The sequence below is a fragment of the Papilio machaon genome, chromosome 16 (genome assembly GCF_912999745.1).
Source record: "Papilio machaon chromosome 16, ilPapMach1.1, whole genome shotgun sequence".
NCBI lineage: Eukaryota > Metazoa > Arthropoda > Insecta > Lepidoptera > Papilionidae > Papilio > Papilio machaon.
In genome coordinates, this window is record NC_060001.1 from 7,216,159 (window position 1) to 7,496,633 (window position 280,475).

The window sequence follows — 280,475 nt, forward strand, 5'->3', positions numbered from 1 at the left end:
ATATACGACCCTAAACCAACTTCTTCAAAACTCCTGCGTACTGTACGCTCACTTACTCGTACTCCTCGAACGTCTTCCAGTTCATTTCGAGCTTGTACAGCCGTTAATCGCGTATTCCTACGAACTCCAAGTTGTAAAAAACTGTCATCTCGCCTCGATGTACATCTTTTTCTACCTTGACCCCTCCTCCTCACAAGAGAATTAGACGATCTGCATCGCTGGATGCTGCGATGAATCGTTGATACTGGTCGACGAAGCTTTGAGGCAATCGATCTGTAGGTATGGCCATTTCTTCTCATTTCATCAGCCCTAATGATTTCCAGTGATGTTAAGTCAGGCATAATAAAGAGCTTTTAATAAACAAAATTGCCTATAGAATAACAAATTTATAAAAAACCATTAAGTGCAATTTTTCAAAAAAATTACAATTACGTAGTTATTACTCGAACAAGTTGACAAAACGTATTGTTCGGGAAAATAAAAAAATTAATGAAAAAAATGTATGTCATCTAATTTTCTATTATCAAATTTGACAATAAATTAAAAAAAAATCATAACTGGCCAGTTCCTCAAGTAAAAGATTTTAAAATCCTGCTTTTTTTTGTGTTCCGCTAATTGTGCCGGTGTGTATATTTTATGTTAGATAAATTACTTGTAAGTAATATTATTATATATTATTTTATTAAATAGAAATATGCACGAAAAGCTTGAAAATAATTACATAGACCTTAGGTACCACTAAGATATAGACATGACATGACAGACTCAAAATTAAATGGTGTTGGATTTCATGCTTTTTTTTCTTCATACTATTGAGCAATTTTCTTTTAAGCTTATGCTTATTACCATTATTGATGTGATAAATGATGTCCTAAAACTCTTCCCTTACCCGGCCTTTCCTATTAGAAATTACCCACCGGTACATACATACGAGTACATGAGACAAAACGCAAGAATCATTTCTTCCACGTAATGCCTGTCTACTGTGTGGTTATGGTATTGCACCTATTGAGCGGGTCATTTGTATAGAATAGCTAATGATGCTGCAAACTTTTCCATTATTACAGTATTATGTTGTAATTTATATAATAATTACACCAGTATTTCCCACTTCGGGTCTGGCTACCTCATAGTTTGCATAAAAAAGTAGTTTAATTATTTTTTTAATATGCTATCATTTAATAGCAGATAGTTATAGGTATACCTATAATATAAAACCACAAATAAAAGCACTGATTCCATAAAAATAATCTACTTTTATTACTTTCGTATATTAAGTTTGCATAAGTGCAATCCAAAACCATATTTTTTAATTAAACAATACAAAAGAACATAAGTTATAAATAATGTTCTTGCATTCAGATACATATTTAACTTGTGAAGAAAATCAATCTTTCATCAAATATGTCTCACATGTGTTTGTCTTATTGAATTCATTCAACAGTTTTGCTTCGAGCGAGTCATTTATAATTGTCGATACTCTGATATCGTACGGGACCGAGGCGTGGTCCCCATCAATGTCATAAACTTTGACTGGACTCTCTGAGTACTTTCCCAAATTATAATCGTCAGGTAGATTTACGAATTCGGCAGAAGTAGTTGACTTAATAAGAACCAATTCTGATTTTAATTTAAGGTTCGGTTGATATTCCCTCGCCGAAATAACTCTATTATATGTAATTTCCAACAAAGATCTCATATATTCATGTGAATAGGGAACTAGTCCTTTAACACGTCGGATGAAGGCGTCAATCTTCTTGTCCCAGCTCTCAATAGTCTCCAATTCCTTCAAAAACTCTTCACTATTTAATCCAGTCGTCAGATGAAACATACGAGCTGCGATTACATTTTGCAGATTGGTATTCGATAAATCACCGGCGTAAGTCTTCATCAGATGCTTTAAGGCATCGGGGCTGCTGTCCAAGCAGAAGACGATACCGCGCTCACCTGCACGATTAAATACATTGAATTTAATGAAAAAAAATCATAAATTTTATCACGAAATATAAATGTAACACCAATACCTTGCTTCTCTATTAAAGCTGCTAATTCCAGAGCCACATTCACTCCAAAAGAATATCCCAACAAGTAAAATGTCTTCTTAAAGTTAAGATTTCTTGAAAGTGTCTGAAAGATACATATTTCTTATATTATTTTAAAAAAGTTATACAGCATGAAAAAAGTGGTCATAAAAATATAAATGTTGAAATTGATAATATTCCTTTGTTTATTTTAAAGCTAAGATTACCTTATATATATTTAATGCCATATTTTGAATACTGGAACTGTTTAAATCCGTGTCCAATTTCATAGCGACGGCTCTTAATTTCAACGGCTCGCAGAGATCCTTGAATATTTTGTGATGACCTTCGAAGCCAGGGATAAGTATCAGATGCGTCACACTTGGATCTATTTCAAACTTGTTCTGTTATAAAAAAACAGCAATATTAATATCACTTACTAATTTGACTTCTTCAAATTAAATATCGCATCTTAAAATATGCGCTAAGAAATTTTTTCTTTCAATTTCTGGCAAAGGGTTTATTTCGTTTCATTAGAAAAGCATTTTATTTCAACACATTGCCTTTTTAGACCAGGATCGATAATTTTTAAAACCAAAAAAAAAATAATAGTAGGATGAAACCCACTAGAAATGGAGCGGAATATTCTAAAAATGAAAGGAAAAATAACTTAGTTTTTAAGGGTAAAAAACGGTTTATCTCGATTTCCGGCAAACCTAAAAGTCCTATGGAAAGAAGTTAAATGGCAAAGTTGTTGGTAATAAAAAGATCTAAAACTTTTGTATTTACACTTTTACTTACTTTAAAAAATAATAATCTCCTTAATTTTGCACAAACAAATTTAGTTACTCCCATAAAAAAAATATTTCAAAATACATTAAAAATATATTAAAAATCTATATAAATATGTAAAAAATATATATAGTAAATTTATTTTTAAAACTATTTTTGTCCGATTTTCATATATATTTCAAATATATTTGTTTGTTAATTATATAGTAGTATATTTTGATTTGCAATTTTTTTATCAATGTAATATGTAATCTTACGTTTTTCGAGTAATTAAAGTGTAAATTTGAATAAATAGCTCGAAATTGTGTGTAATAATAAAAAAAAAATTCTAATTCGAGTTTTTTCGATTTTTTGCATTTTCTGAGAAGATTTACTATGGTACAATATTTTTTTTTCACCATCGAAAAGTAGAGATTTCAACTAACAGAAAGCATATCAACTTTTTGAAAAAAGCTGATATTTTGATGGGTGAATTTTCGATTGAAAATTGGGGTGCTTTTTCGATATAAATTCAAAATAAGGTGAACAAATAAATATTTCTAATCATATAAATTATAGCATTAAAAAGGTAAGTTTTCACCAAATTTCCACCAAAAACACAAAATTTTTGTAAAAGACAAAAATAAAACACTAAAAACTTGGTTTTTTGAATTTTTCACATACATTTTGAGGTTATGTGAAAAAAGTGTAAAACAAAAGTTGTAGATCTTTTTATTACCTACAACTTTGCCATTTGACTTCTTTACATAGGACTTTCAGTTTTGTCGTAATTCGAGATAAACCATTTTCTACCCTTAAACCCCAACCCCGTAATTTATTTTTCCTTTCATTTTTATAATATTCCCCTCCTTTTCTAATGGGTTTCATCCTACTATTATTTTTTACACTTTTTATTATTTTTAATAGCTTCTACCCTGGTCTATTTTCATCTAAGTTGACAATGACTTATTTAAAAAGCATACCTCAAAATATTCATAGGCTTTGGTTGACATTCGAACTAGAGCATGGGCCGTAATTTCATTTACGTCAGACTCAATATAAGAGTAAAATACTCCAAAGCCATTGTTTTTCTCTGCCATAGAATCTCCATTGCCGTTAGTGAAACTAAAATATAAAGTGGCATTGTTAATTTTAATTCAGACGAATTATTACAAATAAAAAAAAATTATGTTCGTTTTTTGAATATGAACTTAATTATTCTCAGTTCCAGCGTAAAGTGAAAATCTATCAAGCTCTCAAGGAATTTTTATCGTAAGGAGTAACTTTATATTTTACAGTTACCAAAATCAACTTTGTCGCCCAACATTTGGGATTTTGAAAAAAACATATTTTTTTATATATTTTAAAACTTAATTATTAATTTTATTGATACGTGACGTGAAAAACGTTTTTTTTTTTCAATTAATTATAAGCGATTAAAAATTAATAAAACTTAAAGAAACATCATGTGACTGTGAACGCACCACGATTGGCCACCAAACTTGTGACGTCATAATGTTATAGCAATTTCATAACAGTGCAGCGTTTATAGCTATTATACGTAACTTGACAAAAACATTGTAAATTTACTATTAAAAACGATTTGTTAAATTTGATTTCGTGCAGCTATGTATGATACAGGATTTATAAGTTAGTTGTAGGGGCTCAGTTTTCCACAACTCCACGACAAGCGCGTATTTTGCGTGAAGACAGGATTTATAAAAGCTAATCACCAATATTTAAATGTTTTTATAATAAGGAAATAAAACTCTAAAATTTACTTTACAAATATTAATATAGTTCAATGCGTAACCTAAAACGTTACGAAATTATAAAAATATAGAACTGAATTCTAGTTATTAGATAACGATTTATGAATTTATTATTTAAGCAGTTTAGATAATCGGTAGATTTTTCTAAAGCTGTGATTTTAAAGGTTATGATTTGAAGCCCAGTCAAAAAACTTAATTGACCGAACTTTAATTATTTACTTTAAACATTTACATAAAAAATAACAAATAAAATATGATTAAATACTTATATCAAGGTGATCTTCACAACAAAAAAGTTCGATTTTGTTTAAGGATTATCTCGTAGCACTGCTTGAAACCATTTTTTTCGAAGTTTCTCGTCTTGAGGAACATTTAAAAACATTTTTTTCAGGAGTTGTCTTTGTAGTATTTGTACATAATGGTACAAAACAAAAGCGGTAACTTTTGAGATTTGACATTTTTTATATATTTTTGAGTATTTAACAATGACAGAATGAAATAAATCAAAGCTGTACTTATTATCTCTGTATACTACTATGAGTAAAAAATAACATTATGACGTCACACGCGCTCGGATTTTTTCGAGAGTTGTCGGCGCTTCTTCGGTACTGGATTCAAAAAATTAATTTTTATTTTGATGTAACTTTTTAATTATTGTGAAAAAAAAAAAAAAATTGTTTTGGTATAAAACTTATATATGATCTTTCCATTTTTCAAAGAAAAAAAAATTTCAAAAACTCAATTGTAAGGCGATATTAACAAACGCCACATGCCTTAGTTTCCGTATCATACCTGAACTCAGAAAGATCCTTTCCTTTTACTCTTCTTTCACTTCCGTCAACTATTTTTGGATCAACGGTTGTAGTTTTGGGATCTGTGGAAGGCATTAAAAATTCATTAAAACTGATATTATTACAAATTCTTACATGATGAATATGATATGGTACATTTGATCAAAGTAAAAACGTTAGAGTATACACTTGAGTTATTACTCTAATAGTAACAGAGTAATTAAATTAAATTAAACAATAAACTTTTACGAAAATTGGAAGTGGAAATATGTGGAACTGTCTGTCTTTAGGCTTTCACGATGAAGATTATCAAATTGGTTTTACCAAATTCCTTTCGTTCAGTTTCCAGGGAACCTGTTTCGTTACAAGGTCCTATAACAGCTTTAATGTAATGGTAATTAAGATTCAAACTTCTTTCCAATGCACTGAGCACCTCGGGTATTATTTCAGCCACTATATTGTCCTTCGAGTTGAAGTATTTAGACAACTATAAATGAAGAGATAACTTGTATATAAATAAGATTCATTGAACATATCATGAATTGGTAAAACGATTTACCTCATTTGAAATTTCAGCTTCAAAAGCCAATCCCGGAAGACCAATAGTTTGACGCTCTTTACATATATTTTCAGCTTTTAAATAAATTTCTTTATCATAAATATTTCGGGACGATTCACTGACTATAACAAAGTATCTAAAACAATAAAAAATCATATACTAACTAATTTATTTTAATCAATCAAATAGTGTTATGGCATACTTACCTTAAATTCTGGCTAAGAGATCTTGTAGCGAAGTCTAAGCTAGAAATCATTGACATGAGAGTTTTGTTTCTTGTCAAAAGTATTTGTTCTTCTGATACATCATCACATTGCTTTACATCTTTGCCAACTATTAAGAAGACGCCTTCGAGTGAACCGACCTTTTCTGCTTCCTTTATTGCATTAGTACATTCCTTATCATTTATTACATTTTTAATAACTATATTTACTGATGAATATGATTTCTCAAAATATCTGTAAGGAATTTATATATTTACTATCTGTTTGCCGCGACTTCGTCCGCATAAAGTTCGAAACAAATTTTCATCCCCCTTTTTATACCTTTACTAGACATATTTGAAAAAAGCATGATACACGTAATTGCTTATTTTTAATGAAAAGTGTTTGTCAATTTTCAGATTATTCTATTGAATAAATAACATTGCTACATACAAACTTTTAACCTCCATTTTAGACCTTTAGGAGATGAATTTATAGTGCTCACGCTTTGAAAAAAAATTCTAATACCATCTTTAGCCCCCCTTTTTAGACCTTACAGGACAAATTTGAAGAAATAACGTTGCTGCATACAAACTTTGTATCTGCACTTAAGGCTTTTCGTAAAATTGAATAAAATTTCGTAAAACCCTTTTGTTATTTATAGTGCTCTTTGCAAAATTTCAAGTCTCCAGGCATAGTAGATTTGGCTGTGCCTTGATAGTCGAGATAGTAAGCTTACTCTTTAGTTCTTTATAGTTTAGTTTTTGTTCCATCAAAGATTTTTCTATACGTAGTATATGATTAAGCTCACCTTATTTTGTACAGAAAGTAAGCTTTTGCAGATCCATCCCATAGAACTATAATATTTCTGGCACCGCGAGAAATTAAGAGTTCTATCAATTCTAAACTTAGCACAACTTCTGTGCAAACAACTAAATATGTTGCTGTCGAAGAACAAGTGATTCTGAAATACGGAAAGTTATATCTAATTAACTACAATCGTTCTTTTTTCATAAAATATGAATTAATGTAAAATAATAATTATTTGAATTAATATATTAATTTTCCTTTACTGTTTACTTACCGGGGAACTAAATTTTTTTTAGGTGGCAAGTCCATTTTTATTAAAACTCTTCCTATGTTATTCCTCGATGAGAGCAACTTAAGCGCCCTTGGCACTTCTTCAATGTCATATGTTATTGAAGGTAACGGCTTCACGACTCCGTTCGCAATTCCTTCAGCAACTATGAATTGAAGCGCCTGCAATAAAATAGAATTAAAAACACTAAGTAAGTCCATTGCTATTTATTAAAACAAGGAGGGTTTTAAACGTGAATTTGGAATAAAACTGAAATCGAAAAAAGGAATAAAGTACGGTTCAGATATGAATGGTAACTAATTAGGGAAACAGATTATTATAGATTGAAAACATTATGATATGTAAAATTGGTAGTAAAAAATGATCTATAAATGAAGACAGATATAGAAGGTGTCATCGATTCCGTAAAAGTTTCAAGTAAAATGAAGAAGATAAATTATAAAGGCATAGTTTCATTAGTCGGCATGCCTAATGCGAAAGATTTCCTGTTCACGCATGTGAGAACCGTTTTTTATATTAGTAACTAATACAATTGCGCCCTTATGTCATAACGACATACATAGATGACGACGTTTTTTTCCTATCATTTAAATCCAATATGTTAATGTCGCATACCTGTTTCTCCATATTATTATTTCTCTCAAATAGACTGAATAAATCGACAATTTTATAAGTCCTGCATTGCCACATGAAGCTCATCCCGAAGGACTTATTCGATTCCATGTCTTTCTGATTGACGTCCAAGAACGTTCCCGTAAAACCAACGCATTTCATTGCTACCTGCATTTAAATTTATATAATTTACCAAAGTTGAGATTATAGTGAGTTATTTATTGCAATAAGCTATTGTTTCCTTCGCCTTTTATTGTCCTTAAAAAATCCACGCTTTACTTTTTTCACATACATTTTTCATCTATATTATCAACAGCCACAGGCTCTAAAGCTTAACTACGAGATGACTAAGAACAAGAACTTGCCTCGCGCAACCTGCCCGATGCGCAGCTAACAACTACTTTGCAAAGCTGATTGTCAGTTTGTGTCACTATATGATCATATAGAACTTCATCATTCAGCTCACATATTACATTGTTTTCTGAAAATATATAATATTAAACTATTATGTTAAAATAAATGTGTTATTGTTGAAATTAATAAATAAGGCAGCTGATTAGAGACAGTTTTGTAAATTTAAGGCAGTCACTAACATCTTCGGTACTAGATTTTTCATTCCAATGATGTTGGCGAGGTTTAGATAATTGATGAAAACAAGAAAGATTTCTTCTGAGAATTAGAGCGGCAAAGAGAAGAGAGAATAAATCTACAAATTTTTACTGCGAACATAGATAATTGCACAACTCAGCTTCTATCGTAATCTTTTATAACATAGTTCAACTTTCATTAGATTTTTAGTAAATTTTTCATGAATTTCTCCTTACCTTTAAGATTTGAGAATAGCTTGAGTAAGGCTTCTTTCTTACGCAAAGTGCTAACAGTTGTATAGACGATGCAGCCGAGCGACAGGCAAACAGAGATAAGCGCTTGGCCCAACGCCCCCGCCCCGCCGATGATCAACACTCGATCTCCATTTATCAAATTTGCTTTACTGAGCTGAAAAAATAGCAAACTTAATATGAATGAGTTCTTCACTATAGTTAAACTCGCAGGAGTAGTCCCATGAAAAGTATTCTTAAAAACCGCGCATAAGGAACAAAATGACGAATGAATACTGACTACATAGTATGCATGCACATAGGGCAGGGGCACGGTGGCAGCCTCCTGCAGGGTCCAGTGGCGTGGCACCGGCCACACTAGTTCTGGGTCTGGAGCCACGCTACTCGACAGCGACCCCTGCGCCAACAGGCCCATCACCTGCTCGCCGCTGACAAACAGAAAATATACAAATATTTAGATAAAACAAGAACTTACCAAACCAAACGAAAAAAGAAGTATTTTTTTATTTTGCATTCCGACATTTATCTTAGTACATATTACATATTTATTCATATCATTTCAAAGATATAAGACGACTTACTTGAAATCTTTCCCGCTAAAGTCCATACCCAAATCCAATTTTGTCCCAAACATAGATTGTTGGTAATCTCTTTGTGATACTCCAGCGTAACAGACCTAGACAAAAAAATGTATTAACTAAGTTTCGTAAGTATTCGCTATTTTTAAATTCTATTATCAGCTTCTTCTTCCAGATAGCTTTTCAATCTTGTAACATAAGTTAGATCAACTTCCGGTAAATGTATTTTTTTTATGTGGCAACCTTTAGTTATTTTTAAAAAACAATTCTTGAATTCAATGTCATTGTAAATCTAAAATGGCTGCCCCTCATTGATTTACCACAATCAATGCTGCCCCTATAAAATGGTGGACTACATATTTTTGCACAAACCCTTCCCCCCAACATTTAGGTATGAAATGAAACGACTTGAGATAGCTAGCACCATAAATAAAATCGCGGATGATATATGTTTGTATAACCACCCCATCATGGGTATCAAATTAATTAGCACAACTAGTTAAGTACAGTACAAACAACTCAGAGGGGTAGGCAGAGACCACGGACTTCCATTTGACGCAGAACTAACACACCTCACTCGCTTCTTCTACATTCATTCATACATACTTACAAGACAGCTTCGGATGCTCTTAGTACCGTAGGGAATTATGTTAATACTTAATTATACTTATTGGGTTATATCACACTATGAATAAATCCAAGAGTCCACAAAAGATAGATGTCACATTTCTAGCATTAAACTATAGGATTAGTATCAAATGAAAGAATTTGACTAGTTTTATAACAAAAAACATGAAATAAACAGTCTAAAAATATCTCTTAATAATACTTATTTTAATTCCGCTACTAGACCCATAAACGTACCTTTATAATTTTATTGGTTAGGGATTTCGGAGTAGCAATTTCCTCAAAACTAACACTTTCTAAATCTTTTGGATTCTTCAAAGTTACTTTAAATTCTTCAACTTCGTCGTGTGAGGAAACAGGCGTGTAGTAATGACTGCCCCATTGACCCTGATCAAACGAACCTTTATTTAGTATTAAAATCCAAAGAAGTAGATAGGAAATGGACACACCGTTGCATCGTCTGATATCGCTTAATAATCCTTTGTTACATGATTTTAAAGCGTATCAATCATTTTTACTTTTCACTTTAAGAGCGTCGGTGGCTCAGGGGTTAAGCACTTGACTTGCAATCTGCAGGTCTTGGGTTCGAATCCCGCCATGTACCAATGTGTTTTTCGATTTTCGATTTACATATGTACATTTATCCGACGTTCTTACGGTGAAGGAAAACATCGTGATGCAACCTGCACATATCTGAGAAGAAATTCAATGATATGTGTGAAGTCAACTAACTTGAACTTAAGTCACCCCTAAATTGGGGTAGGCTCCGAGCCCCTCGGTGGGGACGTATAGTGAGCTGATGATGATGATGATGAATCAATTTTACTATGCTACACTTCTAATAATCACTTATTCGTTTAACAAGTTATCAACATATTTTTAATTTTATCTGATTATTACTATTTCTTTTAACTAACCGATATAATGTCATCTCCTGAAAACTCCTCCAAAACCTGGGGCGAATTTTTTCTAACTAACAAAACACTAGGTACTTGTGTGTGAACTACAGCTCTGTCAGAAAATACCATGTCTTTAATAGTCACACCACCGCACCTGAAAATTAAATGTTACTAATATTATAAATGCGAATTTTTAGATGGATGGATGGATGCATGGATGTTTGTACAATCTGCAGAACGGCTGTAAAATTTGGTATAGTTGTAGAACACAGTCTGGAAGAACACATAGGCTACTCTAATCACTACACACACGACGTTTCTTCAGAATAACATGGTTATTGTGAGACATCCATAGACGATGGATATATGCCACGTTGATGTATTTATTATATGTAGGCTGTATCTCAAGTGACGGATCAAAATTTTTGTGGGGGTTGAGAACCTTAATATGTATAGTTAAAGACCAATTCATATTCAGCTATAATAGTTCTAAGATTATTTTAAGTATTGGTAAAAAATGTTTTGTTGTATAAAATAAAATAAAGTCGAATTGATAACCTCCTTCTTTTTGAAGTCAGCTAAAAAGGTTATGGGAATTTTGGAAATTTTTATGGAAATTTCTATGGGAATTTTGTTGGAAGATACTTTGTATAATATGCGGGAGTAACTTCAGCTGGTTTTTTTAATTCCACGCTGACGAAATTAACTTGAAATTGCTAACAGTACTTAATAAATCTTATATAATTAACTATACTAACCTTACTGTATTATAGAGGTCAAAAATTCTAGCCTCGTATTCGATTTTTTTGCTTTGGTCATTGGCAGAAACGTGTTCATTGACATCGATGATTAACTCTCGAATTAATTTAGGTGTAGATATTCCATTGTGGTTTCGTTTTATAATGTTCAGTTGAATGAGTGCATCGATGTATGAAATCCAGTCACCAGTCCATTCGACTGTGGCTTTGTTAATAGACATATCTGCAGAACGGATCGTTTGGAATTCCTTACTGAAATGCAAACAAATATTTAGACTATCTTTTTTGCTGTTATGTTATTGTCTTTCTTATATTATAAACTAGCTTTTACGCGCGACTCCGTCCGCGGAATAAAAAAAATGCAGACAAGATAAAAAGGTTCCTATGTCCGTCTCCTAGTTCTAAGCTACCTCCCCATCAATTTTCAGCTAAATCAGTTCGACTGATCTTGAGTTATAAATAGTGTAATTAGTTTTTTTTTCTAATCATGGTATAACATGACAAACGAGCGAGGAGCCACCTTAAATCGCTAAAATAGCAAGATTACTGTTGCCATTGACATCGGCGATAAGTTCGAAGTATGCAGATGCGTTGCCTTACTACCAGAGGAGAGGATTCACAAAAAAAGGATATTTTCTTTTCCTATACAGACCCTCTCCCGCTAAATCTACTACTACTTAGCTCTCCTTAGTTCAAAAGTGTGTGGAATAATGGAATTAGACTAGCTCCCGGAATACAAACAAGCTTATCGAACTAAACGCAATATTACTTCCACTTGACGCCTGTTTTCTGTGCGGTCGTGGTATTGCACCAGGCGAGCCGACACATTCGTGCAGCAGCCAATGATTTATCTAATATTCGATTTTAAAACCTTTTTGATTTAAATGTAAGTTACCTATGGATTACTATAGCAACTAAAACTTATTATTTTGATATGTTGACATACATAGATGTGAATTTTTGCAAATCGCGTTGATCGAAGCATTTTTTGTACTCCTTTCATAAAAAACAATTAACTAAAACGTAAAGTTTTGTAGTAAACTTACTTAAAGGAATATCCTCTAAAACCCAACAGCCGGTATATTTCATCAGAGGTTAAAAAAATATCATCTTCAGAGTTTTCGTTATTTGGTTCAAAGTTGCATTTATTAGTTGGAGACTCATCCGTTATGTGTCCAGTTACAACAACTGTGTCATAGTTTGTTACCTAAATATTGAAATAATAGGCTTTAATTACTTTTTCATTATTTTGATTTTTTGGCTAAGGAGGCTGTTGATAAGAAATGGATAAAAAGTACGTACGAAATAATTGCAATTCTCAACCACCAGAATTCACAGAGATAGCGAAGCAACCGCTGCTCATAGACACCGAAATTACAAGTGCTTTGTCTACCTTTAATTGAGGGAGGAGGGGACGCATAGAAAGAAAATATTTATGCTTCCTATGCGTTCCCTCCTCCGTCAAATCCACTTCCCCTTCCCATACTTCCCTTATAATAATAGGGTGGGAAGGGAATATATTAAACCTCCGGCACGCACACTCATCAGACGAAACGCAGAATTGCATCTACTTTAGCCTTTCCATTTCTAAGCCAGCCAATTCGTACAACAGATGTTGTTCTACTTTAATGTTCTTGTGGCGTCTACCACTGTAAAAATTCTTAAATGATTATGTTTTTAAGCTAGAGATCGAAGGTAGATTATAAATATATCCTGCAAATTATTTTACATCTTTTCTCTTATATCAAAAAGTCTGTGACACTGTCAGCCACTAATTACTTACTTCAAATTTATAATCGCCTTTGTTAATAGAAACTGTTATCTTAGCCAATTTGTTTTCTTCGAATGATACTTCGTGGTTAAAGTATACATTATTGAACTTAACGGACATTTGGTTATGATCAACATTTCTTGCCATAGCTAATGTTTTCCAAGTGAGAACTAAGAGTAGAGCTTCCGGGATTACATTCACACCTAGAATAAAAACAATGTGTCAGTTTTGAAAGAAAATCCATCCAAAATATTAAATTGAGTAAATTGAATTACCATTTCTAGTGTATCCATTTATAAACTTGTTTTCGTCACCATAAAGCGTTATAAAATAGTTACAAATTTGACCTTGTTTTCGAATCTTCTTTGCTTCAATAAAAATTGGCCTAAAATAAGATAATGCACGTTTAAAGTAATTCAATGGAAACATGTTTTAGGTATAAATAAGCACCATGGCTTTTGATGGATTGTTAAGATTGAGAATTAATTGGATCCAGCCATCAATCTATTTGAGTAGTTTATTTATGTCGTATAAGAGAAAGAAATACTTGGACTCTTCTTGTAGTACAAGAGAAAATGTGATAGGTAGGTAGGATAGATAGGTACGCTGGCTAACACATAAAAACAAGGCACTTATTAAGTTTGTACCAATTTTCGCTGTGCTCCCAGCCCACAAGATTTGAGAGCAGCGGAGTATCGGTGGCGACTGGATACTCTATTTTAGGATACAACTCGTGTATTTGCGGGTTCAGACCACTTTGATATAATCTGGAATTTAAAAAAAAAACATTTTATTTTTACCTAAAGTAAATATATAACAACTTTTTAACCGATTTAAAAAAAAGCCGACTTCATAAAAAAACAATCTCAAACAAAATGCACTAAAAAGTAACAAAATAATGTCGTGAAAACCCTCTAAACTCTACAGAAAGTTAGCACATTTAAAGAGTTGCAATTCGTTGATACATTTTTATGTAGGTCCTATAGTTTAGCGTAAGTAAGCGATGAAAGCAAAAAAGTCCTTAATTTTGGCAACGCCATTTGCAGTTAAACTCAAAATCTACTAATCTTCTAGTTATTTTAATTCTTTTTCTTGTAAGGTAGTGCGTGTCATGTGGTTTCTTTGAAGAGGTCAGAATGATAAGTAACAAGTGGGGTTTTTATATGGGATAGAATAAAAACAAGATTGCTTGAGGGCTGGTTTCGTTAAAATAAATCATACCGTCCAATGGCGTCAAGTAGAAAATTAGTGGGGTTCTCATGTCCACGCCTCGCCAAAGGAACGTGTTCACACGATTTATGAGATCGTTTCACTATCGCCTGCAGTAGCCCGTGGGGGGCTATTTCAATCACCACTGCGTTGTTCGGTATTAATTTGCTTGTTTCTTCAAAGTATACTGGACTCTGTAAAACGTAAATAGGGTTAATTTCTTGCTACTTATCATTTCCGCAATAGAATACTTACCTAGTTTTAGAATTAAGCTTTAGAATAAAGCTAAAATGTAATTTTGGGCAAAAACTAGTAGTAAATCATAACAAACCATCAGATTATTGGTGAAGTATTCCGCTGATGAGAATTTAGCTATATCTTCATCCCATCTGGTTTTCAAAAACGAGGTAGATAACCATTTAGAGGTTCTTTTCTTCGGATTCTTTAAAACCTCTTTTAAAGCTTCGAATAAGGGTGGCCCTGGTATGTGTGAAAGGTAACATGATTAAAAGGTAGCGACAAACAAAACGACGAATAGATTTGGGAGACGAAATGGAGGGCAATAGCTAACTGTGATAAATATAATTTTGAATAATTACCAACAGCAGCCACATATTTAGAGTGATAAGCAATATTGCCACAAGGAACTTCTTTTGCAAAGATGCCGCGACTTGTCAACAAAGCAACGAAATCTTTCAGTATATCAACAGGTCCCGATATAGTGGAGGATCCGGCGCTGTTGTGACACGCTATCTCTATGTCGGCAGGACAAATCCTTTTTAACTGAAAGTGAATAAATTATCTCAAACAATATTCAAAATTGTTTATAACGCACGTAAACATATCAAAAAGAGGTGTATATGAGATACTACACACGAAACAGGTACAATTCATCATTATGTTCTTAAAAGTACCGAAGAATAGGATAGATATAGAAGTGGATTTAATTGCGAATGAAAGGAGAAATATCCATGTTTTGGTTCGTTCTCGCCTCTCTCCATCAAAGGTATGCAACGCATTTGTCACCAAATACTAATTGCAGACACTGATTTATTACTTGGATATCGGAATCATCAAATGAATCGCTTGCTCGTTTAGCATAGTCTTAAATAAAAAGAGATTGAATTACGTCATCGTATCCCATGCCCACGGCTGCCATTGCTCCGCGTATAACTTCAGTTTGCTTCGAGGCTAAGCCGCGACAGTATGCCGACAGGATCGTCTCTTCCAGCGTCAGGCAACCGTCGGCGTATGCGCAGCCTACCTCGCCAGTGCTATGCCCTAAAAGAATAAAGAGGAAACACCAAAAACTTTATTAAAACATTTTTAAGGACTCGCTGAATATATTAATAATTATACATCAAACTTAATTAGTGAAAAATAAAAGGTTCTAATTAAAGGTTAATAAGGACAAATCCATATTGGCAAGTACACCTTATCATCATATACTCGTATATAAATAAAATTCGTGTCACGATGTATGTTCGCGATAAACTTCGAAACTACTGAACCAATTCTTATGGTGTTGGCGAACCTGAGCCACCCCCTTTTGCCATCACTGTATATTGTAAAACATTGTGTTTTAAAAGTTTGTAAATTTCAATGGCAATAAAAGTTTATTATTATTATTATTATTATTATTCTTATTCATTTATTATCTTATTATTTATATAATACATTTTATAATAAAAAAAAAATTAACAAAATATATTATATAAAAAATAGTATACCACCGGCTGCGGAATCCCATTACTCAAACAACCAGTGGTGAGGGCTACAGAGACAGGAACCTCCTAACTATGCGCGCGGTTTCTAAAATAACTGCCTTTTGTATCAGGCCCTTAATCCAACTGTTTAGCGAGAGCTTCTTAAGATGTTGGTCGAAGCTCTTCGCTATCAGTCCATTCACCGATACGACTATCGGAATAATGGTAGTCGATTTCATACGCCACATGGCGGTAATCTCGTGAGCCAAGTCTATGTATTTTATTATTATTATTATTATCATATTTTGTAAGCATCTATAATTTGGTCTAAATTGGGTAATAGGGTAGTTTGTATATCAATTATTGATTTCAGTATTTGTTATTTTTATTTCAAAAGTATCATTTTTGACAATTTTATGTCAAATAAAAGCAAAATTCTGAAATCTTTAATAATTTCATAAGTTTTAAAATATATTTTAACGTATAAATTATTGGAAACAGGTCCAACTAATGGGTTAACATTTCTTGCTTTTCAGTGCTACAAATGCTACAGCCTTCCGCAATCCAGCTAACGATTGGCCATTTAGCATTGAAGAGTTTTCGGCGGACAACAGGATAAGTGTGAAAAATAGATTTGTTATTGTGACACGGAAAATATTTACATTATGGACGGATTTCTCTTTTGTTCGTGGTACCTACTCCTTACACCATACTTCTCGAATCATCGGAATACTCAATATCGAACAATGATCTAACACTTGATAATGTAAATATACCGCCACTTCCAATGTCCAGATTTACCTCATCTATTGAAGTGAAGTGAGTCAAGAATATGGAGGTGGTCATAGAGAAAATTCTATTTAATTTAAAGATATTCCCAAGTAGGGTTGGCGACAGGCAGGTGGCATAAGCGGGATACGTATAAGTATATAGATGCGTTATGTAACAACCTAATCGTAATAAGTCATATTTAGAACATTCTTAAAAAACATCATAGCCTCTCACAACTCAATATGAGTTGATCAACCTTTTTGATTTTTTATTTTTCTGGGCCCTTGATAAATGTAAAGGTGCGTGTGTCCCAATGTATAAATGTATAGACCATTTCAGAATTGTCCATTCTGTCCGCACCAATTCGCCGTTGTGCTATGCGCCTACCACTTTATGAAGAGCAACGGCTTAACTTTGAGATTACCGTCATCGGATTAAGATTTTGTTATCGAAATTTATAAAATCAAATCGAATATTATTGTTATCCAAATTCAATTTCACTGTGCATTATGTTCTCTGTAATCGACCAACTCGCATTATACGTCTCTTCCCTCTTTGGCAAAAATTTGTTTTATTCCATAGTTACAACCAACTTTTACAAATTCATTACGGGACATCCTGCAACTGCAATATCATCTGACAATGAAGACATCGTCTTTTATTTCAATCTAATTTTGATTTCCCCGTCAGTATTCAAAAAAAGTATATCAAATATTTTATTAAGAGTCTATTAGATTTCTGGCCATTAGTGGGGCCATTGACGGTGGCCTAAAAATGATCTCCGTAACGATTATAAGGTTATTTGTCGTAAAGTAACCATAATTACCAATAATGTAATCTGGAACAATTTCTAACGCTCGCAGAATGTCAGTCAGACCAATTTGTACCGCCGTGATCCCAACAAAACAATTCATTATATCGTCGTATATGGTTTGATCCTTCAATGTCAAAATATCAATTATATTCACTCCTTTCGGTTCAAGTACTTTATGACATCTAAAATTTTTTGAAATAGTTTAAAATCATAATCAAATCAGTCATAATTGCAATTTTTATAAAAAGGGAACTACAAACTTTTTTATAGCTGCAGAAAAAATTGGTATATTCATGAGATCAGCTCCCATTTCACACCATTGTGACCCCATCCCGCTGTACATAAAGCAAACTGGAGGCTTGATTCCTGTATAGAGTTGAACGCTTTTACTTAAGACGCAAGTTTTCTCTTCAAGATTAGACCCTGTAACAAGAATTAAATTAAAAGGCAATTATTTTATCCTTAGTTGCCCTTCTATATAATGTTTCATTGTAAAACATACTCAGAATAATATAGCCTCGGCCGTTATGTCCCGGTGTTTCTATTTTATGGATATTATGCAAAAGACCAATGTATTCGGCATCGATTGGCGTCGCCGCCAAAATATCCAGCATCCTACCAACGCCAGCCTCATTTCTACTCGATACATTCACCAAGTATGGTATATTTGATATATATTTCTTGTGATTCTGAAAATCAATGGAAGTTATTTATTAAACAATACTACGCGTAAGAAAATCAGAGGCTTTTAATTACACATATATCTTGATCAATTTAGATCCAATTGACTTTGTTGTTAATAGTTTGCCAAAAACAGTTTTGGTCTACCGTATTTTTAGAAAAAAATCTTCTAAATCTGTTAAATGCATTCAATAGTCAACTTAAACATTAACCATTCCCAATCCCAGAACTCGAATTACACACAATTGTACATATTCATATCCTTATAAGCGAATAATTTTCTCTTTTAAGAAACCAAATGTTTACCTTTTCTTTGTAATACCCTTTTAAAAGTACATGTGCCATCAGGCCAGTATATGAAAAACTATTCAAAGCTGCAAATCCCCTTTTAAAAGGTGTATTTTCGTGTACGACTTCGATTCTTCTGTCCCGGACAGCGTCTACGTCATCGCGTGGGTTTTCGTAATGTAAGTTACCGGAAATTTCCCCTTTTCTGTATGCTAGACAAACCTACAAAAACACATCATTTTATATGTATATATGCGTAACAGTAACAGCCGAACGTAATATTTAGAAAATTAGATGAATTTTTAAGAAGTTAAAAAGTAGACAATTAATCATCAATATCTTTCTGTTGTTATTAGATCGTCTTTTTTGGTTGGAATAACTGCCTGACTAAGAAATGTCATCAATAAAAGTAAAAGAAAAATTAAACTTGAGAGAATAAATAAGAACAGTATATGGGGTAATTGTGATATGGTGTGATACGTTCGATAATTTCGAAAAAAAAAGTCAATTTAAAGTAATAGTCTTTTCAAACATCTTGGCGGTCCAAGATCATCAACACGCTGCGCAGAGTGCACTTCCAATGCATCTACACCTATAATTGTGTTCTGCACAGCGACTTAAGCGACGAAGTTAATAGCCGTCAAGATATTTGAAAAGACTTATTCTTCTTCTTCTTCGTCGCTGCAGGTTTTTCGTGTAGTGACCCGCTTCACGAGGCCCACCTAGTCTGCGCCTTTATTGTACATTCATGTAGAGGAACAGTTAAAGCCGTTCTAATCTGGTCGGTCCATCTCATGGGCGATCTTTTCCGTGATCTGGTGCCGTCCACTTTCCCCTGCACCACCAAGCGCTAGATAGACTCGTCATACCGTCTTCAGACTTATAGTATAAGTTTATAAGCACGTGTGTAAATAATATTTATAATCGCATATCTATCATTCATCACCAAGGAATGCTTTGGCAAAGTTTTATGGAGCTTAGTAAATTTTTCTTGTTTTGCAACTTTTAAAAGATGTTACAATTCACATCGATATTTAGCGGTAACGTTAATTTCCCGTTTGAAAATGAGACTTCTCTGCGTAGATAGATCAATTTTCATAACGATATCACATAGTTCATTTGTTCATTCATACGTTTACCGTAACTTATAACGAATGACAAATTAAAATAATATTAAGCCATTAACAAACCAAAAGGCGGCTTTTATGAAAGGTCACTTGCTCATTTTGGTACTTTTATTACTTCGATTAAATGTGTTATACAGCTAATATGTATTATACATGTACGTTAATAGGCTACTTATTAAGATTTTTTAAATTCCGCGCGGATGTAATTGCGGGTGACATATTGATAATGATTGAGTGACAATATTTCTATGAAATGTACATACCTTCGTAAGAGCACACAATCCTGAAGCAGATTCACTATTACCCATGTTAGATTTGACGCAACCTATTTTAACTGGCCTCTCTTTGTTGCCGAACATCTCACCAACAGCTTCTAGTTCATTCTTATCGTCTTCCGCATTAGCTAATACATAAAGAAATGTATAAATTGTCAACCATTGGCGTGTCTTTTCTATTATTTGTAAAAATAATAACTTACCGATTCCGTTTGCTTCCACATACTCTATTTCTTGTGGAGACACATCAATTTCGGAATAAAATTTCTTTAAGAATTCTGTAATGTCCTTTGAATTAGCGTGACGCACTATTTTCCAGTCACTTAACGGAGAACTACAGTATCCTAATTTTGTGTGACATATTTCTGCGTATATTCTGTAAATATTCAGTTATTTTAGTTCTTGCGACTTTACCAAAAATATTTTAGGCAACTAACTAGAGTAGATCAGACAGATTCCGCCCACGGTATAGCTATGGACCACTTAAGACAAAAACACATTTATTGTAGCTTTTATAGAAATTAATTGAAAGTAAACTACTGAAACATATGCTACAATTAATGTGCTAACATTTCACATCTAAATTACTAACAGTAAATATTAATTTTAAGAGCTGATCTTAAAGTAACAGGCACGGAGCTCGTTAAAATCGTTAGTTACTTATAAGTTTTGTGAAGGACAGCCTTTTTTAATTATTGATATTAGGTTACTTATTCAAATTTTAACTTTGCTCTGTTATCAATATATCTGATAGAACAGATGTCCTAGTATTAGATTATATTCATGTTTTAGCTAAAATATATTTTATTTTATGATTTTTCGAAATAAAAAATCTCAATTAACCTTCCATCTTTTTATTAAGTAAAAATAGTTAAAAATGTCAGATACGTTACATTTTTATGGTTTCCGCTAATATTCAACTAAAGGAACAAAATTATAAATTTTTAAATTTAACAAAAACAATGTTTTGATCCGAAATTAGTTTCTCCTATATAAGTTTATAAGAAAAGGGAATCATAAATGTTTTCCCAGCCTTCTTTTCAAAGACTGTTTCGAAATGATATACAAAGAAATAATCAATGTATCCGATTTTATATTCAAATTCTTACCTCTTTGCGTCCTTAGCTTTCTGCAAGAACAGGAAACCGATGGATTCGGACCTGACGTATCCATCAGCTTGTTTATCAAAACATTTTGTTTTACCATCGTTGCATAGTAAGCCAGCACTAAAAAGAAACATCAACACCTTTAATATTAGAGATTAATATTAACATGTATTACAGGACTCGCAGCGAAATTCTACTGATAGTAGCCGAAACGTGGATTTTTTAATTTACTCCAGCATGGCAATTAAACATAAGGGAGGAACCTTGCACCCAATTGAGTACTCCTCCCATAAATTAAATACTCCATATAGAGCCGAGCTTTTAGGGTAGCCGGTCATAATACTAAGTACAAGAAAACGGTTGTTATAAATACTGTGGCGCGACAGAATGAGAGGTAAGGCCACATTTAGTAATTCAGTAAAGATTGCATTTAAATTTTTAGCCCGCTCGACAATGTCGAGGTGGCGTTTTTTCCGCTTGCAATTAACTTATTCTGTTACAAACTGACGCGTTTGGTCATTTTAACAATTTTTTTTTTACATAGCATCGTTATCGGCTGCCCTAAAAGCGCAACCATATATGGAGCGTTTCATTTGTGATAAGTGTACTTGGCTAGGTGCAAGGTTCCTCACTTATGTTTGACTGCTACGCTCGAGTAAATACAATATTTCCTTCGGCTCCCATACTATGATGACAGGTTTTTTAGCCAAAGCGCTGTGTTAAAAAAAAAACAGAAAATTAATGTGTTAAATAAAAATGTTTACGACAGTGAAACTCCACGGTTTAATAGTAACTTACTTATTCAAGTTAATAGTAACAGTGGAACTGAAACAGATGCTGCATCCCCCAACCAGCGCCGCTTCGCAGTCTCCGCTGAGGATACTTTGACAGGCGAGGTCGACTACCGCCAAGGATCCGACGCATCCGCAGTCGATGTAGTAAGAAGGTCCCTTGCTATTGAACCAATATGATATCCTGTTCGAGTACATCGCTTTACTGCACCTGGTAAAAATATTAAAACAATGACAAAATATATTAATTTGAAAATACGTGTCACAGAGCACATACAACAGCGACATCTTCGTAGTGATTGTTGGAACCTCAATTCGATTTGTCTACCCTAAGGTTCGGCTTCGAGCCTACCCTAAGGTCATAGTCAACCACGCTGACACAGTGCGGATTGGTTGATTTCACACATATCTTTGAATGTCTTTAACTGTATTTGTTATATTACTACTGTGCTTATTTTGAATATAATACACTCTTCTTTATAACGTTAATAAACATTCCAAAATAAAACAATATGTCAAGCTTACCCACTAATGAAGAAATTATTAGTTGACTTAAAACCGGTATAGTCATCTGACAGCAAATGTTTGTCACCAACGGTAGACGATGCAATAAATACGCCCAACTTGTTGTCCTTCATTTGTAAAGGATTTACACCTAAAAATACATAAACAATAATTATTTATACTAATCTTTTTTATACAACGTGTCCCAAAATTCAACGATAAGCCGATACCGGTCCATGGCCACGTCGATAACTAACTACATGGGGAAAAATCCTAAAGAATTCAACTTCTGTTTCAAAGTTACATTAACTTTTCATTTCATCCCTTTTTTCGCGTTAAAAAGTGGCTCTAGACTATGTGTGACAAATTTTATTTCTATCTAAGTAGTTTTGGCGTGAAAGCAAGACAGATAGACAAATTTACTTTCGCATATATAATATTAGTAAGGATTATGTTATTCATATAGGCCTTCAGACATGAGCAAAGCGATGGAGATGATGAGCTAATAGAATGAATTAAAAATTACTTTATAGTTAGACAAGTTACCTGAATCGTAAACAGCGGTGTATGCATAGCTCATCAGTTGTCTGCACTTATTATCCAGACTTAACACTTGTTTATACGTTACTTTAAAAAATGTTGCGTCGAATTTCTCCATATCGTCAACCTTCCCCCGATGCTTCGGATACTCAGGATGGTGTATTTCCGGCTCTATGTTTATCACCATATCTATCTAAAATTGATCATATTTTGATAAATGTGTTAATAAATATATAATGTAAAATCTCACTGTTGATTTTGACTGCATTCACGCTTGTATACATAGATATTGTAAACTTTGTTTTGCTGAAGATAATGTAAGGGATGAAAAAATTATTAATAAAAGTGTCACTGCAATCGTGTTTAGTGTCACCAATCAATCGGCGACTAGTAGAACTAGTACATACTATCTATATTTCGATCACATCACAAATTATCGTCATGTGATGTGAGGACGTCGTCATCGTTGTTTAATAATCAAAATACCATTTATGAAGAATAACTTAAAAACCTGGTCAAATCAAATTTATGTAAGGGTACATGAAAAGCATTAACTTTCGAATATAAAAAAAAAACATCGAAATCGGTTCACTTGGGCAGGAGATCGGAGGCTCCACTATCAAAATTCTCGTACTAGTATTTTGCAGTCGTGTCAAATTCAACATCATATTTTTTACCTTATTATACAAATTCTCCATGAACTCCGTAACATTTTGGGACATGGGAAACTTTCCTGATATTCCACTGATAACAATTTCATCCCCAGTCGGCATCCCGCTCCCTTCACCAGTTGGTAAACTACGCCCATCACCAGTTCTATCACCTTCGATATGCATTGTAGATAAAGTAACCGGTACAAATAAAGTAATAGTAACTAATACGCATCGGTTATACTCTTCGGTGTGCTTTTATACATTTTTGGCATTTCAGTTAGGTATTTATTACATTTAGATTAGAATTTACATTTAGGGTTATTCTGCAAACCCATTCCAATTATTTTTAACAGCTGGCGCTGACGGGCAGCTAATTTAATATAAACCGTATAAAGAAAAATCGTTGTATCGTGTTCTATGTATGGCGGCTATATTAAGTAGCTTAGGGGTTAAGCACTTGACTTGTAATCTGCTGGTCCTGGATTCGTCCCACCATGTACCAATGTATTTTACATACGTACATCTATAAGACGTTCTTACGGTGAAGAAAAACGTCATGATGCAACCTGCATATATCTGAGAAGAAATTCAACCACTGGATCGATATTGGGACTTTTAATGGAAGGTAGCTGATGTTAGCGAGAGTAACATATTATCTTTTTCCAATTCCATGCTGACACATAGTAATCTAGTACAAAATAAGTTTAAAATATTACAAGGTTAAAAACTACAAAAAATCAACTCAAATATCCCGTAATTAATATTTAATAACTTGTATTGAGAGAGCCAATTAGTAAATTTTATCGCAGAAGGAATAACAATTTTCTGCACTTACTACTTAGACTTTGGTCCGATAGCAGACGAAGTTAAAAAATGTTAATGTTGCTTGCGTATATATTAATCAGAAATCAATGCAATAATTCAATTCTCTAGTCCCTTCGACTATTTTTAGTGCTCTACACACGCACGTTCTGTATTGACACTTTTAACTGAACAGTCAAATTCGACTTTAGTTCTTATCAGCAACAGCGACAACAACAACATAACTACCGACCGTAACCCAGAAGGGTAGACAGAAATCACGGATTTCCATTCTTTTCAGTACTTCGAATAAAATCGCAGAATTATGTCCAATATTGCAATAACAAAATAAATATATATTTTTCGACACCTGTAACCTGAATTTTGCAAACAATTGTGAATATTTAAATATGTATAAATAATATACATTTATATAAAATAGTAGGGCATAAAATCTATATAAACTAGGTATTGAATAACAAAATAACGAATAAATTAACAACCAAATATTTATAACTTCCTTGTCAAATAATGCATATTATGTACATATTAAACAAATGTCTCTCTCACCTTTACGTTTAAGGGCCTTATCATACTAGCGGTTTGCGAACGGCTTCGGGCGGAGCGGCCGCGCAGCGAATACGTCGCGGACGCGCAACGTTTTCGTCGCGTGTTCGCAGCGGGTATACGACGTATAGTACACTCGGTAACAAAATGGATTCCAACGAGGAAACACTACTGTCGGTTATGTTACTTCGAAGACGCAGGAGACGCAAACGAAAGCATGGACGATTTTGGGAGGATCCATTATCAATTAATCAACTGGATGAGAGCGACTACTTTGTGTTGTTTTGCAAACAAAACAAAAAATAATCCGAAAAAATTTCGTTCCTACCTGCGAATGTCAAGACCTACATTTTATGAGTTGTTGCATCTGATACAAAATGATTTAAGACGTGAAGAAACATGAAGACACACATTTAAGATTATCAGTATCACCTGAAGAAAAAAAGAAAAACGGACGGGCTGGCGTTTGTGCGAGAGTGTACAAAATAGCGTCCACGCTGCTATTCGCGATCTCGTTGCGCGTCCGCGACGTATTCGCTGCGCATGCGCGGCGGATTCGTTGCGCAGCCGCTCCGCCCCGAAGCCGTTCGCAAACCGCTAGTATGATAAGGCCCTTAGTGTTAATTTTATCCTTGTCTAATCTAATATATAAAATTTCCATGTCACAATGTTAGTTACCGTACGCCTGCGAAACGGCGATACCGATTTTTACCAAATTTTATATATGCGTATTCAGTAGGTCTGAGAATCGGCTACTATCTATTTTTCATCCCCTATTAAGTTTTTTTAACTACGCGCAGACGGAGTCGCGGGCGACAGCTAATAATATTATATTAATATTATGGTCCATAATTTAGACAAGTTACAGTAGAATCATTTCTAACGTATGTTGTCGTAATTTTTTCACCTATATTTTTTTTTTAATTAATTATATGATAGATAGACAAATTAATTCAATTTTATGTTTTTTTTTTATTAATTTGGTTTTGTAGGAGATACAGGTATTCTACGTCAGGATTTTATTTATCATTTTTGAGATCTATTGTTAATATTTTTCCTCATTCGCACAGGCGGTTTTTTATAGCGGCGTCCGATTAAAAAGTGTTTCAAGTGTTTCAAAAAAATTTCAAAGTATTCGTTCCTATGGCAGCGCTTTTAAAATGAGACGCTTTACTATCGCGTAGTGTAGCGTTTTGACCGCTGCAATGGGCGTTGGGATTTAAAGGAATCGTACTAATCATACTTCTTATTAAAATTATAAAAGCGAAAGTTTATATGGATGGATTTTTGAAGGTATCTCCGGTACGACTTCTCGAATCTTGATGAAATTTGGCACGAATGTAGAACATAGTCTGGAAGAACGTATAGTCTGTTTATTAAGTTTTTTTTTTAATTTCCGCGTGAACAGAGTCGCGAGCGACAGCTAGTAGCAGGTCATAATTTGACATAATTTTTAGCCGACTTCAAAAGGACGGAGGTTATCAATTCGACTGTATTTTTTTTTTTAGCGGCGACAGGCAGGAGGCCGGCCGTAAAAACTTTAGCCAAAACTTTAAGGTTTATAAAACCTTGTGTGCCGACCCCACGTGAGTAGGGAAGATGATGATGATGTGGCTTGTATATGTATGATACAAATAATGTGAATCTCATTATTATTATTTTATTTTATAAAACTGCTAACTGTTGCCCGCAACTTCGTCAGATCACTCAAAAAATACAGCTACTAGCTATGCGTATGAGGCCTTACGATTAAACCTACGTGAGCAAAAAAAATAAACAAATTTGAATTGTTTCAGGAATGTGCTGTTTATTCATGTATCACAAACTTTAGTTATAATGGAAAAGCTATAAAAATCATACGGATTAAATTATCTTTAAAACGATTAAAATAATCTTTTATCCGTTTCATGACTTAGCATAGATAGCAGCCTAACAGAAGGTCATAATTTGACAAACGTTTGGTTGGTTGAAATGAGCCTCATGCTCAATGCATGTATACTTGACTTGACGTTATAATGCTTTGTAATTTGCAATTACTATTTTTCTTTTGGTTGCGACATTGATAACCTTTTAACCTTACTTAAATTAAATCACCAATAAACTTGGTCAATGTTAAATGAGTTTTATGCAATGAGGAAATGTATTGTTCTAAGGAATTAATTTCTTGTAACTATTAAGCACAGTTTTCATTATACCAATCCAGCGATCGTCCGGTGACGACACCATTAAATAATTTATTATTATGTCTCACGAAAGTTTACAATATAAAGTTAAAGCTATTTAGAAATGAGTCTCTTAACTAGGTACCGAAGTCAAGTCGATGGGTGATGTGAGGTATTAGGGAAGGCAGGTACATTTCTTCTGACGGCACGTAATTAGAAAGCTAACTGCGCGACGGAGGCATAATTATAGTCATCCTTCCTTATAAGAAAAGGGTGGGAAGGAGAAATAGATTTCACGATTTAAGGTAGGTGAATTCTGTCGATTAAAGGTGGGCAACGCAGATGCGTTTGGGCAGATGCGCAACATACTAGGCTTACGACAAACTTCTAATTCAACCTAATCCCTACTTTAATATTTAAACTTTAATCTATATCAAATGTTTGTAATTTAAGTTTGTTAGCCGACTTCAAAAAGAAGGAGGTTATCAATTCGACTGTATTTTTTTTTTTTTTTATGTGTGTTACCGCGATACTCCGCCCCTGGTGGTCCGATTTTGATGAAAAATATTTTAATCGAAAGGAAGTGCTTGCAGGTGGGTCCCATTTTTTTGTTTTTTTTTTAAATAACTAGAAGACTAGTAGATTTTGAATATAGCTTCAAAATTTGTTGCGAAAGTTAGGGACATTTTTGCTTTCAGCGCTTACGTAGGCTAAACTATAGGACCTACATAAAAATGATGTATGGCAAATTGTAGCTGTTTAAATGTGCTAATTAAAAGTCCGCGATAGCATATATCTATATTTTATAGTTTTCTCACAATAACCATTTTTTTCTTCAGAAACATCAATTAAATTCATGCCCTATTTCCGACGCTATTATTCGAGTTCAGTGTTAACCCTTATGTAAATAAACATGTTCATTATCAAGAGAATTTAATGTAGATTATATTTGCAATTGAAACTATATCATTCTGTCTAATAGTTTAGGAGATATCGTAAGAATAAAATTACGCGGAAACGAAAAATGCTACATGAAAAGCACAATTTTGCTTTCTGGGCTTACGTAGGTCAAACTATATGACTTACATAAAAATAAGTATGGAGTAATTATAGATCCTTAAATTTGCTAAATAAAAGTCTTCGGTGGCATATATCTATCATCTATGGATGTCTCACAAAAACCATGTTATTGTGAACAAACTTCGATTAAAATGCACACGAAAAACAGCGTCGTAAGCTTACGGCGCTATTATATTATATTCGATATGAATCCTTATCCAAATAAATATGTTTGATGGCTAGAGTATTAAATGCAGATTACATTAGCCTTTAAACTATGTAATTCTGATCAATAGTTTGGGAGATATTAAATAATTAAAAACTACGCGCATTCGAAAAATGCTACTGCGGCGCGCGGCTGGACAAAATTATAGGCACGCTACGATGTATTAGTTCGTTAATTTTCAATTTGTATACCGATTTTGATAATTATTTCATTGTTTAAAGGATAAGTGGTTATCTGCTGCATTCTAAATTAGTTTTTGAATTGAATTACACACATATCAAATAGGAAAGTCCTTTTCTTTATTTGTCTTATTTATGTCTTTATACGTATTAACGAAATTTGTAATTGAACTTCAAATTCACTAAAAATTGTGAAATAAAACAAAAATTTTAAGAAAAAAAAATAGCCGACTTCAAAAAAAAAAACAATCTCAAACAAAATGCACTCAAAAGTAACCTAAAAAACAATTTTAAACAAAATGCATTCAAAAGTACCATAAAAAACAATCTTAAACAAAATGCACTAAAAAGAAACAAAATAATGACATGAAAACTTCTTTCTTTCTTTCTTCTCTCTTTCAAAAACCCTCTAAACTCTAAAGAAAGTTCTCTTCTTTCTTGTAACATGTCTATATTGTATAATTATTGTTATTTTGGAGTCGGTTTCGGCCTAAGTAGGGACATAAACGTAAGTATGTCTAATACATATCAAATATAAAATTTCATCTATTTACTTCGGCCGACACCGACTGCGAAATAACAATAATTATACAATATAGACATGTTACAAGAAAGAAGAGAACTTTCTTTAGAGTTTAGAGGGTTTTTGAAAGAGAGAAGAAAGAAAGAAAGAAGTTTTCATGTCATTATTTTGTTTCTTTTTAGTGCATTTTGTTTAAGATTGTTTTTTATGGTACTTTTGAATGCATTTTGTTTAAAATTGTTTTTTAGGTTACTTTTGAGTGCATTTTGTTTGAGATTGTTTTTTTTAAAGTTTATAAATCAAGTTAAGTTTATATGACAATTTATCCCACATTTAACTCTAGAAAACATTAAAAACCTATTTAATTTTTTACTAGCTCCTATTTAGTATTTCACCTATCCCGTTGTCCGGATCAAATTTATGAAATTAAATTTAACCCACTTTTCGGTTACCGATAAAACTGTAATTTATACACATATACATGTGTAAATCGCGGTGCAATGATGACTTGGTGTTTTTTTTTATATTACAAGGTGGCAAACGAGCAAGCGGCCACATGAATTCGCCGAAATGGCGAGGCGACCGCTGTCCATAGACATTCGCAATTGCAGATGCATTGCCTACTTTTATTCAGGGGAGGATTTCTGACTTGTAACGCAGTGAAAGCAGACACTTTCAAGCATTCACCTCGTCAATTTATAAAGATAAGTGCGATTAAATATAAGCAGGCGAGAAATGCGCAAAGCCGAATCCGCGCGGGGTCCCGTGCGATTACTTTATGTCTCACCTCCTTGATCCTACTTAAAAACACGAAAGTTCAAGATAGGAGCGCCTTAACGTTGGATATGAAATAAAATCACCTTTTATTATAAATAATATATTATATATTTACACGATATTTACTTTACATTGTAAACCTAATAAACAGTGTCTAGGTTACCTACTTAGAAATATGTTATTGTTTTCTTACATTTCATTTTTGATATACCTACATTGTCGAAAGTCATGACTGTTATATCATAGCTGATCTTCTTCCCATTAATAAATAACAGTTAAAATTAAACAACACTGCGTCGTATATGGGCTACTAAGTCGAACTTGTGTGAGTTGGGGCTGGGCGCGCGGGGGGTGTGCGCGGGGGGCGCGGCGGGCGGGCGCTCTCTGCCCCCCGCGCCCCCCGCACCCTCCGCGCCCGTCGCCGCCTTCCACAGTTGTATGGCGGGCAGCTCCACCAGCAGGCAGAGGGGCACCGATACTATGTACGTTAGAACTGACGCCGTTATCAACAATGATATCTGCAATATAAAAGATACTAATATGTATTTTTATAAATAAAGGTCAAGGTTTCTTACAAGGCCGTTTGCACAACTTAGTATCCTATTTAGACCTTTCTTCCTAAACAACCGGCGTGGAAATAGGAAAAGGAACTCTCATGCAAATGGCGGTCTCTTTTATTCTTACTGCCACACTCACAGACCTTAAGTCTCTTTTAGTGACCAATTATCGACTGAATGTAGCAATTAACGTGAAAGCCTCCACGCTTTTAAAACCATACTAACTGAAAAGGCTGAATAATGTAGAAAAGTGAAAGAGCATAACAGTTAGTATCGCTTACCATAGAGAGCAGAGAGGCGTGGCCGAGCTGCGTGTTGCCGGCGAGCGTGAGGCGCAGCACGATGAAGTGCACGAGGTACGCGCAGTACGACAGCCGGCCCAGCGCGTGGAAGCCGCGCCACTCCAACGCACTCCGGACTACGGCTGAAAACATGTATATACTTGATGATGATGCCTTTCAAGACGTGTCCGAGAACAGCGAATCTTGCTTCAACCTGGAGAGTGATTGGAGATAGCTGGAAAATCCAAACTTACTTATAAAAGAACACAAAGGTTTAAATTTTTATCGTGTCACAAATTACATCTCAAATGGTAACTTTTGTAAAGCTTCTCCTTTTGCCATACTTACATTTGCACCGTGTGAAGCAGCCTAACATGAATATATTGAAGAATATAGCGACGAGTGTCCTGTCGAGCGCGGCGTAGAGCGCGGTCACCCACTGAGGTGGGGGCGTGTCCGACAGGAACACCACACCTCCTATCACCACAGCCCCGCCCAGTGATAATGATGCGTGGAACAACAGATTGAAGAGCTGGAGACAAAGTTCATGAATATGCTTAGTAGAAATTTCTCCAGACGGAATAGTCCAGGGCAAGCGAAGTACTACTATGTGTATAAAGAATGATGATAACCTTATGTTCAGCTAAGTTAACAGCGTTGGTCTGCGTGTAGTGCAGCAGGAAGGCGGTCGCCACGCCACCCAAGTAGCCCGCGAGGTTCATCCAGCTGGGCAAGTACAGCAGCGGCAGGATCTGTGATCCACCGAACAGATTGCGAAGTAGCCTGAACACGTTCAAAGGTACAATTGTTAAACTAAATTATTACGCGAAATTCAATTTCAAAGACCAAATTAAATTTTTGAGGATCATAAACATATTGACTATAGCAAAGTTACGTTAGAGATGAAGGTTGATATGTTTCCAGTGCCTGTAAGTGTTTGTAAGTGTTTGTAATATTTGTGGTAAAAATAAAAGCATAAGTAAATGCATATTTTTGTTTTAGTCAATTGATATAAATGGCAGAATAATAATAAACTAACGAATGTATAAATTGAGAAACGATAAAAAAGTAGCAGAAAAACTAACAGATCCCTTAATTTTAGTTTATAGTTTTAACTAGTTAAAAGCATTAGCGGTTTATACTCAGGCGGTTGTGCAGTGATGATGGGCGTGAGGTTGTAGAAGTATGCGACTAGGCCGGCGGCGAGCGCGGCAGCCAACACAGGCCCGGCCAGCAGCGGCGCCGCCAGCCGCCGCCAGCGCACCAGCAGCAGCAGCAGCAGCACGCCCGCCACGTGTAGCTGCATGTCTGCTGCCAAGTACCTGACCCAGAACATGCCAACAAGGTAGTGGTCACTACTATTTTAAGTCTGAGGGCCGCTTGATCGTTTGCCATACTTGTCTTCTACCATACCAAAAACCGTTTAGCTATGTAGTTCTTACGTTGGGTTGTATCCTAATTTCATGTACCATATGAATTACAACGTTTGTTTCAAAGACGTAGTACATAAGTAGACTCACCAAGTATGTCCCATGCACATCTTGCCGAGCGGTATGTGGTTGTGGACGTATAGCAAGTGGTACCACCAGCGCTGAGCGCAATCGGCCGCCTCGCGCCGCACCAGCAGCCCCCACTGCGGCCCCGACCCCAGCAGCGGGAACCACGATATCGTAAACCATAACGCGAACCCCGCCACCGGCGTCAACCTTAGTTAAAGGATTAAAGATATTTGAGTTACATATTTATAGTGTCGCTGTTTCAAATTTCTTATGTAAATATCACAAAGGAAATCTTGAAAAAATTATTAAAATTATTAGCCTAAAGACCTATCGGCTTGTGTCCACGACCAAGATCTACTTAGGGTCGCTGCACTAGCGGAGTAATTAGGCAAGTAAATTTTATATTCTATTTATTTATAAAACTAGAGATACAAGAACGATTACTTAACAATAAAGCACTAAAACTCTAGATACGAAGAACACATGATGTGAATTTACCTGATCCACCTATTTATAACGGAGAGTACACACTTTCCGAAGGTAATGGGGTTAGTGTCCTTTGTAATAAGGACGGAGTACGCTGTCAGGAATCCGGACAGTGAAAAGAAAACTTGCAGCCAGAGAGGTGAATTTAACACCATCTTCCACGCAAAGTGATCGTACATCTGCGAAATAATTGAGAAACTTTATTAAAAACATATATTTTAAATATTGTAGAAGACAGGAAAATATAGTGCGCCGGCTCTAACGATTGGGAAAGAGATGATGATTATTGTAAAAGACAGTTGCTTGTTTAGGGAAATAATTTGGGCCCAACTCGAATTACAGGAATCTAAATGTATAATATGATAAAGTATGAAAAATTACTTACGTTTTCAACATACTGAGGATTATCAATATAGGAGTACACATAAATCCACAAGACGTGGGAGAAAATAACACATTGTATTCCTATGAATCTGAAAAATTAAAAAGTAGGTAATGTCAAAGACAAAACTATAAGCAGCAACTATTAGCATGCATTGACAAAATTCATCTTCACTCTACACAAGAAATAAACGATAATGTTTAGGCTTTCTATTAGTTTACCTGATGCCCTCCATAGCCGTCAAATTCTTCATACGATCATCACTTCGGGGTTTTGTTCTGTCATAACTCAGTATAGACCAGTTTCGCTTTAAAGAAAAAGCTAATAAATATTTGTTGCCTGAAAATAAAATGATGTAAAGATAAGTGTTGTTATTTTAGGAATCTACAAAACCTTAAAACTTTGACGAGTGCCTTTTTCCTATCCTTAGTCCTATCTATCCATATAATTACCTTCGACAGTACTGCAACAGTCTCCCAAGATATGTAGGCCAGTAGCTAACACAGCTAGCACCAGTAGAGCAATGCAGAGCACAGCGAGGAACCGCGCTGAACTCGATGGACGATCTGGCTTCGGCGTAGTACACCATTGTGCTGATATCACTTCCGCCTACAGTAAAAAATTACATGCTGTGATACTGAGAAAATAGTTAAGTAAATGAAAAATTTTGCATTGTAATTTTCATAATGCTTTTCAGTTAGTGAGTTTTCTGACTTACCGCAGTTAAGTACTCTGGGATCTTCACTTCAGACTTAATACGCTTAGTGTATGTAGACTATGAGAAGTTCTTTATTAAACACTAAAGGGCTTCATTAGATTCCATTAAACAAATTGAGTGCAGCAGTTAATTTCTTCTTGATTTTTTATCGGAGTTTTTGCACATGCAACTAGCATGCTTTTTGCATGCTAGTTGTTTATCTATACTATTTTTATTAGTTTGACAATTTCCATCTATAATGACTGTGTTGTTACCTCAAGTCCGTACTGCAAAACGCTCTGGTTGACGCATTGCTGTGCGGCCTCCGTCCAACCGCCGTCGTCCCCCACCTGCCCGCACCGAGACACACATACCCCGCGGTGCACCACCGTCCTATTGTAGTGCTTTAGGGTTTGTGCTGAGTACTCCTATAAACATTATTATATTACAATTAGGTAGATAACATTTTGCTATTTTTTATTCTACGGTATAATACTAAGACGTTTATTCGTTGTGAATACCACCAACATCGGACTTAAAAACATTGCCAGGCTGAGAATTATCGATTGCTTTCCATCGCTAATGCATTCTTTTATTAAGTTCAATGATAACAGTTTTCTCTGGAATAAAGAATCGATCCTTAACATTGGTGGCTTGGATTCTAGCAAACTGTTAAGTTGTTAATTTTAGAGAAACATAAAACAAAATTATGTTATTTTAATTATATTTATTTTAATTAATTTTAATAAGGGTTTCATTACACTGCAGTGTATTTATTTGCTTCCGTATATTTTTTTAGACTTATAACATATAAGTTCCTGTATCAGAGGATAATGACCTTTGAAAATAAAGACTTGAGGAAATAGTGAAGGTTTTTTCATCGAAAAGTTTTCTGAGAAGGCGTCCAAAGTTATTGACTCGTTAAGTGACCTTTTCATTTAAACTTGTCAATGTAGTCCAGAACTGGGCAAATAATTATTAAAACGGAAATAAGATACGCTTACTCTCAAATTATTTTCAATTTCAGTAACGTCGTGACGTGAACGTGACGTGTATCAAACCCAAGACTGAACACAACAGCTGTAAACTTTAATTTTCCAAAACATTGGTATCTTACTTCTATTCTATCTTACTATTTCTATCTTACTTCTTATTAATAATTATAAAAGATCAGATAAATGAATGGATGGACATTTGTTAGGAGGTATCTCCGGAACGGCTAAACGGATCTCGATGAAATTTGGCACATATGTAGAATATAGCCTGGAAGAACACTAAGGCCAATAACTTTTTTTTTAAATACACGCGTGCGGAGTCGCGGCCTACAGGTAGTCTTTAAACAAATCATCTCCCTGGCCTTTTCCTACTCACGTGGGGTCGGCACGCAAGTTTTTAGAAACCTTAAAGTTTTGGCTTAAGATTTTAATTCCGACCTTCGTGGGACATAACCGTGACTACGCCGAAACACCTTAACAAACATATAGTTATCTCAGTTTTTTTAGAAAACGAAAGGGATGACCACATGTTTTTGTATATGTGTTTTGGCGATCGAAACGCACGGTAACCGGTTTTACGTTCACTAAACAGCTGCGAGCTTTAGCGACCTTACCCCACTCTGATAGTTCAAGCACCTTACTATTACACCACTATGCCGTTGTATTTGAACTTATTATCATATTAAAATGTTATTTGTAGTAACATTTTTTTATAGTACAAGGTGACAAACGAACTAGCGAATGATAAATTAGTTATTATTTTTGTGAAAATCGCTTCGTATTCTACGTCCATGTGTAAAATCTCTAAAATATTTTGCCTACATTGGAATTGTACTACTCCTGAATAGAAGCGGAAGGTAACGATTAGACTTTTTAGAGCATAACTTTGCGGACTTTCTAAGGATAGTGTAATGTGTCGTATCGACTTGAAGATGGAACAATTAAAAGGTATCCGATACTGTGTATTAATTAACTATCTATTCGTATACGATATCGTTAATTTACTACGGCCTCATTTGTGAACATGTCGACGTAATACACTTAAATCTGCAACCGCGTTTGACAAAGTTATGGCGCCATATCAAGTTTTATTGGTAAATAATAAACTCATAATTGATCGTAATCAACAATTCTCCAATATTGTAATGATTGAGAAAATATATCTAGTTAGATTATAAACTGACAATGTTCACAAAGTCCCGGTGATATATAAACACAGGTGGGCACAGTTAATCGAAAAGTTAACTTCGTTAATCGTTAATTCGTTAATTAAAAAATTAACTTCGTTAATCGTTAAAGCGTTAAATTCTCGAATATTTAACGCAAGTTAAAGTTAATCGTTAACAGTTAACCATACTAAAATTTTACATAGTAATTTCACACTTTTGTGGCGACACTTGTTTAAAATAGTAATTTGACTATATATTCTATAACACATTAGTATTAGAGACAAGAGACATAGTATTAGAGCATTATAGTATATTTCATTACGAGTGCGGAAAGCCTGTCATTGCAAAGAGTTCCGACAAATGTCTACCCAAGCCGAGGCGCAGCCGAAGGTGAGGGTTGACAGTTGGAACAAGTTCTAATGACAGTTCCGCACGTTCACTGAACAACTATTTTTAATACAGTTGCGAAAAAATGAACCAATTTAATAGAATAATAAAAACACAATAAACTCAACTAACTAAAATGTTTGAAAAATGGCGCCAACCGTAAAAGAATACAAACAGATTTTTTTTGTTTTATTCACCCATTCTGGGTAGGCAAAGGGAACTATGCCCAAACGGCCAAGTTTTCAGTAGATTATTTTTATTGATATGAAATGAAAATGAAATTAAATGAGATCAAATAAAATGAAACCTAACCTAATTCATTGAATAAAATCATTAAATCTGACATTGTAACAAATAAGGAGCTTCTTTTTAGCAATATTTACATGAATCATAAAAACTTCAATGATTTATTTTTGTAAAAACTTCGTGGTTGGTTTTTTCTTTTTAATGGACATTATTTTGACAGTTGGGAAAGAGACCGCACGAGTTTGGAAAAGCTAAAGAAAAAGCACGAGTAAAAAAATGTTTTAATACAGTTGCTCAAAAAGGGATTGGAGGGTATTGTAGGGACGAAGAGCGTTCGGAATGTGGGCTATTACATACTCTTGCTTTTATATACTCGTAATGAAATATTTATTAAATAGTATTTCGAACCTTCTTTTGATTTTGTCCTGTTGGTCACGTCTTTCCCGGACGCTCTGATGCATCACAGTTGCACGCGAATTTCACATATATCAATTATCAACTCGTTCGTTCACCATTCGAGTCGCCGACAGTCGCCCAACAAAGTTGAACTTACGAGCGTGGCGTGGCGCGTAATTTAAACAAAATGACAGCACGTCTCCAAGTTTCTAATTTAACGATTAACGGACTTTTATTAACGGAAGTTGAGTTTAACGGAAGTTAACAAAGCGTTAACACTTTTTGAAGTTAACTTAAAAGTTAATCCGTTAAGCAAAATGTTAACTTCGTTAATTAACGATTAACGGATTAACGAGTTAATGCCCAGCTCTGTATATAAATTATAAATGCACTTGACGACCGCTTACCTCGACAGTCTTCAACACCGGTCGACTTCGAAGCGGAACGCATTGAGTTCACCTATCTATACTTTTTAACCTAACTGTAATTTAACTATCTATACTTATAAAGATTTAAATAAATGTAATAAGATATTTAGTTAAACAAATAAACGTTGCGATGATCTCAAGCGGTTGCGTTCGCGTTGATTTTAAGTCAAGGCCGCTGGGGGTGACATAACGTGTTGCAAAGGCAAGTTGCGCGACCTCCGACTATTTCTTAGCCGGTATTGCACTAGCGTGGGACAGAGTAGACATGCCTCGCTGATGCTGTCTTTTCTTGTAAACATTAAACATGGGCTTAATTTCCATATAGGAGTACTATCAACGAAAATCAAATAACTACAAGACGCTATCTAGAAATCAGCTTTAACGATTAGTATGACATTTTGTTTTCACGTACACAATTTTTGGAACGAAGTTCCTTATCGCGCGTTGTGAAAGGGGGCTAGACGGAAAAAATTCTTACGAAAAGTTGGCACGACACTTTTTGCTATAGTAAGTACCTATGTTAACGACGAATGAGCGCTACTTCACCATGGCAACGACGTGACAATATATAACGAAAATTCATAGAAATAAAATGTACTTCTTGTGAAGACTTAAGTTTTTTATTCATAGAATAAACATTGGTTCCTTCACTAATTAATTGAAAGGAACTTCGTTCCATCCGGGTGTCCCTTGACACCTCTCAAGTTTTTTTTATTTTTAAATTTGTCTAAATAAATATCTTGAGTTAAACTCCTCCGACGGAATGTTCTTTACAGTGGTTGCGGTGGCGGTCTTGTAATTACCTGCAGGAGGTGCAACAGCGGCGAGTGCGTGCGAGCGACGAGCGCAGCGTCCACCATGCAGTATACGTCCTCAGCTCCCTGGCACCGCGTCCACTCCTCTAGTGCGTACAGCGGCGGGAACGTAGCAAACGATGTCTCTAATATTTGACATCACACTATTTTATTTATCAAGTTGGACTCGAAACTCTATGAATTTCTTGGGTTGGTATATAGAGTGGGAGATCAGAAATAGATTAATAAATCAAATTTAATAATAGTCAATATTAACAATTATCTTGCAGGTCGCTCAGAAGGGGTGGGAAAAGATTGAACTGACGCGAAGAAAATTGGGCCATTATTGTATGCTATCATCTATGACACAAAATGTCAAAGGTAGAATGTAGTGAGCTATTAATTTAACTGTAATTTTACCATTCAGGGTGATAATGCTTCCACTTATGTTAGGACATAAATTCAGCACCAAGAGCAAAAACACTTTCATGCTCCACTTCATGATTTTAATGTAAATATATACACTTTGTTTTAAATACTGGCACTCATTGATATTCTACAACATAATTTAATTTAACTAAATATATATATAAAATCCCAAAAATTTTATGAGGTAATCGATCATTTTCATGTAATCAAAATTTTGAAATAAGTTAAAATATCTTCCTTTTAATTAACTTCACAGTTATAATATATTCAATATTATAATGAATAATTAAAACAATGGTAATAATTTCTTTACTATGAAACAGTTTCTGAACGCAATAATAGAAAATACTATGCGCCAAACCGATTAAAATTGGCGCGCTTTTTGACAATTAATGGCACACAGTGGCGCGCGCGGGAGACGACTGGCCGTCGCGGGCGCACGTGTGCTGGAATTTAAAAACAATTGCGAAAGGTATTTGTGCAACGTCGCCTCGGGGAGGTCTGCAGCCCTTCTCTCGGCCCGCGCTTGCGACATACGTTTCGTTAGACCCCTTGTATCTATCAGCAATCGGTCAAGTTTGTCGTCTTACCGAATTTTGTAAATCCATTTTTTTTATTTCGGAATCTTCCATCGGAAAAAAACATATAGCAATACGTGTTACTTGCGTAAAAGATGTCGCACTGAACGCGTTAGACTGTGTAATTTCGTCTGTATAAATGTAATTCAAGTATTTTATGTCGTGGTGTATCCGCATTTCACTGCTCTTAAAGTTCACTCTAATAGTGAGTTTTTCTGTTCATCTTGATTTGTATTTCCACTGCCGATGGAGAAAACCATATTTTCAATTCTCAATGGAAAAACTGGCTAAAGGGACTAACTTGCGGTATAAAATAGTAATTAAAGGACTAGTTCTCGTTATATAAATATTCCAACCGTGACCTGTAAAACGAGGTATAAATGAAACTATAAACAAATAAAATTATAACTTTATATTTGCCTTAACTTTTCAATTTCACTTAAATTATTTACAAAGGATATAATCATAATATAATTGTCGTCGGTCGACTTTTAACTTGATTGTTCAATGTTTAATACAAATCAATAATGCAACGGTTAATTTGCGAGGTGACGGAAAAATAACTATAAATACAAAAACAGAACTTTAAAATAATATACAGAGAATAAAATTTATAGTTAATACCGAAGTTTAATTGCTACGAGTGCTTGATATTTAAAACGAACTCAAGGGCAGACTGAAATCAATATTACAATCCAGTTCAACTTATAAAGACAAGCCTTTATAATTTGTGGAATATAAATTGGGTGTAAGTATAAAGTTAAGGAATTTATTTGAAAATAATACTTATCAACTATTTATTAAACTTTCTAATTTGTAATTTTTAGAGTTACATTAATATTGCTATTTTTCCGTCACATTACAATATAACTTTCCCAAACCATATAATATCGGAGTGCTCTTTATATATTTTTGTATCTGGACGGTATTCATAGCGCCTTATGGTTTTTATATAGTTTATATATATATATATATATATATATATATATATATATATATATATATATATATATATATATATATATATATATATACAAAAGATACATACAGTAAAATGTAAGCTTTAATTTTGGTACAAGACCAAGAAATATAAAACCAAGTAAGGGACAAAAATTCATAGACACCAATACACGAATTTACTTTATTTACTAATTTATATATAACTAGCTGTCGCCCGCGACTCCGTCCGCGCGCAGTTAAAAAAAACTAAATGGGGGGGTGGGGGGGGGGGGGTTATGAAAAATAGATGTTGGCCGATTCTCAGACCTACTAAATATGCTCACAAAATTTCATGAGAATCGGTCAAGCCGTTTCGGAGGAGTACGGGAACGAAAACTGTGACACGAGAATTTTATATATTAGATTAGTAAATAAAAATATACAATATTAAGGCGTATTAAAATAAATATTTATGACATATAATTTTATATATAAAGGCAACCTGTAGTAATGTCACACAGCCCGATTGTGATCTGACAGTTCATGTCATTATTGCTTACGTCGTCACACGTCAGGCTGACATACAAAGAGCACTCCTGTCAGAATTAAAAACAAACCTTTATCCATGTGAAGATATTAAGTATTTGATTTAATAAACGCATTATTATTATTATTAATGACTTTAAAATTAATTAAAACTAAATAAATACAGGGTGTAAACAATTGCTTGATACAGCTATAATATATATATATATATTTTTTTTATACTGATTGAATTTCACTCCATTTCATGGACAAACAATCTTAATTTTAGACAGTCTGTGGCAATTTTTTACACCTTATACAAAACTATATACAGTGATGTTAAATACAAGACACGAACTTTTACCTGTCTGAAGTTAGCTCCGGAATAGTACGCATTTCAAGAACTGAGCGAGATGGATGCATACACGAATACCAAAGACGGAAGAAGACAAAACATGTCTCGACAACACAAAGATTCGTGACTTGTACTATACTAATATGAAAATATCTTTTCTTTATAACCTCTAAAGCGAAAGCTTTTTTTTTTATATTATTTTTAAGCGAAATCTGAAAATAATACAAATTGGACGCGTCAATACAAGTTGAGGAATAAATATCACTATCATATCGCCAACTAGCACTTACATAAATGCATATTAACTTAAAATATAATATTTTGCACCTTACACGACATATATATTGAAATACTAAACACCTGAATAACCTTAACATAGATAAAATATATTAAAAAAAATATATTTTGACAGCTGTCAAATGTATAATACAGATAAAAAATGATAGCGGAAGTTTTTATTATCAAATCTCTAATGTAATGTCAAAATATATTTATACGCATAAATACATTTGAAAGCCTTAAATAAAATAGTAAAAACATTAATGAGCTATTTAAAAGATTTTTTTTCTTTCTAACAAGTTCGTTAGTGTGCGTTTCCACTGCCGATATACGAAGATAAAAACATATCTCAGTTTTATTCCAAAATACGAATATTTCAACAGTGAAAAAGCACAAAGATGTGTCAAAATTCAATTAAAAATTGAAAATAAACAAGATGGCACACTAAAATAGTTCCCCTTAACTTGTATAGACGTCAAATATAGTTAAAATAAAATTTCTATAACCGCATCGTAAAATTTATTCGAGATGTGGCTACAGAAATTTAATATTACATGAAATAAAGAGAACATTACCAAATAAAGAACTATGTAGTACATATTTAATATAATTTAATATATACCACATTGGACGCAAAAAAAAAAAAAAAAAAAAACATTAAATTTTATTTTTAAAAAGATATGCACACTATACTTGTAATTGTGGTTTGTAATTTCAAAATTATTAGTTAAAGATATAAATGTAAAAAAAAAATACATTTCAATTATGTATTTTTTTTTTAATTAACCGGAATAATGTAAATTAGGATAGACGCAAATAAAAATAATAGTTTTATTCCCAAAGCGACAAGCGACCGCTGTGATTGGCTGACGTGTTTAAGGGCGTTTCCTATTTAAGCCACACCCACAATTATAGAATGCACGCCTTCCAAAGTTAAAAATAACTGTACATTTTGTTCATTACCATTGAAAAAATATTTAATTAATCTTTATCTATTTTTAAGCTTTTTTTTTTTAATAATCTATTATTTAATTAAAAGATTTTGCAAATGCAATTAATATTGAAATTTGTTCTTTTATAATCTATACAATTTAAAAAGGCATGCTTTATATAAATTGACAATTAGCAATTACAGTTAGTTTTAAATTCGTTGTCTTATTCCTTCTGAAACTATGACATGAAATGACATAGTAAAATCAAAGATTTGAGATTTGTAGGTAATTGTAACACATTTTTTTTATATTACAAAGTGGCAAACGAGCAAGCGGCCACATGAATTCGCCGAAATGGCGAAGCGACCGATGTCCATTGACATTCGCAATTACAGATGCGTTGCCTAACCCCAATCGAAGGAGGAGACGCACAAAAAGAGAATATTTAACCTTCCTATGCACCTTCTCCATCAAATCCACCTCCCCTTCCCATCCTTTCCTTATAAGAAAAGGGTGGGAAGAGAAAGAGGACTAAGATTAGGTCCTCGTATTTATAATTTCGCCTAGAATCTTAGTAATAAAGCTGTCTTTATTTATTGTAGCACGCGATTACTGAATACTAAGGAACATATTGCTTCTGGTGAATACTTTTTGTGTAATAACATAATATATATTGACTATAAACCGTTACTTTACGAGTTTTTCGTAACATAGTATTATGTATATTTATATTTTATGTATTACATTATGTAATGTTTATGTAACTGTCTTTATTTTGTTCTGGTTAGTATGATAGATAGTAAAGATGTAGAAAATTTTCGACTAGACAATAAACAACGGAGAATTAATAAATGTTTTGGTTTTAAAATGTTTACAAGCATTAAAATAGTAATTGTATGAATGTATATCAAGACAAGTTGTAGTGTGACGTCATTGAAAACGAAATGTTTGAAGAAAGACCTTGTATGTGTGTGTCGGGGGCATGTTCAGGGGCGTGGTCGGGGGCGTGTTCAAGGGCGTGTTCAGGAGCGTGTTCGGGGGCGGGGTCGGGGGCGTGTTCAGGGGCGTGGTCGGGGGCGTGTTCAGGGACGTGGTCGGGGGCGTGTTCAAGGGCGTGTTCAAGGGCGTGTTCAGGGGCGTGTTCGGGGGCGGGGCAGCAGCAGACGACGCGCCAGCGAGCGCAGCGCATGCGCCGGCCCTCAGTCGACGCCGGCGAAGCCCTGCGAGCCCTCGATGGCCTTTATCAGCTTCTCCCGCAGCTGCTGGTAGCTCTCGTACGGCGGCAGGTCGATGCGGTTGAAACTGACAACAAAGTGGCCATATTTAAACAAAACATTTACGCTTTTCAGACATTTCTATCTTAACTTTTATAAGTCATCGGCTTCTTATAAGGAATGGGAAGGGATATTGAATAAGATAGAGGATGGGGATGTATAGGAAGGGGAAATTTTGCATTTGCAATAGTCTCTATGAAAATCTCTATGGACAGTGGTCGCTTCGCTATTTCGGCGAATTTAGTTTGTCACATTATTGTATAAAAAAGCAAATAGTTGGGAATTTTGATTTTAATTTTACCATGTGTGCGCTCTGGGGTAGTTGTCGGGGGTGCCCCACTTCTCGATGGTGAAGAGTTGAGGTCCGTTGGAGCCGTACAACTCCTTGAAGCCGTTCATGGGAACTCGCGACGTCCCCGTCACAAACTGCAGCAGCCGGGAACGCATCTCGTTGGAAAACGATAGCACCACCTGAAGCACACAAAACTATATACACATACTAGCTTTTGCTCGAGACTTTGTCCGCTCGAAGTTTTTAAAACAGAACAACGGTATTATGTGTTATTTGTGGCTATAATTTATATCTATGCCAAAATTCAATAGGAACCGTTTCTCCGTTTTGGAGATATCTAGTAACTAAGTAAGATAAGTAAGATTGTAACGTTCAGTAATCACTGACCCTCCAGAACCACTGCACGACGAGATGGTTGGCGTGATAGTCCCCCTTGTACAGCGTGTTGGCGCGCCAGTCGCGCACGTCGATGTGCTGAATGCCGCACACCAGCAGCTCCAGCTCGTTCTCGTCGAAGATCTTCAGCAGCGGCAGCGGCACCAGACCATCGAAACCCTCCAGGAATGCGCACATCTGCTCCTGCACTCGGCTCACGAACCGCCACTGGATCACCAGTCTGACAAATGGAACGGATCAGAGAGGCAGCGGATATTCATTAAGATAAAAATAATTAAATTCAATCTAGACAAAATAATTACCATTTCAAAATTATCTAAACATTTTTAGAATTGTCTGGATACAAAATATATTATATAAGTAATTTGATCTAAATCTTTAAATGATGTTTCATGAATTGATTAACAATGATAGACCTCAGCAACAACAACATCAGTTGTAGGAATTGTCCTCGCTCAGTGAAATACCACGACCTCACAGAAGACAGACCTCAAGTGGAAGTAATTCCAACTACAGTCTGATGAGTGTGGTGTTGGAGGTCTAATTTTAGTCCTCTTTCCCTTTCCACCCCTTTTCTTATAAGGAAAAGATGAGAAGGGGAGGTGGATTTGATGGAGGAGATGCATAGGAAGGTTAAACATTCTCTTTTTGTGCGATTCCTTCATCGATTGGGGGTAGATAACGCATCTACAATTGCGAATGTATATGAGCAGCGGCCGCTTCGCCATTTCGGCGAACTCATGTGGCCACTTACTCGTTTACCACCTTGTAATATAAAAAAATTCCTAACGTGTTAAAGAATTAATCTACATTAAATGGGCGTGGAAAAAAAAAGCACCTACTTGATGTATTCAAATTTGTTATCATTATCAACAGGTATGTTGGCACCGCCGGGCTTCAGCTCGCGCTGCACCGTCTTCCCCAACTGCTCCTCATCCACGGAGAACGTCAGGTACAACTCTGATGGATCATTTTCCTGACAACAACATATATGGCACTCGTCAGAACTTAGAAATGTTAACATTATAAATGCGAAAGTTTAGATGGATGGACGGATGTTTGTAACTTGGTTTCTCCAAAACGGCTGAATAGATCTCGATGAAATTTGACATAGATGTAGAACATAGTCTAATCTACATAACTAATTACGTTTTTTTTATACCCCGCAGACGAAGTCACGGGCGACAACTAGTTTTGGAATATTTCTTTCAACAATTAATAAAATAATGAACAAGATACAGTCAATGGCTTTTAATAACTACCCACCTATTTTAGAGAAATGACATTTGACTATATAGCGATTCCGTCCGCGCGGAATTAAAAAAAAACTTAATAAGTAACCTATGTGTTCTTCCAGACTATGTTCTACATCTGTGACAAATTACAACAAGATCCATTGAGCCGTTCTGCAGATACCTTCAAACAAATGTCCATCCATCCATCCATCCATCTATACATTTGCATTTATAATATTAGTAATATATATCTAAACAGTTTTTTCTTTATAAAGCTGTAGGCCATAGACTTATTAAAAAACAGACATGTTTGTATCATAAATTTAAACACATAAACGTACAAAAATAAATCCATAGACTATAAATGCTAAGCTAATGAAACGTATAAAAAAAACAATTTCTTATTTAAATTAAATTCGACTACAACAATAGGGAAGCATATTTAATACCTTGATCCACATGAGAGAGTTGTAGTACTCGAGGTCTACTGACTCCATGTCCTGTAGCGCTATAGACTTGCCCAACATCATCTTGTAGAACGGACGGATGAAGAAAGCTGACAAAATACAACAATTTATTATTATTATATCACAGCATAAAGCGACGAGATGTTTAACACTTCAACTAAATTAATTTCCGAAATTTTTGTAATAAAAAAGCGGACAATTAAATTCGCCAAAATAGCGAAGTAATATTTGTCCATAAACATCCTTATTAACTTGTATTGTCGACATTTAATCGACAGAGAAATAGACTTAAAGAGAATATTTCCCTTTTGTATCCATCCCCTCCTCAACCTAATTCATGACCCCCTCCATCCATTCCTTACAAGATAATCGTGTACCAGATGTTGCTGGCGTCTATCACTTTTATCTTACTTTATGGTATAAACATGTTACGATGAAAGGATGATGATATTTGTGTCAAAAATGATGATTAAGATAAAGATGATGACAATAGTGATGAGTTTAAGTTATCAGTTCTAACCATCGAGCAGTTTCCCGTGGTAGACCGCCATGCCGGCGACTCTGCCGATGAACTTGAAGTAGTTGAGATGCTCCTCATTGCAGACTCCACTGTTGGGGTTGATCTGCAGCGTGTAGTTGTCCATTGCGGAGTACTCGAACAGACCGTAGTACGGATTGAACATCTCCTTTGATAATAAGAAGAACCACTCCCGAGCTAAGCCGCCGTAATCTATTAAAAAAAAAGGTTTTTTCAAACTTCAATATAATCAATTTCGTCGCTCCGCCACTGACCCGAATATTTTTTTTTTTTTTACTGAAATAAATGATTGTTACATAAACATCAAAAATAAAACAATTATAAGTATATAAGAATATTTTCAGCTTCCAGTTTCTTTGTCAGGTTGTTAGATTCCTCCACACTTCACTGTCCCATCTCTTTATTTGACATCCTCTTTGTCTTTTTCCATTTCTGGGATACCATTCCATAACTTCTATGGTTCATTTATCTTTATTTGTCCTCATTATATGTCTGTCTGTCCAATTCCATTTCAGTTTTTTGATTTTTTTAGAGACATCGCTTACTTTTTTTTAGGGGATTATGTAGTAAGTAAACTACATAATCCCTACTAATTAAAAGAAAAACTGAAAGCTTTAAGTAGATGGCGCAGTCAAAAGTGAGCTGTCATTTGTCATCTGTCAAATCTTAACGTCATTCTAGTGATTTTAAAAAAGTGTACTTATGAACTTAAAAAAAACTTGACTTATTTAAAAAAATGTGTGAAATTTGACGAAAATCGTTGCTATGACTACAGTCCATAGTCATTTGTACTTTTTATACAAAATAAAGTGTTTTTTTGTTTTTAAGTGTTTATCTATGGTATAACTTAGTGATGTCCAATGTATAATGTTGTCATGTAGTGATGTACTCACCGAGACCGACTTCTGACTCGAACTCGACCCAGAGCTTGGTCTTGAGCAGGTCGAGGCGGCTGACGGAGCTGATGATGCGGTACGAGTCCTCCAGGATGTAGTTACGTCTTACCTTGATCTCGAACTTGTTCGGCACGTTGCTCTACAAGTACACAACTTTGCATTTATACTAAAGTTATACAAAAAAAAATTAACCATGTCTTTTAATTTTTTATTTTAATGGACAAACAGAAACATCTGGAAAAATATTTCAATATACATATGATAAAAAATCCATGAAATATTGGAATAATTAAGGACATTTCGTAAGCATAGAGATGCGGAAACAGTAAGTGATACACAATTAACCGTCGATTTCTTAGACAAAAATCTCCATTTAAAACATATTATCATCTCAGTTTTGTCAAAGATAATGACAGGTATGACGACTCAGAATTATTATGCCAAATTATATTAATTATAATATATATTAATTAAAAAAAAAATCGTTATTTTGTATGAATTAGTGAAGTTTTTCTGTAAGTGTACCAGAGCGAATTGCCCTGACTGTACATACCGCTTTACGTAGCTGACTCTTGAGGTATTCGTACTTGCGTTTGTAGTCGCGTGAGTACGGCACAGCGGGACCCGCGATCTGAGGATTGGACAGCCGCGGGTCCTCCCACTGGGTCGTGCGAGTGTCTGCAACACAATGTTATACATGTATACAAACTATACTTTGTATAATAAATATGGTATACAAGCGAGATGTATAGCTGAAATTGTCAATTTAACAAAGTTATAACTCATTGATATCTGCAAGATATAATGCAAAAAATAATTGGTAACCTATCTGTTCTTCCAGATTATGTTCTACATTTGTACTAAATTTCATCAAGACCCGCTAAACTGTTTAGGAAATATATAGTAATAATGGATGTTTATCCATTCATTTTTTCTGTGACTAAGTAGTCGCTGTTTGCCTTAAAGAGGCATTTAGTTTCACTGGGCTTGAGGTGACCGGGCGCAGATGGCCCTTAGCCTAAACCTCGTTTAAGAGTAACTAGACTCGAGGACTCAATCAGTAGCCTCGGCTTAGGCTGTTATTTCGTTATTATTACCGGATTGGGAGGTCACCGAGCTCTTAGGTCGCTTCGGTGGACGCTCCATAGAGTAACTGGGCGCAAGGGCCCCCGAGAGGGGACCTCGGCTTGGGCTGTCACTCATTACGCGTTTAGCATTCCGATTCAAGGGTGCCCGAGAGAGCCGAACCTCGGCTACCATCCATCCATATAAACTTTTGCACTTATATTAGTAAGGTAATATATATTTCCCCTTCCTACACATTTTCTCTTCCACCAAACAATCCCTTTCCCATCTTTCCCTGTGTGCGAAGAAAAAAAAACTAGATTAGGACTTCAGCACGCAGATTGTACGCAGAATGACTTCCACTTGAGGCTTATCTTCTATGTATCACTGTTAATTAGTTAAAAAGACAGTTGTGTGAATGTGTATGCACTGACTATGATCAATGAAGAATATCCTTCCGTCTGTGTGCACGCGCTCCTCCCAGCCCTCGGGCAGCGCGCCCAGCTCGTCCGCCTCAGCCGCGCTGCTGCTGCCCGCCGCTGTTGGCAAGCTGGATGCGCAACCTGCACAACAATATACCCTAAAGTTGCTGCAGAAACATCTAGCAAACATTGTTCAATACAGTTTTAGAGCTAAACACTGTCTTTAAATATTTTTACCAACATAATGTAAAGAGTAAAAATATAATCACCTTTTTTAGCCGACTTCAAAAAGAAGGTATCAATTCGACTGTATTTTTTTATATTATAAGGTTACAACCTTTTTTAAACAAACAGCCAATTGAATTAGCCGAAGTTGTGAAGCGACCATTGTCCATAGACATCCGTAATTGTAAATACGTTGTCTAACTTTAATCGAAGAAAGAGTTTACGCGCATAAACATTTCACATTCCTATGCATCCTCCATTAAATAAACTTTCCCTTTCCATCCTTTCCTTATAATAAAAGGGTGGGAAGGGAAAAGAGAACTAAAAGATCTCTTACACACATACTCATCAGACTGTACTTGGAATTGCTTTCATTTGAGCTTGTCTTCTGTGTGGTTGTGGTACTTCACCAGACGAGACACATTCGTGCAACAGATGTTGCTGTCGTTACCCAAATTTACCTGTTCTAGGATCTATCCATGTTGTTGTTTTCTGATTGTGATCAATGAAAAATATCCTCCCGTTTGGTGCTCTCTGCATGCTCCAGCCGGGCGGCAAACCTACAAACAATTCCTAACTTAACACTAACAAAATAACCAAAAATATTAAAATCTACTAAATAAAAAAATAGTTCTATTTCTCAATCGAATTGAAATTTTTAATCTTTCAAAATTAAATATAACTATAATCAAAAGCTACATACGGATTATGCAACTTGATCAAACTAAGTTAACAAGTTTGGTAACAGTTAGTAATCGTTACTAACAGTTACTAAACATGTATTTTGTATACAAAAACCAACAAACCATCACTATTCGGCAGATTCTGACTCTGAGAGCTGGTACTACTGCTTCTCGTACTTTCCGTGGACGCGTCTGTTTCGTCCTAAAACATATCGCACGTTGCAATCTCGACTTTAAATCATATAACATAAGGTATAAATTGTATCGGACGTTAATAACTAATACATTTTTATTAACTACTCATAAATTCTAAAGTTAACATAGAAAATGTCTATGAGATTTAATGTTCCATGAAAATTACAAATTATAATCGAGATTTAGAACATTAATGTAAAATATTTCTACATTTCAATAGAAACCCTACATTATTTAAATTCTCTAATAATAATAAACTAAATGAAACAAACTAAAAATGTACTAAATTGATTACAATAATACATATTTACTTTTAAACATGCAGATTATAAATATACGTGCAAATAATTTGTAAGAAAGCACAAATAAAGCAATACAGCACAAGCTTCGATGTTCATTTATTAAAAAAAAATAATAATATATAAAACCTTTTTTTACAGAAGTAGCTACGTCATAGTAAACCATAAAGTACGCTGAAGATGTTTTAGGCGAAATTTGATTCTATTTCTAAAAGAATTTAATTTAGTGTCCCTGGAGTTAGATAAATATGACTCACTTTTTAAATCCCTTAAATTGCTAACTTCAGAGACATAAAAATGGCGTATTGGTACATAATACATACATGTTTTTATCGTCCATACTTATAATTTGATAATTAATAGACGAAGTAGATTAATTCTATATTTGGTTAAATACGAAGAAGAAACTATGTAATTTTTTTTTATTAGTAAAAAGCATGTAGCATGTTAAATTCATATTGTCCTTAAAAACGTTGTCATAGACAATTGTGCAAAGCGTCCAATTTTCATTCAGCCAGTATTTTATAATAAACAAACATTCTGACAGAATGAATTAACAAAATGGCGTGTTTCAAAGCGTATCTGTGTTCAGCCAAATACGAATATATCGCCTTAATAAATAGATGGTTATGTTTAATATTTTTCTATTATAAATTTCTCTTTCAAACAAAACCGTATGCTTGTATTTTTAATCGCAAACTGCGTGAAATTATCTGATTTGAATAGTAAATAAAAAAAAAATTAAACCGCAAACGGTAAAATAAAGGTTAAATGTAATTTCACTTTTGTCTAGATTATTAAGAGAAAAATGTGACTTAAATGATTTAATTACGACTAAAATTTGCAAACTATCAAAGTAATGTGAATTCAATGTTTAATTTCAAGCATACTCAATCGATATCGTCTGTGTGACATGAATTACTGCAATATACATTTTGTACACAATACAACACGTCACTCCCCAAAACGTTGTCTTACCTCCGAGTCATCCATAGAGCTGGCCGTGGTCCTCCGGCGGCGGGAGATCGGCGTCCGGCTCTCCGGACTGCCTGCCGTCGGAGTACTAAAGTGATTCTCATCAAACGTCAACGACTCCGCTACTATTTCTATCAATTCCACTTCCTCATCATCATCATCGCCAGTTGGCCTCACTTCATCACCGTTAACTCTCACTTCTTCAACATTGTCATTAGCTTCCTCGCTTGCATTAGTCTCCGCAGTACTCTGAGACTGAGCATCATCGTTACTTTGTTGTCTAACAAGTTCGTCAGTTTCGTTGTTACTTGTTGATTCAGTGTTATTGTCAGCGGCGACGTTTTCTACTGTATTAATTTGACTAGTACTAGCTATTTCATTGCCGCTTGTATCTTGAGTATCTTCCGTAGTATTTACATTCGTTGCTACAGTTTCTGGAGTTTCTTCAGTTGTTAGATTATCTACATCTGCGTTTGCGCTCGTCGGAGCATCAATGACGTCATTGTCATTATCTTCTCTTACATTAGTATCACAGTCGTTGCTTAAATTAGATGTTTCTGTAGGAACATTATCAGGCGCGGTTGCGGACGCGTTCGCTGTTTGAGGCGACCGCACCGGAGTAGAGAACGGTGTCACTTCAGTCGATGTACTGTCCGCTCTTCTATCTCTCATATCATCCTGTCAGGACATTTCAATTTGATACCAACTTGAACAAGCGACCGACAAACCATTCTTAATTATCAAAACCCCATATCAAATGAAAGAATTCTAATTTCAACTAAGAAATTATAAATGAGTAAATAAATAGGTGAATTGAGAGACAAATTCTTGTAAAACTATAAGAATTCAATTGTCGTAAATTATTTTTGACAATTACATACTGTTCAATAATTATGCCGAGAAGATTTATTCGCATATATAAAAGAAAGTTACCTGAAAAAAATTATGATAGACAAGAAATTCTTATATTTTGATACAACTTTTTTGGGCCGCAAAATTGTCTATGGTAAGGACAACACAATGACACACCGGTGTATTGAAAAGCCATAGACAGAAATATAAATAAAAATGTATGAAAGTCGATAACGATGTAAAAGTTGTTGTGGATAAAGTTAGTGCAAACGACGCCTTTAATGTATAAGTTATTGCAGTTCTCCTTGTGAATAAAAAAAAAATGGTGTATTGAATTAGTTAGTTCTCCCTCAAACTGCGGAAGCCCATGCTGCGAGGAAAACCAATGAAAATATAAATAATGCAAACTTAAAATATATAGTCGTAAATAATACTGAAAACATTTTATATTTGTATACATGCAAAATAACCAATTTATTATCTTAATATGCTCAAGAAACATAGACAACAAATAAAAGGTGGTGATTTGACAACATAGATTTCGTAGAAAAGGATCGCGTATTTTAATACTATATTTAAATTTACTTCAGACCAGTACCTAGACCAAATTGAAACCGTAAGTGACAGGTGACAAGTACACAGTGACAAGAAGTCAGTGGTAATTGTCACTTATCGGTGACAAAGACAACTAAATAATGCTCTCCCTTATCTAGAATTCGAAGTCTATATAACATGCGTTTATATCAAACTACACATGCATTCCGACCATAGAGAATAAAATAAAATTTAACAAACGAGAAATAATAAATTTTGTCTAATTTGTATAATTAAAAGCAAAATAATTATAAGTATGTATCGACAAAATTTTCCTTAAGCAATTCAAAGTTAAGTAAAATAGACTTAAAGCGATCGAGGTAAGGTATAATTTGTAATACCTGATGGTTGCCAGTCTGTGGACTGTTAGTATGTTCGTCATCTGCTGAGATGTGGAACCGCCTCTGGAACTCCGTGGCCGCGGTCTCCATGCGCTCCGCTTGAGTTTCCGTACTTATATTGCGACTGCGCAACGATAAACAAACATCATCATCATCACCAACATAAACATCGTTGTGATCATCTTCCACAGTATAAATAACTAATTTGAAAGTAAACTGTTGACGCCGTCCGGTGTCGGCACCGACCAAGTTCGGACCATTTCTCGAAACTAGTCGGTGCCGATAAATGGGATTCGTGAAAAATTAAAAACATCTAAGAAATGACTGATGGAATCTTAGCTTACGTGAATGTGGGCCGTTCCCATTGCGTTGATCTAGCTATATGGTTGACATAGTAGGTGCGTCCGTTTGCGTCTTGTCTCTCCTCCCAGCCCGGCGGCAGCGGGTCTCCGCCAATAGTCTGCAACAACGGATACCAACATTCACATATTCCATGTCACTAACATTTTCTCGCGATTCTCTCTCTCTCTTTTTCCGTGTCACTAAGCGTGTTGGTAGCACTGAATCTGTTATTGTTGATGTTTGCTTACGTTAGACTAATGATGGTTAGGCAACATTGTAGTATTAAGAACATTAACCCAGCCACCTAGATGTGAGTATAGATTATAGGTGATAAAGCAAGATGCCGTACATAACACTCTCTTGACCTAAATTATTAAAAGAAATAAGTTAAGCAGGAGTAAAAGGCATGACATATATTATTATTTAACCAATCGAAAAAAAAAGAAGGAAAAAGATTAAAGTAGCCATGTCTGATTTCCGCCTACATCTCTATTCACCTCTCAGTATCAATATTTATTGATGATAATTCCATCACGTCGTAAAGAAAACTCATAAAAATATACATATATAAATAAAATAATACGTTGACCAAAATGTGCGTAACTTTTTCGTAATACATATATGTATTTAAGGTCTAATACATATTATTAAAAATTTTCATGCGAAAATTAAGCCGTTTAAAAATTGCAAAATTAAAAAAAAACACCTACTAAATGGTTCAAGTAAGCCGTCTCCACCAACTCCCATTCATCGTCACCAGTAAACGAGGGTACCGTCTGAATGATCGTGCCAACCTAACAGTGCAAAAATCAGCTTTACCACTGATCTAATAAATATACTTTTCTAAATGACAAACAAAAATGACCAAACTGACTAATTCAGAAGTCTTGTTTCAATTTAATTAACAAATATAAGTCCAAATCCACCAACAAAACCTGTGAGATTCCACTTTAATGACATGACTTTACGTTTCCAACAGTATAGACCCACAATAATATTGTATCACTCACCGGTTGCACAGTGCCAGTCTGCGCTTCAGGTTCGACCATCTCCCAACCGTCGGCGGCGGGCGCGGGGCTCGCCTCGCTCTCGTCCTCCGCCTCGCCCACGCGGCCCACCAGCGCCGCGTACACCTCGATGTGGCCCCGCACCCGCGATCTGGCACTACGGACACAGAGGAAAAACTATAACAAACTAAAAACTACAAAATAATCAACAATCAACTTTTTCTCTCATTAAAATAATTTTAGACTTTAACAGAGCGTTTGATACTGTAAAGCACGTATTATTTGATCGAATCTCGCATTAAAAAATGTAATCCGGCAGAGGATCGAAACACGCTAGTATTTATGAGAATTGTTTTATAAAAATATATATATAACTAAAATATATTAGAAACCTTTTAACAACTAAAAAGGTTCTGGTGTACCTCAAGGAGCATTTCCATGCCCAATACTGTACACATGATTCAAAAACATTTTGAAATTTAAATGGATTCAATCATACATCATTAAATCTGACTTATATACATATTAATATTCAATCTAAACACATATTCTACAAGTGCATACAGATCTCACGAAGCAAACTTAAAAGTGATGGAAAGAAAGCGTCACACGCAATCGACCGTAAAAGTACAAGCACACATACATCACGATAAATATATTGACACATCTATATCTCCAATTTAAATTAAAACATCGAAAAGAGTGAAGAATTTCAAGAAAATGCTTTAATGCGACGTCTATTTCCATACACGTGCACACAGACACACAAACTGCGAACATATGCTACTGGTTTGTTACTTACGGATTGCCTCGACTTCAAATTGCAATGGAGTAAAGTCAACATCTATATCAGTCACGCAATGATTTCTATCCATACGCTATGTCCTTTTGACAGAGTTATGTATTATTGATAAGTGAAGAATGTTATTTTATTAAATTATTAAACTTATCTAAACTTTAGACACATGATTTGGCACAATCCTGATACCTGGACACCCTCCAATCAGGAATAACAAGTCTAGCTTCTTATCCCCAAGTAAGGCATAAACTATATTGCAAAATACAGTAAAAGCGCATCGGACGCTTTCATTATATCAGTGACCAGTTAAATGACAATCCGAATTCGGATTAACACCAGATAAAAACTTACCCACTTTCAAATACACATTACAAGTCTTCAGTGAATCTGTTTTCCACTAGGCTAGAAGCTATGTCTAATAAGAGCAGTAAATAAAAGAAAAACAAAGGCACTGCATGCTGGAGGCGCTACTTACACAGACCTGCGCGGACGGAGGGGGTACTTAGCGGGTGGGGGGCGCGGCGCGGCGGCGGACTCGGTGGGCGCGCCCGCCAGCGGGATCTCCACCATGCCCAGGAAGTCATCCCTCGTTAGCCGGTTCTCATCGAACACCTGGATTAGTAACTTCTGCTCCTGTGGTTTCACCTGGAATTCATTGTGACTCAGATAAATTACAGTTACCGTGATGTCTTCTAAAGACAAACATAAGTATACTGAGATCGATTCCTGGTACTAGTTAGTGATGCAACGGACCTCTGTTTCCGTTTCCGCAAGTGCGGAAGTTCCGCACGCTTTTCAACATCCGTTTCTGTTTCTGTTTCCGCAACTTTTAAAACGGAAATACAAACGGAACTTTCGACGGCTGAGAGTTGAAAATGCGTGGCGCGAGACGCGCAGTCCGCGCGCGGCCTTTCGGCACTTGTCGCATTTGTTTACGTACTTTTTCGTGAATTTAAGCGCGTAATATCTTGCTGGAGTAAACTGTCAAGTTGTTGCCCATATAAAATTTGTCAACTGGCAAAATGTGACTATTTCATACTTACGAGTTATTAAATGTACTTTTGAATAACTGATAACCATGTAATATATCATCATCATTATTATCATCAGCTCCCTACTGAGGTGCTCGGAGCCTACCCCAAGCTAGGCACACCTAACTTGGGATAGGCTCCGAGCACCTCAGTAGTCACAACTAGGCCATAGTCAACCACACAGGCCCAGAACGGGTTGACTTCACACATATCATTGAATTTCTTCTCAGATATGTGCAGGCAGCATCACGATGTTTTCCTTCAGCGTAAGAATGTCAGATAAATGTACATATGTAAATCAAAAATCGAAAAACACATTGGTACATGGCGGAATTCGGACCCAGGACCTGCAGATTGCAAGTCAAGTGCCACGAGCCACCGACGCCTAATAATTAAATATATTTCTAATCTAGATTTGGTGTATTTGATACTTAATAAAAATATACACAGTCAGGTCATAAGTATTGTCACACAGTAAAAACTTTTCTTTTAGAATGCTGGTCACGAAAAAGTTTATTGAATTCGAATTTCGAATTGTTCATGAAAATAAAACTGTATACCTTTTAGGATTTTACTCATTTTTTAATATGGAGTGGACGCTTAAAGAAGACTATTTTGCAGTTATTGCGTTGCATCGTTGCGGTTACGCACCAATTCAAATTTTTGACATACTGAAAAATTTGAAATTAACCAAAAGATTCGTTTATCGTACCATCAAACGATACAATGAAGACTCTAGTGTAGATGACAGGTCAAGAAGTGGTCGCCCTCGGTCTGTTAGGACTCCAGCAGTGATAAAAGCTATGAGGGCGCGAATTCAAAGAAATCCCAAACGTAAGCAGAAACTGTTGGCCCTTCAGATGGGGTTAAGCAGAACCACGGTGAAAAGGGTGTTAAATGAAGACTTCGTGCATATCGAAGAAAAACAGGACATCGTTTGAATGCTCATCTAATTGACCTGAGACTGAACAGATGCCGCGCTTTGTTGAAGCGGTACGCGGGATAAAAATATCGGGAAATTCTTTTTTCGGATGAAAAAATTTTTACCGTAGAAGAGAGCTACAACAAACAAAATTATAAGGTGTCCGCACATAGTAGTGAAGAAGCGAGCAACCGTATTCCGCGTGTCCAACGAGGTCATTTTCCATCCTCGCTCATGGTATGGTTGGGAGTTTCTTATTGGGGCTTAACAGAGGTACATTTTTGTGAGAAAGGTGTAAAAACTAATGCAGTTATGTATCAAAATACAGTCCTGACGAACCTTGTGGAACCTGTTTCTCATACCATGTTCAATAACAGGCACTGGGTGTTCCAACAAGATTCGGAGCCAGCTCATAGAGCGAAAAGCACACAAGACTGGCTGGCGGTGCGTGAAATCGACTTCATCCGGCACTAAGACTGGTCCTCCTCCAGTCCAGATTTGAATCCGTTAGATTACAAGATATGGCAACACTTGGAGGAAAAGGCGTGCTCAAAGCCTCATCCCAATTTGGAGTCACTCAAGACATCCTTGATTAAGGCAGCCGCCGATATTGACATGGACCTCGTTCGCGCTGCGATAGACGACTGGCCGCGCAGATTGAAGGCCTGTATTCAAAATCGCGGAGGTTTTGAATTAACTTTAGTGTCATAAGAATCTATGTTTTGTTAAGTTCATTTTGGTATATAAATGGTCACATAATGAATAAACTTGTTTCAATTATTTTATATTAAGCATGTGACAGAATTTATGACCTGACTAGGTAAATTTGTAAATATGTTTATTTTTCATATTATTTACACTTCTGTTTCCGCATCCGTTTCCGTTTCCGTTTCCGCTAAAATTTATTTTTAACATCTGTTTCCGTTTCTGGTTCCGCTAAGACACTTCCGTTGCATCACTAGTACTAGTCACCGCCGTTTTCAATCTTCTGAGGAGATATCAAAAAAAATCCTCTAGTCATTAATAAACATAATTAAGTGATTAGTCAATGTTAGTTTGGGTACTTAGTTGTATTTTCAAAATTATTATTCCCAGTGTTCCGCACTTTTAAAGAAAACTAAGACAAATAAAGATTAATCCAAATAACCAAAACTAACCAACTTATATTGAGTATATTTAAATATAAAAAGGCATTGTCAACGCACATAAATATCATCCTAATTACCTTTGTATTCAAGCGCGTTTATTATACTATATGGAAGCCCTAACAGTGTCTCCAAGGAGACTGCGAACTGGCGTTTTCTATTATAGATGAGAATAATTATTAAGCCGTTGTTAAATCATCACCATGAAAAGTGTAAGTGATTGATTTGAAGAAAACAATATTGATACTATGATAAAAAGGTATAACGTAGTTCTTTTCGGTGAATTGTCAAAAAAAGAGGTGCAAAATAGACGAAAATTGATCGCGTATTTTACAAAAATCCTAAGATATAACGAAGTCTTTATACACATTGATTATTAACTTTAATCGGAACATGATTATTATAGCAATAAAAAACTTAAACTCCTTGCAAAATGAATACGGACTTGAACAATAAAAAAATTAAAACCATCAATTTACTTTTACAAAGAAATTATTTTGGATCGATGCCTAAAATTAATCAAGCACGATCCTAAAACTCAAGTTGTAAAAGTGAAACACTAGAAAATGAATCAACTCATAATAATAAATATCGTTGATAACAACAATAAATACTCAAACAAATCTCTAAAGTGTCGCGAGTGGTGTAGATAAAAATTATCTTAAACTAAGTCAAATACACAAAGAAACTAACAAAATATCAACACCAATGGGTACACCTTGGGACGTTATTATTATCATCAGCTCACTATAAGTCCCCGGCGAGGGGCTCGGAGCCTACCCTAAGTTAGGGGTGACTAGGCCATAGTCAACCATGCTGGCCCAGTGCGGGTTGACTTCACACATATAATTGAATTTCTTCTCAGATATGTGCAGCATCACGATGTTTTCCTTCATCGTAAGAACGTCCGATAAATGTACATATGTATGTAAATCGAAAATCGAAAAGCACATTGGTACATAGCGGAATTCGAACCTAGGACCTGCAGATTGCAAGTCAAGTGCTTAACACCTGAGCCACCGACGCTCTTACAATATACAGTGTGACGTTAATATAGCAACACCTTAATGTAACAAAAAAAACATTCTTTTACTTTTTTAATTTATGATTTAACTGTTTTATTTTTTTTTCTTTTACTGAACTCTTTCGTTACTTTAGTGGCAGCTGGTGATGAGGTAATTTGAGAACGCGCGTGCATTCGCTTTATATTACATAGTACGCGAACAACCTGTCATCTGCAGCCACCCTTAAGATAAAAATTAATATCCATACATAATTTGCATAGAACTAAGATTCACTTTGATATAAAATTAAAATATCGTAGTTATTATCTTACTAATATTATAAATACGAAAGTTTAGATGGATGTTTGTTTGAAGGTATCTCCGGAACGGTTGAATGGAGTTTGATAAAATTTGGCAAAGACGTAGTAATTAGTCTGAAAGAACACATTGGCTACTTATTACGCTTTTTTTTAATACCGCGCGGACGTAGTCGCGAACGACAGCTAGTTAGCAATAAAAATTCCCACTCACCCTGAATATGAACTCTTGATTCCATACCGGGTTCAAGGTCTGAAAAAAATATTACAACTTTGTTAGAGCGGTAAATAAATTATGAGACAAATTACATTGACATTCCATTATCAAAGTCCTTGAATACATATTGACTATGAACAGGTAACTGTTACAATATATTTCATGAAAAAATACATACGATTAAAAACCTTGGAAAGCTGAAGTTCTAACTAACGCAAATATATTTTTGTTACTTTGCAATTGCAATTGTAATCATGGAATTCCACAGCTGAAATATTCAAACCGTAAACCAACAATTTCTCTCAAAAGATTTTTTTTTTGACATGACAATGTTATATTTATTATACAATCGTGTTGTAATTGTCAGCGCTATTGGACATCTTACTAATATTATAAATGCGAATGTTTGGATGGATGGATGTTTGTTTGAAGGTACTTTTAAAACGTCTGCATAGATTTCAATGAAATTTGGCATAGAGGTAGAGCATAGTCTGGAAAAACACAATGGCTACTTATTACGTTTTTTTTAATTCCGCGGACAACAGCTAGTAATACATAATTTAAGTCTGTGTATGCGTCACCTTTTTCTTGGTCTTGGTGAGGAAGGTCTCTACAGTGACGTCACCGTCTATCTTCTGCAGCTCCACGCGGACGTACGGGTCACTGTAAACAGATATTTTATATTCACATACTAATATTATAAATGCGAATGTTTGGATGGATGGATGGATGGATTTCTTAGAAAGTATCTCCAGGACGGCCGCATAGATCTAGTTGAAATTTGGCATAGATGTAGAACATAGCTTAGACTTACACATAGGGTACTCATTAAGTTTTTTTTTATGCGCGCGGACGAAGTCGTGGGCTACCGCTAGTATATAATTGGTTGGGAATTAATAAAACAATAAACCTGACTGTATGGAGACTCTATGACACTTCGAGAAAAAATACGAAAGGACACACTCATCAAAAGTTCAGCCGTTTGGGATATAGAAAATCACACTAGAACTTATAGATACGCGCAAAAAACATTATCTCTCTGTACAGTCGGGTAATTAAAACATATACTCGTCTATCTTTTTAATACTAGCGGCCTGCGTCAGCTTCACACTGGTGGATTTTTTTTAAACATGTTATTACAAAACAAAAAAAACTATCTCAAACAAAATACGCTCAAAAGTAACTTAAAAAAAACAATTTCAAACAAAATGCACTCAAAAGTAACGTAAAAAAACAATTTCAAACAAAATGCACTCAAAAGTAACGTAAAAAAACAATTTCAAACAAAATTCACTCAAAAGTAACATAAAAAAACAATTTCAAACAAAATGCATTCAAAAGTACCATAAAAAACAATCTCAAACAAAATGCACTAAAAAGAAACAAAATAATGACATGAAAACTTCTTTCTTTCTTTCTTCTCTCTTTCAAAAACCCTCTAAACTCTAAAGAAAGTTCTCTTCTTTCTTGTAACATGTCTATATTGTATAATTATTGTTATTTCGCGGTCGGTGTCGGCCGAAGTAAATAGATGAAATTTTATATTTGAGATGTATTAGACATACTTACGTTTGTGTCCCTACTTAGGCCGAAACCGACTCCAAAATAACAATAATTATACAATATAGACATGTTACAAGAAAGAAGAGAACTTTCTTTAGAGTTTAGAGGGTTTTTGAAAGAGAGAAGAAAGAAAGAAAGAAGTTTTCATGTCATTATTTTGTTTCTTTTTAGTGCATTTTGTTTGAGATTGTTTTTTATGGTACTTTTGAATGCATTTTGTTTGAAATTGTTTTTTTATGTTACTTTTGAGTGAATTTTGTTTGAAATTGTTTTTTTACGTTACTTTTGAGTGCATTTTGTTTGAAATTGTTTTTTTACGTTACTTTTGAGTGCATTTTGTTTGAAATTGTTTTTTTTAAGTTACTTTTGAGCGTATTTTGTTTGAGATAGTTTTTTTTGTTTTGAAGTCGGCTATTTTTTTTTCTTAAAATGTTTGTTTTATTTCTCAATTTTTAGTGAATTTGAAGTTTAATTACAAATTTCCTTAATACGTATAAAGACATAAATAAGACAAATAAAAAAAAGGACTTTCCTATTTAATATGTGTGTACTTCAATTCAAAAACTAATTTAGAATACACCAGATAACCACTTATCCTTTAAACAATGAAATAATTATCAAAATCGGTATACAAATTGAAAATTAACGAACTAATACATCGTAGCGTGCCTTTAATTTTGTCCAGCCGCGCGCCGCAGTAGCATTTTTCGAATGCGCGTAGTTTTTAATAATTTAATATCTTCCAAACTATTGATCAGAATTACATAGTTTAAAGGCTAATGTAATCTGCATTTAATACTCTAGCCATCAAACATATTTATTTGGATAAGGATTCATATCGAATATAATATAATAGCGCCGTAAGCTTACGACGCTGTTTTTCGTGTGCAATTTAATCGAAGTTTGTTCATAATAACATGGTTTTTGTGAGACATCCATAGATGATAGATATATGCCACCTGAGACTTTTATTTAGCAAATTTAAGGATCTATAATTACTCGATACATCATTTTAATGTAGGTCATATAGTTTGACCTACGTAAGCCCAGAAAGCAAATTTGTGCTATTCATTGTAACGCGATGTAGCATTTTTCGTTTCCGCGTAATTTTATTCTTACGATATCTCCTAAACTATTAGACAGAATGATATAGTTTCAATTGCAAATATAATCTACATTAAATTCTCTTGATAATGAACATATTTATTTACATAAGGGTTAATACTGAACTTGAATAATAGCGTCGGAAATAGGGCATGAATTTAATTAATGTTTCGTAAAGAAAAAAATGGTTACTGTGAGAAAACTATAAAAGATAGATATATGCTATCGCGGACTTTTATTTAGCACATTTAAAGAGCTACAATTCGCCATACATCATTTTTATGTAGGTCCTATAGTTTAGCCTACGTAAGCGCTGAAAGCAAAAATGTCCCTAATTTCCGCAACAAATTTTGAAGCTATATTCAAAATCTACTAGTCTTCTAGTTATTTAAAAAAAAAAACAAAAAAATGGGACCCACCTGCAAGTACTTCCTTTCGATTAAAATAATTTTTATCAAAATCGGACCACCAGGGGCCGAGTTTCGCGGTAACACACATAAAAAAAAAAAAAAATACAGTCGAATTGATAACCTCCTTCTTTTTGAAGTCGGCTAAAAAGTAAACACTGCCTACGTCAGAAATATAGAGTCTGGTGGAGAAAGAATTTCGGAAATCGGTCCATTAATTTTTTAATCTATCGTCCAAAAACACTAATCTTTCATCTATCCCCTAAAATAATACATGCATAAAAATTAGTTTTATTTATGTATAAAAATCATTAACGTATTGTAAATTACCAGCAACAGGTTCAGCGCTCTCATTATTTTAAGTTAATAACCGATTATTATCGTCGACGTTTTGATAAGAAATATTCCATACAAATTTACCTTCGAAATCATACATTCGTTGTGAAGGTACAATTATACTAAAAATTATTATTTAACTACACTGAAATTGAGTTCGATTAATTAATCACCTTTTGTTTTAAGTTTTTTTTTTACCTACATCAATGACACCTTGTCAATACACAATGGACATTTGGAATTTCTTTGAATGTCAAATGAGTAAAGGACATAGTTTTAAATGCTGAGAATAGCGTGGCCATATTTTCTGATTATTTATATACTGCATATTATTCTATACTAATATTATAACAGAAAAAAATAGGCCAAAAGTACTGAACCGATTTTCGATCCAGCGCCCTGGGCATTCACACAACCGCGTTCTACCCTAACGATAGTACTGCCCTTGGGGTCTCTTAGAACCAACTGAATAATACCATAGAAGAAAATAATTGAGTCTTAACAAGTTAAAGAAGAAATGTACAGCGAAACTAAAATTATGAAAGTGGTCTGTAACAAAAAGTTTTGGAATCTCTGTTAGATTCCAGTATTAACCAACTTTTGGGCACTGCTTGTTCTTCATTACTAATGACCCACATCTAAGTGTTGATAATAGATTTATTGATAGGTACGATCTTTATATAATAAATCGCACGAGTCATCGAAATAAACCGAGCATGTAAGTTGACGGATTAAGATGGATTTATTTGCACGCAAGTATTTATATGTACTCTAAAATAAACATTTATATCTTCAACACGATTATGTTTTTAATTTCTCTATGTTAGACTTGGGACCGTACTTGCATAGTAAAAAGAAATGGATGGATATAAGACCTCCAATACAGAAATATAGATTAGATGTTGCAAAAGAAAGTCTCATGACATAATGCTAATGCTAAACCTAGGACAGGTTTTAAAATACGTAGGTATTGTTACTTCTGCAGGGGATGTCCCACAATTCCATATATCTTTAACTCTATCACTACTCGTATATGTGTCATAGACTTAAGATCCTTTAATCATTGTTTTTAGACAAGTTAACGTACATGTTTTTTCTATAAATATGATATCTGATAATAGTTAATGAATTAAAATAATGCTACTTACGTAGATTATCGATTTAGAAATATACAAAGATGCTTTCTAGAGCGCGCGGCAAGTTCAACTTGGCTTTGACGAGGACTGGTGATTCTGTACACTTAATCATGAAAAGATCGCAGATATTTTTTAACACAGATTCCTCATAATATATCTACACTTAGTAACTGTGTGTGACATATCGTTAAGACATTAATTTAACCACAAATAATAATACAAATGACGTAATTAAAGTTCACAGATGTCGCAGTATAGAAACAGGTAACTGCTACCGACTGATGATCTCACTCCTCTTATCGATTTCATTTAATCAGTCAATAACGTTCCATTTTGAAATTACCAATAATATGCTAGCTAACTTCTTGTACATTTACAAAAACAACATAACTTTATATACTTTTCAGAATTCATACAGTGAAAGTCGGTTACAACAAAATGGAAGGAATCGGCAATATTAAGCATCGGTAACTCAACTAAAATCGATGACCTACAGATCAGCTCACAGTTTGCATGTGTGAATCAGATCAGTGATCAGGCTCGCAGATCAATTCAGTTTATACGTCAAGTTATGAATGGCTGACTCGTGGCTTGTCGGCTCGTATAGTAAAACGCGTTGAGCTGTGAGCGGCCATTATAGATGTTGAGCCACAACTCAACGGTTCCTATGTGAGCTGAACATTTGAACTGGTTCCGACGTGACCTACACAAGTCTAAGCAATACTCGCAATTAACGATATATTAAATAGTACGCTGTATATTTCAAATTGAATAGAAAAATGAGCTCAAAAGATCAGCTTGTGGATAAATTAAATGTATAACTTTGTACAAAACATGTGTTTTTGTTTTATAAGACTGAATCTACGGGCGGTATCAAAATGTTTATTCAAGTCTGGGTATTTCATGAATTATACAGCTGAAGTTATTAACACTTTTAATTTATTTACACACAAAATTATTTACCATGTGTAAAGTAATTTATTTTTCGCATTAATTGATTTAAATAGTCTTCATATTGACAAAGCTTTGAAAGGAAAAATGAATCATCAATAGCATTGGTTTAATCTTATAAAATATCTTTACCATGATTATCATTTATTGAATGATAAAACATTTTATAAAACAAAGCCAAGTCATAAACTAGTGATAACATTAGAGTGGGCAGGGCAGTTGACATTGTGATTTATTTTAAAAAGGATAAGTTAAACAAAGGTTTGTAGTAAACAAACTTCTTCTGATATAATAACAAACTATTAAAATAATAGAGTTTCGTAAATCAGAAATACAAGGCTTAAGTGGTAGCTAATAGTTAAAGTGCATCCATTATGATAGAGCCAATAGACTATAACTTGATCAACATTGTACGACATAGAATAATTTTTATACTAGCTATACATTAAGAAGTATTCCTTGACAAAAATGGGTTATGAAAAACTAATCTTCATCATCATCTTCCTGGCCTTATCCCACTTACGTAGGGTCGGCACACAATTTTGTCTTTGTTTGTTTTGGTTTTATGAACCTTAAAGTTTTGGCTTAAGTTTTTACGGCCGGCCGCCTGCCTGTCGTCAACCCTACTTGGGAGGCGACAGGCAACAATGAAATTAAAAACTAATCTTCCAGTCAGAAATCATATATAGTTAAATCTGTATAAGAGAGGGTTATTGTTCCATCCCAACAGACAACCTCACTCAGAAACTAAGGTTATAGAGAAACCTCTATAAGAGAAAAATATCGCGGACACTAACTCTTGCTTATCCAGAATCAACTGTACTAGCACAAGTTTATTTGTAATGGAAACATTAGCAAATAATTTTCAATATACTGTTTATATTATCCGTTGTTCTTACGGTGAAGGAAAACATCGTGCAACATGTACATATCTGTGAAGAAATACAATAATATGTGTGAAGACAACCAACCCGCACTGGTCCAACGTGGTTGACTATAGCTTAGTCACCTCTAACTTAGGGTAGGCTCCAAGCCCCTTGATGCGGACGTATAGTGAGCTGATGATAATAATGATGATGTTTATACAATTTAATAACGAAGCTAGTCTGTCTTATATATTTAAATATCTTACCTTGCACCAAAGATGTCCTTCTTGGCCAATGAGAAAGCCCCTATTATCTTCAGACGAAGAAGAAAACTGTTCTCGTCCGTCTGTAAAGAAACCTTAAGTTGTATATTTTGCTTTAAATTTGATATTAATTAATAGGTGATTCGGAAAGTCATTTCGTTTTTTCTCCACTTAGGATTCGTGTATATTCGACGAAGATTCACCACATCTTGGAAAGTCGGTTGGAGCTAATAAAGGCATTATTAAACAAAAAAAATAGAAACAAACATAGAAATAAACATAAAAAAATAGATATAAAAACGAAATGACTTTCCGAAAAATCCAATAGCTTTCAACACTACTAGTCAACGCATAACTATGTTCAAAGCATGTTTCAAAATTAATTCATATTTTAAGAGACAAAATTCAGATATGTCAACTACTAATTTAAATATTATAATAAATAGTGTTACATGGAAGATATTCCAAGCATAGCATTTATTTATTTCTAAACTAGGCGGTAGTTTGCAAGTTCATCAGGACAACATAATAAAAGTAGCCTATGTCCATGTTCACGGCAGCGGTCCCTTTGCTATTTGGCAAATTCAGGTGGCAATTTGCTCACCTTATTAAAACAAGGTGAGATATGAGATATATAGTTCAAGTTCTCATTTAAATAATATTAGTCAACCATAGGAAATTGTATGTAATGTCACTAATACATGTTTCCAAAAATATTAAGTATTAACTGTCGCCCGTGACAACATCCGCGCGAAATTAAAACTTAATAAGCCTATGTGTTCTTCCAGACTATTTTCTACATCTGTGCCAAATTTCATTAAAATTCGTTGAACCATTTTGAAGATACTTTCAAACAAACATCCATCCATCCATCCAAATATTCACATTTATAATTTTAATAAGATTGTAATTATAAATTAAAATAAAAAGGTTATGTATGACTATGATATCTTCATATTTAACAGACAAAAACCAAATAATAAGTTTATATTCTATGTTACTGTATACTATGTTAATGTTATTTGCACAGAGATCAAAATACAATAATATTTGTAGAGTATATGAAGCAGAAGTTAAGAACACTTTCCATAAAACATTTTAAGCATAATTGCAAATCATTGAGAATCCCTACTCTCTATTACATGTGTTTATCTAGACCGAAACTATACCAGTAGTAGAAATTTTTCAGCATACATTTTACTTTGTTATATCCCACACATTGCAAACACTCATAGATATAAATTTCCAAGTCATTAGTCTAAATTTTAAGATAATACTTTTATGTTATCCTATAACCAACAATTTATTACTGCTGAACAACTCATTAATGCATCAATTAACATGGATTTGTGTCAAAGTGAAAAAATTACCAATTAAGTATATATGTACATTAAATGTAAAAGCCAAATATTTATTTATATCTCATTACATTAAGTGGAGACAGTTAATTCTAATAAGGACTGACTTAAGCCTGTATTGCAATGTTTATGGATAATAATATATGTAAAAACTTAATATTGACCAAAAGTAAACAAAGTTAAACACATACCTTTATACAAAATTTACAACAGATACTAATGTTTTTTTTTTTTTTTTTTTTTTTTTTTTTTTTTTTTTTTTTTTTTTTTTTTTTTTTTTTTTTTTTTATATATTAGACGGTGACAGGCGTCACATCGCGCTGCGCCCAATTATTATTATAAAATAGTTACTCAAGTCCAACTTCCGAATTAAGTATACAGTGAGAATTAAAATGTGTAGTGTCACCTGTGTTGTTGTGGAGGGCGCTGAAAACATCAAGATAATAAGTTAATTACGATTTAGAGCGCGAGACTTGAGTGCGGCAGGTTCTGTCTTCTAGGACAATCAACAAATCAAGAAAACTCAATTTAACTTTGAATACGTTATTCTGTCGAAACTGTCGCTCACGAATGCGGCTACAACTTATAAGTGCTGTGCGTATTTTGTGACAAATACCGGTGTTCGAAAGTGAATTGGCCATAAGTAATCAGTGATGAACATTTTTATTTTGCTACTTACCCGCGTCAATTTGCAAATTGGAAGAAGTCTTATTATTGGATTTCATATTTCAACACCTTATTAAAACTAATCGTGGCGCAGCGGCTCCACTACTTGCGGAGTCCAACCATAATAGAGAGAATTCAGCGAGTCCACTGGTTCGTGCCCGGGGAAGCAGTTTTGAACTTTTATAAATTTTTTTTTTTTGTTTTTTTTAATATGTCCTGTATGTTGATGTATTTAAATGCCGTTTCTTTTTTTTTTTGTTTTTTTACACATTTTGGTCATTATATAAATATAGTTTGAAGTTTTCATAAATTATACGAAAATTTTTGTTTTGTCAATTTTATTTACACTTTTACAAAAATTACTTTTCTTTTTTTTTTGTTTGTAAAATTAACTTATATGATAGAATAGTATTTTTTTTTGCCAGTCCAACTAAAATTCTCTCTATTTTTAAATTACTTAAACGGATTATTTTTTTTATTTTTTTTTGTGGTCTAAAAATAAGTCTACGTTAGATTAAATTTTAATTCCTAATTGTAATTTTTAAAGCTTATGTATGTCCTTTTACTATAGAACCTTGTACACTTTAAGTTAAGGAAAAAATTCCCTTTATTTACCACCAACAATAATTAATCGTTTGTAACGTCATAATGGCCTCTCCGACTATATGTAGTGGTTGTAAATTAACATTACCAGCGAAAGAGTTCATGGTCTGCTGTAAATGTAAATTCAAATATGATCTTATGTGCGCTAATGTAACACTAAAACGTTTCACTTCAATGGAATCGCGATTAAAATTGTCGTGGAAGTGTCCTGAATGCTGCGGTCATGTTCCGAAGTCCGGCAACACAAACACCTCTTCGCGGTCCCACTCTGAAGACATTACAACTGAACACTCAAATAAAACTTTACGCAATAAGCCAATCAGAGAGTTACCTACAGCACATGAGGAAAGTAATTATGTTACGGAAGACAAACTTCGAACAATAATGCAACAGGAGCTGTCCAATATATTTAATAATAAAATAAAAGACTTAATACGCGCAGAATTAAAAATAATAAATGATAAAATAGATAGTTTTCAGGAGGCAATAGATTTCATTAATGTACAATACGAAGAGATTAAAAACATTCTTCAAGAAAAATCGACAATTATATCAACTCTTAGATCGGAGAACGATAAATTAAAAAAAGATGTTAAAGACCTTGGTAACCGTCTCAATATAATGGAATTGCACATGAGAGACAGCAATATTGAGATTAATGGTATACCGGAAAACAGAGCAGAGAACCTAGTAAATACACTGAACCAACTGGCAAAGATTGTAAATTACCCGTTAGTCACCGAAGATATTCAACACATTACTAGGGTTGCTAAAATCTCTCGGGATAACAACAGACCTCGAGCAGTGATAGCCAAATTACGAAGTCCCCGACAGCGAGATGCCTTCTTAACCGCTGTAATGAAATATAATAAAGCCAATACGGATAAAAAATTAGGAACTCAACATTTAGGAATAGGTGGCGCTCATTCTCCTGTCTTTGTTACCGAACATCTCACTCCTGAAAATAAATCTCTACACGCAGCTACTAGAAAAAAAGCAAAGGAACTATCTTACAAATTTGTATGGATTAGAAATGGACGCATCTATGTTCGCAAAGATGAAAACTGCCAACAGCTACTTATAAAAAGTATTGATAGCCTAAGCCTCCTAAATTAAAATTAAATACTATCGAATGTTGTGGCACCTTTGAATATTCAATGTTAGAAATATACTACCAGAACGTACAAGGCTTAAGAACTAAAACTAACGATATATCAAAAAATGTCCATACATCTAATTACAATGTGATCGCACTTACAGAGACATGGTTAAACCAAAATATCGCCGACAAGGAAGTAATGGATGATAGATACGTGGTTTACCGGAGGGACAGAGTGTGTGGGGGATCGGATAAGCAGGATGGTGGAGGGGTATTATTGGCGGTCGCACGTGACATACCATCTGTACGAGTTGAAAGTTGGGAGATCGATGTTGAAAATATTTGGGTCGTAATACATACTAAAAAAAACGGAAGATTACACAAAATAGCAATCTGCGTGGTTTACTTGCCACCACCAATAAAATGTGATATACTTACTAAATTCTTGGATAGTATTGATATAGTGATTAGTCAAGCCGATGATGTAATAATACTAGGAGATTTCAATGTAAATTTCATAAACTGGAGCACAGTCGAAGGTTGCACTTACATGAAAGCATCGAATCATAATTCATCTCTTGGTCTTGCTCTTACCGACTTTTTAGCTATAAATAACATGTATCAGCATAACTGCATTCCCAACGCTGATAATAGATATCTCGATCTTATCTTGAGCAATATTCCAAAGGCATATGTTTCTAAACCTCTACAGCCTTTATCTAAGTGCTACCGATACCATCCCAGTCTCTTACTTACCATCCCAGATGCAGATACTAGATTATTACGCGAAAAACCCCGTACGAAATATAACTATTATAAAGCCGATTACGTTTCCTTAAACAGCGAATTAAAAGAAATTGACTGGGATTACAAGTTCTCCTGTTGTTCTAATGTTGATGACATGGTGGCTGTTTTCTATGATATACTTCAGACTTCTATCGACAAATATGTTCCTAAACGAAGCATTACTAAATCTAAATATCCTTCTTGGTTTAATAGTTCTTTAATTAATTGTTTAAAAGAAAAGGAAAAAATACGCAAACGATTTAAAAGATTTAATAATCCGCGTGATGAATTTGAGTACCATATCCTCAGAAAACGTGCGCATAAACTCTATGACAATTGCAATAAATACTATAAGCAAATAATGGAAAAGAACATCTCTAGAAACCCAAAACTACTATGGGGATACATTAAGAACAAACAAAGCAGATGTTCCCACATGCCAGAGAGAATGTACAAAGACAATCTCTCTGCGCAAAGTGGTAAAGACATCGTCAATTTATTTGCGACACATTTTTCATCAGTGTATTCGAAAAAGTGCGTTGATTCTCAGAGTGATCTTAGTACGAATATTTCTATGTCAAATCAATTTGTCTCAAATGTCAAAATCAGTGAATTTGAAATCTTAAGAAAAATCAGAGGACTTGATATTTCTAAAGGTGCAGGTCCCGACACGATTCCTCCTTTATTTGTCAAAAGATGTGGTCGAATACTGGCTTTTCCTCTTAAACTTATATATAACCGATCAATTCAAGAAGGAAGATTTCCAGTAATATGGAAGAAGGCCTGTATAATACCCGTGTTCAAAAAAGGTGATGATGCAAATGTTACGAATTACCGACCCATTTCTATACTGTCAACGTTTTCAAAATTATTTGAATCACTGGTATACCCAATACTGTGTAGATTAATTGACATGAATCTTTCCATTGACCAACATGGTTTCAGATTAGGTCGCTCCACTCACACAAATCTTGTTCACTTCATATCCGATATATCACAAGATGTTGATAAGGGCATGCAAATCGATGCAATTTACACAGACTTCAGCAGTGCTTTTGACAAAGTTAACCATTCCCTGCTGGTTAACAAGCTTGAAGCATTTGGTTTGGGCGGGACCTTACTAGATTGGATAAAGTCATATCTAAACAATAGACAACAATATGTATATGTGAATGGATATGAATCAGACGTGTTTTATGCTGACAGCGGCGTTCCTCAGGGTTCTCACCTTGGTCCCCTGCTATTCTTGGTTTTTATCAATGATATAACCTACTGCATTAAAAACTGTAAGAAATCTATGTTCGCAGATGATTTAAAGTTATATAAGGTTGTCAAATCCTCTGAGGACTCCCATCTTATACAAGAAGACTTAAACGCGATAGAAAAATGGTGTTGTAAAAATTCTATGACTCTCAACGTAAAAAAATGTTACCATATTAAATTCACCAGGAAGAAAAAACCACTTGCCACAAGGTATGAGTTAGGCGGCGCAGCTATATCTGAGCTCGATGAAGTACAAGACCTTGGTGTGACAATAGACTCTAAATTAAAATTTACAACTCACATCAATAACATAGTGGCCAAGGCTGCTAAGTCTTTAGGCTTTCTCAGACGGAACACCCAGGACTTCAAACTTTTACACACTAAACAGATGTTATACAATGCTTTTGTGCGTAGCCAACTCGAATATGCGAGTGTTGCTTGGAATCCTTTGTATGCGGTGCAGTCGCAACGAGTTGAGAGTATACAACGAAGCTACACACGCCATTTAGCATTTCATGCGAGGGGATTTTCACATCGGAGTCCATACATTCAAAGGTTAAAACACTTTAATATGATATCATTGAAATCAAGAAGACAAGTATTAGATACATGCTTTCTGTACAAGCTTCTAAATGGTTCACTTCACTGTCAACAGCTGCTTGAGAATGTGTTCTTTTTGGTACCGAGATCGAACACACGCGGTGCCAAAAAGCTTTTTCACGTCCCTCGGTGTAGGACAAACCTCGGCCAACATTCACCTCTGAACAGGATTTGCTCTGGATTTAACAGACTAGTTGAACAGAATACTAAAAATAATATAGATCTTTTTGGCATGAACTTTAACTCTTTCAAAAAAATTATTACAACTAATTACTGTTTGCTTAATCAATAGAATAATTACATAGATATAAAATAGTGCTATTTTATAATAATTTCCAAAAAGTTAAACTACTACTTGAACAAATACTATCGTAAACGTTATGTACACCAATATTTGCATATGTATAAGGTCTATTACTGTTTAATTGATAAGTTGTAAGTGTGTTATATATATGTTGTGGTTGTACTTGAATAAATAAATAAATAAATAAATAAATGATAATTAAAAAAGAAGATAACAACAATGAAACTAAGCCAACTAATGACATCAACAATTCAACAGTCACAAATAAATAAAACGTCTTTTCAACTTATTTGCAACTTAACAAACAACACACGAGCGCCTACAAGAACCTCAGCCTCAAAAATATTCGTTTAAATATCAAATCAATTACAAGGACATATTTGCATAGCAATGAATTATAATAAGTTATGTTTTCCGTTTTGTTCAAACTGTATTATTTAACACTTACACGTGTATCCGACTGCCAAGCCATCACCCATGTGAAAATAAACTAATTTATAAACAGAATTGTAAACAAGTTAAACACTTTTTAGTGTTACATCGGTTGGAATAACTTAAATGTTATGACACGTTAGCTATCCAATACTCTTCTGCAACACCATTAAACTTGTTCTGCACTTTAATAACATCAGAAATTCACACCTATAATAGGCTTTAACGGAAAGCCTAAATACGAGAATCATACGAAATTTTATAATCACATATACACATAAATAAAAAAATAAAATATTGCTAAAACTATCCACTGCGCTGCGCCTTGAATGACAAATCAAGTGACAGCTTGACAGCCTTTGTCAATTTTTACGCATTGCATTCCTTTCTACGTAAGTTTTTGTAGTGGACGTTGAAAAGAAAATCAATTATTTTAACTTTCAATAAGAAACGAAATCCTTTTTTATACATAATCAATCATCATCTGATAAAAATGTCATAAAATTTCTTCTGGTCCTGACTTGCTGACATAAAACCAAAAATTTTTATTACCCGACAGACCAGGGGGTTTTTCGCGCCTATGAAATTTTGTTTTATATATGTGCGTTTGTTTGTTTGTAAATTCCTTGGTTACCGTCACCTTAAAGCCTAAACGGTTGAAACCATTTTGACGAGTGAAGAGCCATTCGATTTCTTCTAATCCAGCTTCCCAGGAGTATCATAGGATGTATTTATTACATCAGCACTGATCAGCACAAAATACATGCAGCGGACATAAGAAATAATATTCTAAATAAGTGAAAACGAGTTCGACTCGCAATTTTTTTTTTCGTTGCTAAATCATTATATTCTAAAATAACGTTACAGTTTATTTAGTTTCAATCATAAAATTTAAATCCTTCTTTTGAAATGCAGCCAATAGATAGCGCTATTTCATCCTTTAACAAATAAAGCCTCAGTCAATAGGCTTTTTGGTTTTAAGGTTGGATTATTTTATGTTACAAAGATCTTGTTGCTGTTATGTTTAAGTGTTTTGTGTGTTGATCATATCAAGGATAAAACATCCTAATTCAATAAAGTTACCCGGGGCCTAGCACGAATATTTGTGACAACCGGCTATCGTCATCGGCAAAATCTATAATTTATAAACACTAAAATTTGTTCAGCGCCCCTATCGGGCATAAAGTACACCAAAAATCTTATACTTATTTTGACATAATTTCATTGACGTGACCTATGAAGGCGATTGTCACAAACAAGTCTATGACACGGTAATAATAATACCGTGAGTGAGAGAGATACAGTTATACCCAATTCCTGTGACGTGACAAAGACAGGGATAACTATCTTCTGTCCCTTTCTGCGTACCAGGCTTTGGGGTTTGTTTGGAACAAAGGTTGTCCCCTACAAACAACCTAGGTTGTCCCTAACAAAGTTTGACATTCGTGCTATTTTTCGAAAATTGTGAGTACTTAGTGGCTGTAATTGTGCAAAAATATTTTGATATTACAGTTTTAGTGAGATCAAGTGTATAAAACATGGTATACTGCTGTATTGTTGGTTGTAAAAGCCGTAGTCAGCGAAAAGAGAAAAACATAACCTTTCAATCGTAAGTACTGAAACTACGCACTTATTCACATGTATTCATACAAAATAAGGAAGAAAATACAAACTAGTTGCTCTTTACAGTCTTTGTAATAACTAATATGTTAAAATACGGGTAAAATCAGCTAAAATAAAATAGTATTTTTCGAACATTATGCGCCCAAACGCAGATGTCATTTGTGTCAAATAATATACTGTAGATCTGGGAAACAAGCGGCCATATTAAACTTCTTTTCAAATTGGTTGGTTATTACCCGTAAAAATAATACCACCATCTTGTTTTAAAAATTACCCTGAATTTAGGGGAAATAAATTATAGTATGTATAATGTATATAAATGAAACAATTCACATTTTTTATAATATTTTCAACAGATTTCAAAAGGAGTTTTTAATTCTGGTATATGCTGTGTTTTTAAATATTTGATACTTTCTTATCCCGTTGATTTTAAAGAGTATGCTTTTTAATTTGTCCCATGTAAATTTTGTTTCTTAGAAATTACAATCAAAATAGTTTAATATTAAGTAGTTTTACATGTAGTGTTCACTGTAATGATATACAGAGTAATTTAAAATTATATGACTATAATATTGGTATGTTTTTTGTAGCTTTTTATGAAGACTTAGGGCTTCGTGCATATCGAAGAAAAATAGGACATCGTTTGAATGCTCGTCTAATGGACCTAAGACTGAAGAGATGCCGCGCTTTGTTGAAGCGGTACGCGGGAAAAAATATCGGGAAATTCTTTTTTTGGAGTCACTCAAGACATCCTTGATTAAGGCAGCCGCCGATATTGACATGGACCTCGTTCGTGCTGTGATAGACGACTGGCCGAGCAGATTGAAGGCCTGTATTCAAAATCACGGATGTCATTTTGAATAAACTTTAGTGTCATAAGAATCTATGTTTTGTTAAGTTCAATTTGGTATATAAATGGTCACATAATGAATAAACTTGTTTCAATTATTTTATATTAAACATGTGACAGAATTTATGACCTGACTAAGTATTACTAAAAAAATCTGTTTACGTAATCTTAGTCACATAAACAAAAATTACGCATTGTTTTTTATATTTATTACGTTTATTAATTACAATTTAATTGGGAATATATAAATTGGTCTATATTAAATTATATCGTAATTATTCATTTTCGGGACAAAACAGACAACTGGTAACCCCAATCCTTTTACATATATATAGGTATAGTCTATAGTACTCTCTATCTGTCCCTTACGGGTGAACGCGCATGCCATATCTATATAATTCTTCATCTGAGGTCACAAATATTTCGTACTAGGCCCACTGCTCGTATCAGCATACACATCAAAAACATTGTTATTCTAAAGACTACCAAAATTGCTTAATACTGATTGACGTACAAGAAAAAACTTACGCCTTCTTGTGTTTATACATTAATCTTCTACCTTAAATACAATAATCAGCCACGACAATTACTGGGTCTTAAAGAATGTGACATTTTTTTAGTTTTAAACTGATAAGTAAGACAAGAATATCTAAGAATTTTTATTGTTTCAAAACCTAAAAAATGTGAGCAAATAATTAAGTAAGTACCTGATATTGCAAAGAGAACCTAGGTTCTGATCTCTGTATATCATTGTTTCGTCTCCATGATGACCAAGAAGACGACCGACTTCGATGCGGCTCACTAATCCTTGAAATGAATTCCAATGGTCTAACGTTATGCATGACTGTGACTGAACGATAGTCTCTCATATCGAAACACTATAGCACTTATTTTCAACATCACTTTCCTTCTTTTCCGCATGAAATAATGTTTACTTTGTTATTCAATTAACAAGCAAAAATATAAAGAATGATTTTCGTAACAAAAGTGGCGCTGCAGTGCGACATATGACTACTCTAATCTTATCGCCGCGAGAAATGAGCACGATAAAAAGAGCGAACGGTAATAATTAACGCTAAGATGATAACTGGGTACGGCTATGACCTAGTCGAGCAGTTTTTTCGCTTTGTATTTTTTTATCTAAATTTTTGTGATAACGGCATCAGTTAATCAATATTGTCATGATATACTTTTTCTGGATTGTATTCCAAAGCTTAGAAATTTTTACATAGCCTTTATTAAAACATTTACTTTAAGCAATTACAATTCTCTTTCTTAAACAACAATAACGTGACAGAATTATCAAAATTGTAAAATAAATATATTAGTAGAAAACTAGCTATTGCCCACGACTTCGTCAACATGGAACAATATTAACTAAATGATTAATAAATATTTTATATCTTTTACATCACAGCCTAATATGACGTTTCACTAGTCTACTACTATCGTGAATGAAGAGTTAATAAGTTTACGAGTACACATTGATCATCCTTATAGAACTATCAACGTTACATCGTTATTGTTATTTTTTAAGTTTCCAAAATCAAGCTTTTGCCACTCCTACCGAAGATAAACTTTACAACGTATCAGTGAAAGTACATATCTTCTTCATCTTACAGCCTAACTTAGAGTCGATAAGAGGTTTTCCTTATTGTAGTATGGAAAGGTAACGCTAAGAGTCATCCTTAAAATTAACGACTCTTGAGTGCGGCAGTTAACGTCCTAGTTCCTGTAATGGAACAGAGAGCGGTGACAGTGCGATCTCAGCCCCTTCTACCATGGCACCTATAAATAATGCTTAGTGTTTGAAGCGTGTAACGTGCCTATGGTACTTGTGTTATCCAGTGTTAGTTTGTCACCACAATCGAGGTGAAGAAAATTCTACAAGAACTGCAACGCCAAGACACTGAAATGATAATGCGGGACTGAGGATAGTGGAAACTTTTACTGTCGTGGGCCAAGGTCTACTTTAGGTCGCTGCAGTTGCCAAAATTCTATATAATAAAAATGCGAAGATAAACTATTATATAAATGGAAGCTCTGGGAAATCTTGCCTTTTAGTTTTTCTTTTTAATACAAAACTCAAAAATTTCATTGTTAAGAAAACGGAATTGTTATTGAAAATAATAATTAAATGTTCAATACAGAAAAATTATTCAATGTAATGTAAAGTTTTTACTGTAAATCCATACTGGTACGGTAACCGATATTTGTAACTATACTTATGTTTTATCTGCCATTTCTATAATCTTTGGTTTTGACATTGACTTTGACGATATTTGACATACCAGATTGACAAATGAAATCTCAGCTGGAGATGTAACCAAATGCAACCTATAAAAGTTTATTCATAATTCAAAACAAAATATAATTTAAAATATTTTTGTTTGATGCTTTTCAAAATGTCGCAACAGTTGATAAACGAACAGAGCAAATATATTTTAGAGTATGTTGTTTGTTAATTTTAGAAACTTTTTGAAGATCTACAAGGAAGAGTTCGTATTAAACAAAGTATTTTTATTTACAGCTTATTTTCTGAACAGACGATTGATTCGCAAGCTTTAGACATCCTCTCCACGCAAGTCCAGAAAAGGTTTCCTAAAACAGAACATTTCAACTGTCAGTAATTGTGCTTGGTTTGGTTAAAGCATAAGTTTATTAACTGTTTGTGTTTAAACAAAGCAAAATAGCTCTTAAATAATGTGCACCCATAAAAGCATTTTTATTACAATTATTACTATTACTAAGGTTTAATCTAGTTTGTTTAAAAGACTGATATAAATAGCTAGATTAGTATTATAATTTTTGAAATACATTTTCTCTGTATCCGACTGCCCTGGACAACACTTGTCTGATTTTAACCAGTAATTGGTTCAAGACGTACAATAAAACATTGTTTTAATATATCTTAGAGACTTCATTTATTTATAATAAAAGGTTCAAAATGTTTTTTTCTCTATGTCTAATCTTTATCTCTAATTCTCTTATATCTCCACAGTATGTCTTCTTCTATCATCACTGATCACAGGAGGAGACTTATCCCTCCCTGGCCAGCGAGTGGTAGCTCTGGCCATCATCTTTGACACATACAAGCAAGAGAACCCATTCAGTTCCTTATTCCTGCACCTTTTAGAAGGCAAACCAGGTTTACTGCCGTTAGCACCTCAGGAAAGGCTGTTTATTGGACAGCTCTTTGGATTCCTGCCTGTAAACATAAAAGATGTAAGTAAACAATGTCAAGTTTAACACATGTATTGGCAGTAAACCCACCTATAACTCTTTAGCTAGGTTTATTTGTTCTTAGACAGCTGTTGCTTGACTATTTTAGATATCAAGTGATCAGTAGCACATATGCCATCTAGTATTAAAAAATTGACAGAATAACCTTATAAAGATTTGTCAGACATAACATAGTCATTGTTTATGTTTTAGAGGCTGTTAACATTTTAATTCATGTCCTTTTTCATTTTGAACCAGATATTAAAGAAAACAGCAAAGCAAGTAATGTTAACGGAAGTGGTATCAAAAGATTTAGATTTTGACTATTCATCACTGCAATCAGTATTAGCTGAGAGAGCGACGGAGACCAGCTCAGTGGCCAAGGCGACTGTGTCAGCACTTATACCACTTGGTGATGGGTTTGTACTCATAATGCATTATTAGTTAAACCAGATTCTACAGTTAATTATAATGGTCTAATCATGGGTTCTAGTAGTTTTTGCATTTATGACATTCAAAGAAGCAAACTATACTATATTATAATAATTTGAGTTAAAATAGTTTACAAATCTGATATAATTGCAGGAGTCCGCCTAACCGAATAGCAATGAAGGAGTTACTAGAGGCGCTGATGGGGAATGACTACCTGCCGCTGCACCGTACTCTGCGCGCTGCCGGACCCATCCCGCCTCCCACTTTCCTGCTCGACCCCACTGAGATATCTTTTGCTGATGAGGTAAGTGGCACAGTAATGGACACCTAAAGTTGCCATACTCATATTTAGAGGTTGTAAATGTGTGAGAATAGTAAAAGATAAATCCTTAGGCAAAAAAAAACTCCAATTTAAAACTACAATATATATCAGGAATAAGGAAACAGGAGGTGCCATTGCATTATTTTATGATGTTGAAATAACTTTGTTTACAGGGTGTTTGGAAAAACCTGGTTAATCATGGCGCGTACCTACCGCTATACGACACTGACTACGAAGGATTGCTTGGTTTAAAACCTCCAGAGAAAGTTCCAGAAAGAAGAGTCCTACAACAGCACAAATCAAAGGTATGGATAAAAATAGATAATAGTCTTTTTAGATAGATTTCGGTGTAAAAATATTAAATTCAACCAATTACCAAGGTTTTTGTGTCACTTATCTTTGTCACATAGGAGGAGAAGAAAGAGAGGAAAGAAGAGCGTGAGGAGAAGAAGCCAGAGGAGAAGGACACTGTGGGCGCGGTGTCGGAGGCGCGCGAGCTGACGCAGCTGGCGCTGAAGGGTGCGCTCAGTGTGCCACACCAGCAGCGCCTGCTGGCACTACTCGACCAGGAACCCAACATCGTATATGAGATTGGCGTCACGCCCTACCAAGTACTGTTGTGTTTACCCTAATTAGTCACAAATTACTGAGTAATGTCATGTTTGCCCTACTACCTTACCTAGAATATTTTTTCATAATTTTTTAATCTTTATTTTGTTTCTGTCTGTGTCAGAAGTAGATCCTTAAATAGAGGCTTATAAAAAAAACTATTATTCAATGTTTTATATTTATTTTACTCTTCAGCTACCGGAGCTGGTGGAGAACAACCCGATGGTAGCGATCTCGGTGCTGCTGAAGTTGATCCACTCGCAGCACATCACCGAGTACTTCAGTGTGCTCGTCAACATGGAGATGTCGCTGCACTCGATGGAGGTGGTCAACAGGTAACATACCTTCACTGAAGGTTACAGTCACCAGAACTTAACCATGGTCAATTGTTTGGTTATAACCACTTATAAGACATTTAAGCACCGTTGGTAAAGAAAGGAAACCATCTCGTGAAGATAGAATTTTAAGTGATAATTCAACTTAAACTAGCTGTCGCCTGTGATTCCATCCGCGCAGATTGTAAAAAAAAATTGAAGAAAATTAGCAACCTATCTATCCTGGTTTTGTTCTACATCTATGCCAAATTTCACCGAGATCCATGCAGCTGTTCTGGAGATACATAGTAACAAACATCCATCCAAATGTTCGCATTTATCTTACTAATATTATAAATGCGAATGTTTGGATGGATGGATGGATGTTTGTTGGTAGGTATGTCCAGAACGGCTCAACGGATCACGAGGAAATTTGGCATAGATGTGGATCATAGTGTGGAAGAACACATAGGCTAGTTCTGATGGTTTTTTTTTAATTCCGCGCGGACGATAGCTAGTAGTGTAATAAAGATGAATTGTGCAGGCTAACCACATCAGTGGACCTGCCGGTGGAGTTCGTGCACCTGTACATCAGCAACTGCATCTCAACATGTGAGACCATCCGGGACCGCTACATGCAGAACAGGCTCGTCAGGCTCGTCTGCGTCTTCCTGCAATCACTCATCAGGAACAAGATCATCAATGTTAAGGTGATTAACACATTTAGGCCGTTGTCAGAAAAACTGAATAGACCCAGTTTCCGCAGTAGATTTATCAGACACCTTAATATCCAATAATATATTTGAAGTAAATTACTTTGTTGTTGATAACGTCGGTGGCTCAGGTGTTAAGCACTTGACTTGCAATCTGCAGGTCCTGGGTTCGAATCCCGACTTGTAACAATGTGTTTTTCGATTGTCATACGTACATTTATCCAACGTTCTTACGTTGAAGGAAAACATTGTGATGAAAGCTGCACATATCTGAGAAGAAATTCAATGATATGTGTGAAGTCATCCCGCACTTGGCCAGCGTGGTTAACTATGGCCTAGCCACTAGGGGTGGCTAAGCCATAGTTAACTTAGTACCCTAAGCTCCAAGCCCCTCGGTGGAGACATATAGTGAGCTGATGATGATGATGATGAAATTACCTTGTATTTCTATTGTAGGAACTGTTTATAGAAGTGGAGGCGTTTTGCGTAGAATTCAGTAGGATCAGAGAAGCGGCCGCACTCTTCAGGTTGCTCAAGCAATTGGACTCGGGAGAGGGACATAAGGATACAAAGGACAACTAGCCAATGTTTTTGACTCAATCCCACGCCCACTGGTGGGCTAAACACGAAGCCCACGACCACTCAACTATAGGGCTAGTCCCACCAGTGAGCTAAAAACTAAGCCCACAACTTAGTTGTTGGGCTAGTGCCACAAATGGGCTTTTGTTTGCCTAATGGCTTAAGTCCACATGTCCAACATTGGGCGATGACTTGTTGCCCACAACTTTGACCGTGTTACTAACGAAGCAATTCTTACAGACTGTATAGCTTAATGATATTTAAGACTAATAACTTAATATTAAGTTAGAACTAAGTGTGCAAGATTATTTTCTTAAGATTTGCGATATGGAGTGATTTTTTAATGTAATTTATTTAGGTGTTAGGCAAAACCTGTCCTATTATGTCTTAACTCTAACCTACAAAATTTATAAAATGTCAACATTCAATGAAAATAATTTTTAAGTAGTATAATAAATGAATTGCGTTTTCGAATTAATTAAAATCAACCCTAAATCATGAAAAAAAAATAACAATTAAAAATATTATTTAAAAAAAATTAATAAACTTTTTCATTATTTTACAGTATGAAGAAATATTTATTTAAAAAAAATATATTAATGGTAATTTTTATTAAGAAACAAATCAAATAAACATCTAGTTAAAGAACACAAGACATTTCAACAAAAAGATAGTACAGGAGAGTTGATATTTTTCACACTTAGAGGTTTCTTCCTAACCCAAGGGTCTTACTTACGAAGGTCGTCCGTCAGGACCGGACAATGATCCTCACTTATCCAGGTTCAACTATAATTTTGTTCCAAATTTATACCTACATTTTTTAAATAGTACTGTTTTATTGTTTATAATATTTAGCCTTTGATTTAAAACTAGATATATTTGTCTCTTATGAGAAACCTTGTGGTTAAAAGTATAGAATCTTTATATGTAAAAACATGAGATGTTACTTTTTGTCATAATCCTGTAATTTTATTTAGCTACTAGCTTTTACCCGCGACTCCGTCCGCGCGGAATAAAAAATAGAAAATGGGGTAAAAATTATCCTATGTCCGTTTCCTGGTTCTAAGCTGCCTGCTCGAATTGTCAGTCAAATCGATTCAGCCATTCTTGAGTTATAAATAGTGTAACTAACACAACTTTCTTTTATATATATAGATTGATGCAATCAAAAATATGTAAATATGGCAAATTTATAAATTATGAAATATACTTGAAACTGTGTAAAAAGGACTGAATATCAACAGACAAAAAATCGTATTGATAAAAGTTGCCATTGTGGTTTCAAACAATAATGTTACTATATTCAAATAAGTTTGATATTTTATTAGTAAAATAAATCATATGATTGCAGGGTGGATTATTACTTAATCTGTTGTTTTATTTTTCAGTAATTTTCATGGGATTGAGACATAATTTTATTTTAGGGTTAAGTTTTTTAGTAGTGTAAGTTGTTGAAGACTTATCTAACCTTCCTACTTCCGTTCAATTGCAATGAGGCTGAGATATCTATTTTCTTATAATATGGTAACTCTGAAATATTTCTCTTAATTCTGAGTATATTTCATTCCTCATCTAGTTCTAATACATCAATAATAATAAGAAAAGAAAAGTTTAGCGAAGAGCTTCGACCAACATCTTAAGAAGCTCTCGCTAAACAGTTGGATTAAGGGCCTGATACAAAAGGCAGTTATTTTAGAAACCGCACGCATAGTTAGGAGGTTCCTGTCTCTGTAGCCCTCACCACTGGTTGTTTGAGTAATGGGATTCCGCAGCCGGTGGTATACTATTTTTTATATAATATATTTTGTTAATTTGTTTTATAAAATGTATTATATAAATAATAAGTTAATAAATGAATAGTGAAAAATAAGAAATATTTTTATAGTTTAATTTTATTTTATGTATTACAATATGTAAATTAAATATACAATTCTAATTGAGTTAAATGCTCACATAACTAAACTACTGTGCAGCTTCCAGAATGTTCCTTATCTCATCATCAGCAGCCAAATCTAGCGGTGTATTGCCTTCTTCATCTTTGAGCATAGCAGCTCCGTACTTTATTAGCAGTTTTGTTGAACTAATGTGACCACAAGAAGCAGCGTAATGCAAGGCTGTCTGGCCGCTGTCATCCATGTCATTAATATCACAACCACCTTCAATAGCAGCAGTCAGAGCGGAAACTGCATCTCTGTCTGCCGCCCAGTGCAATGCTGATAAACCATCTTCATCTTTTTCAGTTTTAAGCTCCGGATATTTAGTTAAGAGTTCTTGAACTCTATCTCCTAAATCTTCTCTAGCAGCCTCCAAGATGGATAGTTCATTGTGCACCAGCTCTGGTTCTGGACTGTAACGGAGTGATGAAACTGCCACCCATGCTTCTTTATCACCTTTCTTGTCAACATTTCCATCACCCCATTCGGGGTCATATTTCTCAACTAAAGCAACATATTTCTCTTTTGCCTCTTCACTTGGCATATCTTGTAAAGCTTTCCAAGCCTCCCACTTCTTACGTCCCCTCCCATCTAACCAGCCTGGCTTTGGAGTGTTACAGTTGCCTTCAGTACTTTGCTTAAATAAACCATACAACTCTAAGAGCTGTCCATTGTTTAGCTTTGAGGTTATCTTTCTGACATGGTCTGTAGCTTTGTTAAAAGATATATCAAGTGGTGATAAATCTTCATCGGAGAAATCAGAGTCAGGATATTCTGGTAGTGCCTCCGCCATGACTTTCAAATTAACTGTTTTGAGCTTGAACTGTTAAATTATAGCCTTCTATAATGTGAAGTTGCTTATTGGTTGCATTGGCAACAGCTGATGTATTAGAAAACTCTATAAAACCATAACCTTTGCTTATTCCAGTAGATCTATCAAACACTACTCTAGCACTTTGCACTGGACCAAACTGAGCGAAGTATTCTCTTAGTTGACGATGACTAACTGTCCAGGGAAGATTGCCTACGTACAGGCGAGCTGCTCTTGCGGTACTGGCCATGCCCTAAACAGAAATTATTTCAAGTAAATGCAAGGACCTGTCGCCTATCAAGGCTCTGTAGTCTACCCCTGAGCTTTCACTCAATGAATCCAAATCCAATAGTGAACCTTTCAATCCCCACTTCTTTAGCAGAGCTTCTATGGACCAATCGGCGCTCCGTTCCTGGTAAGCACACAAAAATCGTCCGTCAGTTCCGTCTAGTAGATAAGCAACAGTAGAAAGAACTTCCTCGAACTGTGATGGCTCGTAAAAACAATCTGAAGCTAAAAGCAAGTCAACAGGTCGCAAAGTATGGACTTCTGCAAGAAATAGTCCCCAAGCGAGACCTAGTAAATGAACGTCGCGGCCCGGTACCAGTCCGTTAGCTTCACAACAATCTGATAGGTGTAGCAGTGATCGGGGAAGAGCAACACTATCGGTCAAGGTAACATGGGCGCCACACTTAGCCGCCAATATACCTGGTAATCCTGTGCCGCAACCAAGTTCTAAGACTCTTAAGCCCCGTAAATGTCGACGCTGCGTCCACAAATACCAAGCTAAAAGCGGTGCTGATGGCCACGTGTAAAACGAGTAGCCTGCCGACAACAACTCCGGAATTACAATTTCTAAATATTCACCTCGTGTATCACCGTTACTTGCGGATTTCCCACGAAATACAAATTTCTTCAGTTGACCACCTACAGGGCGACCATCGCTCATTGCATAAGCATATTTTACAGAAGTAATTTGTAGAAAATAGATAAGACAACAGTCACGTTCGTTTTGACAGTTCGAGCTCAGATTCCACAGAATAAAAGAATAAAAACGTTTTTAAAACAATAGGTTTCCTAGCGTTAAAATGCTTTTAGTATTTGATTATAAACATTTGTTGCACTAAATGTTACTTTTCACAACTTTATATATAATACCACATCATTTTTTTTGTTAAATACTAAAATCATATTTCGTTGATAAAGTAGTAAACACGCCTTTATTTAAAGTTTTATACGATGTTTATTAAGGTTCACTTTTGTTTCCTTAAATTTTTTATCAATAGGTTAGCAGCGAGCGATAGGAGCAGCGATTAATGTTTTAGTTACTTCACGCCACACCACACATCATATATTACGTATTGTGAAATTTTGAAATTCAGTTTTAGTTTTGTGTCACTTTATAATCTATGTGCACGTAGTTAATGTTGCTTTGGCTCAGCAACGTTTTAAAGTGTTTTGATAATTTATAAAGTTTTTTAATTGTGAATTTTATTAAAAACACAATGTCTGTAGCTGTTAAAGGTTTGATTTTTTTTGTTTGAATGATATCTTTTCATAATACTTGATAAAATTTCTCCTTCGACCTTATCACTTGGGGTCAAACTCCAGTTTTAGTAAAGCATTCCTATTTTTGTTTTTGTTAATTTTTCAATTTTGTTATTAATTAAGAATTTAGGTGTTTCATGAGCATTATTTCGTAACATGTAAAATATTTTAATGTTATTATTATAAAATCAACTTACATTTACCTACTATAATACTAAGTTATAATTTTGTTTGCTTAATTTTAAGTACATGCATTTTGAATGAAGAGTTAGATAGGATAGGAATACGCAAAATAATTAATTTAGGCTAAATAATGCTCTTCATCTTGTTCGTCAAGTTGCCTTTTTGTAAATTAGTACCTACGAAAAATAGGTATTGTCTCCCAAATTTAATTTCACTATAGTAAAAACTTACAGTATGTTCAAAAACCGAATCGCGGTACGGTTGCTTATTCGTACAGTAATTCGTAGAAAATTAAGGTTAAGCGTAATAAGTTTGTTAATTTTATTTCTTACTACATTGGAAACAGGTAATTGTTTAAGCAACAAGGAAATTCTTGTTTACGCATTTTATTTTCTTACCTGAAATTTGCCAATTGGACTTTGAGTCTTATTGCAGACTCTGCACCATAACTATTTTTGTTTTATCTTTGGACCAATATACTGAGTGTCAAAAATTAAAGAACAATTTTATAATCCTACCAGCTGTCGTTCGCGACTCCGTCCGCGCGGAATTAAAATAACCATAATAAGTAGCCTATGTGTTTTTCCGGACTAGGTTCTAAATCTATACCAAATTCCATCAAGATCAAGTGATACCTTGAAACAAATATCCATCCATCCATCCATCCATCTAAATCAGGGATCCCCAAACTGTTTTGGACAAGTGACCCCCTTTTCCAAAATGAACCGTTACCACAGACCCCCTTGGCCAAATTACCTACTTTTAAGGTCAATTATTATTATTCATTCTGACTTAGGTCAATAGAAGAAGACAGAGTGAGAATTAGCAATGCTTTAATTTATTTATATTAAATGTCGATATCGACCCCAAGTGGTCTAGTCTAACATCCCTAACTTTAACTTCATGAATAAGAAATATAGGTACACTAAGCGACTGTTTAAATAAATATAATATGACTGAATGTGGCAGTTAGATGAGACTTACTTTTATTCTTTGACTCCTGTACCATCGTAACGTGATATTCCGTAAACCAACATGCGGGGGTACAGTCTGCAGCAGCATTAGCTGCTGCACAAACGGCCCGATTAACCAGTCCATTACTACGACCACAGAACAGGCGTGAAGTGGAAGTAATTCCGTATTTACCTATAGTCAGACGTGTACAGTTGTGTATCAGTTTTTTAGAAAGAAAGGGAAAGAATTCTTCTTTGATTTCACGGTTTTTTTTTGTCATTAGGTATATTTATCGTGGGTGCCAAGCGCACTGCGTTCGGCACATTCGGTGGCGTGTTCCGCAACACCTCTGCCACGGAGCTGCAGACGGCGGCCACCACGGCGGTGCTTCGTGAGGCCGGCGTTGCCCCCGACCAGGTCGACACTGTTGTCATCGGACAGGTTATGTCGGTAAGTCACATGAGGTCGTCGGCACTTCTTACATGGAACCACGAAAAATGGATTCACGAAAAATGCTTCATTTGTTATGGGATCGTTTAACAGATATAACCCTTTGTTGTAACTCTTATCCTATGTTAGTTTAGGTCTTCTTAAACATAACAACAATAACCCAATGGTTGACGTCACAGATATCTTTTATTTCGCAGTAGTATATTCTTAGTCATCCTTGCTTGCACATATTAACGCGTCGCGGTCCGCGGTGTTTATCATTTTATAAAATAAACTAGCTATCGCTCATGACTCTGTTTGCGCGGAATTAAAAAAAACTTAATTACTAGCCTATGCGTTCTTCCAGATTTTATTCTATATCCATGTCAAATTTCATTCAGATCCGTTGAGCCGTTCTGGTGATACCTTCAAATTAACATCCATCCATCCAAACATTAACATTTGAGCACGCCGTAAAACATAGAAAATGGATAGATAGAATAAAGTTATAACTATTGTATTCAAACAAAATTATTACATCATTGAAAGTTATATAATTGCATGAGTTAAATATTGTTTGTTAAAATAAACGAAGCATTGAATAAAACATAAACATACACTTTATGGCATAAAAAAAAACATTTGTAGTTAAAATTAAAATCAAGAGAATATTTTCGCGATGTCATCTTTTTCTATTGTATTTTAAATCATTAACATAAAATTTATCTTCACCTTACCATTTAACTATCAGACTAACTACTACTAAGAGAATAAAAAAATACTTCCCGTCTTACCACTACAGCGATTGTGACGAAACTTAGCATTTAGCTGCATTAGCAAAACAATTACAAATGGGTATCCTACGTTTTTATTCGGTTGTTTCGAATGGAAATTCTTTTAATAAAATATAACTTATCTTGACAGCTTTTAACTTCGCACTTATCGTTGTGCAGAACACAATTTAATGTGTAGCGGGATGCGCGTGTCACTGATACCTTAGGCTGCCAAGATATTTGAAAATATTTATGTCACCCATGTCGTTGTCGGTAGGCGTCGCAAGTGGACGGTATCTTCACGCCGCGTCACTCCTCGCTGAAGGCGGGCATCCCACAGGAACGGCCAGTGCTCGGCATAAACAGACTCTGCGGCTCCGGCTTCCAGTCTATTGTTAACAGCGCACAGGTTTGTTTATAACAGGAGCGATGTTGAAGTCATAATCCCATGATATTTAACGTTTGGTCTTCCATTGATTTCGACTTTCGAGAAGTCACTGGATATTTCAACTCATTCGACATCTGTTACTTGAGAGATGTAAGTCTTCGTTGGATGGGTCGATTTACTCATTGAAATGTGACACAAAACACTTTTACTATTGAATTTTCTTCTGACAGTTGAGTTAGTCATAAACAGAAGAAAAAGACTGATACCAGAAGGCCGTAATAATCTTTGATTTGACGTCCTTTTTCCATCATTAAGAAAAATGATTGAACTTAGAGGATCTTAAACATCGTAGTTATTCTGTTCACTATCAAGTACTATTCCACAGGATATTCTGACTGGTTCAGCTAACATATCGTTAGCTGGTGGTGTAGAAAACATGTCGCAAGCTCCGTTCGCGGTGCGAGGTGTTAGATTTGGTACAGCATTGGGCACATCTTACGCATTCGAGGACACGCTATGGGCGGGTCTGACAGACAGCTACTGCGGTCTCCCAATGGGCATGACTGCTGAGAAGCTCGGCGCACAGTTCGGAATCACCAGGGCTGAGGTAGATGAGTTCGCGTTACGTTCTCAACAACGGTGGAAGACTGGTAAGACTCTCTTTAAAAGCTTTTTTCTGCTCTATTCATGAGAGTACCCGTGACCCAAACCTTCCATCACACAGTCTTATGTATTTCTTATCCTTCTGAACCAAAATTGTCACCTCTCATTTGATATTTCCATAGGATCGTTATAAGGATATCTTAGCATTAAAATGAAAAGGAAACATGCCATTTATTTAAAAAAACTTGGTTCTTTTGATGTATATGAGACAGGACAACATACATTCCCTTCCAGCGAACGACGCAGGCGTGTTCAAGGCGGAGATCGAGCCTCTGACTCTGACGGTGAAGAGGAAGGAGGTGCGCGTGGAAGTGGACGAGCACCCTCGGCCGCAGACCACGCTCGAAGGCCTCAATAAGTTACCACCCGTCTTCAAGAAAGAAGGTCTAGTCACTGCTGGAACTGCTTCGGTAAATTTTATGACGTTTACTTTGATTATTTGAATAAAATTGAAATAGCTTCTTGTTCAAAAACAAAATTTCTTTGCGATATAGCTGAAAAATCACGAAAATATTTTTATCAACTCTTAAGACTTGTTCAATTGAAGATTGAAGAACTTAACAACATATTTTGTTAAAAATATGTATATTACGAAAATCTAATAAAATTTATTTACACACTTACAATTCCTGATGACTTCAGAAACAACATCCTTTTAAACAGCATCTGTTTCATTAAAAAAATGAATGGGATCTCAAAAAAATGATGACATCTCCATGTTCCACTTAGGGTATAAGTGATGGTGCTGGAGCCCTAGTGCTGGCGAGTGAGGCAGCCGCCAAGAACCTGAAGCCACTCGCTCGTCTGGTGGGCTGGTCCTACGTGGGAGTAGACCCCAGCATCATGGGCATCGGGCCCGTGCCAGCCATACAGAACCTGCTTAAGGTCACCAACATGACCCTCAATGATATCGACCTGGTTGAGGTAAGTACGCTATAGTTGGCACGCCTGGCAAACGAGCACTCTTATTACTGACGTGCCAAACTATTGGATTTAACATCGATCTTATGGACTTTTTCCAAAAAAAAAAAAAGAAACCATTAAGAAGTTGATGTAACAAAGACATTTCTTATGTACAAAACATTTGCCGTTTACATATTTATTTTATTTAAAAAAAAATCATTTATTATCAACAGACAGATAATATGAACCAAACTGTAATCCAGGACATGCTAGCATTAAGTAACAAGTCTAGTTAGACCAAGTTTAATACGACTTTTGAAAAGTTTACACATTGTATTTTGAGATTGAGTGGGATATTTCTATATATCATAAGTTAGCAAACAAGCGAACGGCCACCTGAATTCGCCGAAATAGCGAAGCAACCCATAGACTTGCCTACCTTTAATCAACGGAAGAAGGGACGCACAAAATGAGAATTTCTCATCTCTATGCATCACCTACTCCGATAAATCCACTTCCCCTTCCCCTTTCTTATATGGAAGTTTATCTTAGTGGAAAGAGAACTAAGATTAGACCTCCGGCACCACAATCATCAGACTGTATGTGGAATTTCTTCCACTTGACGCTTGTCTTCTGTGTGGTCGTGGTATTTCACAGGGCGAGTCTGCCAATTTGTTGATGGCGTCTACCACTGTTATACATTCACTTCAGCTAATCTAGTTCACCGAAGAACCTCCCCAAGAACAACAGCCTCCATACATTACGAGTACCTCGCCATATCTTCCGCTGTATATCTAATATATAAAATTCTCGTGTCAGTTTTCGTTCCCGTACTCCTCCGAAACGGCTAGACCGATTCTCATGAAATTTTGTGAGCATATTCAGTAGGTTATTTTCCGAGTCTATTTTTCATAACCCCCCCCCCCCATTTAGTTTTTTTAACTGCGCGCGGACGGAGTCGCGGGCGACAGCTAGTTTATCTATACAATAAATTTAACCAGATCAACGAGGCATTCGTAGCACAGACGCTATCGTGTGCTAAAGCCCTGAAGCTGGACCTGGAGAAGCTGAACGTGAACGGCGGTGCGACTGCGCTCGGACACCCCCTGGGCGCATCAGGCTCCCGCATCACCGCACATCTCGTGCACGAGCTCAGGTTAATATACTAAATTTATTGCTTTTGGGGGTTCCAGATCTACTTTGGGGGTCCAAGTTTGTTTAATATCAGATTAACTTGCTTTTGGGCGCTAATTCTTCTGTCATAAATTTCAGATGATCTTATTATAATGGCTTATTTGGGATTATGTGTAATTAATATTGTATTTTGGGTAACGACCCCTCAAAAAATTATATTGATTTTATTTAGGTTTAAACCCCCATAAATGAACTAAATTTTAAAAATAGAAATTTGCAATTACTGTTTTTAATTCCGCGCGTACAAAGTCGCGGGCTACAGCTAGTAAATAAATCTAATCTATTAAATTATAATTTCTAGAATTGAGATATATTATTATGAACATATTTAAGAAGATATGAAATGTTTTTTTTTATTGTATGCAGACGACGTGGTCTAAAGCGAGGTATTGGGTCCGCGTGCATCGGAGGTGGTCAGGGCATCGCGCTCATGATTGAAACTGTTTGATTTAGTATAAATTATAAATTTATAATTCAATACAAATATATGTAAATTCCTTAAACATTTCTATAAATTAAATGCTGATGGTTTGATTTTTATAAAAAAAAATTACAATAGTTTTTATAAAAATATATAAATGTTTTTTTTATTAATGTTTTGTGTTGGTTATGTATGTAATTTTTATCACTAGATTTTTATATAAAATGTATTTTTCCAAAATTTTGATAGATTAACATTTTTGTATATAATATGTTAAGCTAAATATATTATATATAAAGAGTATAAATAATGTATATAAAATTTATATTGTAAAGTTTTATAAAAAATATTTAATGTATAAAAATTGGTGCATTTATTGCACATTAAATTTTTTGAGGATGTATTTTTTATCAATTGTTACAATATTATAAATGAAAATATATTAATATACATTATTTAAATTGTCTTTTATTTCAAAGTGTTATGAGTTACTAATATCCTCTTACATACATACATACATCTTTATATATATAAAAGAAAGTCGTGTTAGTTACACTATTTATAACTCAAGATCGGTCGAACTGATTTAGCTGAAAATTGATGGGGAGGTAGCTTAGAACTTTGTGTCGGACATAGGAACTTCTTTATCTTGTATGTATTTTTTTTATTCCGCGCGGACGTAGTCGCGGGTAAAAGCTAGTACATATACAAAGATTTTAAGATGAATTATAACGAATTGAAGGGTTGATGTTGAAACATGGAACACAATAGTCATTCAACTTTGAAACAAATACATAAAATAATCTTACTAATATTATAAATGCGAATGTTTGGATGGATGGATGTTTGTTTGAAGGTATCTCCTGAACTGCTCAACGGATCTTGATGAAATTTGTCACAGATATAGAACATAGTCGGGAAGAACACATAGGCTACTTATTAATTTTTTTTTTAATTCCGCACGGACGGAGTCGCGGGCGACAGATATTATATAATATACAAACATATTCATTCCTATCCATAAATACACGTAATACCAAACTTGATAAGTAAAAATATTTGCTGATAAATAGATTACAAGCTTATCGATTATCAATTTTTCAATGTATAATATAGTTTTTACACAAATTTTAGGCATGTTTATAAATTAAAGAAATTACATCGATTGAACTAACAACGTATTAAAGTAGAGTTAACAGCTATTTAAAAAAATAGTTTTTTACTTTATAAGGTGGCAAACGACATACCATTGACATCTGCAATTGCAGCCTACCTTTAAACAATAGAGAAAGGGACGCACAGAAAGAGGACATATCCGCTTCCTATGCGTCCGCTCCAGCGCCAAACATACTCCCCTTCCCTTCATTTCTATTTTTACCAAAAAACAAAAAATCTTAATTTAACATGTATAAAAACTCAAGCGTTAAATAGTCTTTGTTTAATATATTACTTTTATATGATAATTTGACTTTACAAAACAACAGTATTGCAAAAATAAGTCCACTCGAGTAAATACAGATAACAAAATATCCAATAAATTATCATTCCGTGTTAACACTAACGTCTCACCTGACGTGTGTTAACTTTTATTAATTTGTTTGTATTTTATCTATAAAGTAATGGCTGTGGCTATTAATAAAGGTATGTGCACAGGTGGGCACAGTTAATCGAAAAGTTAACTTCGTTAATCGTTAATTCGTTAATTAAAAATTTAACTTCGTTAATCGTTAAAGCGTTAAATTCTCGCAAATTTAACGCAAGTTAAAGTTAATCGTTAACAGTTAACCATACCAAAATTATACATACTACTTTCACACTTATGGTGGCGACACTTATTTATAATATTTATTTGATTATTTTAATTATTAAAATTAATTTTTATTAATATAAAAATTAATCTTAATTCTATAAAACATTAGTATAAGAGACAAGTATGAATGCAATGCAATGCAAGTAGTATATTTCATTACGAGTGCGGAAAGCCTGTCATTGCAAAGAATTCCGACAAATGTCTACCCACTCGATTCGCAGCCGAAGGTGAGGGTTGACAGTAGGCACAAGTTGTAATGACAGTTCCGCCTAAGTACTAAACAACTATTTTTAATACAGTTCCGAAAAAATGAAGCAATTTAATATAATAATAAAAACACAAAAAACTTGCGAGGTGTCAAGGGACACCCTGATGGACCGAAGTTTCTTTCGATTAATTAGTGAAGGAACCAATGTTTATTCTATGAGTAAAATACTTAAGTCTTCACAAGAAGTTCATTTTATTTCTACGAATTTTTGTTATATATTGTCACGTCGTTGCCATGGTTACTATAGCAAAAAGTGTCGTGACAACTTTTCGTAAGATTTTTTTCCGTCTAGCCCCCCTTTCACAACGCGCGATAAGGAATTTCGTTCCAATAAACTCAACTAATTAAAATGTTTGGAAAATGGCGCCAACCGTTAAAGAATACAAACTGAGATTTTTTTTGTTTTCTTCACCAAAGGTAGGTAGGCAAAGGGAACTATGCCCAAACAGCGAAGTCTTCGGTAGATTTTTTTTATTGGTATGAAATGAAAATGAAATTTAATGAGATGAAATAAATTGAAACTAACCTAATTCATCACGAGTAAAAAAGTGTTTTTAATACAGTTGCTCTAAAAGTGGCGTATTGCAGGGACGAAGAGCGTTCGGAATGTGGGCTATTACATACTCGTGCTTTTATAGACTCGTTATGAAATATACTATTTCGAACCTTCTTTTGATTTTGTCCTGTTGGTCACGTTTTTCCCGGACGCTCTGATGCATCATAGTTGCACGCGAACTTCACATATATCAATTATCAACTCGTTCGTTCACCATTCGGGTCGCGGACAGTCGCCCAACATAGCTGAACTTGCGAGCGTGGCGTGGCGCGTAATTTAAACAAAATGACAGCACGTCTCCAAGTTTCTAATTTAACGATTAACGGACTTTTATTAACGGAAGTTGAGTTTAACGGAAGTTAACAAAAGCGTTAACACTTTTTGAAGTTAACTTAAAAGTTAATCCGTTAAGCAAAATGTTAACTTCGTTAATTAACGATTAACGGATTAACGAGTTAATGCCCAGCTATGGGTATGTGAAATTAGTAAATTAAATATATTTTACAATATTTATAACATACTATCTTTTACCCGCGACTCCGTCCGCGCGGAATAAAAAAAATGCACACAAGATAAAAAAGTTCCTATGTCCGTCTTCTAGTTCTAAGCTACCTCCCCATCAATTTTCAGCTAAATCAGTTCGACCGATCTTGAGTTATAAATAGTGTAACTAACACGACTTTCTTTTATAGATCTAGACTTTTACCCGTGACTCCGTCCGCGCGGAATAAAAAATAGAAAACGAGGTAAAAATTATCCTATGTCCGTTTCCTGGTTCTAAGCTACTTGCCCACCAATTTTCAGTCAAATCGATTCAGCCGTTCTTGAGTTATAAATAGTGTAACTAACATGACTTTCTTTTATATATATAGATTTTAAGTCTTGAATAAAATCGGATTAAGTAAAACAAGTTTTGTGACTATTCACTATGACTAAGCTTAATAAATATCAACTATATATTTGGAAGAAAAAGCTTTATATTTTGATCATTAGTGTTTCACTTAATTTGTTAATTTTTTCAAGAATACAAAAAAAGTTTCACATAAGTGAGTTCACTGACCAGTGACGTCACGCAGTCATGACCGCTAATAAATTCTGTATTTTATGCATTTGCGTGCGATAATTACTACTGCTACTGCATGTACTAAGTTTAGATTTCAAGATAGAATTGATTATATTCATTTCAGCGTTGTAGGTAAATAATATTCGTTGTTTTTATACATCTTACTTATATAATATTATAAATTCAAATGTTTGGATGGAAATGTAAAAACAAAAGAAAATTAAAATTTTATGTCAGACAGAATTAGTTACCGCTGTGACTCGGTGGCTCCCCCTATCTTAAAGCTGGCGATGTTCGACTAACTTTATCAAGAACTTAAAAGCATCTTAGAATACAGACTATCTTAATTTACAGTTCAAGATAACTTTCGAAGATCGATGGAGTACTTTTACATGATTATTTAATAAATTAACTGACATTAACCATTACTCAGGCATATTCATAGTCGCGGCGAAGCGAACTCCCTTCGGAAAGTTCGGGGGTGCGCTGAAAGACGTCCATCAAGCCGACCTCCTCGCTGCAGCAGCGCAGGATGTGTTCAAAGCAAGTGGCATCTCGCCAGCTTTGGTCGACACTGTTAATGTAGGACAGGTGTACGGGGTAAAGTATGACGTCGCTTATTTTTTTTTTAATATTTTTAAACGAGCATCTGGTTTTCTAATATTAAATGATTTACATCACAGTAACCGCAGATGCGTGGTTGGCCTTTAAGGATGGAGTACGTAGGTGTATTTTAGACAGTGCTTCTAGAAGCAAGCGTATCATCATCTCAAAGGTCGGCAACGCATCTGCGATTCCTCAGGTATTGCAGATTTCCATAGGCTTCGATGAACACCTTGGTGTTCCCGCTGCTCGTTTGCCACCTTCTCTTATAAAAAAATTAGATGGAACTATTAATTTCTGTGTGAATGTAATTGGGCAGATAAGCGGTTCAGCGGACGGTGGGTTGACAGCGCGCCACGCTGCCTTGAAGTCAGGGGTGCCGGAGACGCGACCGGCGCTGGCCGTTAACAGACTGTGCGGATCGGGTTTCCAGGCCGTCATCAACAGTGCGCAGGTATTTAGTTAAAAAAATGCCATATTTGCAAATCGAAACTTAGACACTAGACTAAATTAAAAAATGCTTAATTTTTAAACGTTTTTCAGGACATTCTTACAGGGGCAGCCCAAGTCTCCCTCGCCGGTGGAACCGAGAGCATGTCGCTGGTTCCCTACGTAGTGAGGAACACTCGTTTCGGAGTGCCACTTGGTTCCTCCATAGAGTTTGAGGACGTGCTTGGCAAGGGTTCTGTAGATACTTACTGCAACTTCAACATGGCGGAAACAGCAGAGAACTTAGCGGAGAAGTTCAAGTTGAAAAGAGAAGAAGTTGATGAATTTGCTTTGCTTTCACAGCAAAGGTGGAAGAAAGGTCAGTTTTTTTCTCTTCGATACCTATATCGTTAGACGTTTTCCTTATTTTTAATTTTCCTCCATTATTGTCTAGTTTGTCTATTCACATGGGAATTATCTAGTTATTTTTACTATGATTACATTATCAGCACACGACAGTGGCGTGTTTAAGGCGGAGTTAACACCGGTGACCGTGAGGGTTAAGAGACAGGAGGTGGTGGTGGATAGAGACGAGCACCCTCGCCCGGAGACTACGGCGGAAGGCCTTGCCAAGCTGCCAGTGCTGTTCAGGAAAGGTGGCGTGCTAACTGCTAGCAATTCATCGGTAACTAGCAGTTCTATGTGGAGCTAAATATATCGTCTTTTACTCGCCTGTACATATTAACCACTTCATTGCCCAAAATTAACTTCTTCCTAATTACTCTCTGCATTATTCTTCGTCATCATATTACGATGACTGTCAAAGATATACCTAATTTAATAACAAAAACATTTTGTTGTGTTCTTCAAAATTTGGGCTTAGGTTCAGAAAACCACGTGTGTGGGGTTCGACCCCAAGTGAATAGGATAGGTCAGGGAGATGATAATACACTGTTTTTATCTTGCATAATATTATGTTAGGGTGTCAACGACGGCGCTGGTGCGTTGCTGCTGGCAAGTGAAGCAGCAGTGAGCAAGCACCAGCTGTCGCCCATTGCACGGCTCGCGGCTTGGTCCTACGTGGGAGTAGACCCCAGCATCATGGGTATCGGGCCCGTGCCCGCCATACAGAACCTGCTCAAAGTTACCGACATGAAACTTGACAATATTGATCTTATAGAGGTAAGGTTGTTAAGATAGTAATCAGGTTGATGACTTTTACACTTGTTGCAAAAACATAATTGTGTACCTTTCTCAATAAAATATCGATTATTAGTTTTACAAATAGTCATTTTACAATAATTTCTAGATAAACGAAGCGTTCTCGCCTCAGACACTAGCGTGTGCGAGGAGTTTGGGGCTCGATCCGAGTCGTCTGAACGTGAACGGTGGTGCCATCGCCCTGGGACATCCCGTGGGGGCTTCGGGTGCCAGAATTACCGCGCATCTGACGCATGAACTCAGGTTAATATTATCACTTTTAAAACATATATATCCATCCATTCAGCCTCGTTACGCCCACTGCTGGGCATAGGCAAACATATATATATATATATATATATATATATATATATTGTATTAAATCATATTGCCCCTTTCTTTATGTTTTAAAAATAGAAACAACAATATGGTGTCAATTTCACGGTTGTTCTAAAAAGTTGCAATCTCTTTTATTTCCAGACGCCGAGGTCTAAAAACGGCAATAGGTTCAGCGTGCATTGGAGGTGGTCAAGGCATCGCACTTCTTCTGGAGACTGTTTAAATAAAATTTACAGTTTAATTAATAAATGTTTTAAAGTTTAGTTTACTTTTGTAAACTTTTTATTCAATGTAAATTATTTTTGATGGCTTTTAATAAAATTATTTTCTATGATTTTATTTTTTGATTAGAGTCGAAGTCAGGATTCAGCGACGATTTAGCGACTTGAAATATGAAGGTAGGTACTATAACAGCAAGTCTATCTTACTAATATTATAAATCCGAAAGTTTAGATGGATGGATGAATGTTTTTTTGAAGGTATCTCCGGAACGGCTGAAAGGATCTTGATAAAAATTGGCACAAATGTAGAACATAGTCTGGAAGAACACATAGGCTACTTAGAATTTTTCCCCGCGCGGACGGAGTCGCGGGAAACAGCTTTTTTATTTAAGTTAACAACGATTTATAATTAAGTGCTATCAAAATTTGAAAATAAAATCCAAATTCGTTTATTTTTCACTTTGTGTGTCAGTTTATGTTCCCAAAAAAGATGTCAGATTCCATTTTTAAAATATCAAGGTAAAGTATCTTAAGATTGTCACTAAAATAAATATAAAATTTACATAAAAATAACGTTTTATCAAAACGTAGTTGTGATAAGTTATCACTATCTGTTTAGTTGACAACATAAAACAAATAAGCATTCTGCTCCGTGGACGGGTTTTGATTGCAATCAAGGTCTGATGGCGTTAAGCTGCAGAGGTAAGAGACAATTAAAAATATTTGTAAATTAAAATAACCTAACACGTTTGGTTCCATTTATTTAACATTATTTCTAATTACTATTTTAATATGTATTTTAATATTCCATCCTTGAATCACATTCGGTTAACGGTTAAGAGAAATGTGAGTTAAATTTAGTTCAAAGAAAACTTTTTAACCTTTTCATCTTCTCATCGATTGTTTATTTTAAATGTTTTTTTTTTAATTTATTAAGGCATTGGATAAAGGTGTTCTTTTGCCTGTCTTTAAATTACAAATGTGAACATCGAAATATTTATTTTAAATGAAAACATCAGTGTTGCCATGGTTATAATTTTCACATTGTATTGTTTTTTTAACTATAAGATGAAAACATCAAGATAAATTTTTAGAAGAGTTATAATTTTAAATTCCAGGTGTATTTATTGTTGGAGCAAAGAGAACGCCTTTTTGTAGTTATGGAGGACCTTACAGAGATTTACCAGCCTCACATATTTTCGCTGAAGCGGCAAAAGATGCAATACATTCTGCCAATTTAAAAGCGGAGACAATTGATAATACAGTAGTCGGGAATGTTAACTTTGTAAGTTTTTGTTAAATTTAATATTACTGCTAAGACTCCTTGTTTCTATTATAAGTGTTTAAAATTATTTTGGTCATAGCTTAGTCAATGCGATGGCGGAAAGACTCCCAGGTACTGTGGAACTTATTCGGGAGTTTCATTAGACAGACCAGCGTTAGGAGTCAGCAAGGCTTGTGGTTCGGGATTACAGTCAATTATCACTGGTAGTATAGTAAGTTGATACTCTTGTATTTCACTTCATTATTACGATCCACCGACGAAAACATCTCATAAGAAACGTGACTCTTTTCGAAGTTTAGGCAGATTGTAGACAAATATTTAAATAAAGTTCCATGTCTTTCAGGATATTTTAACAGGTTCATCCAAGATAAGTTTGGTGGGTGGCACTGAACTTATGTCATCTCTGCCAATGTTGGTCCGCAATGTAAGGTTTGGGACCACGCTCGGCGTCAAATATCAAATGGAAGATCATATTAAGAAACAAATAATCGACAGCTACTGTGGTCTAAGTATGGAGCACATAGCTGAGGTAGTAACAAAGAAATATAAATTATCAAGAGACGAAGTGGATCAGTACGCATTGCAGAGCCATTTAAAGTGGAAATTTGGTTAGTATGCATATACAATAAAACAGATGTAAGATTTATTTGACTTTGTTAACTATTACAGCAATTATTACTTTATTCCGTAAGTTGATAACTTTATCCGAAACTTTTTTTTATTTCAGCTCATGAATCAAAAGGGTTTAAAGATGAAATCACACCGATAAATGTAAAGACGAAAAAAGAAATCGTAATAAACACGGATCAAATACCTCGAATTGAGTTAACCGCGCAAGACTTGTTAGTTCTGCCGCCAATTGTAGACGACGGATTTATAGTTACAACTGGCAACTCTGCGGTAGGTTTGCTACTTGCAGTAATTTCAAGACAGGCTACAGGACATCGATATCCAATGCCTTTAAAATTAAAAAAAAATATGCTACTTGCAAAATACAAAAAATAGTGTATTTTTATGCTTGCAGTAAACATATTACTCTATCTATTAGTCCCTCGAATCTGTATAAATGAATATCGGCAATTTGCGCTATATTTTTGACCAAATAATTAAGCTACCAAAACCTACTAACTTCGAAAAACAGAATGAGACAGACAGATTTTTTTTTAATTTTAACAGAAAATTGTTTAAGGTACCTGCTGATGGTGCTGCAGCATTGGTATTATCCGATCAAGAATCCGTAAGCCATCATCAACTGACACCATTAGCGAGGATAACAGGTTGGGCGTGCGTTGGCGTGGATCCTGCTCAAGCATGTTTAGGCGCCATTCCTGCCATTCAGAAGTTACTTGCCGTCACAAATAAGAAGATACACGAAGTTGAAATATTTGAGGTACCTAAGTGTTACGTTTATATATAACAACCTTTGTATTTCCCGCGCTTAGAACAGATAATACAAAAATTTTCACAGACTATAAAATTACCATACCATTAAAAATGCGTTATCTTTTCGTTATATCTTACCAGATAAATGAGACCACAGCGATACACGCATTAGCTACAATCAAAGAATTGAAAATAGACCCGAGTAGGGTCAATGTGAGCGGCGGGGCTTTGGCGCTGGGACATCCTGTTGCTGCTACCGGCGCCAGGATGGCCACACACTTGGTGCACCAGATACGGTAAATGCGTATGAGTCTAATTGTTTTTTTAATTAATGAAAATTGGTAGTATGGTAAAAATAACCGGACATTTTGAATATGGAAAATGGAGCCCGGTATTAATATCTATGTGTCTAATATATACTATATAATATGGCATATCGGATTAATTCATCCTATAAGGTATAAAGTTCAAAGGAGATTTCGGCCTTTCCCTTTCGAAACACACATTTTGTTTTTTTGCCAGTACCAAAACGGTAAGGGTTTGTTTGTCGTATTAAAAATATTAAATAATTTCAGGAAAGGGAATTGTAAGACAGCAGTGGCTGCCTCCAGCTGCGGTGGTGGACAAGGAATTGCTCTTATGTTGGAAGCAGTTTAATCTATTTTATTAATTTGAAAATTAATTTTGTTAATTTGCTTGGAAATTAAGTTTAAACAAAAGTATATTTTCAGTAAATTACTGTCTTTATTTATAATTAATAACTTAACAAGTTAAATTACATTTTAATAATATTAATAATTGTTGGTTTCGACGATGTCTTCTTTAGAAACGAATAAATTATTAGTTTTTCATTATTTTTTATTAACCCAAAATTTTTATGAAATGCAATGTTCATCTTAAACATTTAAAATTTAACACACTAACTTTTAAATAAAGATACAAGTTCTGACAATTTTGTTTAGGTCAATAATTCTCAACTCAAAATTTTCATATCTAAGCCATGTCAAACTCTGGTCACTAACCATCAGCACTAATAGCCAATTTGTATCAACTTCTTAGAAGCATCCATGCTTTTAGCTATGTATATTTTGGCTGTCATCTCTAACAGTCACCTTGTCTCTTAAACCAGCCATAGTCAGTTCATAAGCTAAATGGATAACATAACAGTGAGCGACGGGCCGCATCCGCGAAATAATACCAGTCCCACTCACCCTGATGAAGAGCTTTCAATAGGATCGAAACTAGTCAGTATGGATACCAGACAAATGTATGTGAGGGTTTTAGCTGTTTTCTATATTAGTTAAGGATAACATAAAGGTATCAATTACTTTTCATTGAAATTTATTGAAACATTTAAATTCTAAAATATTACTATTGGAATAAAGTAAATATTTACAAATTATTATTAAATTAACAGTATATCAAGAAATGAATACAATCAGATAATTAACACATTCAGTGCCAGTAATTCAACTTAATCAAGTTAACATTTAAATTGCTGTAGCATTGATTGTGATTGTTTAAACCTTGGATCCCCAAACTATTTTGGATGAGTGACCCCTTTTCGAAAATGAACTGTTACCTCAGACCTCCAAGGCCAAATTACCTACTTTTAAGATCAACCCTCTTATTCATAATGGTCCGCTAACTTAAAACAGCTGCTACAGTGTTATTTAACATTCTGACTTAAGTGAATAGAAGAAGACAGAGCGAGAATTAGCAATGCTTTAAGTTAGCAGACTGTTATTAATATGGGTCAATTTTTAGACCTTGTCAACCCCCAAAATCAGTTTTCGTTTATTTCAACCCCTAGAAAATCAATATCGACCCCTTGGGGTTGACATCAGCCACTAGGGGAATCCCTGGTTTAAACAAACTATATCATAATTAACCCTTTTAAAATTCTAAACATTATTGGAAATATTGGCATAAATGTTAATTAAAAAATCAATTTATGACATTTAGTTATAAGTAATATATCTTATTGTAATCATTCAGTACTTATATGTTAAACAATAATTAAATGCTAATTTCCATTTTTGATATAACTCATTTAAGTTAAAGTTTCTCCTTTAGTTACCTGAAAATTAGAACATTTCATAAAAAATCTATCTTTTTTAACATGTTAACTGAAAACTTATTGAATGTAACGGAATAATTTTCTGTCTTATATATGGTGGAAGGATTATTTGTTAAACGATACTTACACAAGCTTCCAAGTAGTCTATTTTTCTTTCTAGTGAAGTCAATTTTTCATTTAACGTCGCAAGCCGTGACCGACAAGACATGTCTGCAATGAGGAATTTCATAAATTAGAGATAATAATAGTTTGCATTAGTTGATAGGTTTGAATAACGAAAAACAGACAATATAAAAATAATACGTTTACTTACCGAAGGAATTAAGGAAATCTGTAATCTTTTTAATACTTCCTGTGATAACTTCGATATATTCCCTGTTCGCCCAGTCTTGCTGAATTTGTTTTTGTATGGTCTCTCGAGGTGGGGTGGACATTGTATCGGTTGTATCCTAACTGTGATATTAATAAGGTATTTATATAGCCTCACAATAATTGATAGCATATACAGTTTTAAATCAATAAAATAGTGATTTTTTATCACACAATAAAAATGTTGATGTTAGATGTCAATGTCATTAATGAATTCATGTATCATGCATGCAACCAAAGAATATAGTAAGTAAACTCTGAAAAACGTTGCATTTTCATGGGTCTAGAAATTTTTAATGAAACCTTTGCGTTTTTTCCTAATTTTTCATATATGAACACATAGGAAATTTTTTTAAGGTTGAAATTTTGTAAAAATTGCTTGTCTCAGAAATGTTTTTATTTAGATATTATGATGCATTAAACCGAACGTCAATTGACAGAAATCAGCTGTACATTGTTGAGTCAAATTTGCCGAAGTCAATCAAATTAGGTTACGTGTCAAAAAAACATCTGTTTTTAATTTTTTAACAATATAAACGATTGAATATGGATGAAATTGAATATAAACTAAAAACCAACAATAGTGTTTTAATCGTTAATGCCATAGACAAATTAATTTACACGATCAAATCCAAATATCAGCCGGCTGAAAGACAAAAGTTTGTGTTAGAGAACGAAGAACTTAAATTTCTCAGAGAAAAATGTTCTTCGGAGAATACTCTTGTCAGTCTTACTGCATACCAGGGTCTACTAGCTCTGGTGGAGTTTGGAGTGTTAGAAATTGGGCATACTATGTCTACTGTTATAACCTTACTTTCAACTGCACAGTAAGTTGTACATAATTAGGTTTTTAATTAAATTAGTTAGCTTCACACTTAACTTTGAATTTCTTCACAAATATTTCCAGGTTGCATCACGATGTTATCCTTCACCATAAGAGTTAACTGGACTCAAATATCAATCATGCACTTATCTTTAGTTAAACTAAGTTTTAATTACTTTTTATTTTCTATTTAAAGCAACTACTCTGCAACAATATCAACAATGGCTGGTCTGTTAATTCTCGACTTACGATCGCGTCTTATCCCTGGTCAACCATACAAATGTCAGTTCTCTCTTAAGTCTCCGCAGCATCCTCTTATATCTGTGCTGGAGAAAAATAAAGAGGCTGAAGATGATGTTCTTGCGCAAATGCATGCATTGTGCACACACCCTGAGTACAAGTAAGTCTCATCAAGATTTGTAAGTGCAACTCTAATAGTCCTGGTCACATATGGGTATAATAAGCAGCTTTCTAGACTGCTAATGCTTGCTAATCTTAGTAAAAAGTATAGAGAATCTTAAACACATTTATGAGTGGCAATAAGTGCCATTTATTATATAATTGAATAATGGAAGTTCCAACTAACTTGTACTTCAGAAGAAACTTATGCTTTGTAGTAAAATTTTATAAGAATAAAATAACAATAGTTTTTTTTTCTCTTAATAAGTAATTCTGTTTTTATGAAAAAAAATTCTATATGTTATTTTATAAGAGAGTATATTAACTATATTGTTTTCTATATTTTTTGTAGGATATCATCGAATAGCTTAGAACTTCTCCGTTCCGTGTTCTTCTGGCTGTTGTGCAATCCTCAGCGGCAGAGTGCAAGTATCAGGCCGTGGCAAATGTTGCTAAGCTTGCAACAGACAACTGCGCAGTCAGCACTTCTACTTCACTGTGTCTCCTGTCAACAGGTTACTGGTTTTAATAATATAAAGAGTGAAGGGGTTTTTTAGATAAAAAAAAATCATCTCCCTGGCCTTTTCCCACTGACATAGGGTTGACACAGAAGGTTTTATAAACCTTACAGTTTTGGCTTAAGTTTTTAAGGCCGGCTGCCTGTCGCCAACCCTACTTGGGAGGAATTTCTTAAAATTAAATATAATATAAATTAAATAATTCAAAATTACAAAGATCAAAAAAAATATAGAAGTAAAAAACATAAATGAAAACAAATGAAAGTGGATTTGGCGGAAGAGAGGACACATAGGAAGGGGCATCTGAATTTGCAGATGTCTATGAGCAACGATTGCCTCATTATTTAGGCGAATTCAGGTTGTTATTTGCTTGTTTGCCACCTTTTGATATTAAAAAAAAAGATTTTTTATCTATATTGTTATTTATATAATTAGAATTTAATTTATATTTGTACATAGATGTGCAATCCAGCGATGTTGGAGCGGGCATTCGCAGCGTATAGTGCGGTAACAGACACATTCATATACCAGCAGAGGCGTGATTACGTGATGGCACTGCTGCCACTGCTTGCCAGGATATCCAATGAAATGCTGAAACATGGGTCAGTTGTGCTACTAACACTAAGTGAATGCTAATTGAATGCAAACGAGAAATTAATGTTTAATTGTATCTGTTGTCAAAGAGGAAAAGCGATTTTTTTTTTTCAATTATATAGTACACAGTAGTTTAAAACACTGTTATAAGGTTTTATGATCGATCTATCATCAAGTTTAGATTAATTAATTTTTTATGTGAATTAATAAACAGTTGACTAACCGTGGGTTTCTGAGACCCATATATCCGTTTAAAGAATATTGTTAAGTCTGTTCCGTCAGAGATGACAGGGATGATGATATATTTTATAAAGCGACTAGCTGTCGCCCGCGACTCCGTCCGCGCGCAGTTAAAAACTAAATGGGGGGGGGGGTATGAAAAATAGATGTTGTCCGATTCTCAGACCTACTGAATATGCTCACAAAATTTCATGAGAATCGGTTAAGCCGTTTCGGAGGAGTTTAACCATAAACACCGCGACACGAGAAGTTTATATATTAGATTTTGGTCTGAGAAACCAACAGTAAGTTAGTTAAAAATACTTTATGATAATGTATCGAGATTGATTTTGTTCAGTTTTAGGTCAGTTATCAAAATGTTTCTTGCCTTTTAGCATATAAAAATAAAATGTTCCCCTTTTAGGCGTGACCCTCGTGCGTGTTATAGTCTGATAGAGAGGTGCTTCGCCCTCGAGGCGCCTGAGCTGCGGACAGTCGCGGGTTTCACTGTTCTACTTTTGGCTGACAACCTCACACAGAGCTCTGCACTGTACTTACATGAATTGTTTAACTTGTGTGAGTGTGTTTAATTGAAGGTTGTTAACATACATATTACTATCTCTTTTATTCCCTTAGATAGAGTCGAGATAATGGTATATATATAATTTTTTATAATATATTAGCGGTGGAATTTCACTGATATAAAAACATATCAAACTAAACCTTACTAATCTCCTTGACCTTGTCCCACTTACGTAGGGTCGGTACACCAAGTTTTCGTCCTCCAAACCAATCTGTCTGCCGACATCTCCATTGTCACCCCCTTCTTGATCATGTCACCTTTCATGAAAACCATCCATCTCTTTCTAGGCCTACCTCTACCGTTGTACCTCCACACTCATACTTAACGTTCTCTTTGCCACATGCGATTCTTCCCTCCTCATAACATGTCCATACCACGCTAACCTTTTACTTCTCAATTTTTCCACTACCGGTGCTACTTTCAGACTTCCTCTAATATACTCATTTCGTATCCTATCCACTCTGGTTACACCATACATCCACATGTACTCTCTTTAAACTAAACCTTACTCAGATAACTTAAAGTTGTTTTTAAATTAAAGTTATTTCCTTCCAGGTCTAAATATAATAAGTAAATATGAATACTCAGCGTTAAGTTTGAATGCATTTGCTGCGTTATCTCTACAATGGCTCCATCTGCCTTCGTATTTAACAACAAATGCTTTAAAAGTTGCTTCAAGTATACTTGATATCTATCAAAGTGGGAACAAAGAAGACAGTGGTTTATATATGCCTAATTTAAAAGCAAATAAAATATTTCAAACTTTATTATACACAGACGGACATCTTTACAAAATGTTTAAAGTTATTGAAACATGGGAAAGAGTTAGAGATGACCCTAAAAAATTGATACAATGGTTTGAATTATTAATTAAATCAAATAATAATTTAAAAATAGATATTTTACCTTTCTTTGTTGGTTTAATATTTGAAAAGAGGAAAGAAGAATTTGACGACGTTATGTTGAAGGCAATAAGGGTCATAATTGAACTTGTTGATGTGAAAAAAGATTTGTCAGTGGCAGTACTGCCTATTTTAATGTACGTGATAGCGAACGACCCACGGCCTCATGTTAAACTGGAATGCTTGAGGGGTCTACCTTTAATGGCTAAGACAAAGGTTAGTATAACACGACCACAATAATATGACACTTGAATTATAAAAATACTAGCTTGTCGCCCGCGACTTTGTCCGCGCGACATTAGAAAACAACTTAATAAGTAGCATATGTGTTCTTCCAGACTATGTTATACATCTTTGCCATATTTCATAAAGAATTGTTGAGCTGTTCCGGAGATACATTCCAACATCCATCCATCCATCTTAATATTTATAATATTAGTAAGATACATTGCTTTGTTTAGATATTTGCGGCTTTAAATAATATTTGTCATTTATTTTTCCTTGTTTTCGACATTTTCAGGAAAATGTGCCAACAATAGTTAATATTTTAAATAAATTGAAAACAAACAAAGGTGTGCCAACTTCTGTTCTAATAATGTTGTATACAAGTCTAGCTGAAACACAGGTAAATATTTTAATATTTGACACAATGACTCACACGTAAATAATCGAATAACAAAACTTTTCAGTTTCGACAATTCTTAAGTTAGACACATATTTCTTTGTTATTTTATTATCTATATATATAAAAGAAAGTCGTGTTAGTTACACTATTTATAACTCAAGAACGGCTGAATCGATTTGACTGAAAATTGGTGGGCAGGTAGCTTAGAACCAGGAAACGGACATAGGATAATTTTTACCCCGTTTTCTATTTTTTATTCCGCGCGGACGGAGTCGCGGGTAAAAGCTAGTATTAAATAAAAATTTAAAAATAATAAAACTTGAGTTACATACAGAAGTGAAGTGGACGTAATTTAGCGTTCTTTTACCCCTAATTTCAGTTCTTTTTCCCTTCAAAACTTGTACGTATAAGGGATGGATGGGAATGGGAAGTGGATTTGATGGAATGAGGATGCATAAAATGAAGAAGATCTTTTTGTGCATTTCCTCTTTCGTCGAATAAAGGTAGGCAACGCATTTACAAATGTCTATGGGCAGTGATCGTTTCGCCATTTTGGCGAATTCAGGTGACCGCTTGATCGTTTGCCATGATAAGATATAGAAAATAACTATTTATATATTTTTTAATATTAATTATGCCGCGATTTATCATGTCGCTTTATTTCTCTTACTGTCTCACCTTTTTCTCTTTGTATGTCTCTTTCTGTGATGGTGTTATGTGTAGGTGCGTTGTTTCCCGTATCTACAAGAGTTGTTGTTGGAGCAGCGCTCAGGCCGACCTGATGACCTCAAGTGGGAGATCGACGTCGCAAAAGCTCTCGCCGTAAAACGCATCTGTGAATTGAGGTTAGTAGAAAAGAAAATTGTTGTTAAAATGTCGTTACGAATGTTATTTATCTTTTAAAATTATAACTTTAGTAATAAAAAAAAAAATGTGAGCCGTCATGGGACGCCTGGCAGATGTGAAACATCGTGTGTGTACAAGTAATATGCATAAAATATTATATATTTAATATTATAAGAAATAATATTAAATATTATTAAAATAAAAAATATATATATATACCCATATATATATATATATATATATATATATATATATATATATGTATACCTTAGTATTGCGTGGCGACCCGTCGCCACGGCAAGCGTCGCCACGCCAACAATTCGGTTTACAAGTGATCCTATAGATGTTTCACATCAAAAATAATTACATTTCTAGAAACTGAAGATTGTTTGCTATATATTATGTGAATTTTCTGTTTTACAGAGCATCAAGTCACGGTCTAGAACTGGTGTCGGTGATTTCGTCAATTCTGAACAAGTGTACAGATCGTGGCGGTGCTGCGGCCACTTCGCTGTCGCTGAGCGCGCTGGCGGCGCTGTGGCGCGGCGCCGCGCTGGCTCCGCCCGGCACCTGGCGGGCCCTCGAGCCCCGCCTCGCCAGGGACTCCCGCACACAGGTGCAGATCAGGTAATATGTGCATTGCAACATATATATTAAGTCATTCTTTGTATCGTTAAACAAAGATGTTTGAATATGTGAGAGGCGCTACTGTCGCAGTTGTGTCTGTCAGAATATATACAAAACGTATTCAGACATAGATTTTGTGACATTTGTTGATATTGACAGGAGGGCGCTAGTGATTTGTCACAATTTAGTTTGACTTATGTCCACCGATTTAGATAGCCTTGTATACTATAGGATAATATACTAATACTATTTTAAAGAAAATGACGAAAGACGCGGCACCTGATATCAGTTTTATACACAGAATGTACACAAAAGTGACAGGAAAGACATAATGTGTCGCCCTTTATGACAGCAAACGAACGATTTTTAATAAATATCTTGTTTAATTATCGGAAACTATTAAGAATTATAATAAGTAATAACGAAGCCACCATTTTTAACTTTAACATATGGAACCTGAGTATTTATTTTAAGAGTTACTCTTTCCAGTTTATGTAAGCTGCTGGGGGAGATCCCCGCGCTGCGTGTGTCAAGTCCGGAGTACGACCGGCTGGTGAGTGAGGCGGCGCGGTGGTTGTGGCGACACTTGGCGGAGGCGCAGCACCCCGCGCTGGCGGAGGCGGCCGGCGACGCCCTCGCCACCTTCAAACTGGAAGACTTCAAGCTCGCTGACGTACCAGAGGTAAGCTGATGTCGGTAAAACAGTACTACTGCCAACATAATAATATCAAGTGTTTATAAAACAGTTTGACACGTTAATACTTTCTTTTTATATAGTTTACTAGCTTTTACCCGCGACTCCGTCCGCGCGGAATAAAAAAAAATGCACACAAGATAAAAAAGTTCCTATGTCCGTCTCCTAGTTCTAAGCTACCTCCACATCAATTTTCAGCTAAATCAGTTCGACCTATCTTGAGTTATAAATAGTGTAACTAACACGAATTTCTTTTATATATATATATATATATAGATTTGGTGATTTGTTTGTATTTATATGTGTAGATATATAGAAGCACGGTGCGGCTGCCGGCGTCGTATTGCAAAACCCCAGCTGATGCTGCGAGGAAACCGGAGGAGGTTCTTGATTATATACCATGTAAGTAAGACTCCTGCTCCGGCCGTTGTAGTCCACCAGATTGAAATTTATCTTTGTTCTAAAATAAAAGATATGGTTAAGGTAAAAAGGTAGCCTATGTTATTTAGGTGTAATGTAGCAGTGTAAGGAAGGAAGAAATTTTAAATCGGCCTATTAATTTTTAAGTTTATTCAATACAAACCTACAAATCTTTTCTCGTCGTGTGTAGATCAGCAGTGACCCGGTTCAAACGTTTAGCTCACAGCTCACTTGAACAGTTGAGTTGCGGCTTAATACCTAAATTTGCAGCTCACCGCTCAACTTACGAGTCGCTTTAGTTTGCGAGTCACAGAGAGAACGATCATAACTCAATGCATGTACAAATTGACGTGATCTGCGAGCCGGTTCAATGATCTCTCACACATTCGGAATGTGAGCTGATCTGCAGTTCATCAGTAAGATGAAACTTTAGTTAAATGCGTGTTGTGTAGGCGAGGTGTGGGGCGAGGTGTTCAGATGCAGCAGCGTGGGCGCGCTGGCGGGCGTGCGGCGGCTGGCGAGGGCGCTGGTGGGGGCGGAGGTGCGCGCCTACCGCGGCGGGCTGTACAACACGGAGGGCCGCGGGGAGCCGCACTCCTACACTCACCTGGTGCCCGGCAGCGTGCTCAGAGGTCTCATGGACTGCTTCAGGAAACAGGTAGTTCGACACAGTTCCTTTCTCATCAAATTTACTTTTAAACTCCTTCCATCATCTTCTCACATATTATTTTCAAAAAATAGGTCACATCACCCTCGTTCGAGTACTCGGACACGGTACTCCTGGCCATCCTGGAGACTCTGACCCTGGAGTACCCGAAGCCCCTGCCCCCCATAGACCTGTGCTTCGTGCACGAGGCGCTGCACCGCGGCCCCGCCTGGCGCGCGCTCTGCCTCAAGCTGGCCGCGAGACAGGCGCCCGTCTCGCCCTCAGCACGACGACTGTTGGACAACTTTCTGCTCGCCGTGCAGCCGGGGAAATGTCATGTTAGTAACAAATTGAACTCTATGACACTCAGGAGAAGAATGATAATCGAATGACACCTCACTTGTTCAAATCGATTCAGCCGTTCAGGCTACAGGGGATCACAAACAATATAGTTTTTTTGTTTGTAACAGGAAGCCGATATAATGTTAGTTTTTGAGAACTTGCACATCTTATGTCGCGGCATGCCGCCAAATGCGCTGCGCGGGCCAATAGAGCGTTGTCTTGGTGACTCATTCTCCTCTCTGCCGAAGACGGTAAGAGAGGGAGAGGAGCCCCTCTTCATCCAGCAGCTGCGGTACATGCGGGAGGCCCTGGCGTGTGACAGGATACACGACGCCAACAGGACTTTACTCTCGCAGATCATAGAGACCTACTTTAATGTTATACCTGAGGATAGTGTGGTGAGTTATAGTCTTATTTGTGTGATGTAAGGTTCTTTTTATTAGTATTTTCAATTAAAAAAAAACTAAGAATATAAAGTTATAATCTTTAACTTAGAGATTTGGTCCTTCGAGTCGGAATAATTAAGACTCTTGATTAAGTTTAACTGTATTATAATATAGTTGAATTTTGAATGTACATGTAGTCGTGGGATGCGTACTTGGAGTGCTGCGGGTTGTTGTCCAGCAAGTACTTGGAGCGCATGACGTCACCGAGCGGGTGGTGGGAGGTGAGTGCGGGTGCGCTGGTGCGCGCGTGTCGCGTGCGCGCCGCACTGGCAGCAGCCGCAGACTGCCGGGCGCCATTGCTCTGGCTCAACGAGATCATCGACGCCTGCGCACAACTCATCTCGTCAGTACCTCCTTTGATATGTCTGTCGAATATTACATCTCGCAGAACTCTAAATGAATGACATGTGACTACAGTGTACAGGAGTACTCTCTTCAGTGCATGTTGCCCGCGCTGCAGGCGGCGCCGCCCGACGCAGAAACCACTAAAGACTGGTTGCTGCAGCTGATGGCGCGCACGCAGGTCGCCTTCAAAGAGTGAGCCATTGACAAATTATCTTACTTATAAATGCGAATATTTAGATGAATGGGTCTAGAATAACACATAGGGTACTTATTAAGTTTTTTCTTTAATTCCGCGCGGACAGAGTCGCGGGCAACAGCTAGTATTGAAATACATAGAAATCTTTCTCTGCAATCTATAATATTGGTTCGTTAAACTCTGTGAGTCAGGACCGAGGATGAATCAGCAAAGCTGTACCTGTGTGACGTGTTCATGCTGAGCGTGATAGTGTTGAGCGGCGCCTGGTCCCTCGAGCCGGACGCGAGCCGGGTGTCCGGCAGCCGAGCCGCACGCCGCGCTCTAATGCCCGCCGCGCTCGCCGCACTACTCACTAGAGAGCAATGGACGAGCTGCACTCTGCAGGTACGTTGTTGGTCCCTCGAGCCGGACGCGAGCCGGGTGTCCGGCAGCCGAGCCGCACGCCGCGCTCTAATGCCCGCCGCGCTCGCCGCACTACTCACTAGAGAGCAATGGACGAGCTGCACTCTGCAGGTACGTTGTTGGTCCCTCGAGCCGGACGCGAGCCGGGTGTCCGGCAGCCGAGCCGCACGCCGCGCTCTAATGCCCGCCGCGCTCGCCGCACTACTCACTAGAGAGCAATGGACGAGCTGCACTCTGCAGGTACGTTGTTGGTCCCTCGAGCCGGACGCGAGCCGGGTGTCCGGCAGCCGAGCCGCACGCCGCGCTCTAATGCCCGCCGCGCTCGCCGCACTACTCACTAGAGAGCAATGGACGAGCTGCACTCTGCAGGTACGTTGTTGGTCCCTCGAGCCGGACGCGAGCCGGGTGTCCGGCAGCCGAGCCGCACGCCGCGCTCTAATGCCCGCCGCGCTCGCCGCACTACTCACTAGAGAGCAATGGACGAGCTGCACTCTGCAGGTACGTTGTTGGTCCCTCGAGCCGGACGCGAGCCGGGTGTCCGGCAGCCGAGCCGCACGCCGCGCTCTCTTGCCCGCCGCGCTCGCCGCACTACTCACTAGAGAGCAATGGACGAGCTGCACTCTGCAGGTACGTTGTTGGTCCCTCGAGCCGGACGCGAGCCGGGTGTCCGGCAGCCGAGCCGCACGCCGCGCTCTAATGCCCGCCGCGCTCGCCGCACTACTCACTAGAGAGCAATGGACGAGCTGCACGCTGCAGGTACGTTGTTGGTCCCTCGAGCCGGACGCGAGCCGGGTGTCCGGCAGCCGAGCCGCACGCCGCGCTCTAATGCCCGCCGCGCTCGCCGCACTACTCACTAGAGAGCAATGGACGAGCTGCACTCTGCAGGTACGTTGTTGGTCCCTCGAGCCGGACGCGAGCCGGGTGTCCGGCAGCCGAGCCGCACGCCGCGCTCTAATGCCCGCCGCGCTCGCCGCACTACTCACTAGAGAGCAATGGACGAGCTGCACTCTGCAGGTACGTTGTTGGTCCCTCGAGCCGGACGCGAGCCGGGTGTCCGGCAGCCGAGCCGCACGCCGCGCTCTAATGCCCGCCGCGCTCGCCGCACTACTCACTAGAGAGCAATGGACGAGCTGCACTCTGCAGGTACGTTGTTGGTCCCTCGAGCCGGACGCGAGCCGGGTGTCCGGCAGCCGAGCCGCACGCCGCGCTCTAATGCCCGCCGCGCTCGCCGCACTACTCACTAGAGAGCAATGGACGAGCTGTTCGTTGCAGGTACTTTCTAAGTCCCTCGAGCCGGACACGGATCGGCTCATATCTCTACTACCTCAAGCCGGACAAGTTTATATTTATAGTTTGTATATGATTAGATGTTGGAGTGGATGTCTCACACGAGGACGGCCACCAGTGATGTGGCGATGGCGCAGTGTTGCCAGCGCGCGCTGCTCGCTCTCAGGCACACAGAGCACTTCACCACACACAAGATATGGATGAGATTGTGAGTTCTCATGTTTATTGCAACTATATTCAAGTGTATATATTTATAAATTGTGATGTCTCTTGTGACGAGTTCTTTCATATCAAATAATTGATAAGTGACATAGTGTGTTACACTAACTATAATTTCTATGGTTTTGTGATAGAAGAGCGAGCCATAGACAAAGTGTGGAGATAAAAAGTAGAAAAGAGTGATATGAACATTTCTAAACAGTGATAATTGTTTCAGAGAGAGCCATTTTGTGGACACGGAGGCTGCTAGTGCGGATGACTGAATACTATTGTGAAAAATACCAATATTTGCTTTGTGCCTGTAATTCTAGTCCATATAAAATATAACCTAACTACTATTGTTATATATTCATATAATATTTGAATGTATACTATGAAATATATGTATATTTTATTGTTCTGGTGACAACTGATTGTATTGCTGTGAAGATCTGATGTGTTTCATATTAAAAGTACATTTATATATATTTATAACTTATATTTATATGATAGTTTCTATTGCTTAAGAAAAAAAATGTTAACAATTTTTTTTGCCTTTTTTTTAATATTTGAAATTAATTTTTACCAAGTTATGACATTTATCTACATTACACATAATATATTAGACAATTCAAATATAGTATATCCTAAATCTAACAAATATATAAATAATTTATCACTATCAATTGTCATTTTACATTCCTTGCACTTTATAACCGTTGAATCCTACTAAATAAATACCCACACAAACAAATGTCTCTCTCATTATCACTGAAAAAGCTGAGATAATATTTTAAAGCACATTTTTAACAACAAACCCATTGGAAGTCAATACAGTCCTTCTTTTTTTTTCTTTCACTTCTCACAACAGTTAACTTTATAAACCTCACTATATCACTCTGTTTCTTTCTTTGAGATCTCTTTTACTTCTATTCTGTATGTGCCGCACCACGTCAAAGAGTCTTGGCATCGTGGCGGGCGCGCCTGGCTCACACGGCAGTCTCGTCAGCAGGCGCTTTCACCGCGGGCTCTGTGGGGCTCCGAACTGGCACTCTAATTATTTCATCTTCCATCTTTGACTCCACCGGCATGTTCTGGATAAATATTACAATCTATAGTAATCTACATACTCAGGTTAAAATTGGCACTTATACTTCAATGAGAGTGACAATAAGTCACAATTTAAATTAAAAAATCAAGTAACTTAATTTTAAAGAACATGTTTAATTCTCTCTTTAAACTACCCTCAAACAAAGGATTTAAACCAAATTTCATTTCAAATAATTCTAGAAATGAATAAGAGATATACAGAGTGTGTGTATGTTTGGGTACCTCTAGAGCGGTGTATTGGTTGTGCAGCACGGCAGGCAGCTTGTTGGCTCCAGGGAGCGCAGAGAGCGCAGCAGGTCGCAGCAGCCGCGCCGGTCTACGTTGCGGGCTGTCGCGCGGCGATCCGCCCCGGCACGCGCCCACACTCTTCAGCAAACGGGCACTGAACAAACAACACTAGTGTTAATACTCCCAAAACTTATACCACTCCCACACTCTACAAACTGTAACACACGAAGTGCCACCAACTTCGCTTGCTATATCACCTAGGCCTAAAGAACCTTAAGCAAAATGATTGTAAAGTTTACTAAGTGATTTGCCTTCATTTTTTCATATCAAATTCATTTTAAATGACTTAAACAAGTGTCCAACATACGCGTCCAACAATTTCAACAGCAGTCTTGAATACGCTCTGTACTCATCATCTCCAAACTCTGCGGGATGGTGTCTTGCACACTCATATGTGTCACAGAATTGGTGCACAAGCTTCTGGCCGCGACCGTCAAGTGGAGCTGCCAGTGATGACAGCAGGAATGAGCGTAGAGACTCGCGCGGACGACGACGCAGACCCGGGTCTTGACGGGCTATCTCTTCTTCTGGAATGACAAAAAATTATTAATGCTAGCTTACCCAACAGTTATCAAGTTAAGTTTATGAAATATAAATGTGTAAGATACCTAAGGTCTTAACATCATCGACAGCTCGGAATCTGTAGTGGTATGGCTGCTGGGGCTCTAGGATGTAATGTGAGGGCTCAGCGCTCAGGAGACGAGGCTCTGTCACTATGCGAGGCACTGCTTCTATGCGTCTCTCTATCTCCTTCTTCAAACTCTGACAGAAACAGCCGTTAAAAATATAGAAAAAAATATAGTTTACAAACATTTCACACATTCATGCCCTTGTTTAGTATTATTTCCGTTGAAGCAATCATTTTTCTATGATGGGGAAGGAATGTGTGGTTACTCTTGTCTTAATATCAGTGGTATCTGGTATGAAATAACTCACCTTTTTCGCATCCGCACCAATTGGTATATGAGGCCCCCTACGTGATCTTAAGGCAAATCTAGTAATTTGTCTTTTTGCAAAAATAAATAATATCACAAACGTTAAAACACCGCCACTTATTATAAATATAATATTCCTTATACTTGTAAAGGCCTGCATATTTTTTATTTATATAAACTATTAAAAAAAACTATATTTTTAATGAATAGAATTAAATTGAAAAATTTGTTTTCCAGTTCCAGCTGTCAACTGTCAATGTCATTGTATTATCGATTCGATTGCTTTTGTTTGTTTTTCGGTTTTTTGTCACTGGTTTAGCCTATATTCTGCCACGACCGGTTTTTTTTTTTTTCATCTTAACGTTGATCCGCTTGGCTGAATAATCTAAGTTTCTGTTTCTTTGTCTTTTACTTTTATCGATTTTGATTTAATAAAAAAAGGATTTTGTTTGCGGGGATCAGCTAAGATGTTTTCTCTCCATGAACTTCTTTCCACCTTTACTATAATTAAACGAGAGTACTATGATGTTACTCATCACGTTTTACGCGAAATATTTGAAGGGTCTGGCTAACATGTCCAAATCAAGCTAACAAGCACACCTAACAGGTCCAGTTCTGTGTTACCGACATGCCGTCGAAGATCACTTTGCAAAGATCTTAGAAGTACATAGGACCTGACAACGTCTTGAGTTTGTTTGTGACATTCAAATATAAATGGGAGTGTTAACTTCCTAAAAAAATTAATAAAAACGACTTCAAAGCACAGATAGTGGTGAAACAGTTAATTTCCTGAACTTAAACTTGATTTGTAGACGTGGTACACATTATGTGTTGTTATAAATACATTGTCATGAAATTTAAATTAATTACTTTAATTTTTAGGCGGCCGCCCGTAAAAAAGTAAGCCAAGGTTAAGGTTTACAAAACCTTTTGCGCTAACCCTACGTGAGTGGGATAAGTCCAGGAAGATGATGATGAATTTACTTCTATTTTCAAAAAATCTTTGTTGTATTTGGACATTCTTCATTATGTTAAAGCATTAAAAACTTTTATGAAATCCAAGCGGCACAATGGTTCAGTCAATATGCATAAAACCACAGGTGGGCACAGTTAATCGAAAAGTTAACTTCGTTAATCGTTAATTCGTTAATAAAAAAATTAACTTCGTTAATCGTTAAAGCGTTAAATTCTCGAAAATTTAACGCAAGTTAAAGTTAATCGTTAACAGTTAACCATACCAAAATTTTACATACTAATTTCAAACTTTTGTGGCGACACTTGTTTAAAATAGTAACTTGATTATATATTCTATAACACATTAGTATTAGAGACAAGAGACAGACAAGAGACATAGTATTAGAGCATTATAGTATATTTCATTACGAGTGCGGAAAGCCTGTCATTGCAAAGAGTTCCGACAAATGTCTACCCAAGCCGAGGCGCAGCCGAAGGTGAGGGTTGATAGTTGGAACAAGTTCTAATGACAGTTCCGCACGTTCACTGAACAACTATTTTTAATACAGTTGCGAAAAAATGAAGCAATTTAATAGGATAATAAAAACACAATAAACTCAACTAACTAAAATGTTTGAAAAATGGCGCCAACCGTAAAAGAATACAAACAGAGATTTTTTTTGTTTTATTCACCCATTCTGGGTAGGCAAAGGGAACTATGCCCAAATGGCCAAGTTTTCAGTAGATTATTTTATTGATATGAAATGAAAATGAAATTTAATGAGATCAAATAAAATGAAACCTAACCTAATTCATTGAATAAAATCATAAAATCTGACAATGTAACAAATTAGGAGCTTCTTTTTAGCAATATTTGCATGAATCATAAAAACTTCAATGATTTATTTTTGTAAAAACTTCGTGGTTGGTTTTTTCTTTTTAATGGTATAATAATAATTTTGATTATTTTGACAGTTGGGAAAGAGAACGCACGAGTTTGGAAAATTTTTGGAGGATTGGAGGGTATTGTAGGGACGAAGAGCGTTCGGAATGTGGGCTATTACATACTCTTGCTTTTATATACTCGTAATGAAATATACTATTTCGAACCTTCTTTTGATTTTGTCCTGTTGGTCACGTCTTTCCCGGACGCTCTGAAGCATCACAGTTGCACGCGAACTTCACATATATCAATTATCAACTCGTTCGTTCACCATTCGAGTCACCGACAGTCGCTCAACATAGTTGAACTTACGAGCGTGGCGTGGCACGTATTTTAAACAAAATAACAGCACGTCTCCAAGTTTCTAATTTAACGATTAACGGACTTTTATTAACGGAAGTTGAGTTTAACGGAAGTTAACAAAGCGTTAACACTTTTTGAAGTTAACTTAAAAGTTAATCCGTTAAGCAAAATGTTAACTTCGTTAATTAACGATTAACGGATTAACGAGTTAATGCCCAGCTCTGCATAAAACTATGCACGCATTTTAAAATATTATCGTTCCTAGAAACGCCTTATTATTAATTCATCGTATATCATACACGGCACATACAAGTCGTACACAAATTCCTTCGTCATGATTCTTTCTATTGAGCGTTGGGCGAGCCACGAACGAACGTCTTTGGCGGGAAACGCGAGACGCATACTGATATCCAATATGGCGGCGACGTGCGGTGACAAATCGTTCCAATACGGACTGTCGATTGTTCAACTAACAACAAATGGTTTCGTCGACGAATAAGGACAACTATATTTCCATTATAAAGTTGCTTCGAACATTAAAGCGTAAATTGACGTGTTTACTTTGCTATATGAGACCTCCGATGAGTATTGCTTATGATCATGACCACGATGTGCTTCAACATAGTAATTGCAACATTACAAAACATTACGTAGATCTGGTTTAAGAATATTAAATGTAATCTAGCTTTAGACATTGCAGTACAATGAGCGCAAAATATCAAATATCATTAGACCCATAACGATGTCCTAGATCCTAGTATACTTGTATTACGGGCAAGAATATACCAGAAAAGATTATAAACATTCTTTGATGAATTTAACATTTTTTTTTCGTCCAGTGACGGATTCGAATTCGGATCTCGACGCAAGAAGTAGATGGACTTCATTTAAAAAAAATTACCTTACATATATTTAAGAAAAGGTAAAAAGACAAGGTCCTGGTCCTCTGAGTTAGTGACGTTGTGATGCGGGGAGAACTTTGAGGGGTTTTACTTGGTAGTAGAAGTCATGTATCCGCCCAAGGGATCTAACTATAGGGATAATTCTACCACGCTTCGGTCCTTTCAACGGTCATGTGCTAATGTTTCTAGACGTTAAAGTTGTAAAATCAAACATACTGCAAATACAAAAGTCCGTTTACAAATGAGTTACATCTTTGTCAACGTAATTTATCAATATTACGGTGTACTCGTGAACTTGTGTTTAACGACGGGGGCGTAGGGCGGCGGGGGGCGGTCGACCATCTTGTGACTTAGCGGCGCTCCATTTTGACATGTTCCCGCTAAAACCAACGGCCTTGAGTGTTACAAGTACACGCTTGTTATGTAACACAATACTCCGCTTTTATATATGGTATTTTCTTATTCGATATTTTATATAATATTTGTTTGAAAGTAATCAGTGACTGCTTTAGCTTTGCTAGGTACTGAGGTCTATTAATTTGTATGAAGTATAAATGTAATCTCTAATAAAATTAAATCTCATATAAAATTTACATAAAGGCACTCCTTCAGTGCACATTTCAACACCACGGTTGCGGCAGATAGGTGCCAATTAAAAAGATTTCTATTGTTATTTGTAAGCCCAACTCTAGTCCTCTTCCCCATAAAACGGTCTTCCAATAAGGAGAGTATTGATAGGATTTTTTTTAATTAGGGAAAGATTATAAATGACACGTATGCCATATTCTAGTATAAAAATAATGTAACCGGTATCTATGCCACGAAATTTATTCATAGTTGATCTAACGCTTAAATTTTGAAGGTTAAAGCAAATAATTAGAAGTCGTGTACATTTGTATTCATATAGAAACGAATGGTTAACGTTTAAAGTTATACTTTTTGTTGCCATGCTATAATAAAATTGTAAAAAATTACGCATATTATTTTTTTTCTGTAAAAATTATATCTTTATTTAAAATTAATATCTTTTGCAATTGATAACATTTAATATGCAAAAGTGTCGTAATTCGTAATAAAATGTTTCATGAATATCCACTATACTTCTAAGCTAACTTTCAAAGTTTCCCTTTTGTTTCTTGTGTCATTATTATATTGTTTGACAAGTGAAACTTGCAGAACATACGGAACGATATCACCTCGCCGATTACCACTAGTTTAGTGGACTAGTAGTAAGTAGTACTCTTACTAAATTGTATATGAAAGTCGAACGTTTAAGGAGGAAATAAAATTAATTGCAAAAGCAGAAAAAAACATTCTCCCAAATTTGTGACACGGAACCGGCTTATTTAAAGTACAATTTTATGAAATTGTTTTTTTAATTCTCCGATTTTTTTCCTTTCTATTGTTTTATTATTATTAATCCTAACGGTACCAATTACAATATATACCTAGATTAATTCATTTGTAGCGATATCTATATCTACATATATAAAAGAAAGTCGTGTTAGTTACACTATTTATAACTCAAGAACGGCTGAATCAATTTGACTGAAAATTGGTGGGCAGGTAGCTTAGAACCAGGAAACGGACATAGGATAATTTTTACCCCGTTTTCTATTATTTATTCCGCGCGGACGGAGCCGCGGGTAAAAGCTAGTAAGAATTAAATTAAAGTGCGAAATTGGCTTGGAGCAAAAAGATTTTTTGAAAGTTAAAAAATGTGAAAGATACTCAATTACTTATAAAAATAACTTAAATTTGTAATTAATACCTATTTGTCTAATTTATTTTTAATATTCTGACAATATTGGATCGTATGTTCTTTGAATCGGTCAAATCGGGTGCGTACGGGCATGCGTATGCGCAGCGCGTACGGATACTTGTACAATGGCGTCGGTACGCGTAAGTATGCGCTAAGCCCCGTACCCCGCAACCTCTTTTTTCCCCCTATACTGTCAGCGCTGCTAATGCACAGCCACCTTAATATTTAATTACCAATTATCACACAAGCAACAACCGCGGAGCCACCCTTATAAAATACGAAATGCCTTAGTAGACCGCCTTGATCAAGAAATAATTGTCACACACGTCCCTACACTATGTAAGGGACGATTAATCCTCAATCTTCATCTTTGGTTTTCTTCACAGATTATGTGCAACTTGCATTACGATGTCTTCATTCGCCGTATGACCATTGGATAATATGAAAGTCGCAAAATGGGAAACATGGCGAAATCGAATTCAAAATTACTTCAGGAAATTTCAGCATTTGCGTCAAACCTCCTTTTACTGTAAATGACACCTCACTCGATAGAGAGGTGTGGAAGAAACTAGGGGAGGCCTATGTCTAAGGACATCCTGAAATGCAACTGGATGCGGAATACTAAAACTGTCCAAATATTGTTATACACATTTTATGTGTAAAGTATTCTTAGAAAATAAGTTGTAAATATTGTAAAGAGAAGGCTTTATCTATCTATCTATCTATCCTTTTACTGTATCCTACATACTACTTTTGAAATTAATATTTTCATAATAAGTAAGCACTAAAGCAGTATTTAATAATAAATTGTTTATGACATTAAATGTGGGCGAAAGTTGTTTCGAAGGCCACGCCCACAGGCACGAGAACCTAAGCCTTAGCTCTGCCTACTCCACTGATGGTGTTAACCTTTCTCACTAACATCCGAAATCAATGTACGATATCAAAACCACTTTTGCTAACATATCAAAAATATTAAAACACATTCTTGTTATAAATTAAATCGATCTTAAAACTTATAAGGTGGCAAACGAGCAAACGGCCACCTGGATTCGCCGCAATAGCGAGGCGACCGTTGCCTACCGTACCTTTAATCAACGGAGAAGGGGACGCACAGGAAGAGGATATTTCCCCTTCCCATCCTTTCCTAATAAGAAAAGGGTGTGAAGGGAAAGAGGACTAAAATTAGGCCTCCGGTACCACACTCATCAGACGAAACGCGGAATTGCTTCCACTTCACGGTTGTCTTCTGTGTGGTATTGCACCGGTCGACCCGGCCAATTCGAGCACCCAACAAATATTGTTGTTGCGGGATCTACCACTGTGAAACATAAATAACAGAACCACTTTCGACTTTATCTACGCTACGTAAAAAGAGACGAAATGGTTTAACTTACTAATAAATTGTGGGTTACGAGGGTGGAGTAAAATCGCAGGTCTACTCAGTTGATACGATTTAAATGTAGAAACTTGAAACTTAAAGTCAGAACTCAATATGATAAATGTTATGAAAGCTAAAAAAAACGAAATAGATATGTAAAGATGTACTATGTTACTCGTAGCCGGCTCAATGAGGGCGTAATTGCGTGATTAACTAAATGAGTCATTCATTACATCATGAATCCATTCATCTGTGATCCGCGGTCCCAGAGCCACGCCAACGCAAGATCTAATCAAAACCCAATAACTTGTACTTACTCTTACATTTAAAAAATCTAGTTAGATCCCTTTAATCATTCCAAATTAACAATAGTTTTAGCAGATGCTAGAAGTCTCACGACCTCATGTTTCGCTATTCGTAATTCGTAATCTAAGCTGTCGGTGTCAATATTGAATCATTGTCAACTGACAAAAAAAAACTATCTCAAACAAAATGCGCTCAAAAGTAACTTAAAAAAAACAATTTCAAACAAAATGCACTCAAAAGTAACGTAAAAAAACAATTTCAAACAAAATGCACTCAAAAGTAACGTAAAAAAACAATTTCAAACAAAATTCACTCAAAAGTAACATAAAAAAACAATTTCAAACAAAATGCATTCAAAAGTACCATAAAAAACAATCTCAAACAAAATACACTAAAAAGAAACAAAATAATGTCATGAAAACTTCTTTCTTTCTTTCTTCTCTCTTTCAAAAACCCTCTAAACTCTAAAGAAAGTTCTCTTCTTTCTTGTAACATGTCTATATTGTATAATTATTGTTATTTCGCAGTCGGTGTCGGCCGAAGTAAATAGATGAAATTTTATATTTGAGATGTATTAGACATACTTACGTTTATGTCCCTACTTAGGCCGAAACCGACTCCAAAATAACAATAATTATACAATATAGACATGTTACAAGAAAGAAGAGAACTTTCTTTAGAGTTTAGAGGGTTTTTGAAAGAGAGAAGAAAGAAAGAAAGAAGTTTTCATGACATTATTTTGTTTCTTTTTAGTGTATTTTGTTTGAGATTGTTTTTTATGGTACTTTTGAATGCATTTTGTTTGAAATTGTTTTTTTATGTTACTTTTGAGTGAATTTTGTTTGAAATTGTTTTTTTACGTTACTTTTGAGTGCATTTTGTTTGAAATTGTTTTTTTACGTTACTTTTGAGTGCATTTTGTTTGAAATTGTTTTTTTTAAGTTACTTTTGAGCGCATTTTGTTTGAGATAGTTTTTTTTGTTTTGAAGTCGGCTATTTTTTTTTCTTAAAATGTTTGTTTTATTTCTCAATTTTTAGTGAATTTGAAGTTTAATTACAAATTTCCTTAATACGTATAAGGACATAAATAAGACAAATAAAGAAAAGGACTTTCCTATTTAATATGTGTGTACTTCAATTCAAAAACTAATTTAGAATACACCAGATAACCACTTATCCTTTAAACAATGAAATAATTATCAAAATCGGTATACAAATTGAAAATTAACGAACTAATACATCGTAGCGTGCCTTTAATTTTGTCCAGCCGCGCGCCGCAGTAGCATTTTTCGAATGCGCGTAGTTTTTAATAATTTAATATCTTCCAAACTATTGATCAGAATTACATAGTTTAAAGGCTAATGTAATCTGCATTTAATACTCTAGCCATCAAACATATTTATTTGGATAAGGATTCATATCGAATATAATATAATAGCGTCGTAAGCTTACGACGCTGTTTTTCGTGTGCAATTTAATCGAAGTTTGTTCATAATAACATGGTTTTTGTGAGACATCCATAGATGATAGATATATGCCACCTGAGACTTTTATTTAGCAAATTTAAGGATCTATAATTACTCGATACATCATTTTAATGTAGGTCATATAGTTTGACCTACGTAAGCCCAGAAAGCAAATTTGTGCTATTCATTGTAACGCGATGTAGCATTTTTCGTTTCCGCGTAATTTTATTCTTACGATTTCTCCTAAACTATTAGACAGAATGATATAGTTTCAATTGCAAATATAATCTACATTAAATTCTCTTGATAATGAACATATTTATTTACATAAGGGTTAATACTGAACTTGAATAATAGCGTCGGAAATAGGGCATGAATTTAATTAATGTTTCTAAAGAAAAAAATGGTTATTGTGAGAAAACTATAAAAGATAGATATATGCTATCGCGGACTTTTATTTAGCACATTTAAAGAGCTACAATTCGCCATACATCATTTTTATGTAGGTCCTATAGTTTAGCCTACGTAAGCGCTGAAAGCAAAAATGTCCCTAATTTCCGCAACAAATTTTGAAGCTATATTCAAAATCTACTAGTCTTCTAGTTATTTAAAAAAAAAAACAAAAAAATGGGACCCACCTGCAAGCACTTCCTTTCGATTAAAATAATTTTTATCAAAATCGGACCACCAGGGGCCGAGTTTCGCGGTAACACACATAAAAAAAAAAAAAAAAAAAAAAAATACAGTCGAATTGATAACCTCCTTCTTTTTGAAGTCGGCTAAAAAGAGAAAGCGTGTTTGTGTCAATCTTAGGTTTAAATAGTACGTTTATTAGAAAATATACACTACTTACTTCGATAAAACTTAACATTATGTTTTATAGAAGACTTCTTAGTGGTAATTCTTATTTGATACATCTTACTAATATTATAAATGCCAATGTTTATATGGATGGATGGATAAATGGATGTTTGTTTGAAGGTATCTCCGGAACAGCTCAACAGATCTCGATGAAATTTGGCATAGATGTAGAACATAGTCTGGAAGAACACATAGGCTTCTTCGGACGGAGTCGCAGGCGACAGTTTCAGTATAAACCTGCAAGAGTTTTAAAACTAATTGTTTACTAATTTAAAAAAATATTAGACTAGGTTATTCCCCAGTCTAGTTCCAAAATCTGGCGTACTAAGATCATTAAGACACCTACTATTTTCCGTCGGGTAAACGCATTACTTGTCTTATAAACTAGCATCAATACTAAATTGGAAGAAAATTTTCCAGTGCATGTTAAATATATTTTTCATTTAGGAAGTTTATGAGTAAGCTTTTACCGAATAATGGTTTGACACTTCACCGTCACACGGAAGCTCTTGCGCCAACACATGAATTCAAATGAGACATTTCCTCGTAACCCTAAAGCCAAAACTGTCCAACGGAAACCGACCAGGATGTCCTCTCCCCTTATGGCGGACTGTCTCCTTCGCATCCAGACAGACTTATAACCGCCTCAACGCTTTAATATATGGCGGTATCGGCCATTTTGTAACACTTGCGCGTGCGTCGCTTCCTGCGACCGAAGGAGCGCTACCTACCCATTGTTTCGTAGGAGGGGATCTATGTGACCCGAATAATGATAACCTGTCCACTTTAAGTGTCGAAATGAAAAAAAAAACCTATAGGCTCCAAGGATTTTTTTTAACTTTAATTTATTCCTTTGACGACAAGCAGATTCTTTGGGCGTTCCAAAACAATAGCTGGCAGGTAAACTCTGGAACGTGTTAATGGAAAAAACTAACGTAATTTGAGGTGTAAAATACTGTAGCTAAAGATCTACGTTGTACGAAAATGAAATTCTAATGAATGCTAAAGTTTTGTGTGTTTTGTCGGAGAAATATGGGCTTTACAAATTTAACAATTACAAACGGGAATAACAAATGTTTTAGTACCTATAATAGCGTAAACGGCATAACGGTTACGTAATATTTATCAAAAGCGAAAAAGAAAGACATTAAATCTCATGTTTTGTTTGATGATGTCTGCAAATCTGAACCTATCGGATGTATTTTTCCGAGGTAGACTAAAGCTTTTATTTAAATTTATCATTATGGATGATTGTATAGGGTTACCACAATCAGGAAAATTCCAAAAAAAGGGAAAATTTAAATAATGGTATACATAGTTGAGCAACAAAAGTTAGCCCTGAGGCCGGGAAATACGGTCAGTTGAAGAGGTAACGGAGTTCTTACTCTGAAAACTTGGTCACAGCTTCATTAAGACGAATGAAGAAGACGCACGTGACGTAATGGAATGTTCTTTAACAAATTGTAGTTACCAACTTTGGTGGGCAACCGGCACCTATGATAATAAAACATTCGATGGAAAGATACCTACGTCAAGTTTAGGGAGTTTTTATTCTTGTGCCTTATGCTAGTTTAATGACATGTACCTACATTGAGTGTCTAATTGGTATTCATCTGAGCGCGTGTAGACCACGCCGCGGTGGGGAAGGGTTATTAGCCGGCGCCGCCTCCGCGCCCAGGCATACTGTACCGAGGCCTGCTCGCGAGCGCCGCACGCTTGCTCACCAAACGCTAATTTACTTCGTCAATATTTCAAGTACGGTGATTGAAAATGCAAACGGTAGCCGGGCCGGTGGCTGGGAAGGCAAGATGTCGGCATAGCTGATTGACGTTGATATACGGCTGTGTCACATCGAGCCAGCTCAATCCACCGGCGTTCAACGAGAGAAGACCTAAAGGCGGATGCTCCCGTAAAGAAATTGCGATCGCTCCCGTAGCGCGCGACGGGGCGAGTCTGACAGCTGTCATTGCGCGCCCTCGCCGGATTCGCTGCGGCTGCACCGTGGATGATATTTATTTTTAATCATACACGACGATGTTCCCGTAGAGTGCGACCGGCTCTGTGCGCGCGTGACGAACCGATACGAAAAACACGAGAGAATGGCGAACGACGAAGTGTTGGGGCCGCGTAAGACAATGTTCGTTCTAGTGATTGTTGTGGGGTGTTTCGCTGTCTTATGGCCTAGGATACTGTCCCCGCTGATCCTGGGGCACACCCAGGAGCAGCTGAAGCCCAACCAGTTCGACCGGGAGGCAGGTAACGTCGGTATTTATAACTTTAGCTCAATGTCAATAGCAGCACATTACGCGACGTTTTCATCGCGCTCTAAATCTAATTAGGTCGATGATTAATTAATGGAAAAAATACAAATAATATAACAAAAGTATTAAAATCCATTTAGTCCGCTAGTAGAATTCAATTTACGACAAACCATTAGTAAAATTAACATTATCTCTTGAAGCAACTGATTGTTCCTAATTAATAAAATATGAAAGAAAAATAGAATAAGATTTTCAATTTATTTATGTATTATAAAGCTGATCTTAAAATATGTATTTCTAGCTTAATCATGAGGCAAAAATTTATTTGCATTTAGCAATATTTTCTTTTGTCTAGTTAAATATTCTTCAGTCCAATTGTTGACACTAAGTATTTGTGTTTACAATAGTTCTGATTGGAATGTGGTAGGTGGGTACTTGTTTAATTAACGGAAAATATGTACATATATTATTTGTTTGGATATGCAATACTATCTTTGGATATTCAAGTCTTGTTTAATTTAATTGTCTTGTCTAAATCTAACGGCAGTTTTATAAAAATAATAAAAATATAACATCTAAATTGAAAAACATATCCCTGGCCTTATCCAACTCCCGTTGGAAGCACAAGACCGGCGGCCAGCCTTTCTCCAACCCTACTTGGGAGGAAGATATTAAAATTAAATATAATAAAAACTAAATAATGAATCACTAAATTTGAAATAATAAAAAAAATTACCTTACTTGGTGCAGTACTATACCAATCCTTGAAATGGTTGTATTAACAACAGAAATTATATTGGGATTGGCCGTTATTAAATAAACTATCAAATAAAAACATACATAAAAATCATGGTCACTTTAAAGATAACTTTAGTTATTTAATTCTGTATTCAATATATCCTTTAATCTGGTTCAAAAGCTTCATTAAAAATATATAAACAAAATAGGCTTTTAATTGATAAAAATAAAGTTAATGAGACTATCTTAATCAAAGTTCTACCAGTTGTTTAAACACAAGTAAATAAAATTATTAATTAAAGTATTAAACAGTTGCAATCATACTTATTATTTAAGTTACAGTTTTTTGAAACCATTTTAGTTGACCATATTATTTCATATAGTGTTGATAATATAGGGAAACACAATAGTTAAATGATAAACCATACATTCCGGAACATATCGGTCTTATTGTGCTGTAGGTAGTTTTAATTTTTAATATTTTGCCTGTGACATTACTCCTTTAATTAAAATTATTCTCAATGTATTGTGAAACTATTTAGGATGCTGTGAGGTTATGTTCGAGACGGAAGTGGCAGTGTTGGAGCTTGTCAACGAAGTTTGCAGTTCAGCTATTGGGGTTGGTGGAAAATTATCCACGTATGCTGCGGCTGAGTGCCGGAAAGCAGTCAATGAGACATGTGGTCTCGATATAGCTGCTTTTCTCAAACGAAGTGACAATGTGGGCAAGACAACAAAGATGCTTCTAGAAACTATGAAGAGTAGTAACAGTTCGTGCTTGAAGGAACATTTTGGTGTTCATTTGTATCTGAACACACATACAGCATTGAACTCTTGGACCCAACAGGACAGTTAGTGGATTTTATTAGTGTGGAACGCATTTTATACTAATCTTAACAGTTGTGGAGTTTTATAGTTGAGCCACTAACTTTTTGCCAGTAATTTTATAGAAAAAAAACTAACACAATTTGCACATTGTCAACAAACATTTTGTTCACATCTTTTATAAAATTTGATCTTGTACTAACTGGCAGTTACTAATATTATAAATGCGAATGTTTAGATGGATGGATGGATGGATGTTTGAAGGTATCTCTATAACAGCACAATGGATCTTGATGAAATTTGGCACATACGTAGAACATAGTTTGGAAGAACACAAAAGCCACTTATTAAATTTTTATTAATTCCGCGCGGACGAAGTCGCGGCGCGACAGCTAGTATGTAAGATTTGAATTATATGTTCAAATTTATCCATTACTTTGTAGCAATAGTTGAACTATTTTGTATTAAATATACTTAAGAAATTTGATATGAAAATATTTCTGTCTTCAATTCGCCTTATAATTGAGTATCAATCAATCATAATGCGCTTTTTGTTATACTAAGTTTCACAAACAAGATCGAAGTGGGTGAACGATTTCAGCGGCCGTGGTTTGTTGGGCCGGCGCCAATCTTCTCAAAGACCAATGTCAGCTGCTGACCAAGAGATTATATACTTTGATGTCAGCATATTTCGCGAATGTTTGCAATAATTAATGTTTGAATTTGGTTTCGAAACGGATTTACGTTCGTATGTGAGTCTTGTGTGTAATTCATGAACCTAACTTCTTTTGAATATCTGCCTACTACCACTACTACCACTATTGGTTGTTGGTTACATAATGAAAATAATTTGGTATTTTTTTATAAACTTAAAATTTTATGTAATCATAAGGCCTCTGACTTGGTAGGCTTAAGTTCCTTATTGGGAATCTTTATTAAGCAGAAATTGTAAAGTACGTATATTGCCAAATTCTGTAAGAACGCTATACAGTTATTAATAAATAAAAATTACACACATTTTTATCTCTCACGTTTACGAAAACTTAATTGTTAAACAAATAAATTCCTATAACTATAAATTTCTATTTGGCTGATTTCCCATAATGTCTAAAAACAAAGTTGATTTTTTTGCAACAGAATCCTAGAAGTACTTTGAAATAAAACAGATGTTCATTACAATATTCCTAAACACAAATTCCTGGTAAAAAACCCTTCTAAGAACTTTTGGGCGTTACTTATCTTAATATTTATAACTAAAATTCTGAGGAATATGAACGATGAAAAATAATAAAGCTATGTTTACACCTCTATTCTAGGTTCCTATTTTAGCTGTTTAGGTTTAGGCCGCTTGATTGTATTATTAAACAAATCCTAGATACTTGTAGATGAATTGAAATAGCCGTATATTGTTATCGTGACGAATTCCTAGTCAAATGTGGTTTAAAGTATACCGTGAGGTACGCTGCGCCTGCGCATGGTGTCGACTACTAATTACCTATCGGTGTTCTACAACATTCTTTGCGTAAGGGCAACCGTTTGCTAGGTCTGATCATTGGTACCATGACATGGTTTTGTCACTTGAATAGATTAGATATTGTAATTAAAGTTTAAAGTTTTACTGACAGACGTTCAATGATTACTTAATCAGATCTTTGCAATATATTCTTCATACAAAATCCACCTTCTGTCTGCATAAATATTTAACTGATGCTTGTCTTTAATAAACGAAGGATTTTTGTAAGGAATACTCAAGGGTTCGTTTAAGAACTTATTTAGAAATCTTTGGTGTAAAATACAATGGTTTGTTATATCTGACCGGAGAGAAGTCGGACGATAAATATTCCGTTGTATATCTTCCGGTTCATGTGCAAATGTAAACAGTGTACCGTCGCTTTCGCGTCTCGGTTTGTGGCGCTACTCAAGACTCGTTTTCTCGTTTGTTAAGAACAAAAGTATTTGAGACGACATTGTTGTCTGATGGCCATGTGAGGTCGCGGCGGGGCGCGGCCATCACGCGGTTACCTTTGGACTTACAAACGCACTACGGACATTTCTTTACCATCTTTATGCAAATGTAATATTACTTTCTAATAGTAAAACTAAGCTATGGGTAAAACTGATGAGTAAATGAGATTTAAGAAGAGTAACGTTAGTATTCGTAGGTTCCGAATTAGATTATGTACTGTTCAAAAAGTTTAGTTTTGGCTGTTAACACACTGAAAGTACAGTAAATTTTGATGTAAACTTTTTGTGTGGGGAGTTTTGTGCGTTCATTATCGGTGAAAGTAACTTTAAAGTTTCCTAAATTATATACAAATCTTTATATAGGTTTAATTTGATATTTGGTCATAGTTTTCGACCTTACAAGTTTTATTCGAAATTGGTTTTCTTTAAAAAATAAATCACAAATTGAATATTATACAATTTACTGATCGGTAGGTACAAACGTATGCTCTTAACACGTCTTTGTTAGATAAATATATTAGTTAACAGGGTCAAATTATTATGTCAAATATCCTTGTGTAATATATCGAATAGGCCTTGTTGCTAAACGACATACAAATATAACAGTAGACCTTTGATTAGACCTAAGTTTTTTCTATAATGTTTCTTATAGGCTTTCTCATAGGCAGAGTAAAACTCGAAGGACTCTTTGAACTTTCTCCACTGTTAGCTATACTCGTCTTCAGTTTCAAATATTTCACAAAACCGATCGTGTGCTAATGATGTCTAAATGGCTGTAAGTGTGGTACGGCACTTAGCGTCGCACCTCTTGTGTCGCAACTGCGCATGCGCATCTAACGTATTTGCTCAGCGACATCGTTCCAAGACAGCTTTGCATAAGTCAACCTCAACAGTTCTACAAACCTACAATTCAGTAAAGGTGTTAACTTGCTATGTAGCACAGATAAATGATGGGAGTGGTGAACTGATATACCAATCCTTATGTTTGAACTACCGATTTTCTGGTCAAGGTTGTGATCTTTTGAGAACATCTGTTTCTAATGAAAATTTGGCATAAGTCTTATTCCTATAAAAATTACATATTCTCAAAGCGATATAATATTTGGATATGTTCATTGTTGGCATCCGTTTTGTTACCACGAGATAAATGACGTATCGTGGAAACGATTTGAGCATCTGCTACATAATATAAACAATTTGTCCACACAATTTGCGTAGCCGTTGGCCTATAGTGGTTGATGTCTATGGAGCTGCGGGCCTTGATCCCATATGGTTTATACACAAATTAGGTAATACGACAATTGACAAACTAGGTCGAATTGTACAGCCAACGATGGTCTGAGCGATAAGCGATAGCGGTATTTGAATTTAGTTTGAATTAACTGCTTAGTTATGCTATCATTCACTGACTTTCTAAGCGGTCTTAGCTGCCGCTAGCCAATCAGATATTTAGATCCGTTTAAAGAATTCAATTATAACTTTAAGTCGGTAAGTTCATTTTTATCCCGCCATTGAATTGTAACTTGTGGCCAGTGTCATGAATTTTATCCGCGCCAGTTTGGTCGCTGCGTCTTTTCGGGTCACATATTTCCCGCTAGAGCCGAGGGTCGATTGCGCCTGGCTGTTAATCACATGTTGGCAACTTGACGCCAATGAGTCAACAGTATCTATGACTGATGCTTCTATATTTGGATTATTTTAAACACTCCGTCGCGATAAGGATTTCTGTAATAAGTTTATATTTAATTTTTTTGGATTAGGTTTACCGCAAATGGCGTAAACAATGAAAGACCAGTTTCTTACCCCAAAAGTATGATTAAATCAATTTTCTTACAAAGTTGCCTTGTTTGTGCTCTTATGTTATATTTTATTTTAACAATTATGAAAATTAACGTTTTTTTTAATTGGTAGATATCATATTAAAAAATTAATTGATAATAATAACAAAGTTGGTGGTCTGCTCACTATTATTTGTTCACAATAATATAGTTTTTACTAAGAGCATGTTTTAACATTGCATTTTTTTTCTTGATCAACATTAGGTTTGGTGACCAGAAGTCAATGAAGACTAAGTCTTGCAAATGTTCCTGTTCGACCTATGAAGATCCCCCTTCCCAATTCACAATGTTAATCTCCTTTTGCATTCAACAGCTTTAAAACAAGAGCGGTCACCGATTCGAGGGATGGGCCCTCATCCCGCGCTGCGAGAAAGAGGGCGAGCGATTCCCCCAGGAGTGCCGCCCGTCCAGCCAAGACCGCCGACGCCTCTACCACCGCACGTCAGGGTACGAACTTCCCCACTCTCTGTGTACTACGATGTTGAGATTAAGGTCAGTCGACGGTGTGACAGTGTGCCGGCTTCTGCAGGTAGGACTGGAAGTCATCTTCGATGGTTAAGTAGTGATATTACTTGAAATAAATGGTCTTTGATAAAGAATGAACTGGGAATCAGATAACAAAGCCAAAATATGTTGCTTAGTAGAGGAAGCTCATATGATTGCCCAAAATCCTTAACCACCCTCAACCTCAATGGTTTTGGCATTTTGCACGTACAGATGAAAGTGGCGGTTTCTTATCCGAGTTACTTTTAGTTTTTAATTAAATTCAAGTCATTACAATATATGGTTGCTTTTACCTTAGACGGTGACTTCCGAAATAACTTAACTGTTAGCGCTAAGCATCGGCTGACTCACAATTAACTTGTAAGTATGTATGTGTATGTAGTTTAGTGTGTGAAGTAGATGTAATAAATTTATTTAGTAATTTAACTTGTTTGTTTTAATAATTCTATTAGACTAGATTCCCATATAAGGTAAGTTAATACTCTTCATTAAATGAATTTTAAAATTTTCAGCATATTTTATATACGTGATTTCATATCATAAAGAAATGCTATAATTAAATGTACCTACCCTTAATTTATTAGTAGTCCTACTTTGATTTGTAGATGTAGGAAAGGATAATAAACATCTGCCTATAATGCTATATGGAAATTCAAGAGTTCTGTCTACACTTCTATTTTGCGAGCATTAGTTAATATATTATCCATAGTCACGGTGTAAAGGATCTTGGTTTAATACTCTAGTCTATGTTTTCAATATTAATTTTGGAGTAGTACTTTATAAGGACCATAGACTAAATAAAGAGAAGACATGGAGGGTATTTCTATATATTGCATTCAGAGTCTTATTGCGATGTTATGTAAGCTGACAGTAACAAGGGCGCGCATTGCTCCAAAAATAATGTCTATGACATCATGCGTGTTGCTGTTGATTCTTTTTATGAAATGTTGGGGTGTGGTACAAGTTATAAGCGACTGGTATCGATGATATTCCGAAATTTATATTTTTTACACTTAAAGATTTACTTTATATGGATGTGAGAGGATATCTTAAATACATTTTTATAGATTTTATATACAAAAATAAAACTATATCTATTGAAAATTAATAGTACATAAATTACGTAAATTAATTAATATAGCTGTCACAAGTTTTGTTACGAGTCTCTCAGTTCAACCAGTTAAGATCACAATATTACAAAATATGAGCATGTTAAAATGCATTTTATTGAAATTTTCCATTAAATCGTATGAATTTTATATCCGATCCAAATAAAGACTCAGAAACGCAGCGAAGATAACAGAATATTAGCTAAGCTTTATCCCAATTTTCCTTTTAAAAGCAAAGTAAATAAAATAGAATGTCTATGATAGCTGCTCACCTTTTGCAGCAGCTGTTTAAACTTCCTCGAATAGCATTTGGCTCATTGTCAAGTTGCGGCCTATCTGTTAGTGTCATTCGGACGACGTCCCGCCTAACGACATTGTCTTGTGACGTCACAGTTACGTCACTACGTACAATCAGCGACAAAAGCTATTTTATTTAGACGCATTCATTGGTTGACATGTACACATAGAAGAAATTAAATAAGTAGCATTATTTGCTAACACTAAGGTAGGATAACACTAATCAGTACCGACATTAGGTTAGGGCGCGGTTAGGCGACCGCCCAGGGCGCCGGACAGATCTATGAATTAGACAGTTTCATATAACCGTGTTATACCCTCCAAAGATAGATTAAAAAAGGTGGCGTCGTAGAAATTTCGCCTAGGTCTCTGGTAGCTCTAAATCCAGCAATGACTAACTACTAATAGAACTTTAATTTGTCTCATTCTCTTAAGGTCTGATCTGCAAATACATAACAACATTCTACTAGGACCCAATAGTTAAGGTTTTAGGAATGAATGTAAATACCTACAAAGATCATACAATGTACTGAATATCACAAAATCAATTACCGTAAGCATAATTTACAAGTTATTTAGAACAGTTACAAATTAACGTTATTAAACGTATACTGAGCAGGACTGTACCAACATTTGTTTGTCAAATATTTAAGACGAAATTTTGAGTAACCTCTATGGTGCAATGTACCAAAATATTTTACATGATAATGTAAAGATAGACAAGTTAAACGTTTCGGTCATTTGCTTGAGTGGCAGCGGCACGTTATATTGACAATGAATGGCGTCGAAGTCAATAAAATGAAAAGAGCTAATAAACAAAGTGATAAGACTTACTATTGTCGTCATGTCATACACGTCACTACCGAGAGGCCCAAGCTTTTTTTTTTTTTTTTTTTTTTTTTTTTTTTTTTATAGTGGGGAAATGCGTTACGCATACCACCGCGCCCTAGAGGGGAAAGGCGCGGTGGTTATGTCGGACTCCCTCCTACAGAAGACTACCGACTAAAACCCCACTGTTTCCCTCAGCTCACCGAGCACCAGGGTGTGGGCACGCTAAAGCATTCATCACACTCCCCGGTGGTGATTGGCTGACGCCTCCGCTGCAATCATCGTGCCTCGTGCTCGCGCGGGAAACCAGCGCTTCCTCATCAACTCAGAGTGACGAGCTTCCCCCTAACTCGCCACTCGAGTGCTGTCAGGGTGGCAGGGTTCGAGCGAACGCTCTCCTCCTCCCCCCTCTGCGGCGGCTCCGGTTGGGGTCCTGACTGGACGCCTCCCTGGCTCGTTCCGCGTCCTCTTTTAGGCGTATGACCTCCTCGCAATATCCCTGCACGGCATGCCATGCGTCGTGGGATCCCACCATGACTTTTACTATGGCCGGCAGGGAGAGGTCCTCCCCAACTACGGCCATGAGGTCCTGCCTTTGTGCCGACCAAGCCTGGCACTCCGCCAGCGTGTGTTGTGCCGTGTCGTCAAGGCAACCGAAACAGTGGTGACACACTGCGGACGGCTCCCTCCCAATCCGACACAGATAACTGCCGAAACATCCATGCCCCGACAGCACCTGCGCCAGACGGAAGGTCACCATCCCGTGCGCCCTCCTCACCCACGACGTCAGGACTGGGCCGATTGCCTCGATCGTCCTGGATCCATACTGCGACTGGCGGAGGCGGCATTGCCATCTGGCCATTGCTTCCTCTTGCCGTTCGTCGCGATATCTTTCGACTTCTACCCTTGATGGCGGAGCACCGTCAACAAGGGTTTTACGCTCGCGCCACGAGTGGACTGCCGCGAGCACTTCCGCCTGCAGTACCCATGGCGGAGAACCTGCCAGGGCGCAAGCCGCCTCAAAAGAGATGGTGCGGTATCCTCTTATAATTCTGATAGCCAAGGATCTCTGAGGCCTATGCAGAATGTCTACCGTACGCTTGCTCAAGGCGCCGCTCCATACTGGAGCGCCGTAGAGCGCCATCGAGCTTACCACTCCGAGAAAAAGGCGCCGGCAAGCCGCCTTCGGGCCACCGATGTTCGGCAGCAGACTGCTGAGCGCACCGGCTGTGCGTAAAAGTTTGGGACCCAATGTCCGGAAGTGGCCCTCAAAGGACCACCGTCCGTCCAGCATGAGACCCAGGTATTTCATGTGGGGCTCCACTTTAATATTTACTCCACCGACTGTTATATGGGATCCTGGAGGGGGTTTCCTCCGAGGGCCATGAAAATATAAGGCCTCCGATTTGTGAAGAGCCACCTCCAGGCCCAGGGCCCGAATTCGGCTGACAACTTGGGCCACTCCTGCCGTGCCGATCCTCGCACTCTCCCAGTGTGTGGGCGCTCGTGCCGTCACCAACGTGTCATCTGCGTAACAGGTTACCTCTACCCCTCGGATTAAGGAGCCCCGCAGGACCCAGTCGTATCCCACGTTCCACAATAGGGGGCCGAGGACCGAGCCCTGCGGAACCCCACAGGTGACCGTGTGAGAACGCCACCCGTTCCGGCTCTGGTATGAGATCGACCTGTCTGACAGATAGTCCCTCAATATCCGGTAAAGGTACTGGGGTACCTGGTGATAACGGAGTGCCTCCATGATAACGCTCCAGGGCAAGGTGTTAAACGCATTCGCGATGTCCAAGGACACCGCGAGAACAACCTCACCCCGAGCTACGGCCTCCTCCGCTATCCTTTTGACCCTCAATATTGCATTGATGGTGGATCGGCCGCTCCTGAAGCCAAACTGATTGGCATTTAGGTCTGGGCCGACCGTCACCAAATGCTTCTGCAGACGATTCGCGATGATTCTTTCGAATATTTTCGCCACTTCGTCGAGAAGAATAATCGGGCGGTACCCTGCTGGGGAGTCAGGCGATCGGCCCTCCTTTTTCAGCAGGACCAAGATGCCATTCTTCCACAGCAGGGGAAAACGACCACTAGCGAGGCACTCGTTCATGAGCGCGACCACTGTCTCCTCATACGCGTCCGCGGCCAACGCCCAGGCGCGGCCCGGTATGCCGTCTGGGCCCGGGGCCGTCCTTTTGGCACGTAGCCGGCGGATCGCAGCCCCGAATTCACCAGAGGTAATGGGTGGGACATCTTCTACGGTGTCAGGATTTTCACTTCTCGGTACCCTGAACGGTGGCGTATGCGCCTCTCTGCACGGAAATAGTGTCGTCACTACTTCCTGCACCAGACGGGGCTGAAGGCTCTGCGTCAGAGGCGGTGTCCTTTGCCTTAATTTCCCTCGCACCAAAAGATAGGGGCGGCCCCACGGATTTTGATTGAGGGATTCAATCATCTCCTCTCGCGCCCTATCTTTTGCCTCGGAGATCGCTCGGCACAGATTGCGCCTCGCGTCTCTGTAGGTACTCTGCAACCTCGCCTCAGTGATCGGGTCTCTGTGACGCCTTCTCCGGTATCTCTGGTACCGGCGTCTCGCAGATACGCTCACCACCCGCAACTCTGCGATCTCTGCGGACCACCAGTACACTTGCCGTTTCTTGGGAATGGGGCCTTGCCGCGGCATCGAAGAGTCGCAAACGCGAGACATTGATGCGCGCAGCGCGGCAGCCCTTTGGTCCACGTCCGGTATGCTCACTCCAGGTGACCATGTTTCCACCTGTGCGGCTTCTCTGAGCAAGTCTGGGTTTAATCGCCTCACCACCCACCGCGGAGTGTCACGATGGGGCGACTCCGGGCCCTGGTGGACTGGGACCGTTGTTGTCTCCGACAGGGTGAAGCGGATGTAGTGGTGGTCTGATAGCGACTCTACCCCTTCCACTACCTCCCATCCGTACACCCGTCTTGCCGTCGCAGGGCTTGCGAACGACAAGTCGACGATTGATTTACCCTGTGGCCGAACGCATGTGGGTCACCGAGAGGCCCAAGCTATCTTAACTTGATGTGACTAGGCCTTAGTCAAATACGCTGGTATAGTGACTTAATAAGCGAGAGTTGTCCGGTCACGACGGGCGAATTCCATAAGCGAGAAATTCTGATAAGGGTAACTTCTGTAAGCGAGAACAATTTCGCGTTCTCTTTGACTCTCGCTTAACCAAGAGCGACTGTGGCTAAACTATCAAGACATTACTTTGGTTTAATCCAAAGCTTTAGTCGCTGTTCTATAGGTTTTCAACTTAATGGCGGCTCCCAATTGCAGACGAAACGCTGCATAGTACACAATTTTAAGTATCGGTGTGCCGTAGGCATGCATGGAGGAAAACAACTTGAACGCACTGAGCCTACCTGTGAAGATGCGCTCACGTACGACAAGCCTTCGTAAATTTTGAATCTCATTATACCTGGTTGACGATGTATTTGCTTAGCGTATTATAGACGCATAGACCAGTCGTCCTTCAGCGTTGCTATTTTGGTGAATCCGGCTTTCATTTTTACTTACATTACGAATATTTAGTGAATCACAATATGATAGCTGAATGTGTAAAAGGAAAATCTTTGAAGTCGTTTATCCTATTCTGGATTGACACTGTAAAAACGATCGTATACAAACAAGTGGCATCTTTTTTATTCTGTATGACAAAAAATAGATAATAATGTTTTTGTACAAGGTAACCGGCAGGGGAAACATACGGAATTTTTCTGAGCCGTTCCTTAATTAAATGTTGTCAATGACTAATTCAACTATGTAGTCTTTTTAATGTCTTCATTCATACTTATAACGATTTATGGTGAGTTTCTGAGATTAAAATTTCTGTATAAAACATATCGTCATCCCTGTCATTATCTATCTAATATATATAAAAGAAAGTCGTGTTAGATACACCATTTATAACTCAAGAACGGCTGAATCGATTTGACTGAAAATTGGCGGGCAGGTAGCTTAGAACCAGGAATAGGACATAGGATAATTTTTACCCCTTTTTTTTTTATTCCGCGCGGATTTGTCGCGGGTAAAAGCTAGTCTTTGATAAAACAAAGATAACAGTATGTTTTAAACGGAGTATTTGGTCTCGAAAATCCATGGTTTGACAATTTTCTTTAAAGAAATACGGTAGCTATTTATTTCAGTACAAACGAATAATATACCTACTTACGTTTGTTTTGTACGTTTGTATGCATTGTGTAGTTTTAGTGCTCTTACGTCATACTGAAGTGCAGTCATATAGTACAATGTTTTTGTATGTCTGTGTGTAACACTTCAATGTGTAGATGGGCTTCTATACAACGGATACTAGACTATGGTGTTATGAAAACTTTTTATTCTGCTCGTTTAATTAAATAGGATTGTAAGTTAATTTTTTCTTACTGAAATTCCACTGCAGATACTTGTATTGAAACATGTTGTCGTCTTTTTGAAAAGAGGGATTATTATTTTATTTTATACAACAGATGTTATGATGGAAATTATCATGGTAACCTACTGTGAACATACACGATGTTCAAAGTAAGACACTGCGTACACAAGACTAAGTAGTTCTTCGAAAACTGGAGGATTTAGTCGCTTAGCGACTTGCGAAATGTAATGTGATAGGTTCGTACACAGCGCGCGTCGCCGACATTTCTATCTGTCATCGCCAGACAGTCACTTGCAACCTGTTAAGATTGTCGTAAGAAATGCAATTTTCAAGATGGCGGAGCAAATTTATACAGTTGACATGTAGTCGCTATGCTTCTATTGACCTAATACAAGACTAACGTCGACAATCAACGTTATACGGAACGCGCACAACGCGATTCTTGCGACGCAATCATAAAATATTAGTTTCGTTTTACGTTGCCTTGTGTACGAAGGGTTCATACCATTCGTTACATTATCTAATTTGCGAATCGAATGTAAAATGATCAATCCAACTACTATGACTCATTGTAGGTTATGGAGCGTCAAATAATTTTGTTTCTCAATGTTAACGCCAACAGTTCTAATGATGTACTTAGTTCGCCTACACCGTAGGTAGGCTATTCAATCTGCTTACTGTTTCATTAATTAGAATTCGATAGTCATTGAACACACACGTCTGTCACGTCTTCGTTCACACGAAACAAACGTCTTGTTGCTCATGAAAGTCTGCAATGAAAAAGTATTCCAAATCGAGACATATTTCTAAGAAACTGTCACTTGCTGTAGTAGTCGGGTATTTCCGTATCGTATCTCAGTTTATTCAATGATAAATCAATACACAAATCTAAAATCAATCCTATGTTTATATAGTGCTCCATATATCTCTATGTTCTATTCGTAAAACAGGAAACCATGGAGTACCGATGTCGTAAAATCCTAACCGGCCAGTGTTTACTGCGTAGTCTCGGTCGGATGCGCGAGTCGCGTCGCCTCAATGCGATTTATAAAAATAAAAAAATTACTGTAATCATTATAAATAGTCCACATTTGTGCCAGTACGCAGTTCCATCCACTTGCTATGAAGGATAACACGAAAAAGGTTTTTATACATTTTAATTTAACGTATTATAAAATACCATCTTACTTCAAATAAGTGATTAGTTTTGCGAATATAATATTTTCCTTTTATAAACACATATTATGAATAATATATGTACTGAAGAAATAAATAATTTGAACATGTTTTTCGTTTTTGTTAAACTTTTTAGCACTTTGTACAGAGAGGTATTTTTGCATTCTTTTTTATATTTTATTTTATTATAATCACTAATATATCCAACTCTATGTATTTCTGTTTTCATATAAAAGAAGTTTATATAATTTGTATGTATATTGCAGCCCCCGCCGATCCCCGGCATGCGGCCACCACTGGGCTCCCCCGGCGGGCCTGTGCCGGCGCCCAAGTCGTCCATGGGCTTCGTCATGCCTATATACACTATCTGCATCATTGTATTCTTTGTGTATACACTTAGTAAGGTAAGACAGAATTACAATCATTTGTAATTTTGTGCAATATTGGTACTCTATTCTAGATTAGATCATTCTAGAAATATCCCCTATTGAAGACCAACAATATTCAATTCGCTTTCCTAAAATGTAAAAACAATTCAAAAAACAATATGGAGAACATTAAGCCGTATGAAGTATGGAGATTTGTCTGTAATGTCCACCTTTCTTGCTGATTATGTCACATATTTCTCGTTCCCAGATCCTGTTCAAGCGCACAGGGTCTCCGTACGAGAGCGTCGCGCCAGACCCTCAGTTCCGGAGGAGGGTCTTTCGAGATAATTCCCGGTCTTCGCCTGATAAGTTAGGTGAGAACAAAATTTTATTACCAATTAGTTATAGGCGCAAATAGTTTTATCAGGAAATGTTGCCAGTATTAAAAATCATGTTTTCAATTATTTAAAATTTGATTAGTCGGTTTTTTTTAACATTTCAATAACAGTACAAATTTTTTATCATCAATAGATTTTTTTTAATTGCAATTCCATAGATTTCTTCCTTTATTATTACTACGTTAATTTATGTAAAAATGTTGCTAGTAAATCTCTTTTTTAATACGTTCAATGCCGTTACGGTTTTTTTATAAATGAACACGCCAGAGTTGGTAGCACTGAAAGTGTTAAAATCTAGTCTATTCCTTGCACAAGCAGGACCAAAGGAGAGGGATGCCAGTGAGTATAATGTTAACATTGTTTATTTTTTATTGATATTGTATTTTTAATTAATTTTATTCTTATAATTGGCTGCTTGTAAAGCGGACAGGAAACACCCGTTATCGTATAAAAAATGATAAAATAAAAACAATAAACTGCAACTTTGTAATATTAAAAATAATATTTTAATTAATGAGACGTAAATTTCGGTGAATTCTGATTATCGATTCATAGAATTATCCGTTTAATGCTTAACTCCGCTTTCCTGTTGTGAAAGAGAGCGCAGTTTTCTGCCTTATGTTCTTGAGTGCTTATTTATTTAATCACGTATATATAATATACAATTGTTTTTATAGGACGTCATGTATTGTTTTTTTTTACATATAAAATGCAGTGAATCACGCATTAGAATGCAGAGCAATGAATAATCGTATAATTATTATTGCAATTAAAATATAACGCACGCATATTTAATGCGTAATTTATAACTTGTTACAAAATTAAGGCAAAATATCGAAATTGTCAAAAAAAAAAAAATTGACACTATAAATTGTTATACGGGGCTGTTATTCATATTAGTTTAGTTTTAAAGTTTTGTAGCAATAACAAAAAAAAGCAATTTTATTCCATATTTTCCTTCCACCGAAAGTTATCCTACAGATATCTACCCGTACGAAGCTGGGTTAGATTTCGAATGTCTGGTATATTGTAGAATGTTCCCGAAGGTTTATAGGTATTAACGTTAGGTGTGTGATAACTTAGGGGACGTGGAGTTGGAGGCGCTCCGCGCGAGGCTGGCGGAGACTGAGCGCGCCATGCAAAGGATCGTCCGCCAACTGGCACTCCACGACGCGGTACCAGCCTGCGGGGCCTGTGATCAGTTGGATTGCCATGCTTTTTATAGATCATTTTATATTGGTCATATTCGATGTTGAAGCCAACCATTTGATAATACATTCAAACGTTTCATCGTTTAAGTCGAGCAACAAAGGTGCTTGCTGATATTTTCACCGAAATCTACTTTGATAAAGATAAAATTGATTTGAACCATATTTTACGTGATATTTAAAGATAAATTATTTTTAATAATGATTAGGATAATTTTTTGCACTGGCAATCCAACTCAAAACAAGAGCTTTTTTCAAATATGCGTGGTGTTACCTTAGTTGTTAATACCATAGTAGCTTGCGGCATGGTGACGGTTAGGCTCTTTTACTTACGGGCCTGTGTTTTCTGCACGCAAGACCAAAATGAATGAGTTTTGACGGGTTGTGGACTGGCAGAAATTATGCAACTTGATTCCTATTCCTAATATTAGATTGACGTGAATTGAAAACTAAACCCATTTTTAATTTTTTACGACCAGTAAAATTAACGATCCTGCATTTAATAATAACATTTATATTTCCTTTTTTTTAATTCTTGTACTATTTTTACTTTATGTTTCCAGATAAATATTGTTTATTACTTTTATTAACGCATTGACCATATTTATTTTTAATATTTTTTTTAATCGCAAAACAATTGACATACACAGACTGTCACTTTGACATTTGTTTTTTTTAATCTTTGGAAAAGGCAATGATTTTATCGAGAATGCAAGTTGAAATGAATTTGCAGTATATAAGTATTGATACATTGTTATAGCAATTGGCTATAGTCCAAGGTGTAAGCCCAATCGTCTGATGAACCAGTTATTTTGGTCTTAGCGTCCTTCGCTATGTTTTTATTATTATTTATTTTAGTAGTTTTATTTAAGATAAAATAATTTAGAACAAAATTCAATTTTAAATATAAATAAAAAAACAAATTAAGTTTTTAGAATTGAAAAATGTTTCTAAGAAAGACGATACGAAGTGTTAAAACGACATCTTAAAAAAATAGTTATTATTTTTCCTTAAAAAAAAATCTTTAAATTCATTAAAAAAAAGTCAAAAATAAATTGAATAACATTTGTAAAAAGTCGTTACGTTATAATTACAACGTTAAAATTAATGGCAACATTTGTGGCGCGCAGTTGTGACGGCCATCTCAGGCCTGGTGGCGGAGGTGCGGCAGCAGATGGAGGCGGGCGACGTGCGGCAGGTCACTGCATGTCCAATATACCAGCTTTACACTTGTATACTATATTTACAATATATTTTATACCAATTTTACAAGATACTGTATACCACTTTTATACAAGACCAAGGTACGCGTAATATTACAATGTAACGCAGCCCGATATTTACTATTTTATATTTCTTAATTTGACAGTAAAGCCATGTGATATATTGCATTTACACTACAATTTACAATACACGAAGCTCGTGACAATACAAAAAGTACTGCCATTTAACTATTTAAAATAGTATTTGATGATTTGACACTGCAATAAATTCAATTTAAGAGTTTAATGCCATTCTGAGATATTAAATGAATACAGTCGCTGTATAGATTCCTATACAAATCTGCACATGAAATCACACAACATAATATGCAAGTGTAACACTGGTATGATTATTTTATTTTGTGCTAATTCATTTGATTTGTTATTTGTTGATTTTTTTTTAATTTCCCTCTGTAACCAAACCCGATCTTAACGTGTCTTCTTTTCTAACGTCAAATTCAACATAAAGATGATCTTGTAATAAAAAAACTATAGAAGACATCTTAGAAAACCTATCTATTTTCTCTTGCCTCTATTGCCTCTTTCATTTAACTGTGAAAAACAATTAAATCTCGTTTCTGTGACGCATAAATTGAAAACAATTATTGCTTAAATTCATTTAGTACAATGAAAAGAACAATCTTGTGTATTATTATTTTCAATCACTGTGTTATGAAACAATATTACCGTGGATTGAGATGCACATGTCGTAATACGCATTTGGCAAATCCATGTAACCTCTTTACAAATCGGTAATAACCTCAAAATATCTTTGGCGTGCAAATTTTCCCGCTTCACTGCAGACTTGTCAAACTGTTCGTTTTGGTAAAGGTAAATTGATGGTTACGTCGATTTTGACAAGAAACTATTTGTTATATGTTTTTTTTTTTTTTTTAGAAGTGACCTCATAAATCACTAATGATATTGGCTTAGTCATCATCCTTTCCTTGTACTAGTTTGAACATATTATTTGACTACCAAATTTTTAATAAAAGTAACAATAAAATATTTTACCTTTATTTACATTTGTGGTGTTTTAATTTGAAAAAATATTTTTAATTTGTATTGTTTTTTTTTTGCATGTCAAACCCACATTTTTAATTTTTAAATCTGTATCTGACGTTCTTCCCGCCATCGGCTGACAGAATGCACTGAGTTGCCATCAATCTAGTAGAGTTGATATTTAACATAAATAATAAAATATCTATAAAAATATCTGAAAAATAAAAATAATTTATTCTTAGCAAATACTTTTATAATTCGTTGTTTCTTATTTTTTTAGCACTTTTTTATTGTTTTAACGTTTTAGTGTTTGGTCTTCTTTGTTTTTGAGGAATAAATGTAGATTTGTTCTAGTAGATTGAGAGTTGTGCTTAGATTAATATAAATGAAGTTTTTTTTAAATAGTTGTTTGATAAGCAAGTATAAATATAAAATATGCTTTTTTATTGAATGTTTAAGATATGTTTCATTTTTATGCTTTTTAATAGCTTGTAATTGTTTTTTTTTGTGTTGTTTTTAGTCAAATGTGTTTTAACTAGTTTTAGTGGATTGTTAATAGCCAAAATGTATTGTGAAATTTGAAATATATTTAATAATATAATACATTATATAATTCTTAAATTACAGGAGGCACAGGATAACACTCGTCCGTACACTAATGGAACAATTTTATTGAACAGTGGCCCCGTGCAAATAATAGCTAGTGAATTCCAAGAAAATAAAGATAAAAATCAAAGTGAACAGAAAGATAAACCCAAAGATAAAGAAACAACTCCAGACGTAGAACTGACGCAATCTAAAGAAACAGAAAATGGTGAAAAAGATATTGATACTCGTAGAGAAAATACAACTTATGATTTATCATCTGAACCTTTGGCAACACATGAGGAGAAACCATCCCAGGATAATGAAAATGTAATTGAATCGGAAGTTATTGAATCACAAGTACCAGAAAATAATGTTGAGATTAAAGAAGCAGGCGCAGAAAAAATAACAAAACAAGAGCAGGATCAAATACCCGAGGACAAAATAGACAAAGAAATAAAAACAGAAACTTCTTCAAACAAGACAGAAGAAATCATTATAAAGCCAGATGATATTGAAGTAAACGGTGAAGAATTAAGAAATAAAAATGTTGATTTAATTGCATTATCAGAAGGTAAAGAAATAAGTAAGGAAGTACAGTTAGCAGAAAGTACTGAAAGCTTTATTGAAAAAGAAAAGGGAGAAAATAATGATGAAAAACGATCTCGTACAGAACTGCTGGAAGAAGCTCTGATGGAAGAATTATTGAAAGACGAAGAGGAAGAACAAGAGAGTCCAAGTGTTAAAGTAAGTTAACAATCATTTCTAATTTAAACTAATACTTGATACAAATCTAAAACCAAGTTCCTTTTGTGTTTTATAAAAATTCATGCTCATCAGATTTAAATAAATTTTAATTAACTAAATAAAAAAAAATAGCACTAAATTCCTATCAGTGAAAATACTTTCTAAATCGAGCTTAAATCTGAAAAGAAATTAATAATGTTATCTGCAAGTCAGTATGATTTGGTAAGTTTCCTGTGTCTCGTTTTATCGATTTATTTTTGAGTGGATGTATGTTTGAACATGGCAACACTATAAAAGGTGGTGGGTATGGAGGTGACGACTCACGCGGCGGACGGCGGTACCTGCCCGCGCACTCAGCCGCCGCTACCTTCACAGACAACACAGACACAGAAACCACAAGTGAGCTAACAACTAGGAGATCTATACAAGTTTTATCACATCAACATCTCCCTGTTCTTATACCACTCTGTGTGAAAGCACACCAGATATTTGTTCGTCAGATCTTCTCTTCCTTTTTATTAATAACTAGCTTTTACCCGCGACTCCGTCCGCGCGGAATAAAAAATAGAAAACGGGGTAAAAAATTATCCTATGTTCGTTTCCTGGTTCTAAGCTATCTCCCCATCAATTTTCAGTCAAATCTATTCAGCCGTTCTTGAGTTATAAATAGTGTAACTAACACGACTTTCTTTTATATATATAGAAGATAGTATTCAATTGAGCATTATTTACTTTTCTGCTCTATCGAATATGAAACACATTAAAGAACAATAAAACGTCTTTTAGCACGAAGCAGCAGACGTGAAGTCAATATACTTGGAGACGGAGATCCCGCAGCAGACGCGAGTGTTGGTCGCCGACTTCGCGGACAATACCGACCGACACAAACCTGCCAAACATGCACCAGTGAGTCGCTCTCAATTTGTTGAGTGTTTGTTAATTAAATGGCTGTCAATTTACAAATGAACAATTCTATATTAAGTCATACTTGTTTAACTACCTTTTTCAGAATAAATCAAATATTTTGTGTTATAGTTGGTAGTGAGCGGTAAGATGACATTGTCCTTGATACAGGACGCGCCGCGTGACACCCCGGAGAGGGATCCTGGTTAGTTTTTTTGTACAAAATATCTCCGTAATTAACATTAAGAAAAATAAAAAAAAAAATCACAACGTGTAATAGGTCCTTTAGATGCCGGATTCGACGGAAAAGCAAGAACCCGTTAGCATTACAGAATTATTCGATGGGGGCGTCGATTTATGTGAAAAATGAAATTGACATCAACACCCTACATTTGTATTTAGTACATATGCGATAAATAATAAATAAAATATACTTGTTTTTTACTAAAATTAAGGATATTCCGTTTACTTTGCAGAGTCGACAATGGATGACTTTACCACCGCCAGCGCCATGACTCAACCTGCTGAGGTAGGTATTTTTTATTTATTAATAAAGCAAATATCCATACAACATCCCCCAGAAATATTATCCTTTGTTTTATTAAAAAAAAAGTATAAAATGTTCAAAGTATTTTTAGTAATTGTGTAAAATTAAATATTCCTATAGAAAGAAGATGACTTATCAGAAGAAGAAATTGAAGAGGAGATAGAAGAAATAGAGATTGAAGAAGAAATAATAGAAGAAGAGATCGAGGAAGAGGAGATTGAAGAAGACGATGAAGAAATTGATGAACCAAAAAACGCACTAAAGACAAATAAGTAGTCGAAATGTACTGACATTAGATCTGATATTGTAGCGTTTTAACTAATACAGAAGTAGATTTAAGGATACTTAAATATTAATGGACATTTTAAAATTCTCGAATTTCTTCTTCATGATCAGTTTGTTCTATAGACAATTTTTTATTTTTATTTCTTTTTCTTTGGAAATCAATTTTATTTATCTATGTTTATGTAAAAATTTGTTAATTTTTACTTATTACTCAAATTTAGAATTACTTTTATATAAAATCCTTCGTCATTTAACTCAAGGTATGAAATAAAATGGTTTCAAAGACCTGTAATTAAGTTGTGTTTGAGTGCCAAATTTTACTTGTAGCTTTTTGAGTCATTTTGCGTCTTTTTTTATTACGAAATGGATTTTTTTTTCTCTAAAGATCTCTTCAATATTTTGAATTCTTGCAAGAAGTTTTTATATTTAAATATTTAATCTATCAAACTTAAATGTTATTTATATTTATAGTTAGTTTTAGCCGAATGTTCACTCTTATAATTTTATTTATATACAATTTGAATTGTTGGGATTTAATAATATTAGAATTTTATATTAAATGATGTGTTACATATGGTAACATTTACTTTTACATTTTTATAACATCAAAAACGTTTCAGTGTTACCAATTAGAAAACTCAAAATATAACCAACCATAGACTTCTATTGTCATTATACATTTGGCTACACTGAAATGTTTTTAAAATTAAGTAATACAGTGTTTATTACAAGAATAAACAAAAAAAAAAAAATCTAGTAGATTAAATTGCACTGTGTGAGATTGTGGTAGTGAAGATTATGCATTTAAGGTTATTTCATGTTGAAAAATTATTTCATGTTAAATATTTGGTTAAGTTTATTTTGAAAATAAATAGCTTTATTAATGTTCCGCTCGCCTCCTAATAACATAAAAATACCTTTCGTCGCGACGCTTGGACATTCCTATTTTTTTTCAACATTATTATTTTATTGACGTATCATAGACAAATTAATAATGGTAACATTTATACATTTAATAATAGCATTTTTTGTTATGTTGCTTTGAATTTTGTTTCAGTTGAATAAAAAAAAATAACATTCATTTTTTTTATTTTGTACCTTTATGAATAAATCCTAAGGTTTTACAATAAAAGGGGGCAAACCAGCAAGTGATCATCTACATTTGTTAATAGTGACCTCTGCCCATAGATAAAGTCAATAACCAAAAAGGTAGAGGTCCTAAGAATAGAGGTGGGGTAGTATTTACATGAGGAATTTTCAAAAAAAGCACCCTTTAATTAGCTGCTAACACAACACTGATTGAAAAAAAAAATTATGCCTTTAAGTTTTAATTAAGATAAGGTGCTCTATAATCTAAATATAAGAAGCATATGAAAACAGCACAGATTTTAAAGACTATGGTGGTATTTTTTTATTAGAGAAGGGGGCAAACAAGCTGCGGGAACACCAAGGTGTTCATTGAGGCCCATAGACATCTGCAATACCAGAGGAATTGTAGATGCGTTGCCAGCCTTTGAGATGATATGAATAAAACCCGTATTACCCAATTTTTAAAGCATATAATTTAACATCACTTTTACAGCATTGATTGTATGTACACACTACTGGTAGTTGGAAGTTCTAGTTTCCACCTCCTCACTTGTTACCTGAAATACAAATATTATAAGGAATTAATCATGTTTTTAAACATTTTATGTCTTGTGATTACACATTAGTGTGTAATATGTAATTACACTGTTCTGCAAAGAAAAATATCTTCTTTATTTTAATCTTACTTATATTATAAATGCGAAAGTTTAGATGGATGGATGGATGTTTGTTTGAAGGTATATCCGGAACGGCTCAATGGATCTTGATGAAATTTGGCACAGATGTAGAACATAGTTTAGAAGAACATATATACTTATTACGTTTTTTTTTTTCAATTAAGCGCGGACAGCGGACGCGGGCGACAGCTAGTGCTTAAATATTATGAATTAGGTGTCCTATACTAACATTTAACACAGGCAACAAAACATGTGTGTTTTTTAAAAGTTTCAGTAGAATCTCTAATAAATTGGAGTTATTGTGTTGTGTATTACCTGTGGTCCATGTCTTAAGCGTATCTATATCGTTAACCATTGTCCAGTCGTGTCTGACCGATTGAATTGTTTTCGTAGCACTAGGAGGTATACTGGGCATAAGAACCCAGCCACCATCAACAGCAGCCTTCTTTACAAGGGCGGCAGCTCCCAGTACACAAGCCGCTGGCAAAGCAATAGTCAGAGATCTTGTCCAAGCGCTCAAAATTGAACCCGCCGCTGCTCCTCCCAAGAAGTAATTAACGCCATCGTTTTTCCCTCTAATTTTTTGAGCAACGTTTGCTGTAACTGTAAATGCCGTGGCCATACCGACCAAAGGGCCAAGGTAAAACATGTATCGCCCTGTAGTGTTCAGGATACCTTTTGGATGAGAGAACATAAGAACATCGAACGAAGCCACAGCAAGACCCGTCAAGGTAGCATATTTGCCTGTTACAAATACTTTTTTATAAATATCTTCACCCTCCGGCGTATCGTAGTATTTGTAAGTAAGTAACGACATTATTATTGTATGATTAGCACAACTTTTTCGAAAAGAAGTTACACAATACCATTTGATTGTTTGACAGTGACACTGTTAGACATTGACATACAATGTCAAATTTTCAGAGGTTACATTTTTAAATATTGAGGACAAGGAAAGTCGATGCTCATTTTTGCCATGTTTCAGCCAAAAGCTTGTTTAATTTTCCAAAGTATTATTTGAGTGGCGGGATAGCAATAGTTACAGGATTTCGCACAGTATAACTGAATATGTTTTATTTGTAAAAATTTAAGATTTCATTATTTCGGCATTTAAAGTCGATATTCTTGTTGGGCTGTAAGACATTCCATTATTATAGAAGGGATTATTTAAAATAGATTTTTAGTCATAAGTTCTAAAATGTGCTTTTTGCAGAATTTATTGCACTGCATCAAAATGCACTCAACTTTCAGTAAGTTCCTTCCGTCATTGACTGTTTAATAGTTCTGGTTGCATGTAATCTATGTCAGTGTCAAAAAGTCAAAAGTATCAAAAATGGCGGCGGACGGTGACGAAGTGATTAGTGATCAGGAAAAAGTGAGAATTGTTTCAGATTTCATATTACATTCACCACCGGGCGAATTTAACGAAGTATTTAATGATGTGAGAGTGCTACTAAACAACGATAGCCTGCTGAAAGAGGGCGCAAGCGGTGCATTCGCGCAGTACAACAAGGATCAGCTCACGCCCGTGCGCCTTGAAGGTTCCGAACTTCATACGCTTATAACCGAGCACAACGAACTTGGGGGTGGCAGATTCTTCGATCCGAGGTCCAAGAGATCGTTTAAGTATGACCATTTACGTAAAGAAGCTTCGGAGTACGAGCCCTATGAGCCGGATCGAGTGGCGGAGCCATGGCGAGCGGCACTGGACGAGGAGCTGACAGCGTACGTGGCCGCGCACTACAAACACGGCGCGAGCTTGGTCGTGGGCCGTGCGGTTGACACTACCACTGTGTCCCTCGTCGCATGTATTGAAGATCATCAATTCCAGCCGAAAAACTACTGGAACGGACGATGGCGTTCCGTATGGTCGCTGACAGTTGGCGCCGGCGCGGCGGAGCTGCGGGGCATGCTGCGTGTGCAGGTGCACTATTATGAGGACGGCAACGTGCAGCTGGTGAGCTCGAAGGAAGTCCGCGCGCCACTAGTGGCGACAGGGGAAGCGGCTACCGCGAAGGAGTTTGTACGGTTAGTGTGCGAGGCGGAGAATGCGTACCAGACGGCGATCTCGGACAACTACAAGACAATGAGTGACACGACGTTCAAGGCGCTGCGGCGGCAGCTGCCGGTGACGCGCAGCAAGATCGACTGGGCGCGGCTGGTGTCGTACACGATTGGTAAGGAGCTGAAGAGCCAATGATGTCCCGCCGCCGCGTCCTGAGCACCGCGGACGCTCCCCGCCTCTGTACATATTCACATAAGAATAAATCTTGTTCAAATGTTTACTGGCTCCGTGGGCCGAGCACCCGGCGCGTATTTATCTATGACTATATAGAGAAATGGCTATTGTAACTGTTAAATTTTATGCGTTATGTTACTCTCATAACAAAATACTGATCGCCGCATTTTTAATATATTTGTTGCTTTGAAATATTCATACAATAGGCTTCTCTACGAGATGCAATCAATTTCTGATAGTAGTGTTGAGATTATAGCAAATAATGTACTTAGGCCTGAACCTATACCTTAGACCCTGTCTGTAGGTTCATAGAAGAACGGGGTGATGGCCCGTCGCTGGCTGCTGTAGAGTTCGAGGTCCGACAGAGACTTGGTTGCAATCAACAGGTAGTTGTGTAAGCAATATAATGGAAAATTGTAATTTTTGTTTAACATATGTCAATTAAGAGATGTTAAGATATCCAGTTGATTTATGGTCGTAACTTCCACTGTATCCAAACTATTATTCCATCCAACCTAAATATTTTATGGTCAGTATTATTTGTTTTAGATGTGGAATATTGCTTGCATAACTGAGTGCTATGTGAGATACATTAGAAAGAAGGTTCTTATGGTGCATTTAATTATAGTTAATTTAAAATGAAATTGTCCACGTAGCTTTAACGCGGTGTTTATGAGCATAGAGCACAATATATTCGATATTTTTCAAATAAATATGTGGAGTGTTGCTCAAACTATTGTAACGGTTACAGTGAAAAAAAGTAGAAATCTATTGTCATATGGCAAATGGCACTGAGAGCGCGAATGAAAGCAGATCATTCTTTATATGTATGTAACGAATATAACATCAGTAAGTTTTATTTTGTAATTATTATAATAATTTAAAGAACGTACATAAAAATCCAAGTATTCTCTAATGTATGATTGAATTCATTTGAATAAAAATATATATTAAAATGTTGCTAACTTTTTGTTTTTTATTTTTGCTTATGTTTAGTATGTAAAATTAATACCTAAACTTAAAAAAAGGATAGATGGCGTTGATGATGAATTGAGCTGTAGGAGAAATTCCATGAAACAATGGAAATGCAAATGTTTATCGTTTTCTTTTATAGAAAAGTTTTATTAGCGTTAGTTCCCTTGACATAGTTTCCTGAAGAACTTGACCCATTTAGCGGCCGACTTGACTAAATCAATATTAAACGACCCGCGTAAACGGAATCGTAGTAGGAAAATTATGTTCTATTTACTATCTTGACACTGTAAGCAATGCTGCAGAGAAACGTGTGACTGTTAAATAGCGTGAAATATACGTTTTCAGATTTCTATGAATTTATAATATAAACAGCAGATAGTGGATCCTACGAATCGACAACCTTTTAGAAAAAAATGTCGTTAATGGCCTCGATAAAAAGGACAACCAACTATAGGAATATCAGCCCTTGCTTTCCTTGTGAGCAATGATATTATTTTTAAATAAAATAGCATGCGATTATAGATTTATATAAAATCTATTTTAATTTTTTTGAACTTGCAAGCATTTTTTGACAATTTTTTAATCTTGTTATTGACGATTTTTAAAATTTTATGTCATATACCGGTCGTTTTTTACATAACGAACATAGGTGTACATTAACGTTTCATTGTACGTAACAATTGCACAGCGTGTCATTGTCACCATATCCTCTCTGGCACAATATGTGCGCCATTATCCTTTGTTCGTTAAAAACGTACGAATTTCACGGAGTTCACAGTTTATTATAGTTTTTCGGCTTTATCACTCCGGATGCAGAGGGCATGGCACCAAGTATTATCACTTTTGTGTAATCAACGTGTTTATTAATTTGTTACTCAGTCGACTAACTAGAGTCGTTTATTGGTAATTAAAAGAGTAACTTTTCTCCTTTTAATTTATCTAATTGATTTTATTATTCTCCTAATTAAAATTATGGTAAATATTTAAAACATTTTTTCATAATTAAGGTAAATTTCGAAATAAAGACGAACGTATATTGTATGGAATCAATAACATGACTGAGTCACGTATTTTGCTTTTCAAATGTGTTCAAATGTTCTGAGTCAGCGGTATAAATATGTGGAGAACTTACATTAGATTCCTGTAATCGCGAGTCTCGAATTCAAATCTTAAACACGTAACAATTAATTAATTGTCTTTATATTGATTTAAAACAAATTGATAATTATAAATTGCGCTTTTTATGCATTTGCGTTTCCTGGAATCCGTTTTTATTTAATTCCAAAGTTGCCAATTTTAGGGTCAGATAATTGGTAACGATTATTTTGGAATGAAAAGATATTGTTTCACAGCACTTTTATGTTAGTCTTTTTAACTTTTTTCAAGGACTTATCGCTTTTAGATTAGTAAAACGATAGCAGTGTCATGACTCATTTCGTCCTTTATTGAGGCATACGTTCCCCTTTTACTTTGGCCTAAAGTTTTCATTGGAATCGTGTGCATAATTTACTTGTTCCCTCTTTCAAAAGAATTTTTAAAAGGGTAATTAAAATTTTGTTTAAACTCTTTGCGTGTTTATTTCTCTTGACGTGCTTTTTTATATATTTTGAAATGCTTTAAAATGTATACTGAAGTAAATTTAATAATATTTTTGGTATGTATAACTATGGTATAACATTATCATGAAATTATGTGTAACTGTGAAAGATTAGGGTGAGAGTGAGATTAAGTGAGAGTGGAGAGATTAGGTTTGAAGAATTTTTTTCAAATCTATACGAAGAGACCACTGAAAAGAAGTTGTTAACTCGAGGTTGCGGCAAAGTTATGACTTAACTTTTCCTTTCCACATAACAAAGTTAATTATTATAATTTTACCCTGAAATAAACTTATCAAAAACGTATCTTCATCCCATTCTTACTCTGTACTGAGGTAAAACTGAGTTTTTGTGACTGTTTGTCGCCAGTGGAAATCCACGGTATATCGCATTCTTTTACGTGGCAAGTGAACCATGTTTAATTTAGGCTTTTAAAAAATTAGGACATGTTGCGCATGTTAACACATATTTTGAGTCCACTTTTTTCTTTGTTAGTCGTGTTATGAAGATACGTTGTATCTCGCGGAAATGGGTCGAGTCTTTTCATAGCAGAAACAAAAGCACCATTATATGTACTTTTCTATATAAACATAATCTTGGTTTATAATAAACACAGTAATGTTTTTAATGATTTAGAATCGAGGCATGATGATTTTTTGAATGGTTCAAATGTTTTTTTTTTGACTGAGTAGTCACTGTTTGCCTTGAGGAGGCATTTACAGTTTCACCGGGCTTGAGATGGCTGGGCGCAGATGGCCCTTAGCCTAAACCTCGTTTAAAAGTAACTAGGCTCGAGGGCTCCCTCAGGAGCTTCGGCTCGGGCTGTTACTTCGTTATTATTACCGGATTGGGTTTATTAATGTTGCGTTACTTTTATAGAAAGAGGAAGAAAAAGTTAGGATGAAGTATTTTTTCCACTTTCGTGTTTTGTCTTATTTTGGCTAGAAAGGTTGAAGAGAAGAAAAGAAGTGAATTATTAGAAGTAAAGAGAGAAGTAAAATGAGATGAAATTCGTATAAAGCAGAAAAGGAAGAAGTTATTGAGACCATAACTACTAAATTAAACGAAGAATTATCTATGAACACTAGCTGTCCGCGACTCCGTCCGCGCGCAGTTAAAAAAAACTTAATTGGGGTATGAAAAATAGATGTTGTCCGATTCTCAGACCTACTGAATATGCTCACAAAATTTCATAAGAATCGGTCAAGCCGTTTCGGAGGAGTACGGGAACGAAAACTGTGACACGAGAATTTTATATATTAGATTACTACTTCATGTTGGTATTTGTCGATAAACAAGTAGGTTAGGATGTAAAAAAAAACAAAGTTATTTCACATTTTTTTATTTACAAAAAATAATTGGCATTAATAATACCATTCAGTCTTACAATATTAATAAATAATTAAGTAGATTTAATATTAATTTAAAGTTAATTTAAGAGCCGCGCAATAAGATGTAATAATTTTGTCCAGTTCCAATGTGTTCTAGAAATGTCTGTGAAGACGCATTCCAACAGATAATTTTAGTCTAACATTTGAGCCTTGATTTTATGTCATTTAGTACCAGATGTTATTTTTAAATGCAGTTTTGTCAATTATGTAATTTTCATATTAAACTGCTGATATAAAGTGGATAATAAAAGTATAAAAGTACAAAATGCTTACATCAATCATGAATCCATGTAATTGTAACTAAGCCTTTTTAAAATACGTTTTCTATTAAAATATTGTAACACTAGCAGTTGCCCGCGACTTTGTTATCGAGGAATTTAAAAAAATCTAGTCTTATAAATAAATATAGCTTATGCCACCCGTGGCTTCCCAACAGTGTAAGAATTTTTCAAATCGATTCATTAGTTTAGGAGCTTATTTAATGCAAACAAACAAACCATTCCTTTTTATATTAATATAGATAAATAATTATATATCGATTTACAATATTACCGTTAAACCGTAACAAATAGTATATCTCTGTTATGCAGGTGTTTTCAAAGTGAACACTCACGGTTAAGTTTACTTAGAAATCTGGTTGGTTTCTGAGACCAAAAACTCTATATAAAACATATCCTCATCCCTGTCATTATTTTAGACAATACAGAGATAACGAGATATATGTTTTAAACGGAGATTTTGGTTTTAAAAACCCACGATTAGCAAAATATATTTTATTAAAAAATACGTTCGAATGTTTCTTTTTTTAATAATGTTTTAAATGTTAGTTTGTTATATTTAGATTTAAAAGCTACGCGTAGTTTATTTTCCGTTTATGCCTTACGTTTTTATCGATGTCGCTAGTTGGTAATTGTGATCTCCAGAAAGTTTCTGATGTTCCTGTAATCATCATTATAGCTGAAAGAATTTTTTATTTAAAACTAGCTTTTACCCGCGACTCCGTCCGCGCGGAATAAAAAAAAATGCACACAAGATAAAAAAGTTCCTATGTCCGTCTCCTAGTTCTAAGCTGCCTGCCCATCAATTTTCAGCTAAATCAGTTCGACCGATCTTGAGTTATAAATAGTGTAACTAACACGACTTTCTTTTATATATATAGATAGATTCAATAAAAAAATACATTAAACATTTTGGAAAAAGGTCAAAAAAAGTGAGTTATAATTATTTAAGTCGGAGCCTAATAAATCAATGGTACTTACTTATTAATGAATAATATCGAAATCTCCTAAATATTTCTCACACATTTTTTTTATTTCAGTTTATCTTTCTGTTTCTTTTAATCTTTTTTACCTTTTTTATATCAATTATTCCACATATTTTTTATCTTTCCGTGACTTTTAATAATAAAAAAAATTACTTACCAGGTCCTGTAGAATTGAAGACGAAATCTTTTGGCGGGAGAACTACAGAAGGAACGGGACCTTCTACCCCCGTAGGAACTTCTAGATCTTTCTCTGATTCTATCACATGGAAGCTAGATAACTTAGGATTATCTATTTTCGGTCTATCTGTATTTATTTCTATTTTATCTTCCTTAATTCCAGCAATTGTATTTAGTTTTTCATTATTCGTTTCATTATTAATTTGATATTTATGTTTTATAATTTCATTGATTTCTTTAATTTCTCCATTAATATAATTAATTTGCGATTGAAAAATATTTAAAATTGCTGAATAATCTACTGAATTGCTTTTCACGTTTAATTTAGATTTAGTTATGTTTATATCTGGAATTATATCTTTAACTATGTTTGCAGGTTTATTTTCTTGTTTATTTCTATTATCTTTTTTTTCTTTTAGATTTTCAAATAATGGATCTTCTAATGGTGTACCTTCAGGTATATCTTCAAATGTAAAATCGTTGTTTATAAGAATCTCTCCTGTATCTAGAGATCTGGCTTTATCAAATAAATTGTCTGTCTGTTGGTATGTATCTGTGTCGTGAGAGACATGTGATGGACAGTCCTCAGGTATTGTGTACATCTGAGAGGTTAAATAATATTTAAAAATCTTCAATTAGGGTCGACCGGTGAAATACCACAACCATACAGAAGACAAGGTGTGAAGTGGAAGCAATTCCAAGTACAGTCTGATGAGTGTGGTGTCAGAGATCTAATTTTAGTCCTCTTTCCCTTCCCACCCTTTTTCTATAAGAAAATGATGGGAAGGGGAAGTGGATTTGGCGGAAGAGGGGACGCAAAGGAAAGGGAAATATTCTCTTCCTGTGCGTCTCTTTCTCCGTTGATTAAAGGTAGGCAACGCATCTGCATTTGCGGATGTCTATGGGCAACGGTCGTCTCGCTATTTCGGCGAATTTAGGTTGGCATTTGCTCGTTTGCCACCTTTTGGTATAAAAAATCTACGATATAGGTGTGAATAAATTCTTGATAAAAATATCTAAATGGATAGATATATCTAGATCTGTACAGATTAAGTTCTAATTATGATTTGAAGTTGTTTTTTTTATTATAAGGAAGCAAACGAGCAAGAAGTCACCTAAATTAATCAAAATGGTGAAGCAACCGACCATAGACATCCGTAATTGTAGATGCATTGTCTACCTTTAATCGATGGATGAGGAGACACAGAAAGAGAATATTTCCCTGCTTCCTATGTGTCTCCTCTTCTATCATATCCAATTCCCCTTCGCATTATTTCCTTATAAGAAAAGAGTTGGGAGGAAAAGAAGACTAAGGCTTCCGGCTCTTGGGTAAAGATATGTAAGTAAGGAATTACTTAAAATTAGACAAATTTTTTTTTGGAGAAAATGAATTTTAAAATACATTGACCGTTGAATATTGACATGGGGGCAAAGGGGGGGGGGATAAATTGAGTAAATTCTGAAAGATACCTGTATATCATTGAGGGTGGGCTGGTAGTAGTCGGTGAGTTTGACATGTGCAGGTCGCGTGTGGGCGCGTGGGCCCACCACATGCACAGTGAAGCAGTGGTGGTGGTCTTGCGGCAGCGTGCCCCCACCATCTCGTGCCCCCAGGTACAATGTCGCTTTGCCTCCAGAGTTAGACAACTCTATGCGACGTAGCACTAAAATAGTTACCTAGGATGAGTGCAAATGGAAGTTTCCTAGTGTAGCGACCTCTGGTTTTGTCAGTTAATTATTGACAATAAAAACTATATCTAATTTTACGAAAGGGGAGGGACTTCATCAAAGGTACTTTATTTCCTCATAGTGATAGGCAACATTTATGGACCTCTAAAGGAAAATAGTCTTCTCACATTTTTTATTGTATATATATTCATGTTTGATTTTTTGTGTAATCCGACAATTTTTTGTTAAGATGGATGGATGGATGTTTGTTTGAATTTATCTCCGGAACTGTTGAACGAATGTTGATGAAATTTGGCACATATGTAGAACATAGTCTGTATCATAACTTGCTAATTTTTTTTAATGCAGTACGGATAGAGTCGCGGGCGAGAGCTAGTTATATAAATGTAAAGGTATGTTGCTCACAGAAGTGTTGCGGCTGCAGCTGTGTGTAGAGACGTGGTGCATCTGCGCCGTATCCTCCCGGCAGCCACACCTCCAGCAGTGCCATCTGAGGGAACTCACCCCCCCACACTACACACACCTAATAACATTTTTTTTATTTGTAAGCTTTATTTTACATTAACAATGTTATATATCAGATGATGAAGTAAGTATATCTTCTTCTTTGTTATGAAGCTCTTTGTTGGATAAAAGCCTACTTTATCTTTATTTATCTTTTTAAAAATTATACAATCTCATACGAGGGCGTCGCCAGCCGATGATCTAGACTAGATCTTCAAGTATTCCTACTTATATTATACTAAAATATTTTTTGCTACTTTTAATTTTTTACCAAAAGTTTCCTTTATTAGGTAGGGAATGGAAGAAACTAATTAGTAGTTTTTGAGTTATTTTATTTGGATTAATAGGAATTGTAATTATCTTATTATTACGAAATAGCTTATATACTTATCTATTTTATATTATTTTCACTTATTTAGAGAGGGGGGAGGGGAAGTAACCCTATTTCCTCCACCCCGAATGCATGATAAATAATACGTTAAGACTCCATTCTGCATCATATTCAAGTAATTCTGTGAACTCTACCATTGTCTCATACCTCTAGTACAGCAGCACAGAAGCAGGTGTTGCTGCGACAGTGGAAGGGACCATCAGTACGTACAGCGAGCAGGACCCGCAGCGAGCGAGCACTAGTCTTGCTGACTGATGTGTGGTAGGAGCGTGTTGCTTGCACCACAGCACAACCACTACCTGATACATACATACTAGCTGTAACCAGCGGATATGTCTGGAATTAAAGCCTATTTTTGTCCTTCCCTTGACTGACAAGGACAGAATGAGATGAAGAATTGGATTTAACGGGAAATGGTATCCATATGTAGGAGAAATATCTTTCTGTGTGTTCTCTGTCGATTAAAGGTAGGCAACGTATCTGTGATCTGAGGTAATTAGCCTATGTGTTCTTCCAGACTATGTTCTACAGCTAGAGCTAGATAGCCTTTAAACAAACATCCATACATCTAAACTTTCCCATTTTAAGAGGATTTCAATATGTGATAAGCGAGTAGTAGCATTTAAATTATTGTGTTCTCAAGTAATTATTATTATAAATCTTACTAATATTATAAATGCTAATATTTAGATGGATGGATGGATGTTCGTTTGAATGTATCTCCGGAACGCCTCAACGGATCTTGATGAAATTTTGCACAGATGTAGAGCATAGTATGGAAAAACACATAAGCTACCTATTACGATTTGTTTTAATTCCGCGCAGATGGAGTCGCGGGCGACAGATAGTAGTTTATAATAAAATGTATAAAGAAAACTCATAATACTAGCTTACATTAGAACTGAAAACAATTATAAAAAGTTTTTATAATATTACAGGAGCATACATTTATACCACTATGTTAGTTAATGAATATCCGAGGTCAAGGTCATGTAGTTCATATCCAAGGTAACCTATTTTCAACATTAAAAAGGAAAATTTTCAATTTAAGCATTATTTTCAATATACCTTCAACGGAGATGGTGAGCTGGTGACCGCTGCCCATTGCAGCGAGGGCGGGCAGTCTGTTACCAGGCACCACGCTGATGATGGACCTGGCAGACTCACTGCTCACTGACACACTCAGATTAGCTGGTTCAGTGTGCGATGACCACGCAATTATAGCCTCCATCGCTACCAGTGTGTCCTAGTGGAAATAGGGTTTATCTCAATATGCACATTTTATTTTTCAGTTGTAAAAGATATGGTAGCGTGGCCGAGCGGTCTAAGGCGCTGGTTTAAGGCACCAGTCTCTTCGGAGGCGTGGGTTCGAATCCCACCGCTGCCAGTTTTTTGTTAGTTTCACAAAATTACATTTGAAAAATGGTTATTGTGAGAAAACTATAAAATATAGATATATGCTATCGCGGACTTTTATTTAGCACATTTAAAGAGCTACAATTCTTCCATACATCATTTTTATGTAGGTCCTATAGTTTAGCCTATGTAAGCGCTGAAAGCAAAAATGTCCCTAAATTTTGCAACGTATTTTGAATCTAAACATAAAATCTACTAGTCTTCTAGTTATTTTAAAAAATCATCAAAAAAATGGGACTCATCTACAAGCACTACCTTTCGATTGAAATATTTTTTATCAAAAACGAAGCACCAGGGGCGGAGCTTTGCGGTAACACATGTGGAAAAAAAAACAGTCGAATTGATAACCTCCTTTATTTTTGAAGTCGGCTAAAAATGGCTATTAAATACTTCAAACTGTAGTGAATCCTAGTACGTAATTTATATTAGTTTCACACGAGGACAGAACAGTGAAACTGAGACATACCCGGGACAGGACTGTACTGTGTATTAAAAAACAATACTGTTCTGCATTCGTGTGAAATGGTATTAGCGGTTACAAATGTAGTGAGATTAGCTTATATCTGGAGGAGGGCAAAGGGGAAAAAGTCCCCAGAAAAAAAAATAGATTTATCAACTACTTCTTACAATTCAGTCAGTACTTGTCAGTTCATCCCTTGGCTAAGATTTTTTCCCACCTGCCCCCCCCAGATATAGTGTAGAGAATTGTCTGGTACCTGTGTGGAGAGGAAGCCGCCAGTGTTGGTGGTGTGTGCGGCCAACCAGCGCAGTACAGCGCGCGCGTCCGCACCGCACGCCGCACGCAGCGCCGCACCGCAACCTCGCAGTGCTAACAGACCGTACCCGCTCGCTTCTATTGATGTAGCCAATGAACCTATACATCATCACCATTATCAGCCTGAATTTGTCCACTGCTGGACGTAGGCCTCCCCCATCGATTGCCACATGCACTCCTGCAACTTTGACCAGGTCATCGGTCCATCTTGCAGGAGGCCTACCCAAGCTGCGTCTACCTGTCCGTGGTCGCCACTCTAGGACTTTTCTGCCCCATCTGCGGGTGCCAGTTCTGCGGGCAATATGGTCGGCCCATCGCCACTTAAGGTTTGCAATTCTTCGGGCAATGTCGGTCACTTTGGTTCTGACGCGATCTCGCAGAGACTCCGAGCATTGCCTTCTCTACATACACAAGCCTAATCATTCACTGAATGAACGACTCAGTAACAACCTTAATTCGACGAAATAGCGAATCGGTCGTACATTGACATCTACAGATGCATTGCCTATTTTTAATCAATGGAGAAGGGAACATAGAAAAACGATATTTCCCCTTCTTATGCATTCCATCCATCGTCAAGTTTACTACCACTTCAAATCATTTACTACTGACTAAAATTAGGCATCCGACACACTCATCAGAATAAACGGAATGCTTCCACTTCACGCCTATCTTCTTCAGAATGAACGATTTTTTTATTTGAAATTATTTTTGCTTGTGAAAAATTAAGAAGCCTAAACAAGCTCTTTAAGGATCCAGTGTCTTTGACTTGAAAATATCGTCTAAACCGAAAAAACTTATACATTTTAGCAGACGCCCGTGACTTTGTCAGCGAAGAATTAAAAAAAAAACATAATTAGCCTAAAATATGCCCGCGTCCATTAGCTAACTTCCAATCCAAATCCCGTCAAAATAGGTCCAGCCATTTCGAAGATTACCTAGACCTTGCGGACAGACATACAGACAAAGTTTTTTTACAACAGTTTTTACAAATAAATCAACTCACCACTTTCCCAATACACGTACTCCTTATTCCTCTTGGCTAATTTAAGCAGCAGCACCAATTCCCTCAACTCCTCGTCCTCCATCAGTCCGCTGGCAACTTCTTTCTCTCTTAAGTAAGCCTCATTGGTCTTCCTCAGATCTTCCTCGTAATTCCTCAGTCGCATGAGAGCGTATGCAAGAAGAGAGTGGGCGTACACTCCCGTGTGAGTTTTAGATTTAGAGAGAGGGAAAGCTCGAAGACAAGAGAGTGAGTTTCGTATTACTCTGAGAGGAACGTCTGCAGCGCCCTCTATTAATGATGTGATTACATACGCCGTAAGAGCAACGCTTGCTATTTCGCCATCTTCATTTAAACCACCCTGTATTTAAAAGTGTTTTTTTTATTATTTTTATATCAAAAGAGTGTCAAACGTGCAAACGGATTATTCGCCGAAATAGCGAAGTGACTATTACCCATAGACATTCGCAAATGTCCATGTTGCCCATTTTAATCAACAGAGAATGGGACGCACATAAAGATGTTTGCTCTAGCTATGCGTCCCCTCTTCCACTAAATCCAATTTCCTTACCCATCCTTTCCTAATAAGAAAAGGATGGGAAGAGAAAGAGGACTAAAATTAGGTCTCTGGCACTACACTTATCAGACTGTACATGGAATTGCTTCCACTTGACGCCAGTCTTCTATGTGGTCTAACCTAATACAACAAATATTGTTGTTGCGGGATCTACCATTGTTATAAAGTGAAATTAAAGTAAATAGCTGTTCGCGGATTGGTCAGCTTGTAATTAAAAAAAAGTAGCCTATGTTACTTCATAGTACAATAGCTATCTTCCAGTAAAAGTCCTGACAAAATCGATCCAGCCGTTACGTAGATTATACGGAACAAATGCGGATTTACAGACAGACAGATAGACACATTTTTTTAAATTATGTTTTTTGTTATAACACGTAAATATTATTTAAAAGAAATATTTTTTTTTGTTGCAACACATCCAGTATAAATATAGATTTAATGTGACCCTTAAAAAGGTCTTAGGACAATTATTGACTATGTAACAGATTTTGTAAGAATATAGGAATAAGAAGTTCTACTCCATCTTACACAAGATCTAAAGAAAAAGATGGTAAAGTTAATCTTATTAATATTATAAATGAGAATGTTTGGATGGATGGATGGATGGATGTTTCTTTGAAGGTATTTCCAGAACCGCTAACCAGATCTGGATGAATTTTGGCACACATGTAGATCATAGTCTGGAAGAACACATAGGCTACTTGTTATGTTTTTTTTTTAATTCCGCACAGACGGAGTCGCGGGCGACAGCTAGTTTGTTATAATTTGTCATTTATATTGAATTAGACGTTAGATCCTTGACAAAGACCTTGAGTTCAGAGTGGAAGACCTGTCCCTCGTTGCGGAAGCAGCCGTTCTCCATCTGCTGGTTGAGGAGCCAGCGCTCCGCCAGCCGCAGTGCGGGGGGCGCAGCCGCACCCGGAGACAGCACCTATACTCACAAATATTTAATTACAACTTTATTTACATTAGTAATAATGTTATTGCAACACCTAGAGTTAATAGATCACTAAAATAGACTCTTAGTTTAAATTTAATATGAGAAATCTACACTTAAAGGTTATTTAAATTACATTTAAACGATAGAGTACGGTAAGTTACAAATTGGAAGTGTCAACTTTTTAAATGTTAATGTTTAGTTGTCACTAAGGGAGCCCCTAAGAGTAGATTTATTATGGGAAATGTACTCTTAAGAGCTGTTTTCTTAATTCATAAGTTGGTAAAAGGTCAAGCGGCCACCAAAATCATCTTTAGGGACGTATAGAAAAAGGTTTTCTCTACTATGTTTCCCTTCCTCCGTCAAATCCACTTTCCTTTTCCATCCTTTCCTTACAAGAAAAGGGTGGGATGGGGAAGAGGACTAAAATTAAGCTTCTGACATGCACACTCATCAGACTGTACTTGGAATTGCTTCTACTTGACACCAGTCTTCTGTGTGGTCGTGGTATTTCATCAGCTGAAATCCATCAGATTGTTGTCGTCTACTACAGTTATTAAACATCAAAAGACTGGTATTCTTATAAGTAGTAACATACATGGTAAGCTCTATGCATGTAGCGCAGACAGAAGGCAGTGAGCCAGGTGGAGGGGGTGGGGTCTGCTGGCCCGAACGCACTGAACCCTCCCCCCACATGCGCGTACTGCAGCTGGCGGGTGAAACCTGGGAGAAATATCTTGTATTTTTATCTATCTCGCTACGTTATTTAAAAAAAAACAATTAAGAAGCTATTTTTTCAAAAATTAATCCATTTATCTTAAACTAGCTGTCGCCCGTGACTCTGTCCATTGGTATTAAAAAAAACCTTTTCAAGAAGTCTATGTGTACTTCCAGACTATGTTCTACATCTGGTCGTTTTGGAGATACCTTCAAACAAACATCCATCCATCGAAACATTCACATTTAGCTGTAAGAGATCATAGTTATACGGTTGTGTATTGTAAAGTGGTAAGCATTTGTAGTGTTTGACCAGTGTTAGCTGACCTCTGGCGACATGTTCCCTGGCGGCTAGTGCGGCGGGTGCACGAGGGTCGAGCACGCGCAGCGCCAGCAGGTTGGTGGCCAGACGCGCCATGTTCTGCTCCCCACAACCCCGGGGTAGTGTCACCAACGCGTCTGCATCCTGACACATCACAATAATATATTCAACGAAACTTCATCATCATCAGCTCATATTTCTACTTCCTATACATCTCCTCCTTTTTCCTTCTTTTCCTTCCCATCATTTCCTTATAAGAAAAGGGTGGGAAAAGAACGTGGACTAAAATTAGTCCTTTATGGATTATGAACAAAAAACAGCGCACAACAGAGCTAACACAGTTACAGAGGAAGGGGAAAAGAGCAACAGTGTTGCAAGTATTTAAAAAAATATTGCATACATTTGACAAATAGTGAACTGACAATTGTCATGTCAATAATCATAAATGTCAAACACTTTGTACATATTATTGTTTCTAAGTCCTCCGGCACCATAGTCATCAGAAACGTGGAATTACTTCCACTTGCCTGTCTTCTGGAATATCTTTGGTATACTCACAGCGAGCAATGGTCCTACTGCATCAGACACGGCCCATACAGTGAGGTTCTCGGTACCTGCCACCGCTGAGGATTGTCTCCAACTCCATGTCACATTGGATGCCATCGGTTCTGATGACCCTGGGTACAAGTTTCAGATAAGAAGAATTCAGTTTGTTTGAAAAAATGTTTTCAGTTTGAACTTAGTTCACCTGATGCGCAGAGCATTGTGGACTTGTGTTCTTGTACTGGCACACCTTCAGGTTCCACTTGGATTTCTATTATTATTTCGTCACTGTAAAATAATAATCTTAATATTATAAATGCGACTGATGGATGCTTGGATGCGATGGATGGATGGATGTTTGTGTGAAGGTATCTCCGGAACGGCTCAATGGATCTAGTTTGGACGAACACATAGGCTACTAATTAATTTTTTTTAATTCCACGCGAATGGAGTCGTATGTTCATTGTGTTGTTTCTATCTCTCTCTCTCTCATATTGTTTTATTTTTCAAAGATTATGACTGAGATGTTATTACACAAGTGTTACGATAATGGAAATCGACAGTAATTAAATATCAGCCATAACTAATGCCCATAAATATCCGCATTTACAGATGCGTTGCCTACCTTTAATTAACAGAGAAGAGGACACACAGAAAGATATTTCTCCTACCTATGGATCCCCTTTCCCGCTAAATCCAATTTATCATCTCATTCTGTTCTTGTAAAAACAAGGTAGCAAGGGAAGGAGGACGAAAATAATCCTCAGGTATGTAAACTTGCTGTCTATCTTCTGTGGTTGTGGTATTTCACTGGTCAAGCCAACCAATTCGTAAAATAAATATTGCGGACTCTACCATTGTCCCGTAGTGTAAACCCACGGTTATAACAATGAACAATTTACTCCTTGAATATGTCCCACTAAACATCCTATTTTTATGTTATGGTCAGCTGTAAGAGAACTGTACAAAAATTATATTGTGTACAAAGCTTAAATAAATATTATATAAAATATGTTAACCTGACGTTATTTTTATTAGTGTTGCCACATTTGTTGTCGTTAGTGGCCTGTGCACGTATACGTAGTCGAGCGGTGCCGGGTACGCGTGCGCGCACCTCGACGCGCCGCGCCGCACTGCCGCGTGCGGACACGCACGCAGACTCAATACGATTAGCGCCCTCTAGGTGTGGGTCTGCTAAAACTTGGATCTGAACCTGGGTATCATAGTTTCTTGTGTATTTATTAAGAAACGTCTCATAGACTAATTATAGTATATTTATGTACTTAATTGGATCTTTCTTATCGACAAATTATATGTCTTTTACTAAGAAGTCAGAGAAAAATTACTGTTTTAATAGTGATTCTTAAGGCCCGTATTTTTTTTTTACAGTTTTTTTTGTTTATTATGTTACAGGAGTATCAGTGGCTCAGGGGTTTAGCACTTGATTTGTAATCTGCAGAACCTGGGTTTAAATCCCGTCATGTACCAAAACGTTTTTAGAATTACATATGTACATTTATATGACGCACATATGTGTGAATTCTAAGGAGAAAAGACGGCGACGCGTTCACGTTTCGTCTTCCGAAATGACAAGAAGTGGATTGCGGAGTTTGGCCACCAAATGGAGGTCCGTGATCTCTGCCTACCCCTCTGGGTCACAGGCATGAGTTGTTTGTGTATAAAGTTATACTAGTAGTACTCACGCTCAGTGGTTCAAATAGGTAATTGAAGAGTCGGTATCTTATTATAGTGTTATCACCACGACGCAGTGTTTTGGGGGCGTCAGCGTGTATAAAGAATTCGCGGAACACCTGAAATTAACAACATTACCTTTATTCAGAAATTACGTAAGATTTTCTTCTAAAGTCATGAGATCTTTTTTACGAAATATTTGAACATTTCTTTTGCTAGTAGTTTTTTTCTCACTTGCAACACAGCGGGGCTTGATATCGCGATGCCCGTCTTAGCTAGACAGACGGCGCCCGCCTCGTACAGGGTGATGGAGTCGGGCGCTCGAGCAGTGCTTGTTGCACTACTGTTCAGCCCCACCGCCACCAGACGCCACAACCACGCCTGTAATTAGGACAGAGTGAGATCCGGCTCGAAGGACCATAGATATTAGTCAAATTGAATCAGATTTAGTATATTTAAATATTGGTAACTAAGTCAAAAGAATATTAACTTCCTTTCTGCATCATTTCTGACCTCTTAATCCATTGTATAATTTATTTCAAGTCATAATTTCCGAAGCGATGCAATTTCTGTTTTCAACCCTGAACCTAAAACTTTCGGAGGACTCTAATTGCAAATTATAGAGCACTTTATCGTTCGCTAGATGTCGCTAATCGCTAATAACAACCTTAAAGTGTAACTTGGAACCTCTGAGGACACTTTAGTCGGCAGCCTCGCCTCATAACATACATTATTAAATTTCACATGACTGCAAATTGCAAGAGGTACACGAGTTTTAAACAACCCAATTTGATCCTAATTGTGGTTAACTTAAGGTTTCTTTTGCGATGTAGAAAGGTAAACTATCAGATTAGCTTAATCTGTAATTATCTTGTTCTCGTTGTTTTCGAAGTTTGGCAAAGCATTTAAGTTCCGAACATTAGCTATTTGATTTAAGATTCTAAACTTATATAAATTAACTTATAGCAGGGAAAAGACAAAGAACATATTTATGATGACAGTATCATAAAAGCCAGAGGATAAGTAAGTCGATGAGATGTTGAAATAATTTGGCACTGAAAGATGTACCTCAGAAAAGTCAGTCCTGGGTTGAACGTCGTCGTGTTGCATGAGGGGGGCTGGTGGGGGGGCGGAGCCGCAGCGTCTCGGGGGCGGGGCCTCGCCGAGTGCGCGCACGCCCGCCGCCGCCAACCACGCGCGCGTCAGCTCCAAGCTGCTGGAAGGCAGCTCGGCAGCATCGCTCGCTGGAATACAGAGTTAGCAACAGTGAAAGAGACTAGGGATGAATAGATCCTCAGGAGTCAAGAAAAGTCGAAGTTTAGGCTAGAAAATAGACTTAATTTGCTCTTACATATTATACAATATTTTCAATTGTAACTAGTTTTATCGCGTCTACTAACTTAGGAAACACTCTCCCGCTGCGTCGTACTCAGTGAGGTTCCTATGTCCTTCGACCAGTCTCTTCAGGGCGGAGAGCAGCGTGTCCTTGAGTGGAGGCTGGGGCTGCATCCAGAGCGCGGCGCTGTCCACTGCAGTGAGCGCGCACAGTGCCGGCCCCGGCGTGCTCAGCTGCAGCGTGGCCGCCGCACCGGGCGCCACCTGCCGGGATGTCCAGCTCGCTTCCACCTGGAGGACAGGACAAATAGAAAAATGAACAAGTTCGCAATGTCAGACCAGTAAGACAAGTACAGTTCTAATAAATAGATTGTAATTGTACATATTAATAAAACTGGAGTATCTGTCTGTAATATCGGTAAAAAATGTCTGTCTGTCTGCATTTTTCTGGGTAATATCCGGTATGGTTGGATAAATTTTGACATGACTTTAAAAAGAAGGTAGCTGCGGCACGCGGACATAAGATAGGCTTTTTTCCGCGATGACGAAGTCGCGGGCGACCGCTAGTTCAGGTTTAGTCTGGAGTCTATTCAATTATCATACCTTGTTGGCAAAGCACTCGTCCATCTCGAAGTGTTTGCTGGCGCTGACGAGCTCCCCGTTGTGGTAGAAGTACGCGAGGAGGTGACTGTCGGGGCACATCTGGTGTGTGACCTTGATGGGCAACATGACTCGCAGCAGGTGCCGGTCCAGCAGCGCAACGCTGGCGTTCATCTCGAGCTGGTTGGAGTCGGCATCCAGGTTGTTGAGGCCGGCGTCCAGCGGCAGGACGCGCCCCGGGTTGCCGCACGAGCTGTTCCTGGCTGCTGGCTCGATCTGGTTCCCGGATCGAGCCGCCGCGCACTGAGTTGTCGCACCCCAGCGGTAGATTATACCACCACGAGTTATAACCTGGAAAAAATATTTAAAAAGTGATAATACTAAATTTCCTAATGCATTTTGAACCGAGTCTACGTCCGGAACTTAATAGACCTGCTAAATCCAAATGTAATTGTATTAAAAAAGTAGTGTTACCACAAAGTGTACAGTGAGAGGTTTGCTGAGATCACTGAGGTTGAGGTAGAGAGGTACGAGGGTGCGTGCAGCGCGGGAGTCAGCACGCAGCGGGCCCAGCGCCGCCAGCGAGGCCGCCGCCCGCACTGACAGCCGCAGAGATGCGCTCGCGTTCTGCAGACGCGCCTAAAAAACAAAATAAATATACAACACCTACAAGATAATTTAAGAAACCAATATAGCGAAGATCTAGAATTGTAGTAATGTGTGTTAAAAATGTATGAGTACTTCAAAATCGTAGAAAGCGCTGTCGTCGACATCTGGAGTAAACATAACTCTTGCGATGCCGCGACCATCCGTTTGTGCTGACACGCAGGTGTCGCGGGGGGCGGAGTCAGTGGTGGATGGGGAGGAGTCTGGTGCGCGCGGGGCGGGGCGTCGGCACACGCGCACGCTCTCCCCTGACGCGGGTTTGTCGTCCCAACGAGTGGCCTTCACCTAGATTTCAGACAATAGTTATAATCCTGGCTCTATTTTTACAGACGTGAAATCCAATTAAAATGAAAATTTTAAATACAAAATGACAGTGGCTCTTTTTTAGGAGTTAATTCAAGAAAAATTACCTTCAACTTGTACGGTAAGCTCGGGGACACGACCGCCCGATGTTTTGTGAGAAATTCAAGGGTCACAGGGTTGTCTACAACTTGGGACACTACGGTCGTATTCTGCCAGATTCTTGTTCCTTCTTCCTGCAATACACAATATCACATAAGCATAAGTAAAAATATCAAATAATAAAGTTCCACTTCAGCATGTATAAAGTATACATTTAGGTAATTTTGGGTAGAAGCTATACCTGGAAGCTAAAGTCAGCTACAACTACATCTGGAGAGTTGGGGCCGCTCAGACCGACGCGGCGGGCAGCTGCAGCGTGCCGGTGACAGGCGCGGGGTGAACGCAGACGTACAGCAGTGCGCACGCCCGCGTTGCCACCTCCCTCACCTCCCCCCACACCTCCTGCCCCACGCAGCCTGATCACTAACATGCCCTCCACTGCTTCCGTCCATGGGTACCTGGAGGGAAATTCACTGGGTGAGGTGGAACTCTACACAGCTGGTGTACATCAAAGTATTATGAAAAATCACTGTAACCTGACGCAAACAGTCCACACGAGTCTCTCGCTGGACCGCAACACTCGGGGAGAGTGCCGCACGGTCAGCTGGAACGGCGGCAGCTCGTAGTTGCCAACCCAGAAAGATGTGGAGCCCTATCACAAACAAATTAAGACACCCTTGACGTCAGAAACTGGCAGAAGATGGTTAAAGACCGATTATTTTTTTGTGTCAGAGGCCAAGACCCACATTGGGTCAGTGAATAGATAACAAGCTCATTTCATCTGAATGTGTGGAACTGAGAGTCTATGTTTGGTCTGTGTGCTATGTGCTGACCTGCGATCCGTCAGCGAGGCGGGCTCTGACTGTCCAGAGGCCGGGCGGGGCGTGGTCGTCGAGGCGGTACTGCAGCTGTGCGAGACCGAGGCGCGTGCGCAGCTGCCGCCACTGCGCCACGCGCACGCCCTCCCACGCGCCGCGCGGACCCTCCAACCACATCTCTTCTATCTGATACAAGTATATAAAGTTACAATACTACTTATATTTACCAAAAAAAAAAAAACTACTTTCTCTTTCAATTAAGTCAGGCTATTTATAATCACATAAATTTCGTTATTTTCCAGAAATAAAATAAAAACTTGTTCAAGATATGAATCGCAAATGTGACATTAAAATAACCAATGACCTGGTTTCTTAATTTAAAATTTACAGTTACAAATTAAAAACCAAACAAAAAATCCTTCGCAAAAACATTTCGCGTACGAACAAATTGCATGGTAAGTATTTACTTAGTCGCGTTTATTTGCGCGTCGTCCCGGTGACCTTAACCCACTGACCCTATTGCCCGCAGCAACGAGTCTTATTAAAAAAAAATCGACTTTTTCCGCATTCACTAGCCAATTACTTTTATCATTCAAAATGTATCGCATTTTATTAAATTTCATGTTCGTACAGAGATTTGAAGACCTGGCTCCAATTGAGATGTGAAACTTTTTTTTTCATTCAAAAATAATTGCCGTTTTTTTAGTGGCCAGGGTTGAAGCCACTTTGACCTAATAAAATTACTACAGTCTTTATCAATTTACCGTGGGCTTCTGAGACAAAAATCTCCGTTTAAAACATATTTTAAGCTATGTTTTATACATAGATGTTGTTCACAAAAACCAGCGATAAGTAAATTATACATCTATTTATTACTGGGTTTGTTTATTAATTATACGCACTCGAAGTGTGCCAGCTTGCCAACCGGTCCCCACACTCGTCAGCTTCGAAGCTCCAGTTAATGTGGACCGGTTCCGTTGAGAACGAGATCAACCAGCTAAAGCTTTCGCTGGCAAAGACTAGTGTAAGTTGATCACCGGAGAATAAAGTTTAGGATCCATGAATACATCAGTCACGTCAAAAAGTCAGTCTTCGACTTTGAGCAAGTTACCGTTACCAGAGTCTTATTATAACTTCAGACTATGATTGTTGTTATTAATGTTTCCTTACCGTGTGTTTCCACTGCTGCAATAAGTAGACAAAAAACATTTTCTTTACATTCATTTTATTTGAAAAAAAAGAGATAGAAACAGAGAAAAGCGGATTGACGTCAAAAATACTGACGTGACGGATTTATTCATGTATACCTTAACCCGTTTATCGAGCTCATGTTGAACTATAAACAATGCAATTTAAATGCCACATAACAACCAACCAACTAAAAAAAACCTAGATTAAAAACAAAGAGTATGTCACTCTGCAACCCTAGGGTTGCCACACATACAGCTAAGTGTCTTGATATCTATTTTAATCTTAATTTGTTCTAGATCATCAAAAAGTATAGACACGGCGAAAGACTTTATTTGACATTTGTGTCAAGTAAAAGAGAAATGTGACTGGCAAATAATAACTTTCGAATCGGAATTAAGAAGTATTTTCGAAAAGAGGTCGCATAAGTATTTGCCGGTAATTAAAGATTATTGTTGATAATGTAACGGCAATTTTAAATTATTCATTTTTTAAACGATTGGCGGTGTTTTGTTGAGTTTATTAATTAATTAGGTTACACCAATATGGTTAAAGTTTATTTTAAATATTCAGTCGCGTTGTATTTACATGAATAGTTTTACGTGTTTTTTATATATCTTAAGGTGATAAACGAGCGACCGATCGCCTCAATTCGCCGAAATAGCAAAGCGACCGCATGGACATCCGCAATTTCAATTGTGTTGTTGATGTTGCATACCTCTAATCGATGGAAGTAGGGACTCACAGAAAGAGAATATTTCCCCTTCAAATGCGTTCCCTCCTCCGTAAAATCTACTTCCCCTTCCCATCTTTTCCTTATAAGAAATGGGTGGGAAGGGAAAGAGGACTAAAATTAGACCTCCAGTACCACAGTCATTAGACGAAACGCGGATTAGCTCCCACTTCACGCCTGTCTTATGTGTGGTTGTTATAAACTTTGCAAATTATTATATTCAATTGAAAAAGATTTATTATAATTTAATACAAACGTATTGGATTGGCAGATAGATAGTTATGAATGCACTAGATAATTTGCTAACTAAATATTTGCTACACAAATAAACTATGTCAAACTTGTTCTCAGCATTTAGTATTAAATTGGTCTAGTCGTTTAGTGTTCCGTGTTTCACATATCTCAATTGAAAGACGATAGTAAATATTTAGTTTAAAACAACACCCATTTTTGTCGTAGAATTTATATAAAAACGGCATATTGCTTTCATCAATCATTGGCAGATGTCGAAACTGGCAATTTAACAAATGACTGATCGTCGCAATTCCCCGTACACTTCACCAAATGACGGATCGTAGACAGTTACTACAACATACCCTAATATTCTACGCACGTAGGTTTAAATTTTAAGAGTTACATATTATGAGATGTAACTCTTTTTGCTCAATCTTCTAAGAAATGTATTTATCTGTGAAGCTATGTCGTGGAAAATTATATTTTATTATTACAAAGTTTTTAAACGTTTAAGTTTTTACTTACGAACGTGTTTTTGCGTATGAAGACAATGACTTGTTTAAATGAGAAAGTTATACAATAATATAAGTGTTTAAAAAATACAGTAAGTTTAAAATAGGAAACAATAGGTAACGTGGCGAGGTCTGATACGCTAATGGCAGCAGTCTTGGTGGCGTGGGTTCGAATTCAAAGGAATCCAGTAAATTTTAAAGTATAGGTAACCTTTTCCCGCAATGTTTTTTCCGTTTTGTTTCGCCGTTTTAGCCTTAATGGCTATAGAAAATCACACTTTTCTTAATAATAAATATATCAAACAATAAGTGTAAAGCTAATAAATGATAAAACAAGTTTTTCGATTGTTTAAGAATCAAAATTGACTAAAAACTAGGAAAGACTAGTTCGAAAGATCGAACACAGTCGAACCTAGATAAGCGAGAAGCCTCTATAAGTGAAAGTTCTTGTCCGATCGCGACAGACAAACTCCATAAATGAGTAACTTGAGTTACAGAGATTATAAGTGGGAAAAATATCGCGGCCTCTTAGACTCTCGTTATCTCGGTTCGACTGTAAATCAAATCAATGTAGATAGAGGTATTAGGCTTACGTTGCCATGTGCAGGTGTAAGGTCAGGCTTGAGCGCGATGGCGCGCACGCGCAGGGTGTCGCCGGGACGGAGGCGCGCGCGTTGCACGTGCAGCACAAGCACGCGCGCGCCAGCCACGCGTAACGTTAATCTTCGCTCCCACGCGCACCCAACCTCTGGGTACCTAGCACACGAAGAACATGTAATGAAAAAGTAGGAATGAAATTAAAAAAAAAAATTACAAACGAGGTTTAGTAACTTCTTTGAATTTTTAACTTATATAGGATACGGCTAAAACACACGTCTGGTGTCGGCACCGACTAGTGTCAGTGAGCGACGGGTCGCGTCCGCGAAATAATACTAGTCCCACTCACCCTGATGAAGGGTCTCCGAAGGGCTCGAAACTAGTCGGTGCCGACACCGTATATAAGTTAATGATAATGTGTTACGAAAGTTTAAAATATTCTTTGAAATAATTATTGACTCAGGGTGCGTAGTAATTGACTTTAAACGACTCTTGACGCTCTTGGGAATAAATTTCATATGATTATATCTCTCTTGGGATGTTAAAGCATCTGACATACGCACAATCATAAGCGAATAGACCATTCAGAGATACAGATTATGAGAGAGGATTAAACAGTAAAAGTTCAATTCAATACTATATCGTAGTACTTTATTTATTTAAATTAAGATTGTATTCTATATCTTTATTACTCTATACATTCATCCATAAAAAATTTTAGTTCTTATAATCGATTAGAATCAAAGTTAGCTCAATACATATTGGATTGTTTTAAAAAAGTAAATTGACAACTAATACGGCGACCATATTGTATTATGTATAGTGTACGATATTGTTCTCATGTTAGTTTACTTTTTCTTTGTGTTTTTGATAATTAATTCTTTAAACCTATTCTACATTATTTGGTCAAAATAAGCCCTGTTTTTTAAATAACTTTTAACATCTGTCATAGACAAGATTTGTCTTATAAAGACCAATTTTGATAACTTCGTTATACGAGTAGCGCGCCGTTTTGTGACAAGATCTAGATTTATCGACAGAGGGCGTTGCGCGTAGATAAAACAGATTTTCCATATATCCAGATTAAAATCTTTAATATAGATACATACGGGTGCAGCTTTTGTGCCACTTGATATATGGAAAGTGGATTTTAGTGTTGGCGAAAGAATTATAGACGTGTGGACTTACGAAATAGTAATCCTATAGTGAATCTTTGAAATAAGGAATGTTTTTTTGTATTCCTTTCGCTTCTGTTGACGATTATTAAGGTGTATTTGATTTTTATTCTTCCCAGAAGTATTATGGGTACAGACAATCGTCAATTGATTTTTAGAATTCCGCACCTCGAAAGGAAAAAACGGAACCCTTATAGGATCAATTAGTTGTCCGGCCGTCTGTCTGTCTGTTAAGACCCTTTTGCTCAAGAATTATACTCAGGTCTACTATCTCTTGGATCAGTGAATAAATCAAACTTCTAAGCTAACGCTATCAAAAGATACATCCGTTTATTTCTCAAGTTTCGACACTCGCAAGGGAATCAATACCTACAGAGTACTTCTCTCTTGAAGAAAACTTGAAATTTTGTACGAAGCCACGTCTTATAGCACAGATAAAGGAAACTTTGCGAAAATCGTTAATTTTTACCTACAGTTTTGTACGGAACACTCGGTGCACGAGTCTGACTTGCACTTGACCGGTTTTTTAATGAACTATTGTTTCACGAGTGTCCATTTTATACATTATAGTTATTGAAGAGTTAGTTACTTTGTTTAAATTTTCAATATTCATACATCTATGTACACAATGGCGATTACAAATCCATACATTGAATTCAAAGTACAATTAATATTTCTATAACATATGGTAGCGTGGCCGAGCGGTCTAAGGCGCTGGTTTAAGGCACCAGTCTCTTCGGAGGCGTGGGTTCGAATCCCACCGCTGCCAGTGTTTTTTTGTAAAATTTATGTAGAACTTACCGCATATTGACAATAACATCAGCTTTGGTGTTGGGCCGCAGCGGCACAGATATATCGAGGCAGCCACCGTCACCTGATGAATGCAAAATATTCGTTTAATGGCCCCGTAGTGAAGATTAGACTCACTTGTGGCTAGCTGACAAACCTGGTGGAAGATCTCTAGCGGCGGTGGTCGACTCTCCATTATCAGCGAGCAGTGTGATAACCATGCGGGCTGGGCCTTCAGGATGGAAGCGGGAGATGCAGGCTCGGTTGATGCCGCCCGCACTCAGCACGCCCGGCGCCAGGAATAGATGGTTTTTATCAGTGCACGGAACATTTCTAGAAAAAAGAGTCGAATTGTAGACATCTTAATTTCGTTTAAATGCCTAAAAAGGGAAGAAGATGTTTCAAACTAGACGTGATCCTTACACGATATAACTTCATCTACACACTATTAATATTAAACCTAACTGTAAAAGGAGTTTTTATGTATTTATTTAAAGTTTGTATACAAAATACAATGTTACATATATTTATACAATTGGAAAGTGGTGAAATAATAGTGAGCTTAACTCTAAAATAGTTCTCTTCTCGCATTTTTGTATAATTTTAAAGACTAAACTAAAAAACTACTTCACAGATTATAAAAATTGTTTCGCCAGTACAATACTAAATTATCCGCAATTAAAATAATGTTTAATATTATTATAAAATGTTTAAAAAATAAATGTCCATCCATATAAAACATGATCACTAGTTTGTTAACAAAAAAGTTTTTGTTGTTCGCCATTTAAAATATAGGATTATAAGTGTATAAAAACAATTGTGAGAAATATCTATGGATTGAATTTCATCGTTTAGTTTAACAAATGGTTAGCTTAGCTTTGTTTTTTATTTGCATTGCTGCTCTCCGCGGGAAATGAACTTTAAATTGCACAGACTATACATAGAACATATGCTTGACTCATTTCGCGTGTACTTCGAACTAAAGCTATTTAAGTACCTAAAGTGAACTAAAGCTTGCTCTAGATTGCGTGCAAGAATATTGCGAATTTAATATTGTAATGCCGCGACTGTAAAACACCTCGCTGTATTAATACTCGAATATACATGATCTTGGATTCTGGGCTTGCATCGAAATTTACTTAGGTCTTGGAAACAATAGCTGTAATTGAAGATGAAAGTACAAAATGTTTTCAATATATTTAATCAAAGCGATGCCAGTACAGATACAGTATTGATATTAATTTTTAATTAAAAGGTATACTGATTATCGTTATTAGTCACATGACATCGGTTCAACCGTAAGAAAAAGCGCGCGAAAAAAATTATTGCATCTTTTATTTTTTTCGTAACGTTACATAATTTAAAAATAAAAACAGCAAATAATAAGTAAACACATAATTCTACCACATTAAAGGAGATTCAATGAATTCATTTTGTTTATAAACAAACCTGGTGATGTTCTGCGAACTTTCAAACACGTGGGCAGACGCCGGCAAAAACAAACACAAAAACCACAACATGTCTGAATAACTATACTTAATATTGTATTAAAGTTTAAATTTTTATAATTGCAGCATTCTATTGCAGTTCACATTTTTTATAATTACATATTTTGGCACTTTCAAATAACGAAATATATACACAGATAAAAATTTAAAATAAAAAAAAAAACGAATACAATGAACTTCTGATTATTAAAATAATATTACAATAGTTTGTACAATAAAAATAGTATTAATCTCTAAAGCTATTATCGATATAATTTAACTTTAATTATAAGTAAATAATATCAAAGGCGTAACAAAACACTTCGTTATATGTGGATCGTCTCGCGTACGATTGCTAACTGACCGTCGCGTGCGCAGAGGTCGCGCGAATCATTGCAGACGCGCTCAACTTTTTTTTACCTCATTATAACCGCCGTTAGTGCTAAGCACAATTATAAATTACAAATTTAATTATTATTAATTCAATACTGAAAGTACTTCTATTATTTCTTGAGAGGAAATCATAACTGTATTTTATGCATCATTTTAGTTAAATCAAGTTGTATGTGTATGTTATAATACATTCCTTCATTCTAAGTAGATTTTTTTCATATTAGAATTAGGACTGGAGTAATTGTTTAAGGTTTAAATTTTAATATGCCGTTTAACAAAAATCTAATGGTTTAAGTTAAAATATTACTTCTTACTAATATTATAAATGAGAATGTTTAAATGTATGGATAGATATTTGTTATAATTATAGTGTACCTCCAGAACCGCTAAACGGATCTCACTGAAATTTGGCATAGAGTGGAAGAATCTATGTGCTAATAACTAAGTTTTCAATCCAACGGGACAGAGTCTTGGGCGAACATAAATGGAAAATAAAATGCACATATTCCATGTGGATCATTCCGTTAATCATTTTAATAAAAGTAGTGGCGTTTTCAGTGTTAACATTTTAATCCTGCAATTCCTGAGAAAACAACTTTCAAAAGACAATCGTTAACAGCAATTATCAAAGTTTATAGCGTGTCAGTATTGGTTCGGAAATAACATAAACCACTCGACAATGGGACTCGGCTCAGGTCTGATTGATGTGGATTTTGTAACGGTATAAATAAATACACTTAAATATGTGTCGTGATTGCTTTTGACGTGTTATTTTGGATCATCAGTTTGATACGGATAATTGAAAATAACTTATTAAAACGTTTTAAAATAAGCAATAAACAATATTTTCAATTACTGAGCCACATAATTTTCTGCCATAAAATCATATTTGATTAAGATTCGGATTGTCTTAATTAAATTGAAATGGAAAAATATTTATTTAAATAAAAGAGTATAAGTATATTTTATGTTCATTCAAATTATTTTCACAATGCAATCTGTGTTTATAAAATTCTGTATTCTTAATAATTTTACTGTAATCGTCTCATTGTTATCGTAGAATTACAGTAGTACATGTGTGATGTTTGAATGACAATTATGTTGATTTATAGATCTACTGCTGGCACATTTTGATCTATTTTATGTTATGAAGAAGACGTGGTAATCTAAATGACTAATGAATCTATACTGCCTCATAACATTTAATATTTATAAAATAATATTTAGAAAGGTAAATTTTTTACTTTTAACTTAATTATGAAATGACATTACAATTAAAATAGTTTCATTTTAAAATAATTGTAAGTTACAAAATGTCGGGCGCCCCTGGCCGGGTTGAAAGGTCGTGCAATGACCGATTCAAACTAAACGATTGTTATTAATTTGTACACATAGACAGAGGCGTCCGGCGTTAATTACAATATTGTTATGGCGTAAGGATTTTGTTCTAGATATTGTCCTGAACCAAGTAAAGAAAAGTTTATGATTTCCTAAAGATTTTAAGTGTTTTACTTTTTGATACAAATGGGTTTTTGCAATATAGAACAATAATTAGGAATTGTTTGAGGAAAGTATTTTATAAAAAACATTTTAAGCTATTTAAAATGTGTATTAAATATAAAATATTTTGTATTCTAAAATACGAGTATGTTACATATAACATACTCGTATTTTGGGAAGGGAACTTAACCTTTTGCATACAAAAGGTTAAGTTCCCTTTCCCCCCCTTTTTATAGGGAATTTATGGGAAGTGGAAGTGGATTTAGCGGAGTAGAGAACTCATAGGAAGTGGAAATATCCTCTTTCTGTACGTTCTCACCTCCGTTGGTTAAAGGTAGACGGTCGCTTCACTATTTTGGCGAATTCAGGTGGCGACTTGCTCGTTTGCCACTATGATATAAAAATGTGTGGTAGGTACGTAGCATTAAAACCAGTGTGAGATTTTTGGTGTACTTTATGCCCAATAAGGGACAGCACAAATAACACAAATTTTGTCGATGATACCATGTCGATTGTCATAAATATTTTCGTACTAGGCCTGCTCAAAGCTCAAGTTTTACTATTAATAAAAATAGCGCCATCTATACATGCAATATAACATTAAATCAACATTCCAGTGTGCGAAATCTAAAATTGGAATCTTTCCGACGATGTCTAAAAGATGGCGCTTTTTATGTTTTTAGAAATTTAACAAAATGAGGTCAAAAATTAAACAAAATGATTAAAAAAGCACGGGAAGTAGAAAATAACGACAATCGTTTTCCCTGTGGAATGTAGCTTGGTTGATTTTCTATGTTCGTGTTCGAATCATTCGATTTAGGATTTTTCCCGATTCTGTTCAGAGTGGATTTGTTATATTAATAAGAATTGTTTTATCGTAGAAATGTAGTGAAAACTCATTTATGTGGAATTGTTACATTTAATCTAATATTTAATGTTCTTGCTCTACAAAGCGTAGTTATTACAATGCAATACCACAACACACAAGGCAACAGTTCTCCTGTAATGAAAACGAAATTGCGTCTGTTAATCCGGTTAAGACGTTTCAGAATCAACTTGCTGGGAATGTGCAACTGCTAAATCTATGTTTGTTGCACTGAGATACAGAAGTTTGTATAATATTTTAAAGAAGATTAAAGCAAAGCATTCTCGGATGTGTTTGTTCGCTCATTTGTTTTGTGACCAGTAGCAATCGCCTTCGTATTATTAACATCGTCAATTATGTTAAAATTAGTATAAGATTTTTGGAGTACTTCGATAGGGGGCGCTGCACAGATTTCAATACAAAATTTTTCTTTACGATACGATGGCGGTTGTGACAAATATTCCTGCTAGACCCTTAGTACACTGGTTAAATATTTTATTTAATATTTTTAAATAAATTTAATGTAGTAGCAGTGGGTATATAATCCAGGCAATAATAGAGTCGTATATAAGAGAGGGTCGGCAGGCTTAGCGCAGATTATGTGCCGGCGTTCGCAGGCTTATTCCGGATCACAATTTATTGTCATTACTAATTACGTTGCGACGCATTTATTTAAATCATAACGAATGTGAAGATTAACTTTGGCTATATTGAAAAAATATATAAGGTGTTATATTGTATTTAATAAATAGAATAAAAAAAAAATGTGTTTTGACAAAAGACACGTTTTTAAAGAGCACATGTTAATTCGATGTAACTATTTTTTTATATCATAAGGTGTCAAACGAGCAAACAGCCACCTAGATTCGCCGCAATAGCGAGGCGACCGTTGCCCATAGACATCCGCAAATGCAGATGCGTTGCCTACCTTTAATCAACGGAGAAGGGGACGCACAGAAAGAGGATATTTCTCCTTCCTATGCGTCCCCTCTTCTGCCAAATTCACTTCCCCTTCCCATCCTTTCCTAATAAGAAAAGGGTGGGAAGGGAAAGAGGACTAAAATTAGGCCTCCGGTACCACACTCATCAGACGAAACGCGGTATTGCTTCCACTTGACGCCTGTCTTCTGTGTGGTCGTGGTATTGCATTGGTCGACCCGGCCAATTCGTGCACCCAACAAACATTGTTGTTGCGGGATCTACCGCTGTAAAAACTAAAGTTAAACTAATTAACTTTTACAATTACAGTCTTTTATGCCCTATATATACGTTGAAAACTTAGTCGCTGGCTCAACGATGTCCCTTTTGTTATAAATATAATGAAAATTTTAATCAAAAACTATTATTTAGCTTGAAATTTTATCTGCTGACTGTTGGTTTCTGAGATCACAATCTTTATATACAACATATCGTCATCCCTGTCATTATCTTTGATAAAACGGAGATAAAAATATACTTCAAATGGGGATTTTGGTCTCAACAACCCTCGGTTAGTAATCCGCATGTAAAATACAACGTTGTTATGACCGAGGTTACGAGAGTCTGTTGTTTTGTTGTACAGGACCTTTGACTTTTAAGAAGCAGGATCTGTCAAGCGCGCATTCTCAATTTCACACTCTCTTTGAAACAAAAACGAACTAAACTAATCTTGCTTGCTTGTGTGCTAGTTTTATGTGTGTAATTTTTTCAGTCTAACTGAAAAATAAATACATGAATTTATAAATATGTGTCCATTTTACGTCTTTGTATGACTACGGGTTTCAACAGCAATGACATTTGTATTGACACTTATAGTCATCGCTCACATTATCTTTGAAAAAAACCAGAGATAACATGTTTTAATACAAATTTCATTGCAGTCGAAATTTAAAGTGACATGTAAATGTATAATTGTTACCTTTATCTCACTACGCGTGAAGCAGAAGAATTATAACTGCGGGGCGGCGGCTTTTTGCCCAGTCCGTATCTTTACAGTCAAAGTATAAGACCGCACAATAGAGCCGGGATCCAGGACGGACCTTTATGAGGTTTAGTTGCCGGCTTTTGAAATTTCAAATCTTGTAAATTGAGCATGTTGTATTGGATATTGAATTAGTGTACGTATTGATCGATCATTTGCTCCAAGTAAAGTGAACTAAGCTTGTATTTGCTTGTACCTATTTGTGATTTTATGGATTGTAACTATTCCCAGGTGGGAGTTGATCCGTACCTTTACAACCGCTTATGATCAAAACAGCTGAACTGATCTTGAAGACTGGGGCGTCGTTCAATTCATAATCTTCCGTGGGCTGTCGTAATAAAATTGTCATAAAATTGCCATATATACAGCTCACGCCTGTAACCTAGCGAGGTAGGCAGAGATCACGGACCTCCATTTGGCGTGGCCGAATGAACCTTCGCAATCCATTGTTCGCCATTTCAAGAGTGCCGCGTCGTCGTCTTTTTCTCCCGGGAATTGAGTTATTGTTTTTTTACTGTATTTTTTTAAAATAATTGGCTATTGTAGTGAAAGTACATAATATTAAAAGCATAAACAATCCGAATATTTTTTAATATCTTGTGAAAAAGTGAATTTTCCTCTCATGAATTGATTACGTAATGCGTTTCCGGTCTGATGATGGCGGCTGTATGTCATACTGTGACAAAGGCGCTACGCGGAGGAATCGAAAGCGACGGGAGTCTACATAATTTATTACTTTCGCATATTACAATAGAATTGAATTCATAAACTTTGCTTTAATACTAATTAAAGAACTCAATTCTATAAAAGTGTCTAAACGACGATAAAGTTATCTTCTACAACTTTTATTTCTAACTTGTGAAAACCTCGTTTGCTGTAGGTTTCCTGCCGAAAAACTTTATGATAAAATAATTATATCATAGCCCTCTTGTCATTTGTTTTTTATTGAAGTGATAAAAACATTTATTAAAAAAAGAATTGGCAGCGGTGGGATTCGAACCCACGCCTCCGAAGAGACTGGTGCCTTAAACCAGCGCCTTAGACCGCTCGGCCACGCTACCATATATAATTAATATGGAATGCATGATAAAATTAAAAATTATTTTTAAGTGTTAAAATACTCGAAATGTATGTATGAGTAGATGTATGTATGTGGAAAGGAAGAGACGCTTAGCCCATCTCATTAGATAATTAATTTAATCTATATATATAAAAGAAATTTGTGTTAGTTACACTATTTATAACTCAAGAACGGCTGAATCGATTTGACTGAAAATTGGTGGGCAGGTAGTTTAGAACCAGGAAACGGACATAGGATAATTTTTACCCCGTTTTCTATTTTTTATTCCGCGCGGACGGAGTCGCGGGTAAAAGCTAGTAGTAAATAAAAATCGTACAAAAATTTGATATGCTTTTTTTCCACGCTTCTTTTGTTTAATGTATTAAACTTTCTGTTCAAACCTTAATTTATATTGACGTGCCCTTAATAAGGTTTAGATAAGGTTCGAATTTAATCTTGGCTGACCGTCCACTCGGTTGCTTATAAATATTTAATGAATCGGATATTTAGATGTTAACCTTTTGGCACTTTGTCCATTTTCGTTAGAATTAACATGGTTACTTTATCATTATTTTGTAAAAATGGACATTTTTTTTCAATTTTACTGTTTATTTTGAACACATACGTTTAGTTTCATTTACCACGTCGCACGTGACATATCTTCTTAATTTTTTTAATTAAATCAGTCGTTGTTTATTAACGATCCCGTGATATCTAAATAAAACGTTATCTAACGCACCGAAAATGTAAATTCTTAAAAAAAATCATGTAACCTCTATCTATCTATATATATAAAAGAAAGTCGTGTTAGTTACACTATTTATAACACAAGAACGGCTGAATCGATTTGACTGAAAATTGGTGGGCAGGTAGCTTAGAACCAGGATACGGACATAGGATAATTTTTACCCCGTTTTCTATTTTTTATTCCGCACGGACGGAGTCGCGGGTAAAAGCTAGTATAATGCTAAGTTATAAAGACTTAATCTAAAAAGCTAACATTTTTAGTACAATTTTGGTATGAATATTAAAAGAAAACGTTAAATCAAGCTGACACTTTCAATAAATCATCGTAATGAAATTAGAAGTGAATAAATTACAAATCTTCTAAGGCTGTGTAATTTTGATAAGCGAACAGGTATCTGTCTGGGGACGGAAAAATTAATAATTTTCCATCTATTTTTTGTTATCATTCACCATTGTCTATGTCTGGTTGTCGAGTTTGGAATAATCGATCTTTAAGTTAATTATAAAAAGTACTAGCTGTCGCCCGCTACTCCGTCTACGCGCAGTTAAAAAAAAATTTATAGGGGTATGAAAAATAGATGTTGGCCGATTCTCAGACCTACTCAATATGCTCACAAAATTTTATGAGAATCGGTCAAGCCGTTTCGGAGGAGTTTAACCACAAACACCGCGACACGAGAATTTTATATATAAGACTAGCTGTCGCCCGCGACTCCGTCCGCGCGCAGTTAAAAAAATGGGGGGCGGGGGTTATGAAAAATAGGTGTTGGCCGATTCTCAGACCTACTCAATATGCTCACAAAATTTTATGAGAATCGGTCAAGCCGTTTCGGAGGAGTTTAACCACAAACACCGCGACACGAGAATTTTATATATTAGATAAAATAAGATAACCTTCATATCATCACAAATTGGGGAAGACAGATACAGTCGAACCTGGATAAGCAAGAATCCAAGGTATCACGATATTTTTCACGCTTATACAGGTTTTTCTCAAGCCTGAATTTCTCGCTTATGGTGGTAGTCCGTCGGGACCGGACAATGATTCTCGCCTATAAAGGTTTCTTTTTTATATAGTTTAGTATTCGGAAGTCAAGATAAATGTACAATTTACTCGTTCCTTTATCTATAACCTACTAGCTTTTGTCCGCGACTTTGACCGTTAAGTTTTTATTACTCTCGCATTTGCTAATTTTAATAAATTAAAATCTCTCCTACTATCTAGTTAAAAGGACCCGTTAATTCTGTTCTAAGTTTTACTACAAAATTTCCTTTTGAAGGCAATTTCAATTGAAAATTCAAACAGATACGAAATAAGAGACGATAAAGTGATTTTCTGTAGATTTAAAGAAGGCGATTACGCTTACGAATGGTAGCCATTAAATTCCAAAAGCCTTCAAATTAGAGGAAGTTGCGCTCCAATAAAGATCAGTTTTTATAAAAGGGATTGTCGGATATATATTTTTTGAAGAAATATTCAATTTTTTGTTTCTAAAATGGATAAAAAATTTAATTTATTATTTTTGAGCGTATCTTATCTCATACACATGTAATAGTATACATATTAATGTATATAATGATTGACAAAATCTATATATATAAAAGAAAGTCGTGTTAGTTACACCATTTATAACTCAAGAACGGCTGAATCGATTTGACTGAAAATTGGTGGGCAGGTAGCTTAGAACCAGGAAAAGGACATAGGATAATTTTTACCCCGTTTTCTATTTCCTATTCCGCGCGGACGGAGTCGCGGGTAAAAGCTAGTTTATAATATAGGTTTGTAATACACCAAGTGGAGTTTTACTCCAATAGATTGGTTTACCACAAATTTTATTATTTAAAGTGTTAGAAGCAATTAGAGTGGTAAAGGAATAAATAATTATGTCAATCATAATTAAGTGATTTCACTTTAACTAGTTCTGAAAGTAGAAACTTTTACAAACTTGTCAGATGTTACCAAACGAATCAATTGTTTGGTTAAAGTTTATTTGTAAATATTTAAAAAGTTAATGATAAGTTTTTAATTATTTAGAAAATGAGATAAATGGCTTTGTATTTCGAAGTATTAAAACCCATTGATATACTCGTACGTGTAATTCAAGTAAGAAACGCTAAGCAGCTTTCAAGTCTGACATGACATACTTGACTCGTTTATGTAGCCGAGGTTAACAAAGCTTTGAGTACACTTTCTTAGTGCGAAGCGAAAAGAGAGATAAAAAATGCATTGTATACAAAATGCATTTTTTTAAATATACATATGGTATTTAAGAGAATTAATTTTAATCAACTTAACAAATTAGTCACTTAGTATATGATACGATCATCATCTCGATCTTTTGGGGGTGGCCTATGCCCAGCAGTGGGCGTTACATGGCTGAAAAGAAGAAGAGAAGTAACAGTGGTAGACGCCAGCAACAACATCTGTTGCACGAATTGGTCGGCTCGCCCGGTGAACACGACCACACAGAAGACAGGCGTCAAGTGGAAGTAATTCCGTGTTTTGTCTGATGAGTGTGGTACCGGAGGTCTAATTTTAGTCCTCTTTTCCTTCCCACCCCTTTTCTTATAAGGAAAGGATGGGAAGGGGAGGTGGATTTGATGGAGGAGGAGATGCATAGGAAGGTTAAATATTCTCTTTTTGTGCGTCTCCTCCTTCGTCGATTGAGGGTAGGCAACGCATCTGCAATTGCGAATGGCTATGGGCAGCGGTCGCTGCGCCATTTCGGCGAATTCATGTGGCCGTTTGCTCGTTAAAAAAGTAGAAGATACATTTTTGGTAGTTTTTTGATCATTACTTTTATAATTATTACACACATTATACACATTACACATTACACATTACACATTACACATTACACGTTATACAGTTACAACTTATTCCATAAAATTATGTGAAATAATTTTTGTAAATATTTTTGATTAAAATTAAATTTATTGTAAAAGTATAAAATGCTACACAAATATTCTTATATGAAATAGTTTCTCCAAACGTTACCCGAAATCGTATTTTATTTCACATAGTGACAAATGGTATCAAGAGATTTTTCTTCTCCTTTGCCAATTTTGTTTCTCTGAATTATTTCAATAGAACTTTCATACTTTTACTTTTATTATGGCGAAGAAAGTATTTCAATTTTATTAATATAAAGAAAATCCTGTTCGTTTCCACTAAAAAGTTTTAGATTAATAGAAAGGATACACATCTATATCTATATATATAAAAGAAAGTCGTGTTAGTTACACTATTTATAACTCAAGAACGACTGAATCGATTTGACTGAAAATTGGTGGGCAGGTAGCTTAGAACCAGAAAACGGACATAGGAAAAATTTTACCCCGTTTTCTATTTTTTATTCCGCGCATACGGAGTCGCGGGTAAAAGCTAGTATTAAATATAGGTTAACTAATTTGTGTCTTCTAAAATAATTGAGCAAAGAGTTTTCATTTTTTTTAAATTAATAAATCGATATTCCACTGAGCTGAAAACAACTGAGGTGGAAAGTCGATTTTTAGTATTACCATTATTTTTCACTGTTCGATAGGATCTTTTGTAGTGATGGATGAACATTGTGACTTACGGTCCTTCAGAATAAAAGATCCTTCCTTAAAGATTGACACAGCTATTTGAAATAAACACTTAAAGCTTCAGATGTGCTCATGAGATATAGTTTACAAAGAAATGAACGCATTTTATAAATAACTCGCAGGAAGTTTCGGAACCTATTCAATGGAAACAAACAATCAAACCAATCCTCTTTATAATATTGAGTATAGAACCTTTCAGTTAATTTTCCTCGTATTAACAAACTTTTTGCCAATGTTTTGATTAAAAAATAAACGTCCTATATAATTTTGTTATGAAAAATCTAATATATAAATTTCTCGTGTCACGGGGTTCGAACTTGTACTCCTCCTAAACGGCTTGACCGATTCTCATGAAATTTTGTGAGCATATTCAGTAGGTCTGAGAATCGGCCAACATCTATTTTTCATGTTTTTTTTTTTTTTTTTTAACTGCGCGCGGACGGTGCCGCGGGCGACAGCTAGTATCTTATATAATATAACCTTTGTTATAGATAAAATTTTAAGTAAGTAAATGTGAATTGATATTTTTCGTTGGAAGATTGAACATAGTAAGAAGTAGTCAACAGGCACGGATTCTGGATTATGATATGGGAAAGGTCTTGAATTTCAATGCTTCTGTCGTCCGCTTCCGACTAAGGAGGTCACGTATTAATTTAATGTATCAAGGAGGTCATGTCATCAAAAAGGTTAATTATAATAGCATATTAATAAAGGGGAAAGAATTATATTAAAAAAAAAATAGTTTGAATTCCAGCATCAAAACAAATAAAGATACAAAAACATTATACATTTCAGTTCCAAATTTGTTTGTGTCAAAGCGGAACCGAACTTCCGGAAAGTTTTAACGAGCTGAATTGAGTCTAGGCAAATTAGTTTGAAATGCAATTAAATTTACTGATTATTTTCTGATTATCACACTGTTTGGACGTAATTCTGATGTATATTTTATTATTGGATTTAAACAACAACAAAAATTCATCAAATTTAACAGATCATACCAAATATATTTAAAAATATCTAACCCAGATTGGGGTAATACTCTGGAAAGGGCACTATTACGAGTACGCGAAACTAGGCCCGTTTTCCACCGGGCCTTAAAAGGCACGGGCGCCAGGTCCTAAGGGGCGCCAGCCAATTAATTTAGTACATTTAGAAGCGCTAGATTTATTTTTCCACCCGAGCGCCTAGTATGGTTAATACGGCCCTGCACTAACCTGATAAGGTTGTATCTTAGATAATAAAATTTGAAAGAGGCTAGGACTGCGCCAAATAGAACTAATCTCTGGGTTACAATTGTGAATTGTGTTTTTGTAAATTCTAAATGTATATTTTCAAAGCAGTATTTTAGCAAATGCAAAAATATCTTCATTGTTATAATGTGACAAGGTTATATTTTGTAATCAACATAAGTTATATTTTCGGCGTCGACGCTTTCGGTTTTTTTTTGCGGTAGGAAATGTAGAATATATTTGCATGTAACAGCTCAGCTTTGTGTTGACGAGAATTGGGTCGCGCGGAGAGCTACGCGGTAACTCTGAACCTCTTCAATCATTTCGAAATATTTACGAAGAAAATACTTTTTATTCGATTATATTTGATGTTGCATTTGACTAACACGAAGGTAAAATTCGCGGGTGTGTATACTCTGACAACCTTATTTGACCCGGTCAGAGAGACGCTGCTATCGGGATCAGTTCTGTTAGGCAATATATAAAACCTAATTAGTCATAGAATCTATATCTATTTTAATAAAATTAAAGAGTCTGTATCGAAAAAAAAATCTTATTTTGCACACCTGATGTTTGCGTTGCCGATACCGAAAAATCAATTGTTAAAATTTCTGTTTGTCTGTCTGTCTGGAACAAAATCATTCCTGAGGAGGCAGGATTTAGTTTGTTCCAGGTATTCAGCGGAACGGCTTGACCGATTTTGACGGGACTTTCAGGGGAAAGTAGCTGATACACGCGGTTATATTATAGGCTACTTATTTTTAACTTGCGCAGACGAAGTCGTGGGCGATCGCTAGCATGATATACAAGACATAATAAAACAAGACAACGATAGTACGACTAGGATCTTGTGACATTTTTTTAGCTGACAGGGTGGCGCTAATGCGCTATTGTAATTTAGTATTACTCTCATGCCTACAGGGTCAGATTATTCCTCGTTTCTATTAAGCGCCTAAATTATGTAAGTAAACCAACGTCAAATTTCACATTTGGCGACCAATGTGATATTTCACTTTTTCAGATATTTTGTTTCCCAACATAGATGAGGGTGATGTTGATTCAAGAATTTTTATGCCTCAGCATGGTAATAAGGAGAGGCAAACATCATCAAATTAACTTTACGTAACTAATATGAACGTCGAGTTTAATTAATGTTGTAAATGTAAAGAATCTAATTTACTTCAACAGCCCTTTGCTCGCAGCTATCGCAGAGATCAGTGGTATGCAGAGCACGGCGCCGCATTATGCATGCATTCGGATTGCGTGCTCGTCTTGAATAAAACGCCATTTCCTCAACCCAGTGCAAAATCAGATACTTGTTAACTGTACATGCGAAACTGTAATTTGAAATAAAGTAGCCTTTTATATTAATGAATAATAAATACGTTTAAACTTCGAGAACTAAAAGTGGTTGAGAAGGTTTTGTAGAAGTATGTCTAAACGTGGTATACAAAATAACTGTATGCAGATTTGATGAGAGTTCACTATAGTACCACATATCTAGCCTATCGGCATAAGTATAGGCTATTAATAATAGTTGGCATAATGGTTAGTTCTGCGGGAAAATGCCGAAGGGCAAAATGACGACAAGACAAGCTATTTTAGTTTTACTTTCGGTCACCGGGCCACATAAATATCTTGCACTATAACACTCTGTCTGTCATCTGTAGTCATGGGTAACTCAACTAAAATTGATGACCTGTAGATCAGCTCAAGGTTCTCATGTGTGAAGCAGATCAGTGAACCGGCTCGGAGATCAGCTCAATTTGTATCTGCATAGTTGGTTTCGAGCTTCGAACTACGAATCACCAGACAGCTCGCCGCATATAATATACAGTTATATACATTGCCATGAGCCGTGAATTTGCCAATTTAGGTGTTGAATCACAGCTCAACAGTTGAAGTCTATGTGACCTAAATTTTGAACCAGTGCAGATCACACACATGTCAAGTTTGTCACAATCGCGTTCGAACATGCTATCTTTATATTATGTAGTGTAATTTCTTTTAGTAACTATTTGTATGAAGAATTAAGGGATTTGTTGTTAAAACTTCAAATTTACAAAAACATAAGAAAAAGGATTGAATAGTGTTGAGTATTTTTGAAATTCATGACTTTTCTGTTATTTCAGAGAAAAGTTGAATAAATATTTGAACACGAAAGCAAGATGGCGTAGTTAAACCGGAATGTGATGAGTCCTATAACAACAAATCGACAACTTCAGATTTATTGCTTATGAAAATCCGCTTTATACGCTTATAACGGAAAGCCTTTGATTTGCTCGAAAGTTGGAATGGGTTTACTTTAGTTACTTTTGCGCTGTGTTATTTTTTCCCAGTAACAATGTTTCTACGTAAGTTTATAACAATCTTAATCTTAATATATATAAATCTCGTGTCACAATGTTTGTCCTCAATGGACTCCTAAACCACTTAACCGATTATAATAAAATTCGCACACCATGTGTAGTTCGATCCAACTTGAGAGATAGGATAGTTTAAATCTTAAATTATAGTCGCAATTTTAATTTATTGCTAATTATTTGTCTGTTATTATTTGACAGTCACAATTATCTGTTAACTCCAAATGATTGTAACAGATGTCGATACCTTTCGACTGGGTTGAGTAAGTAATCAATAGATGGCGCTGCTATGGTAAATCTACGAACGTGTCATATAAGCTACATTTTAACAGCATAAAAAATTCATATCGCTATTAAGTTTTTTTTTAACTGCGCGCGGACGGTGTCGCGGGCGACAGCTAGTATAGTTAATAAAGGTTTTAATTCCTGTTACTGATAAGTAAAGCGCTTTACTTAGACCGGTTTGGCTGCGGCTCAAATAGCTGTAAAGCGCTAATCTTGCTTTCTAACATCTTGAATACACCGTCTTTGGTAAAACCAAAGATTTGATAATAAAGTACATATCGTCGAAAACTTGAAGCCGAATTATAATAGCTTAAATTCACATATTCGTATAGTAAGTTCAACAAAAAATAAAATGTGTTAAAAAAAAAAAAAACTTGGGAGGTGTCAAGGGACACCCGGATGGAATGAAGTTCCTTTCAATTAATTAGTGAAGGAATTGTAATATTTTTTTTTTAAGTCGCGACACCACACTGTTCAATGCGAAATAGAAATGAAAATATCTGGCTTGCTTTCTATAAGAGAGAGAGAGACAGACATAAAAACATGCGACGCCGCACAGCTTACAATAGCTTACTATAGCAAAAAGTGTCGTGACAACTTTTCGTAAGAATTTTTTCCGTCTAGCCCCCTTTCACAACGCGCCATAAGGAACTTCGTTCCAAAAAGTTGCTTGCAATCATTACATTCAAGAGTTATAACAAGGCAGGTTCTGTAAAGTTGTTATTTAATAAAAACTAGATCTTAGGCAATAGTTATTAAACTTGACCTAGTTCTTACCAAGTCGAAACTATAAGTTGAATGTATAAAGGACTAGTTTATCCTTCCAGTATAGAAATCAATAACCGATAAAGCTGTCGCACAAAAACCGACCTCACCAATCAACTATGTCGACGGAACGTAATTTGTCTGTGGATTCGATGTGATTCGTCGCACCAGACATATTACTCTGAAAGCACGCCGACTCTAACATATATATTATTTGACATGAATGGAATAACAGTATACGTAATTTGAAATATTAGCTTTATTTAAAAACTAGTAATCGATTAAAAAAACCTAGAAAATAGTCGAATTTAATCGATAATTTTGAGTTGGAATCACTCTTTATTTACTTTGAAATCGTTCAATCTGTTTATGCTACATACGATAACATTGGAATGGATTTAAATATATAACTCTACTAACACCGGTAAATTTCGGGACGGTTACTGATTTTTTATTTCATTATCTTTGTAACCATAGTCATTTATTTACTTATTTACTATATAATATATTTAAAACAAATAATAACAAAATAGATACACCACTGGGTAGGGAATACCATGATTCAATCAACTCACTTTCCGCGCGGTTTCTAAAATGCCTTTTGTATCTGGCTTTTAATCCAACTGTTTAGCGAGAGCTTCTTAAGATGTTGATCAAAGCATTTCGCTATCACTTCATTCTCCGATACGACTATCGGAATATATATTAGTTATCTTTGTATATTATTTTAATCTTTTATATACGCTCGTGATTAATGATTTTTTTTACAAAAATAAAACGTTTATTTGTTAAAGGAATAAGGAGGAATTGCATCTGTGAATAATGAACCTCCATAACGCACACTCGGCGCAACAAAGGAACCCTTACTGACGAATTTTTATGTAACATCGTAGCATTTTATTACACACATTAGATAGCAAATTACTTAGAAAATGACAGCTATTATTACACGCACTTAAGAACATCAGCTTTGTAAGTTATATGTGGATATATTCGTTTCTTAGAAATATAATATATTGTAGTTTGTGAACAGCTATCCATGCTTTACTTAGTTTGTTAATACCTGAAGTACTCAGAGATCTAAGGGTGTCCCTAAGTGTAAATTTGATAAGAGATTTCTACGCCAAGTGAGTGTTGAAGTAAATTTTCATTTTATAACTGTGTCAATCAAATGGTTATATAAAATATTAATTGCATTTTCTCAAGCATTTTTTAAATCTCAATACCTTAATATTTTTTTTTCTAATTAACCGTACAATCCTATAGGAAATTCTTTAAAGTTTATATTAAAAATAAAAGCAGTATAGTTTGGCGCACGGAAAGGCAATAAAATCTATCGGGTCATGGCTACGGCACACTTGGGCTACGTGCTGCGCTGACCACGCTGCAAGTTTTAACGACTTTAACGAAATTAATTCGCTTCAAGCACGTTTAGAAACAAAAATAACGTATTAAATTGAAAAATAAATCGCCTTGTTAATATTTTATAGTTTACATTTCTCCTCCAAAAAGAATAAAGATGTTCTAAAATGATAATCATTTATATTATAAATCGAGTCAACTTATTTTCTTTTAGGAAAATTATTTATTAACAAACGAAACAGAGTATAAATATTATTCGATCGCTCTAAACAATAAATCATGTTTTCCGATAGCTATTGACATCTTTAGATCGTTTAAATTAATACCAAATGTTAAGAATGATAATTAAAAATACTAAGGATTAGGATAAATGATTCGAGATTGATTTTATATCTGCTGTTAAAAGATTTCGCTAGATGGTATATTATTTTATATAATTAACACCAGTTATACTCGTATGTTCTGACTATTAAAATTCAACATTTTAAAGCTATTTCTTTTGTTTTGTTCGTACCTTTTTTCACACTCAATTTTTTGAAGTATGTAGTTTTTCTGCTCACTGATTGCCTGTCGTCGGTGAAACGGAAACGACTCTGAACAAAGCCATTTCCAAACTTATGTAGCTCACTACTTCAGCAAACGAGGACAAAGAACTTTTGAGATAAACCAAACATACATATATCTGTGTACGATATATTTATGTCTACTTACACAATGAAATGTGTTTTTAACTTGGGGTTTTGTTTGTTGAAACAGTTGTATAAAACATTCATGTACTATCGATTAACGGTAGGCAATGCATTGCGTGTGTCTATGGGCAGCGGTCACTTTGCTACTTTGACGAATTTAGGTGACTGCTTGTTTTGCAACCATTAATTATAAAAAAAATATTGACTCTTTTCTTATTATATATGAAAAATATATAAGGATGTCTTAATATAAGTATTTCTGTAGTGGTATTTCCTGGTTACAAATATATATAGAAGTACATAGTTAAATGGATCGAAATTAATACTACTTTTTTAAAAAAATATATAATTCATCCTTTGCTTTGATTTAAGTCTTAAAAAGCTATTTATTTGGCGTTCAATTTATGAAATATTTTACGAAATGGTTTTATTAAAATAATAGACGTTCAAAATTTATTTTATGTTTACGAAATAAATCCGTGCTTTTGAAATAAAAATTCAAATGCCGGGATATGATTTTTCATTAAAAACATTTTTATTCATAAAAAGAACAGTGCAATATAAAATCCACTTTAATGCGAAAAACTAGCTTTTTATAATTTATTAATAAAAGAAAACAAAATTGGTTTGATGTTTTTTTAACGATCGATTTGTTAAGTTTGTAAAAGTAAAGATTTTAGACGTCGTTGAGATCAACGTTTAAGTCCTCCTTGAAACGGATTATGTCACACTCACGTGTCATCTCTGTAACCGTTTTATGTAATCAAGTGAATTTGACAACACATTCGCTTTCAATTGGTTCTGTCAATACATTCTGAGATGATTAAGTCTCAGCCTCGATTCTCGTTACTGAATTGAAACGCTATTTACTGTTTGTTCCGATTTCGCTTCTCCTCTTTCAAATGAAACATGCATTAAAATTAATTTGTACTTTATAATACCTGCACGTTGAATGGTGCGATTACGTCTGCATGATTCCAATGTAATCACCCCTTAATGCATAAGTGTTTTTTAGATTCAAGAATACTACTGCTTTATAAGAATAGCATGTATATTAAAAAGGTCAGTGAATAAGGCTTTAATTATTATTATTATAACTATTAACATTTTGAAATTCAAAGAGTCTACAATATTAAAGTCTTTTTCCACTGAATGGCGCTGCAGCGTCTTGTAGTCGCACGTGTCGCCTAACTAATGGAAAACCGATGCCGTAAAAATTCATTGAACTGTCGTTGACGGTACGAATCTCTATGGAAATATGTTTAAAAATTTAAAATAACCATAAACTTTAAAGATTTTAGTAATTTAAGAAAGTTTACGAGAAGTACGACTGCTTTTATAGTAAAAAAAATAAATGGTCAGAGTACTTTATTTTTAAAATATTTATCGAAAAAGTTTATCTTCAAAATGCCTTCACATTATGTATTTCTGAATATTTTATTACGCACTTTGAGATTCAACTTATGCTATACACGGTACACCGGTACGTTTGGAATATGGCCAAATTGTACAAAGGAAAAACAGTTAAAACCGTAAAATAACAGGTTACGACCTTTATGAGTTTTGTTAGTTAGTAAGACGATTATAACTGTTATTGTTTCAGTGCAGTAATTTAAACATACAAGTTCTTTGTAAATATAATTTAAATCTGTGAAAGGATTCATCTTAGGCCATTCATACACAAGGAGATATAATTCTTTCAAACCCGCCAATCACAGTCGCAAAGATACACAGCGCGCGTTGCCGATATTTCCATCTGTCAACGCAAAACACAGTCGCTCGCAACCTACTTGTTAAGATTGTCGTGAGAAAAGTCGTTGTAATTTTCAAGATGGCGGAGTAAATCTATACAGCTGACATCAATGTATGTAACTGACCAAACAAATGATTAGCGTCGACGATTCAACATTGTGTGTATGGAGCGCGCGCAACCATACAATAGTAGTTTTTTTATATAAGAGAAGGGGGGCAAACGAGACGTTTCGAAGGGCCTTAAAAGATCAAAGTCTTGTTGGAGATATCCTTGACCAGATCCATCCGTCCATCTTGCGGGAGGTCGCTGCATCGACATATCCGTGGCTGCCATTTCAGTAATTTGCGGCACCATCGGCCGTACGTTCTGCGAGCAATATGGCCGGCACATCGCCATTTGAGGTTTACAATTCTTTAAAACTTAGATTTCTTTATATGAATCCCTATATTTTTTTTCCGCTGATTTTTGTTAGTCAATTCGATTGTAGAATTTGGGTCACATTATACAACAAGGCGCAATTTCGCTTCGAATCAAATTCTAATACGTAGCAAATTGCTGTCAATATCTGCCCAAAATTGGATGTTCATTCAAATTGTCTTTTTGGTATAACTTTACCATAAACCTCTTAATGCTTAAAAAGCAATAAATGATCAAAGGTTATGTCAAATGTCACAAACAAAAAATTAATAGTATCCAGTTTTGTTCATAATTGATGAATAATAATTAGTCTAAATAAACAATTTTATCCATTTATATAAATGTGATTTTTACTTTAACTTATGATTAATTAGTTAATGCGAAATATTCGTTGCGCGGATAATTTTTCTACTGTCATACTTCAGGGATTTACTCCACGCATTAACCAGATTAAAATGCATATTTTATTATTTTCTTTTTGTAATATGTAAGTACAAGTCCTTATATTTTTTTCTTTAAGAAATGAGGATGGACTTTCAAAGAAAAATACATCGAAAGATATTTATAATTATTAAGACATCTTATTTGGATTAACAACCTCATGAATAGTAATTGTTATAAAAATGCCAATTTCCTTTGTCTGGTATATTCAACTACTTCCTTGTAATTTATTTATGGATAGATTGTCTTTTAATCCATTTTTATCGTCTCATAAACCATAGTAGGGTAGTACCCTGACAGGGCTAACGTCCTGACCCAATAGTTACTGTCGTAGATAACGCACGCTTCAATTATTGTCACACCGGAGAGCGTTAATTTGCTAAAATAAATGGGACGTAAAATAATTATTACGTGATGTCTTATATCTTTCTTTGCGCTTTGGGCTCACAAATTCTTTGTTTATATACAAAGTTATTGAGATTCGATTATTTATTAATATGTTGAAGATGTATATAAACTTATAATAAATCCTTAAGATGACATAAAACATTTCTTCAGTTACTTTATATTAGAGGGAGTATAAAAATTATTAAATCGTCACTTAAACCATAGATCGGTGTTTTCGAATGCTTTTGCAAATCTTAGAAGAATAATTAAAAAACTTGGGAATGCAAAAAATGGTTTGAGACCAATTGTAGGCCATTAAAAGTTCGGGTAATTTATTCAACTTAATTGTTTCACGAGTTTTGCCTAGATAATGTTTATTTTATACTCTAAATACCTTTTTTATATTATTATTATAACTCTTAATAACTATTTTCTCGTCGTATCAAAGGTAAACTTTCAACCATTAATAGTTTGAGTTCATTTTTGAAATAAACTTCGTCCTCAGATGAATTGAGTGACCTAATTATTTACCGAATTCATTAAAATTTTCTGGTCACTTTTGATATTTAGTTTAGAAGCGGATCATAAATGAAAAGTTTCCAATAAAATCATCGTTGATTTCCATAACGATTATTGTTAAACATACTGTAACATTAAATTTAAAACATGGTAAAGTTGCATCGTAAGTTATTTTTATTTTTCCTTTTTGTTCCAATTTGCGTTAAAACATTTATGCAAGTAATTGTTGGTAGTATAAACTTTTTAATGATTCAAACTTTTGTGAGACATTATCATTAATTAATATAGGAAACGACTAAAACACACACGTACATTTGTCCGGTGTCGGCACCGACAACCTTGAATCCGAAATTTGAACAACAACACCGATGACGTTTTGGTATCAACCTCGTCAACGACGCCGATGCACACCGCGCCCCCCCTCAAGACGCGCCCTTACAGCGCAAGCGCGCAGTGAGTGACGGGCCTCGTTCGCGAAATAATACCAGACCCACTCAATGAAGGGCGCCCGATGGGCTTGAAACTAGTCGGTGCCGACACAGGACATCGGTTCGTGAGTATTATCCGTTCCTATATTAATATGAACTTTGTCACGAAATGGACTTGTATTGAAATATAACTAACTAGTTTCACGATTTGCAATTAAGATAAATCGGTCAATCAATAAAACAAGATAAACCGACTATTTCGAAATGAATTATGCTTGACAGTTAATGCATAACCTCATTCCCATTACTTAAACATCCACGTCAATGTTATCTCTATACGCCAAATTATGGGTTATAGATCGATAAATTTATCTAACCCAGTGGCCATAAGTATATCTAGACAATAGCTTATCAGCACGACCCTTTCAAGGTCATAGGAATGCCACGTCTTGACATTTATCTTATATGGTCTATGCCTAATTAGGTTTTACAAATTTCCTGATAAAACTTACAGCCATAGCAACTCAGCGCCTCCTTCACTGGGCCAGATATATTTGTCGACAGTCTTATTATTTTATTGCATTTGAAATAAGTATTTTTATTGTCATCTATCAAATATGTAACAGAAATAAGTTTTCAGTGAAGTAACCTAATAATTAATTGAGATTCCCAAGTTTCAAATTCCCTTATCATTTCACCCGACAGAAGATGAATAATGGCTTATAATGAAAGAAATCTCTCCACTGCTGACAAGAGGACTATAAAAGCTTAATGGTAGATTTTAAATATGTATTAACTTTTATATTAATTTCTTTACTTCTAGTTATCATTTGGACTTTATTCTCAAAAGTAATTTTGTTTGACCGAAAAAGGAAAGTGAGATGAATATGTGTTAAGCATAGATTTGATTCATTTTTAGCCGACTTCAAAAAGAAGGAGGTTATCAATTCGACTGTTTTTTTTTTATGTGTGTTACCGCGAAACTCCGCCCCTGGTGGTCCGATTTTGATAAAAAATATTTTAATCGAAAGGAAGTTCTTGCAGATGGGTCCCATTTTTTTTTAATGACTAGAAGACTAGTAGATTTTGAATATAGCTTCAAAATTTGTTGCGAAAATTAGGGACATTTTTGCTTTCAGCGTTTACGTAGGCTAAACTATAGGACCTACATAAAAATGATGTGTGGACGAATTGTAGCTCTTTAAATGTGCTAAATAAAAGTCCGCGATAGCATATATCTATCTTTTATAGTTTTCTCATAATAACCATTTTTTTCTTTAGAAACATCATTTATTTTTAATATGTTGTACGTATGTATAACCATTTAGTTAAACTTAAAAAAAAATTAAAAAACAGTAGTTTCACATATTTTTTACACTTGTAATAAAAAGCAACGTACAGTGAACGTGCTTACTGCCAACTGAGGGCCTAGCACGAATACTCGCGACAAAGTTTTTCAAAACTCTTGCGAATTGCGACATATTTCGTCAATGCCGTTACGAAGGCGCGTGTCGTAGCTGTTCCTGATAGGCTCTCTGAAAATAAATTTCTGAACTGACGTGAGGTAAAACTAATTTCACACGTAGCAGAATAGTGAGCTAGAACACTAGACAGTACAATTTATCCATTGTTTGTCCGTACATATACTGACAAATCAGAACTGTTCTGTTCTGATCGCGGCTACACTGTGTACTAGTGGCAAGCGGGAGTGGGAGATATAGGAAGAGGTAGTAATGAAGCTTGCTTGCTAAAGGTTTTTATACACAACTAGCTTTTACCCGCGACTCCGTCCGCGCGGAATAAAAAATAGAAAACGGGGTAAAAATTATCCTATGTCCGTTTCCTGGTTCTAAGCTACCTGCCCACCAATTTTCAGTCAAATCGATTCAGCCGTTCTTGAGTTATAAATGGTGTAACTAACACGACTTTCTTTTATATATATAGATATAGACTTTTAATCGTTAGACAATATGTATTCCTGTAATTTCAAGATTACATAAGTTATCGGTCTACCAGACGGTAGTATATTTATTAATCCTTTTGAGAGCAACAAAAACAATATCTGGTGCAAACTGTGCAAGTAAAGTCTAACTTTACCGTAACGTCGTTTAGCCACGCAGACCGAGAGCCTAGCTCAGAGAATTCAATTAACACTAAAAGCATTCGGCTTTTGCAAACCAATTTTTTTTAGTTTATTTTCGTGAACATCTGCTCGAAACAAAGCGGTAGTAATAAGAAACGGGTAAATTTTAGATTGTTACTCATAGTTTACTGTAGAACCCGAATTTTATTTAATTATTTAAGCTTTATTTTCCACTTAACAATGAAATTAATATAAAACAGATTATGTAAACTAGTTTGTGTGTTTTGTTATGTGGCCCCTTATTGGGTAAAAGCCTCCTCCATCCTCTTCCATCTTTCTCTGTCCTTGGCCAAATGCATCCAACTTGTTCCAGCAGTCATTATATCATCGACCCATCTTTTCTTTTGTCTCCCCACACTTCGTTTTCCATTTGAACCCGAATTACACTGTATTTATTTTTTTTAATTACAAATTTTCCTGGTGAAGTTTATGAAAAAAAAAAAAACTCGGGACATATTGCTTGTAAAAATAATAATAATTAGCGCGATGCAATTTCATTTTGAAAATACACTTTAAATAGCAAGAGAATAATTTTCATTATATTTGTAGCAGAACAAGATAAACCTTGTTGTTTATTTAAATTTAATTATACTATTGTATTTATTCTTAAATTATTTCCACAAACGTTCTTAAGTGTACAATAAGGATTTCACAGAGCTTAGAGTTTTTAGTCCAATATCCCGTCTCATCGTTTTAAGTAAATTGGCATTGCTGAAAGCTTAAACCTTAGACGTTCACAATTATAATGAAAGGCTCTTCTTGGATTTTCCTTTTCTCATTTATTCGTTAATTACTCGAGATACATTTTCTCTATTGAGTTATCGCGTTATTTACTTTGTTTAATTGATATTTCTTTGAAATACGAATAACGACTGTCTTTGGTTATTCGGCTTTTATCTACTTATAGCTATAGCGTCTTATAATTGTTTTTTTTAGCAGTAGCAGAAGCTAATCTTGTATATACAATTCTCGTGTCACGGGGTTCGAACATGAACTCCGAAACGGCTTGACCGATTCTCATGAAATTTTGTGAGCATATTCAGTAGGTCTAAGAATCGGCCAACATCTATTTTTCATAACCCCTCCCCCCCATTTAGTTTTTTTTAACTGCGCGCGGACGGAGTCGCGGGCGACAGCTAGTCTTATATATAAAATTTCCATGTCACAATGTTAGTTACCGTACTCCTCCGAAACGGCTTGACCGATTGTTATGAAATTTTATATTCATATTCAGTAGGTCTGAGAATCGGCTACTATCTATTTTTCATACCGCTTTTAAGTATATTTTAAATGCGCGCGGGCGGAGACGCGGGCGACAGCTAGTATTAATATAGGAAATATATTCCACGAGACGTCGTAAACTGATCGATCGAAAATATATGTGAAAAATATTGTATGGTTTCTAGCTATAGGACTCAAATTTTAGAATGTAGTTTGTTTGTCTGTGTGTTTGTGGGCGTTAATCTGTGAAATGGATTTACCAAGTTGAGTTCAGATTAAATTTACTGTAGTATTTTTGTTTTATATTATAAAATGGCAAACGAGAAGACGGATACCTGAATTCGCCGAAAAAATGAAGCGGCCGCTGCCCATAGTCATGTTGTAACAATTGCAAATGCGTTGCCTACCCTTGATATATAGAAAAGGGGACATATAGATAGAGGATATTTTCCCTTACTGTGCGTCACCTCCTCCGCCAAATCCTCAGTACTAACTTAAAATTTTAGTGTCGTTATATGAAACAGTGCAAAAATAAAAAAAGATATGGAAATTTAAATTGATAGTTGGGGACTTTTTGGTACCGAAGGCCACATATTCAAAACGTAACTGATTGGAATCTGTATATTAAAAAAAAACAACTGTATCAATACTACAAAATTCAAAGTAACGTTTATTAGAATTTTGTCTATTTGTCTGTGTGTTTGTGGGCGCTAATCTCAAATGCGGCTTAACCGATTCGGATATGGTTTTCACTGAAGCAAAGTAAAATACCGTCACCTAATAGTCTTGATGTCGATTTCGGAAATTTTGATTTGTAAAGTGTTGAAAACAATAAAATGATTTTTATTTCTTTCAATCAATAAGATCAGATATCAGTAAGATCAATTTAATATTTTATAGATGGCAGCTTCAATAAATCATTTCTTTCCTTTTAAATGTTAATTGTGTCTTTTTCTTATTTCACGTGGATAAAGTCGCGGGTTACAGCTATATTAAAAAAAATTAAGCATGAATAATTTTGATATTAATCTTTCTGAATATACAAATTTATAATGTGTTGGAAGCAGACGAGGGCAACCGCTCAATGCCCTCGCCTGCTGCCAACTGATCACAAGCTTCGTAGCTGCCGGCTAAACCCACGCCGAGGACAGGAGAGGGGGCTGGTTTGCACATGCGCATTAAACTAAGGGAGTAAAAGCTATATTGTCATATCAGGATATTTTACCGATTCAAGGCTATTTAAATTATTGAAACTTAGGAAAAGGTTTTAAATTGGGTAAAGCCTATAGTATTTTTTACAGCTAATAGTTCTAACAATTCTCCTTTAGTTTCTTAATAAATATATTGCTAAGATTACTTTTCATTTATTACATAACACCTTTTATTATGTAATTAAAGATGTAACTTATTTCTTTTATTCTTGTGTACATTTAATTATTTTTCTTTGTGTAAGCTTATACAATAGTCTTCAATCCGTGAAATTAATAGACCATTGAGACGTATTTTCCTTAACGCGTTGATATATCAGCCTTTGTGATGAGGAAATTGAATTTTATTGTTACATTAATTAAAATAAGGTCATTTTCCTCTTTAAGAAATAAGTGTGAGATAGAAGAAGGCAGATATCATTTTGAGAGAAGAATTTCAAGTAAAAAAATCTTGCTCGAAGGACCATGTGTAAAATAATGTTGTTAGAGATAAATGGAACTTAAAAGTTCTGATTTGATGTTATATTGTGTATTTGATTTATTGATAGTTGATACTCCGCTTACAGTTTGCACTCAGAATTGTTATGTGAATACTAAATCATCTCAACTTAACTCAGGTATTACGTAATTGATCACTTAGGATAATTAGTGCGGCAGTTAGATTTTATAGATAAAGAAGTAAGTTTTAATATTATGTAAAAACTATCTTGGATAGGTTTATGAATAATCTCGCTATTTATTTATTAGTGAAATTGGAGTGTCTGTATGTAATATGTGTACACATTATGTGTTTTCTTGCGCTGACGAAGTCACAGGTGACCGCTAGTTTTGTATAAAAATTGTATACATTATAAATTTTTGAGTTAAATAAATTGGAATGAAATTGTCAAGATTTAAAGTCTACAATAACTTTATCGTGTTATTTAAATAATTCATTATTTAAAAAACAATATTATGTAAATTAAAGTACAATTTATATGAAATTCGTATAATGATAAATTTAAATTTCATATCGTTCGTAATACACCGAAAGTTTTGAGGTAAAATATTATAATATTGTTAAAGGAATTCAAATGACTTAGTTAATCTTACTAATATTATAAATGCGAATGTTTCGATGGATGAATGTTTGTTAGAAATTATCTCCAAACCAACTGCATGGATCTCGATAAAATTTGCTAGTGTTGTAGAACACACTCTGTAAGAACACATAAACTACCTATGATCCTGAGAAATGTGTACAGTTCCCGTGGGATACGTTTAATTTACATATTTACTTGATAACTGCGCAACGATTTTGAAATTTAGCACAGATATAGAACATTATGTCGAGTAACATAATATACTTTTCACATTTTCTTTAAAGTTAGCTTTTATATAAAATCTCATAAAACCTGATGCCATTGGCCTTATTGTGTCCATAGAATTAAAAAGATCGGTAGGCCTAATCGATAAAATAAAATAATATACACCTAGTCTTTGCCTCTATTAAATTGTTTAAACTTTCGTGAGACATAATAATTAATTCATTAAGAAACGGCTTAACTCACGTGTGATCGTCCGGTGACGGCACCAACTAGTTTCGGACCCATTGGGGGTCGCGTCTCTTCGCGACCGTGAAGTCCTCAGAATAAACACTCGCCCTGAAGATGGACCCCGACGGGTCCGAAACTAGTCGGTGCCGTCACCGGACGATCACACGTGAGTTAAGCTGTTTCTTAATGAATTAGTTTTTTCTTCTGATGTTATTTAAAAGGATTTATGTAATTTCAGTTTTGCATGTTTCGATGTAACCAGTTATGTATTATTCACATTGTTAATTGATTCTGAATATATGAGGGATTATCATTAATAATTAATAATATGTGGAAGTGATTACAACGGTTGAGTTTATTTATTGGTAAATGGGAACTAAATGGATGGTTTGAAATTGTTGTTGGACAAAGTAAATTATTTACTACAAGTAAAAATAAACACGATTGTAATAATTTTGAAACCAAAATATATGATTACTTAACATCAGGTGGGATCGCAGGCAAGAGCTAGTTTGTTTGTTATAAACAATATGTTGGAATTTCGATATCTTTGTCTAATCATATTATTACTACGACGCAAATTTTCCTTTATACAAAGGATTTTTACAAAAGTTTTTCTTTTTATAATGCTACTTGGCAATGTAAATAGGCTCATTTAAAGCGAAAATAAAAACTGGAATCTGCGGGTTGTTTTCGTTTCGAAACAAAGACAAATTAAAGGGTGTAAAAAGTTTTTAAGTTTCATCGCTATCTACGCTTTGAGGCTTGTGACTTTACATACAAACAAACAAAGCAATTTTTTTAATATATATTAATGTATTTTACTTCCATAGTATTTTTTTTAATAAACGACAGGTTAACGCAACGTGGGCAGGCCTCCCGCAAGATGGACCGATGATCTGGTCAAGGTTGCGCGAGTATCCTGGATGGGGGTTGCACAGGACCGATTGTCGTGGCAATCTTTGGGTTGTCTTATGCCTAGCAGGGGGCGTTACGTAGCTGAGAAGAAGAAGAAGAATTTACTTCTTCTCCAACGTTTTTGGTTCCCGTAGCAATATAATAATTAGTAAGTGAATATAACTTCATTGTTATTGCTGTGTTATGTCTTATTAGGTATCACAGGCTTCTACTAAACAAATATACAATCTTACAATGAGTTTTCACTGTTGAAAAATTCACACAAAAACAATTTTTCATTATTATCCTTCCAAATAAAAAAACTTAGACAACGAAATATTTTATTACTTGACTTTCCACAGTGGAAGCGGTCAATATACAAGTGAACTGGAAATTTAAAGCGAACTGTATCACTCAGTTCTGTTGTAAAATAAGACAAAGCATTTAACATCTCATCTTTCGCGAGACCTATGTATTGGGGGCAAGTTACAATAGCTAGAGATATGCAAATAACACAACTTCTTGCCTCTTTATCCTAAATTACTACACATAAAGTTATACCATTGTTTCTTTGACTAATTTAACATGTATATATATAAACTTTGAATATACAAGTATGCTAGCTGTTGCCCGCGACTTCGTCCGAGCGGAATTAAATAAAAAATCGAGTAAATATATCAGCCGAGGATTGTGTAGCTTCCCAGAAATAATTTTTCAAATATTTTCAGTAGTTTTGAAGCCTATTCAATGCAAACAAACAAACAAACAATGTGTTCATTCCTTTTTATAGATGTCTAATACGCATTCAAGGAGGCTCCTACAGGATCAGAGGATGATTGCAGACCAGAATCTGTAGTGTTGGGCACGGGACATGTTTTTTGATGTTTTTCTTTCTTGTAGGGCTGATTTCAACTTTTCTACTTATCGACATGTTAATAACTAGATATGTGTGAAAGCTTAAAATAAAGGATTTATTTTATAATATTAGATAACCATATTATTCATTCTTCTGAAATGAAATCTGCACTAATACTTACTCCCTTTTTCTTCCATGCGCCCAAAGAAGCATAACTTCAATAATACCAGTAAAAATAAAATATTCGCTCACGTAAACTCAGCATACATAAATCTATAATTTAATAAGACTGCTGAGGTGTGAGCTGACCGCCGTAAATTCCGCTAAAGCCTCCCACGGGCGCCGTGCGTCGACACAGTTATGTTAAAATTTATCTTCATAATTTATCACTTAAAATCTTATAAGAATATTAAGATTTTATCATGTATTTAATAGTCACTTAAACAGTCCTAAGTGTCTCACTTAGTGATCAAGAAAAATGTACAGTTACATCAGTATTTTGTCTTGTCAGAGTGAATTAATTTAACATGAAAGCGTAATTGGCTAATAAATAATTAGAACTTTGTTAATTGATCGATCATCATATTTGTATGTAATTTATATGAGAAACTATTAAAGAATCGTTTCGTAATAAGTCAACTATACCAATGTGAGAAGCAAAGTTTGAATGGAGATCGATAAGTCGTAATAATAGCACGATTTATTGCCGAATGTCTTAACACGAACTGTCCAACTTTGGAACAATACCGCTGACGATAAACAACCCTAAATACTCAATAGTAGAATTAAAGCATTATTATCATCAGTTTATTTGATAAGTGGGTTTCTGAGATGAAGTTTAAAACATAAGTTTTATGCAGAGGTTATGATCTCAGAAACCAACGGTTGAGTCTGACTCAGCGGGGTATGTATATATTTGAAGTATTAGATTTTGACATTGTCTTTATGTAGCCTACACGAATGAACCCATTTTGACAAGTGAGTTGTTATTTGATGCGTATTCTTCTCCTGAGTGTCATAGGAGTATGGTGAATAGGGTTTTTGGTTTATATCTTCGAATAAAGCGCACTTATATAATTTAGATCTCAGATTAATTGGTAATTTTGTTTGATTTACCATTAATTTGTTCAGTTATGTGGAAGTTGTGTGTATAAATAAAATATCTTTTCTTTAATACCTTAATCCTTCTCAACCTTTGCCGTAACTAATCCGAGCTTACCTGCTTTAAATATTTGGGATTTTAACATTTATGAATGAAATTCCTGAAAGGTCGCGCATCTTTCGTCTACTAATATTAGAACAAACTGAACTTAATAAGAAATTGTTAGCTACAGTAAACTATATACTTACTAGCTGTGCCCGCGACTTCGTCCGCGTGAAATTCTGTCTTCGGATAGAATTTTTTAAGGCTAATTATTTTACTTAACAGACTTGTTATGACTTGATGCATGGATGTAGAAGAACATAGAGAGAGGTGTGCCAGGACCGCGCCAAATGTCTAAAATATTCCAAAACAAAATTTCATACCCTTTTATTTCCATCCCCATTTTATTAAGCACCCTTGAGGGTAACATTTTTTAACACGTTGAATTTCATATTTATTTAAATCAAATTAGCAGCATTGAAAATAAGTTTCAAGCCTATTACTGTAAAAATGACGATAATTCCATGCAAACTTTCAGCCCCACTTTCAACCCCTTACAACCCCCTTTTCGCGTTAAAATGTATCCTACGTCTTTCCTCAGGCTCTAGACTAAATATTGGTAAGGGTTACAGCAAAGCATATTAAACAAAACATTCACCAAAACCGAACATATTGCCAAACAAAATTTCATCCCCTATTGTTATTTAGCTCCCTTGGGGGTAAAATTTTTACAAAAATTTAATTTCATATTTATCTTTATCAAATTAGCAGCCTTGAAAATAAGCTTCAACTTTCTACCTGTAAAAATGACGATAATTCCATACAAACTTTCACCCCCACTTTCAACCCCTTACAACCCCTTTTTCGCGTTAAAATGTAGCCTATATCTTTTCTCAGGCTCTAGACTAAATATTGGTAAGAGTAACAGCAAAACATATTAAACAAAACATTCACTAAAACCTCACATATTGCCAAACAAAATTTCATCCCCTATTGTTATTTAGCACCCTTGGGGCTAAAATTTTTACAAAAAAAATATTTCATATTTATTTATATCAAATTAGCTGCCTTAAAAATAAATTTCAAGCTTCTAACTGCAAAAATGACGATAATTCCATACAAACTTTCACCCCCACTTTCAACCCTTTACAACCCCTTTTTCGCGTTAAAATATAGCCTATGTCCTTTCTCAGGCTCTAAACTATCTGTGTACCAAATTTTATTTAAATCGGTTCGGTCGTTTTGGCGTGAAAGCGAGACAGACAGACAGACAGAGTTACTTTCGCATTTATAATATTAGTAAGGATTGTTAGTTGTGTTGTAAAGTGAATTTAACTTAGATATTTCTTTTGCTTACAGTAACTCAAGTAAAAAAATATACGAACAATTACGCTACATAATGCTTTGCTGTAACAGATTTTAACGTTCCTTCTTATCTTACTATTATTATACAAGCGAAAATTTTAATGTATGGATGGATGTTTGTTAGAAGGTTTCTTCATAACAGCTCAGTTGATCTCAATGAAATTTGGCTCAGATGTAGAACATAGCCTAAAAGAAAAACGGACGGTGTCGCGGGCGACAGCTAGTTACGAAATAAAAGTTACGAGATCATTTCAATTCATCCGTATTCAAATATAAAATTGACATTTCCCAATCTAAATTAAAATAAACTGCTTCAAAAGAAGACATTACAATAAAGTTTAAAGCGAATTAATAGCGAGCTTATACCAACTGCGAGGTCTTTATTACGAGCTCGGGAAGATTTACAGCGACACCTGGGAAGCAATTGCTGCCGGAATTATTAAGATTTAAAACTAAAGTCACATGGCAATTTCTATAGGTTATAGACTAATACATGAATTAAATAAGTTATTTTGATAATTAAATATAATTCATTTAAGTAAAAATAGCTGTTAATAATCGATGAAATTGTGCTTATTTTCTCATTAACCGACTGACATAAGGGTAATGTTTTCGGCGAATATGTTCTATGGGTTTTTTTACGTCTCTCTGTATCGTTATATTTTTTATTCATTCTCGTGAAAAGAAGATTAACTCGGATATTCTATTCGTAGTCTGCTTTGTTTTTAAAATACTGTGAAATAAAGTACAAAAAACTGTACAGCAAAAAAAGTTGTACAGGAAACAACAAAACCAATCTAAACATTCATAATAAAGTTTTGCTTTGCGAAAAGAAAATAAATTTACCGCTAACAGTGAATGAGGCTTAACCGAAATTGAAACTTAAGTACGAGCCAAGTTTGTATTGCTTTTTAAAAACAACTTCAAAAATAAACTCGAAGAAATATTGAAAACAAAAATTTTTTGATGTCACATACTTCACTGCAGAACTTTTTGTTACATTGATGTAATCCCGGCCGATATCGGCCACGGCGACTGTCTTCAGCTCCGGTTTTGTCGTTGGTGTGCTCGCATGTGGCTTATGTAGCCAGTTTTGTTTGCTTGTTTGTTACATTATTATATAGTCAAACAAGTGTAACTGGCCCGGTGATAGAGGCACTGCTAGCTCGGTTAGTCCTGTTACAAAATTAAAACCTACTGAAGCATAGAAAATGCTATAAAAAAAAATGCAAAATAACTACAGTAGAACAAAAAATTTGTGAAACTTTTTTTGACGTTGACTGGGGTGTCGCTAGTGAGCTGTTATAATTTAATTTGACTTATGCCCACCGGGTCAGATATCCTTGTCGAACTATACCATTAAAACTTTACTCATGTAATCATTGCAAAAAAGACTGCAAAAATATATACAGGCGAAGACGTATATTCCCTACTCATTTCGGTAAAATGTTATTTGACGTTAAAAACTCGATTAATTCGAATACTTGTTTTGGCAAAATCTATACTAATAGATTCGATCCGGGTGGGAAGCTACTTTAATTCTTGGAATGTGTCACATTTAAAAAAATAAACAGTGCACTTTTAAACAAACTTAATCAAGTAAGATAATTATTTGGAAAAAAAAAACATGTACTAAACAGGAGCGTAAAATACGACTAAAATATGTGCATAGAAGCCCTTTTATTGAAATGTTCATAGTGCATCCTGGTAACAAAATTTACCTATGTTTTGATCTCTCCTATTGGTATTGCTCTTTATCAAAGATTTATTGGCACAAGTACTCAACAAATCGATCCTCTACGTAATAAATTTCGTCTTGATCCAATGTTCGTCTATAAATTGTCTAGACTTGACGGACGTTCACATGCAGCTTTCGACTATTTACTTCATTCGCTAATTTTTCTAGCTATGGTTCATTAAAAGTTGATATAAATAGATAGATAGTAGATATGTTGTTTTATTACGAAAAAAAGATAAAAACAAAAGAAATTATTTTTTTTTCTGGGGAAAAATTTTACTCATAGAAAACAAATAAGCTTTTAACAAAGCTGATGAAATTAATTGTAAACATGTTTTATTTCGTAATCCTAAATTTCAAAGTATAGTAGAAATTGGAATTTTACATAATAAAAATGTGCTACTTACTTTTGACATTTAGTATACGATATTAAATTTACAAATCGTTAATATTCCAAAAGCTACCTTGTATAATATTCAAATTGTTCAATCAATCGTAAAAATATACGTTATTCAATATATATATATATATAGTACTGGAAACTTCCTAGAATCAATTGTGAATTCCTACCGTGTACGAACCTGGAGAGATGTGTGTAAGAAATTCTTCAACTCAAGAAAATTTCAGTTCCGTGCAATAAATTCTTTCAAAGATTGAACGATGCATATCGAATGACTGCTGATGCGAAAATTCAGATTTCGGATCACATGCATATATACATAATATTTTAAAACAAAATCCTCTTCAAATATAAATGTGATGAACTAAAAATTCCACTAAACAAATATCCATTCGATTTATTTTAAATTCTAATAATAGCTCTTTTTTTTATTTGCGTTGCACACTATGCGTTTCTGAAAATAGGTAGAAATATTTTTTTATTAAACTTTGGCATATTTCATAGATTAAAAATAGTAAAAATTTGGAAAAAAATGTTTTTTGTTTGCATATTATTCTGGCCAGTCACCCTGTATATTTTCTGCAATAGATACTGTCCACTAATAAATAATAATACTATTTAGATTATTACCCATACAAACACGCTTTTAATGACATACATTATTAGTAACATTAACTAGTGTATAAAATAAAGGTTTGATGGATTAGAATTTGCATCGGTAAGTAACAAGCAAGCTCGTTTAAACTTTTAATGAGAAGAGCTGCTATTAACAAGCTTAAATCGAGATGAATCACCAGCTTCCTATGACTTATCAAGTCTTTCAGACCAAAATTCACGTTGTTATTTAATGTTCCTTAGTCTACTGTTATAATTTTTTTTTTATTTGGAGGCAAACGATCAAGCGGCCAGCTGTATTCGCCGAAATAGCGAAGCGACCGCTTCTCATAGACAAACGCAATTGCAGATGCTTTGCCTAACTTAAGTCGCCGAAGGAGGGAACTCACAAAAAGGGTACATTCCACCTTCCTTTGCGTCTCATCTTCCGCCAAATCCACTTCAACATCCCATCCTTTCCTAATAAGAAAAGGGTGGGAAGGTTAGGCCTCCAGTACCACACTCATCAGACTGCACGCGGAATTGCTTCCACTTCACGCCTGTCTTCTGTGTCGAGTGGCGAGCTGATCAAACAATGCAACAGATGTAGTTGGTCTGGCGTCTGAAGTCCACTCTTATTAGTAGTATAGAACAAACGTAAAACGAAATTAAATCAGCTCTTTGGCCTCCTGTAAATGTCAACAAAGCGTCATAAGATCAAGTAACGACGCCTTTCTCACCGTGCCAAATTAGTTGGTAGCTCTATACAGTCCGACAAGATACTTGTGACTATTTTTTTAACATTGTAAATGGTATCAAGAAGCTGTATTGTTTTATTTTCACTTATAATCACCGGGTCAGATAACTTTTTCGGACTGTATTACAAAAACTAGTCATCGCATTGAAGTGAATTTTAATGTAATCTACATTAAAAAAGTTGCAGCAACGATAATACTGTAACCTCAGTCATAGGTCACATGTTGTAGACGTAAGATTTATAAGCCTGTAAACTATATTCCGAGAAGGTTGAGGGTGAGCTAACAAAGTTGTGCGGTGACTTGGACAATTTCTCTTGCAAACAAACAGGTGTACTGTTGCATTCATTAAGCTTATGTGCTCAGTCTCAGGGGAATTGAATGCAGAATCACAGTATTTGTCACACAACTTAAGAGTCAATTTGACTGAAAATTACATATTAGTAAATTAATTTCAACATTTTTGCCATGAAATTACACATTTTCTAAATTAAATTTGGGATTTTATCTATTAAATTGACTTAAAATTGAAAATAGGTGGAAAACCATTATTTTACTTAAATGTTTTAATGCATTTAGGAGCATATTCCTATAGTATTGTTATTTGTCGTCAGTTTACACTGCTCAAATAATCGTTTAAAATATTTTGCTATTTCAGTTTACTGAAGGACAAAGAGAGGGACAACATTATGTTTAATTTCCAGTACATTAGCAATGGAAACATGCAAGACATTAAACAAAATTGAAACAACTAAGTATTTTAAAAAATAAAAAATAAAATAAAAAATTATTTAATTCAGACCATTATAAGTCCATACATTGTTAGTAAAATAATACTTATAACTATGTTAGTAAAGTTAAGATTAAAAATTAAATTAAATTAAAAGTAAAAATTAACAAAATTTTTAAATAAATACAAATTAAAATTAACAAACTTAATAAAACATCTAATTTGTTATTGTTACCAGGATAAGTGGACTGTATGAAAGGGCCGGTTGTATCGCCTTCTTAAATCGCAATGAAAGTTCGGGTCAAGGCTAGTTCAGAAGAGTAGTCCGTTGCCGGTGGAGTCCGAGGTGGCGAGTGTCGTCGCCGTCGACCGCCGTTCGCTCGTTGGTGCCGCCGGTCGTGACGTCGGTCGTGACGTCGCGGTCGCCGGCGCCGCGTCGCAGCGAGTCTTGCCATGTCTCAACATGCTCCCCGGGTTGAAGTACTGAAGGTGTTGAAAGACTTCAAAAATCTGGAAGGGGACAGATGTTATTAAATGCCCTTCGAATGGTGCCTCTCCTTGTCTTCAGTTCAGCGACTCTAGCGGTGCCGTCGCTGCCAGGATAAAGCTGAATGACGCGTCCCAAGCACCAAAGCAATGGCGGGAGAGCTTTCTCCTTCACGAGGACGAGAGAACCAAGTTTCAACTCGGATTTTGAAGAATGCCACTTAAGCTTTTGTTGCAAAAGAGTTACATATTCATTACAGAAGCGCCTCCAAAAGTGCTGCTTCAAAAGCTCAATCCTCCTATATCGCTCCAGGCGGGTGATGCTGACATCAGGCACCTGTGGTTGCGGAACAGTCATAAGCGAGCGTCCAATTAAGAAGTGAGCAGGGGTTAGAGCGGAAAAATCTGTAGGATCAGTGGAAAAGGGAATGAGAGGGCGAGAATTTAAAACAGCTTCTATTTGAGTGAGTAAAGTCGCCATTTCCTCATAAGTAAGATGAGTGGTTTGCAGTAACCGCTTAAGATGATGCTTTGTAGAGCGCACGGCTCTTTCGGCGAGTCCGTTGAAATGAGGTGTATAGGCAGGCACAAATTTAAATTCAATGCCTTCCTGAGCCATGTGACCTTCAAGGTCGGACTGAACCAGAAATTGAGCCAGCTCGTTGGAAGTGCCGACGAAGTTTGTCCCATTGTCGGACGTGATGCTTTTGGGCTTCCCCCTGCGAGAAACAAAACGATTTAATGCAGCTTTGTAAGCCTCGCTGGATAAATCCGTAACGAGCTCGATATGACAAGCCTTTACTGCGTTGCAAACGAAAATTGCCAAAAATGACTTAATGAGTTTGCAGCCTCTGCCCTTTCGATCTGCTATTAACACTGGCCCTGCATAGTCAACACTACAGTGTAAGAAAGAAAACTCCAGTTCCGTACGGGTGGCTGGTAATTGGCCCATGATTGGCTGAACGTTTTCAGCCTTAAATCGGACGCATCGTACGCATTTATTGACGATGGTTTTGGAAAGGTTTGTGCCACCTAGAGGCCAGTAAGTCTGTCTGATATTACCTAACAGAAGTTGAGGTGGGGAATGTAAATATTTTATATGATAATGTTGAAACAATATTTTTGTAAAATGATGCTTGCTGCATAACAAGATGGGATGCTTGGTATCAAAACTATAAGGGGAATTATCTAGCCTGCCACCGACTCGGATAATATTATTATGATCTAGAAATGGACTTAATGAAATCAAGCGATTTTTATTGGGCAATGTCTCGCCGGCTTTAAGAATAGCATATTCATCAGGAAACATCTCCATTTGAGATTTCTGTATGATTAAATTTAATGAATTTTGAAGTTCTTGAACCGAAAGATGACCTGTTAATTTGTTGGTCTGGTTTCGAGAATTATAAATAAATCTCTGTAAATATGCTATTGTATTTTGTAAGCTAGTTAGTTTTGATTTATTTTTGATTAAGTTAGCAATTAAGTTAGCATTAGAATTATTATCAAGCGCTAAAGAACAAGTAATCAACTCGGGTAGATCCTGTTTCACGTTACAATTGGGCATTGTTGGCCAGTCACATTCATTTTTTGCCAAAAAGGTTGGCCCTGACCACCACAAAGACGAAGAGCTGATGAGGTCAGCCTTCAGCCCGCGGGAAACAAGATCCGCCGGATTGTCTTTCGACGGTACGTAGCTCCACGTGTGACCCTCCGTGCTTTCCTGAATTTCGTGAACGCGGTTACGAACGAAACTTTTCAGATTAGTCGGTGGAGTCTTTAGCCACCCTAACACAATGGTTGAGTCACACCAGAATTTACATTTGCTAATAGGTATGGTAAGAGAGCTTAACACTTTATCACACAGCCTTGCAGCTAACAAAGCTCCGGAAAGCTCGAGACGAGCAATCGTCATGGGCTTTATCGGTGCCACCTTACTTTTAGACGTCAAGAGATGTACCTCTACAGATCCTGAAGCAGTCACAGAACGCACATATATGCACGCTCCGTAGGCCCGTTCTGAAGAATCTGAAAAGACGTGGATTTCATGACAGACAGAGTCGTGGACAAGAACCCAACGTGGAACCATTAATTGGTTTAGAAGAGGTAAGGTGCTGGCGAACGAGATCCACTTTTCTTTTATGTCTTCTGAAACCTCTGCATCCCACGAATATTGTTGAATCCAAAGCTCCTGCATGATTAATTTTGATTCAACGACGCATGGTCCTACGAGACCCAAAGGGTCAAATATCTGACTTATCACGGAAAGTATGCTGCGTTTTGTGACCTTTTCACGAAGTTCAATGTTGATACAATATGACAGCATATCTAAATTCGAGATCCAGTTGAGACCCAAAGTTTTTGAAGACGTGTGAACATTATCACTGCTAGATAGGTCTAGAATTTTGTCAGATTCAAGTGATGAAGTGGAAATTTGTTCGAGTATTGTAGTGTTATTAGAACGAAATTTTCTCAAATTGAAATTTGCAGATTTTAAGGTGGTGATAACTCCTTTACAGAGGTTAATTGTATTATCGATAGTGGATGAACCACCTAAATAATCGTCAACGTAGAAATCGCGCTGAATCGATTGTTTGACGTCATTATCGATAGCACTGGATGCTAAACTAACCAAACACTTTGTCGCTAAGTATGGCGCGCTTGCAGTACCATACGTAAGCGTATTAAGAGTGTAGGTTTTCAAAGGCTCTGATGAATCATACCTGAAGATGATCTGTTGAAGGGGGCGTTGAACAGGATTGAGCTCAATCGCCCTATACATTTTTTCTACGTCTCCAGTCACGACGTACTTATGCTGTCGAAAACGTAGCAAAATGGAATAAAGATCCTCTTGTACAGTAGGACCGACCATCTGAATGTCGTTGAGAGACACACCTGAGGTGGTGGAGGCCGAGGCATCGAAAACTGTACGTAACTTTGTAGTAAGACTCGACTCACGGATTACGCCGTGGTGAGGTAAGAAGTAGTTGACCTGTTGAAGACAGCTAGGTGCAGACTCTTTGTTTTCAGTCATGTGACCAAGGCGCTCATACTCTTGCATGAACTCCATGTACCTATCTTTAAAGGCAGGTTCTCGATGAAACTTACGCTCCAAGGACAAAAAGCGGCACTTTGCCATTTGATAAGAATCGCCCAAGACTGAAGGGTCCTCCTTCAGCGGCATTGTGACGACAAAGGTGCCATCCTCTTTGCGTGTAGTGTTGTCAACGAAGCTCTGTTCGCAGGCTCGTTCTTCAGGAGATAAGGAGTGCTTGGCTGAAACAGTATCAAGTTCCCAGAAACGAGTTAAGTCTGGATTGGGTTCCTCATTTGCAAGATTGCAGATAGGAGAAGAGGGTGACTTAAGACGGGAAACGTTCCCTGTCACCAACCAACCCAGTTTTGTTTCATGTAATGTGGGCTGATTTTTACCTAAATCAACACGATTATTTAATAAGACAGACCAAAATACTTCGGCCCCAACTAAGATGTCTACGACTGACGGTTCATTGAATGTAGGGTCAGCTAGACTTATTCCCGTAGGAAGAGGAATATTTTCAATATGTATGAAGGAAGACGGTAAAGCGTTGGTGATTTTTGGTAATATAAGACAGTCAACAGTAAGTCTATAGTCGCTATGGTAGGACTCAAAGGTAAGGCTGCAAGACTGTGTAATATGAGAAGTATTATTGTTTATACCTGTCACCGTGGAACTCGCACTTCGTCGTGACAATCCCAGCTTACCGCAGAGCGATTGTGTTATAAAGTTGGCCGTTGACCCGTTGTCAAGGAGCATCCGGGCGGCGTGGACGGCGCCTTGGCTGTCCACCGCCTTCACCAGCGCTGTGGAAAGCAAAACGTGCGGAGGAGTAGTAAACTGCTTTGAATTGCTTGAATTAGCAAAGTGATTAACGTTACTAGTTGAAGGCAGAGCAGGCTCAGGAATTATTTGCGGCTCGTGCAAGTGCAAAAGCGTGTTATGACGTTTTTTACAATATTTACATGGTACAAGGCTACAATTATTTTCTAAGTGCCCAGGTCGTAAACAATTAAGACAGACCTTAGCTTCTTTGGCCTTTTGAATACGAACTTCTATAGGGAGGGCTCTGAATGTTTCACAGTTAAATAGAAAATGAGTTTGATTGCATAAGGGGCATGTAAATATTTTTTTGTTGGATGAATTTAATTTTTTATTTATTTTATTATTATTTTGATTAAATTTTTGATTGTTTGAAGCTATAAGCAAGTTTGTATTTAATTTATGAGATTCTGGTTTATGCATTTTACCTTTATTTTCTTGCAATGTCTCCAATAAATCTGCTCTGTTGCTAAGAAAGGTAAGAAATGTATTTAAAGATGGTGGATCAGTGAGAGTATTTCTATGTTCCTCCCAGACCCTATGAGTAACACTATCGAGCTTTTCAGACATCATGTATATGATTAACACGTCCCAGTGCTCAGTATTCTGGTCTAAGGTCGACAGTGCACGAAGATTTTTATTCGTGACGTCTATTAGACGACGAATAGCTGAGTAGGACTCGTTACGAATGTGTTCTACGTTAAATAATTCCCTGACGTGATTATTTACGAGCAGCCGCTTGTTATCGTACCTATTACATAATAAATTCCACGCCGATTGATAGTTTTCGGATTTAAAATCTAAATTATCGATAACTAGCAAAGCACTGCCTTTAAGAGATGCACGAAGATAGTGCAACTTATTAATGTCATCAATATCCCTTCGGGAATGTATTAAAGAGGTGAAAGTATCACGATACTCAAGCCAGTGTTGATAGTGACCATTAAAGACGGGTAAATCTATTTTTGGCAACCTAACACAATTGGATTTAATAACGCTTGCCTGTGCATCTTCGAGCTGTATCACGGAAGTATCCTGGGGCTGCGCACCCAGCAGGCGCCGCGCCTCGGCTACCAGCGGGTGGTACCCGGCTTCGAACTCCTCGCGCTCCAACTCCGAGACGGAGGGGTCGTCCGAAAGCATCTCGATCTCGCACTGTAAATTATCGAAGTGGGCATATAAGGCATCGAATTTTTTAAAACGGCCTTCTAAGTCTAACAATTGTAATTTGCTAGGCTGACCGCCGGACACAAGTTGCTTTAAATATTTACTAAAAATAGTCACTTTAGTTTTTATACACCCCCGTTTTTGTTTTAACTTGGTTAACTTGTCGTCCGTCATAGCGAAAGACGATAAATAGTTAGCGATTAACTATGAAAAATATTATAAAGGGAAACTAAATAAATAGGTCACTATGACGTAAACTTGACCTACTTTCGTACGAATAATAAATACAGGTGTGCATGCGCAGCGGCGCAGCGAGCCAGACTAATTAGCGACAGTGATTGGAGTGCGACAAACAATATCCCGTTATGCGGGAGCAATGTTTTTTGCTAAATGCAAGCGAAGTTAAGCTTTAAAGGCATAGAATATTGTTTATTATTGTTTAAGCTTGTATAAAAGTAAGAAATACGCTGCCAGTAAGACAAAGAATATGCGACAAATGTGTGTACCCACTCAAAAAAAAAAAAAAACTGTTTTAGGGAATTTAAGATTAAAAGAAAGGAAAAGATAGAAGGAATAATTGGAACGAACTCACGAGTGACCAAACCATCCACCAGTGAATCCTCGCTGATGCAATCTTCTCCTTTTCTTGACGATGACTCGCAGATTCAGCGGGTTGGTCCGAAGTCCGGCGTTCCGTCGACTACTTTGTTCTCGAGCGCGCGCGGTTGCCGGGCGAAGTTTCTTCGGCAGGATGATGATCTTGACGACGATGAAGGCTCCCGAAGATCTTCTATAGCTGAAGACCGCGTTTTGAAGTGCGCAGAGACTCGACGTTGAACATTGCGGTGACCGTTATTTCGACGATTTCGAAAATTAAGACGGTGAGAATCCTAAAGGACCAATGTTATTGTTACGAGGATAAGTGGACTGTATGAAAGGGCCGGTTGTATCGCCTTCTTAAATCGCAATGAAAGTTCGGGTCAAGGCTAGTTCAGAAGAGTAGTCCGTTGCCGGTGGAGTCCGAGGTGGCGAGTGTCGTCGCCGTCGACCGCCGTTCGCTCGTTGGTGCCGCCGGTCGTGACGTCGGTCGTGACGTCGCGGTCGCCGGCGCCGCGTCGCAGCGAGTCTTGCCATGTCTCAACAAATTCATAAATCTGCGTCGTTTCGAGGCACCAGGTACATGGGTATGTATATGTACCCAGTGTCTCAAAACAACACAATTTTTAATTGCTATTAACATACTAAAGGATTTTCTACATCAATAAATATAATCGCTAAAACTGAAGTAGACGCAATGTGCTTAAACATTCGCGGTACATTAGGCACGCTCTAGTAAGTCCTTTTAGGAGTGAGTTAAAAGGAGGTCTATTCGTTTCCCGTGGAGGGGCAGCGATGTAATAAACTACTAGCTGTCGTCCGCGACTCTGACCGCTCGGAATTGAAAAAAGAAACATAATAAGTAGCCTATGTGTTCTTCCAGACTATGTTATAAGTCAGTGGTAAATTTCATCAAGATCCGTTGAGTTGTTTCGGAGATACTTTTTGAAAAACATCCATTTTAATTTTCGCAATTATAATATTACTAGCTGTCGACCTCGACTCCTTCCGCGCGGAAATTATTAGAAATAAACTTAATTAGTAGTGAGTTAAAAGGAGGTCTATTCTTTTCCCGTGGAGGGGCAGCGATGTAATAAACTGCTAGCCTTCGTCCGCGACTCTGACCACGCGGAATCGAAAAAAGAAACATAATAAGTAACCTCTGTGTTCTTCTAGACTATGTTATAAGTCTGTGCTAAATTTCATCAAGATCCGTTGAGTCGTTTCGGAGATACTTTTTGAAAAACATCCATTTTAATTTTCGCAATTATAATATTACTAGCTGTCGCCCGCGACTCCTTCCGCGCGGAAATTATTAGAAAAAAACTTAATTAGTAGCTTATGTATTCTTCCAGATTATATGTTCTAAATCTCTGCCAAATTAAATCGAGATCCGTTGTGCCGTTCTGGTGATACTTTGTAACAAACATACATCCATCCATCCCAACATTCGCATTTATAATATTAGTAAGATAAGTAATTAAGTATTTTTATTCCCCAAAGAACAAATTCTACCAATTTTTTTACCGACTTTTACGAAAAGTAAGTTCTCTCAAACCCAGCGTAAACAAGGCGAAGTAAATTTTCGAAACCTTGCAATTTTAGTTGTTATGTAGACTACTGACTTTTGTAGTGCAACGTTATAAAGATTACGTTTACAGGCACGCGTCGTCCACATTTCTATTCTGGTGATCGAGATCGTCGTGTGACAAGTCGCTGTGATTTTCAAGATGGCGGAGTAAATGTATACATGTATGTAAAAGTAATTTAGTAAATATGCGTCAGCTGTGTAGCCGTGGAATTCCTCTAACACTTGGGATTTTTATAGAACATGCTTGTATTTTTTTTTTCAAATAGCAAAATTCAAAAGATACATTTTGGGTATGCTAATCGCATAGGATTCAAGATTAGTACAGCGCAGTCGTTTGGTGTTTTGCCAAGACGAACTAACGAAGCCACGTTCTTATCAGGTACTTTATAAAACCCTATGGTGCTGTTAGTGGGATATCTTTGAAAACATTTCTTTGAAGATATCTTTACTTTTTTTTTGTGGAAAAAGACAAGACAACAAAAGCATTTTACCCATGTTATATAATGGAAGGTGGCAAGCGAGTAAGCGGTAACTTATTATCACCTTTGCTCATTGGTAATATATGATCTGAACAGTATGGGTTCAAATTTATATAGAGGACAAGTCCTCTCCTCCGTCAATTTTATCTAACCGTGCCATTTTTCTTTCCTCATTTTTTTGGCGGCAAACGAGCAAGCGGCCTCTGGAATTCGCTGATATTCCCATGCATGCATGCGTCCGCTGCCTATAGACATCCTCAATTGCAAATGCGTACTATATCTCACTAATATTATAAATGCGAATGTTTGACTGGATGGATGGATGTTTAAAAGTATCTCCAGAAAGGCTCAACGGATCTTGATGAAATTTGGCATAGATGTAGATCATAGTTTGGAAGAACACATAAGATATTATGTCTTTTTTTAATATCATGCGGACGTAGTCGCAGACGACAGCTAGTTATTAATTATTATTATTCCTCGTAAATTCGTGTGATATATGTGACATTGAATTATTCAAACTTTCATAAGACATTAACATTAACTAAATTAGGAAACGGCTAAAACACTCACGTACATTTGTCCGGTGTCGGCACCGACTAGTTTCGAGCCCATCGGGGGCCCTACATCAGGGTGAGTGGGACTGGTATTATGTCGCGAATGCGACCCGTCGCTCACTGTCGGTGCCGACACCGGACAAATGTACGTAAGTGTTTTAGCCGTTTCCTATTTTAGTTAATGTGACATTGAAAAAAAAGTAAGTTTTTAATTAAAAATAGTTAGACTAGAATTTTAGGTGACTTGGTGTATGTCAGTAATTGTGGTTTATATTCGAGTCTCATTGCGCTAAAACTTTTTCCTCTTTGAGAGATAAGACCTAATAAGCTTTGAGTGCTGTATTGAACATGTAAAAATAGATCGTGATATTATCAAAGAGATATGTGTAAAAAGACAAACACTAAGTAGTCATATTTTATTGAGAAGGCTTTTATAATACTATTAGTACTATTTTGTTCTAATTACTATACTTAGTACTATTTGATACTATATTCTATATGTCTATTACACGTCAAAAGAGTCTATAGCTGTTTTTAGACAACAACAACATAAGCTCACGTTCAGACACAGAAAGGTAGGCAGTGACCACAGACCGTCATTTGGAGTGGTCCTGACACACCTCTCTCGTTTCATCTACATTCGTACATCTACGCATACATGTACGTTATTCTGGTGCTCTTAATACCGCCCTTCTTGAGTATTTGAATCCATCTGGGACGGCCCCGACCGACACTGCCGCTCACCTTCGCGCCATAAATTTCCTTTCTTAATCTCAATTCATTCACCCTTTCAACGTGTCCAAGCATACCGTTTTCAATCAACTCAAAACAACCTCTTTTATATTACATATTTCTTCATTTTATGTTTCAATTATCTTATATTTACAATTATTTACCCTTTTAGGTTAATGTTAATGTGGGTTTCCACTGTAGAACTATTTGTATAACACCAAAATATAACAAAGATGTATTTTTTAACAGTATGTTTTTCCGGTATTTTTAAAGTAGAAACCCGATACTTGATATAGTTAGCTTATCGTTAGTTAGGTAATATTTTAAAAACATTTTCAACTCCAGCTAGTTCGGTGTGGTTACTTCTGTATTGGAACGATTTCGACCACAAATCCGCGCGACTTACCATCGAACGGAAATTAAAGTGAACTTCGGTAACCATTTGCCCTGCAGCGATCTATTTCGCTCGAAATTCTAACGAAACATTTTGAATACCAATGCTGTCGTCGATGTTTTTTTTGCACGTGCTTTTAAGTATTAATCTTAAAAATGTAGATCCAAAATTTTCACAAAATTGCGCAATTGAGAGATTACAATGTCGAGTTTTAACATTTTTAAGAGGAGAAAATAAGAGAGTTATACAACCCCAGGCTGCGAGGTGACCCACTCAATTCGTCGCCGTCTATTAACCAACAATTTGTCGTCCATTTGTGAATCGTTCGTCAAAGTTTTTATTGTAATTTGAAATATACGTTCGAGAAGAAAGCGTTTTATTATTCGACCAATTTACAGCATCACCATGGATTTTATTTTCCACTAAAAAACTTCGGATAGTTAAATCTAATTCAAATAAAACAAACATTTGATATAAAATCTTTTATCTCTTAGATCACAAACATAAAAGAAAATCATAGGATTAAAATAAAGTCGGTCAGAAACGACGTCGCTAAAGCTTTGAAACAATTTGAAATATGACATTTAAGATAGTCCATTTTGTAGAAAGTTGCTCTATAAAGATAGCTTTGCGGCTACCGACACATTCGCCATCTGAAGAACGTGAATATTTTTATTTAATAAAATTTCCGATTTTTTTTAATAAACAAAAAAAAAATTATTTCAGTGACCTTCGTTCGAAAATTTTTAACGAGTATATTTTTAGATCGTGCGCATTAGAACAAACACTACTTAAGAAAAAATAATTTTTATCAAGTGCTTAAATCAGTTAATAAATAAGTAAGAGATAGAGTTTGGCCATTCGTCCAACAGATGAAAGTTGTTTCAAATGCTTTTTTACCTTAATGATAGGATCAGTGTTTACACCTGATAAATTTTATTAGCAATCTTCCTGATGATTTCGAACCTAAATTAGTACTCTGTTCTTAAATGATTAATAGGTTTTAGTGTAGAGGTCTTATACTAAATTTACAAGGGTCTCCTTCATTAATTGCTTCGTGTCTCTGAATATGGCAGTTAATGTGTTTTTACTTTTAAGTATTTGATAGTAAGGTTATGAAAAAATAAATCTTTCGTGGAATTGTTTTACTTAATTTATTATACTTGCCAATTGAAATACAAATTCCTAGTATGAGGACCATTAAATGAGGACAAAATCCAATAAGAAAATTACGACTAGTATGTTGATGTAAAGACTACTGCGTCTCTCGGGAAGATAGCCGGCAGGGGCGCGCTCTGACAAATGTATTTGTCATTGTATTGTGACAAATGAGGTCAAACTGCCTGCGAAGCCTCCGCAGCATATATTACACCCTCCCAACAACCCCCGTCATAACAATTAAGAGGGTGGAAGGGCTTCCCTTTGTTATGCAAATCATTTACTTGGCAAAGATATGGTTTTTACTATACGTTTTCTTTATTCTTTATCTAAATGTTTTGTAGGTAATTTAAATATCGTAGTCTTAATAGCAACCGTGTAGTTAACATTAAGCTATTGTTTAAGCGGCGTTCAATGTTTAATAGATGGCGCCACCAGCATATTAAAAAGCACCGGCACATATTGGGGCCGTGAAATATTTATAACTAGCTGTGCCCGCGACTTCGTCCGCGTGAAATACTGTTTTCGGGCAGTATTTTTTTTGGCTTATTATTTTAACTAACCGACGTACTATTCATTGATGTATGGATGAAGAAAAACACAGAGAGAGGTGTGTCTGGTGTTCATTAGTCTCTGCCTACCCCTCTGGGTTATAGGCGTGATTTTTGTTGTTGTGGTAGTTTTTGACTTAAACTTATAAAAATTACAGCAACATATTAAACTTACAAAACATTCACATAAATATAAAATATTCTCATATAAACTTTCATTCCTTATTCCCTTTTGTAATATTGCACCGTTGAGGTAAAATTTTTGCAAACTTTAAATGTCATATTTATTTATTTCAAAGCAGCCTTAAAAATAAGTTTCAAGCTGCTAACTGTAAAAATGACGATACTTCCATAAAAATTTCCACCCCCACTTTCAACCCCTTACAAACCCTTTTTCGCGTTAAAATGTGCCCTATGTCCTCAGGCTCTAGACTAAATATTGGTAAGGGTAACAGCAAAACATATTAAACAAAACATTCACCAAAACCTCATATATCGCTAAACAAAATTTCATCCCCTATTGTTATTTAGCACCCTTGGGGGTACAATTTTTACAAAAATATAATTTCATATTCATTTATATCAAATTAGCAGCCTTAAAATAAGTTTCAAGCTTGTAACTGTAAAAATGACGATAATTCCATATAAACTTTCACCCCCACTTTCAACCCCTTACAAACCCTTTTTCGCGTTAAAATGTGCCCTATGTCCTTCCTCAGGCTCTAGACTAAAAATTGGTAAGGGTGGTAGCAAAACATATTAAACAAAACAATCACCAAAACCTCACATATTGCCATACAAAATTTCACCCCCTATTGTTATTTAGCACCCTTGGGGGTAAAATTTTTACAAAAAAATTATTTCATATTTATTCATATCAAATTAGCTGCCTTAAAAATAAGTTTCAAGCTTCTAACTGCAAAAATGACGATAATTCCATACAAACTTTCACCCCCCCTTTCAACCCCTTACAACCCCTTTTTCGCGTTAAAATGCCTATGTCCTTTCTCAGGCTCTAGACTATCTGTGTACCAAATTTCATTTAAATCGGTTCAGTAGTTTTGGCGTGAAAGCGAGACAGACAGACAGACAGAGTTACTTTCGCATTTATAATATTAGTAAGGATGTCCTTTCTCAGGCTCTAGACTATCTGTGTACCAAATTTCATTTAAATCGGTTCAGTAGTTTTGTGGTGAAAGCGAGACAGACAGACAGACAGACAGAGTTACTTTCGCATTTATAATATTAGTAAGGATTAAATCGAGTCGTCTTCTGTTTTTTTCATTATTACTTCGAGTGTTTTTTTCTTTATGTTTTAACAATTAAATTGTTTAAGCTTTTGTGAGACATAATAATAAATTAATTAATTAAAAACGACTTGACTCACGTGTGATCGTCCGGTGGCGGCACCGATTAGTTTTGGACCCGTTGGGGGTCCATCGTCAGGTCCCAGCACTGTGACGTTCGCTATCGCGAAGTCCTCAAGGTAAACACTCGCCCTGTAGATGGACCCCCGACGGTCCGAAACTAGTCGGTACAGTCACCGGACGATCACACGTGAGTTAAGCCGTTCTTAATTAATAAGTTTGTGTTATCCAAGAGTTTTTACGTTTCGTAGTGTCTTAAAATTAAAGCCTTTTTTCAAAGTGAAGTCTTGTGTTTTACTGAACAGCTATATTTACAGCAGCAAAGAAATTGGACGCCTATAAGAAAACAAATGAATAAGTCAGCGATTACAAAAGTTATGTATTAATGAATAAAGGAACGTCGGATCCTACGCATGAGGTCAGAACTTGTTTTTACAAATTCTAGTAGTCTTTATAGTTCTGTACGACATACGTTTAATATTTTTATGGCCCCTTTCTTACATCTTAACTGGATATAAACAGAGTTAGTTAATATAATAAAAAAGTTGCTATGATTTAAACGGTTACTTACATTTATAAAATGAAATCAAAGGTGTTTGGGAACGCGGTGTTTGGGGGAGGTGGGAGGTAACAAATCTTATGAAATATTCAGGACTCGACGAAGAGGAAATCCTAAAAATAGCTTCTTTGTCGAATCAAACTTGTCGTTGTAATTCTGTTAAAGTATAAAGACTTTTTACATATTCAAAGAACATAAAAATCTTTGTCGTTGCGTTTAATGCTTTTATTTTATACATATTGAATGTTTACTTAACTTATATTACATTTCGGTTTTACATTCCATCCATACATCCAAGTATAAAACTAACTACATATCACTTCTGTAAAAAAGAAATAGATGGGATAAATAGCAATCAGTGTTAAAAGCTTTTTGTTTTTACGATAGTGAAATACAACGATTTCAGTAAGTCTTGAAAATCAGCAGAATATTTTAGAATAATTCTGTTACAAATATGTAACTGAGACTGACCTTTTGAAAGAAGCGCTGCTATCGAGGTCAGTTCTGTTGGAAAATATGTAAAACCTACATAGACATAGAAATTACATAAAAGAACGATACATGACATGCTACAGTACAACGAGGATCTTGTGACAGTTTTTGATATTAACAAGGTGGCGCTAGTGTGCTATTATAATATACTTTGACTTAAATCCACTGAATTAGATAACTTTGTTGGTCTATAATATTAATATTGTCAGAATACAATGTTCACTTCGTAAACAAAGCAACGTAATTTTCGAAATTAATATTTTAAGTGTCGCGAGTATCGCGTTACCCGCGCTTCGTACACACAATCTTCGCTACGAGTCATCTATTCGACCAGTACAGGCATATTCATCGCAACTACATAATATATAGATTTCCTCCGCCATCTTGAAAATCGCAGCAACTTGCAGAGGTTGTTAGCGACTGGCGACTGTTCGATGACAGATAGAAATGTCGACGACGCATTCGTACGTACCTCTATGAAATTGTACTGCGTAATATAGATGCTAAAAACGCTCTCGAAAATTTACATCGTGTTGTGTACGAAGGGCCTTACAGTTAGATTATACTACGGCTAACTGTGGATTGAGACATTGACGGATGTCCGACACTTGCCACATTATTCACACCGACACCCGACCTGACCTCTACACATTGTTTATATAACATATGTATACATCTTGTAAGACCGTCATTTAATCAACAGAGAGTTCAAATATAGGTTATAATAAGATAATTTTTTTATGAATTTCACGTATCGTTTTTGTTTTTATCAGCGATTTTTTTTGGTTATTGTGGAATTTTTGCTATCTCTATTTGTACTTTCGACTTCATCTGTATTGTACATTACTTTATATAATTTAAATTACAAAGCCGCAATTTAAAGATACTTATTTATGATTTTTACATTTTTAATTGTATTTGAAATAAATAAAAAAAATACATTTCGATTGCACGTAGATTTTGTTGAACTTAAATATTGATATTAGAAATGTTGATTTGTTCAACATAAAACATATATTTCAACATGTGTTTCATAGGAACTATAATATTATAAGCTAAGCCAAAACCAGCTACGACTTGGCTCAGTTTCGTGTATTATTCAAGCACTGCGCTTGGTTTAGTTGCGGCGTAATATTACAGATTTATTACACCACATGACATGCTTAATTCTCTGTGTTCATCCTTTATTTTTTAATTTCTTAAGAATTTTAATACAGTAGAAGTAACAAGTAAAGATTTACTTTAATTAATTTAAGTTTTTTTTTCAGTGGTAGAGGTTTCCGCAATTCCACTTGTGACGCGTATTTTGCGTTATCGTAGCTCATGGATGGAAAAAAAAGACCGACTTCGACACCACTACAATACTACGAGGAAAATATGAATTTAATGACATCTCTGATTTCAAAATCGGTTAAGCTTTAATAAGCCACAGGCGGTTACAATGAAAAATAACTAGAGTTAAGTTACTCTAAAACCAATATAATAATGTATTCACCGATCCACACAAAGGGCTTAAGTTGAGACTAAGATATCAAATTGTAGCAGAGGGCCCGACCACTAAACCGCACACACTAAGGACCCGCATATATTAATCCTAACAACTACCAGCAACTTCTCACTAAAGACAAATTGCTCTTTTGATTAGCTAACTCCAAAATTCATTGAAAACTTTATATTTGATACTAGCTGTGGCTGTGCCTGCGACTTCGTCTGCGTAAAGTATTGAGTTTGGATAGCATTTTTAATGAATTATTTTACTTAAAATTATGAAATATTACAACAAAATATATAAAACTTATAAAACCTTACGTATTCACATAAACATACTTTTATCCTCAATTCCTTAATATTATTTTGCACCCTTGAGGGTGATTTTACGAATTTTGAATGTCATATTTATTTATATCAAATTAAAAGCCTAAAAATAAGTTTTCAAGCTGTAATTTTCTGTTAAAATGACGATACTTGCGTACTACAAATTTCCACCCTCGCTTATTTCGCGTTAAAATGTAGCCTATTGTCCTTTCTCAGGCTCTAGACTCTCTGTGTACTAATCATTTAAATCGGTTCAGTAGTTTTGGAATGAAAGCAAGACAGAAAGACACAAGCATAGTTACTTTCCCATTTATAATGTTAGTAAGGATTTGTCATAAACAAGAAAAAAATTAATATGAATGTGGATAAGGCTAGGGATGGCTTGGGTGAAAGATGACACGAATATAAAGGGAGAAACGACTACGATGATAGGAGATAGGTTGATCTGGAGAACGAAACAGGCGCGCTGACTTCACGTGAGTAGGATAAGCATAAGGACATGATGATGGTGGTTATAAAATTAAGAGTATTTGATTTCCATTTTCACTTAAATAAATAAATAAAAAAATAAAACATTTTCTTCCTTTTATGTGACATTTTGGTTGATTTGGTTTACTGGCATTTTGACAGTAAAAACCAAGGAATTTGTTAAGGAAGAAATAGTCATCTGGTATTCATTCCGGCGAATTTATCTAATGGTTCGAAGTAAAACGTGAGTATCATTGCGTTTGATTGATTGATGTAATAGTGCTGAGTCAGCGGAGGGTCTGATGTCCCCTACCTCACACTTTAACACAGGCCTGTTAATTTATTATATGATTTTTATTATAATTCTTATTACTATTTAGTCCATGTAAATTCTTACTGTATTACCCTAAACAAATTAGGTAGACAACGCCCACAATGTCTAAAACTATATTTATTTTTTCTTTAACTTTGTTAACAAAGCATACATCTTTTTTTATTCGTTTACTCATAAAATTAGATAACAACTGTTAATTATACACTAGTCTATTAACTACAGCATTGTTTTTTTTATTAATATTTTAAAATTAACATCTTCTTTTTTGGTAATCTTATATCGTAACGCGGTCACATTCAGAATTTCATAGTGAGCGAAGATGTTTTTTATGCATGACTCGAACGTATCTGAGCTGAGCTTCTCATTGAATACCGCTTTGTCTGCGACCATATGCGTCCTATCGAAAATGTATCAGTGGGATGCATTTTGTCTGCATTCGATTCATATTGTATAATACAGTACTGCAGTTGTCATGGGTAACAAAACTAAAATCACATGTGAACCTGCAGATCAGGTCACGGTTCACATGTGTGAAGCAAATCAGTCAGCTACGAGCTCATCTCAATTTGTACTTTTATAAACTTATGTTTTGCGTTCGAGTTGTGAACTGCGAATCACCAGGCACCTCGCAGCTCGTTGGCTCACATTGATGTAATCGCGATGAGCCGAGCTTTCATTTTAGTTGTTGAGCTACAGCTCAAGGGTTCTAGTCTATGTGACCTGCACTTTTAAACCAAGAACAATGTAGTTCTGGAGATACCTTCGAACAAATATCCATACATCCAAACATTCGCATTTATAATATTAATAAGGTTTCCTTTCTATCAGTTGACATTGTTAGTTCTTTTCTATTTCTGTTATGTTTTTTTTGTAAATGTATTAAAAAACGGAACTGTACTATTCAAATACAATAGCGGTGCGCGTAAGTACGCTGGCTGCTGTCGAGAGCTATAACAATTTGTTTGAAATTAGAATCAAATATCTAGTGCTGTTGAGCTCTGCACCACGCTATGACGCGACCTATATTTTGTTATCTGATTGCTTATTTCACTATAGTTTTATTTGTTATATACGATATGATAAAACAGTTATGGTTTTATTATTTTAATTTATGTCGCTGTTATTTTGCTGTTCATTTTAGCTGTTGTAAGTTCTTATTTTGAAAATGAATTCAGATTTTTAGAATAGATAATATTCAAGGTAATTAGCTCTTGAATATTAATGTTGAGTATCTTTTAAAAGTATTTTTATTTCTATAATACTAGAGAATGATGTTGAAATATTTTTAAATGGATTAAATAACTGAAATTATAGAGTAAGAGCTTCTAAATAGTAATATAAAGAACTGAATCTCTGCACAAAAGAATTAAATAAAACGAACATTTTACTTCCACATGTAGTTTATTTGATTCCTTCATTTTAACACAATGCGAAGAAATATGGTTCTTAGAGATAGTACACTATCTTGTGGAGTGTTCGCAAAATTTATAGAAGCTATTCCAGAGTTCCGTTTTGGATGTAGTGTTCGGTTCGGTCACCGTGTCGCCACATGTGCGACCTAACGAATGGATAGCTGATGACGTAAAACATATCTATAGCTTAGCATATATGTTACAATATTATATTTTTAATGTAATGTACTTTTTAACATATTAGTTGTGACATTGATTATGTAGAGAAAATTTAATCCTTCAAATAGATTGATTTTGTTATTCGAAAATTAGCAAAAACTAAACTATTTGGTATAAAATGTAGTCTATTACTTCAGTTTTCTATTGTTATTGCTCTTAGTTTTATCATTTACTTTTTAGAACTTTTTACGTCACGTCAGTAACTTTTTAAAGATCATTTCTGATCATACTTCTTACTAATGTTATAAATGCGAAAGTTTAGATGGATGGTCGGACATAGGCTACTTATTACGTTTAAATAATTGCGCGCGGACGGAGTTGTGGGGGCCACAGCTAGTATGAAATAATTTGAAATATTTACACTACATTCTGAATGTTGTAAGTAAATGTCCACAGAAGTGAACTGGTGTATTTTAGTTTCGCTATGTTTGTATTTACAACGAAAACAGAACGCTAGCGTAGTACCCTTTAATTAGAAACTGGTGTAGAATGCTCCCCAATGTGTGGTGAGGTTACTAACTTAATATGACTGGAAACAAATATGTATGGTTCATTTAAGTTAGAAATATTTGCATGCATTGTTACTAATATTCCAGTTTGTTATAGTGTTGTGATGTTATTTTTCTTCAATATATTAGTTATTAAAACATGAACAAACTTTCATGTATTCTTGGCTCACGGGATTATTTAAAACTTGTGTGGGAAGAGCAGTCTTTTACCAGTCGCGGAACCATTGAAATCAGTGTATCGGCGGATTCACAACGTGATGTAATATCCTTTAATTTATGATTTAATTTTTATTCGAACATGTAGACTGTAATTTCTTGTCAATAAAACAAATCAAGAATCATTTCATGTGTTCTCTTGGCGTTTAAAGTATTCATGAATTTTTATTTTTCGATGAATAATTATGAAATGTGGAACAATTTAATCGTGTGGCTATTTAGTTTTTTTATATCATTTTTCAAAATAAAGAACATGTTTTCATTTTTTGTTTATCATATCCCGTACAATGTGTAACGTTCCGGAAAATGATTAATGTATGTGGGAAAAGAGAGATCGTGACGTATGGCTTTTGAAATATTTTCGTAGCATGCATGTGGGCTCTGTTATCGAAGATACGAATTGTTTTTTGGCATATATTCTCTATTGTAAGACGGCTATAGAATAAAGGCTCTTCATAAATTATATAATGATAACCATTTACCCACATCTAGGTCATATTTTGATCTATTGCACTGCAGTGGCTAGTTTTTTTTTTAATTTATTCAGAATATGCCTAGATTATGTATACAAATGTTATTACAATTACTAAAGAACATTTTCTATATGCTACTATGAAGTTAAAGGAACCGCAATTTGTCGACGTAGATTTCTAGAAACCTTGTAACTTAAACTCAAAGCAAAATGTAGTCGAGAAACGATGGCTTTAACGTTCTTTGACAAGAAAGACGTTTTCATCTCTCTAAACTCGGGAAATAAAATCTGTAATAGAGATCATAATAAAATCTACAGATGTTTATATTTTAAAATATGCAATTGTTTAAAAAATTCTATCCATGTAGAGCAAGCATGCTACGCATGCATACTACGGGACTTTGGGTTAAGATCCCTCGTAGCACCTCGTAGACAATGTAACTTGCGTAGCACAGATCGGTAAATGTTTTGTTACTCTCTCACTTTATTTAATAGATGTTTTATTATGATATTTTAAAAAATAAATTAATTTCATACGAGTATATAGTATAAGTATATAAGAGTAACCTTTTGTGAAAACTAGTATTATACCTGAAAATTATATACCGTAAAATTATATGCGGAGGCAATGAATTCACGTTGTAAAGTAAATACACCCTTGTACCCTTTGTTAGTTTGAGAGGCTGTACCTGGGGGGAAGCGAGGAGGAGGGAAGGTGTAACCTCGTGCGGGTTCAAATATGACGAACATGTTAGTAGAAAGCTTTCGCCGTAGAAAGGAGCATGAGCTTTTATTAAGTTATTGAAATCTCTGAGTAAAGCATATTTGTTGCCGAATGGTTTAGTAAAAAAATTAAAAATATTTATCCGATGAATAGGTAATATTTTGCAAAATTGTAAAACATTAAAAATGTTCAAAGGTTAAAAATTAGTTGTACTTGTAAGTCGTTAATACTCTTTGAATTTTAATTTAGTTTTAATAACTTTAGTTTCATCTCCCTTTACTTCTTTTGTATTCTCTTGGTCACCACTCTATCACATCTTTGGCCCATTTTTCATTTTTACATCTCATGATATGTCCTGCCCATTTTCATTTATATTTACGTATGAAGTAAATTCTTTAATTTTAGTTTGGTCGCGTAGTATTTTAAGTGATATTTTATTTAACCTCTAAAAGCTTAAATATAACAATACTTACATTTAAATAGTTATTTGATTACATTACTGTTTGCAATACATTACGAGGATTTATGTCTGCATGGTCCGTTTGGTGTAAGTGACGGTTATAGCTAACAATAAAACTGCTGTTAAACAAGTTGAATTATATCCACTAACGTAATTACTACAAATGTATTAGAACTGAAAATAATATAGAAATACATACATACATACATTTTAGCTTAAACTTACGTCAATCCTTTTATACGCCCGGCGCGGATTTTTAACAAATCATGGTTATTGAACCACTATTATGCGTAGGCTTGTGAAATGCGATCTTTACCAATAAATAATGAAGTACTTATACCGAACGATTAAGAGCGTCGGTGGCTTAGGGGTTAAGCACTTAACTTGCAATCTGCAGGTCCTGGGTTCGAATCCTGCCATGTACCAATGTGTTTTTCGATTTTCGATTTACATACGTACATTTATCCGTCGTTGTGAAAACATCGTGATGCAACCTGCACATATCTGAGAAGAAATTCAATGATATGTGTGAAGTCAACCAACCCGCACTAGGCCAGCGTGGTTGACTATGGCCTAGTCACCCCTAACTTGGGGTAGGCTCCGAGCACCTCGACGGGGACGTATAGTGAGCTGATGATGATGATGATGACATACCGAACGCATTGTAGAGATACATATCACCACGTTGACGCCAATAATCGCGGTCAAAGGGTGTTTAACTAAACAGCGTCTAACAGTATTTTTTATAGGAAGAGTTTATAAGTAAGTCAACAATCGAAACCTTGCTGAAACTATTGTACAAAACCCTGTTATCTCTTTTTCTCCTAAGAGAATAAAAGAGATAACATGATGTTTTATTTTTTTTGTATTTTGTTAATGGAAACCCACAATTTGAAAAACAATTGACTGTGTTAATATTACGTCAAGTAATTTGAGGTCGATTAGTAAATATAATAAAGCGGTCTGTTAAATAAATAAGTATAAGAAAAAGAGATTATTTATACAAGGTCTTATTGTAAAAAGCTAATGAAGGATACGAAAGAAAAAAAACAAAAGACGAATATAATTTATTATTGAATAATAGAACCGGTCTGCTTTATTCAAGATGTTATTTTTCTTGGCAATCACACGAGTAAGGAATTACTCGCAAATAAATCTCAGTCTTGTATTGATAGGATCATTATTATATTGTTCATAGTAATTATGGTCCATCAAGTGTTTTAATCCAGAATTTTGTGCTATAAGTTTAATTTCACAGATACTGACGTATTGCGTAGCTGCGGATTGAAGTGCGATATTACGGACCCGCTCAATTGGCAACCGACCTTTTGGTTTGCACAAACCCACTGATTCTAAATCTAAAGGTAAACTTTCAATTACGGTTTTTAATGTTTAAATGTTATGAGTAATATCTGCAGTTTTCATTTCTTTCGTAAAGCTTTGAGATTATTGAAAAGTTGAAAGTTCACAAAACCTCGTGACCCGGTTCCGCTCGAGCCGTGACTCATATTGAAAGATTTTAAACTTTTTGTACGCTACACTGCAAATATATTGACTTTTATGTATTGTTCTGAAGGAAAGATGTAAGTAAGGAGTTTTATATGTTTGTATGTTAATTTATTCTATTAGCTTAGTTGCAACTTGATCAAGTTAAAAACAGTTGTGTAAACTAGTAATTAAATAAAAAATAAACTTAATATCTTTGCATGTATGTGTTCTAATACAAACATCTTTATTGTAGTGAGTTCTTGGTATTTCCTTGGTACTTAGACAAACATATGCTTTCATCTCTTTCAGTCCCTTTGAAAAGATAGAGATAACAACATGTTTTAGTAGAGGTATTCCATGGAAATATACGGTTGGTAATTCAACGTTTGCTATCAAGAGTTTGTTAAACCAGTAGATTAATGTTTAAACTTAAGTCTCGTTTCCTCTGGCAAAAGACTAACGTGAACGTGTGCACGGTTATTTGTGATTAGAAACTTCGTTTGATGTCTTACTTTAAAGTTACATTGATTTATTTATTCTGTGATTTATTTACCCTAAGTTTCCATTACGGACGCTAACGTACGAAGTAACGTCTAAAATAAATATTAACAGCGCAAGTACTAAGATGTAAAATATTTGTATGATCATAGAAGCGAAAATTATCTACAAGGATCATCATCTCCCTGGTATTTTTCTGACGTGGGATCGACGCATAATATTTTATAAACATAAATGTGTTTGCTTTATTTTTACGATTGTCGTCTACCTATTGTCAATTGTATGAGAGGAATAAATAAAAATTACATAATAATCAATTAAGCTGTAGTTATAAACTCAGTGGTAGACACCAGCAAGAATTGGTCTGCTCACTCGGTGACATACCACGACCACACAGAAGGCAGGCGTGAAGTGGAAGCAATTCCGCGTTTCGTCTGATGTGTGTGCGCGCCGGAGGCCTATTTTCAGTCCCCTATTCCTTCCCGCCCTTTTCAAACAGAAAGGATGGGAAGGGAACGTGGATTTGAGTGTGGAGGGGATGGATAGTAAGGAGATATATTCTTTTTCTGTGCGTCTCTTCCTTTTTCGATTAAAGGTGGGCAACGCATCTGAAATTGCGGGTGTCTATGGGCAGCGGTCGCTGTAATATTTAGGCGTATTCATGTGGCCGCTGGCATAAAAAACAGTTCTAAATAATGTTCATTATATAATATATATATCTACTCATATCTATGCCACTATGTTTTTTTACTTTAAAAAAGTGAACTGGCTAGTCGTTTTCACTGAAAGTGTTAAATATTGTATACAAATGTTCATGTAGTATGCTTGTGTGTACGAATTCGAGTCTGTCGACGGTCGGGGGCTATAATAAATTAGCAAAGCTGATACGATAGTTAGTCAGCGGTGCGTGCGGGCCTCGTGCGGGCCTTACGTAGCCCGCACGATTGATTTATTGAGCGGTCGCTTGCACACTGTATTTTGTACTGTGAACTAACATCTAACGTGTCTACAGTTACAGTTGAGGACATTAATTTCATATCCGTGTGATGAATGTTGTTTAATGCAATTAAGTCGAAAAAGATAAAAACAAAAAACAGATGTAAAAATTTTTATACATCTTTTAAGACAGTAGAAACTGAAAAAAATAAATTAAATTGGTATCTTGAATAAAGTTATAACTTTAAGCTGATCTATTACATAAATTTTCTAAAAGTTAAACAAAACAATCCAAAGGATTCCGGTAAAATTTTCAGCTCAGTTATCTTAATACAAACAATTTAGTACCTTTTAACCTTCTTTACCGCCCTCTTCCTAGAACGCTTTACCTTATTTAATTAATTAAACAAGACAAAGGAATTATTTAAATAACGTGTTAATCACGACCTTAAATATTTGCAATATAATTGGATATATTTGGAGAATATATCTCTAAAGTTTAATTATCGCAACTTAATCTGGGTGAAATTAAAAAAAAAGTAACCTGTGCGCTTTCATATTGAAAGAAATCCTTGTTTCACATTCCAGATGCACCAATGTGCTGCCAATTTTAGGGCACCAGCACACTAGACAAAGTGCATTCGATCCGAAGCGATTTCATAACGAATTAAAAAAATATATAGAACTGACACGTGACAATCACGTGACTTACAGAAAGTTACTGTCAACTCTATATATTTTTGAAGTTCGTTATGGAATCGCTTCGAGGTCTGCTCCCGTAGACAAAGGTACATTCGATAAGCGATATCGCTAATCGAAAAGTCAAAAATGTATGGAAGTGACAATACCTATCGATATTTCACGTATTTTACGTTCATCCATACATTTTGACATATTTTGACTATTGTAGCGATAGTTATAGTCGAATGTTAAATTTTTTAGAGGGGGGGGAGCTGCCCTTCTTATAATTTGCAAAATCTCCTTAGGCTGAGTTAACACTTTTTCTCAGTGCAAATAATTGAATAAATATTCAATTCTTTTTCGCATAAATGTTTTATATTCAAAAGTAGACGAAGAATTTACCAAAAGGCGAGGCAATTAAGTGTTTAGTTTATAAAATTACGAATTCCCCATTCAATTCATTAGATTTTAATCAAAAGCCTTTAAACTGAGGCGGCGATGTGGAAGGTTTGTTCTGGCGACTGTTAATCAATTAGCGTAAACTGGAAATAGCCTTAAGTAAAACATCTCGTGGAATTTTCCCGAAACATTCTTGAATATTCTGAAGAAATTCGGCGACCGACAAATTAACACACGAAGCACAATTTTATAAAGTTTTATAAAAAAAAAATCAAAATACTTTTGAACGGTAACAGTTTTCAAATGGAAATATTAATGTTGGTTTTTATTTTTTTATTTATATAACAAGGTGGCAAACGAGCAAGCGGCCACCTGAACTCGCCAAAATGACGAAGCAACCGCTGCCCATAGACATTCGCAATTGCAGATGCATTGCCTACCCTCATTCGACGAAGGAGGAGACGCACAAAAAGAGAATATTTAACCTTCCTATGCCTCCTCCTCCATCAAATCCCAATTCCCATCCCATCCTTTCCTTATAAGAAAAGATCGGGAAGGGAAAAAGAACTAAAATTAGGCCTCCGGCACCACACTCATCAGACTGTACGCGGAATTACTGCCACTTCACGGTTGTCTTCTGTGTGGTCGTGGTATTTCACCGGGCGAGGCCAATTCGTGCAACGGATGTTGATGTTGCTGTCGTCTACCACTGTTAAAATTAAACAAAATCAAAATGACAATAAAAAATCTTACTCTATATCAAAAAAATATTCCTGATATCCCTTTCATTTTCATTCTTTTAAAAACAGATAATTACAATATGTTCTTGTTCTTGAATAGTTATTTAGCAAGTGAAAGCCTACTTTAGGTTTTCAAATTGATTATTACGTGTATACTACTCTGAATTTATACTACGTAACATAGCTGAATTATTACGGAGTTATGTAGATAACTCAATTATGTTGCGTCATGCGCCCGGCTTTGTTCGTTTCGTCGCATAAATAATCCGACCGCTGAGTATGTAAATTCATTCATAGATACACAGAGCCGCGTTCATTAACAATTTTTTTATATTCTTTCCAACATATCACCATTTATACAAATGAGCTGTTTGTTGACATCGTGTATAATATTACCTACAAGCTTTTGCCCGCGACTCTGTACGCGCGAAATAAAAAAAAAACTTAATTAGTAAGCTATGTGTTCTTTCAGATTATGTTCAACATCTATGCCAAATTTCAACGAGATCCATGCAGCTGTTCTGCATTTAGCTTCATTAACAAACATCCATCCATCGGTACATCCATCCATACATCCAAACATTCCCATTTATAATATTAAAAAAATACATAATATTATTAATAAAATTGCAGTGTCTGTATGTAATGTCGATAATAATGTCATATTTGGTAAAAGGAAAAACAAATTATTAAAGGTTTTGTCTATCTGTATGTCTGTCCGCAAGGCCGCATTTGTTCCGGGTAATCTCTGTAACGGTTGGAGCGATTTTGAAGGGACTTTCATGTCAAGATAGCTGATGCACGCGTAAATGTTACAGACTTCTTTTTATTTCAAATTCTACACTGACGAAGAAGCGAGGGTATGGTAAAATTAACAAGTCGTAAGTATGATTGATATTATTTTATTCCATGGATTATGTTTGATTAATAACCATATAATTCCATTGCCGCTGTATCTGTAATAGTACATAATACCATCCCTTTCATTTACTTTGATAAAACAGACACTACAATATCTAATAAAACAAGTGACACTGCAGTGTAATTCCTCGGTTCGACTGCCTAACTGCCTAACCTAACTGTGAAATTCCAGAATCAAAAAATAATGTTAAACAAATGAATTTTTTTATGTTCTTAGGTACAGTTCTTACTGCTGTTCAGTTCTGTTATGAAAATGACGTACGATATCTTATGAATGTTGCTTAGAATTTTAATATGGACGATCAATTATCGTTCTAAGTTTTGCACTTGTGTAGTTGAGTGTTTTGATTAAATTCCTTAGTGCTTTGAAACTTCAAACAACAAAGAATTTAATATTGATAATGAATTTTTATTGTATATAGAATGCATAACCAAGTTATAGATAATTTATCTTTTAGTTTCAAAACTTTATTTTCCGAACTTATGTATTTTATATCATCACTTGTAATAAATAATTAATTTGTATAATTTCATTTTTACTCTCATTTTATATCAATTTGTTCGGATAAAAGATAAGAAATAGAACGATTGCGTCACCCGCATCGCCTTCTCCAGGGGTGATCGGGTAGATTGAATTGACTTTAGGCTGGTAAGCTTTGAAAAAAGATATATAGGATGTTATAAACATATTATGAATTAATCTAAGCGGAATAAAATTATTTGTAAAACCAAATTCTTTCACATACAATTTAATCTTATAAAACCTTAATATAATATAGAACTCTTATTTTATGTCTAATTAACTAGATGTAGGACTTAGGTTAGTGAAACATTGGTAATTAAGAATAGATTAGCAACTTAAGCTAGGCCCAGCTGCGCTAAATTTCTTGTAGGAGACGAAACGTTAGAGTGAGGAATTATTAGTTACGTTTCTGTGTTCACTTAATCGTTAATATATAAATACATGTATTAAAACGCCTAAATCTATATATACATACAGATAAATAAGATTGGAGTGTCTGTATGTTAATGAACATCTTATTTCATGCATAACTATAAAATATATTTTTTTTAAATTTCTGTCTTTCAAATATCCGAAACGAGAGTTTTAATGGAAGGTAGCTTATGTGTGTGAGAGTAACATTGGCTTATTTATATAATTCCGGACGAAGTTGCGAGCAACAGCTTGTTGAAATTAAGCAGGTTATTTTTCATAAGGAAAAAATGTTACGATGGATTTGAACCGTTGAAACAATTGTTTGAAACATTTTGTTTTCATGGTTTTACACCGTTATCGCACTAACACCACCGTTATAAACAAAATATTACTAATGTTATAAATGCGAATGTTTAGGTGGATAGATGTTTGTTTGAAGGTATCTCCGGAATGGCTCAATGGATCTTGATGAAATTTAGCGCAGATGTAGAACATAGTCTTGAATAATACATAGGCTACTTATTTAGTTTTTTTAATACCGTGCAGATGGAGTCGCGGGCGACAGCTAGTATAACATAATCCAAGAAAAAACCCATTAAATAACTTTTATGATAGAATTAGGGAAGATACGAATTCTTTTACTTAAATATAATGCCTTTGCAGTTATAAATTTCAGTGGGAAAAGGTATAAAAATGATTTATATTCGAGTTTAAGTTAAAAGGATCATTATCGGCGAGTTAACTGGATCATTATTGGAATTTAATCGCAAGAGAGGTCGCCACGAAGTGTCGTTCATAAATTTTTTATGTTTCATTTACTTTTAAATTATACTTACATATAAAATACTAGATTTAAGCCTCGCTCGAGTAAAAAAAAATGTATTTTAAACAATGAAATATACTCGAATTGCCACACAACTTATTTAATGAACATACATGCGCCAGGAAACCAATTAAAAAAGCTTTATTGAGATTTTTTTTATCGGTTAAGCAAAAATCAACTTTTTTTTTCTTAAAAATTATTATATAAATATTTAAATATATTTTGTATCCTTCTATATAATATATTGGAATATTGGATTGAAATATATAACCAGTCGTGCTAGTATATTTCACTGAGCTACGCTACGTCTACGCTACGCTCTTCTACGTTAAATGTTCTACGAAAACATTACTAAAGCGCAAAGTCTATTAATATTTCTAAAGCCTTTTTACGTGGTCACGACACTATTCACTATTACTATAAAAGTTGTTCTTTTCCCAATTTTATTTGCCAATCTTTCGATTTTAAGGATGTTAAAAAATAATTTTAATTCTAATATGCAATTTACAATTTTTTTCTGTTAAGATTTTTAAATTGGATTTGTTTATTCACTCTTTGTTACGTCATTGTTTGTTTAAATCATTAATAAAAATTGAATTCAAAGTATTTCGCTATTGCGTAACATAATTCGTGTAATAATTGAACGATTCGCTAAGTGATTTTCGCTGTATTTCTTAGAGAGATTCTCGTCGTTTACAAAATAGGGAATTGAGTCTCTTAGCTTATTATAATGGAGTGCTCTGGTTGTTTGTATTGACAAGTGATATTGTAACCCTCTACAACTCTTATGCTTTATAAAGGAAAAAACCGACACATTGAACGAGTGAATGACTGACTAACTGATTGAATGACATATCAATGCACAATCTTAATTATTAGACCTAACAGACAGTAACATAAATAATTTTAATAATTTACTAAATTCATCCCCTCAAGATTTAATCACTTTATGGATGAATATTTCTAATTTATTAAATACAAATAATTGGTTACCTTTTGTTAGTTTTTGTTTTTGAAATCTCATCCCCTACGCGAACGAAGTTGTGGGGTTCAGTTAGTTTATTGATGTGATTTTTATTGTGTATTAGTTGTAAGCAAAAATATGAAAGAAATCCCTAGAGATTAAATGAAACCTCAAAGAAATCATAACAAAAGACCGCCAAAGTCGTTCCGCGGAATAATACAATAAACATGTGAAATGTGGAGAAAAATGGAATAAATCCAAGCAAGAGAAATGTAACTTATTTAAACGTCCGGCAACTTAACAGAAAATTCAGCTTTCCTTTTGGGAAAAGAAATTTCTCTTTTGAACACACGTCGGCTTTATTTTTATTGGTTGAAATTATTTTTATATTGAAAGATGATATTACTCAGTGCATATTTGGTTTGTACATGCCTGTTGCTTTTTTATATATAGCTTTTGTGTTTTTCCCTCCCTTCAGCATGTTTTGTTATTTTTTTTTTTTTTTTTACATTATTAGTGTTTACTTCCCAATTATTGTTTGCTTTCTGAATGGATTAAATGAGTTTATTATTATTATTATTATTAATTAAAATTCAACAAAAATTATGTTTAAATTTGTTACGAATTTCTAAACTGATTAAGTTAATAAACAGAAACAATCGTATAAATTTGTAAATATATGAAGAGTCATTATAAACAATAAGTTCAAAGTTAGACTATCGCAAAATTTCGATATACTCTATCTACGAGTATATCAAGAGCGAAGCTATCTAACTTTGTAGTGAGTGCAACATTGTAACTAACTCTTCGATAAATCAACAAGAACTCTATTGATACTACGTATATCGATTATAAATTCAAACTATATAGTAGCATAACTATGAATTTCCAGTTACTGAAACAAAAACATAAAACGTAAACTCTGATTTCCAACGAGAATGATATGGACTATGAAGGAAAATATTTTGCTCGCTTATTTATGGTTTTGTATTGACGGGTTTCTTTAATATTCACGATTCATTGTTACTGTAAAATCAGCTGCATAAATATAAACACTAGCTGTCACCCGCAACTCCGTCCGCATGGAATTAAAAAACATATTAGTAGCCTGTGTTCTTCCAGTCTATGTTCTACATCTGTGTCAAATTTCAGCAAAATCCATGGTGCTGTTCCGGAGATACCTTAAAACAAATATCCATCCATCCAGCCAAACATTCCCATTTATAATACTCGTAGTAGTAAGATTTAAAAATATTGCCTTCGGTTTCAAAAATGTGCCATATGCTTCCGGCTATGTTTACGTGTTATTGACGAAGTCGTGAATACGTAAAATTAATTTATTTTTGATACCAACGACCTATACAAGTTTCTAAAGTTTCGTGTCTCCATATTTATGAAGCTGACTGTACTCTGTAGCTATTTTAAAGACCGGTGTGTTAATAGTTATGTTTCATTTTGTTTATTTTTATGGCTGCGAAAACGGTACAAAAAATAAATAAGAATTCAACTGAGTACTAGAGAAATGCAGCAACCCGAAATGGGCTTTTGCTTTTTATAAATCTTCACTTTCCTCAATTCCACTCCACCGTGAACTTGTCCTGGACTTGAAGTTTCCTTAGATCTTTTAAATCGAAAAATCTATTTAATTTATATTCTATAATAAAATTTTCTTTTAAGTTATTTCATACTACCGGTTATAATCTATATATATAAAAGAAAGTTGTGTTAGTTACGCCATTTATAACTCAAGAACGGCTGAATCGATTTGACTGAAAATTGGTGGGCAGGTAGCTTAGAACCAGGAATAGGACATAGGATAATTTTTACCCCGTTTTCTTTTTTTTTTTTTTTTTATTCCGCGCGGACGGAGTCGCGGGTAAAAGCTAGTAAATAATAAAACTTAATAAAAAGTAATACAAACAGAATACAAAAGTAAATAATATATTTTACTTTCAGAATGTTGTTTCTGTGCCAAATGGAAAATTGCATTGAATTTTCAATTCAGTCTAACAAAGTAATTGTTTACTGATATTTAAATTTTATACGACTTTAATTTCTTTTGTAGTTTTAAATCTATATAAAGAAAGTCGTGTTAGTTACACTATTTATAACTCAAGATCGGTCGAACTGATTTAGCTGAAAATTTATGGGGGAGGTAGCTTAGAACTAGGAGACGGACATAGAAACTTTTTTTATCTTTTGTGCATTTTTTTTATTCCGCGCGGACGGAGTCGCGGGTAAAAGCTAGTTTCTTATAAAACTATTTTAATCATCATCAGCTCACTATACATCCCCACTGAGGGGCTCAGAGCCTACCCCAAGTTAGGGGTGACTAGGCCGTACTCAACCACGCTGGCCAAGTGTGGTTTGGTTGACTTCATACATATCTTTGATTTTTTTTCAGATATGTGCAGGTTGCATCACGATGTTTTCGAACACAGGACCTGCAGATTGCAAGTCAAACCCAAGGGCAAGATTTGCTCAGGGGCTAAAACTTTTTACAAACAATTTAAATAACTACTAGATAATGTGTCTTGGTGTCACAAAATCTATATAAAAAGACGTTACCTCCGATGATGATGTTACCTCCGCATACATGAGCTCCCTTCCAATAAAACTCCCCTAATGTTCGATCTTAAAATAATGGTACAAAACAATATATGGTTATCTCTATTCTTCGATTTAGAATGAACGGGATGACGAGATGTTTTAGCGTGTTTTTTGGCAGAAAAATACAATGTTAAAAATACTGGCAGCGGTGGGATTCGAACCCACGCCTCCGAAGAGACTGGTGCCTTAAACCAGCGCCTTAGACCGCTCGGCCACGCTACCCTATTGTTGCAATGATAAAAAACAAAATAACAATAATCATTGTAGGTTACTTTAAATTGCCTATATCAATATTTTATTGGTTAGTATGTAATGCTTAGTCAAGAACAAAGTGAATGATGAATGAGATAGAGCACGATCCATTACGTCACAGAGTATTCACGTAATGACTGTATCGGACACGCATTGTACTACGTCCACTTTAGGTGCTCTATTCACCAACAATGACCCCTCTTACATACGTCTGATATTGATGTTCTTGCGGCTAAGTTCATCGATAATATCTCTTCGTTGTTATATGTCAACGACAGATTGTGAATGCCGCTCGAATGCAATTTGCCTAGACAGCCAGCTTGCAACTTTATCGGCTGCACTGAAGACGACGTTTACGTTACGTTTTTGATGAATTTGTTCGATAAACAAAGTCATCTACATGTTCTAGGCCAATTTCAGATGGGCAGCTTTCACAATCTATCGGTGACATATAGATGTTGTGAATTACAATATCTCTCGATATCTCGTCTAGTCATCGATCATTTGTACAGATGCAATAAATTTGTCAAACTTCAGAGAGTTCAGATGTCGTATCAATGAGGTTATCCAGTACAGTTCAAATGAGATATTTGGAGACTGTTGTCATAATTATCGATTTATTAAATGCAATATAATAAGAATACTCCAACAAAAAAGTAACCATTGGTTTTCACTGTCTAAATACAAGTACAAATACATTAACACACTAATACTCTTTAAAAGTATTATTATAATAAATGTTTTTGTAAGTTTGGTTGTTTCTCAGCATTGGAAACGATTAAATCGTCCTTAATCCACATCATAATCATGAGGTTTTCAATCTCCAGAGTAGGGATTGCAATCCGGCGTCATTTTCAGTCCGGCCGGATACGACCGGATTCCCATCAATCCGGCCGGATCCGACCGGATCCGACCGGATTGGTTAAATCAAGATGATTTTCGCTTTTTAGTACAAAATAAGTAAGTTAAACAAGTGTCACTGCACTTATATGTAGGTAGTTTATTAAAAATAAATCACAAATATATAAAATCGACTTTATTTCTTAACCAATGTTAAGACAAATAGACAACAAGAAAACAATTAAAATTTAGTAGTGTAGGTAACTAGTAATAATTTTACGACGTAACGAGTAGCTTAGTCTTTCTAGATTTCACTTTCACAGATAGATCAATTTATAAGTAACAATATTAATTATCAAGTAACTATAATATCTAATAGATACAATTAACCGTACGTAATTAACTAAAATGAGATCAAAATCATTATTAAAGTATTTGAGAATGCTAACAAACAAGTCTTATAAGTATTTTATGATTATAACAGATACCATCATGATTTGATGAATCTGTCGAACGAATGAATGGCAAACATTATCACAATAATGAGTTTAGAACTCTTTAGTTTAATCAACTTACGATAAATAATTATTTTAAGTAATAATTGTAAAAAAATATAAGTATTAAAATAAAATCAATATTGATTTTGAAAATAAGATCGTAGAAAACAAATATTGTTAATTGTGTCATCAGCTAAACGACTTCTAATAGAGCTGCAAATATATACGCACATCGCATTTAAAGTACCTACTCATGCAACAGCTATATTATTTTCTCACAAACTGCTAGCACCGGATCCGGTTTTCGGATCCGGTATATTGGTACCGGATCCGGTAACCATTAAATGATGCCGGATCCGCCGGATTACCGGATCCGTTTTTCCGGATTGCAATCCCTACTCCAGAGCTATCTCCAAGTCACTTCTTTCTTGATCATTTCACCGCAATCTTTAGCATTGTTTTTATAGAAGAGGGAAAACGAGCAGCGGAATGTATAAAAATAAACCGACGCCCATCTACATCTGCATCACTAGATACTATCATGTACTATTACGTATATATGTATATTTATCGTATGTTTCATTATGAAAATATTGTCTAAAAATATACTTCACACTGTCAGAATATTACACAAGTTTTATATTTATTATGTTCGTAAAAAGATAGACATTATATTATGCTTTAGCCATTTTTGTTCTGATTAAACTTAAATCATTTCCGGCTGGCGTCGAACCAATTTCCCAGATTAAATGAATTTTCTATTTGCAGTCTCTCTCATTGGGAACATTGCAGTTTAATTTTAGAAATCCAATTTTTCATTTGCCAGTTGTTCATATAGACAATTACTTTAACGTTTTTAGTTATGACATACTAGCTGTCGCACGCTACTCCGTCCGTGTGGAAATAAAATAAAACTTAACTAGTAGCATATGTGATCTTCCAAACTATATTCTACACCGATGCCAAATTTCAGCAATATTTATAAGCTGTTTTGGAGTTACCTTCTAACAAACATACATCCAAATAGTCGTATTTATAATATTAGTAAGAAAAGTACAATCGTGAACAAAATACATATTTCAAGAAATATCGAATGAACTAGAATTAGGAATTTTAGTCTACTGGATGAATAGGATCTATTAAGAATACATAAATATTATTAGATAAATACATAATGTAGTATATAGCATTACGATGTATCTAAATTTGATACATCTGTAGTTTTACTAAGCGATTGTTCCGCGGAAACATTTAATGGAGGCTTTCCGACCTTTGTCCGCGTAACTAAGGGCTCAATAGCTCGTATCGTCTTTAATGGAGTGCGTGAGTGGAACCCGACCTCATTCAACTGATATAAGTTCTCGGGTTAATCAGCTCGAAACATTTCAGTTACAAGTTTAGTTTAACACAATACAGATCACAATATTGTGATATCATAGTTACTGTAATAGCATGAACAGAGCAATTGTTCATTCAATTTTTTTTTTAAATAATAGTCGGAATTATTTTCAACTTTGACCTTTAATATTGACTTTTAGGCAAAATCAATGATAAGTTAAAGATAAAAAATCAAATGCGTTTTGATTAACTTGTACAGTACTAGAAAACATAAAATATCTCTTCTTATAAAGAATATAAATTATCGACAGAAATATAGAATTTCTCAAAATTAAACCATTGAAATAAAAGCTGCCCGAGAAAGTAATTTCATCCATCGTTCAAAATTACAATCGTTTTTTCTGGCTTCATGGAAAGGGTTAGAATTCGTACGCCTTTTATTTAAAATTTAAATGAAAATAAAAACCTGTATATCTGAACCTGAAGATGAGTAATCAGAAAAATTTTTACGTAACATCTATATATATAAAAGAAATTCGTGTTAGTTACACTATTTATAACTCAAGATCGGTCGAACTGATTTAGCTGAAAATTGATGGGGAGCTCAGAACTAGGAAACGGACATAGGAACTTTTTTTTTTATCTTATGTGCATTTTTTAAAACGCGCGGACGGAGTCGCGGTTAAAAGCTAGTTTAAAATCAAATTTTAGAACATTAAAGAAATTTTGTGAAAAAACTAGAGTGACATCAAACAAAATTGATCCTTGGTGTCCGATTATAAAAGTCTCCTTCTTTCGCTGTCCAGTCTAAGACTTGAAACTCTTGCACAGGACATAAAGAGAAACATTCTAAGATATTACGAGTATTGCTTTTTCTCATAAAAAATATTAAATGATAAATTCTCGATTTTTTATTTACTTATAAATACAGCAAAAATATTAATTGTTAATTGAAATTTAATAAAGGTAAGGTCCGAACAATTGCATCTAAACATAATCTGTATACATCAACAAAACAAAATGGCGGCTGGCTGACAAGGTGGATTGACATGGGTCTTTGCCAAATCGACAAATTTCCGAGTTGTTGGCCACCGAAATCGGCATTACGATTGAAATTTGTAACTTTGTGCGAAGATTGAATGAGCGGACGAGCTGTCGGAGTATTTCACGTCTCGCAAAACTATTTGCCTACGGGACTGGATTTTATTTTGCTATCGTAGATAATGAAACAGAACATTTATCAAATTATAAAAAGTTACTGCATCAAAATTTAATTTGTAAAAAGCGATTTGTAAGATAGCTTAATACTGCACTCAAAGATAAAATAATTCTGTTGGTAACATTGAAATGTTGCGACAAATCTTACTGTCTAATTAAATAAGCCTCAAGACTGTTTTTAAGTAGAAATGACAAGTAGACAAAAGAAAATCAATAAAAGCAACAAGCAGTTTAATTTACGCCAAAGCTTCTTAGTTGATCCAAAGGAATAGTTCACATACGAAGAGCTATATAGCTCAGATTGCGAGCGCAATCTATTCTCCTTAGTCGACTGTCAGTCTTGTTTATTAAAGTGGGTTTCCAGTGTCGAAACACACATTAAAAAACAGAGGTAACAAATCGTTTCTTTTCAGTAGAAGTAAAGCTCTACCGAAAGTCTTGTGGAAAATCTGTATATAAAACATATCGTCATCACTGTCATCGTCATTCATTGTCATTATCTTCGGCAAAACTCAGATTAAAATATGTTTTAAACGTAAAGTTTGATCTTAGAAACCTATGTTTAATACTTCAGAACACGTTTAGAAATAATAGTTTAATTTACTGCTCTTGAGTTAAAATATTTATGTAATCTACAACATAAATACAATATTATATACATCTTCTATATCTATATATATAAAAGAAAGTCGTGTTAGTTACACTATTTATAACTCAAGATCGGTCGAACTGATTTAGCTGAAAATTGATGAGGAGGTAGCTTAGAACTAGGAGACGGACATAGGAACTTTTTTATCTTGTGTGCATTTTTTTTTATTCCGCGCGGACGAAGTCGCGGGTAAAAGCTAGTTATGTATATATGTCTACTCTTCGGAGATACTTTTCAAACGGATCGTAAAGCGATTTTATATCTTTGTATGTTCATTTATTTTTATTACTTTAGATTTTAGTATAATGTACTTGAAATAGTATTGTGAGATGTTCTCAAATGTTAATATTAACTTAAATATGCACTGAACTGTGAATTTCTAAAATTATTATAGTTATTTAACGAGAGAAAACTTTGTAAAAAGTTCATAAAATATGAGTGAAATAAAACGTTCTTATTTCATAGGTATTTATTGATATGTTGTCGAAACAATAACAATGCAATAAACATAAAGACTAAAGGGCGTTCACCTTCGGGTCAATAGACCGAACTATAAGGACCTTTATTGTCTGGTGTTAAAACTTTTGTTGAATGCATAATGGCGTCGTTTAAATAATACTAAAAGCGTATTTTATATATTAAAATGTTTTATTTATTAACTGAATATATATTTAAAGAGACTAATGAAAGTAATTTTTAATCTGTAGTCTGTAACAAAATATAGAACACCCGAGAATTTGAAATACCATAAAAGGTAATAAGATTGTACGTGTAAGGTTGTACGAGCTCTTGCTTGATAGATGAACAAATTTATCTGAACATATTTACATTATTGAAACTTAATTATAATTGCTCATAATTGCCACCCTATGGGTTTCAAAAGTGTCACAAGTTCCTTGCCAAACTGCAAATCTATTGGCATTGTCTTGTGTGTAATGAGAGATAAGTTGGCCCCACTATACTTACTATATTGGTTCCCAAATAAAGACAAGTAAAGTCTAACAGAGTTAACGTTTTAAATATATAGTTTAGGAGACTGTAAAACTGGGATTCACCGCTGGCGATAGCGGTGTCTCTGTAAGTGGCGAGAGAAAATTTATCGCTGCACCTACAGACTAAGGCCAGCTAACTGTTACTTATCGCTCAGATAACGGACTTGGGAATTGAAAACTAGTGCCTCAAAATAACCGTAGCTTGCAGGCAATTTGATGTGGTATAGATCGATTTTGAAGCTTTTATTAATGGTTAATTAGACTATGGCATTATACATGACACACTACGTGTATACATCGAAGGGTTTCTTTATAAACAACAGTGTCTCTTTATGAACAATAGTGTCTCTTTATGAACAACAGTGTCTTTTTATGAACAACAGTGTCTCTTGATTCATCCGTACAATTGTAAATAGTACAGACATTAATGTCGCAGTTTCTGTTATATTCTATTCGTACCTTAATGATTAAACTAGCGTTTGACCACATCAGGTTCAGACTAGATGCGGTCGAAAGATGGTTCACGTTCACTCTGTTTGAGATAACAAGAATTTTCTTATAAATAACTTAAGACATTTGAAATTCATGAATAGTCCATAATTTTTAGCACTATACTTGATGCAAAAAGCGCCTTATTTGTTAAACATATGACATAATTTTATTCTGCAATCATAAAAACTTTTTTTTATCTCAAGTCATAAAAAGTCAGTCTCATGAATAACGCGCTAACTGAAGTATCTCGTGCCTATAACAGAGTAAATTATGTAAATTTTAATATAGCGCAGATGATACTTTCACATATTTTATACAATCAGTAAATCCTTCTTCATATATGCGAGAAAAAGTACAAAATGACGTAAGTAGAGATATAGCTTTATACAAGTTCCAACACTTTTTTCACTACACATTTTAAGTAAAGTGAAAATATAAATTCCTGGTAAACTCATCTCGTTATTTTTGCAGTCAAAGTAATCATCGCCATTATTAGTGTAAGTTCCACGAAGACGTTGCATACTCTTTCTTCTTATAGTGATATACTCGTATTTTTAACCGCGGCGATGAATCGCGAACGGGTCCTGTTTCCAAACCGTTAGCGTAGTTTTTTTTTTACAGAATATCACGCTTCGTTTTATACTTTGTTTTTCCTGAATCTCGCACACCTTTATTTAACTAAAACCTTATTTAATATAGACAGTGTTTGTTCGGTACAGATGTACTATAGTTCGGTTGACCTATACGGGTTTTATGTTGGTAGGTCGACTCATTTTTATTCTCCCGCACAAGCGGGTAGTTCGAAATCCCTCTCCGCTACGGACGGGCGCAGGGCCTGCGGGGGGCTTGTGCGGGGAAAGAGTGAGTCGACAGAGCTCATCGTGGCAGCATAAAGAGTGGTCGGCAGTTTAGATAGCACATCGGACGTGTCTATTTTTTAGCGTACAGGGTCGCTAAGTTTACGGTTCCGCGTTCGGTTTGATAAAGGACGCGTCTATAGGGCGCTTACGGGAAGCGGTGCATCGGGTGCATCAGGAGTGCAGCATTGTTGGCGCCTTTAGACTGTATGACAGTGACTTACTTGACTCGACTGACACCGACAGAGTGACCAGGCACCTGCAGGCGGTGAACGGGGCATCGAATAGGTAAGTGCCACTTCATATAATTACAATATTACGCCAACCATTGCGATACGTAGTTTAAGGCAGGTTGTGCCGCGGGACCCGAACCCGTCGTGTACGGCACAGTGTTTTATAACTATAGTGTAAGCAGTTCCGTAAAACTTAAACAGGAACAAAGGATTTTACCGCAGTTTGTAGCAGTTTAAAGTTGTTTCCCTGAAGCTTTAAATCGATGTAAAATAAGAGACAAAGTTTTTTCTCAGTAAAAGTAAAGGCAAATAATGTAATGAAAAACTTGCTTTATTTATCGGAACTAGGTACAGTCGAACCTGGATAAGCGAGAGAACAAGGGACCGCGAGATTTTTTCTCACTTCTAGAGGTTCCTTCCTTACCCGAACTTCTCCCTTGTGGAGGTCGTCCTTCAGGACCGGATAATGTCTCTTATACTCGTAGAGGTTTCTCGTCTATTCAGGTTCGATTGCATAATATAGAGTTACTAGAAGATGACCATAGCTAGAAATTTACGCGATCCAATTTGAATGTTTGTTATGGACCTACGTTTCGGTCTGACCATAAGACAGAATTTGTAGGTAATGATTTTTCTGATTTAATGCATGTTTATGGGCAGTGATTACTTAATTTAAATCGAGACGCAAGAATCCATTTCGTTTTATTTTGATTTTATTCCTTTTCACGTATCGTTTCCATTTCAGTTAATATATTCCAACGTAACAGGTAAATTAAATTTTAGTAAATGGCTGAACCCACACAGTTACAAAAGGTTGCCTCGGGCACGGACAAATTGTATTGTCCGGGTAAAAATACTAAAAGCGTAAATACAGCTGTATTATTATACTACTGTTGAATCTAATTTCTTTAAATTTATCACGATTTTTATTTATAACTAATTAAAAATAGGTCGTGAAGACACATATCTCATATAATTTTAATGTATAGTTCAAAGTTTAACACAAATTCAATAAAATATTAAATAACGTACCGTTGTTTTAGTAACCGTGGGTTTTTGAAACCAAAATCTCCGTTTAAAACATATTGTTATCTTTGTTTTGTCAAATATAATGACAGGGATGACGATACACATACAGATATTATGTTCTCAGAAAACAACAGTTAATAAAAGTCACCCTCTACTCGTGAGCGTCGGTGGCTCAGGGGTTAAGCACTTGACTTGCAATCTGCAGGTCCTGGGTTCGAATCCCGCCATGTACCAATGTGTTTTTCGATTTTAGATTTACATATGTACATTTATCCGACGTTCTTACGGTGAAGGAAAACATCGTGATGCAACCTGCACATATCTGAGAAGAAATTCAATGATATGTGTGAAGTCAAACAACCCGCACTGAGCCAGCGTGGTTGACTATGGCCTAGTCACCCCTAACTTGGGGTAGGCTCCGAGCCCCTCGGTGGGGACGTATAGTGAGCTGATGATGATGATGATGATGACCCTCTACTCTAGTTACTGACCAACTAAGTCAGAGTGTTAGACTTAGTTCGAATCTTTAGAAAGGGTTGTGTTTGTAATAACTAATAGAATCCAAATTAGACCAACAAAAACATGATAGAAGATATGAGAACTGTGTAAATGGCTTTGGAAATACTTTGGTAGAGGATAGTGGAGGAAATTTCTGTTACAAGTCCATTCGTCAGGCGCCACGTGCGAGGACAAGAGCTCGCAGACATGGCGGCAGTGGTGCCAACATAAACTATAAATATCAACAACTACCATATATGGTAGTTAACGTGGCTATATTTTATTTGACCAATTGTAAAAATTTTTAATTTAAAAGAGGCACCTAACATACAAATCTACATATATAAAAGAAAGTCGTATTAGTTACACTATTTATAACTCAAGAACGGCTGAATCGATTTGACTGAAAATTGGCGGGCAGGTAGCTTAGAACCAGGAATCGGACATAGGATAATTTTTATCCCGTTTTCTATTTTTTTATTCCGCGCGGACGGAGTCGCGGGTAAAAGCTAGTTTATTATAAAACTAGATTTGTCTGTGACTTCGTCTGCCAAAATTAAAAAAGTGAAATATATATCATGTGTTACTCGAGTCTAAGTTCAATAAGATATGTTGAACCGTTGCGAACTTATAGAGTAAATATGTATATCAACGTATCCCACAGGAACTGTAACTGTATCTGGGATCAAACATAGCCTTGTGCCAATGTGTTCTTCCAGATTTCTTCCGCTCTACATCGATGAAAAATTTCATCGAGATCCATGCAGCCGTTCTGGAGATACATACAAACAAACATCCATCCATCCATTCATCTAAGCATTCGAATTTAAAATTATAGTAATAGTTAGATTTTTTTATAGGATAAGCTTGTCTGTGTTTCGTTACCATTATTCATGTTTAAATGTATGAATAGTTTAATTCGGAAACCGATAGGCATACAAATTATTATTAAAAATAACTATTAACGGTATACCATAATGAAATTACCAATGCTTTTGGTTACAATTATTTAAATATTTAATATTAACGATTAAATGAATGGAAATATTATAACAACATTGGTTGGTTGGAGCGGAATATTGCTGCAATGGCACGTACAGCTTATCTCCTAGCGTATCTACATCCAATTACATAAGGCTTTAGCGGCACTGCGATCAAACGATCTGTTTACTTTGAACATTCCAAAAACTGCTGTGTTATAAAAAATATAACTAAGCTACAAAATATTTAATGTATTCCAAAATCAGTTTAAATTATAAAATTTAAATAATAAATACCCAGATATCTTAAGATATTTTGTTAAAAAAATAATCTCAAGAATCAGCAAGTGTGAATTAACGTTGATTAATGAAACGACAATCCAAAGAAGATTAATGCGTTTAAAGGATACTGATATCTTAAATCTATAGCATTTATAATTTAAGTAATATATTTTACAAAAGTATTTTACGAACTTCCATAAAGTTAAGTGTTCTTTTCAAGATCGTAATTCACACTTGCTGATATTACATAAGTTTTATACATTAATAGAATAATTGTTTAACCATAAATTATTCTAACGACTCTATAAAATTGACATTTTTGTGTTTGCCAGAGAATGTACTACAAACTTATAGTGTAACATTGTGTCTATCTAAATACATAAAGATGACAATATTTTTCAAATTCAAATTCAAATTCATTTATTACATATTTTTACAAAAATCATACAATTTTCACAAAAATATATCATCATCATCATCAGCTCACTATACGTCCCCACCGAGGGGCTCGGAGCCTACCCCAAGTTAGGGGTGACTAGGCCATAGTCAACCACGCTGGCCAAGTGCGGGTTGGTTGACTTCACACATATCATTAAATTTCTTCTCAGATATATGCAGGTTGCATCACGATGTTTTCCTTCACCGTAAGAACGTCGGATAAATGTACATATATAAATCGAAAATCGAAAAACACATTGGTACATGGCAGGAACCCAGGACCTGCAGATTGCAAGTCAAGTGCTTAACCCTTGAGCCACCGACGCTCTCCGACAAAAATATATACCATGCAGAAACACAGATTTATCATAAGTCAACCACACAAAAATTCCTCTACGCTATAGATACCACTTCCAAGGTGTATAAACAGTTGAAACGGTGAGATGACTTTTACGTAACAAAGTTACATTATTACGACTACTTATTAAAAAATCCAAGTTTTTCGGCAACGTATAGAAAGGAAAGTGTAATTTACACCAGTAGTATTTTTTTATAACTTTCTATGAATTTTTTTTTCAGAATTTGAACGTTTGGCACTTTTCCAACCGAATGGAATCTTTATACAATTTTTAGTTCGCTGCACATAGTTGAGTTTTGAAAAATTTAATCAAGCTTATTGGAAAATGTATTATATTTTTTCCAATGCACCCTGAAAAGGAAAACCTATTTTAAATCACACATGGGAAGTTGATAGATGACTTTTTTGGCCGGGAATTTTCACTATCGAAGTCTCTGATTTTTAGCCGACTTCAAAAAGAAGGAGGTTATCAATTCGGCCTAAGTAGGGACATAAACGTAAGTATGTCTAATACATCTCAAATATAAAATGTATAATATAATATTATATTTACTTTGGCCGACACCGACTGCGAAATAACAATAATTATACAATATAGACATGTTACAAGAAAGAAGAGAAGTTTCTTTAGAGTTTAGAGGGTTTTTGAAAGAGAGAAGAAATAAAGAAAGAAGTTTTCATGACATTTTTTTGGTTTCTTTTTAGTGCATTTGGTTTGAGATTGTTTTTTATGGTACTTTTGAATGCATTTTTTCTTTAATAGATATCTAAGGAAAGGTGTTGTATCTAAGGAAAGGTGTGAAACTCTTGAAGCCTAGTTATGACATGCTACGCTGTAATTTTTAAACAATATAGAATACAGTAATAACATCCCTAATATACTTTACAATAATTTTCACAGAAATCCGTTATAATTCTAACAATAATAGAGACATATAGTGAATAACCAGCCAGAGTGGATTTTACCAACAACGTCTGGATTATTCTTGATGAAAATTTATTTACATTGTGGCATAACAGGTGATTCTATACAGTGCCGGCGTTAGAGTAGGGCGTGGTTGGACAAACGCCCAGGGCGCTGGACAGAAAGGGGCGCCACAGGTTTGCGAATTATACAGTCTCACGAAATCTCGCCTAGGGCACTGGAAACGCTGAAACCGGTAATGAATTTATGTTGGATTCTTATTAACAAGTTGTTAGCTGCGATTTTGTCTACTATTTCTAGCATAAAATTTCCTATTTATGGATGTTTTACTAGCTGTTGCCCGCGACTATGTCCGCGCGCAATCAAAAAAAAAACTAATAATTAATAATTAGACTATGTGTTCTTCCAGACTATATCCTACATCTGTGCCAAATTTCATCAAGATCCGTTGAGCTGTTCCAGGGATACCTTCAAACATGCATCCATCCATCTAAACATTTGCATTTATAATAATAGTAAGATTATTAGGAGGGTTATTAATTTAATTATTGACTAATTCAGGTTTAAATAAATAAAAACGTATAGTATAAAATTAGTTCATGTTTTTTTTTTATAAAAGCATACGATCAGGGAGTAGTGGTGACGGTTTGTGAAGCTGGCACTGATACAAGTAGACCACGACGAATCTGATTAGACTATAACAGCAAAGAAGATTTTAGTATTTATTTCTATGTAAATAACTTTATAATAAAATCTTTGAAACCTATTATCATAACAGTCAGTCACTTTGTCCCTTCCGCCACAGTGGCGTGCGGCAAGAGAGACCCTCGGGATCGTGGGCGATTAGGTTGGGGGCCCTGATTGCCTTACTAAATGATCTCGGGAAGACGGTAACAAGGCGTGGTCCTGAGTCACCGTAATCAAGTGAGGGCAGGAGAGAGGGCTCATTGCCCTAGGTCGTGCAGAAGCCCTGTGCAGAGTCCCGATGCGTTCCTTTGAAGATACCGGGACCAGTTGCACTTAAGGATGGCCACCGAGTGGGTTTAAGTGAGTCATATCTCATATAATCCTGCCTTTTCTCCAGAAGGCAGGGTATCTTTTGAAGATTTTTCCCCCCCGAAAAAAATAATTATCATAACAGTCAAGAGGTTTTTAAAACTTTACATTTATATATTTATGTATTTATGTATTTCAACAGTGGAAACCTCAAGTTGCTTTATCATGAATGCCTTACAATATTATGTCTTAAACTTATCTTTGAATATTGGTTTAATTTTCCACTTCATGCAATTCTTAACTCTAGTTAGTTGTCCGATGAGTTCTGAATCTAATTTAGCAATGGACAAGCAACACAAGAGGAGCTTTCAATGAATCTAGAACTAACCAAGTTGTTAATTACACTATGTTGCATTCGTCCTACTCGGTTGCTTTGCCGACAGACAAATTCCTCTTCAAATTTACTAACATTTAATTTACTAATTTAACATACATGTTAAGTTAATAAATTATTTTTCCGTGAATTATTTTTGGTTGAAAAGTTTATAAAGCGTATCATCTTCGTATTTGCTATAGTAAAGGTATTTAAAAAAGGTTGAATTTATGACTAGTCAAATTGTTAATTCGTTTTCAAAATTATAATACACTAGTTCAATTATAAACTGACGTATTTTACAGTTAAACGGTATCAATAAAGCTAGTACTGTTGAATTTGACACCTTTATCGTTTGATACTTACCTAATTAAAAGGTAATTAAGATTAAAAGGAATATATAAAATAATCCAATATTGTATGTGGTGGTTAAATATTTGTACTTCGGATATGTTGCTATTTATTCACTGCATTCAAGTCTGGCATGCGTACCATAGCTGTCAGTGCCAGATGTTGCATAGCGGAACATAACGCGGGGCAGAATGTACCGGATTTTGTGTTCCATGCTAAATCTCCGTCGGACGGTACGGGATTTGTTGATGAATTGCTACTATACCGGATAATACATTGTCAAATTAATCTACAGCTAGTATAGATTAATCGTAAGCATTTAATTTAGCAAAAGAAAGCATAATTTAATGTGTTTTGGTTATGAAGCAAAAAGCGAAAAAAAAATATTGGAATTAACGTAAAAATAAGAAAATGTCAATGAAATAAATTCTGAAAAATAAAAATTTATAACTTTTTAAAGCGATTGCAATTAATTAAATATTACTTGTCCAAGGGATCTCAAGTTATAGCAAAAATATAGTATACTATATATTATATAGAAATAATGCTTTTATATTAATAACACCATACGATACTCTTAATATTACCATGCGTAATATTAAATAAAAAAAAACAAAAGCCGTTGTAAAACAAAAGAAAGATATAAAAGAAAATAACGTTGAAGTAGGCTTAGTTTTTCACTTAAAAATTTGTAAAGTTCAATTTCAATTGAAATTTAAAAAGACCCTGATAAATAAAGGAAACGATCTGAGGCGACTTTCAACGAGAGCTTCAAAGAAGGTGATTTAACGTTTGGGAACGATAGCCATTAAAGCCCGAAAGCCATCGGATTACGGGAAGTCGTAACCGCGCCAATCAGGAACAGATTTTATGAAAAGCCCTCCACCGGATATACTTTATAAGGATCACTTTTATTTATTCAATAAAAGATTTAACACGAACAGACAAAAAAACACATATATAATGAGATTCTTCCAAAAAAAAAGTATCTGCATTTCTGATATATTAACAATTATTTTATTACCGTTTGAATTTATTACTGGTATATGTCTACGTGTCGCACAATTAACTTTTTGTAATCTTTTATTTCTTTATGTAGAATTAAAGAATAAATTTAGAAATATAAAAAGACTATTTCATTTATATTGTAATTTAAAAAACAATAATCACAAAATTTTCGATTGCAACTTCTGTGAGAACAACCCTCGATTATCGAAAAGATTCATAACCAATTTAACTAAAACCCATCTCTAGTGAATTAATTCATTAAGTGTCAAACTAATCATCCTTAAATAGAATTATAAAGCATAGCAACTGCATATGTGTGAAACGAACTGCAATGAAAATATGAATTCTTATAGTAACTATTATTCAGCCAGATGGACATTGACAAAGAAGAAAGAAAAGAAATCTTACTCCTTTGATGCAGCAATAACAAGTCTCTTTGATAAAACTTACTAAATGGAAAACTCCGGAGAAAAGGAACATTCGTCGTTTCAATTAGAACGAGAAATGTTTCGAGATTTTATTACTCTATGTACTATTTATTTTATTGGAGCTATCACACCTGCAAGGATGAAAAAGTCGGACACTCAAGACAAAATCGGCTTGACAAAATCTTGAAACTCTTCAAAGTCAAAAAGAGACCAAAATTCATCAAGATCCGTTGAGCCGTTCCAGAGATATCTTCAAACAAACATCCATCCATCTAAACATTCGCAATTATAATATTAGTAAGATTACATTTTACAGCGCTTCATTCCAAACCCGACTTATCTACAAATATAAACGAATTTCATTTACTTCATTAATGTGTATTATAGACAGAGAGACACATTTAAGGGCATTACGATTCAAAGCGTTAACGCAATCGCATAAAGCAGGCAAATAAAACAGAACAAGGTCGAGACTCGTGCGGTGTTCGGGCGGAGAGCAACAAAACGATCTTTGTTCTTGATTACAACGACCAATAAACACAAATGAAGACTACTAACAGTGGGTTTCTGAGAAAAAATCTTAATATAAAACATATCGTCACTCTGTCATTAATATTGACATAAACAGAGATAATAATATGTTAAACGGGATTTTTGGTTTGAGAAACTCACGGTCAGTTTTATAATATCGGGAATTCAGCACCCTCTATAGCACTTATGTATTCTAAAGTTAAAAATAGTCCCAAAAACATATATTTATTATACCTCTCTATTTCATCAGATATCCACCATTTGTCAATTTTAAAAAATTGACAAGAGACTTTATTTGTGGAAAATTGGAAAATACCTTTTAATACCAGCAACTTGTTCTTTGTTGTGAAACGAAGTGGATATAATTAAATAAAAATTTGCATCATATTCAGAATTTAGGCAGAGAAAAAATTAATTTATAAAAATTGATAAGCCCTTAAACAGGTTTTAGAGGAGTTAGTAAAATTACATTTTGCAATACATATGGTATTACAACTAACAACAAAATGTACTTATATTACTAAGAAATGTTGAAGAACATAGTAAGTTCACATAACAAAATGTACTTATATTATTAAGAAATGTTGTAAGTACATAATAAGTTCACATAACAAAATGTACTTACATTACTTACAAGTAATCAAAGAACTAAAGTTCTCCTAAAAATTACTAGCAGCTAAAAAGACATTCATGTTTATGTTACAAGAAATCGACAGCCGATGTTTTCATTTACTTTCGTTTTATCTCGGCCCCGCTCATCAAATTACCATAAAAGCCGTAATAGCTCTGTTTAGCTCCAACTTATTGGAGAGAAAATAAAAAGTACCGAGAATAATGTAATGACTAACGGCGAAGAGTAAAATTTTATTGCATATCTATGTTATCTATACTACACTCGCGAGCAACCAAATCGACTCACTCCTTGACGGCGCCCTTATGCATTGATTTTATTAAAACGACAAATGTCAATTGTAAATATGATATGTCATTCGAAAGCTAAAGATGTCAGCTTTAATTTGATGTCATTTTTATTGAAATACATTAATTATTTCTTAAGTTAATGACGTCTGAACGTAACAGTAGGAAAAATCGGAATTTATGAATTTATGAAAAGGTCTCGTATTTTGGAAATTACACAAAAATTGGTAGAAATTAAAAAAAATATATATTAAATCAATATTTTGTATTGCCCCCTCTAGCCTTTATTACAACCTGCAGTCTGTTTTTCATTGAAATGATCAATTTTTTTACAGTCTCTTGAGGAATGCCGTTCCACTCCTCTAACAATGCTGACTTTAGATCATCTACGCTCGAAGGCACTGGATTCCTGGCTCGAACCCTTCGTTTAAGCTCGTCCCATAAGTGCTCGATGGGATTCATATCCGGGCTGAGCGCAGGCCAGTCCATCGTGCGCAATTCGACCTCTTCAAGAAATTGCCGAGTGACTCGTGCCGTGTGACAGCGGGCATTGTCGTGCATTAACACGAAGTCTTCGCCGACAAACCCTGCGTAGGGCACAACATGACTCAGTAGGATGTCGGTGATGTACCTATCAGCTGTTAGCCCGCCTCCACGGCCGCCCCCAGGCACGAAAACAAGATCAGTTTTTCCCTCTAAGAAAATACCAGCCCACATCATGCAGGAACCGCCGCCATACGCCACTGTTTCAGCAAAACAGCATTGGGAAAAACGTTCCCCCGGACGCCTGTAGACTCGGCTTCTCCTGTCACTGCCATACAAACACATTCTGCACTCATCAGTAAACAGTACCGACCGCCAATGCGTAATGCTCCAATTGAGATGTTCTCAAGCAAAATGAAGGCGCGCTTGACGGTGGCCTGCAGTGAATTTGGGGCCCGTCGCAGGCCTTTTTGGCCTCAAATTGGCTTCCTTCAAGCGTCTTCTCACCGTCCATTCGCTTACAGCCACCCCTCGTGTATGTCTCAATTCCTGTTGCACATCAACACCCGTGAGGTGTCGATTGCGCAGCGAGGTTGAGACAATGAAACGGTCGTCTCTCTCTGAAGTGCACCGGTGGCGGCTCGTTCTTGGTCTCCGATTAAAGGCACCAGTCTCTTGGAACCGTTTGTATACTCGGGACACTGCAGACTGGCTCAATTGGAGCTGGGCAGCGACTGCTCGCTGACTTAACCCTTGTTGCAACAAGGCAACAACTTGAGCTGCTTTTTCTGGCGTGGTATCCATGGTTTCACTAAAACTTTTAATGCAATTTACTGAGATGTGTACCGGCCAACTTGTGATAAGCGACTGATAGGGTAAACCGGATGTGGGCGGGTTTTATAGCGGGGAAAGGTAGCGCAACTCGTGGATACCTTATGGAGCAAATTTTCCCTGACGCCTAATTAAAATGCGTCATTAAATCAGCGCTTCAATTTTTTTTAGGGTATTGATGTTAAATGAGAGTATCAATCTTCAGCTTACGAATGACATATCATTTTTATAATTGACATTTGTCGTTTTAGCAAAATCAATGCATATGTGCGCCGTCAAGGGGTGAGTCGATTTGGTTGCTCGGGAGTGTATAATGTGACCGCAGATTTCCATTGTATTCATACAAAAAACCTCTTCGTATTTGGACAATGAAAACTCAAGAATAGGGAAATAGCTTTGCTGCATTAATAGGAGTGGAAGAAATATAAAATATTAAATAGGTACCTTCAATGGATGTATCTCGTAAACACAAAATAATAAGCTAATTTGAATTCAAATAAACGTTCAGAAATATCCAACAAAATAACTTTTGTTATTGTTGAAGTTTCATGATTTAGAAGAAAAGTTGTTTTAAAATCATATCGTCTTTAAAACTTTTATATTTGATACGTGTTACCATATTCAACTTGTAATAAATTCATATGTTCTCTTTGAATAAGAAATAATAATAATAAAAATATGCGAAAGCAAAACTAAACGAACTTCAAGTAAATTATGAGATGTATTTTGAGTTAAAATATTTTTTACTCGTTAAATCGCTTATCAAAAAGGTTTTTAGGCGAGAGTAGAAAACTGTTTGCGCGCTGAATGGAACAGTTTGTTAACTTTTAAATAAAGTTTCTGATATTGTGAAACCGGGAAACCGCAATAATAGGTAAATTGTATTGTTCATTGCTATGTTCTCAAAACAAAAATTAAAACAAAATTAAATAAATACTTATTTGAATCGAGTTGATACAAAATATAAATAAATAAAGAGAAAGTACTAACTACAGGACATTTAAACTCCTGCCTTAGAAAACGTAGGAAGAGGTTATACTAAAATATTAACAATTAATGTAAAATTAATTAATTAATTAATTTTTTTTAACCAATAAATTCTTTACACTCTAGCTCAAAATAACAGCGCAGATAAATAACGTAGAATAAACATTATTTAACGTTAAAATAACACGTAATTTTAGAGTTAATTTTTCGAAAATATTCACATGTTTCTCTCCGATTGCTTCTCGGCGAGATGAAATAGACTTTTTGTATACAAAGGCATCTCTCTAGTTGTTTGTGTCACAATAAACAAGCACAAAGAACTATTCTGAAACCGCGTTCACAAACATATCTGTACATTAAATTGTTTGTATTAACTATATTTATTACAGTCGATATCTATGAAATGATAACAATTTTCTTTTTTAAATGTTGTTAGTCATTTACTTCGTTGAAATAGTGGGACAGAAGATTAATGTAATTTACAGTAGGTAATTTTTTTAATATATTCCAAAGAGACTTTCGTATTATTATTGTGTCAATAATATGTTTTCATAACTTTAAAAAAATGTCGGATGTAGCGACACCATTATTAATATAGTCATCTAATGCGTTATTCCGATATATAAAAATAAATATTAAAAGTAATAATGTATACAATTCTTGTACTATTTGGTCACATGCTTGCAACGGGGACAAAAAACTTTCGTTCTGTTTGTCTGTAATCTCTTTGTTGTTTCCAAACAAATAAAGTCAAAGAGCTATCCACAAATTTGGACAAACGAAACATAGGCGGAAAAATAACTTTTGTTTCGTCGACAAATTAAAAGCTTACGCTCGTATCCGGGGCTTTTAGATATCATGATATAAAAGTTTGTATTCAGCTGACTGTTTTAAGGCTTTCAGGGTGTCTTTGACAATAATCTATTTTTCTGTTCTGTGACTATTGTGAAAATTAGTATGAATAATAATTGCCGGTGATGTTTCTTGTTGCTTTTTGCTTTGCTAACTACTCGAATAAACTCAAAAATTACCGGACCGATTTCAAAAAGTCTTATGCCATTTGAAAGCTATATTATCACTGAGTAACATAGACTATAACTAAAGTTAAGTAAACACAAATGCAAAGCGTATTTATGAACATCATAAAATTTTAATTTTTATTTAGTTTAATAGGCTTCACCGTTAAATTTATATAAAGTGCTACAAAAACGAACTACAAGAACGTGGGGGAATATCACCATCTTTAACTATGATTTAGGAAAATTCAGCATGATACGGTATAGACAACCCTGGATGAAGAAGTCAATTGTTAAGTTCATAAATCTGTCACTGAAAAGGTTGACTGAACATTTTTGAAATACAAAGAAACTTAAATAAATAAACGGATAGTAAAGACAAACTTATTTAATCCTAGAATGTGAACTGGATAACCTTTTGGTGCCCTAGCTTCATGCCATGGTTTGTGTGCAGGTCGACTTGGATCTAAGGGTTACGGGAATGTCTAGCGCATCCGCCGAGAACTTTGTGGCATATTAAAAGAAGTGTTCGTATCAACGACCATGGCTAGAGCGGAGCCTGCGCGTAGTACCGGAAGATTACACAGCAACGATAAAAATATGTAGAACATACGTGATATGTGGCAGGAAGTCTAAAAGATTGGGGCGCACGTGTACACACACACCTATGTAGATCGTGTAAATACTCGTGCTTGGTCAGGCATCTAAGAACATATATAAGGCGAAATACATATCAAATAAATCTCTTCCGTTTACCAGCATTAGGTGGTTTTATTTCCCCGTGCTCCGCATAAGGGTGCACCGTTGATTATTGCCGGTGCACCTCCCGTGCGAGTCGTTCTGTATATCCGCAGTCAGTTCCCTATCCGGGGCCGATTTGGGATGTACAAGAAGATAATATAAAAATCTCAGATATATAATTAATGTTCATTAGTAAAATTGAACATCAGCTACTGTGTCTTAACAATTCATGAGTTAATCATAATAGTGCGCTCACTGCACCTTTTAGCTCATAAATATTAGAGCAGGAAGTTAGTCTTTGCATATTTTAAGTATACTGTACTTATAACAACTATTCAGCATCTAATGTTATTTTTAAATGCTGTAGAACTGGTATTAAACATTGTTATCTCTTTTTTCAAAGAGAATTACAATATGGCTTTATACATGTGGTTGTGGCCAGTATAATACCACAGTACATGGCACTTTATGTGTGGTATGTGTGGTATGTAGTATTTTTAAATAGTATAAAGGTTAGTTTAAGTTCTATATATTATAAACAAGCACGAGGATACTTGAATTCGCCAAAATAGCAAAGCGACTGCTCCACATAGATTTAAATATATATTTTCCTTTACTGTGTGTCCGTCAAAACCACTTCCTATCTTTTCAATATAGAATATAATGAGAAGGGATGTCAGGCGTGTAATAACCAAGGCACTAAATTAAAAAGTAACAAAACTAAATATTAAGTAATCTGATAATGGAATTTCCAGGGATATGAAATTTAATTTGCATAATGGTTACGGTGATAAGCAATTCAGTAGTAATTAGCTCGCAATAAAACAAAAGAAGAAACATAGCCGCAGCATGAAATGACTTAAAATTTATAACTAGCTGCCGCCCACGACTCCTTCCGCGCGGGATTAAAAAAACTTAATAGGATATATGTACTGCGAAATAGACAGATTCATGCTGCCGTTCTGGTTCTCCATCTATCCATACATGCAAACATTCGCACTTATAATATAAGTAAGGTCATAGTAATTTAAGCTAAATTGTATTTTCGTAAGTGGGCGAAAAATAGGTAAATAGGTTAAAAATGTTAATTAGTAATTTATGAAAAGAGGCCTAAGTTTAGTAAATTCAATGAAGTGAAGACTTCTTTGATGTCGCTTTAAACTAATTATGATTTCGTCATTTTAGTCAAAGACTATTTTTAACACAATTTATCCTTGACTATTACAGTTATGTCCCTTGACGACAGTAAAATGCGCTCTCAATGAAATATTCATGAGAAGCAAGTAAAGAAGCCCCAAGGACGCTTGTTGTTAATTCACAATCGGCTGTACCTTCATTACGTAGAACCTCAAGGAATTCTTAACAAAGAAAACGGTTCCCTTGAGATTTTACAAAAGTCATTAATGACTCTTCTAATTAACCTTTAACTAACAGATTTATATCTTTAAGAACAATCGCCTTATAAATATTACAGACTAGCTGTAGCCTGCGACTCCGTTCGCGCGGAATTAAAAAAAACTTAATAAGTAGGCTATGTGTTCTTCTACACTATTTTCTACATCTGTGCAAAATTTCAGATCCGTTTAGTCGTTCCGGAGATACCTTCAAACAAACATCTATCCATCCATCCATCTAAACTTTCGCATTTATAATATTAGTAAGAAGTAAGATTTATTCTTTTTAATTTCTAGCCCTAAGGTATGTTTGGGCTGGGGCCTACGAAATATTATATTATACGAGTATGTGAAGCGAAACCTTTGCGCGAACCGATGTACGTGAAATCGAACACTTCAATTCCTTTCTTGTTTGATTTAAGTTTATCAAATATTCGAAGAGCTTATATTTATTTCCTATTTTCCAAACGAAGCTTGAAATCTATTTTGAATTGTTCACACTATTGAAAATGAAGAATATAACTAAAGAATTTTGGTCGATGTTTATTTTAGTTTGGATTTAAATAATATTTAGTCAAATCTAAGTAATAGAAAGTAGAGTCGAAGTTAATTATTTTCTTAGAAAATATACGGAGCTGAAGTTTCTAGAATAGGATCTACTGATGACAAGAGATTGATGTAATAGTCGCTTTCCAAAGCTGTAACAACTCAGTATAACATAACATTGTTTAATCGAAGGTAGTTAAAGAAAGGACATGTTTTTGTACACGTATTTAAGCAGTGAAAACTCATGGTTAACAACACATAAATGTGTACAAATAAATGTTTACAAAGCAAGTGGTACTCATGTTGTGTAGGTTTCAGGTACTTCATACTTGATTTCCTTAAACGTACAAAGAGTTGAAGTAACAAAGTTATGTGGAAAGCCTTTCCAACAATCAGGTCTACTATAGAATTTAATAAGCTCACGTAACTTACCACCGCAATGTGCCATATTAATTGAAATCTATTTTTAAAATATTAGATATGATTAATGATAGCTTTTACCCGCTTTTTTGGCGGCGCGGAATTTAAAAAAAACCTTGTTAAGTATGTGTAGTATCTATCTATGCCTATATTTATACCAAATTGCATCCGGATGGACTTGGCCGTTCTGGAGATGACTTCTAACAAACATACATCCAAACATTCGGATTTATAATATTAGTAAGATAGTAAGATTACTGCAGTACTGACGTTTAATATTACTTAAACAGTCCCTTTGTTCTGAGGGTAAGTATTTTATAGAAAAAAGAACAATTATTAAATAAGAGCATTTTGTGGACTGGATAGATCCCATAAGATACGACTTGTGTTGGTCAAGAAAAAGCGTATATTCTTCTTCGTAAAGGCAAGGCCACGAATTATTATCGACGTGTATGAACAAAATATTTTGTCATAACTTTCGTAAAAAGAGAAAAAATATAGGAAGCAATAAAAAAGCAAAATTTTAGAATCATAAACGAATTATTAATACGTAGTTTTCCAGCCGTGAATAAAAATAAAAATTGTACATTTGTATGCACTAGTTTATATGTTAAAAGCATAATTTGCATTTCAAATATACGATGGAAATTAAAAACATCCGTCGCTGAAATAAGCCAGTCGTTATGTTAGAATTTAATGAATAACTGGTTATTTTCATGTTCATTATATTTCGCTTTAAGCTTTTCTCTTGTTGCGGTATTTTATTATGTACATATATGTGTTCGGAAGCATATAGCATTAAATACGTTGTCAGGTTTATTTCGGGCTCACAAATAGAATTTATGCTGGGTTTAAACAATATAGATGTTGAGCTGTAGAGATTTTTATTTAAGCCGCAATTTCCTCAGTCGATAAGTCGGTATGCGATGTAAAGCAAGCGTCATAGAGGACTCAGTTGACGAGAATAATGCGCGGTAAGGCAAAGTAAGGACTATAGCATGCAGGTCCAAACGACTTATGTAAACGGTTCTTGTATGCGAGCACTATGTCATGCGTGAACAGGAAATCTCTCGCACCATGCATGCGGGCGTTAACGACGGATAAAACTACGTCGCAATGACTGAAAAAAATATCTAGATTAAAAAAACAATAGCAAGTCAACAACTTAAATTCACATACACAAAAGATACTTTATAATCGGAAATAATTAATTACCAGACTCAAATTCGATAATTGGTCACTAAGGGAGAGTATATACGTACATGCTTACTAAGGGACAATACATAATGTAACTTTTTTATGAAAAATCTACACTACGTTACGGCAATCTTTATTTACTTGTACAAATATACTCGTAGTTACCATACAGACATTTTTGAAGTCTTAGCCATAGAGTTGAAAAATAAATAGAATGAAAATCTTATAAATGCGAATGTTTAGATGGATGTATGGATGTTTGTTTGAAGGTATCTCCGGAACGGCTCAAAGTATTTTGATGAAATTTGGCATAGATGTATAATATAGTCTGTAAGAACACATAGGCTACTTATTATGTTTTTTTTAATTCCGCGCGGACGGAGTCACGGGCGGCAGCTAGTTGGGTAATAAAAGTAAATCTTGGTAAGTTCGTGTACAACAAATGGCTGAAGAGAAAACTTACCTTATTACTCTTCTGCTTAAATAAATTGCACTTGTAACCACAAGTTTGTTAGACTTTTTACGATCCGCTTACACGAGTATCTCTCGGCAGGTGAAGTATTTCATTTTTTTTTATAAAAAGTTTTTATTGACATAAAAAAGTGATTGTGTAATTAATTTTAATTTAAAAAACCTCTTTGTTATTTTTAAAAAAGTAATTTTTTAAAATACATAATTCTTAACAGATTTGCCAAAAGTTCAAATACTGAGTCCAAAATTCCCGCTTTAATCATTATTATCATTATTTCTGTTTTGTCAAATAACGATATCAAAAATGGTAGGGATGAAGATATGTTTTATACATCGGTCCCAGAAACCAACGATAAATGTCTCAAAATATGATAAAAGAGCGTTTGTATTTGCGTTGTTATTCAAAAAAAAAAAAACAGTCTGTGTTTATGAAAAAATGGTTGAATATGTACGAATATTTTACAACTTTAGTTATTTAGTATGGAACAATCTTCGAAACATTTTCCTACACACTTAATTATAAGTTCAAAGTAAGTAAACAAAAGTGTGTCAAACTTGTTACCTAGTAGTAACAAATTGACCAGTGTAGTTTGTGTGAAATCTTATTGTATCCTAATAAATAAAACACAAAAACAACATAGTTATTTATTAAGATTGACATGGGTTGTATCGAACAGATGTACAAAGATTTATATCTTCTTTTTCCTATATGTGTTAATTTTGTTTTAGTAAAAATTGTACTTTGGGATACCATTTGATTATAAATGAATCTATACATTTTGAATATGCATCTGCAATTGTGAATGTTTATGGGCAGCGATTGCTTCTTTAGTTCGGCGGATCCAGGTAGTCACTTACTCGTTCAGCCACCTCATGATAAAATAAAAACATTAATAAAATTGAACTGTCTGTATGTAATATAGACAAAAAAATCGTACATATTATATATTTGCGTAGCTGATAATGAAAAAAACATTTTTAAAAATATTTGTCAGTCTCTCCGCAAGTCCGCGTTTGTTCAGGGTAAACCCCCAAACGGCTGGAACGATTTTGAAGATACTTTTACAGGAAAGTAGCTGGCAGGAAGATGTGTGCGGAAGTATTTTATTTAATTCTGCCAAGGTCACGAGTCACCGCTAGTCTACAAATATAAGTATGTAGTTACAACCTTTTTCAATTGCAGACCTCTTTCAATTACTTAGAATAAAGATTTCTTCTTTTACAAAAGGTTGAATGAAAACTAGTCGTAGCTCTTTTATTATGAATAATATATAGGTTCAAATATTATACAACTTGGAACTCTTGGCAACCTTTCAAGAACGAGAAAGTTTTTTCATACGTAGTGTGTCAGACTTTAGACTTTTTAGGTAGAGAAAACTTATATCAATGTCTTTTCACTTTTATAATTTAAAGAAAAATAATGCATATATGATTAAATAACAAGAAGTTAATGTATTTTAGGATGAAGACCGAAGAAAACATGGATGGATTGTGTGTAACATGGTTTGGAGTAAATTCATATTAGACGGTTGATGAGGATATATGGAAGAGTAATATACTGTACCTGAAATAAGTCTAAAAAGAAGGTACTGATAGTGATTAATAAAAAACATAAGGGATTAAGAAAAAAATTATAAACTGTCAAAAAATATTTAGGTGTTTTATTGTAGAGAGTTTTGTTTAGATATTTTGTACTTTAAATTTTTTATTGTTCTGTTTTATTTTTATGAAAATTTTGTCTTACATTAAAATAATATCTTAAAACAATAATTTAACAAAATCCTAAGCCATTATTTTATGGAAAAAATTAATCAATTTTTTTTTGAAGTCTCGTTATCTCAGGGGTAACATTTCGGGAAAATTCATATTTATGAAATACAGGAAAACGAGCTATGTTTCCTTCGGGTATCGTAATGGTTATTAGGATTAAATTGGAAGAGTAACGTTTTAAAAACAAGAGGAAAAAGACGGAATACGTAAAAGAATATTATTAAAACAAACAATATTTAAAAACAAAAGATAATCACAAATACTTTTGTAACTCTTATAGCGACACCTTCTGTCGCAGAAAATTGTTGTTTCTCTGTTTTTTTTTTTTTTTTTTTATAAATTCAGCCAAAGGCAAGAGAGCTACGATATCAACACAAACAAGTTTTAACACAAACTTAAAGCGGAGAACTGTCGTTGTTGTCATGTTTATTATACCTCCAAGGTATCAAACACTTGGTTTTGCAATGAAACTTTCTACTTATTTAGAACACTATAAATCGACTGATAAAAACTTAGTTTGAAAATGATAAACCAAAATATCGATGAATATTGGTATAGATTACCGATACTTTGTTTTTTTTTGTCTTTAATGAATGCTTGGCTTTTTTTATTTCTTAATGGCGAAATATATAAGAAAATAAAGAAGTCCGTAAGTTACTTAAGCAATCTTTTGCGGTTAAAAAAAATGTGTAACCAATTTCCGTCTACTTTACTAAGTTATTATGTATGCTACTTAGTACTCAAGGCATGTGCGCCCTCTAGCGAGGAAGAAATCAAATTGCGAGAGACGCAGCCACAAAGCCACTTCTAAGGACCCGCATATTATTACGATTAAACTAATCCGAACAACTTCAAAGGAGAAGTTTTTTAGATTATTAAACATGTCTATTCATTTGAAACATACATTGACATAAAATGCTTGTTGAGTATTTTTACAGCACATCTTACTTCTTACTAATATTATATTGTAAATGCGAAAGTTTAGATGGATGGATGTTTGTTTGAAAGTATCTCCGGAATGGCTCAACGGATCTTGATGAAATTAGGCACATATGCAGAACATAGTCTGGCAGAACACATAGGCTATTTATTAAGTTTTTTTTTAATTCCACGCGGACAGTGTCGCGGGCTACAGCTAGTAACAGAATAAAAATTGTTTAAACAATAATTATATTATTACAAAAATACATTATCCAAACCTTTGTGAGACATTATCATTAACTTATATAGGAACGGCTGAAACACTCACGTATATATATCCGGTGTCGGCACCGACTAGTTTCGAGCCCATTGGGGGCCCTTCATCAGGGTGAGTGAGACTGGTATTATTTCCAGTCCCCGATGGGCTCGAAACTAGTCGGTGCCGACACCGGATATATATAGGTATACGTGAGTGTTTTAGCCGTTTCTATATAAGTTTACAAAAATACAGTTAGACACGTGTTTTAACCCTTTGACCGCGGTTGATTAATAAAGGTGTATGTTTTACACAGTCAGTCGGGTTTTTTTAATAATGAAATAGAGTTTGTAGTGAATGGATAACGGTCGAGCTGTTAAAGAATAAAAAAAAGAATATTTAATGGAAGTTAACAATTTGCTTTACCATGACATTTTAGATTTGATTCTCTGAATATTTTTCACTTCTTACAATATGACTAGGAAATGTCATTTGCAGTTTATTCCGGCGAATTTAGCTAATGGATGAAATAAAATGTAAGTGTCATTGCGTTTGATTGATCGCTACAATAGTGCTGAGTCAGCGAGGGTCTGTTATCCTGTCTACCAAGACATCTGGGATCGTAGAATTTGTCATATATTTATCTATACAAATATATTTATTCTTACGTCTTTTATCATTTCGCAGGCCTGATTCCAATAACATGGGGTCGTCGCACAAGGATTTGGCTTAATTTTTTACGGCTAGCCGCCTGCCTGTCCCCTACCCTATCTATATTTATTATAATATCTTTATTGCTATGAAATTATTTAGAAATACCTGTGTTCAGTTCAATCATTTAGTCATATCTGTCATTCTATTTGAAAAAAAAAAATAACATCACTTTTTCGTCCCCGACTCCGCCCGCGCGGATCTAAGAAAAAAATTACTCAAGTAGCCTTTGTGTTCTTCCAGAATATGTTTATATCTGTGCCAAATTTTATCATGATCCGATGAGCCGTTCCGGAGATACCTTTAAACAAACATCCATCCATCTAAACTTCGCATTTATAATATTAGTAAAAAAGTAAGATTGCTTTTATTTTTGTCGGTTATTTTAACAACATTCATTTCGTAGTTGTTTGAGCTTCTAGTATTTACCATTGTTTGTTAAATTTACAAAACATTTTTAGAAATAGATGCTACATTGTTTTTAGTAATAAAAAAATGAATATCGTGTAAATAACACGTTAGGGAGAAACGATCTCAATTTATTTGGGATTAGAATGAAACTCTGTTTGCCATGAGCTCTGATACACATGACCCAGATTCTGTGATTCGATTGTTGCATTCATCGGATAGACCTCACTAGAATATGAAATAGTGTCATAAGCTTCTTTTGAGCTACATCAGCTTCAAATCTTAATGAAAATAGATTATTTCAATACAGAACTCTTGCCAAGCTACTATTTGTTCTACATCTGTGTTCATATCTCGGTCAACTAGACATGAAAAGATATTGCCTACTATTTTAAAAAAAAAGTAAACAAACAAATTGTTTTCCTGAAAATATGTTAGATACTTTGTCGCTATCATTCCCAAAACAGTACAACTTAATGTTCGCGACCTCTGCCCATCAACATCCGCAATTGCAGATGTGTTTCCTACCTTTAATTGATGGAGGATTAACGCACAGAAAAAATATTTCCCCTTCCTATGTGTACCCTCATTTGCTTATAAGAAAACGGTGTGAAGAGATAGAGGACTACAATAAGGCCTTCGGAACTACATTCATCAAACGAAACGCGGAATTGCTTTCACTTCACGACTGACCTGACCAATTCGTGCAACAGAGGTTGTTTTGCTGGCATCTTTCACTGTAAAAGGAGAGATATAAAAGTAAATACGTTACTAATAAAAACTTGAGAGGTGTCAAGGGACACCCGGATGGAACGAAGTTCCTTTCAATTAATTAGTGAAGGAATTGTAATATTTTTTTTTTTAAGTCGCGACACCACACTGTTCAATGCGAAATAGAAATGAAAATATCTGGCTTGCTTTCTATAAGAGAGAGAGACAGGCAGAGAAACATGCGACGCCGCACAGCTTACAATAGCTTACTATAGCAAAAAGTTTCGTGACAACTATTTGTAAGAATTTTTTCCGTCTAGCCCCCTTTCACAACGCGCGATAAGGAACTTCGTTCCAAAAAAAAGTCAAAACGTAAAAGATTTGTAGTACACGCCACATTCATATGGCTGGAACATTCCACCACAGATGTACAATTGTATTGTTTAATCAGAGACATGACATAAATCCTTAAATCATGATTATAAAAGGAATCTTTAGCTTTCTTCCTTGCTATGAATTGCTTGTAAAAGATTCATAGTTCTTTATAGATTTTTAAAGTATAAAATTTACAGTTTCGATTACTTTTTATGGACATTTGTCAGCAAGCGATGCAATGACAATACGGCTACGAAGCGGGCGAGCTGTAGCAATAGAATAACGGAATTGCTTCAATAAATTTTACCAACACTCGACAACATTATGTAAGTACTGTCTCGGAAGCATTTCGCTTTGCTTTGTTCTGAAATAAAGGACACTAAGAAAACATATATAACAAAATTAAATGCAAGTTTTAAAAAAAAAAAACCACTGAAATCCGTAATCTGTACTTACACGTCAATGTATCACAATTATTTTTTTCAATTATATTTCTTGTGACCATACCATGTAAGATTGAAAAATCTTATCTTAGAATGTAGTTCATGACAATAGTCGATTGGCTGGATTCAAACCTACAACCGTTAGATCGGTAGTCCATACCCTTTAGGCTATTGTCACTTCATGTATATTTCATCTTTGAATTGCTCTGTTGTAATATTAAAATACTTATTTGGAAAATTTGTTTATCACTTCCCGTACAATGTGTAACGTTTCGGAAAATGATTAATGTATGTTGGAACATAGCTACCGTGACGTGCAGCTTTTAAAATGTTTTCATGTTGCGTTGCGTTTTCTCTGATAAAATTTATTACATTGTAGTTCATTAAAAAGTTACTGATATATGTTATTTAGAGAGCTTTTATTACCAAGTTTAAACCAATTAATAAATAAAGCTTTAGCGATTTGGATGATGAAAACATGTTATATCAACTCTACATATAGTCGTTGAAATAAAAAAAAATATCAGCTCACTATACGTCCCCACCGAGAGGCTCGGAGCCTACCCCAAGTTAGGGGTGACTAGGCCATAGTCAACCACGCTAGCCCAGTGCGGGTTGACTTCACACATATTGAATTTCTTCTCAGATATGTGCAGGTTGCATCACGATGTTTTTCTTCACCGTAAGGACGTCGGATAAATTTACATATGTAAATCGATAATCGAAAAACACATTGGTACATGGCGGGATTCGAACCCTGGACCTGCAGAATGCAATTCAAGTACTTAACCCCTGAGCCACCGACGCTCTTCAAAAAATATATATACTCGTATATTGTAGATATTTCGCTAAAAATTACAAAACAAAAGACTATTGAGTATACTTTAAATTTGATAAATGGCAAACATTTGACCAAACTAGATTCAAAGAGAAGACATAAACTACTAGCTGTCACCCGCGACTCCATTAGCGCGAAATTAAAAAATCCTACTAGTAGCCTCTGTGTTGTTCCAGACTATTTTCTATCTCTATGCAAAATTTCAGCGTGATCCGTTGATCCGTTCTGGGGATACGCAATAACAAACATCAATCTATCAATGTAAACTTTCGCATTTATAATATTAATAAAAGTAAGATAGTGTTTCAAACAAGTTTGACGTCTGATCGAGAGTCGATTTCTTGTCTCTTTGTACTGTAAATTCTCCGTAGGTATTGTTTTCGCCACACTCTTGTGCACCTGATTAGGGATCTGTGAGATATTTATCTATGTTTGATGGTTTGACATTATTTATAATTGAAGGAATATATTATATCGTGGGTTTAAACAATGACAGTTTATAGTAAATCCCATCCTCGAAGGTTTGCAGTATTAATAAAATTTGCTGAACTAGTTGAAATGTTTCGAGCAGTAAATCACCTAAGTTTGGACGGCGAGAGAGTTATAGTGGCTTACGAACATTATCATGGTCGTATTAGAAGGGAAATTATGTTTAAAACATTCGAGAAAATTTTAATATATAACAAAATAATTAGTTTCCACGAAATCATACTAATGTCATAAATGCAAATGTTTGAATGGATGTATTAAATTTTGTTTGAAGGTATCTCCTAAACGGCTCAACAGATCTCGATGAAATTTGGTATAGATGTAGAACATAGTCTGGAAGAACACATAGACTACTTTTTTAATTCCGCGAGGACGGAGTCACTAGTGACGGCTAGTATTTAAAAAACCTGAAGACTCTGAATGCATTTAAATAAGAAAATAACAATCTGTTTTCTAAATACGTTACACTGTTTGACAGCCTTTTTGACAGCCTTTTTGACCCAAATAGAAGATTTTTAGGATTCAAAAAGATCAATAACACGATGCGAGAAAATAATCTCTCGTTGAGTAGGTGAAAACTAATTATATTCGATTTGAATTTGTTACTTTTAATCCATCCTAAATACATAAACCCTAAATTAAAGGAATCACGCATAAATTCCTTTTTATGTTTTAAATTCGCCCGCTCCAAATCAGATTTGGATGGATTATTCTTGTGATTGAATTTGGCTCAAATGTCAAACAATATTGCGTACTGTTAATTAAAAAACGTTTAATTTAAAATATATATATATATTAACTTTACCTTGTAAAAAACATATTCCTACTAGCCTTTACCCGCGACTCCGTCCGCGCGGAACAAAAAATAGAAAACGGGGTAAAAATTATCCTATGTCCGTTTCCTGGTTGTAAGCTACCTGCCCACCAATTTTCAGTCAAATCGATTCAGCCGTTCTTGAGTTATAAATAGTGTAACTAACACGACTTCCTTTAATATATATAGATAAAGCCAAGAAGTATTGGCTGTCTTACCGTTGGTTTCTGAGACCGAAATCTCTGTATAAAACATATCGTTATCCCTGTCATTGTCTTCGTCAAAACGGAGATAACAATACGTTTTAAACAGGAATTTTTGTCTCAGAAACCTAAGATTAATGCTGCCAGGATTTTAAAGACATACTTCAGATATGAGACTATTTGTAGAAAGGTCATTAAATAACATAGTTGTAAGGCTTTGAAGATGATATTTAACAGTTCAGTCTTCTAATGTGATTTCCGAGGCTTAGTTAATGTACTGGAAAAACCAATTATAGAAGCAAAATTGAATTTTCAAATGTAATATGATTTAAGAGAACGGAGTTATAAAGCAAGAATAAAATTTAAGACTGTATTTAATTGGAAGAGAAATAATTTTGTAGCCCATAAAAAAAAAACTATGTTATCTTAAGTGTGGTTTTTAACCATTTACGGTCAACTTACTGTAATCTTGGTTTCATTTTTTATTTGCAGTTGAATAGATCAAATTTTGTTATTGTCAAAATTTAAAATTTAAATTTAAAAATTGTAGATTGGAAAAATTATCCGACCCGTAAGGCATATGGGGTATGCTCCGAGCCCCTCGGTGGGGACGTATAGTGAGCTGATTATGAAAGGCATATGTGACAGTAAATTTCAACTGCGATAGCAATGCTTGTATCACCGGGTCAGATATGTCAATCGAACTGTAGTCTATTTGTCACCGGAATTCCATTTGAGTATGTCTTCAAGTAATATCCGAGTCGA

The 280,475-nt window shown here is 35.3% G+C and overlaps 16 protein-coding genes and 4 non-coding genes across 23 annotated transcripts; 9 read left to right on the forward strand and 11 right to left on the reverse strand.

The window, feature by feature from the left end:
- Positions 1-1,352: 1,352 nt before the first annotated feature.
- Positions 1,353-23,972, reverse strand: LOC106712187 (fatty acid synthase-like). The gene is made up of 37 exons (XM_045681681.1): positions 23,790-23,972; positions 23,119-23,305; positions 22,594-22,723; positions 22,076-22,279; positions 21,281-21,397; positions 20,375-20,547; positions 20,160-20,299; positions 18,788-18,991; positions 18,303-18,489; positions 18,061-18,223; positions 17,813-17,982; positions 15,639-15,790; positions 15,109-15,292; positions 14,841-14,989; positions 14,522-14,703; positions 13,948-14,067; positions 13,576-13,685; positions 13,302-13,503; positions 13,127-13,178; positions 12,576-12,736; positions 10,790-10,925; positions 10,110-10,259; positions 9,249-9,343; positions 8,948-9,095; positions 8,653-8,824; positions 8,194-8,309; positions 7,832-7,996; positions 7,202-7,377; positions 6,929-7,081; positions 6,121-6,372; positions 5,915-6,050; positions 5,680-5,842; positions 5,357-5,438; positions 3,776-3,917; positions 2,249-2,425; positions 2,025-2,127; positions 1,353-1,947 (listed from the first exon to the last, which is right to left on the reverse strand). The coding sequence occupies exons 1-37, from the start codon at positions 23,946-23,948 to the stop codon at positions 1,388-1,390; spliced, it is 6,072 nt and encodes a 2,023-aa protein (XP_045537637.1). The 5' UTR covers positions 23,949-23,972; the 3' UTR covers positions 1,353-1,387.
- A 6,301-nt stretch (positions 23,973-30,273) lies between these two features.
- LOC106716617 (nose resistant to fluoxetine protein 6-like) lies at positions 30,274-38,983 on the reverse strand. Its single transcript, XM_014510167.2, has 13 exons — positions 38,797-38,983; positions 38,386-38,522; positions 34,237-34,389; positions 33,717-33,873; positions 33,486-33,603; positions 33,268-33,355; positions 32,895-33,061; positions 32,418-32,603; positions 32,040-32,219; positions 31,530-31,680; positions 31,246-31,429; positions 30,898-31,040; positions 30,274-30,577 (listed from the first exon to the last, which is right to left on the reverse strand). Exons 1-13 carry the CDS (start codon positions 38,876-38,878, stop codon positions 30,341-30,343), a joined length of 1,983 nt encoding a protein of 660 aa, XP_014365653.2. The 5' UTR covers positions 38,879-38,983; the 3' UTR covers positions 30,274-30,340.
- Positions 38,984-43,529: 4,546 nt separating this feature from the next.
- On the reverse strand, positions 43,530-77,209 carry LOC106716462 (E3 ubiquitin-protein ligase Nedd-4). Its single transcript, XM_045681425.1, has 20 exons — positions 76,864-77,209; positions 66,576-66,655; positions 60,528-60,609; positions 59,944-59,982; positions 55,786-55,955; positions 54,515-54,668; positions 53,507-53,622; positions 53,163-53,286; positions 51,379-52,053; positions 50,030-50,108; positions 49,685-49,783; positions 49,011-49,139; positions 48,065-48,189; positions 47,509-47,650; positions 46,598-46,807; positions 46,060-46,166; positions 45,218-45,351; positions 44,367-44,595; positions 43,989-44,158; positions 43,530-43,715 (listed from the first exon to the last, which is right to left on the reverse strand). Exons 1-20 carry the CDS (start codon positions 77,023-77,025, stop codon positions 43,613-43,615), a joined length of 3,129 nt encoding a protein of 1,042 aa, XP_045537381.1. The 5' UTR covers positions 77,026-77,209; the 3' UTR covers positions 43,530-43,612.
- Positions 77,210-78,451: 1,242 nt separating this feature from the next.
- LOC106716615 (CCR4-NOT transcription complex subunit 11) lies at positions 78,452-82,739 on the forward strand. Its single transcript, XM_014510163.2, has 10 exons — positions 78,452-78,605; positions 78,687-78,778; positions 79,158-79,381; positions 79,637-79,797; positions 79,964-80,114; positions 80,306-80,437; positions 80,543-80,743; positions 80,937-81,076; positions 81,600-81,765; positions 82,225-82,739. Exons 1-10 carry the CDS (start codon positions 78,550-78,552, stop codon positions 82,348-82,350), a joined length of 1,449 nt encoding a protein of 482 aa, XP_014365649.1. The 5' UTR covers positions 78,452-78,549; the 3' UTR covers positions 82,351-82,739.
- Positions 82,740-84,261: 1,522 nt separating this feature from the next.
- LOC106716537 (acyl-CoA-binding domain-containing protein 6) lies at positions 84,262-86,122 on the reverse strand. Its single transcript, XM_014510061.2, has 2 exons — positions 85,409-86,122; positions 84,262-85,098 (listed from the first exon to the last, which is right to left on the reverse strand). Exons 1-2 carry the CDS (start codon positions 86,039-86,041, stop codon positions 84,310-84,312), a joined length of 1,422 nt encoding a protein of 473 aa, XP_014365547.2. The 5' UTR covers positions 86,042-86,122; the 3' UTR covers positions 84,262-84,309.
- Positions 86,123-86,436: 314 nt separating this feature from the next.
- LOC106716780 (3-ketoacyl-CoA thiolase, mitochondrial-like) lies at positions 86,437-92,590 on the forward strand. The gene is made up of 8 exons (XM_045681415.1): positions 86,437-86,616; positions 88,061-88,227; positions 89,257-89,388; positions 89,753-90,017; positions 90,265-90,440; positions 90,760-90,954; positions 91,935-92,089; positions 92,494-92,590. Exons 1-8 carry the CDS (start codon positions 86,598-86,600, stop codon positions 92,573-92,575), a joined length of 1,191 nt encoding a protein of 396 aa, XP_045537371.1. The 5' UTR covers positions 86,437-86,597; the 3' UTR covers positions 92,576-92,590.
- A 1,514-nt stretch (positions 92,591-94,104) lies between these two features.
- LOC106716779 (3-ketoacyl-CoA thiolase, mitochondrial-like) lies at positions 94,105-99,058 on the forward strand. The gene is made up of 8 exons (XM_045681413.1): positions 94,105-94,189; positions 96,679-96,845; positions 97,168-97,302; positions 97,392-97,656; positions 97,787-97,962; positions 98,259-98,459; positions 98,587-98,741; positions 98,958-99,058. The coding sequence occupies exons 1-8, from the start codon at positions 94,168-94,170 to the stop codon at positions 99,037-99,039; spliced, it is 1,203 nt and encodes a 400-aa protein (XP_045537369.1). The 5' UTR covers positions 94,105-94,167; the 3' UTR covers positions 99,040-99,058.
- Positions 99,059-99,132: 74 nt separating this feature from the next.
- On the forward strand, positions 99,133-102,370 carry LOC106716645 (3-ketoacyl-CoA thiolase, mitochondrial-like). The gene is made up of 9 exons (XM_014510199.2): positions 99,133-99,214; positions 99,657-99,739; positions 100,156-100,322; positions 100,402-100,533; positions 100,666-100,930; positions 101,050-101,222; positions 101,512-101,712; positions 101,847-102,001; positions 102,281-102,370. The coding sequence occupies exons 2-9, from the start codon at positions 99,721-99,723 to the stop codon at positions 102,360-102,362; spliced, it is 1,194 nt and encodes a 397-aa protein (XP_014365685.2). The 5' UTR covers positions 99,133-99,214; positions 99,657-99,720; the 3' UTR covers positions 102,363-102,370.
- Positions 102,371-102,760: 390 nt separating this feature from the next.
- LOC106716694 (probable protein BRICK1-B) lies at positions 102,761-104,367 on the reverse strand. Its single transcript, XM_014510260.2, has 3 exons — positions 104,099-104,367; positions 103,913-103,995; positions 102,761-103,785 (listed from the first exon to the last, which is right to left on the reverse strand). The coding sequence occupies exons 1-3, from the start codon at positions 104,217-104,219 to the stop codon at positions 103,759-103,761; spliced, it is 231 nt and encodes a 76-aa protein (XP_014365746.1). The 5' UTR covers positions 104,220-104,367; the 3' UTR covers positions 102,761-103,758.
- A 264-nt stretch (positions 104,368-104,631) lies between these two features.
- LOC106716461 (focadhesin) lies at positions 104,632-115,608 on the forward strand. The gene is made up of 19 exons (XM_045681436.1): positions 104,632-104,981; positions 105,174-105,377; positions 105,729-105,891; positions 106,354-106,496; positions 107,132-107,283; positions 107,846-108,408; positions 108,713-108,817; positions 109,541-109,662; positions 110,087-110,290; positions 110,780-110,972; positions 111,293-111,386; positions 111,857-112,062; positions 112,146-112,388; positions 112,521-112,790; positions 112,976-113,181; positions 113,256-113,375; positions 113,571-113,763; positions 115,149-115,276; positions 115,505-115,608. Exons 1-19 carry the CDS (start codon positions 104,701-104,703, stop codon positions 115,548-115,550), a joined length of 3,636 nt encoding a protein of 1,211 aa, XP_045537392.1. The 5' UTR covers positions 104,632-104,700; the 3' UTR covers positions 115,551-115,608.
- Positions 115,609-115,973: 365 nt separating this feature from the next.
- Positions 115,974-117,782, reverse strand: LOC106716460 (protein C1orf43 homolog). Its single transcript, XM_014509978.2, has 5 exons — positions 117,601-117,782; positions 117,273-117,426; positions 116,972-117,191; positions 116,599-116,758; positions 115,974-116,360 (listed from the first exon to the last, which is right to left on the reverse strand). The coding sequence occupies exons 1-5, from the start codon at positions 117,757-117,759 to the stop codon at positions 116,256-116,258; spliced, it is 798 nt and encodes a 265-aa protein (XP_014365464.1). The 5' UTR covers positions 117,760-117,782; the 3' UTR covers positions 115,974-116,255.
- A 10,393-nt stretch (positions 117,783-128,175) lies between these two features.
- LOC106716768 (resistance to inhibitors of cholinesterase protein 3) lies at positions 128,176-149,845 on the forward strand. 4 transcript variants are annotated; one of them, XM_045681732.1, is made up of 11 exons: positions 128,176-128,733; positions 130,019-130,327; positions 134,418-134,551; positions 142,703-142,840; positions 143,073-143,178; positions 144,286-144,377; positions 147,302-148,006; positions 148,793-148,912; positions 149,042-149,114; positions 149,386-149,438; positions 149,577-149,843. In XM_045681732.1, the coding sequence occupies exons 1-11, from the start codon at positions 128,577-128,579 to the stop codon at positions 149,730-149,732; spliced, it is 2,043 nt and encodes a 680-aa protein (XP_045537688.1). In that variant the 5' UTR covers positions 128,176-128,576; the 3' UTR covers positions 149,733-149,843. The 4 variants fall into 4 exon arrangements, with proteins under 4 accessions (XP_045537688.1, XP_045537686.1, XP_045537687.1 ...); XM_045681730.1 differs by having other exon boundaries at positions 134,418-134,596; positions 149,577-149,842; XM_045681731.1 differs by lacking the exon at positions 144,286-144,377 and adding an exon at positions 145,541-145,608 and having other exon boundaries at positions 134,418-134,596; positions 149,577-149,838.
- A 1,445-nt stretch (positions 149,846-151,290) lies between these two features.
- Positions 151,291-152,404, reverse strand: LOC106716661 (NADH dehydrogenase [ubiquinone] 1 alpha subcomplex subunit 11). Its single transcript, XM_014510222.2, has 2 exons — positions 151,823-152,404; positions 151,291-151,387 (listed from the first exon to the last, which is right to left on the reverse strand). Exons 1-2 carry the CDS (start codon positions 152,322-152,324, stop codon positions 151,377-151,379), a joined length of 513 nt encoding a protein of 170 aa, XP_014365708.2. The 5' UTR covers positions 152,325-152,404; the 3' UTR covers positions 151,291-151,376.
- Positions 152,405-152,796: 392 nt separating this feature from the next.
- Positions 152,797-154,711, forward strand: LOC106716574 (F-actin-capping protein subunit alpha). The gene has a single exon (XM_014510106.2). It carries the CDS (start codon positions 152,841-152,843, stop codon positions 153,705-153,707), a length of 867 nt encoding a protein of 288 aa, XP_014365592.2. The 5' UTR covers positions 152,797-152,840; the 3' UTR covers positions 153,708-154,711.
- Positions 154,712-158,500: 3,789 nt separating this feature from the next.
- Positions 158,501-180,321, reverse strand: LOC106716458 (pregnancy zone protein). The gene is made up of 30 exons (XM_045681682.1): positions 180,213-180,321; positions 178,921-179,096; positions 178,776-178,848; positions 176,796-176,958; positions 173,551-173,721; positions 173,254-173,369; positions 172,959-173,175; positions 172,726-172,851; positions 172,391-172,600; positions 172,124-172,288; positions 171,653-172,000; positions 171,115-171,340; positions 170,783-170,958; positions 169,949-170,095; positions 169,726-169,833; positions 169,042-169,235; positions 168,228-168,310; positions 168,038-168,156; positions 167,485-167,623; positions 167,039-167,163; positions 166,312-166,434; positions 164,930-165,287; positions 163,865-164,022; positions 162,801-162,978; positions 161,880-162,031; positions 161,243-161,360; positions 160,619-160,812; positions 159,391-159,750; positions 159,129-159,348; positions 158,501-158,664 (listed from the first exon to the last, which is right to left on the reverse strand). Exons 1-30 carry the CDS (start codon positions 180,281-180,283, stop codon positions 158,558-158,560), a joined length of 5,121 nt encoding a protein of 1,706 aa, XP_045537638.1. The 5' UTR covers positions 180,284-180,321; the 3' UTR covers positions 158,501-158,557.
- Positions 163,038-163,119, forward strand: Trnal-aag. Its single transcript has one exon. It is a non-coding gene; the product is annotated as a tRNA-Leu (tRNA).
- Trnal-aag lies at positions 178,662-178,743 on the forward strand. The gene has a single exon. It is a non-coding gene; the product is annotated as a tRNA-Leu (tRNA).
- Positions 180,322-185,947: 5,626 nt separating the features above from the next.
- Positions 185,948-186,029, reverse strand: Trnal-aag. Its single transcript has one exon. It is a non-coding gene; the product is annotated as a tRNA-Leu (tRNA).
- Positions 186,030-215,828: 29,799 nt separating this feature from the next.
- Positions 215,829-221,712, reverse strand: LOC106708857. Its single transcript, XM_014500438.2, has 2 exons — positions 220,935-221,712; positions 215,829-216,097 (listed from the first exon to the last, which is right to left on the reverse strand). The coding sequence occupies exons 1-2, from the start codon at positions 221,271-221,273 to the stop codon at positions 215,900-215,902; spliced, it is 537 nt and encodes a 178-aa protein (XP_014355924.1). The 5' UTR covers positions 221,274-221,712; the 3' UTR covers positions 215,829-215,899.
- Positions 221,713-247,342: 25,630 nt separating this feature from the next.
- Trnal-aag lies at positions 247,343-247,424 on the reverse strand. The gene has a single exon. It is a non-coding gene; the product is annotated as a tRNA-Leu (tRNA).
- Positions 247,425-280,475: the final 33,051 nt, after the last annotated feature.

Bases quoted from the DNA above. Each gene is read 5' to 3' on its own strand.
- LOC106712187 (XM_045681681.1), bottom strand. From the start codon at position 23,948: ATGCATATCGAAGGTGATAGAACTGGTGATGGGCGTAGTTTACCAACT. The intron at 12,737-13,126 runs GCTGGCTTAGAA...TTCAATATTTAG, and splicing joins AACATCTGTTGTACGAATTG to GTAACAAACTATGACACAGT. The intron at 10,260-10,789 runs GTTAGTTAAAAG...TCGTTTGATCAG, and splicing joins CAGGAGATGACATTATATCG to GGTCAATGGGGCAGTCATTA.
- LOC106716617 (XM_014510167.2), bottom strand. From the start codon at position 38,878: ATGAAGTGGAGCATGAAAGTGTTTTTGCTCTTGGTGCTGAATTTATGT. The intron at 38,523-38,796 runs GTAAAATTACAG...GTCAAATATTAG, and splicing joins AAGCATTATCACCCTGAATG to AGACATCGTTTGCTACGTTC. The intron at 31,681-32,039 runs GTATAAACCGCT...GAACGTGTTCAG, and splicing joins ATCACTGCACAACCGCCTGA to GCTACTTCGCAATCTGTTCG.
- LOC106716462 (XM_045681425.1), bottom strand. From the start codon at position 77,025: ATGAGAGACTATCGTTCAGTCACAGTCATGCATAACGTTAGACCATTG. The intron at 50,109-51,378 runs GTAAGACAACGT...GATATGTTTTAG, and splicing joins GCTCTATGGATGACTCGGAG to GACGAAACAGACGCGTCCAC. The intron at 49,784-50,029 runs GTTTGTTGGTTT...AATTGTTTGTAG, and splicing joins GAATCTGCCGAATAGTGATG to GTTTGCCGCCCGGCTGGAGC.
- LOC106716615 (XM_014510163.2), top strand. From the start codon at position 78,550: ATGCTTTTCAAAATGTCGCAACAGTTGATAAACGAACAGAGCAAATAT. The intron at 80,115-80,305 runs GTAAGTGGCACA...CTTTGTTTACAG, and splicing joins AGATATCTTTTGCTGATGAG to GGTGTTTGGAAAAACCTGGT. The intron at 81,766-82,224 runs GTGATTAACACA...TTTCTATTGTAG, and splicing joins ACAAGATCATCAATGTTAAG to GAACTGTTTATAGAAGTGGA.
- LOC106716537 (XM_014510061.2), bottom strand. From the start codon at position 86,041: ATGAGCGATGGTCGCCCTGTAGGTGGTCAACTGAAGAAATTTGTATTT. The intron at 85,099-85,408 runs GTAGACTACAGA...TAACAGTTCAAG, and splicing joins CATTGAGTGAAAGCTCAGGG to CTCAAAACAGTTAATTTGAA.
- LOC106716780 (XM_045681415.1), top strand. The intron at 88,228-89,256 runs GTAAGTCACATG...CGTTGTCGGTAG, and splicing joins TCATCGGACAGGTTATGTCG to GCGTCGCAAGTGGACGGTAT. The intron at 90,955-91,934 runs GTAAGTACGCTA...AAATTTAACCAG, and splicing joins ATGATATCGACCTGGTTGAG to ATCAACGAGGCATTCGTAGC.
- LOC106716779 (XM_045681413.1), top strand. From the start codon at position 94,168: ATGGCTGTGGCTATTAATAAAG. The intron at 97,657-97,786 runs GTCAGTTTTTTT...TTACATTATCAG, and splicing joins ACAGCAAAGGTGGAAGAAAG to CACACGACAGTGGCGTGTTT. The intron at 97,963-98,258 runs GTAACTAGCAGT...ATATTATGTTAG, and splicing joins TAACTGCTAGCAATTCATCG to GGTGTCAACGACGGCGCTGG.
- LOC106716645 (XM_014510199.2), top strand. The intron at 100,534-100,665 runs GTAAGTTGATAC...CATGTCTTTCAG, and splicing joins CAATTATCACTGGTAGTATA to GATATTTTAACAGGTTCATC. The intron at 100,931-101,049 runs GTTAGTATGCAT...TTTTTATTTCAG, and splicing joins CCATTTAAAGTGGAAATTTG to CTCATGAATCAAAAGGGTTT.
- LOC106716694 (XM_014510260.2), bottom strand. From the start codon at position 104,219: ATGTCCACCCCACCTCGAGAGACCATACAAAAACAAATTCAGCAAGAC. The intron at 103,996-104,098 runs GTAAGTAAACGT...TCCTCATTGCAG, and splicing joins AGATTTCCTTAATTCCTTCG to ACATGTCTTGTCGGTCACGG. The intron at 103,786-103,912 runs GTAAGTATCGTT...TCTAATTTTCAG, and splicing joins TAGACTACTTGGAAGCTTGT to GTAACTAAAGGAGAAACTTT.
- LOC106716461 (XM_045681436.1), top strand. From the start codon at position 104,701: ATGGATGAAATTGAATATAAACTAAAAACCAACAATAGTGTTTTAATC. The intron at 108,818-109,540 runs GTAAATATTTTA...TGTTATGTGTAG, and splicing joins CAAGTCTAGCTGAAACACAG to GTGCGTTGTTTCCCGTATCT. The intron at 115,277-115,504 runs GTGAGTTCTCAT...TAATTGTTTCAG, and splicing joins CACAAGATATGGATGAGATT to AGAGAGCCATTTTGTGGACA.
- LOC106716460 (XM_014509978.2), bottom strand. From the start codon at position 117,759: ATGCAGGCCTTTACAAGTATAAGGAATATTATATTTATAATAAGTGGC. The intron at 117,192-117,272 runs GTATCTTACACA...TTGTCATTCCAG, and splicing joins CGATGATGTTAAGACCTTAG to AAGAAGAGATAGCCCGTCAA. The intron at 116,759-116,971 runs GTATGTTGGACA...TTGTTTGTTCAG, and splicing joins CTGTTGAAATTGTTGGACGC to TGCCCGTTTGCTGAAGAGTG.
- LOC106716768 (XM_045681730.1), top strand. From the start codon at position 128,577: ATGGCGAACGACGAAGTGTTGGGGCCGCGTAAGACAATGTTCGTTCTA. The intron at 148,007-148,792 runs GTAAGTTAACAA...AACGTCTTTTAG, and splicing joins AAGAGAGTCCAAGTGTTAAA to CACGAAGCAGCAGACGTGAA. The intron at 149,115-149,385 runs GTTAGTTTTTTT...TTTACTTTGCAG, and splicing joins CACCCCGGAGAGGGATCCTG to AGTCGACAATGGATGACTTT.
- LOC106716661 (XM_014510222.2), bottom strand. From the start codon at position 152,324: ATGTCGTTACTTACTTACAAATACTACGATACGCCGGAGGGTGAAGAT.
- LOC106716574 (XM_014510106.2), top strand. From the start codon at position 152,841: ATGGCGGCGGACGGTGACGAAGTGATTAGTGATCAGGAAAAAGTGAGA.
- LOC106716458 (XM_045681682.1), bottom strand. From the start codon at position 180,283: ATGTTGTGGTTTTTGTGTTTGTTTTTGCCGGCGTCTGCCCACGTGTTT. The intron at 172,001-172,123 runs GTAACACTACTT...TATTTTTTCCAG, and splicing joins CTCTCACTGTACACTTTGTG to GTTATAACTCGTGGTGGTAT. The intron at 168,157-168,227 runs GTGAACTAAGTT...ACTTGTACCCAG, and splicing joins CACAATGCTCTGCGCATCAG to GGTCATCAGAACCGATGGCA.
- LOC106708857 (XM_014500438.2), bottom strand. From the start codon at position 221,273: ATGACGGACGACAAGTTAACCAAGTTAAAACAAAAACGGGGGTGTATA. The intron at 216,098-220,934 runs GCAAGCGTTATT...GTCCCCTTCCAG, and splicing joins TACAGCTCGAAGATGCACAG to ATTTTTGAAGTCTTTCAACA.